The sequence below is a fragment of the Canis lupus genome, chromosome 9 (genome assembly GCF_048164855.1).
Source record: "Canis lupus baileyi chromosome 9, mCanLup2.hap1, whole genome shotgun sequence".
NCBI lineage: Eukaryota > Metazoa > Chordata > Mammalia > Carnivora > Canidae > Canis > Canis lupus.
Genome location: NC_132846.1, coordinates 66,791,456 through 67,079,813, shown reverse-complemented (window position 1 = coordinate 67,079,813; position 288,358 = coordinate 66,791,456). Strand labels below are relative to the sequence as shown.

The window sequence follows — 288,358 nt, the reverse complement described above, 5'->3', positions numbered from 1 at the left end:
GCTCCTATGCAGACCTCCCCATCAAATTCTCTTTCCCCTCAACCCAAAATGCCTACTTTGCTAAACTAAGTATTCATTATTTCTTTCAACTCTCCAAGCAACAAATAACATGTCAGGTAGATTTAATAAATAATAAATAAATAAATTAATTAATTAATTAATTAAATTAAATTAAAAAAAGCTCTAGATCCAACTTCCTATGTTCAAATTCCAGCTCTGAAATTTGCAAGCTGAGTGACCTTGAGCAATTACTTAACCTCTCTGTGGCTCAGTTTCCTCATCAGAAAATGGGAATAATCATGCCTACCTCATAGACTTATGATGAGGATAAATGACCTAATAAATGTAAAATTTGCCATCTATCAGGTCTATATATATGCATCTCTTGTTATTTTCAGAAGAATGCATATAGTTTTCCTCTGGTTTTTTGTACCTCTTTTCTATAGGTTCCCCACAAAATTTTTAATTATAAATCATAATCTAATACAAAGATTATTGCATTTGTAATAAACTATATTGTCTATGATTTTAATATTTGATATTACAGGGCAGCCCAGGTGGCTCAGCGGTTTAGCGCCGCCTTCAATCCAGGGTGTGATCCTGGAGACCTGGGATCAAGTCCCACATCAGGCTCCCTGCATGGAGCCTGCTTCTCCCTCTGCCTGTGTCTCTGCCTCTCTGCCTCTCTCTCTCTCTCTCTATCTTTCATGAATGAATAAATAAATAAAGTTTAAAAAAAAATATTTGATATTACATATGATTAAAAAATAAAGTGTTTTTCACAAACAGAATTTCACTCATCTACTCCTGCTCCTACTCGGAGACCCAAGCCACAAACCCAAGGGCCATTGGGGTCATCTGACTCCCTCTAGGACACCTCTCTCCAGGTGCATCCCTGCTTTGCATCCCACTGCCAGTCCCTCCTCTTGGCCACCAGTCATCTCCTGCCTGGGCCACCTCCTGCCTTGTTTCTAGACCATCCCCCTTACAGTTCCAAATTCACTCTCCACAAAGCAGCCAAAGTACTCCTGCCAGGGTGGGGGGGACAGATAAGCCGATCAGCTCCTGGGTACAGACCTCTGGCAGTCCCATGCTGGCCAACGGGACTCTCCAGTCTCCATGCATTCATTTTGTTGCAGCTGTAACAGATCTGTGGTGCTCTCTTCTCCGGTACTGTCCTGGGACACTCCCCTCCCCGCCACCCTACACATCTTTCTCTTGACCAGCACCCCCACCCCCACCCCACTCTGGGAAGGGGGCCTCAATTTGCATGCTACTCCCTCCCTCCTGGAAGACATCACTTGCCCTCCAAGCCCAGGCAGGTGCAATGCTGTGAGCACCCCCCACCACCACCATCCTGTTCAAGCCACACAGCCCTCTGGGATCGCCTCCTGATTACCCGACTCCCCTTCTAGACTCCGGTCCCTGAGGGCAGGAGGGAGTGGGTGTTGGTCCTACTGCATGTCTCACATCAGGAGTAGAGGAATGAATGAATACTCGTATTCCATCCTCGTGTACTCTGGTTCACATGGGTTTTTATTTTTTCATCGCCTGTTAAAGTCCACTTCTCTTCTGATCCCATAACCTAATATATTTGCTTGCCCAGAGAATGATGAGGACAAACATTTCAAAGATAAATGAACTCCATTGTTGATGAGGGAAGGGGAAATTAGCACTCTGAGAAAGTGTTAATGAAACTCTAAGTGCAGCTTTTGGAGGGGGAAAGAAAACTCAGTTGGATCCAACTGAATTGTCAATGTAAAAATATTTTGACCACCCCCCCAATTCTCCTTCTTGAACAATATCATGCAGAAATATTAGATATGCAACCATAGGAGCATTTATAAGGATGTGCATGTGAGAATTATCTATAATAGGAAGTCTAGGAGCCACTTAAATACCCTTTAATAGAGAAATAATTAAAGGAACGGAGTGATATTCATGCTATGAAATACTATGTAGTAGTTGTAAAGAATAAGACAGGCAGATACGTCTTGTTATAGAAAGACTCTTCAAACATTTTACTAAGTGAGAACATTTGGAATGTGTTATGTATAATGGATTACAATTTATGTAAAGAACAAGGTAGATACAAACATGTAAATGAATAGACACAGGTCTAAAGGAGGCATTATTAGCAGTGATTGCCTCTCAGCTCCATGACCTTACAGGGGAACTGAAAGGACTAAACAAGAATTTTAATTTTCTTAATAATTTTCTATATTGTTTAAATCATACATTGGCATATACTTGGATACCACCTGCTATGATACCCCAAATTAACACATTTTAATTTAAAAGGATAATATAAGATGCCAGAGCCATGGAACTCTAAAGCTAATGGCCACAGATGAAGGGGACCAAGGTTCTTCTTTTTTCTCACTTTCCTCCTTTTGCCTCTAAAGACACAAGTATAAATGGTCCTATTGGGTAAGAAAGACTAGTTTTTATCAGTCTCATGTAAAACCAGAGGGAAAAAAACTAAGCTCTAAGAAGATAAATAACCACCCATGATCCCTAAATAGACCAGTCATAGAGTAACATCTTCATTCAGCAAAGATTTACTAAATGTTTATCACATTTTTTAAGTTCTCTGAGACCCAGTTTCTTCATATTTAAGACGGAAAAACTAATCCACATGGTTCAGAAGATGAAATGAAAACAAACATGAACATCTCTCAGCACAGCACTCGGCACAGAAAACATGTATAACTGTCCCAAACTGACAACACCAACTTTTTCTCTTTGCTTGTTTCCCTTTATCTTCACCATTCTGTGATTCCACTATGCTATATCTACATGGGGATTTTTTTTGTACACTGCTTCAGACTTTCCAGGCTACTCTCTTCATGGCTCCACACCTCCTTTATGTTATCTGTCTGTATCATTTTATGTCACATCCAGGGGTGTTGTAGGGGGGTGCCATTCGCTTGTGACTTTCAATTCACGAATTCTCTCTCCAGCAGTCTCTAGTCTTTTATCTACACCATTCAACTGTTTAAAAATATAACTCTTTCATTTCCAATATTTCCTGGGAGGTTATTTTTTGTCTTTAACAAGCTTTTTTTTTTTAACTTTAAGGATGATACTCTGACCTTAATCTAGTTGAGAATTAGAAACATACTTATTTTAATTCTTTTCAGATTTATCAACAGCAGCTTCAGTGACAAAGCAGTTAAGCATGAGGGATTCAGAGCCAGACTGTCTGGGTCAATTCCAGCTCTGTCATGTACTAGTTATGTAATTTTGGGTTAATCTGACTATACAATGGGTTAACCTATTTCTCTCTGCTTATAAATTATGATAATTACAATGGATACTTAGAGTTTTTGTGTAGCTTAAATGAGTTGATACATGCAAATCATCTGGAACAAGGCCTAGCATATACTCAGCCTTCAATACCTGTTCATTATTGTCATGATTTCTATTTCCTTAGGTTTGAATTACTCCATGTGATAGATATACTTACTGTCTCTTGTTGCACTGAATTTCTTCATGTGCTTTTTAATTTTCATTTGAGAGCTCAAAATGCATGGAGGTTTTTCCACGAGGCCTTCTCTGTCGATGAGTTTCATGGATGTTTCAGCCATGATGTCCCACCCCCCCTGCAACTATTCAACCCTAAAATAGGTCTTACATGAGGAGTCTGGGTCCTTCAAATTCTAGACACTGTTGCTGTAACTCTACAACAAGCAGGCATATAGATCTGGTTCTTTCGGTTCCAAGTGCTAAGCTCCTATCACTCCTCCACAACTGCCTCTTTCACAGGCATCTCAACGATGCACACTGGTACCAGCTGGTGGGGGATTGAGGATAATGTGTGGGAAGTAACAAGAAAATGGTCACCAGTGGTTCTCCAAGTCATGATTCTTGTCATAATCATTTCTAGACTTCTAGCACTAACATAATGCACTCAATAAATGTCTGTTGTATAATCACTGAATGAATAAATACATAAATGAAAGAAAATATACCAGATGAGGCTTGAGGGCTCCCTGGTCAATTATCTTATCTATCATTGGACAGCCAAGATATTGAGACCAAGGGATGAAACTGATATGAAATTTTCATTCTCAGCCCTCTAACTCCCTCCCAAGTACTAAAATTGGCATTTGAGGACAGCTCTGGGTCCCCCGACCAAGCTAGGTGTATGGGTGGGAACACCACCTGGTCATAGAATCTCAGAGCTGGAAGGAAGCATAGTTGCCAAAAGGTGAAGCACAGTCATTCATTCAATGCCATCAGCTCACCCAGGTCCTGGTGGACTTTGCCACTGTGTTGCCTCAGATCTGGAAGATGGTGACCACCCTAAGAGTGCAATTACCCCAGGCTCTCTGGGTCACTGGCTTTCCGCACAAGAAAGTGTCCCCAAACACACTGTTTTTGTGCTTGCTAGTCAAAAGATCCCAGTCATGGTCATTAATTCAATATTTCACTAAAAGTGGGGAGCTTATCTTTCTGGTGTAGCCTGTGATGTTTGTAGGTGGTTTACAGACACAGCAGATCAACATTAACTCATGTGCTGAGTTTCTTTTATCCTTTTAAATTATATCTAGCAGATAGTCTCTGTTAAGTGCTGGCATGACTTTAATACCTTTCTAACATCTGTATGTCTCCCTACTTAACAAAAAAGCAGGCTTGGAGTGTAACCCCTATAGCAGAGAAAAGTATGGAACATCATGTTTTCATTGTACATTTTATAGTTACCTTCAATTTATGGCATGGGATCCTGATTTTTCATCTGTTGAAAAGATTTTTCAACTTTTTTCAAAATTCCTTTTTAAGTAAGTATATTTATGTGTAAAATTAAAGGATAGTATTCAATAGATAAAAGTACAGGTGGCACTTGACTAAAGAACAGTAATGTTAGTACAAGTGATGGAAGTCTGGAAAACAAGTTAATTTAACAGTGTGTGCCAAGGGTAAGACAGGCAGGGAAGAGTGAAAGAAGCTAGAATTTATAAAGCCTACTATGCACCTAGGGATTGGGTTATGCGTTTTTTATACCTTTGTTCATTCAATTGATACAGATAGTGGATTTACAGGAGCAATATAGCAGAGTAGTTTAAAAGTGCAGGCTCAAAACCTTTTAGTAGCTGTGGGATTTGGAATAAGTGACCAAACCTCTCTGGACCTCAGGGTATAGTTATCATATTTAGCAAATAAAAATACAGGATGCCCAGTTATGTTTAAACTTCAGATAAATGATTTAAAAATAGTCTAAGTATACCCCATGCATACATATCCATATACTATGACCCAATATTTGGGATATACCTATACTGAAGAAAGGTAGTATTTATCCAAGATCCAGATTTAACTGGGCAGTCTAAATTCAGTCTGGAACCCTTCCTCTACTTACTCTCCTGCAATATGAGCTTATAATAGTCTCTACCAAATCAGTAACTCAATACGTGTAAAGCATTTAGAAGAGTGCCTAATATATGGTGAATGCTTGACAATTGTGTTGTTACCTATTTAATCTTTTCAAGAGCTGTCCATTGAAATTCTGTCCCTGAGGGGCACCTGGTTGGCTCAGTCAGTTAAGCATCCAACTCTAGATTTCGGCTCAGTTCATGATCCCAGAGTCCTGGGTTCGAGCCCCGTGTTAGGCTCCCTCCTAAACGGGGAGTCTGTTTCTCCCTCTCCCCCTGCTCATTCTCACTCTCTGTCTCTCTCTCTCTTCCCCAAATAAATAAATATGTTTTAAATATTTAAAAAGATGATCTTTAAAAAAGATCACCTTGCAGATAAAAAAAAAAAACTATCAAAATAGATCAAGCTTGTGTAGCTAGTGGCTGCCCTGACACTTGAATTTGCCAATAAATATGTATTGAGGACAGTGTTTAGACCTTAATGAGCTCATAGTCTGGCTACAAATGTAAGTGCTGCAAAAATCTCCAGAAAAGAAGAAAGATGGCATAAAAGAAGTACCTGATTCAATTTCTCTTTCTGGAGCCTTTCAGAATGGGATTGTTTGGTTCAAGGCTGATCCCAGTCTGTTTCTGTGAGGCTGTGTCTGAATTCCAACTGTTCCCACTGTCCTTTTGGATTCTCTGGATTGACTTTTGCAACAAATTTATGTCAGTCCTTAAGTAATAGCAATTGTTGTTTCAGCTGTGAAGTCAGCCCTGCACGAGGCACAGGTGAGTCCGAAAAGCATAAGCCAGTGCATGACCCCGAAGACCAACATGACCTGGCTAAAAAGATCAATTCTATAAACCTCCAGGAAACAAGAAACAATAACATTGACTGCCAAAAGCCAGAAGGAAAACAGGGCCAATGGGGAGAAATCATAAGAAGGCATATCTGAGAGTGATTTCTAAGAAGCAGAACTATCCCAAGACAGTGGATTGCACGGGGAAGTAATGAGTCCCCTATCACTGGAGGTATGCAAGGCAAGTCTGGACATTCCTTCATGTCACTACCGTACAAAGAAGCCCAACAGAGCTGGCCTCCGTGGTTCCTGCTAACGCAGAGGCTCCGTGGCTCTGCATCTGGTATAAGGCCTATCTGGTCTGAGAGGTGCTGGAACCGAACTGCATCCTCCAATTTGGGGCCATGCCCATTGCCCAAGGATCAGGCCCGCGTGCAAGATGCGATGATGGGTTTGGCAGGGAGCGGAGGGGTCCTCATCACCTGCCGTGTGTGAGCTCCTGGGAGCCACACTTCCTCTATCTGCTGTAAGAAGACGGGGTGGGAGGGGGGAAGACAGGAGACGTTCGTGCCGGCGGAAAGTCACACACACGTCTCCCCTCCACGCTCCAGCTCTGTGGCCCCACGCGAAGGGGCTGCCAGTAAAGCCAAGCTGTGCGCAAACCCCGCCGCTCGCAGGGATTGTTTTACACCAGGGTTGCAACAAGACTGTACAAAGCTTTTTAATTCTGATTTTTTTTACACCATTAGAAGATATTATCTGCCTTACGCCAGAACCATCTGGAAAGGCAGGAAGGCACACGGCCTGCTGCCTGGATGCTCTGCTCAGCTCAGCAGTCCTGGTGTGGAAAATGAAATGCCATAGCCCTACCGCCGCGGCTGTCCGTTCCCCGGAGCCGGAGCGTCTCTCCCAGCCCAGCACACTTCTCTGGCTCCTCCCGGGCCTTCTGGCAGCCTCGCCTGGGAGAGAGGCCCTGCCTGGGCAGATCTCATCAGGGTGGTTAGCTTGGTTTGGTTTTATTCGGTTGATTTTTCAACTAAGAGGCTTGAAGAGTTTGGATACTTTGTGGATGGGAGAGAGCGACAGCTAGAGCACACCTCGACCGTCTCTCCCTTGGGACAGGTGCTGTCTTGCCAGCACTGCACTCCCCACCACCTCCGGCCACCACATACATCGCTGTCACCCAACTAGAAGGGAAACCTGTCGGGCAGACTGGATGCCCTTGATGGCCACACACACTGAGGAGTAGCCCACCGAAGGCCTGAATGCCATCCCGAGAAGCTCCAGTCCTGAGTCCCCTTTGATGCACAGAAAGTCACCATCCTCCAGAAAGGCTGCAAAGGCAAGCATTGGTGGAGGGTCTTTTTTTTTTTTTAAGAGAAAAAATACATACTCCTTATTCGCGAATGGCCAAGAAAATGAGACAAAATACCTGGAAAATACATACTTACAAAAAAAAAAAAACAAAAAAAACAAAAAAACAAAAAAACAAAAACCACAGATCCCGGTGATTCTTTTTAATTGGGTTGGAAGGGGTTACTTCATTATGCAGCAAATTAGAAAATTCATAATTTATCATTGCACCCAGTCGAAATGCCACCCAACTGAGTCGCACCCCTGTGAAAACCATCACATAGTAGCAAACTGTCAAGCCTGCTGCAGCCGACGGGCAAAATTAATATGCAAATGTATGCAAGAAATTAAAAAGCAGAATTACCCAGGCAAATGAGGTAGCTATACTTGAATTGTTAGAATTATGAATAATTACTGCGAATTTTCTGCTCCTAATATAACTTGTTTTTTGATAAACAAAGACTTAATTATCGAGATGCGCTGGAGAATTTCCGTGGCGCTCATTAATCTTGCAAAAAAAACAAGTCCCTGGTGCCCAAGCCGTAATGAAGAGCGCGTGCCCTGAATCTTCAGAAAGATCACAGGCACCAGGGTGCCAGGGCTGGAGAAAAAAAATGACAGTGCCAATGTCCCCTCCTGTACCCTGGAGTGTCATAACGTCTTCCACTAACTATCAAAGGGACTTATTTATGCCAGCAGCTGAGCTATAAGTCCAATTTACGATGCCTTCAGCAGTGGCGAAATGATCCGTTGATATGCGGTGGAAATGCCATCTTGCAGTGGCGTGCGCTGGTCCCAATGATACCAACATGATGAGGACCCCGCGCTCGGCGCTAATGGATGCCGCGTGACAGACCGTAATCCACAAGAGGGACCATCTTTTAGGACCGGTCTCGATGGTTCGCCATTAATCTTGGTTGTGCAGTTCACTGGTGTCCATGGGAACAAGGGCATTATCATAAACACGGGCTTTAAATTTTCGCATGGAGAGTGGCAACTCGGAGGAGCCAGACCAGGCGCCGGGCAGTGGCCCGCGCAGCCCTGGCCTCCTCGGGTGACCGGGGCACACGGCCGCTGGGTGCACCCGGGAGCCGTCCTCTGTCCTGGCTGCGGACGGGCCGGCCGGGGAGGGGGCGCCCGGGGAGACTGGGGGTGGCTTCCCCGGCCCGCTGGGAGCTGAGCTCATTTACCAGAAGCAGGCAGAGGGGCGATCACCCCAGGCCCTCCCAGCGCACAGCCGAGGGGCCTGCTGAGCGCCTATGATTACTTAAAACCTGGCATCTAAGTGGGGATGACTGAGTTCCCGTCATCATTAGGCCGATTAGCGCCATGATAAACCCTCGCAGATCATAAGGCAAAATTACAAAACATCACTTCTGGAGCTCTGAGGCAGCCAAAGGAGCTCCCGGCTGCCTGCATTTTCAAACACCTCCTTTCCGAATTCGAGTCCCCAAATACCCTGATGTCTTGACAGCACCATTTCACCGCGTAGGCAAATTGTCACCTTTTACACCAGGGCATCTGTCATGCTTATACTCAAGGCCATCTCCCCTTCCTGGCGCGCGCTCGCTGCACCTCTCGGTGCCCCCCACCTTCCCGGCGCGAGCCTCCCCGGGGAGCCCAGCACCCTGCCCGGGCTCGGGCTCGTAGATCTCCTGCACGCCGCTCACACGGAGAGCGAAAACCTTCTGCACGTCAGAGAGAAATGATGTATCTCCAGCATCATTCAATCCCACATTTTATTTTTAATGCAGAACTCGGAGCAGCTTGTCTTGCGTGCTCTCACCTTCCCCGAGATTAATTCTCACCGCGGGCCTGCCATCGGATGGCGAGGTGAGAACACATCGGAGCGCCACGAGAAATAAAAAGCAACTCCACCTGCATCTTCAGCCGCACCCCTAGGAAGCCGGGGCGGGGGGGGGGGTGGGAAGCGGGCGCCCGCTGCCCCGGCCTTTCCCGCTGGACGTGTCACCAACAAGTGAAATCGAGCGGCTTCTCTGCTCAGCCCCGGAGGCCACGGCCGCGGGGTCGGAGGTGGACCCTGCCCCCTCCAGAGCTGTGTGGCCTTGGCCCAAGCACTCCCCGTCTCTGAGCTCAACATCCTCAACCACGAAATAGGGGCGGGAGTGGCAGCAACGATTAAACGCCACGTGTAGGAAAAGCCTCATTGCCGTGCCAAGCGCGTGATAGGTAATTGGGTTTTTTTTATTACTGAGCTAACAAAAGGATTCAGGCATAGTCCCAGCCGGCGCTGAAAGCCTGGGGTCCCGGGTCACCCCCGGCTCCGTGCAAACCCGATGGTTGGTCAGCCTCCGCACGCAGGGCCCCAGCGCCGCCAGGCAGCACCTGCTCCTCCTCCACCCAAGTGCGGCTAATTCCCCCGTCTCCGTCGCGCCCCGGGGACTGCTTCCCAAGCCCACGACGCCTTAGCGTGCTCTTTCCGGTGGTCAAGCAACGATCCCAGCCAGTTAACACTTCTTTATTTTTAATTGTGCTAAAATGCACGTAACATAAAATTTACCATCTTCACCATTTTTAAGGGCGCAGCTCAGTGGCATTAAGCAGCCACGTCGTCGTCGTCGTCGTGCAACCACCACAACCACCACCAGCATGGGCATCCCCCGAGCCTTCTCTTCTTGCAAAAGTGAAATTCTGTTGCCGCCAAATGCTAACGCCCAGCCCTTCCCCCAGCTTCTGGAGGCCTCCATTCACTGTCTCCCTGAACCCCAGGATTCTACAAACCCCCTGGGAGTGGAGCCCTGGGGTGCCCGTCCTTCAGCCCCTGGGGTCGTTCACTGACCTCGTCCTCGAGGCCCATCCATGCTGTGGCAGGAGTCAGAATTTCCTCCCCTGTTAAGCCTGAACGCTGCTCCGTTGTCTGGATGGCCCGCACTTGGCTTGTCCATTCACCCGCGGGTGGGCGCGTGCCGTGCTTCTCCCTGGGACCCGGGAAGAGCGCTGCTCTAATCGCGTGTGTACGGGTATTGGCCCAAGTCCCTGCTCTCACTCCTTTTGTGCAGACACCCGGAGGTGGAACCGCGGGATCGTGTGGTAATCCTATGTCTAATGTCTTGAGGACCCAACGTAACATTTTCCACGGCCGCTGCACATTACATCCCCACCAGTGGTGCACGAGGCTTCCAGTTTCTCCACCTGTCCGCTCGCCAGCACCTGTGCCGTGTCTTGCTGGCCATAGCCATGCTAATGGGCATGACGTGGAACACTTGTTGCTGCAGACTGCGCTCCTGGGATGACGGGGTGGGGTCCCGTCTCCTGGTTGGCCCCTGGCTGGGAGGGGTGCATAGGACAGAGACCTTGGGGGGCTGAGGTGTGTCGAGGGGTGCTGGGACGGAGGGCAGCCGGGCAGGGCCTACAGGGCGGGACAGAGGTGGCAGCGGAAAGGGGCAGGGAGCCTCGGGCTTGGGCCCTTGCAGGGGTGGCGATGAATCGGGGCTGGGCCTGATTCTCTCCTCCAGCAGCCTGTCCCTGCAGCTGGAGCATCCGTCCTCCCCCTGCAAACCCACAGTGTGCGCCCAGACTGGAACCCCTCTCGGTGCCCAAGGAGCAGCCCTAGGGGATCCTCAGATGAAGCAAACCGAGGCCTGCAGGGTCGAGGGAGGGAGCGTGGTCAGTGACAGACCAAAGACACCATGAGAACTGACCCTCCTGGCTCCCGGCCCCCAGCCCGTCTCACAGCACGGGGTGCAGAGCTGCTCCTACAAGGCCCCCTCAGCACAGAGAGACCCCTCTCCTCCTCCCCAGGCCCAAGCACAGTGGGGATAAAGGTAACTGGCTTCCACTGAGCCCTCACCCTGGCCTGAGCACCCCGTGTGCATCATGCCACTGACCCCCCTGCCCTGCCCCAGGTCGTCCGGCCCTGCTCCCACTTTCCCAATGAGACAGCTGAGGCTCAGCAAGCACCATGAGCTGCCCGAGCTAGCAGGGGAACCGGGGCAGGATTTGCCCCTGGGGGCGACGCCAAAGCCCATGTGCTCTAGCCATCCCGCACCCCCACACCCCAGTGGGGACTTCCCCTCAGAACGACCTGGCTCCCTAGAACAAGTCCGAGGAGAGCCAGGAGAGCCGAGAGGGGGTGGGGAGAACTTTCCAGCAACAGTCGGTGACGGTGAGTTGACCTAGCACTTCTATGGAGACACGCAGAAGGCAGAGGCAGTAACTGGAGAGACGGGGCAGCCCAGAGCTGGCGGGGGCGGGGGGTGCTGTCAAAAGTCCTGAATGAGGCAGGCACCTTCGATGTTATATTTTCTGCCTATATTTATTTGTTTAAGAATGTGTTTCCCCCAAGCTCTTCCCATGGCTGCGCGGGGTGTACCTGGGGCAACCCGCCCTCACCCTGCAGGGGACCCCACTCCTGCCTCCGCAGTGCTCGGGCCTGGGACCCGAGGGGAGGCCCCGACAGTGGACCACAGCGCCCATGACCCGTGAGGGGCCAGCTCGACCAACCCTCCACCTGCTCTGTGCTCCAGCCGGTGAGCCCGATGAGAGGCCCACAGGCCAGGCCACCCCAAGGCTCCGGGGCGCACTGAGATGGCGCAGCTCCCCTCTGCCTCGGAGCCTCCCTGGCTCTTAGGAAGGACGGTCTGCCTGGGAATCCAGGGAACAACCCTCTGCCCAGAAAAAGCACACTTACCTACTTACTGTGGGCTTGGCTGACCCCTGAAGCCCGTCATGGAAAGGCACCTGGGCTCCCCTCCAGGCTCCCTAGGGTGGGGGCAGCCCCTTGCTCAGGACTCCCTAACACCCAGCCAAGGACTGTCACATCACACACTTCCGCTGGTCTGTGGGGTGGGGACGTGAATGCCACCTACGGTCTCAAGCTCGTGGGACAGTCGAGGAAACCGAGGCTCAGGGAGGCCAAGCCATTCATGCGGGGCCACGGCCCCCAAAGCCCAGTCCCATCCCCTGCCTGGAAGGTTCGCCATGCTTGGGCGTGTAAATGCCAGGTACGTGAGTGCACGTGTGGTCTCACAGCAGCCCTGTCACAACCGCAGCCAGAGTCCAGCACGGCACTGGACCCATTTTACAGCCAAGGAAACTGAGACGCGGTTCAGGCAACTCGCCGGAGGTGCTCAACGGATCAGTGGCAGAGCTGGAATGGGCACCAGGCCGGCTGCCTCCAGGGCCCCCCCCCACCCACTGGGCGGCACTGCCCTCCCCAGGACTTGGCTTAGGTCTCCACGGAAAGGGCCTCGGAGAGGCCACGGGGGGCAGAGCCGGATGCCGGAGCTGAAGCCAGCCTCCCCCAGCCAGTCTTGGCTCTGTCACTTGCTCCAGCCTTAGCTTGCTGCTCAGGAAAAGAAAAAAAAAGGCCAGGGGCGGGTGGGGTGGGGAGAAAAACGCTTACTCGAGGTGTGCTCGCAGCACCTGGCACCGAGTTGCACACACAGGTGAGGTGATCCACAGAGCACGCTTGGCACGGCGTCTAGCAGAGGGTGGCCCTCAGCCCTACCTCCTGCTGTCGCGATTAACCTTACTGTGGCCTCCCCGTCTTCCCTCCGCAGCAATCTGAGGTGCACAGGCCTTGGCACAAAGTGGCCTGTTCCAGGGCCAGCCCCAGGCCCTGGTCTCAGCTCCCCCCCCCCGCCCCGTGCACGGCGGCTCAGAGCACTGTGGGGAGCTAACTCAGCGCCCGGAGTTAGACCAGGGCCGGCCCTGGACGAGCACCCACACAGCCGCCCCTTGGTTCTCTGAGCCGGTGACGCCAGCTTGGTCTTACGGCTTCATTCCCAAGGCCGGGTTCAGCCAAGGCCGTGCACTGCCCCCCCACCCCAGGCCCCAGGCTGGCACTGGGGATGCAGAGAAAAATCACGCGGCCTCCCCACTTAAGCTCACGGTTGGGTGTGGATAAAAACGGACCCACGTAGTTCTTAACTAAGTATGACTGGCAAAGCCCAGGGAGGGACACGGGGGAGTTCCGGTGCTTGCCACTAGTCCTAGGGAGGCCGGCCAGATGGGAGCAGGATTGCAAAGAACGGGGACGAAATGGTCAGGAAAGGGCGTCCCAGGGGGAAGGAATAGACACGGGGTATTCACAGGCCGGCGTGCACACACGTGCCTCTGTGTAGACTAGACCAAAGGCGCCCTGGCCCCGGGCGCATGTGTCCTCAGCCCAAGGCGCATGGCTTGGTGAGTGGACATCGGGCTGGATGGCACTCTCCGCTCACCCCTGGGCTGGGAGTCCTTGCACAGTGAACAACCTGCCCAACCACACACAGCACGCCTGGATGTTCAAGGAAAGGAAGAATCCTTTGCTGCTGCCGGGGTGTGCCGTCCACAGGGGAGGCGAACAGTGAGAAGTAGAGTTGCAAAGATGCAATGGGCCATATCCTAGAGCAGGGCTAGCAAACTGGGGGGGTGTTCAGGTGGGGGCCATCTCCAGTCCACCAGGATTGGTGGCCCTGAGCAGCAGAGGAGGACGCCTGCGGGGGGCAGGAGAGGGGAGGGAGGTGCAGAGACACCAGGTAACAGGTGCTGCCCTTGCCTCAGAAGGCGGCATAAAGCTAAGGAGGCCCACGTGTCCCGGGGTGGGGGGTGCAGCCCGAGAATTCTCCCCGCGGGGGTTTGCGCAGGGCACAGGGAGGCTGTGGCTACAGGAGCCCCCACTGTCCCTTACATTTAATTCCCTCCCACGAAGGATAATGAAGATGGGGAATCGGAGGGACGATCCACCGGCCTTGCTGGAACGGAGCGGCCGCAGCTCCGCAGAGCCCGGCCCCCCGCCTCCCTGCACGCACGTGGACACAGCCTTGGCCGCGGACACTCGTCCCTGAGGAGTTTGCGAGGTGGGAGCAACTCTCAAAATTAATTTTTAATTGGCGCACCCTCCACCATGGAGAGGAACAAAGACAGGCAGGGGCGGGAGGGGAGCAGCCTCCCTCTCCTCCTGGAACCCACCCCCCACCCCGGCCCCCCGAGATTGTGCTCGGGCCGCCTGGAGCCCCCACAGCCATGGGCCACAGGATGCCATCGACTGAGCGCTTGAAATCTGGCCGGTCCTGGTCGAGATGTCAGTGCTAAATACTCACCAGATTTCAAAGACTTTGTTCGTACCAGGAAAGAGAATGTAAAATATCCCTTTAATCATTTTATATGGATTCCATGTCGAAATGATAATATTCTGGACAATCGGGGCACGGAAAATACACGACTAGAGAATATTCCTCTTTGGCTACTGGACAATTCAAAGTCCCATCATCCGGCTCGCTGTTGTTTCTGGTGCATCGGGCAGTCTACAGCCCCTGCGGGGTCGGCTTCTAGGCCCCGGAGACGGGCTTCAGGGTTTGGGCTCCAGCCGCAAACGCACTGAGAGGGTGTGTTCAGCCCCAGGCCCCCTCTGGACCCCTTCCTCTCCAGCCTAAGAATTCCACCCCGAAATCCCACTGGACGGTCCTCCATATCTCATTACACGGGATTGCTATGCTTCCAAGGGGCTCTCTCTTTTTTTCTCTTGTAAGTTTTATCAATAGACTATGTTCTAGAGCATGTGTAGGTTTGCAGAAAAATCGAGTGCAAAGTACAGTGGGTTCTGGTGTATCCCCTCATGCTCAAAGTTTCCCTAATTTTTTTAAAAAGATTTTATTTATTTATTCATGAGAGAGAGAGAGAGAGAGAGAAGCAGAGACACGGGCAGAGGGAGAAGCAGGCTCCATGCAGGGAGCCCAACGCGGGACTCGATCCCAGGACCCCAGGATCAGGCCTTGGGCTGACGGCGGCGCTAAACTGCTGAGCCACCCGGGCTGCCCAAGTTTTCCCTATTATTAACAGTTTGCATTAGTGTTACAACCACATGTGATCGATGAACCCATCTTGATACATTATTTTTAGCGGAAGTCCATGGTTCACATTAGGGTCCGCTCCTGGTGTTGTATATTCTTTGAGTTTGGACAAATGTATAATGACACCTTTATTGTGTCATTCAGAATACTTTCACTGCCCTAAAAATCCCCTGTGGTCCATCTACTCATCCCTCCCTCCCCCAACCCCTGGCAACCAGAGATCTTTTTACTGTCGCCATAATTCTGTCTTTTCCAGACTGTCCTAGAGCTGGAATCCTACAGTATACAGCCTCCTCCGACTGGTCTCTTTCACTTAGCAATGCGCATTCAAAGCTTCTCTGTGTCTTTGTGGCTTGATTGCTCATTTCCTTTTGGCACTGAATAGTACCCCGCTGTAGAGAGGAAGCACAGTTTGCTTATCCCTTCACCTATTAAAGGATACCTCGGTGGCTTCGAGCTGTTGGGCATTTGTTTAATGGATTTTTAAAAACTGAATTCTTCTGTTCTCACCTTATCAGCAACTTAGCAGAATAGTAAAGCACAGTTTTGGAAATGGGGGGAGGACCTAGGCGATCTAATACGTTGATGGCAAGTGTGCAAATTGCTGCACCGTTCTCAGGAGTGCGACTCAACTCATCCCACCCCCCACCCCCCAATGAGGAGAGAGATGCAGAAGACAGGGGCCCAGGGCGCTGGGGCTCAGGAATGCGTGTGAGCACCTGCTCCCTCCAAACCAAACTGGAGGTGCATGGCTGGATGGACGACCAAGCTCAGAACGTGGTGGAAGGGGGCAGTGAAGGGTCCTTTGTCCGCTGAACACCAGCCACATGCCAGGCGACCGCTCACATTTTAGTCCCTGCCACGATCCTACAGAGTCTGAGTCTTTACCCTTGTTATGCAGCTCAGGGAAGCTATGTTACCTGCCCTAAGCACCCACAACAAGTGGGGTGCCAGAGCGGATTTGAAGACCAGGACGCCTGACCCCAAGGCCATGCATGTACGCCCTGAAGTGACCCACTCTCTGACCCCTGTTCCTGGCCTCTTTGAGGTATATTATCTATTTCAGCTTGGGATCTCGCCCAAAATTTCCATTTCGACATTTGCTACAAAGGTAATTTCCATAAGGGTGTGGTCTGGTCTGGTCTGTTCTTGTGCCCAGCACTGCACCTCTCACATAGGAGGTGCTCAATAATATCTCAAATGAGTAAATGGGACATGGGTCATTCCACCTGAGAACTCACAGTTTAGTGGGGGGGGAGGGGGTTCCAGAGAAAGACGAGGAGCACAGCTGGTTGGAGAGAGCCATGATGGAGAGTGGAGGTACTTGGAACATTCAGGTGGGGCCCCTGATCCAACCTGATCCAACCTGATCCAACCTGATCCAACCTGAGGTGGAAGGGAGGGCTTCCTGGAAGAGGTGGTGCTTATGCTAAGTCTTGAGGAAGAGTAAGAATCAGAAGAGGCGAGGGGAGAAAATTCAAAGTAGAAAAGCAGGGAACAGGACGAGTGAGAGGGGAGGGTACAAGGGCCAGAGGTGGAAGCCCGAGCTGACCGTGAAGGCCTCGTAAGCCATGGGAGGGGTGCTGGGCTCTGTCCTACGGGTCCAGGGCGACGCCCCCCCTCAACCTGGAGGGACCCCCAGTGCCCTGGAGAGAGGTCAGAATACGAAGGGCAGGTGGGAGTGTTCAGTAGAGAGACTGCCTCCTGTCGCAAGGGGACAGTCCGGGTCACCCCCGGGTCCGGGCCAGCTGCTTGACACTCCAGCAGGGCACTGCGGCGCCTCCAAACAGGAGGCACGGGAGGGTTGGGGTGTGGGTTAGCGGGCTGATGAGGCCCAGGCCTGGTCCGCGGGAGGTGCCTAACAAACAGGGGTCCTCGCCATTAATAAATAGAAGCTGTTTTCATTACTTATCAGACCGGTGCATGCGGCTTTCCTTTAAAAGGTTGACAAACACTGCCCTAGGGAGCCACTAAAATGGTTTTCAGGAGGACACCGACGGGACCTCATGTGCAATTTGGAAAGAGCACTCAGGCTGCCTCCTGGAAGACAGACACAGACAGCGGAGATGTCAGACCAGCGGGGAGACCGAGTCAGGGGTGGGCAGCCGGGGGCGCAGCGCAGTGGCCCGAGAGCCCCTGGTGACTTACCGGCCTCGGGTGCGGATGGCGGCGAGGACCAGAGGGCTCGTTTGGAGTGTCGGCTGCAAAAGCCAGGCCAGCACCTGTTTTCAAGGCAAAGGCCAAGCAAGGGTTAGGGGCGTGGCTTCCCGGGGGCGGGGGCCAGGCCTCCCTCTCCTGGGGAGTCTGGGGGAAGCTCTTACCCTCTGGAGGCCCAGCCACCCACAGGGCACATTTCCTAAGGCGCTCGCTTGGGAGACAAAGCGGATGCCACTCATCACTGGCTTTCAGTTCCTGACGCAGGGACCCCACAGAGCTAGTCACAGCGCCTCCCGGGGTTGGCAAGGCCGAGGGCGTGTTTGAGGTTCACCTGAAGCATTTGGGGTCTTTTTGTTTGGGGCTGGGGAAAGCTCATCCAGCGACCCCCACTTGGAACTTCCCAGCCCGATTCACGGGGCACCATCCCTGCCTTCCTGGAGACAGAGCGCAGGACGGCTGGTTTCTGGGTGGCCCCGGGGGACTCACCTGGCCAGGTTGTCCCCCCGCCCCCAGCACCAGCATTTTTAGCCTTGTGGCTTCTGTGGCTTTGCACTGACCGTGGTCACTACTCCCTCCTGCTCTCGGCCCCCTGCCATCATCTCCACCAGCGTGGCCCTCCCTCACCTTCCCCACGATCATACGTCAGATTCTGCAAATTAATAGCTGCTCTTGCACAATTAGCCTCTCTTCGGGGGCCTCCCCTGGTTGTGCGGGTCCAGCGTCCCAGATACACGTCCCGGGTTGAATGGATGCAAGTTCACAGAAACACGATGCACACAAGAAACCACGGGGGACAGCAGAGCGAGGTCCCTCAAGCCCCGTAGCTCAAGGCTCAGTAACAGATGAGAGCACAGAATATCTCCAGGATAGAGTATTTACAAAACTACTTTAAAGGAATTGCATGCCATTAATCACAAGTTCTTAAAGATCAGTCTTCTCTTATTTGTTCTAATCTAGCTAAATGGGCCTGGAAATACAGCCCGTGGTTTGCTCGATAAATGCAAGTTGAAAATCATAATGTTCCCATCCAATTTCCAACTCATACATCGTGTTATGGATTTTTTTTTTCCTCTGCGAGCATTTCTCCAGTCCACTAAATATTCCAGACGTACGAGAGTCTTCATCTGATTCATTCTAATAACTTTTTCATCAATATGACTTTTGCGAATGCATTGGTATAGCAAATTAAATATTATTTATGACTTTAATTTGTGTCCTATTTGGATTTTTACATTCACGGGGCCAACTTGGCTATCATCATTATCATATTGTTTTAGACTACTCCTAAAATTAAAATCCACTCTCGTCTTTAAATGTTTTATTGTGCTTGTCGTTCTTGTTTTGTGCCATACCGAACATGATTAATTGTGTTAGCCAAGTGCATATGGTCCGCCTGGCCACCATCCATTATCTTCATCGTGGCTGCCTGCGAATGAGCACTTTATTATTACTTTTTTCATCTTTTCAATTACCAGATGTGCTTCCCCATTCTCGGGGCTTCTGCACTGTCCAAGCCCAGAGCCTCCCAGTGCCCGTGGGTCTGTGCGATCTGGCCTCTTGCCCCTCACCCCCGCCCCCCCCCCAGCTCCCTGGCTTCTCATCTGTTGGGGGGGATGCTGAGGAGCTCTCTCTGCCTCTGGGCATCCCCACGTGCCCTTCCCTCTGCCTGCAGTGCTCTTCCCTCCTGTTCCCTGAGGCTCCGTCTCTAAATGCAGCTACATCTCCACCACCACCGTGTCCCCCATGCTTCTGCGTCACGGGCTGCACCCTTTCCCCTCCAGCAGGCATCTCTGTTTGTAACATTTATTTGCTAATTACTTGGGGACTGTCTGTGTCCCCAGCTGGAATGCCAGTTGCTTCAGGGCAAGGATTTTGTCTGCCGTGTTCATTGCTGTGTCCCAGGGACCAGCACCATCCAGAAACCTTAGAGCCCGAGAGAGAGAAGGAGAGAGATAGAGAGAGAAGGAGCTGGAAGTAGAACACCCAAGACCAGAGGATGCTGCTGGCTCGCATCAAGCCCAGACATTGTTCAGGAATCTTCTGTCCCTGGCCACTCCATTCCAGAACGGCGAGGGTCTCACCAGGCAGCTCGAAGCACAGGAGGACGGGCATTTGCTCACACTTTCTGGCGAACATGAAGAAATGCATCAAGGGGATTGAGAGCGTCTTCAGGTTCCATGGTCCCTTCAGGAGATTTTTTTTCTGATGGAAGAATTAAAATTACACCGTATTGAGAATTGTCAACGCCAGAAAGGACTGTGGTGTCTCCTTTCCATGAAGTATTTAAGAGTGGGCTGGGAGCACTTAGAAGCACACATGCCCCCAGATCTCAGCCCCCGGACACTGTCCTTCATAGAAGGAGCCAAGGCTCCTTGGAACACTGGCTGCTCCCAGGGCTCGGCTTGGGCAGGGAAACATAAGATGAGCCCGGGATAGCTTGTGCCAACAAGGAAGAAAGAATGCAAAGAACGGCGGAAAGATGTCAAAAGGACGCAGAAAGCCAAACCCGGGTTATTTGAGCGAGGACACAAATTCTGATGGTAATGGCTTATAAACTCTTGAAAGAAATCATTCAAACCTGTGGTCCATTCTGTCATCAGAAATAAATGGATACACAACATAGACTAGAAATAAAAGACAAAATTGCCTTTCGGGGCCCGTGTGAGGGCCCGTGTGAGATGCGAGGGTCCGCGTTCAGGAGCATGAGGCCCGGTGCTCGGCACCCGGTCAACAAGCATCGTGATCATCGTCGTTACTGCCTTGATCGTGAGCATCTGACTACTGACCTGGTCACTGACAGCCAGGGGACAGTCACCAAATGACTTCTCCAGGTGCCTCTGAGCCTCGAGGAGGCTGTGGTGCTGGTTCTGGGAGCGCCCCTCATCTCTCCGCCTGGGTTCCTGTGCATCTCCGTGGGTAAGACGCCGTGCCAGCCCAGGGCCGGGATGGTTTTACTGCTCGTGTAAGTTCTTTCTTCCAAATTGGACTCTCTTGGATGCTGTACTTGGATGAGAAGGCTCATCACTCACAGAGGCAGAGATGGCACCAGAGAGGTCCCCAGAGCCCCCCAGACAGCAGTGATGCCAGGTCGCAGCACGGCACCCTGACCTCCCGAAGAGCCAGCTGCCCTTTGCCTTGTGTCCTTTGCTAGGAAGCATGCAGGGACCTCAGAGGAGGGAGCTGTGACTTCTAAGTGTGCCGCATGCCCAAAGTCCTGAGGCAGAAGACTCAGAAGAAGCTCAACTCTCCTGTTTGAAAGTCCCGTCTTCAGTATGATTACGTCCCCACAGGAACCTTGAGTGCCCAGGACCGTAGTTGGGTCCATTGGATAAAGGACCGGGGTTTGCCCAGGATCCTGCAGAAAGGAAGCAGCAGAACTAGCGGTGCTGAGCCTGGGGTCCTCTGAACGCGGGGATGAGTCCACAGGAGCCTTGACAGAGAAGCAGGTCCAGAGCAAGGAAAACTCAGGGTACCGCCTTGCCACGTTAGGTCACGGTTGGGAAAGGAATGGTGAAGCCACCAGCCCAACTGGCCGAACAGTGATTTGAGCTCTGACGGGACCGGGTTCGAATGGTCACTCCGGTCCTTAGGACTATGTGATCTGGGGCAAGCTCTGTCACTTGCTTAACCTCTGTGAGCCTCTGTTTCCCCATCTGTAAAATGGGCTCATCTTAGTTCCACCCCCAAGAACTTGGTGAGCACTGGTCCTGGTCCTTCCCACAGTTCGTACAAAGGACCATGGTTATACAAGGAGAAATTAAGGACTAACATCTACAAAGCACCTGCGGGAATCACCTCCCTTCCATCCACAAACCAGCATCAACACAGAGAGGCCACGCAGAGCAGCCAATAAGAATGAGAATGAGAGGCACCGCGTCCTAATGGCTTGCTCGTTTTAGCTTCTTTGGGGAATCAGAATGCATCTCCCAGTTGAAATGTCCTTACAGTTAAGTGGCAGCATTTTTTCTTTCTTAGCAGCACATAAACAGTGCATCAAAGGAATGAGAGGTACCTCAGATATGAGGAAATATGGCCACGACTATTAAAATATTTTTATTTAGTACTTTTTTATGTTCCAGGCACTGTGCTAAGTGTTTAATGGGCACAATCTCATTTAACTCTCAAGTCAATTCCATGAGACAAATCTGCTACCGCCATTCCGCCAATGAAGAAACTAAAGCCTGAAATGATCAAGTAGCTCGCCAAAGTCACAAAAGTAGCGTGTCAGTGAGGGTTCTGCAAGGAAATAGAACCAAGGGATCCCTGGGTGGCGCAGCGGTTTGGCGCCTGCCTTTGGCCCAGGGCGCTATCCTGGAGACCCGGGATCGAGTCCCACATCGGGCTCCCAGAGCATGGAGCCTGCTTCTCCCTCTGCCTGTGTCTCTGCCTCTCTCTCTCTCTCTCACTGCGTGCCTATCATAAATAAATAAAAAAATTAAAAAAAAAAGAAATAGAACCAATAAGATGATAGATGACTGATGATAGATGATTGATGATAGATAGGTAGGTAGGTAGGTAGATAGATAGATAGATAGATAGATAGATAGATAGATAGATGATAGATTGATATGATGGATGACTAGATAGATATGATGGATGGATAGATAGAGATGATAGATGATAGATAAATGTGATGGATAGACAGATCCATAGATAGGGATGATAGGATAGATACAATGATGACAGATGATGATGATAGATAGATGATAGATAGATAGATAAATAGATAGATAGATAGATAGATAGATAGATAGATAGATAGATAGATGTTAGGTAGATAATAGAGATAATAGAGATGATAGGCAAATATGATGGGCAGATAGATATGATAAATGATAGATATGATGGATGGATAGATAGGGTTGATAGATGATAGATAAATGTGATGAATGGATAGGTAGATTGGATGAATGGATAGATAGATACATAGATTGGGATGATAGGATAGATATGATAGGTGATAGATAGATGATAGATAGATGATAGATAGATAGATAGATAGATAGATAGATAGATAGATAGATACGATTGATGGATGGATACATAGAGATGATAGATATGATAGGTAGAGAGAGAGAGAGAGAGTTAGAGAGACATGTTGGATAGAAAGAAAGATGATAGTTATAGACTGACCGCGTCCCTCCAAAGTTCCCTGTGTTGACATCTAATCCCAGTGTGATGGTGTTAGAAGGTGGGGTCCTTGGGAGGTGATTAGGTCATGAGGCTGGACCCCTCGTGATGGGGTCAAGGGGCTCGCTTCTCTCTCTCTGCCATGGAGAGGAGAGGTTGCCAGTCTGTACCTAGAAGGGGGTCTCCACCAAAGCCCGACCACGCTGGCACCTTAACCTCAGTGCTCCAGCCTCCGCAACTGTGAGCAATAAAAGTCTGTTGTCTGTAAGCCACCCGGTCGACGGCACACTCCTAGAACAGCCCCAACGGACTGTTGCTTTCCCCTCTGGGCCATAGAAGGATCTGATTTTTAAATGCATAGGCGTATCACAAAAGTAATGATTAGAAGGAGAACGAAAATAAAAAGCTCGGGCAAGATGACGGTCTGGGGTGCTATCACCGGCTTATCTTCCATGATTCATTTCAAATCCCTCCTGCTCCTCTCAACACAGTTTCTTCAAGCCTCGCGTCTCTGTTTCTCATCGGGGAAACAGGACAGCAAGGCCGCCCAGAACGCCGCAAAGCTGACCCATGGGATCAAGACTCACGCTCTTCATTGCCCCTTAAAAATCCTCCAGGAACAAGATTCACGATGCCCTCCCGAGAGACGGGGGCTAGACCAGACCAGGCAGGGTGCCGGCCCTGTGCCTCCTTCCCGGTGCGCCTCACGCCGGGTGCCCCCCAGCAGACACCTGCTGCCACCCCTCTTCCCAGGCCTCGGGGCTCCCTGGGCCGGCCCCGTCCTCGCTGACAATTTTAATCTGCAAGATCTGATGCCCCCTGTCACCCCACGTCATTAGGCCCCCTGCATCCCATTTTCTCTTGTCATTAATCAGGACATAATGGTTATCAACACTTTTTAATTGTGCATTTTTTGCTGGTTGCTTGTTTCTCATCTCTCATTCCCCGATAGACAGTAAGCTCCATGGGGACAGGAGCACAGGTATTTAATTCTTTAGTTTCATCCCCGGACTTTGTACGGTGCCTGGCAAGCAGAGGACCCTCAACTGAGTAAAAGATGAGAGTTTTGTCACACGAATGTGGCAGGAGGCCACCGTCTCTACACCAAGCCCCTGTCCTCCTCAGTTAGTTTTGATTGGCTCTCCCCCTGACCGAGTCCCCAGGCATCAATGTCTAATTTAAGCATTCATGGAGGCCGGACAGGCACTATTTCTCAGCATTCAGGGCTCCCAACTGTCCAACTTCCATGTAGCGCTCACGTAGGCAGAGAGAGAATCTCAAGAAGACTCCATGCTGAGCCTGACGCAGGACTCGATCTCACAACCCTGAGATCACGACCTGAGCTGAAACCAAGAGACAGTCACTCAACCAACTGAGCCACCCAGGTACCCGCCAACAAGAATTTTCTGCTTCTACCAGTAAGCTGAGGACTCTGTGACGATGGGGGAGGGGGAAATCATATCTTTTTACTTTCTGTTAGGAGTTGAGTTAGATCCTCATCCCTAAAATAGTATGTTGAAGCCCCAACCCCTAGTACTGTGACTGTGACCTCCTCCTTCAGGGATGGGAATTTTGCAGATGACAAGGTTAAAACGAGGTCCTTTTGCTGGGCCGTACTCCCGTATGACCGTGTGCTTCTCCAAGACAGAGGCTTGTCCGCAGAGAAGCACACAGAGAAAATGTGGCATTAAGAGGAGGGCAGAGGTCAGGGTAGTGTCTCTCCAAGCCAAGGAACGTCAAAGATCTCCAGCAACATCAGAGGCCTGGAGGGGAATATGGAACAGACTCTGCCTCCCAGCCCCAGAAGGGGCCAAACTTGATGTTGGCCTTGCGGCGTCTAGAAGTGTAAGGCGACAGTTTTGTTGTTTAAACCACCCAATTTGTGGGACTTTGTTAGGGCTGCACAGGGAACACATATACCTGCCTACTCAGGGTCCCTGCAGCACTTGATGCACGGCAGGTGCCCAGTGACTGTTGGATGATGCAAATACACACGTGGTGGGAGTGTCCATGCACGGTTTCCTTGCCTGGGGTGCTGGCTCTCCCACCCCTTCTCACCTGGGTGTTCCTCTAGGTCAAAGTAAGCTGGGCCTCTTCCTATCACATGAAGACCAAATGATCTCTCCATCCTCAGGCAGCAGGTTCCCACACAGAAGCCCGTGGTGTCCTTTGCTTGATGGATCCGTGGGTCACACCACCACGGCTCTGACGGTCAGCTCTGTCACCATGGCCCTGTTCCCACTCTGAAGCTTCCCAGGGATTTGGGTCCAGCTGCCATTTCTCTTTGGCCCATCTTATTTCCTTATCTTCCAAAAACCAGGCTGGGCAGGCTCCCCTCCACTTCCTCACTGGCACCTCCAGCCTCCTCAGCATCCCACACCCAAGGTGTGTTTTGAAGGCTGTGAGTGATCACTTCTCAAAGCTTATTTGAGAAGGAAATTCAAGTCAACAGTGCACATTTGAATAGCTCTTGAATGAAATGATCTGAATTCCAATACCTGAGTAGCCATAGAACCCCTGGAAAGTAGACACCAGGGGTTGAGTTGTGTCCCCACCACAGACAGAATTAGTTAAGTTGGGATGAGGGTGTGTTGGAGCAGCGTGTGCCCCGATCCAATATGATGGGTGTGTTGATGAAGAGGGAAATCTCACCCTCAGAGACAGATACGCACACAGAGAACCCAAGGGGAAGAGGGGGGGTATGTTGTCACAAGCCAAGGAACCACCGGAAGCTGGGAGAGAGGCCTGGAGCATGCCCTTCCTGAGCGCCTTCCCAGGGAGCACATACTCTGACCTCAGACTCCCGGCCTGCGGAGCTGCAACACAACAGGGTCCTTGGTCTCAATCACGCAGCCCGAGGTGCTCTGTTACAGCAGCCACAGGTGATGCAGCAGGGAATGTCGTCTCCATGTTTCAGATGAGAAATGGAGGCTCACAGGAAAGGGGTCGCCCAAGGCTCATGGGTGGTCGGAGGCAGAGTGGGGCACGAACCCGGCGCAGACTGATCCTAGGCCCCCAGCGACCCAGGATGGTGGGAACCTGGTGCTTTGTTTGTGATTTTCTGGGCACGGATTTAACAAAGGGCCATGGAGGGACAGCGCAGGGACTCCCTCTGGCTGAGCCCTGGTTAGGGGAGCGGAGGCCTGGGAGGCTGCCGGCCTAGCGCCCTATAATTAGCTGGTAATTAGCCTCGGAGAGAGTCCACCTTGCTTGTGGTTTGGTGCCCTTCCTTGCACGCCTTGCTCAGAAAAATTAAGGGTCATCTTGTGACTCCTCCTCTTGTTAGATCTGCTCCAAACAAATCCCCATGGAAAACATAAACTGGAATGTGGGAGGTCCTGGTCTTTGCAGGACACTTTCTGTGTCTTTTAAGAGCCAGCCCTCAGGAGGCTGCTGTCTGCCATGGTACCAGGACCTGGGGGATGGCGTTGGGGGGCGGGGGGGAGGGGAGGTCGCTGGAAACTGCTCCATCCTAAAGGCCTGTGGCAGCCCTGGGTGAGGTTGAGTCAGTGGACCTGCCTCCCAGAAAGATGGAAGGATGGAGAAACCTGCTCCATGGAAGGTACCTATTTGGGCTTCGGTCCCACCCAGTGGGTGACAGCCTTCCCCTTGCTGCAGGCACACTGGAATCCTGGGAGTGACACCCTGACCTGGAAGTCCCCACCCCCTCACACCAAACCACACGCTCTCTCCCCCCACTTCTGAGCTGTCCTGGTGACACAGCGGCTCATCCTCTCTCGGTCCCCATCAGTCCCCATCCTCCTGCAGCCCCACTGGGCCAAGTCACAGGTGGTCAGGAGGGAGTTCTGGCCTCATGAGGAGGAAGGATTTGCTGGGAAGGATGAAACGGGCTGCAGGGGTGAGTTAGGAGCGCTGCATTCTCATCCCTACAGGCCCTCGTTAGCTGTGAGCCTTGCCTCCAAGCAGACATCGCCCCCTCCTGGGCCCCCAGCCACCAAGCACGGCAGGGCCCAGAGCCCCCCGGCCCAGTGCGTCTTCTGCCTATTGGTCCCTCTGGATTACAAACATCTGAGTGCTTTTCCCCCAACAAACGGAGAGCTGCAAGCGGAAGGCACAGTGAGTGGCTTCTTTTGGCTGAGATGTTAGAAGTGACCCAAGAGGGGGCACCTGGGGGGCTCAGTCGGCTGAGCATCTGACTCTTGGTTTCGACTCAGGTCATGATCTCAGGCTTGTGGGACCCAGGCCATGAGTTGGCCTCCATGCTCAGTGGGGAGTCTGCTTGAGATCCTCTCTCCCCCTGCCTCTCCCCCACACTTCTCTCTCTCTCTCTTAAATAAGTAAATAAATCTTTAAAAAAAAAAAAAAGTGACCCAAGGGACAGTCCTGCGGGCCATCTGCATAGTGGCCAGAACTCCATGGCTAGCTGCGTGGTGCTTGGGTAGGACTGGGCAGGCCACAAGGGTGCTGCATAAGAATTGGGGCCACTAGTCATGGGTTCAAATCTTGGCTGTGCCACTTAATAGTTATGTAGGAACTTAAGTATGTGCTTAAACCCTCTATGCCTCAGTTTCCTCATCTGTAAAATGGAGAGACTAAGAGTAAGTGGCACATAGGGGCGTTATGTGGCTCAGATCCACATAAAGCACTTGAAGCAAGGTCAGAGGCACCGCGAGTGCACGCAAATGGCATCTCTTCCTGTCACCGCTCACCCATCGCCCTGCCCAGACTCCAGACCAACGACTTCACCTCTGTGGAGGAGCCCCCTTAGTTAGGAAATGAGGGGACTGGATGAATGGACCACAGGCTCTCTTCAACTCTAATTGCCCAATTCCATGGTGCATTTCAGGCCACCATGTGGACAAAGCCCCCCCAGCCCCCCGTGCACAGGACTGTCCCCTGAGTCACCTTTAGTGCTGGAGAAGGAACCCGCCAGCATGAAGAGACAGGGGGGCCAGGGGGTGCATGTGCAGAAAGCCTTGTGCTTAGGTTTAAAACCCCTAGAAAGCCTTTGAGCAGACCTGCTTGCTTCACGGCACCCAGGTAAGCATTTTATTTATGCCCCAAAAGCTGTGTGGGGACAATTAGGACCAGCTCCGTAACGATGTCCCCTCCGACCAGTTGAGTCCCATCCTCCCTGCTCATTAAGGTGAATCTCTTGTTAGTGGCTTTGCAAGTTGGGAATGGAAAATAATCAGAAGCAGGTGGGTGGGCGTCCGCTCCTTCCCCGTCTCAGGCCTGCAAGTGTAGACGATTCACTTCCTCCCGAAGCGTCCCCACGGCCCTCTCCCCTCCACCTCCCTCATGCCAGGTTTGCCTCCTCTCCCTGGGCAGGTGGAGCAAACGCTTATCATCTACCTAATTGTTCAACAGGATAATATGCTGGATTTCAAAATAATTAGGCTGATGGTAATGAAGGTCTGATGGTTTCTGTGCAATTAGACGGATGGACACAAACACTTTGTTTTTAACCTATGCTGAGGCTAATGACCTCAGGTGGGAATATGGCAGCGTTGGATTTTGAAAGGAGGAAAAAAAATATCCTGGGAACCTCAGAGAAAATAAATCACAGGGTGGGTTCCTTCCCGCAGATTTGTTGCTCTGGATACCTGACCAGATGTTCCCCAGACATCAGTAATGAGGGATTTCAGGCCAAAGAGAAGGCAGCGTCACAGGAGGCAGCCTGGTCCGGGCTTGAATCCATTCTGCAACATTTATTGGCTCTGACCTGGAGCAAGTCACTTAACCTAACTGCACTGAGATCTGTAAAGTGGGGACAGTATGTGTACTTCACCCAGCTGTTGTGAGTGCCTGACACACAACAAATGTGCAGTAAAGATTTTGGAGGAGGTCACAGGAGAGGGGAAGCTCAGTGTGGAAGTATCAAGAAGCTAGACTATGGCAGAGGCAGAAATGGGCAGTGAGTCCTCTCCAACCAGCAAAGTGGAATTGGCATCTTCTACTTCTACATCCAAGGTCCAGACAACAGTGGCTGCTTAGGACTCCCCACCAAAAGAAAAAAAGAAAGAAAAGAAACCACTGGCCTAATTGGGACGACTTGAGTCCAGTTGTATCATGGCAGGGCCATGGGGTCTTGGGAAAACTTCTGGCCCCTCCATGCACCTTGAGTTTTCAGTTTGGTCAGGCAAAAGGGAGTCCACAAGGCAGATAAATGGAGCAAGGTGGTCACACAGTGTGGTGACTGCTGGCGGGTCTGTGTGGGCTGTTCTCGTCAATGCAGGTGGCAGAAGAGATAGGAAGAGGATGACCCCAGGGCCTGGACAGGTGCACAGTTCTGGGGAGGGGCTTATCCACCCAGCACACATCTTCTGAGCCTTTGGTCTGTTCAGGGCCCAGTGCTTATGCTTGGGGCACAGAGAAAAATAACAGCCAGGCCCCTGCCAGGCACATTGTCATAATAGAAAGTGATGAGCAATTTAAGTAAAAGTTTCAGGAAGCATAGGACAGAATGATCAGCTCTTCCTGGATGCAGGGAGAGGTTTCTGGGGAGATTCAGGCTGGGCCTTGAAGTTTGAATCAGCATGGCTGGAGCATGAGGGCCTCCTCAAGATCAAGATGAACACTCCAATCTACTATGTATAGCATGTGAGTGATCCAGGACAACACATTTCCCCTCAATCCTGAGAGAGAGAGAGAGAGAGAGAGAGAGAGAGAGAGAGAGAACTGTCATAGCAACTGCAATCATACAAGAGGCTATTTTCTCTGCCTTACATTTCTTTATGGCTAGGCTACTCCAACAGCCTCCACCCAGTTGTCTCTCTATCTTTACACCCTGCCCCACTGCCTTTCCACCAGGCTAGAAATTTCTGGAAAGTTGGGTCAGGAGTCACCAGCAATGAGAGAGAAGTAATGGAACCTGAGGCTGGTGATGGGTCAGTACCATGGACAAAGACCCAGCGCGGGGTGCAGGGGGTGGGGGGGAAGCTCTTTCTTGGCCACTTGGGCTTTTGTGAACTGTCTTCCTTATCCATAACAGGATAGGCAGAGCTACTTTCTCCTTTTCTTTCTTTTTTTTTTAACTTCCTTCTTTTATGACATTTTGCAATTCAGGGTCTGAATTTTGCTGGAATCCATTCAAAATTACAGGAGTGCATTTGGAAACTTTCCTGGTGCCATTTTGATCAGAATGGGCAGAAGCTTCACATATGAAAGTGTACTCTGGCGTCCTCTGTGGGTGTGGGGTGGAAGGTGGAGCCCACCAGGACTCTGAGCCCAGAGCTGGGAGGGTAGGGGAGAAAAGGGGCAGATGTTTCATTGAAGGCAAGGATCTCAGGGCTCCCCTGGGCCTCGGTCCCAGGCTGACGCTGCATGTAATCTCCCCATTATAGGACAGAAGCCCAAGGGGCTCTGCTCCGTCAGCTCTGACTCCTTTCTGTCCCTGAGGAGCCTCCTCTCCCATAGGAAGACTGAGGTGGCTGCAGAGAAAGTCCTGAAGCACGGCCATGCCTAAGGTACTTCCATGGAAGAATTCAAGTCCACTAGTGGAAACTCAAGGGCAGCCTGAGAAAGTGAGATGAGGGGACGCCAGAAACACAAAATCAATCTTGTCTAAGCCAGACACCCAGCTCACAGGTCTCTCTTAGGATAATCAATAGGTCGTGGTGGAGTTCTACAATGAAGCCAAGATTTTGTTGGGAACCCTGAATTCCTGTTTAGGACCAGAGCTTCCTTCAAGAACCACTAGGCCAGAGTCCCTGGGTGGCTCAGTTGGTTAAGCATCTGCCAACTGCTCAGGTCATGATCCCAGGGTCCTGGGATCAAGCCCTGCATCAGGCTCCCTGCTCAGTGGAGAGTCTATTTCTCCCTCTCCCTCTGCCCTGCACCTCTGCTCATGTTTTCTCTCTCTCTCAAATAAATAAATAAAATATTTTTTAAAAAGTCACCAGGCCAGAAGAGACAGCTGGAAAAGCCAATTCGATGCTGCAGAAACCCCCAAAAGTCTACTGCTGCCAGGATAGAGCTCAAGGGATTGGAGTCCAGAGCTGCTCAGCTGAGCCCTCCCAGGCACACAGGCTAAGACCTCATGAAGCAGCCCCACTGAAGAGTCACCATGCCCTGGTGCTCCTTCTATTGGTGCCACTTTCCTGGTAACCCACTGTCACTCCAATAGACACTCCGAGAACTCAATGCATTGGACTTGTGATACCTGCCTGTCTTGTAGGGTGATTAAACAGACTGTGAAATCTTACTGACCCTACACCCACTCTTCCCTATCCTCTCGTTCCTCATGAGACAAAGCAGCCCATCACCCTCTCAAGACATTCCTTACACATCCACTTGTCTTTAATTTGGACATATTGCATAGTATTTTAATTATAGCACCTGCTCTGTGTCAGGCACTGTACTAAACACTGAGGCTATAATGGTGGATATGGGACTCCCAGACAGGCATTCATCAAATGCCTATAATTTATCATGAATATCTGATGACCCATCTGCTCCCCCTAGTAGACAGTGGCTTTTCAGTGTTGTAACTCCATGGCATAGCATAGGTAGTACACAGTAGGTGCTCCATCTTAGCTAAATGAAGACAAATCTATTTTGAAAATATTCAAAAGTGGGGTGCCTGGATGGCTTAGTTGGTTGAGGCATCCGACTCTTTGTTTCTGCTCAGGTCATGATCTCAAGGGTCATGGGATCGTGCTCATCGGGGAGTCTGCTTAAGATTCTCTCTCTGCCCTTCCCCCCCACTTGTGTGTTTGCTCATTCTCTCTCTCTCTTTCTCTCAAATGAATAACTTTTTTAAATATTTTATTTATTTATTCACGAGAGACACACAGAGAGAGGCAGAGACATAGAGAGAGAAGAAACAGGTTCCCTGGGGGAGCCTGATGTGGGAGTTGATCCCAGGACTCTGGATCATGCCTTGAGCTGAAGGCAGACGCTCAACCACTGAGCCACCCAGGAGTCCCTCAAATGAATAAATAAATCTTAAAAAAAAAAAAAGAAAGGAAAATACTCTAAAGCACTTTAAAAATATAAATTGTTATTGACAGAAACACCACCAATGTCCTAGCCATTCAGCCAGAGGTAAAAGCCAGAAGAAACAACAAAAAGGAAAGATGGAGGACTTCCTTCTGTTTCAGTTAATGGAGTGAGGGGCATCCTGACAACAATGAGAAGTCTCATTCAAGACTTTGAAAGGCTGTGGGAGTCGGGGAAAGAAAAAGGATTTTTTAGCTGAGTTAGAGCACACCCTTGCAGTGGAGGGGGCAGTCCAGCTTCGCTTGGAGATGGGGTGAGGGGCTGAATGATGACATAGGGAGAGCCAAGGGAACGGCATTTGAGCAGACCAGTAGGTCAATGGGTCCACACATCAGCTCACACTGGTTCAGGCTCCCAGGTCCCTCCAGAATCAGGACCTACAAGGGAGTGGGCTCATGAATCTCTGACCAATTCCTGCACAAGATTCAGCTGCAGAAACAGACCTCTGGAAGGACCCAAAGTTCATAAAGAGATGGGAGGGGTAGGTAAGAACAGACCAGGGTGGCCCTTGACTATTGGACTCTAGTCTGAAGGCATGAGGGAGCCACAGAAGGCTTTAGAGTGGAGGCCTGCTGCCACCACTGCTGTGAATGCAGGAGAAGGATGAGGAGGGAAGAACATGGAAACAGGAGGTCCTTCTGAAGAGCTGCTGTGATAGGCCAGGCACAAAGTAATGACAGCCTAAACCAGGACACAGCAGCAATGACGGAAAGAAGGGAATTAAGAAACATGGAGTAGGGTTGACAGGACTTGGCAACGGATTGGATGTGGGGGGAATGAGAGGGGGTCAAAGTTGGCTTACTCAAGATGCCTTTGGTGTTTTTAATATAAAACAGAAACAGAAACACACAAGATCTTATATTCCTTAATACTTATCTGATTTGAAGAAACAGCCCCCTATCTCTCAGCTCCCGACGACTTACAATGGCTCGAGACAATATTAATAATGATGTATTTTATAGTATATGAACTTTGCCATCTGTGGGACAGGCACCAAGAAGTCAATATGAGTAAATTGACAAGCTTGTCAATGAATAAAATTAATTTTCTTTTTCTGCTGCATCACTAAACATAATTTCAAAATGTCATGGTAATATTCAGTGTCCATTATCGTGGCCATGCGACAGAGCGCCGGGCAAGTTAAAATATGGGAAGAGACGGCGCGATGGTAGCAACTAATGTGTGGGGCACATGCGCCTGCTGAAACAGGCATTTGTTCTGGTGGGCACGCAGCCCCCTGTATCTTCCCGCAGAATTTGTCACATTTGCAGCCGGGAGACCCCTGCCCTTTGAGTGTGAGAAAATGGATTTTAACACATTGCCCGGTTTAACCTAAACCCAATTGTTCTCTAGTGGAACAGATGGTCAGGGCGAGGAGGAGGCCATTGGAGATCAGAAAGTCCAGCCTCCTTGATCAAAAAAACAGGAAGAAAGAGGTTTACAGAGGATGCCACTCAGTCAAGCCAAGACTAGCACCCAAGGCTTCCAGCTCAGCAGTCCAGCCCTACTGGTGGATCCTACTGGTGTGGAGGAGGTGGGAGGAGGTCCTCAGGGCGGCAGCAGGCACCGGCGCTGAGGGAATAGCCACTGTTTCATGGAAAGAAAGCAGAGATGCTTGGTCGGGGAAGATGCTGGCTCATCACTGAACACTGACCACACCAAATGCTGATGTTGAGTCTTGGGGACACTGCAGAGAAGCGAGCACAGCCCGCCCTGCCCTCGCAGAGGCGATGGCCCCATGTGGAGAAGCCAAAGTACATAGTAAACAAATGGACAAGGAGAGAACAGCTTGCAATCTGCCCTGAAGGTAATAACCAGGGTGATGAAGGAGAAGACAGCTGGGGAGGGCAGCGTGGTGTGGATGTGGGGCCTCCCTCGGAGGAGGGGCTCCCATTTTCCAGCCCCTCGAGCCACTCTTCCCAAATCAACAAAGAAGGAAGAAGAGCCACCATTTCCAGGCTGCTTCTTAAGTTACCTTTGTGGGGCATGAGCTTGTCCAGACCTGACGCAACTCAGCGGGGCAGGTCCTACTACCCCTATGATGCTGGGAGAGGACCCATGGCAGTCCAGGCGGGTCCAGGGCCCATAGCTGGCCGGCCGGGCCCCAAGGCCTCTGTCCTAGCTCTGCCTCGCTCAGCCAACCTTGCTGATCAGTTCTCACCTCTTTGGGTTGCGCTTTCCTCTCAGGACTCAGCCTTCCAGAACACAAGCTTCCTGCAGTGTAGCCTGCACTGAACACCAGAATCAGTGCGGGGGGAGCTTCAGAACCTGGCAAAACCATCATTTTGGCCTCATGATGTGAGGATCGAGGCTGCAGGGTCAAGTCTTGAGTGAACCTCACTCTCTCCGTTCACCTCTGAAATGGGAATAACTCACCCTGCCTACAGCATGGTCTGTTGGGACAACGGAACGGATGGGAAAGTGTACTAAAAGTGTCAGCTTTCCATTATTTTTGCCGCAGTGTGCTCTTGGGGTGTTTGTGTGCATGTGTGTGTGTGTGTGTGTGTGTGTACTGACATGAATGCACCTGTGTGTATTAGGCACCAGCCACTATAAGCATCAGTGTTCCTACCCTGAAGATGGGCATATGGAGACTCGGAATGGCTAACTGGCTTATCTGTGGCTCACTCAAAGGTCAAAGCCCATGCTCTACCTCCCTCAGGAGAAACATCCCCTTTCCCGGCCAAGGCGAGCACCCCCGTGCCTCCTCTGCCATAGATGGTGGGAGGAGTCAGCCTTCCCCGGGTGCAGCTGGCGAGGGCCTTCCTTCAGGTGCTGGCGCAGAACAAAGAGCCCACCTGCAAAATGCTTGGATGCTGTGGCTTATTCCACAACTGGGATCCCACAGCTTCACGCACCACACAAAAAGACCTTGCATGCTGGGCACACCCAACTGGCTTTTTCTCTCCTTGTTGAGAGAAGAAATTGCCTCATGAAAGCCAGTGGCCTTTTTGATTTTCTCTAAATGGTTGGAAGGGTTTTTTGCCTTTCTGGTTGACAACGTGGGTGACGAAGATGGATTTTCAGAGCAAGTATTCGTGTTGTTTGTGACCGTGTTTGCGCAGCAGGGAGCAGGCAGCTGGATAATGGAGCCCCTTTGGGAGAGGGGCTGAGAACCATGTTTTTTGCACCTTGGTCCTTTTGGGCCATGCCACTAATTGGAACTTACTGTCCCATTAATGAGTTCGCTCTCCAGAGATTCATCTGACCATTTTGACTCTCAAGTCCCTGCCTAATGGACTATTGAACGACAGAAAACCCACACAGCTTTGTCTCAGAAGCTCTCCATTAAATATACAGCAGTCCCCAATTAACCCCAGGCTTAAAAAAACAGAGTAGCAAAGCAACTCTCAGGCCAGCTCTTGGAAAGAGGGCTAAATTGGTATGATGTAATTGCTCTCCCTCCCTGGAAAAGGCCAGTGTGGCCACCATCTGAGCAGTGGACACCAGGCCCCTCGGTGGCCAAGAATCAATTTCCATCCTCAAGATGCCACCTGTCCCTTCCAAGTCACTCGGGGCTTTGATGGTGACCCTGGAGGGCGAGGCTCACAGGACCAGAGTCTTCAAACAGTCCTCTGGCTGGCTGGAAAGTGGGTCCGTGGTAAGAGTGGGACCAAGTCAAAAAAGGATCCCCAGGGATGCCCATGGGGAGATGCAAAGAAATGAGCCCCTCCCAGCAGGGCGGGGATAAGGGCTACTTCTGCAGAACATCTTTGTTTCATCAGGAGCGCAATGCAACAATTCCTAAGACCTCTCAGGCTAGCTAAACACAGATCTGATGGCGGCCTTCCCTGCTCACAGTCCTTCAATGGCTCCCTATTGCCCTTGGCCTAAAACTTAAGTTCCTCTGAGCATGATAGAGGCCTCAGTCTGCACATCCAGTCTTAGCCCCCACCCCCAAACCTCCTCACACTCGATCTCAGGAAATGCTGAGCTGTCCCTTCCCCTTTTCACACTCTTGGCCTTGGCTTGACCACACCCTCTCTTGTGTCCTTCTGCTCTTTTCTCCCCAGCCTGCAGGTCTCACTGCAGACTCACCCCTAAGGAAAGCTTCCCCACTGAGCCCTCTGCTCCCCCAGTGCAGTCTCAGACCAGGGTCTAGGTCTCCTTCGCTCTGTCCCCACAACAGCCCACACTGACACCATGTCCACTGCAGAGACCTGACCTCGTTTGTTGGGGTGTCTCTCTCGCAGGAACAGGATTTCTCCACCATGGCTCTACTGACATTTTGGGCTGCTTGTTTATTTGTTGTGAGTGTGCTTCCCAGGCATTATGACAACCAAAATGTCCCCATCCATTGCCACATGTCCCCCAAGGGCAGAGTGGCTCCTGAGCAAGCATCACTGGGCTAGACTGTCAGCTCCTTGAGAGTGCAGCCAGCAAGAGCAGAGGACCACGGAGCCAGAGACATGAGGGTGAGATCCTCGCTGCCCTCCTTGTCAGCTGAGTGTGCCCCCAAGCAAGCTGCTTCCCCTCCTGAGCCTTAGTTTCTTCACCTGTGCAATGGGGATAGCGGCACATAGCATGTACAGCAACTTGCTATAATGGTTGATGCTGGCAACCAGCACATACGGCTCCACCATTTGACTGGATGTCATATTTTAAATACATAGAAGATTTAGTGTTAGATTCAGACTCAACTATCACTGAGTCCTGCCGTATACCAGGTTCTTTGTCACATGTGCCATCCTATTCAGCTCTCACCATTATTACTGTCATCACTCTACATAAGGAAACTGAGGCTCTAGTGTCAGCTGACTCACTCAGGATCAAACAGTTATGTGTTAGTGCTCAGGCTGGGAGGCCGTCTTCTGGCTCCAAGATCATCGGAGTCCCTTTCCTCTCCAGAACCTGGTAGATGCTCTCCTCTCCACCTGCCAAGCTCCCGTCCCACCCTGTCTGGTGACCCCTGAGTGTCCTGAGGCTTCAGTTTCAGGTCAGTTCCTCTAGAATTTTGTGCCCACCACACCTGTATTTCTTATTATGACACCATCACACATCCCCACTAATCCTAAACTCCAGGGAGGCTCAGTTAGTGACTGAGTATCAATCCTTTATCCAGCACCTAGCACAGCACTAGCACTCTCTATGTGTTGAACAAATGAGTAATTAATAAAAAATAGTTAATAAAGCTGAGCTCAAAGGAATGAACAACGAGGGAAATGGCACCAGCAGACCAGAGAGAGACCCTCGGCTCTTGAATGGTCTTTTTCCTTGCAGGTGTCTCCAACTTCTTCCAGACACATTGCTTTTTTATTATGAACCCGACACACCACATAAAATGGGGACAATCATATACAGTTGATATCAGAGCCTGCATGTTTTAGAAGTGTGGCTCCGGCCCATTGACATATGGTCAAGCGGAGGCCTGCCAGTGGTCAGCTCCATCGGCAAAGCCATCCTACAGCCTGTAAGGTCAGCAGATTTGGAGGAGCTTCACCTGAATGGTACCTCATCCAGTTCCCCACCCGCCCTGTGGAGCTGAGCACCAAGTCTACCTTCCTACTATTTCAGCTCATTCCTTTCATACATCTGTGTTCTCCTTACCTGTGCTTCAGGTCTCCACCTAGATGTGGCTTCCTGGAAGTGTCATCTTTCCCTCCCACTCTGACTGGGTTCCCTTAATGCCCAGCCCTCCTTCATCAACCCCACCCCAAACAACACCAATCCTACTCAGTTCTCAGCCATTGCCTGCAGTGTTCCCAGCTCTCCACACGCACAGGTGCTCACTAGATATTTGATGCACAAATAAGTGCATTTTGCACAGGTGCATGCTTTAGGGCTCTGGGGCTCTGATGCCACTGGACGTTGAATTCCTGTTGGTCCCTTGCTTGGATCCATGATCACGAAGCAACTCTCTGATGATGACTCTGCCTCTCTCATGAGAAAGAACACGTTGGTCACAACCCAAGAATTCTGATCCACATGGCTGTTTAGGATTCTTACTGAAAACTAGCAAATTGGATTTTGGCTTCATAAAAACAGAACCAAGTACAGAGGAACTCCCTTGCAGGGCATTGTCTCCTTGTTTGCCTGCTATGATCGTCTCTCCTAGGACAAATATGGAAATTGCTCTCCCTTCGTGTCCTCCCATTCCCAAGAAACGCAGGCAGGGTGGGAAGGAGAAAAAAATTCCCACTAACCTTGCATCTCGTTCTCATCTCTCTGCAAAAGAAAAGCAGTGTTTTTAAATAATTGTACAAAAGAATCTCTTCCCACAGGAAAGAAAATATAATCATCTCTTTAGGGGAAAAAAAAATACGGTTCCTTGAAAACCCAGCCATACCCTGCATATGTTCTGTTTAAGTGCATTTTATTAAGTTTTATACCATTTAATGATGGCTTAAAGAAGCACTACATAAACAATACTATTTTAGTGTAAGAGGGCTGGAATATTTCTAATTCAAGCCAGTAAAACCTCACTCCTCAGTGGTTTATAAAACTTGAGTACGCTGATGTGGCAGTGCTCAATTAATGTCAGGCCGTATGGATTTCAATCTGGCTTGAAATATATTTAAACAAATGAAGTAGATACAAATGTTGGCTCTTTGGCCAGCCACAGCTAAAAAATCCATTTTCTATCTCATTTATAATAAGAACTAATTTGAATGTAATTTATCTAAAGCACAATGTTTCCTAATTTTTACATGCAACCATTACTTATAGTTTAAGTAATAGTTATATCCATGGATCTTAGTGCACTTAATTGAAAATGCATGTTATTAAAACGCAAGACTTAATCCTTCAAAAATAAAAGCATTATCCTAAAGAATAATGGAATACTCAGACTCAGAGCAAGAGAGAAGAGGGGGCAAAAAGCTTTAAAAAAAAACCCTCCCCTTTAAATACAGCACTTCTCTCTCTTTACGTGGCATTAGAATTATGTCAGAGTGAAATTAGCCACTCTCGACCCGTTATTTCAATTCAGATTACTACTGCCTCTCATCCGAGTGTCAGACTTGGCACTGGAGTCAAATCCGTCTGCCGAGGAGTGACATGTCAAGGGTGACAGTGACAAATTGTCACTAAGTGAGGAATAACACATGACAGGGCATGTGTCCGTAATGAGGCATATGCATGCCAGTAAGCCTCGGGACGCGCGAGGCTGAGGGCGGAATGCTGGGAGCGCTCCTGATGCTGTGAGTTCTCATTAGGGCTCCTTGGATGGGGGTTTCCATCATTAAAATAAATAAATAATAAATAAGCTTAAAATAAAATAAGGCCTTTCTTTGTGACCTCTTCTTCCACATTCATGATTTGTTTCTTTATTTCTTTCTTTAACTTCACCAAGATCAAGGAAACCCACACTCCGGAATGAAATGATTCTACCTCTGTGTGTTTGTACAAATATTTCTATGAGCACTTTGAGAGACGGTCCAATTTACCAAGCGGAGGCCATCACACAGACATTTCATAAGAGCACTGAAAAAGCAGATTTCATATTGGTCTCCAGTGCAAAAGACTGTATTTTTACCCCAAGCAAAATGCAAACTGTTAGAGAGAGAGAGAGAGCAAGTAAGAGGTATCATTAGGAAAAATTAACTCAAGAGGCCACAAAATAGGAAGCATTAAGAAAGGGAGAGAGAATCCTTTATTGTTTTGTTTTGTTGTCTTTAATTTCATATATAGGATCTCCAGAATTGTTTGTCCAGATGAACAGTGATGTTTTTATACCCCAAGTCATGGAGATACATAAAGACCTGCTATTGGAGAGTTGGGTAGATTGGCCGGCGGGGAGGCTGTGTGTGTGAATGGATGGGGGATGGGAAGGTTGGATGGTTGAGAAAATGAGGGGATTGAGGGGGGATGAGTGGGAGGATAGATGAGTGGGGAATGGATGGATGGGGGATGAATGGATGGGGGATGGGAAGATAGAAGGATGGATGGGTGAACGGATGAACGGACGGATGGATGGATGAGGGATGGATGGATGGGTAGGGGACTGATGGGTGGGGAGATGGATGGGTGGGTGAGGGTATGGATGATTGGATGGATGAAGGGTTGGGTGGGGGGATTGATGGATGGAGGGATGGATGGATAGATGGGGGTAAGGGGGTAGATGGGGGGATGGATGGGTAGGCACTGAGGTAAGACAAGAAGTGATGAGTCTAGAGGTATGGCTGGGGCAGCTCAAATGTCATGTAAGAGCCTGGACTGCCCGAGGTGGTCAATGACTACTGGAAGGTTTCAATCTGTGAGTGAGTGGCCAGGTCTGTCTGCATGGTGGCTTCAGTGTGTGTAATCAATGGGGGCAGATGCTAGTGGAGGCAGGTAACCAGGGAGGAGGCTGCTGCAATCTTCAGGATATGAAATAATAAGTAAGGCCCAAGATAAGGTGCTGAAAGCAATCCAGAGCAGAGACAGATAGAAAGGATGTTAGAGAGGAATAACCAAAGCCATCGGTTGACTGGGTAGATTTATAAAATGGAGAGACCCTGGAGGGTTCCCAGGTGTCTGGTGGAATGGCGGAACCAGTGGCCGAGGCGGCAGCACAGAGAAAGAGCAGGTGTGAGAAGGCAGTGAACAAGTGACCATTTGGCAAATGCTGAAATCCTAGTGTGAAGCCCGGGTGGGGAGCTCTCAGCACATGGGTGGGAATCAAAGCTACAAAAGAGGAAGAGAACTGTAATCAAAGACTATATTTCAGCAAAACTGGAGAGGACCCAAGCGGCAGCGTTTGCACGTTCCTATAGTACACATTTTCTACACACAGATCTATATTTGTAAGTGGGATTACACGTTAAGCACTAGTTTGTAATTGCTTTATTTTTCTCTTAATAAAAATATCATGGACCTGCTCCTACACTTTTTTCTCTGACCTCACTTTTAATGGCTGCTTCAACTCATGTCATAAAGTACTGAATATTCCCTGTTGTGGGCATTTAGATTATTTCTGGGTTTTCACGATTATGTACGCCCTCCTGCAATGTTTGACTCTAATACAGCTGATCTTCTTTGTAAGAGCTCCACTGTGATCAAAGGGAGAGAGCGCAAGAGGGACGGGATACCCAACTCCTGGGTGCTCTCAGTCAGGCTGGGGATGAGCAGTCCAGTGGTGACGGGTCATTTAGGGACCACATTCTACCTGGGATGGCAGGAAGATGCAGATGCCCAGGATGGCTCTAACAATTCCTGTCTGCATACGCAGCTCCACAGGTTCCATGGAGCCTCTCCAGGAACTTCTTGATAAGCCATTCACTTAAAAGTCAGTTATTAAATTTGATGTCACAAATACCTGTATGTTGATCCTTACTGTGAATTAGATGGGCCAAAGCAAGCCATCCTAAATGCCCCGTGTCTGAGTATAACAAAGGTTGCTTTTTGCTCATGCAAAATATCACAGTGTTCAGTGCCGGTCTGCAGGAGACTCTGCTCCACAGGGTTCCTCAGTGGCCCAGGCTGACAGAGGATCCACCCTTGGGTGGAACATTCTGGAACATTCCACCTTTTCCATCACCATGGTGGAGGGAAAAGAGATTAGGGAATCCTACACGGGCTTTCCAGGGCTCCTGCTCCAAGTCATGCCCATTGCTCTACTCACAGGCCCCTGGGACAGAATGGTCACATGACCACGCCTACCTGCAAGGGAGCTAGGGCCGGTGGGAAGTCCAACAGATTATTAGGTGAGCTTCACTGGCTGTGCCACAGCCTACTCTGTAAAGACAAAATAAGAGCACCCTTCTGTGAAATGCCCACTGGATCGTGACAAAAGATGAGAAACAGCCTAAATGTTGCAACAGGGAACTGATGAAGTTAATTGCTAGACTCACCAATAGAACATATTTTAATTAGAAAAAAGAGAAAGCACTTACACATCAATATGAGGTCATCTCAAAATACATGATGAAGAAATTAAAGCGCAGAGCAGAATGTCCAAAATACTGCCATCACGTAGAAGCGGATACATACAGTTGACTCTATATTCGTAAAACGTTTCTGACACAGGAAGCTGGTGACACTGCTTGTCTTTAAGAAGAGGATGCTCGGCTGACCATTAGGAGAGGGGAGGGCACGCTCCACTGCTATCCTTCTCCACCTTTGGAATGTTCAGCCACTGTAAATGCATGACCCGTTCCAGAAAAATCTCTAAAATATTTTGTAAAAACCTTCATTAAAATCGACTTTGAGCCCCCCATGTACACATGCAGGAACTTGTACATGCACATGCACACACACACACACCATGAGCATGCCCCAGCATTTCTGGCAAGCTCCAGGCTGCTGTGTCATGCCTCTTTGGGACGCATGGAAAGCCAACATGTCACAGCTGTGGCTGCTGATAGCACTAAGGAGGTCACTTTCCTCCAGGGAGACTCTTTAGCACGGTGGTCACTGCTCACAGTACCCTCTGGCCTTGGGGAGGGACTCCTACCTTGATTCCATCTGACACAGCTAATTCCGGGTTTTTGGCTCTTTTGAGGTGTCAGGAAGGCCCCGGGCACAACAGAGACAACTGAACATCTGCTATTAGATAGGGGGACCTTAACGTCACAGGCCTTGCTGAATGCTGCTCCCATCTGCAAGCTCAAGGGCCACGCAGCCCACACCAGGGGAGTGCACGCCGCACTTCCACGTCCAGCCCAAGCTGCCAGAGAGCCCAGTGGTCAGCCCATCCCTCTCCTCTCCAAGTCGGGGCGGGGGGCTCTCTACAGGATGCCTGACAATGGGAACAGCCACTCCCACCAGGGACACGGCCCTGCCCTGTGGCCCCGGAAGGACAGGAGCCCAGAATAGCCCGGCAGCTGTGCATTTGGCAGGTGCACCAGTACAGGAAGCCTCACATAGGAGGCTCTCTGCGGCTCCGCAGAAGTGTGGCGAGAAGCCGGGAGAACACAAGACAGGCCAGGGCAGCGTGAGAAACCCCGGGACTCCTGCAGAAGGCTTGCCAAACCCAACGCTGGCAGGGGCGAGACTCCAACTGGGAGAGGCTCACAGAGGCTTCGGTCCACCTAATTAATTTCAAGTGTTTGGGGAAATCAGAGAAAATTTGCTGAAGACAAATCCCAGACCTCCAATTGGACAACTGCTCCCCTTGCTCATTTCCCCCTTATGCCTAGTTCTCATGCAAATGTGCCCCCAGCCAGCCCATCTCTTCCTGTATGTGTGGGGGGGGGCACTCAATCTCCCCTCCCTGCCACCAGCTCACCCCTGAATGAGGTCTCCCCTGCCAAACCTTAGACCAAAAAGCCGGGCCCCGTTCAGCAACAAGTGAGTTGATGTATTCAACTGAGTGCTTGGGTGTGGGAGGGGACTCACTGGTTTGGAGGCTAAGAGCCCAGCAGGACACCGGGGCACAGGGCTGCCTCTCAGCAACTGGTTCCAATGGTGGGGTTGAGGGGGTTGCTGTTCCAGGGGCCCTGGGCAAACACTGGCTACATGCTGTGCACTGTTCCAGGCACTGGAGAAGGAGCAATGGACAGACAAACATGGCCCCTTGTCCTGGAGCTGGTGGAGGAGACATGCCATGGAAAACCAGCAAACAAGCAACACGGATCACTAGGATGCTGACAGACTATGACAACACAAAAGCCGGGAGTCACTGGGGGCTGCAGCAGAGGGTAAAGGGCTGAGCGAGTTTGGAGGGTGTGGGCAAAGATGAGCTCCCTGGAGGAGCAGACCTGGGGGAGAGGGAGGAGCAGAGGAAGGTGGGAGTACAGAGAGGTGCGCTATGCATGGGCCATAGATGAAAATGAGCTGGGGGCATCCAGAAACTGAAAAACCCAGCGTGCCTGGGGCAGAGTGAGCCACAAGGAGGGCAGAACCGGAGAGGTGGGAGAGATGGGGAAGAGTCAGGGCCGGAATGTGTTCTACTGCCCTCAGGCAGGGGGCTTTCGCACAGGGTCAGCCTGATCCTGGGGGCAAGTGTGGGAAGAAGGAACTCAGACTGCGTTCGGATTTGAGATTTCCAGTCATCAAAACATGAAAGGACAAGGCAGATGTCCTTGATTTGCCACGTGTATGGCCAGCCGAAGGAGAAGATCAGAACATATATAAAAAACATCTACCAATCAGTAAGGAAGAGACAGAAATGATCCAAGAGGAAAGAATTTGAACAGGCATTCCCTGAAAGAAGAAACACCAATAGACCACAACCTTAAAAAAAAAAAAAAAAGATGCTCTGCTTCACAAATAATTAGGAGATGCAAAGCTGGTGTCCACAGGGCTCGGCACATGGTGTAGGGCACAACAGGGGCACACAGCTCATTAGGAAGCATTTATGATTATTTCAGAATAAAATAAGAATGTTTTTTTAAACATTTGCATGTATTATTTCTTTCAAATGGTTACTAAGTCGTTTGGACATGACTATATGTCAGGTTGTCTGGACCTACTACTTAATAAACAGAACTGTTGGTTGGAGGGCATGTGGAAAAGTCCTGAGATACAGTGGGTGCCAGGAGCTGGGGCCGCCTGGGGACCTCAGGGTTAGAGAAGGCAGGGCTGTCCTGGAACAAGTCTCAGAGGCGGCCCCTGAGTCATCAAGCGCAGGGTGGGTAGGCAGAGGCTTCTGTCGGAGGCTCGGAAGCACAGTCTTTTTCTTCAGTCACCGTAAGAGTTGCTCTAAACAATTTGCATCCATCTCTTCCTTGTCCCTGTTTCAGGAGGGTGTGGATGATATGACTGGACATCTAATGGGCTTGGGGGCAATGGTCCACCCCCTGCGTGGTGGTCTGAATTGTGCCCCCCCCAAGTGATGTCTAAGTCCTAACCCCCAGAATCCATGATGGGACCTGACTCAGAATCAGGGGTCTTCACAGATGTAATTAGATTTAGAGTCTCAATATGAAATCATCCTGGATTTAGGGTGGGCCCTCAATCCCTGACTGGTGTCTTTATAAGAGAAAGGCCAAGGGAGAGGCCTGAGACCCAGCAAGGCAGGGGGGAGAGGCCCATCATGTGCAGACAGAAACAGAGATTGGAGAGAGGCCACCCCAAGCCAGAGGACGTCAGGAGCCACCAGAGTCTGGAAGACACAAGGTGGGCCTCCCCCAGAGCATTTCATAGGGAAGTTGGCCCTGATGACACTTTGGTTTAGGACTTCTGGCCTCCAGGACCGTGAGAACAAATTCTCATCGGTTTAAGTTACTCATTTTGTGGTAATTTGTTGTGGAAGCCACGGGAAATGAATACACCCTGTCTGGCCGTTGCAGAGGGCCAGCTGACGCAGGACCCACCTGCCACCCAGAAGCGGGGACTGGGCTTTGCTCATAATTCAGAGTGGGACTGTCACATCATAACCGCCGGCACAAGTATCCAGCTGTTTCTGTGCACCATTAGCGACTCTGGCCTTGGCATTGTGGCTTCCCCATACGGCTTCCCCCTCGCAGGAGGAAGGAAGGGGCAGACACACAGCCCGTTAGACACAAGGAGAACGAAGAGTGGTGGTTGGGGAACCTGCTGGCTCCCATCCAGGTTGCACCCCTGTGCTGTGCAGTCATGGGTCTGTCATTTCCCCTCTGGGCGCCCACTGGCCCATGTGCGAGGGGTCTTGTTGAGAAATGAGTTAGCGCTGGGCCCTTAGAAACCATCCACCAAGGGCCCGAGTATGCGATCGTTAGGCAAGACGCTCTGAGTCAAGTCACCACCGTGACAGCACTTCCCTCCTCGGCGCGTGGGGCAGGTTCCCTGGATCTGCTGCTCAGTTAGCGCTGCTCTGGCCACGTACCGCACAGCGCGGCTTCAACAATGGAAATGTATTGTCTCCCAGTCCTGGAGGCCAGGGATTGGAGATCTGGGTGTGGGTGAGGGTTGGTTCCTTCTGCAGGCGGGGAGGAGAACGTGTTCCGGGCCTCCCTCCCAGCTTCTGGAAGCCTCCCAGCCTTTTGCTTGTAGATGGCTGTCTTCTCCATGTGTCTTCACATTGTTTTTCCTCTGTGGACATCTCTCGGTTCAAACTTCTCCTTTTTAAAAGGACACCAGTCATATTGGATGAGGGGCCACCCTAAGGACCTCGTTTTAGCCCATTTACCTCCGTAGAGACCCCACCTCCGAAGAAGGTCACATCCTGAGGTCCTGGGTGTTCAGATTTGGGGGGGGGAGACACGATTCAACGCACATGCTGGAACAGCAACTAGAGGTATGGATCCTTCCAGAAGTCAATCAACCATTTATTGCTGGGGAGGCACGTATGGGATACAGCGGAATGGGGCTGTAGCTCGACGAGCTCAGTTAGCTCATCATGGTGAGGGGTCAAGTGCATGGACGCCCTTGCCTGGGTTTGGAGTGTGAGCTTTTTGTCCTTTACTAACTCTGTGAATTTAGGGAACTGTCTTAGACCCTATAGGGCCCAGTTGCTTCCTCTATAAAATGAGAATAAAATCTCAGTACTTGGCCCACGGGGTATCTGCAACAATTAAAGGAGAAAATCCCGTGAAATGTGCGCACGTGCCCTCAGCAAGCAGTACATGTTACAACTGTCTTATGTCCCCACTTTCTGGCACACCGTGGGCATTTAATTCAAGTGTGGGGAGTGAGAGAATCAGAATATATAAAAAAAAGAACCAATAAGTGGGCATAATTTTGAAAGGTTTAGGAATAACCACTAAGCTCCCTGCGTTTGGAAAAGTACCAAAGTGCCCAGTGGGTTGAAAAGACAGCCAGTGTCACCACGTGTCCCCACCAGGGCGTCTTCCGTGGGAGAAGGCAGTTTCGCGGTTTCTCCCACTGTCGAGACTGGTAAATGTTTTATACTTATTTACAAGGCAGAGCAATTATGTATAATTATTCCATAATGCAAACACATTATGAATACTTACAGCACCATTTCCCCCCCTCCTCCTAAGGAATCTGGCGGAACTGTGTGTTAAAGATATTTTGTGTAATTGAAATTTGGAACAGGTGTAGGAAGGGAAAAAGAGCCTTCCTGACAGAGGTGAGGGGAACTGCCAGGCGCGCTCTCCGGTTCGAATAAGAAAGCCATTCCAGGAAGGACTGGGGAAGGGCTCTGCCGTGGGAGGTCCTGCAGATTAGAGCATCAAATGCAGGCAAACTCCTAGGAGAGGCCAGGTGCCAGCCCTCTCGAACACAGCACCGCTTCTTACCCCTCATAGCGCTCAGCACCTCAAAGCATCCTCACCTGCTCACTTGTCCGTGGCCTGCCTCCCGCCACGAGAAGGGGAGAATGTTTGGTCTTGTGCACCAAGTGTGCCCCTGCAGCGAGGCACACAGCTGGCACTCAATAAGCAAGTGCAAAAATGAGTAAGTCAATCCCCGAGGGGGAGAGGGGGGGAGGAATTAGCATTCGATGAGCAGCTACTATATGGGACAGTCACAGGACAGCATTAGTCCTCGGGAGCTCTTGGGGCTTGGTGTTTTACTCCCAGTGCCCAGGTGAGGAGGCTGAGGCACGGGGATGGCAAGAGGCTCGCCTGAGATCATGCAGGGACTGAGCTGCGGACCCTGCTCCACCCCTCCAGGCCTTCTGTGGCTACCACCAGCCACCTGATAAAAGCAGCATTTTGTCTGGGCAGCCAGGACATGATAAATCACCCAACTGAACAGTGCCGCTGTGATCAAAAAGGAGCCATCAGACACAAAAACTGTTTTTAAAAATGAAAAGGGGATCCCAGTGGCCAGCGCGGGGGCCGTTCATTAGACGAGCTCATTTTGCCGACAGCTGAATGGAAACGTGAACCGCAGTCTCTCAACCTATACTTCGGCTTGGCCTAATTCCGTATCAAGTGACAAGTTCGCCACCTGTCCTGGGTCTGGCCCGCGGAAGACCTCAAAGGGCACCTCTCCCCTCACTTGGCCTTGACATACAAATCCTGTCTGTTCTTATTTAAGAAACAATAACAGCCTTTGTACCCCATCGCCGCACAGATGGCTGGACAATCGCCTGCTCCCGTGTCTGCCCCTCCATCTGGGAGAGACGGTGGCGGGGACGGTCACTTTGACGTGTGAGTGCCGCTGACAAAACCACCTTCAGGCAGAGAACAACAGATGAGACTCGGCCCACCTTTGCTCTAAGTGTCAACCTGCGGACACAGTGTGAACCTCAGAGTCAGGCAGACTGTGGTCGCTGTGCGACCTTGGGCAGGTCACTCCTCTGCTCGGCTATCTTGGCCATAAGAAGAACCCCTTCCCTGTGGAGTGATTGTGAGGGTTTGATGTAATGGGATAATGTATGCAGATCACTGCAGACCTGACACAAAACGAGCTTTCTCGAGCAGTAGGTGTTATTCTTAGATTACTGAGACTCTCAGCAAATGTCTCCTGAACCAACCAAGTGCCCATGAACTCGGCTGCAAATCTGGTTCCCTGCTGAACTAACCCCTAACATTACAAGTCATTCAATGTGCCCATTTTACAGATAGGGACACCAAGTCCCCAAGAGGGGAAAAGAATTGGCCAAGGTCCTCCAGGGAGGTCGCGGCAGAGCCAGGAGCGGAACCCCAGATCGCCGAGTGTTTCCCCTTATCTCCTCTTGCTCCATACATTCTGGGTCAGTTACTATCACTTCGTCACAAATGCCCCCAAAACATAGTGTCCTAAAACAACAATCATCTTCTCGTCCGTGTTGGTTTGCTCAGGCTGCTATAGCAGCACGTCACAGCCTGAGTGGCTTAACCAACAGGAATTTATTTCTCATGGTCCTAGAGGGTAGACGTTCAAGATCAAGATCTGGCAAGGTGGGTTTCTCCAAAGTCCTCTCCTTGGCTTGCAGGCGGCCACCTTCTCTCCGTGGCAGCCTTTCTCCCGCACATCTGCATCCCTGGTGTCTCTCCCAGTCAGATTAGGTTAGGGCCCCACCCTTATGATCTCATTTAACCTTAATATTCTCTTTACAGGCCCCAACTCCAAAGACTGCCACATTCTAAAGTATGGGGGGCGGGTAAATTCTCCATATAAATTTGGAGAAGAGGGCAAAATTCAGCCCCTGATATTATCTGTCACTGTTTCTGAAGGCCAGGAATTTGGGAGCACTCAGGTAGACAGGCGGTTGGGCTAGGGCTCCGGTGCTAGTGATCCAGCCACAAGCGGGCAGATGGGCAAGCAGGCAATAGCATCACCCCCACGACCTCTTTCAAGTCGCGAACTGTACCGGGTTGAAGAGGGTCCCAGCAAATGCCGTGTAGAACCAGAACCCCAAAAGATCACCTTATTTAGAAATAGGGTCATTGCAGAATTAGGTATATGAGGTCATACAGGAGTAGGTTGGGGCCTCAGGCCAATAAGGCTGGTGTCCGCAAAGGAGATGGAGAATCGGACCCAGGGATGGAGGAGACTCTTGTTTTTAGACTTATCCCTCATGGATGCAAGGAGGCTGCTATAGCCCCAAGCATTACATCTTCACACTGCAGCATCCATAGCAAGGAGCGAAAAAAGGAGACTCTAGCAAAAGGAATCCCTCATCTATACCTCTCTGTTCTTGTCAGAGAGGAAAGTCTTTCCCAGAAGCCTTCCTGTTCATCTCAAAATCCCAAACTAGAATGTAGGACTGCTCCCTTGCATATGGCACAGGGGAGCCTAGCAAAGGGAGTAACAGGATTTTTGAGCTTCTAGCGTGGAAGATGAGCAAGGGTGAGGGAGGTGTAGGATCGGTCTTGCCACCCAGCCTAACTCAAGACCAGCCGCAAAGTGGGACATCCCGGAGGCTGCACGGTGGAGATGTCCAGGCCGACTGAGGAGGGGAGCTGGGCCAAGTCAGAAGTGGTAACTAGAGATGGGACCTGTGCCCCCGCCGCCCAGCCGCCGAGAAGTGAGCCGGAAGGTCCCGGAGCCGGCCCCCGTGAGGTAGGGTTCGAGACGCTCCCCTCGCCATCAGAAGGACGAGCGTGGGGATGAGGACCGACCCTGTGGGTCGAGCCCTGCGTGTCTGCATGGCTCACCTCTGAAGGCGGCAGCACATGGGCTCAGGCACAAGCCACCGTCTACCTGCCCGCCACCTCCCTGTCCTCCCAAAGCTGCTTTCCCCCTATTTAATTTCCTCCTCTTTGGGCCACTTGATAAAAATACAGTGCGATATTTTCCCCTCGGAAAGGACAGCTACTCGATCAGTATTACAAAGCACCTCCAACTTGAGCTCAACTTGCAACCTCCACTGAAGACTATTTTGCTTTGAGTCACTATTATGTGGAACGTTATTCATTACTTTCTTTTTATTCCCAGCAACGTGTTTTCTATCAATATGTATCTTTTGGAACTTTTTTTTTTTTTAACAAGAATTAATTTTTCTCTACCACGATATTACAGGAGGAGACAGCATGCATGCTAAACTCCGGAGTGTCTGGCTTCTTGGGAAGCAAAACCAAAGTGGAATGGAGTTCATTCTTTCTCTTGGGCCCGTCCTGAGGATCCATCAAGCACCCAGTTCTCGCCGCTCACCTGCCTAATAGGAATGCCCCCTCACCCCGCGCCGCCGGCCCTGGGGCCACAGCGCAGGCTGTCTTTGAGGTCATCCCAAGCTCTTTGGGTCTTGTGACCTGTGCACACTCAGGTTCAGGACAGACAGGAATTTGGTGACTCTGGACCCTTGGCACCAAAAGTCACCCCCATTGAAGAGAAGGCCTGCTCTGGCTAAGACAACAGTTATAACTGGCTACAAGCAGGGATGGCTCTGGCCCTCTGGATAGTCTGGGGGTGGGTGCAGAGGGTGTTATTTTCTGAGTGAGTGACCTTAGGAAGGTTAATGGTCCCCCAGAGAGCCCCGGTGAGCCTCAGGGCTACCTCTGCAGAGTTGAGGTCAGCCCCCAGTGCTGTGTGTGGGCTTCAGTGTCTCCTGGCCTTGTGCTTGGGCACCTCTGAAGGGCAGGGCTACCTCTACATGGGAGTCATGTTTATTCTTCAGAAGAAACAGAGCTGCCCAACATGGTCACTGCCCTCAGGACTTTACAGTTTGGGCAGGAAGAAAGGCAAGACATGTTTCCTATCCTTAAGGCAACAACCCAATGCTGCCTCTTCCAGGAAGCCTCCATTCCTGCTCTGTGCCTGGGGAGTGAGTGGTGAGCAGCTTCTCTCACATTATTCTTTGTGGATCTGCAAGCCTCTGTCATGCCTGAGCTCCTCTCCTTTGTCCCTGAAAACCCAGAGCCTAATTTCTACTTGAAGATGCTCAGAAAACACTAGCCGATTTCATGGAGACCCCAGGAGTGCAGACAGAGGTAATTGTGAAGTTAAATAGCATCAGTCTCTGCAGCTGCAAGTGGGTCTCATGAGCATTCCCTCAATGCACAGCTCCTGGAAGAACTGGTTTAGAGGAAGGGTAAGCACACTGAAGGGCCAGGTCACGGCCAAGTGGTCATTTGGAAAGCTGAGTGCCATGAGTCCCCATGACAGTGAGAACCTATCACTGACCAGACACACCACCATTTCCAAAGAGCTCCAGGGGACAGAGAGGGAAACCATATTCAAAATGTCTAAGCCTGCAATGGGTTAGTAGCTAGAATGTGCAAGAAACAGCTGTAGGTCGAGAAGAAAAAGAGAGCAGACTTAATAGAAAATCGGGTGAAAGGTAAGAACAGGCAACGTGCAGAGGAAGAAAACAAAAGGGCCAAAAGGTATGTGAAGAGATGTGGGAACAGAGTGGTCCTCAGAGAAATGCTTTTTAAAACAAAGACAGCACGTTACACATATAGGACTGACGGAAATCAGAAAGCTGAGTGACGCCACGTGTTGGTGAAGATGTGGGCACCTTGGTCGGATTACAGGCCCACGACGGGAACATGCCCACTGAGGGTGCCCCCCATGGCCTCACAGTACTTCCCCAAAGCCAAGCCTCACTCCACTGTGAGGAGCACCAGTTTTGTGTCTAAGAGAGAGCAAATTGCTGCTATTGACAAAATGCTTTCTTATCATTTAGGACTTTTATACTCATCGAAAGGGCTCTTTTCAATGTTTAGACACAGCTCATTTTTTTTTAAGGATTTTATTTATTTATTCATTAGAGACACAGAGAGAGAGAGACAGGCAGAGACACAGGCAGAGGGAGAAGCAGGCTCCATGCAGGGAGCCCGACATAGGACTCAATCCTGGGCCTCCAGGATCATGCCCTGGGCTGGACACAGCTCATTTTAAAAATCATTTTCCACTCTTAGACTCACATAAGAAGGAAAAGATTAGTGAAACAAATGGAGTGGAGTCTTCCTAGCTCTCATTCCCCTCGGCCCAGCAACTACACACCAGCTTTGGACTTGGTGTTGGCAGCACGCAAGCATGTGTTGCCTTCATGGCATTAATCGTGAGCGTATCTTAAAAGAGTGCTTGGCCATCAGCCCCCGGCATTCTCCCTACACAAGTTGTTCCAGAACTCCTGTGATGGTGCTGTGATGTCCGTGGGGGGCAGTCAGGGGCAATGGGTCACAACGGCCAACAGCAGGCACAAGAGGCCAGCCAACTTCAAGATGTTAGAATAACTAGAAACGCACTTGTCAGGATCCCTGAGACATGGTGTTTGTGGATTGGGAGCCCATCTGGGAACGATGGGGAAAACGAGGCACAGATATCACGGAGAACCATGTGCCTGGAAGCATCAGACAGGCTGTACACACGCAACTGCTTACGTAAATCAAAGCGGTAATTCTCATTAAACATATGGGAACGGTTGTCTACGTGGAGGGAAGGACAGAGGGAGTGGGGAGAAAGTGGAGCAGCTAACTAAATACGTAACAACGTGTACAAGAGTGAAAAAGTGGGATCCCTGGGTGGCGCAGCGGTTTAGCGCCTGCCTTTGGCCCAGGGCGTGATCCTGGAGACCCGGGATCGAATCCCACATCGGGCTCCTGGTGCATGGAGCCTGCTTCTCCTTCTGCCTATGTCTCTGCCTCTCTCTCTCTCTCTGTGTGACTATCATAAATAAATAAAAATTTAAAAAAAAAAAAGAGTGAAAAAGTGGTGAGGTGGCAAGGTCCCCACTCCAGCCATGAAACTACGTGGCAGGCCGACAGCTTCCCTTGCCCTTGGCATTTCTCTCCTTCCAATGTACTATTTGCTCCACCCCAGCAGACTGTAAGCTCCACAGGGGCGGGGGTTTTACCTGCTTTATCCTCTGCTGCACGCCTGGCACTCAGAACAGTGTCTGCACACCGCAGACCCCAGGAAAAGCTTGGCTGGATGAATGAAATCAAGAACATCTTACATCCCACAGCCAGGCGTGTAGTGGCTTCCTCCCCGAGGTGCCAGAGTGGCCCCTGGAGAGTGTGAGCAGGCCTGTGACATGCTCCAGATCTGCAGGGGACGTAACGGTTAGGACAAACTCGGGCCAGGCTGCCAGAGGTGACTCCTGCCCCTGCAACAGGCCGGCTGTGTAATCTCGTGCAAGCCACTTAACCTCCGCTCCCTCATGTGCAAGATGGGGATGACAACAGTACTCCTTTCATAGGGTTCTGTGAGGATGAAAGGAGTTCATACATGTGGCCTTTAGAATGGCGCCTGGAACGTAACATATGCTATGTAAGTGTAGCCATGTACCAGTTAGTTTGTGCTGCGTAACAAACTCACCAAAGTTAGTGACGTAAAATGGCAATCATTGATCCAACTCATGATTCTGTCGTTTGGCAATTTGGGCTGACCTCCACCTCGCAGTTCTTCTTCTGGTTTTGGCTGGGCTCACTCTTGCACGTGCTGGCAATCAATGACCTCACTCACATGCCAGAGAGTTAGCTGGATGTAGCTGGGGTGACAGGGGTACCGGGGCCACATGTCCCCCCCCTTCCAGCAGGCCAGCTCAGACTTGTTTGCTTTGGGGGCCATCACAGTGACCCCAAAAGCAGAAAGCGAAAGCAAGCCCCAACATGCAAGCACGTGCCAAGTTTCTACTTGCGTCATTTTGCTAATATCCTACGGACCCCAACATGCCACACTGCCAACCCAACTTCAAGGAGTAGAGAGGCAGACTCCACCTCCTGATGAGAGCAGAAGAATTTGTGGCCATTTGTGCAACCTACTGCTCCCTTGTTTTTTTTGTTTTGTTTTGTTTTGTTTCCAGAAATGCCAAAGACATCTAAAGAGAATTCAGAAAGCCTCTGCCGGTGGCCAGGCTTGATGGAAGCCTGGAAGCCCTCCTTGGGGCTGAGAAATGGAAAACCAGCTTGTTCCATCTCTTATTCCTACTTCCAGCCCTCCATGATAAAAACCAGTTATTTTGAGTGCTAAAGTGAGCTAATGCCAGAAATTCCATCTCAAATGGTCCTTGAACTCCTGAGGATGGGGATGGAGCCCAGGCTTAGAGCAGACATTCTGCACGGGGTGGGCAGATCTCTCTCTGCCTGAGGCATCCTTCTGAGGGTGACATTTCCACCCCTCAGCCCCCACAATTCTGGCTGTAAAAGCCTGATCTCACTTGCTGCCTTCTCAAACAATAATTTGAAATCAACGAATTCTGCTCAGACACCCTCCTCCCCCATGATTACTGAGCTCTAGACATGGGGAAACAGACATTTCTCAACTGAGCCCTCGATCAGTGATTACCATTATTGCATAATTGGGGACATGAGAAGCAACAGAGTGCCGCGAGCTGCCAGGCCCAAGCTCCCGCTCAAATGACACTCTGAGTTCAGCTGCTGGAAGACGGGGAAATGTGGCTAATTGAGACTAAAGACTGTTCTGCATAGCTTTCTAATTTTCCATGGTTAGTTCTTTTTTATTCTGCAGTGGTATCCTTTTGGTAATTGACTTTCAAATACTACTTGTTACATATCGCACTTAAATGGGAGTATTTCTGGCAGGGTTGAGCTGCACGTCAGATCTAGAGGTGGATTTCATTAGAGGAACCAGCTCTATAGATCGAGGGCACCCCCAACAGTGCCTGCCACACATCAGTGCTCAAGAAACACAAGCCCATGAGATGCATTCACACAACCATCAGTGTAAAGAGATCATGGTGTCACGTAGGTGTGCATACAGCGGCCATGCACATGTTCACAGAATTCCCACATCTTTCCTCTTACTTCACAAGATCCTGTGACTTTAGGACACATGATAAATGAGCCGACGGGTCCATCAAAGTTGGAGCGGTCAATCACAAAGCATTCTACTGCACATCTACTACGTGCCAAGCATTGGAAATACAGATGTGAACAGGACAGCACCTGCCTGCAGATGTCCACAGTGTGGGGATGTGAGGGTGGGGGTGCGGGGAGACAAAAAGCAAACGAATTGTAATAATGCCCCGGGAAAGTCTACATGATGGAGATTTACACAAGTGCAAAATGAGGCAGAGAGGGGAGTAAATCTGTGGGGAGTGAGGAAGGGAAAGTCAAGTTGAGTCTTGAAGGATGTCTAGGAGTCGGCCCGGTGAAGAGGGGTTTAAGGCACCCTGGTTAGAGCAGCAAACAGTGCCTATTGCGGGGAAGGAGGGGGTCCTCCGGGACCATGTGCCAAGGGTACGGCAGCGTGGAGACTGACCACAAGCCCCTGGCCTTGACTCAACACCCATCATTTTTGTGGCTGTGGGCTACCTAAGCACTTGGCAAATACATCCCCCTCTGTGCCTGCATGGGACCTTTTATGATGTCCCCTGGGGAAGGCACATACTCATTTGATTGGGACTGTCACTGCTCCAACCTCATCTGGATTCTTATTTTGGAATTGCCACCGGGACCCATTTGTAAATCATACAATGGCCTCGTTTCTCTGGCCACACATTGTTTTTTGATTCTCCAGCGCTGTACTCCTCAGCGCAACTGCCCGTTTCATTTGCTAGATCTGCCTCCAGAACCACGTCCAAACATCAAATCTGGCCCCAAAGGTTGGTGGTGGCCTCTGCACTGACCGTGTTCAAAGAAACCCACTTTTGTAGAAGAGGTGCCCCTCAGTGTGCTGCCCTTTACCCCTGTCGGGGGAGGAACCTCCATCTGACCAGTCAGCTCCAGGACTCGGGTGGGGCTACTCTGCGGAGGGGACCCAGGGCCCAGAGGCCAAGGACACTCAGTACCCGTGGGTAGCACCGTGTCCCCAACCCCACCACGGACCCCGAGACTTGGAATATAGAAGGCTCCACTGGGGTGCCTGGGTGGCTCTGTCGGTTAAGCATCTGCCTTTGGGTCCTGATCCCCGGGTCTGGGGATGAAGGCCCAGGAGGGACTCCCTATTCAGCAGGGAGTCTGCTTCTCCTTCCCCCGACTCATGCTCTCTCTCTGTCTCCTGCTCACTCTCTCTCAAATAAATACATTTTTTTTTAAGGCTCTGCTTGTTTTGATAGACAACATACTCATTAAGATACAACGTGGAATGTTTGTTTCAAAACTTCTGATGATTAATTAAAAGCCACACCTCGCGCGCAGTCAACGTTAGGGAGGGTAGCAAAGCATTTCCCATTAAAAAGGCTGGCAAAATCCATTTCAAGAGAGCATGACTCTGAATCCAGACAGATGATGGGAATCAAGAGCCCATTTCGTAGACCAGCCTGCTAGTCACAAGATTCCCCTCCTTCAGGGCACCGGGTGCTGCCTTCATTCACAGGACACCTCCCGCGAGCTGCGATGGGAGCCCTGGGGCTGGACCCATCACCTCAAGGAGGACACTGGTCCCACCACACCCACCTTGCCTCTCGGAATTACATGCTGTGAACTATTGAAAACAGAACCCCGGGATCGCACAGGGCAACTGAGAGGAGGACTGGCATTTCTGGGCTGGGGATTACAGATGGAGGTGCCTTGGTGGGGTGTGCGGTTCCTGCTCTTGAGGGCGACCGGGGCAGCTGGCTGCCCTGCTTTCCCCGCGAGCTGGCGAGCAGTGTGACACCGTCACTCACCAAGAAAAGTTCACTTCCCAAAATACCACACGCTGCAGGTAAACGGAAGAAAGGTCAGAATGATGTAGGTGTGCGTGTTATAAACCACCTCGTACATAAAAATTGCCTAATTACTGGGAATATATGGAAGAGCATATATTACTCTGAGCAGCTAGCCCCCAGGGCTGTGCATGAGGGGGAGCACACCTCGGAGCTGCGCAGACCAGACCTCAGCTTCCTCCAGTTGCAGAGAAAATAGCAAAATTCTTTAGTGCCCAACCCACCATGTTATTACATATAAAGCCATCTCTGTAAAAATTGAGTGAAAACGTCATTTAGATTAGAATCTTTTGTATTCCTTTCATACTTAAATAAGGTGACTAATCATTGTGGGTTTGTTTTTTTTTTAACTCTTTGTCCTTGAATTTCATTATGAAAATTCAAAAGGTGTAACCTTCACCCATTAGGTTTGGAAGCATACATAGTATGCTATTTGAATGAATTAAATTTTGTTGACTTCTATTTCAATCAGATTTTGAAATAAGAGATGGGTGAGTATCATGTCTGCCATCATATCCTTCCATGTTGCTTGGTATCCAATCTCTCTGTGCCCTAAACTCTGCAAATAGGGGTTATCAGTCAAGGACCAAATGCCTTTGGAACCAATAAAACTATGATTCCCTTAAAAACTTCATAATTCATTTATCCCACTAAAAAAAATGATGTGTTGGGTGTCCCTTATGTTCTAGACATTGGGCATTCAGGATTAAGTCAGCAGACAATTCTTGTCCAATATTTCTATAAGCTTTTCAGAAAAAGACAGTCTATAGATATTTAATCATAAAAATAGCTATTTAACAGAGGGCGAACTGGTGAGATATCTAAGCCAAGTTGGTGGGATCAGGGAAGGCTTCCTGGAGGAAGTGGAACCGGACTCTCAAAGGATTAGTAGGAATTAGTTAAAGGGGAAGGAGGAGGAAGGGCTTTTGGAGCAGAGATGGTTCTGGGTGCAAAGACACACAGAGTGCTGGACACAGCAGCTCACTGGAAGACCCGCACATTGTTCCTTCAATGCACTACATTAGCACAGACCAGGATGGGTAAGCCCTTTGTTTCTAATTAGTTTTTCTGCACAATAAATAGAACACCTTCTGGAGTCTTCCTTCCTTTTTGTGAATCAGTGTCATAAATCTATACTTTTTTAGACAGCCAGTAGTAGAATACCTAAGCCAGGGCAGAAGAGATTTCTAGAGAGACGGATGAGGAGTGAGGTCAGTGGGGGCCTGAGACATCCTGGTGAAATGTGCATCTACCAGACATAGGAAGTGACTGAGCATCACAGGGAAAATGGTAGACGCAAAGTCAACCTCTAAACGGGGCTAGACTCTGCACGCCCACCTCCCCATATGCCTATGCACAGGCACACACACGCACACAGAACTAGAGGTCGTGTGGGATTGCTCTGGGTCATTTATTCAGGTAGAGGGTGGATCAGATCAGCAATAGTGATTGCAAGGGCCTGAGTGAGAAACTCCAGAAATAAAGGCAGAAATTCGGTCAGAAAGGAACGACTACAGAGCAGAGACGGAGTGGTCTACGTTCCAGGAATTACCAGTCACAGAACCAAGGGTGTCCCCAAGATCCCAGACAGTCCAAATGTCTGTGGGAGAACAGATGACTTTGACCTCTTGAGGCCTTCCAGAAAACACTGCTACTCTGCAGTACCCACCTACGGAACGGACAATGCAAATAACCTCCAGGCCTTTCCATTCACTGGAATTCCATAACCCTGTGGTAACTTGGAACTGTTTTTTTGTTTTTTTTTTTTTTTTAACTTAATTTCCCAATCTTTTTCCAAAGTGAAATGTAAAACCAGAACCACTAGTTCCCCCACTCACCCAATCTCTCCTGATAGTGAGCTTTAGCGAGAGGAGCTGCTCTGTGGATTGCAGGAGAAGCAGAGGGCGCAGGTCCAGGGCAAGGGGTTCATGGTCCCTGGTGGGGAAATGAGATTTTGCACAGGAGACAACAGCCTGTGACAATCCAGCCAGGAGCCTGGAGGCTGTGCTGAATGGGAGATCTAGTCAGCAGACATTTACTAAACGTTCGCTCAATCACACGTTCCCTCATCTATCATCCAGTGTTTGCCAAGCACCATCCAGGTGCCAGAAAATGTGGGGAAAAACAAGGGTGAATCAGAAGCCAGGTGTTTCTTGCTAACGAAGGGCAAGAAGAGAGTCAGACATGACGGAAGCCCACCTTGGAGCTTGTGAGGGCTACAGGTGCAGTGCTGTGGCCATCAGGGAAGAGCACCCTGGTTGACCCTTGGAGCACCCTGGGCAGCCCGAACCTAGTAGCAGGCTCATGTGGGAGAAGGGGATACAAGGCTCAGGCCTTCACCAGAGTGTGGGACTGCCCTGCAGGACGGCCCCAGCTTCCCTCCACAGTGCTTGCATGGCAGCTGAACGTCCCCTCTGCCCCACTGGTTTCCTTCACTCCCCCACAGGCAGGGGTGTGCTGGAGCCTGTGGCCACCAGCTTATAGGAGCCAATTCTGGGCCCCTCTTCCTAACTCAGGCATCAGGGCAGGTAGGTAGTGAGTTCACTGTCTGAGAACCGACACCATGGATATTGGCAAACTGCAAGTCAGGACTCTTCCTCACCAGGAAATTGTTATGAAACATTCACCAGCATGCTGCTGTCCTCGTGGCCCATCCCAAAGCACAGTAAGCTTCCTGAACTCAAGACTCCTCTGCACCTCAGGGTCTGTTTCTTGGGACCCAATTGAAGGCACTAGCTGACCTTAGGCGGGGCCCCTCTTCAAACCAGATCTGCCTCCACCATCAGGACTTGGGGGTTTTCACCTAATCTCACTGAGCCTTAGTTTCTGCATCTCAAGTGAGAGGCTTGGCCTACATCTGAGAGTCAGGGCCATGTTATATGGGTGCTCCGGGTGTTGGTGAGGTCATGGAAAGGGTATCTCGCCCCAGCACAGCTGGAGATCTCAGCTCTACAGTCCTTATCTATGCAATGGGGACAAGTCTTGGGCTGTCACCAGGAATGGATGAGACCAGTGAACAAAAGACCCCAAGCTGGTGCCCAGCCTGAGACGGTCTCTGTGCAGATGAACGGAGGGCTCCTGGACCACGTTCCCACGAGAGCAGGGTTCCCTACTCACTCACCAGAACCTGGCAGCTCAACAATGTGTCGGGTGAGCAGATGACACAGCCAGAGTCCGTTGTCCACATAGCGGCACACAGCATGGGCAGAAAGAGCAGCAGGCAACCCACGCATAAGGTTTTCACTCACACAGCTCTTCACTGATGCCGCCAGAAACACCAGACCATCGAGAATTCTCAGAGTGGCTTTTAACAAACAGTTCAGTTAAACCACGGTCTTCAGAACCAGTCTGTTGGGCTTCCCACTGTTAGGCTGCTGGCTGGTGCACCAGGAAGGGTCTGCCTTGGGTTTGGGGTCACACTCTGGCTTCACAAAGGAGATGCACTCTGCCCCGTCTACCTCCATCCAGCTTCGGGTGAGGGCTGATTGTCACCTTGCAGTGAGTTTGCCACTGCGGTTCTCCCCTTGTGGAGGGTCATCAGGGTTTCAGTAACCCAAGGTGCAGAATCATGCCTTCTTGGAAGCAGACGAAAGCCATTTGTCTTCAGCATTCTGTTGTGGGCCTTACCGATCCCCAAATCACGGGTGTCGGGAATGCAATCGGAGACACTACTTCTGTGTAGCTCAGGCAACGTGCTTTCCTGAGCTGTCTCCTAGTATTTAAAAATTAGCAGCACTCGTGTTTCAGGTGGAGTGTAGCAAGCAGACACACAGGACCCCCGGTGACATGTGGATTGCAGATAAATAATAAATAATGTTTTTAGGATAAGCATGTCCCAGGCAGTATTTGGGACATATCTATACTATGAAGTTATTTGTTGTTTAAATGAAACTCAAAATAGCTGGGCATCCTGTGTTTTACCTGGCAACCCGAATTTTAGGGGACTTTCAGAAATCAAAAAGAGTAAAAGAAATCTGTGAGCTTCGACTCAAAGCTGTGTCAGCCAGTGTTATTTTGTGTCATGGGAGGTGTGCACCATCATTTAGCCGTCTCCCTGGCCGACCCGAGTCCCTGTACAGAGTGGCTGGTGGAGGCCCATCGGCGAGAGGAGATGGAGTATGCAATATTCTAAAGACTTGAAATTGAACTTCCCAGCTTTGAAACATCCTAAGTTTTGGAGGAAATGCTAAGCAGTGGGGAAAAGACAGAGGAAATAGTCCCCCAAACGACACACATTGAATGCAGCTTCGGCCATCTGGAATGTCCTCTTACTGACCTCAGTTCCTGACCTAAGAGTGGTTCCTGCCATTGGGTGCACCTCCTCCATGACCTTCTGAGAATGGAGGGGACCTGAGTCAAGATGAGAACCTCTGCCCTTCCACAAGGTAGTTTACTTCTGGATTTGGTGCCTTCGTTTCCAAACAAGAGCAGAGGACTATGCCGTACCTGAGAAGGTGGGGTGGAGGAGGCAGAGGGAAATCTGAAACCGTGTGCAGCACACGACTCGCCCTTGGCTGTGGACAAAGAACGCTTGGATTCCTCCTGTGTTCCTGGGCCAAATGGCAGGAGATGGGTGCAGACACACATTTCCACACTTCCGCTGATGACAGGAGCAGTGCTATCATGGCCCAGGCTCTCGCCACCAAGGCTTGCACCCCAGGCGGCTGCTGAAGGAAATGGTCCTCACCGTCCATGTGTAACGACAAAACCACAAGATGGCCTTGCATAGGCTACATGGGAAGTCTTGCTACAGAACATTCATGCCCTCTAGATCATGGTCTGACTCCATTAATTTATTGTTTATAATTTACTGTTATTTTTAACTTCCTATTGGCCTATGTGAGAGCCTCTGTTGGTCACCAAGTATTTCCAGATCTCCTTTCCAGTGCAGCCTGGGTCCTAAAGCACAGGAAAGGACAAATCCCTGTGACTGGATTTAAGCCACTGGGATTCTAGAACTGTTGGCTGCTGCAGGATGACCTATCCCACACTGACACAGTAGAGTTGAAAATACCTGAGGGGTGCGAGGCCAGGGCGCAGTGGCTGAGCATGGCGAAACAGGCCACTCACAGAGACTGTGGCCACAGGGGACAGTACCAAACATGGTGGCTCTGGACGAGATTCGCCTCACATCCCACTGTAGGAGTCCTAACTGTGACTTCAGGCATCATCTGACCTAAGCATCCAATTCCTGGGAAATCACAGCACCCTCACAAGGACTTTAGGAAGATTCCACGGGATGATGCACGCACGCCGAGCATGGTGCCCGGAACACAGGAAACATTCAGTGAAAGTGAGTTAATATTAGTAAGTTTTTCTACATATTATATCAAGATGGAGGATCTAATAAACATCCCCCCAACATCACGCGTAGCAAGCTTTACGGAAAGCATTGAGGGCTGCTGGTCCTATTTGGACCAATTCCCTGTCTGCCCTGGGCCAGCTCCTTTTAACTTCTGCTTCCTCAGGCCTCGTTCTGCTCCTCTGGTGACTCAGTGAAGTCATATTCTTCTTTCACAGATCAGATATTTGCACACACGGACCTTCTCCACCAGACTCCCGTGACCACCTCTGTCCTCTTCTCCAGACTAAAGGGTTCTGGTTTTTTCCAGTGTTTCCTCATGGGACATGGTTCCTTAACCCCTCTCTATCCTTCCCACCCTCCCTTGGAAGCCTCTGGACTTGTCCAGGTCCATGCAGGTGGGGGCACCACTATCTGCCCTACTGGGTGGCAGACCACTGAGTCATAGAGCAGCCTCCCTGTGGCCGTCCCCCTCCTGCTGACCTAGCCCAGGAGATGGTGCTCATCCCAAGCCCCATGCCCGTCCCCTCCATCTGCTAATGGGCCATGTCTCCTTCATCCTGTTCTTAGGTAATTGGTATTTTTTTCCCTTAATACAAATGTTTGGCAGATTTATTTCACTTCCCAGTTTTCCTGGTCTTCCAAGCATTCATTAATACATTCAACAAATACCTATCCCACATCAACCACGTGCCAGACACCATGCTTCGTACGGAGGCCACAAACACCAAGACAAGATGCACATGGGCAGCTGAGGGAGACTAATCAGTAATCAACAAGACTGTGCACTCTTTTGATGCTTGGTATCATCCAAAGTATAAACTGCTAGTCCTAGTAAATCATTTCATCTGGAAACATGATAAGCAGATTTTTATGTCTTTATACAAAACAAAATTAAAATGTGGAGAGAAGGACTGAGAATCACAGCAGGACAGTGAGGACTCCTCTGGGTGAGCTCCATCAGCCAGCTACGACTCTTTCTGACAGTACAATGCCAATATTTCTGCACTTTTTCCAGGACTCTCTGCCTTGCTAAGTCTTGCTCTATTTTATTCCTCCTAAATCCAAGCAAAGTAAGTATACAAGGAAGGAAGGAAGGAAAGAAGGAAGGAAGGAGGAACAGAAAGTTTTAAAAAGAAAAGAAAAATAGAAAATCTTATCTAGAGCTGAGTTTTTAAATTTGACACAAACAGCACAATCCATTTACAAGGCAAAAATTGATACACTGGATGGGTGTTAAGGATGAATGTGTCCCCCCAAAATCATGTTGAACCCCATCTGGCACACAAATCTCATGGGACCTTGTAATTAACCCAAGGAAATGTATCTCACAACACCCAGTGTGATGGTATAAGGAGGTGGGGCCTTTGGGAGGAAATGAGGGCTGGATGAACTATGACAAAGTAGATTTCTGTTGTTTATAAGCCACTCGAGTCTATCGGATTTTTGTTACAGCAGCCTAAGGTAAGACAACCGGGCTTTCTTAAGAACTCAACTTCCTGGGCAAGGGATAGGAAGACTCTTCTCTAAGGAAACGGACCAGTCCAAGAGGAAAGACTAAGATAATTACACAACAGTGCAGGGGTAGATACCTCTTGAACGCTGCTTCAAATCCTCACTCCAGCCCAAGCCACAGAGATGGACTCTGCACAGGCTTCCACCCCCCTCTTAAGTATAACCTGAAAGCCCCGCTTATTTCCTTCTCTGGGATTTGCATGAAATATCTGCCAGTAACAGTGGGCATTCCACATGTGCAACTCAGAAAGCACCCCAAGAAAGGCTGTGAGATGCATATCAACTGGGTTATTTAGGAGGTCCTTGAAGATTTGAGCACCAGTCATTCTTCGTTCACAGCCAATGTGATGATGCATCCCTGTTCCTATCTCCTGTCCCTCACTTTTCATTGGGGCCACATTCATAATAAACCATCTGCACATAAGCTTTTATCTCTGGCTCGGCTTTCTGAAGGTACCAGGTTAAGAGACAGGGTTCTTCTATTCTTTTTTTTTTTAAGATTTTATTTATATATTTGAGAGAGACCGAGACAGAGATAGCGAGAGAGAGCATAAGTGGGGAGGAGAGGGAGAAGCAGGCTCGCCACTGAACAGGGAGCCCGACACAGTGGCACTCGATCCCAGTGTGCTAGGATCATGACCCGAGCCAAAGGCAGGCACATAACTGACTGAGCCACCCAGAAGCCCCAAGACAGGGTTCTTCTAAAAACAGCTCATGCTAAAGAAAAAAAAAAAAAGACAGCTCTAAGCCCCTCCCCATCACACAGACTCAGAACCCCCAATCACCTTTTTAGTAGCTGATACATAAACAGCCAAGGAAACCAGACATTTGAGAAAACTGTCTCAAATGAAAAAGACCAAAACAAACAGGGCAGGGAAATGGGAATGTAACTTGAGAGAAAGAGAAACTATGTAGGGACAAGAAAACCTCCAGCCTCCAGATACTATAATCAATGTTCTTAGAGACAGAAGATCCTGCATCCATAAACTAAGACCAAGATGACATTTTAAAGAAATTAGGATAACAGGGAGCTCCTGCAAAAATCTTAAAAACCAGAAGAACAGAAGAAAACGGAAGCAATCTCCCAGGAAGTAGAGGGAAAAAAGACAAAAGCAACAGAAAGCAGGTGGGGAGGGCAGGCAGGGTGAGGAGAAGGGGCTGGGATCAGCCCAGGAATCCCAACATCTGAATAACAGAAGTTCCAGAAGGAGAGGACAGACAAGTATGTTCAGCAGCAATCCTAGGACCCAGAAGTCATCAGAGTGAGGCCTTAACAACGAAGGAAACGATTTCCAATCTGTAATTCTATGTGAGTCAAACTAGCAGTCGAGAGCAACGGGTGAACAAAGACATTTTTAGACCTGAAGACTTCAAAACAATTACCTCCCACACATCTTTTTTCTCAAGCAACTAATGGAGGATGTGCTCCACCAACTAAGAGGAGTAAACTGAGAGAGAGGAACACGCTGGACCAGGAAACGGGTGATCCCACACAGGGGATGCACAGAGGAAGCCCCAGAGTCGGGGAGAAGGGGACCAGGAAGACTGCGAACAGCCGTGGCTCTGCAAATCCATGCCCGAGGTCTGTGCTGGGCTCCAGAGCCAGAGCCACTGGCCTCCAGCGTGAACAGGCAAAGCCAATCACTTCTGTGGCTGGGTCATTAAGAGAGATCTTCAAAGATAATGATGTGAAACTCAGACCACATAATGAGATAGTACGTCCCCTAGCATCACAAGGAGTTACACTTAAACCTGGCATTTGGTCCTATACCTTGACTCAAACTTTAAACCAATAAACTGCAACACAAAAAATTTAAGAACTTTCCATCTCCCCCAACCTCGCCTTTCTCTTTCCCTCAGACACACACAGACACAGAGATACTGTGGCTTTGGAAAGCTATCTAAACCTAGAACGGAGGGTAAGTAACACTAGGGGGAAGGAAAGGGTCTTAATTTTTCTGCAATAGATTCTGTGTTTAATGCAATGAACAAAACAGGATTATTCTCCATCCAGATCCCTTAGAGGCCCAAGATCTTCAATTTAAGATTTCTATTTGCTTTTCTCCCTATTTCTGTATCATGTGCCATGTACATGTACTTCTGTCTATTAAAAAAAAATGGGTATTTCCTAACAGTTTAAAATGCTGTATGGGGTAGATGAGGTCTAACACACGTAGACATTCACTTAAAGCTCTCACAGTTCACCCATCAATAGCCGGGGGTCAGGGGGAGGGTGTCCCTGTAAAAGCCACCTCAGGGCTGGTCCTGCGTTCAGTCTTCCTTGGGAGAGGCCATCAGGCCCTGACCTCTTAGAGAGTTTATGACCTGATCTTCAGAGCCAGTTCCATTTTTATTAAAGGCCAATAGTCACATACACATTTTTAACAGGATGTTAATTTTAACTTTAACATATAATCTAAGACCCGGATATAACAGCCTCTCTTGCCCTGTTCGATCAGCTTCTGGCAGAGAACAAAAACCACCAGAGGGCTTCTGGCATTCCTGGCCCGTCCTTTGCTATGACAAGTGAAGCTCTTCACCTTTGTCACTGAGGCCACGCTTTCATGTGATGGCGTCTCAGCCAAGGAGATAGGCTGGAGAAGGAAACCAGGGCAAAAGGTCTCATTGTGAGCTGGGCTACTAGACCTTTTCACATGGAAACCTAAGTAGAAGGAGCTGTTGGGCTTCACTAGAATCTACCTGCCAGGCAGCCTTTGGGAAGGAAGACATCATCATCAAGGCTAAAGCCCGACGGCGGCCTGGAGGGAGTCAGAGGAGGCCAAGAATGGCAAGACATGGGAAATGTAAAGCACGCAAAGCCACTCATTGCTTTAGAAATTTAAACTACGATTCCCAGTATCTTCTGAATGGGAAGACAGAAAGAGCCGTCATTGGAGTTGTTGTTTTTAACACATATTTTTGGAGCAGAAAAACTACCTGTTAGTTTCAAACCAGGCCACGGGCTGAATGGGCAGGGTGGGGGTGGGCAAGTGCTTCAGAAGCACTGGGCTTGGTCAAGGTGACAGACTCATTTGCCTGCTGGTTTCTCTCCACATCTTCATTCCCTGGGTTCCAAGGATTCAGAGATGAAATGTCAACTGAACACGCCCCATACCAGCCTAATTTCTTTTGACAGCCTGCTTCACAAATTATACGAATTTTTGAAATTAAGTCTCTTTGAACATGGAAAACAGATCCACTGTCTCAATCTGGATGGAGGAGGACTCCACACAGAAACTAAGATCATGGTAAACTAATTTGCAGGGGGGTGGGGTGGGGAGTTCGTGTTAGAAATGGTCTTGTGATTTTACAAATAACGACAAAGGCGACTCTCAATTAGGCAATGGGCGCTCAGAGCCTATGTGCTGGCTCGGCTACAGTTTTCTTTTTTTTAATGTCTGGCAGAATGTTTTACAAACTAAACCCAGCAAGACTACAATTCTACCAGAAGGTGCCTCAGATGGTTTTGCTAATAATTTTGATCAGCTGAAATGGAGAAAAACATCATTTCAATTATTCACTTTCAAAAACCGTCAATTTTAAGTTGGAATACGAAATGCCCCTTTCTTCCCCCCTCTGTCGCCACCAACCAAGTAAAGCCCAACCCCAAAAGAACCCTCACAGAAAGGAACCGGGTGTGAGCGGTGACATTTTTGAATATGTTAGCGTAACAAAAATCTTGTCGCCGTGAGTTTCTTGCCACTTGGAAGTTCAGTCCAGCTTGTGTGTAACTTTGCTCGAGGAGGCTGAGTTCCTTTAGAGAACTCGCAGGAGGCTGGCATTGCTACGGCTGCAAAGATGGGAGCGCGAACCACCATATATTGGCTTTTGTTTTAATAGCCTTTTAACCAACTTTGTTAATGGACTGAATGCAATTTAGATATGGAACTTGGCTAAAACGTAGCTTCAATTGGCTATTAAAATTTAAGAGCCAACTAAGATAGCTAATTACAAAAAAAGCTCCAGTGCTAATGCTAAGCAGAATTAGTAATAGCAAATGACAGCCTGTCTAGTCTTATTCCCATAGGGAAAGAAACTCTTAACTGAGAAGTCAACCAGACAATGTGCAGCAAACCTAATTGCATTACTGGTATTATGGCATACAAATCTGGCAGCTCACTGGGACAAAACCAGGAGTAAAGTCTGTCAAACTCGAGTCAGGAAAGCAACTGACCCTCCTTCACAACCCAGGTATAGCAGATTCCGGGAAACCTTATTTTTGTTCACAGCTGATGGGTGAGTGCTGTTCCACTGAGGAAGGTTCCCCGTGTGACCCCGGCAGGGCCTGGGGACAGAGGAGAGGGCAAGAGGCCCCCCAGAAAGCACAGTTCCAGGGGAAAAGACCCTTCGCCTACCCAGAATGAGAGTCTCCCTGCAGACATTCAGGTCTGCAAGAGACGACAATAAATATCTGACTGCTAAAAAGTTGAGCTGAGGGAAAAAAATGTTCTACTTCTTTGCTTCATTACAGATACCCTCATTATGGCATCAGCTGAAGTGCAGACTAGCTCTCCTGTGAAGATTTATCATGTGTGGTGGCCACTTTGAATCGGAGGTACTGGAGTCTTTAACATTCCCTACTCAAGTGTCTCCCTGCTGTGCCTGTAAATGTCAGTCCAGTTTTTTCACGGCTGTGCGCACAGATTAGAAACAGCGGGAGAGCTTGGGAGTATGACTACAATACCAGTAAGGACACTTGTCTTCGTGGCACTGCTCAAGTGATTCTTGGAATGTAGGACCCTGCTGTTTTCTAATATTTACACACAACTGGAGTCATCAAGAGCAGTAAATGCAGTCTAAAGGCAGCTTGCTTCTTTTGTTAGGGACTTTACATTCAAATAGGGGTATCAACAATAACACCAAAAAAATAAAAAAAATAAAAAACCCCACCATTTTAAGAAGTTTCATATTTCCCCCCCAATTTTGCTGCTAAAAGACCAATCAGGTATTATCATGACTGTTCACTTCGCTCGACCCTCACTTCCAAACATTTTCTATGTGCATCACACAGTTCACCGGGAACAGCGGGTGTCTGGGATTCCTGACCTCGAATTGTGTCTCTGCGGGCTGTGCTTTCTCTGACCTCTACAGGAACAGACAGGGCCTTGGAAGCCATTTTCATGTAATTTCAGCCACCTTTGCTTTCTGAACACTTTGCATGGCATAGCAAAGACATATTTGGGGCCTGTAGCACCTGGAATACAGACACTTTCTTTCAAAACCCTGGTTAGGAACTTTAAGGGAAAAAAAAAAAAAAAGAAACATGCCATGACTATACGTGCATCTTAAGAAATATAAAATGATCATTGTTTAAATTACAAATGGCAGGGCAAATTACATATCTTTGTCATAAGCCTTTAAATATCTGCCAAGGATTTTTGGACTAGAAACCTGAGGGGCTGGGAGGGGTGGGAGGTAGCAGGGAGGCTGTTACACAAGGACCAGATCACACAGCTTTGCAACTAGTGTTAAACCCATTTGGATGTGCACAATACTTCTCCAGTTGAACGGACTCATGCCTTAGCACCAGAATGTTCTATAGAGTTAATGAAATAAACAAAGACAAAAGAACACAGCTTTAATCCTCCCCTTCCGGGTGGGGGTGAGCCCTTCTTAGGGATCTTGAAGGCACATTTCTCTATGTGGAAAACTGCAAGAACTATTCCTCTCTTCTCATTGCACTGGGCAATCTAAGAGAATCAATACATACTATCCAACTGTAACTTTCCCTGTGTCTACTGCCCTAGAACTTTCTAGCATTCAGTTAGCAGACGGTTCAGTGGCTCAACTCCGACATTTCTATGGTGCTGGCACATACTAGACCCTCATGAACAAAGTTTGGGAAAGGTGCAGGGGCATCGCTCCCATATAAGAAGTATACCAATAAGGATCAGAATGACCCTCTGTACTAAGATTCTTGTATCAAGGTCAGAAAGAATACTGAATGAGCAATTTTTCAGTTTTCAAACAAGCTAGCCTGGCTGTTAACAAGGTTTTCATTTATATAACTGTGATCACTCTTCAGTTACTTATGAAAGGTAGCAGCAGAAAGACGACCTACAGAAAAGCAGGAATAGGTTCAGTCTACTGTCCCCTGTCCTCCCTCTCCAAACTCTGGACTCCCCTCTAGAACTCCTTCTCGCCCCCACAGACCAGGCACAAAAGTTATGTTACAGATCATCTCCATTCATCCTTTTGATAATTCAGACTTCTAACGAGTGCTGTACTCTAAATCAAAAAGAGGAAAGAATTTTTCCAAAGATCACTTATGGTGGCTCACTTAAATAAAACCATAATTTGCTCAATGCAGAAATGTTACAGGTTAACTTGAGCCAAAATTACAAAAATTCAGGACCACCACTCACAAATTGCCAAACACTACTGCCGTAATAAAAGAAAACTCACCACTATATGAATAATACATGTTCAGAACAGCCGAAATAGTAAACATTTTATTTGCTAAATAACACCCAAGGAATGAGAGAGCTGCCTAAACCACCTGGTCAGCGGTGCACTGATAGATTCTCTGATCCAGTGTGTGAGGCTGTGTTATCCAAACACCCTTTTCCAGTATTGATTCTTCAGTCTGTCTTGTCCTCGTTATACCAGCAGAGATTAAAGAATGAGGGGGACAGAAAACCTGTGAACTATAAAAGAAACCAAAACCCACAGGGCCTTATCTATGCAACTGTTATAATTATGAGAAATTATGAAGCCAAAGAACAAGAGTTTGATTTTTGTAGCATAGTGAGCTCATAAGTGAATTTTTTCTTTCATTTTGATTTCTGTTAATGTGGTATGGGCAACAAACAAGAATTAATAAGTAAAATGGCATTAATTAAATCAGTGTGATGCTGGCATCAGGACAGACAGATCAATGAAATCGAACAGAAAGTCCAGAACAAGACCCTGGTATAATAACTTAATATATGATAAAGCAGGCATTACAAAACCAGGATTTAGGGGCTGGGGAGGAAGATTTATTAAACAAAGGTATTTGAACTACTGGTTAGCTATTTGGAAAAAAAGTACATTGTGATCCTTACCAACATAGATATGCCAAAATTAATTCCATATGGATGAAAAATTTAGAAGCACTAAAACAAAAAGCCTAGAAAAAAACATGGTAAGTATTTCTGATTTCAGGATGGGAAGTATTTTAAAACAGTGGTGGAAATTACCATGAAAAATATCAAAAGATGGAAGCCATAAATATTAAATTTCACAAAAATAAAAAATATTACCATCAACAAAACACAAACAGAAGAAAGTCAGCAACGAAAATAACCAAGGATGAAGATAATCACTATACAAACAGATACACCAGGGAGAAAACAGAGTGATTATTTACAAATAAAAAGGTGCTCAGGTTCACTAGCAATTAAAAATCTTTACCTTATCAATAGGATTATAAAAATTAGTAAAACGCAAGAATGACAAATTCTAGCTGTGCACCCTGAGCTGCTGGGCAAAATGCTGGCTGGGTGATTTGCAGAGCAACTTGATAACGTGCATCAGTTACCTTCCACTTTCATAGTTTGTGACTCAGTGGCTTCCTTCTGAAATATCTAAGGAAGTATTTGTACATGTGGACAAAGATTTCTGCCCAGTTTAATCAAGAATATCACTTATAGGAGATCCTGGTTGGCTCAGTTGGCACAGCAAGCAACTCTTGACTACAGGGTTGAGTTCAAGCCCCACATTGAGTGTAGAGGCTACCTGAATAAATAAAAAAAAAAAAACTTTAAAAAATTACTACTTATAATACCCCAATACTGAAGACAGCTTAAATGTCCAATATTAGGGAAATGGTCAGGAAAGCGTCATAAATCCACAGGAAGAAAATATTATAGAAACATAATTATATTCATGACGTATCTGTAATAACCTGGAAAGTATTTAATTCTAGCTTTAAAAAGCAATATATGAAGTTTTAATACAAAATAATTTGAAGATAAAAATGCACAGAAAAGACTGGAAGAAAATGTGTCAAGACATTCACAGTAGTTGCCTGTGGGTGGGAGTAGGATGGCTAGTTTGTCTTTTGATACTTTTTAATGTGTCCTAAATTTCCTAGTGACCAGGCATTATTAATAAACTTTGATAATCATAAGGATATAGCCAACAAAAAAAATAGCATTTTAAGGGATAATCAAGCTACATACTGCTCTACCACATATAAACACATATACATAAACACATTTAATTTATATTTCTAGCACTGATTTATTGCTATGCAACTTAGGCCCTCATATGCACACTTAATTTAGTAATTCAAAAAAATAATTGGGGTTTTATAGCTCTGGCCTATTAGCACTTTATTTGTCTTAAGAGATCACTACTGAAAAACACCAGAAGCTACTTTACTTTAGGGCTTAGCTGATTACCAAAGATGTACCGGTTGCTTTCTGGAACATCTAGAGCACATATTGCCCCCGGCATGCAAAGGACAAGAGCCTGGCACAGGTGCCAATCCTCAACAGCCCAGACCACCTAGGCTCGCTAACAACCGAGGCAAATGGCAAAGAAGGCAGGACCACTCGGTGCCAGGAACACCTGTCAGAATGTGGACGCTGGGTTAGGAAAGAAGACTGGCAAAGTCCACTGAAACACAGACCGGAAAGGAAAGAAATGATGCAACATAAAAATAGTAAATACAGAACTGAAAAAGGGCAAGGAAAAAAAAAGGCATAACTCCAAATGACGAGTCTATTCGATCACTGGCTTAAAATAAAGGGAATGTAAGAAAACCAAGTGTAAGACAGGAAGGAGAAGGAGAGCAGTGGAATCAGGAGATGCAGCCAATGAATCAAACTGGCTACTATGGCTACTAGTTTTTAATTTTTGCAGCCCTGCCAAGAGAGTAACATTCGAGAAAATGCCAGCACTTGTTAAAAACAATATGTGAGGAAATATTTGTTTTCTTAATATTTAACCAACAGGTTTTGCTATGTTTTTGTGTTTTGAAAAATAAAAAAGGCTAAGGCATATACACAAAAACACACCACACACATTTTATCCTATTTTAAGCGTCAATGTGTTTGAAACAGAACTTGAGAGTTGATTTAGGTGTTACAAATAAACTTGGGACCATAACACTGATGAGCACGAAAATCCAACATTCTACAGAAAACAGGAGGCGGCTCTGCCCAAAATCTAGTTCTCTATTCTGCGAAGACACACAGCTTAAGAACTTCAAGAGGCATTTAAAAGATTAACTTTCAAAGGAAAGTCTACAGATCTGGTATACACTTTTCAACTTCTGACCACTACCGGGACACAGGTTCCATGCGACAACTAAACACCCACATCAGGGAGCCAAAGTTTTAAAGTCTCTGTGTTGGCTCAGAGCTGCTCAAATGCAGTCCGCCTTGACAACATGTGGTAAATCTACATTCCTCCTGTGCTACTACTTACTTTTTTCTTTAAATCAGCTCACTTTTTTTTTTTTTTAATTTATTTATGATAGTCACAGAGAGAGAAAGAGAGGCAGAGACACAGGCAGAGGGAGAAGCAGGCTCCATGCACCGGGAGCCCGACGTGGGAATCGATCCTGGGTCTCCAGGATCGCGCCCCAGGCCAAAGGCAGGCGCCAAACCGCTGCGCCACCCAGGGATCCCCAGCTCACTTTTTTAAAAACAGAAATACCTACTCTAGGCTTGTCCTAAGCAACAGAGAAATCACCAGTTTCATGTGCTACTTATGTTCTGAATACATATTAAAATACACGTTCTGGACAGCCCGGGTGGCTCAGCAGTTTAGTGCTGCCTTCAGCCCAGGGAGTGATCCTGGAGACCCAGGATCAAGTCCCACATCGAACTCCCTCTGCCTGTGCCTCTGCCTCTCTGTCTCTCTCATGAAGAAATAAATAAATTTTTTAAAAAAATAAAATACACGTTCAATCCTTAAATACTTAAATAAAAGTCTGTCTCTATGCCACCTAGAAACATGGGACATGCCATGTTTTTCCCTTTAGGAAATCCCTTTAGGAAAATCCCTTTAGGAAATTTCCCTTTAGGAAATCCCTTTAGGAATTTCCCTTTAGGAAATCCAACTCAATTCCAATCTCTGCAACGAAGTAAGCCTTGAAATTGTTCATAAAGGTTTAAATCCCAAGCTTTTATCACCAGGGTGACTAGAAGAGTCCAAACCTTAAAATGTTTGATCCCTAAAACTCTCAAGTGCTTAGTTTACTGCACAGACATCATATGCTACAAAACACAACACTTGTAAGAAAAATAATCTCCTGTGAATGAGCAATACGCTTGCTTTGTTTGTTTGTTTCCCAGGATCTCCTTAAAAGCAGCCAGTCTATAGGACTGTGATCATGCTACCACTAGATACTCTATCACCCGTTTTCTTTTCATACAGCTTGCATGCTTACGTAGTCCTTCTGCAATCTAACTTTGAAATACATGCATTTGGTCTCTCGCAGACACATTAAGTACCCCACTTTTGCTTTCATAGCCTTTTTCCTTTGTTCCTCTTGCTTCATACAGCAGTTGCTCAATGAATACTTGCAGAATGGAACAGAACCAGTACGATCCAAATCTTAGAGCCACAACAAATGGTGTATTTGTATCATGCAAAGAGACCTTTATTTTAAGGTTTGTATCTGCTTAAAGGTGAGGACTTTGCCAAGCATTCTAAACACTTAGGGCAAATGTACAATGATTACAAAGTGCACATCATGGGGTTTTTCTTATAAGCTACTTCAGAACCTCAAACACATACCGCTCGGGAGAGCTTAAAGAGTATGACCTAAAGATTTTCAATTTTATAAATTAGTCTTTAATAAATTGTACAAAGTATTTACTTCATAAAAAAGTTTATATTTTTCAAAGACATAGGTATTTCATGGTTAGTCCCACCCTAATAGACTCACATGAAAATACAACATTTAAAATAGAGAAAGAGGAAAAAGTTAAATGACAGGAAGAAAAGAAAAGTCGGTTGACAGCATTTGATTTACTTCTGGACTCTCTTTCTGGTTTTTGAACCTTGAAGAGAAAAAAAAAAAACAAATTCAAATCATTAACTTATAAAAACTAAAAAACAGAAATATAAGCATTTCCAAATATACTTATTTGTATTTAAAAATCTAAATGACTACAATGATTTGTGGAAATGAAATTCAAACACAAAGGTAATGGTTAATAGCCTGAAAACCTTAGGAAACTGTGTCAACTCTTTAATATGTCAGAAAAATATGCTAACCTGTACCTTCCAGTCTTAACAGAACTCACAACAGAACTCTGCCACTGGCAAAACACATCCAATTTATAATGGAACTAAAATATTTCTCCCCCAAAATTTTATTATGCAATCTAAAACAGTAACTCTTAATGTAAGCTATAGATAGCAACACGACAGGCAGTCATTTCTTGAAGAGAAGCGACAAAGTAATGCATATTTTGAAAAGCAAAGAATAAAATGTGTTGCTTTTTAAAGCCTGTTACCTATACTCTTTAGGCAGGAGGACACTGGGCCATTCCAAAACACAAAGTCTTTTCCACTAGGAATTAAATAGATCCCAACTGAGTAGCCTTCTAAAGAAGCATCACATCTGATAACTGGTCTAAGTGCCTTATGACAGTTCCTATCCAACAACTCCTGAGTTGGAATAAATCAGTGATTCTACACTAGGGGCAGAATTCTTTATGGGAATTCCACATGGGCATTCCACCTCACCGAGGAGACTCTATTCCCACCTAGCACCCCCACTCTACCTCCAAGGCGAACACAGCAGTTGGAAGGGTATGTTGAAGCCTGATCACGGCTCCCTAGCACGGGCAAACGAAGTATGCCCTCCCACTGCCTCATGCCTCCCTCTGCCAGGAAAAGAGCAACGGTACCAGGGTGAGGGGCAGTGTGGTCGCCCATAATTTATCAATGAATGTACTAAACAACAGATCAATAATATTTCTTTTCTGAAACATACAAAACATTCTTTGAATCCAGGACAGTATTTACCACATGTCTAATAAAAAATTCTAAAGATGTTCTGTTTACAGGCTTATTTATGTGGAAGATCAGTTTGAAAATTAGTGTTTTTTATTTTTCCACGTTCCAGTTTTTACTTAATTGCCATATACTTCAATTAAAGCAAATTTCAAATTTTCATGGATATCTTTTTTTTCCTGCCACTGATAATCCATAGCCCATATTATGGCTGGTTTAAACTTTTGAGCTTTCTCAATTTTTGTGATATATATAAAAAAAAAAAAAAATCCCATGGTAGGTTTTTAGTTTTTTATTTCAAGAATTTTGAAATTATTTTTGCACAGAAAACTAAGAATGTTTTGATGGGCTGAGATGGGCATAACAGAGTATCACGAAATCCAGGTCAGTAATCAGTACTATAGTACATCTTCCCTTTCAATAAATTTGAAATCTATAGTCACATTACAAAGGACACTTAACAACAGTTATCACTATGTTCAAATAGTAGTATTCTCATTAACATTCTAATTTGTCATTTTATTCTTAAATACCACTGCTGCTTATCTCCTTCAAACTAGATTTAAAATTTTTCACTACAACTAAAACACTATCACCATCTTGAATATATTACATAATAATTATGTAATAAATTCATGTTGCAGGATTCTGCAACATGGAGTCTTTGCAGCAGGTATCCATTCAGTATCTTCCCTAATAATCAACTCTAATTGTGGCACAAAAAATACTTTTGTGATTCTCGTCTCTTTAAAAAATATACCCATTTTCATAATATATTACTACTGGTAAAAGGTGCAATTGTAAGACTAATATGTAAAACTTAACACCCAAAAAACAAAATACCTAAGTTTGGGTACTCTTCTCTGATTTTATTAATGCAGAAATTTAAAGTAAGTGGGAGTTTCTTTGTTCATTTAAAAATATCCTTTTGATGAGATCATAGGTATTTGGGAGGTAAATGTAAATCCTGCCTCCCTCAGATTTCTCTAGAATGGACCAGTATTCAAGGTTACTTCAAAAACAACACTCACAAGAGAAGGTTGTGGAGTACTGTCCATTTCATGTACGGGAGGGACAAAGAACACCAGCCATAAATATCATGGCTACATTAACTAATTTTTGGTATAATTCTGAAGTATTGGCACGGTTTTGAAATGCCAAAATATGCATGGTTTTTTAAGGCTTATCATTTTGTGGGGGGAAAAATTACTTAAAGCAAATAACCAAATTTTCTCAATTGGTAAAAATTATGCCTTGCATAAAAATAAAAGGATTAGAGGCCTCTGTTCTTCTTGAAAACCACCCCGTCACCCCCTCTCTTTCTTTGAGAAAACCTACACAATACACATTTTGAAAGCTTTCAGAATGTGTTCTTACACAATAGACCCCCAACTAGTCAAAATGAGTTTAGGTGTATCAAGAAAATTATACACGTTTTTAAAATGGTCTAAATAGATATTAAAGGAAAGTTGCTCCCATTTTGCCAGGCACAGCATTCTGAAAGATCACACAGTGAGAAAAATCTCTTACCATATTGTAAACCATAAATTGTGTTTGAAAATAAAATTGTTAATGAAGAAACTGACATTTCTAAAGCTGCTGTTAGAGGTAACCATTCTTGAAACACGTTTATGACACAAAATCTTAAAGCTCTAAAACACAGAAGTCACTGAATTGTATTATATATTTCTTGAAAACAAAATTCAAACGTAATAGTGTGCCTCCTCCTTCAAGTTACTTTAAAATGATGAATATAAATATATATTTTCATGAACATTAAGCCTTTTTTTTTTTGCCAGAAACAATAACATTTTACCATCTCAGGTAATATTTCTTTCATTTATGAATATTTAGATGGCAAAATACTCTAACTAGCCCTTTACTTTAGAAGAAAGGATAAATTACAATAAGAGGAGAAACAATGTTTAAGTAAAACAATTCAGAGTTTATATGAATAAGGGAGAATTTAATTATTCTATCTTCTTTTTTTCTAAATCAAAACCAAAAATCTAGATTGTTCTCTTTAAATTTGCAAGGGGGCCCACACTCTTGTTATTAATAACTAAAAAAAAAAAAAAAACAACAAATATATTTTCTTCCAGTAAAAGCCATCAGTGTAAGGACCTTAAATTAAAATTCTAGGTATAAAAAACATTTTTCATAATTATAGTCGAATTTAAAATCATTTATGTATCAAAACAAATGACGCTGATGCTCATTAAGCAAAGTGCAGGTAACAAATGACCTTCAGGCAGCCAAGAGAGACAGGAGTCTTCTCCACACACAGCTGTGAATTCACTCTGGGCTAGATGGGTATCAGCCCCTTCCTAACACAATGTGGGCCCTTTCCTAAACTAAAACTGCCCATTTTAAAACATGAGGGATTTCTTAAAGTAAGAATATTGCTCTATCTTTACAAATGCTCCTTAATTTCACTCCCACTCACTGTCATAGCTGCTGTTGCTAGCCTCTGGCTGAGACAGGCTTCCATGCACTGCTCCTCGGGACTCCTCACTTCCTAATAACAAAATGAACAAGACGGGAGGCAGGAAGAAAGTGGGGATGGGAACAGGCTGCAGGAGAGAGAGAGGAATTTCTTCAAAACCTTTAGCCTCCAGGGTGAAATTCTGTCCTCCCTCTTTAGATACCCCAGTATTCTCTGGGGTGAATTCATGTAAACCTAAGGATGTTCTATCCACACTATATGATAAAGACAATGTTAACTGAGTTGGAGGGCAGACAATTCTCTTGGAAAGTCGAATGTTTGTCTCCACAGATGAGACTATCCACAAATGACACTATCAAAGGAAAGGTAAAATATATCCATGGCCTGACTCAACAGGGCACTTGTACATTAATGAAACTTTTCCCCAGAATGAGCCTTTTCTATTAGAAGGCAAGAAATGTTTTGGAACCAAAAAATAATAAACAAAGGGCAGAGAGGTAGGAGAAACCTGGTACTGCAGCCAGTACTGAATCTCTTCATTGCATCAAATAAATCCTCTCTTGTGAAACCTGAAACCATCTTCCCCTTGCCTGAGCTGCCCACAGGTGTGCCTACATATCCCGCACTGCCCAGCTATGAAGGGGACCACATGGAAGCCCAACCCTGCCATGCCCTTTGCAAGTGGGGCCCTGTTAATGTCGATGATGGCTCTGCTCCGTACTGGAAGAGCCTTCAGCACTAGATTATGAGCCACCTCAGAAATGACTTTCTACTTTGCCTTTTGCTTCAAGAGCTTTGAAAAGTGATGACTTAGGGGCTCCTGGGTGGCTCAGTCAGTTAAGTATCTGCCTGTGGCTCAGTCATGATCTCAGGGTCCTGAGATCAAGCCCTGTGTTAGCTCAGCGGGGAGCCGGCTTCTCCCTCTTCCTCCCCCCCCCCCACTCATGCTTGCTCTGTCTCTAGTGCTTGCTCGCTCTCAAATAAATAAAATATTAAAAAGAAAAAAAGAAAAGTGATGACTTGAGGCTTTAATTCCTTGTGTCCCAACTTGTTGAGAGAAAAGGAGGGTTGGCACACTTTGTGGGGGGTACTCAGGCAGCTCAGGCCAGTGGAACTCAGCAGCTGCAGTAAGCCCAGGTACTACTCGCCTGATCTGGATCTTCCTCGTATCCCATTATGTACATCAACATGTGGAAATGGAAAGACAATAGCCTGAGAGGTAGGCTTTCTGGCTCTGCCATTTAAATGTCTCGTATCTTGGGCTCCCTAGATGCAAAATGAGAGTAGCTCCCCACCCCAATTTCATGATTACTGTGAATAGTAAATAATGCAATGTATGTACGAAGGACATTGTGATAATACGATACAAATATAAGATCTTCTTGCATGATGTTTTATTATAAAATCATAGGTTACCTTCTTGGAAGGAAATGAAATCTGTATTTATATACAGAAAAGGCTAACAGGTAAGACTGTTCAACTTACGGGTCTGTGTGGCCTCTTTTGTCTGTGTATCGGAGCATTCCATGTCTTCAACACTGGACTGTGTGCTCTCCTCAATTCCTTTCTTGCGCTTCTTACATACAAAGATTTTTTAAAAGAAAGAGAAAGAGAGATGTAGTCTGACGGTCAAGCAAGTAAATACAACAACTTACCGTATACTGGTATACATGCCAGTCTATCTAGGTGGGGGTGTTATCAAAACATACAGTAAGAATATATACAATCTCAGGGTGGGTGTTACCTAAGGGGAAGGGGTTGGGGATGGAAGAAAATGGAATTAAGAGAATCTTCAACTATATAGTAGTCTCATTGTCGGCTTGTCTGTTATAACCACTTCTAACTTTTTATGCTTCTTATAGTTCATCACTGAAACCCTACCCATCAGGACTGATTATACAGAAACTCTGTTTTGAACATCAAAGCATTTAACAAATTTGGAATTGGCCCTGAGGCTAATGACACTTAATTCTCCCAATTTTTACTGTGTGTGTGTTTGGGGGGCGGGAAAATATACTTTGTCGATACAGTATATAACTGCTTATACCCTGTCAATCGGTGGCAAAATTCTACTCACAAATCAATAATGACCAACTTCCAGTGCGTATTTTCCTTTGTATACTTTTTATTAAAATTTTAAGGGGGACACCTTCCTATAAAGGAAGAGTCTTAAAAGTAAGCACATAGCCCTCCTAAAATCTTGAAAATAGGTTGGATTTTCCACCTCCCCTCAAGCTTTCCCAACTTTTTTTTTTTTTTAAGATTTCATTTATTTATTCTTGAGAGATACAGAGAGAGAGAGAGAGAGAGAGGCAGAGACACAGGCAGAAAGAGAAGCAGACTCCATGCAGGGAGCCCGACGTGGGACTCAATCCCTGGTCTCCAGGATCACGCCCTGGGCTTAAGGCGGTGCTAAACCGCTGGGCCACCCGGGCTGCCCCTTTTCCAACTTTCTATTTATTTTTCTAGTTGAGGGCTACTTAGGAGTAAATGCTTATATTCTGTCACCAGCTAGTCTTCCCAGGTGTCTGTTCAATTTCTTTTTATTATTTTCTATCACTATGACATTTTCTAACTAGTTCAGTACGGTATGAGGGTTTTAATTTACTCAACATGTCTACATGTAGGAATAACTATGGAAGGACTTACAAAATAACTTTAGAACTTTCTATTTTTCATATAATTTTATCCTATGTAGTCTCAAATTTAAATGCGATAAAATCCAAATGATAAGTCAAAGAGCTTCCCTGGGTTGCCCAGATTTCATTTAGAAAATCCTCTCATCTGTCCCAAATTTTAGATTCGCAATGCATTGGAATATCCTCACTTACATTTTCCAACAATTAATATTAAGTTAAACTTCATCTGCGAATTCACTTGCTTCGGGCCATGTTGCACACTGCCTGCTGACAGAACACTGCTCTCTTGCCTAACAGCAACAGGCTCTGTTCCACAGAGACCTACATGGGAAAACTCTACTCAAACCACATTCCCTGAAACCCCCCCCCCCCAAATGGTCAGAACTGTTATTATCTACATATTACAAATAACCCCACTGTTTCAAAAATATTCTTAAGGCAGCCGTGAAAAGATTAAAACTCTGAGGTTCCTGCCATTTTCCTAAAGAAAATGCTTCACATAGACAAAAATAACTTGACTAAAGTTTAAGAAACTTTCAAAGGCATTGATTTAGCAGATCTGTATATGGAGGTATTGCCTCTCAGAGATAGCTGTTAAGAGAGGCTGTAACTTCATATAACTGATGAGAGAAGGGGAGAGTGCCTTACATCTTTCTTTTCCAAAGTGTTGCTTCATGATTACCATCTAAACCCTGCTGGGCTGAACAGATTGGCTCGATAATTACATACAATAACTGCAGTGGGCAGGTAACCCTCAGCTGGCACAGGGCAGCTCCCCTGTGAGAACTTCCATATGCAAACTGCACTGATGGAGTGCACTAGGTACATCTTTTCTGTCGGTGCACAGGCCTGATTAACGCCAGCCAAGACTCCAAGGTTAGCATGTCAGCAGATTTGTGATGCATTAGGCAGGAATAAACACGGACACTTTTGTTCGTTCGGACCAAAATTAAGGAGGAATATTTCACTACTATATTGCTTCCCATACAGGAAAGAATGCATTTTTTCTGATTTTAAGGAGGCAGACTTTTAGATGCTCATTATAAAGGGAGCTATCCAATACATTCTACCCAAGAACCTAGTGCATTCATCTTGTTCCCAAGCTTATTTAATAAAAAAGAGCTTTCTTAATCTCCATGCAGGTAAATTACACAGGAATGAAAAAAACAGCCAGTATTCAATCACCACCACCAAAAACAACAACAACAAAAAAAACCCCACCTGTGTTTTAAGCATCATGCAATAGGTAAAGCACTGAATTTCATTAGTCCACACTTCAGCTAGGTGTCTCCTGCCCAACTTTTCTGAGAATATATTTAGTTTTGATAGAAAGGGCCAATGGTCTACAGGAAAAGACCAATTAAAAACAAAAAAAAAACTTAAAGTTTAATAGTATTTAAGTGTGTTATTGATTTTATAAGGCAATGAGCAAAATTCCAAACAATTCACTGGCAGCTTCTTTCTCCGGATTATCTCCAAATGCTTCATTCTGTTATTTGTCAACATCCTGGGCTTCAGATAGTGCATATTTGGGTTCTCCCAGAACAGAAAACAGCTTCACAAAGGGACTGTGCTAATGTCTGATTTTGTCATATTCCACACCAGGTCCCACAAAGTGCCTTTGCGTTTATAAATGAAATCAAAATATTGTACGGCACACAAGAATGACTTATAAACTTAGAAGAGAGTTTTCTTTTAATTCAGCACAGCTAAAATATCTGCAGACAATTAGGTTTTTTTTCAAAGGGCATTAGTGTATGTATTACGCATTGTATTTTTGAAGTGTTCAGATATGCTAGGCTAAAATTTAGTTAATTAGCAGCTTCTCACTTCCAGCTTAGAAACAGGAAGACAAATCAGCTAGATGCATTTGGACTGATAATTTACTAATAGTCTAAACACTGACTAGAGACCACTTAAGAGACTTAAAGCTGTTTTAACGGGACAAAGAATAAAAATCTTGCGAGGCAAAAACCAAAGACCCGTTCATTCTTTGCTTCCCAGGTCGCACATCAAAAGATCACCTCTAGATGCTTTCAAAAGCCTCTAAAAAAAGCCAATCAGATCCACTGCTCTATCAAAGGAGAGGAGTATTCCAGGACTGTTGCTGGTTTTTTCCTCCTTATTACAAAAATCACCATTCTAAGTTTCCTTATTACAGAAACTTAAAATATACAACCTAAAACTTCCAAAGGTCTGGTACTTTACATGTGGCGATGAACAAAGAACTCCAAATACAAACATGTGACTCCATCCATCAGTTCATCTCATTTTATTTACTTAAGGCCACCTGAAGTCACTGGGAAAAGGTGCATACTTTATAAACAGTATTATTTATTTATAGTCCTATATTCATTAGTAGCAACCAGTAGCTAAAAAAAAACATGGAACATACCTTCTATGAAGGCAAAGCAGACACGTTGTTACGTAATATTTACAAAACCAGTGGAGTTGGTTAACATTCACAATATAGACAGAAAACGCTGAGGCTGGAGACAGAAGGCTAAGAGAACAGGCTCAGTGTTTCTCAGCTGAGGATGGGAAAGATCAGAACTCAGAACTCTTCATTCTCGCTCTAATTTCTATCTTGGAGCTATGTCGTCTGGTACAGGCCCTGCAGTGGACACAGCAATTCCCAGCTGCTGTGCTTTCATATTAGCGCAACCCTTCCCGAAGAGTTCGAGTCCACAGAACTCGACAGATCCTATTACACACCCTATTTCTCCCTTCTACATGTGTTCCCAGAAGGCAGGGACTACTGTTCCCCATTTGGGGAGCACTCGTTGAGTCAAGCACAGTATTTTACATAGAAACATCTATGCGTCTGCACCTGTCGAGGAACTCTTCATCCAGTGTTGTAATAAGAGCTGACTTCCTATTTTACTCCAAACCCTTTACAAACTGTGTAATTTTAAGTGAACATTAAGTAATTACAGGTATATTTTGAGAAAAAGTAGGAAGAGGCCAGACATAATTAGAAAAAGAAGAAATGAAAGATGGGAAGTGGGTCAGGAAGTGAAGGACTTAAAAAGAGGGGCAGATTAATTTGAAGAAAAATCTAAAAATATTCTGCTAGAATGCATTAAAGTGATTTATTATTTTAAATGAGTTCCAGTGATAAAGGCTGTAATAAGAATCATAAATATTACAATTTCTTCTGCAATAACGTGGGCTTCCATGTTACCAGGGGGAGAGAACCCACCACATATTTACTAAGCACCTACTGTGTGCCTTGGTACTGTTACAGGCTGCATTCTCAAGTCGAAAAATATATGCTAAAAAAATAGATTAAAGCAAGAGTAAGCTTATCTTTTATAAAAACATCAAACACACACAGGTTAAATTTGTAACACTTTAAGTCCTAGAAGAAATCACTTCAGAGTTCTGTAAATAGTCTTACATAGTAAGTGTCCAGTGTAACCCCACATGCATGAATGCCATTCAGTGAAGTATCAGTGCACCTGTAAATGGAGCCCATGCACGACTTATTTTATTTGTTGTTCCTCTTGTTACTTGCTTAAACGTGCTTGTCAACACGTTTCATTGTCTACTATGGAGGTAGGAAGAGCATGTAAACTCATGTCAAGTTTGCTAGCTATTTCCAGGTCTGGGGGAAAGGGTTTAACAACAGAAAATGTTTCATCATATGACTAACAAAGTTTGGAATATGGTGTTCTTCACCAGTTCAAGTTCTTCACCCTTAAAATACCATGAAGAATGAAGAATTTACTGTCATTGTCCGAAAATGAATTAATGCTACCTATTGTACAAGAACTGAAATCTCAGGTGACTGTAATGTGGGAGACAATCTGTGAAGAGCTGAGAGGGTGATAGCACAACATGCAGTTTACTCTTGTAGAGGAAGAGCAGAGATTTTGGGTTACCCCAGAATGTTCATACTCACAAACAAGCAATAATGTTTAAAAATAAGGGACATTTGTGAGGGGTAATATTTCAGCCTCCCTCCATCTGAACTCTGAAGAAAAGAACACACAATAACAGTTAAGAAGTAATTCAGCAGCAACAGTGACAGAGTGTCACACCATAACCTTTGAGAAGTGATGGCCAAGAAGAGTCAGACACTTTTAGAAAGCACACACCACCAAACCATACTGAGGAAAAGAACATGAGTGAACACCTTTCAGAAACTTTTCACCACTGACCTTCAAGTTACAAAATATAAATAGGAAGCTTGGAAAGAAAGAGTAGAACAGCCCCTGGAAGAGACCTTCCCTAGTTCCACAGTCCCCGATAGAAAGCAGGACATGTAATTCTGTTTCTTCTCTGGCTGAGAAAAAATCTGGAGAAAGGGGGCAGAATAACTACAATCATTCAAGACTAATTATTTTCAATAATAAACAATGATTTACCAAAATAGATGACAAAAGAGGAAATGAATAAAACAGCTCAAGCTATGGAGAAGAATCCCCAATGAGGTTTCTCTAAATATGGGTTTAGATTTTACCAAACTTTTGCCTCTTCTGACCAGGAAGGGAAAATGGGGCAGGTACTGAGGAAACACAGGTAATCCAGCCTGCAGTACCAGCTAAGCCATGGCCCTCCAAACCCTCCCAGACTGTGAGCTGCAGGCAAAGAATGTCCCTTAACAATGCCAAACCCCCAAATCCAAACTATGAGGAAAAGCGAAACAGTTTCATCAAATGGAAAAGCCAAGGATTCACAAATATGGTAATCTGTTCTGCCCAGATAAAGCTATCCTATTCAATATTAATACGATCCAGAGAAGAAGTATGCCAACAAAATGAGAATCCTCAGAAACAAAAAAAGAAGATGAAATAAATGATTGCAAAAGACAGCCAAGATTCCACTCTGAAAGAAAACAAAGTCCTCCCAAAAGAAGAAAACTTTATAATGTGCATTGGAGGCTTAAAAGAAAAAAGATTTTAAAAACTGAGTAAATGAGAATTGATCATTTAAAAGAGAAAACAAGGAAACTGTGCAGCCAATAAATAGAACAGAACACCACAGAACTTATAAATATATTAGAAACATCAAAAAACAGCAGAGAGAGCTGACAACTAAATGACACGAAGGTAAGTTCTATGGTAATTACAGATGATACAAAAGAAATAGATGAAGAATTAAGCACTTAGAAGAAAACAGAAAGGAAGACGCACATGTATGATCTCTACACAGCCAGAGGCGACTGCAAACATGACTGAGAGAAATGAAAGATCACCTAAATAAATACAGGGGTATACTATATTCATGGACAGAAAGGTGGATTGTTAATATGTCAATTCTACCCCAAAATGAGAGTCAGTGCAATCTCAATCAAAATCCCAGAAGTATTTTTTTTAATACCAGAAGTATTTTTGTGGAAATTAATAAACTGATCCTGATATTTATACATAAAGCAGAAGGGCCAAGAATAGCTAAGACAAAAAGAACAAAGTTGAAGGAGTAACACCATCAGATACCATTATGAAGCCAGGAGTTCAAACAGTGTGGCTTGGTAAAAAGGTAAGTGGGCCAATGGCACAGAACAGAGTTTCTAGAAGCAGATCCAAACACATATTGTTACCTGAAAACCTGCTACATGCTGTGGGGACATTACAGTCTTTTCAATAAATGGTTCAAATCAACTGGTTATCCACAGGAGGTAAATAAACACAGACTCACACCATGCACAAAATCAGTTGCTGTTATATCGTAGACCTAAATACAAATGATAAAATTTCTTGATAATAAAAGAATATTTTCATGACCTTGGTAGACAAAATTTTCCCAAAAACAGAATACAAAAGGGCACTAACCATAAACAGAAAGACTGATAAATTAGGCTTCATTAAAATGCAGAACTTTCTGTTCATCAAGAAGTACTACTACATTAACAGAATGAAAAAATAAACTATCAATTATAAAAAGAAAAGTGTATAATACATAGACTGCATATATATGAGGTAGTCAAATCTACCAAATCAAAAGAAAGCAGACGACCTCCTCCTTTTTCATGGACAAAAGATTTGAAATGCACCTCACAGGAAAAGGACAATAAGACTGATGGGCATAGGAAAAGGTGTTCAAAATCAATATTCTCAAGGAGATTAAATTAAAACCACAAAGGAACACCAGTACAAATCTACCAAAATGGATAAAATTAAATATAATGCAAAAGCTACTGTCAAGCAATTAGACGTCTCATAAACTGCTGGTGGGATTATCAACTGGGACAACTGCTGGGAGAAACTGCATGACAACACCTACTAAAGCTAAACATAAGCCCTCCACCCAAGTACTTCCACTATGTATATACCCCAGTTAAAATAAATATATGCAGTTCCCAAAAGAAATTACAAGAATGTTCTTAACCAGCATTACTGCAAATGCCAAAAACTGGAAACAGTACAAATGTCCATCAAATATCCATCAATAAAAGGAATTAAGGAATTATGATGTTCTCATATAACAGAGTGCCATACTATACAGTAACAAGAAACAGAAAACTTCTGTTGCATGCAACAGCATGGAAATCTAGACATACAATGAATAAAAGACACAAAAAAGTATAAGAAGAATATATTGTAAGGTGCTATTAATTTTCTTTAAATGGCAACTAATCTATGGTGTCAAAGTCAAAACACTGGTTACTGTTAATGAAGGGATAATGGCTGGGAGGGGGCCTGATAAAGGTTTCCTGGGTTCAAGTGATAATCCATACCTTGATATGGGGGATGTTTAAATGTGTATGTTCACTTTGTAAACTTTGAATTCCACATTCACTTGTGTATTTTTCTGTACATATGTCATAATCTCACTTAAAAATATAGGGGAAAAAAGCTACCTGGCAAAATCCAGCCAAATAATATGAGATTTAAAATACAGAGCTCAAGCAAAAATCTAAAGAAGAGAATCATTAGTAAACAATGAATCCACTTACATAGAAAACTACGACTAAATCCTCATCAGAAAACAGAAAGAAGGGATCCCTGGGTGGCTCAGCAGTTTAGCGCCTGCCTTTGGCCCCGGGCGCGATCCTGGAGACCCGGGATCGAATCCCACGTCGGGCTCCCTGTACATGGAGCCTGCTTCTCCCTCTGCCTATGTCTCTGCCTCTCTCTCTCTCTCTCTGTGACTATCATAAATAAATAAAAATTAAAAAAAAAAAACAGAAAGAAATGTACTGACTTCAACCATCTAAACTTATATAAAGGAAAAGACAGTTTCTATTATTCTAGGAAAGAAATGTACTGACTTCAACCATCTAAACTTATATAAAGGAAAAGACAGTTTCTATTATTCTAGCATGCTAAACCCAGCTAGACAGACTTTCGCCAAGTTCAGAGGGTGTATCTGGGGCTATCTGACTAGAACTATAAGCTGCCTTGGGGGCAGTCACCTCGAGACAGGAAGCTGTCCACCAGAGCAGCTGCAGACCACTGGTGGGCAATGGAGGGCCTCTACTCTTGTCTCCTTGTACTATGTTTCAGGGTGAGTACCAGCAGGGATTTATTTAATGGTTAATCATTTTTCAGAGAAACTCTAGGAAGGGAACTAGCATAATACAACTTAAAAGAACTAAAAAATGTGGGAGTGGAGAAAAGGGTATGTGCACGTCATTCACAGGAAACAACAGTATATACTGTTGAGAAAAACGCAAATCGCAGGGCCACACTCTAGACCTACTCAATGAATCTCCAGGGATGAGACTTGAGAAATTCTAATGAACAGCCCCTTTTGTTGGCTTGGGCAAGTAACTTAATCAAAACCTTACAAGAAAATAGCTAATGGAGGTATTAATGTCCTTTTAACTTGCTGAGTTCTTTCCAGTAAATTAAGCTGTTCTTAACCCAGATCGGACAGGGAGGAATTCTTTAAGGATGGAACTACGTGCTATTGATCTTTATAGCCCCGGGGACCCAGCCTAGACCAGGTACATAAATTAGACCTTTATATTGTTGAATGTTGGTTTAAGAGTACACACTGAATCCAGTGCTGGAACTGTACTGCCCGATTCTAAGGCAAGTGTTCAGTTCTGATCAACAATGAAAATCTCTGGCTGTGAACTTCCTAAAGGTAGACTGATACCTAGTTTTTTTCTACTTCAGCTTTATATTATCCCCAAATCCTGTGCTTTAAATAAAACTCTTAGGCTACTGAGGCTGAAAACATTTTCAAGTGGGAAAATTCATATTTCACTCTAGTTTCCAAATTTACTGTACCATAATCAAGCATGGCTATTTAAAAATGGATAGAAACCTTGTTTCATTCCACTGCTAACCAATTTTTATATGTTCTTACCATCATGGACAACTCTCAGGAACATAAAAAGAAATATGTATATTGAATTAAAACTATTATCCCTTTCCAAAAGAGATTTGAGTGTCGTAAATACAAAGAGTACATACTTAAAAGTTTTAAGAAATTATGACAAAGGGAAAGGAGAATACATACTAATTATAAGGATTAGCATAATTTCTATGATTAAGCATAATTAACTCTGAGCTTCCTAGTAACCAGAGCAAAAAACGACATCTTGATTATACACCCCTTGCTAAAAAAGAGATGGAGGGATCCCTGGGTGGCGCAGCGGTTTGGCGCCTGCCTTTGGCCCAGGGCACGATCCTGGAGACCCGGGATCGAATCCCACAACGCGCTCCTGGTGCATGGAGCTTGCTTCTCCCTCTGCCTGTGTCTCTGCCTCTCTCTCTCTCTCTCTCTGTGACTATCATAAATAAAAAAAAATTAAAAAATTAAAAAAAAAAGATGGAATACTAATTTATCAAAGGGAAAGTTTTCCCTTGTAGAGACAGAGTCCCTAACTTTTCAGTTGGTGGAACTCTGCTATTATCTGCCTTAAATGTGGAGTATTTACAATGTATTTGAAGAAAATGTTCTGGGCTTTAAAAAAAAAAAAAAAAAACTTAAAAAAGAAAACTGGTCTGGTCCAACTTGTTCAGGTTACAAAAACAAGACAAAAGGCCACCTAAAATTAACAACTCATCTACAGTTACACGGCCATCAAGCAGCTTCAGGATCTTACCTAATCTGAACTTTTATTAACTTCTTTTTAATACAAAGAATAGGCCTGGGTCAGCTATGAGGGTAGGGGCAAAAAAAGCAGTAAACTAATGAAGCAATCTAATAGTTCAGTTGTTAGTCATTTTTTTCCTCCTCTAAATGAAGCTTTATACATGTAGGGGATGATCCAGCAGGAAATTTCCAGCCTTCTGAACTACCCAAGGACACATGAGAATTTTAAGTTCACAGATGTTAGCTCTGCAGCAGACTGACCTATTCAGCTATAAAGTCAGCCAAGCTGCAGAAACCAAATTTTCTCCAGCATGTAAGTCCAAATAACAGTGATCTGAAAAGTAAGAGGGTATGGCACTGGACATGTTCTCACTGCAACAGAGATCTTTATTTCTCAATCAGCAAAATTTTAGAGGAAAACACCACAGAAGCTATCTATGAATATTAATGCACAGAAACCTGTCCTGAGCAGAAAGGTGCAAGCTGTATGTTTACACATACATGCAAACTATAAGTTTACTACCTTACTGAAAAATCCCACTCGAGCTGCCATTTTATCCTCTTCATTTCAAAACTGGACATGGCTTTCAGCACACTTGTTGACCACAAAAATGGAGCGATGCAATTAAGACAAAACTTACAAAAGAAAAAAATTTAGATGTAGGTGCATGTGCATAATTTCAGATTTGGAGCGAAACTACACAGAGACCTAACTGCCAAAAAAAAGTCAAATTCAAGATACAATTTCAAAATTCCCATCTCCTTTATAACATTAACTTATAAAGTTAAAAAGAATTATAAAAACCTTTTAATAATGCTGCTTCTTATTTTAAGAAGAGAAAATTTGCTTTTAAACCCTTTTTCTCATAGTTTGGAGATTTCCAAAGGAATCTACTGGAATTTACAGAGTCAGTAACAGGAAAAGTAGTATTGTAAAAAAATATTTTTTTTCTAAGAGTAGTTCTTCTTTTTGATTTAAATGCAGGTAGCACATTTTATTCAATAATTTCAGACTATAAAGGAAATCTGAGTTAGTAATTTAATTAAAAATATCCAATAAGTTAATTTTAAAGTCATACCAAGAAGTTATTTACATGCCTGCACAATACTTTGCCCACAATGTTCACTGTTAACATAGCTGTCCGATAAGTGAACCTCTTTCTATGCAGATACATAGCTTTACATAATGACATTTCTATAAAGAGCAAACTAATGGTCAAATGGTAAGCACCCCACACCAGCAAACAAAGAAACTTTCGAACACTAATTTTCAAATAGTCATTTTCAAACACTGATTTTCAAACGGTAAATGCTTTGACCACATCAACAAAGGAGGAAAAGCTAAGAGAGAAGACCAACCGCACTCAGTGGCCTGGGAGAAAAAAACACCCACACTCTAAATCGCATGCCCCATCCCAATCCCCCTGTCAGTGGTCAGTATCCCAAGTGACAATCTTTCCAGGAATTTACTAACTTGCTACTGCACATAAGAAACTGATACTTATTCATTCTTCTACAACCCCCTACATGTTTTTGTGCCTTTACCTAATGGTGATAGATATTTAATTGCCAAGCAATCTGTTACATTTTTCTTTACTGATTTATTTCTCTAAAATTAGTTTGCGGCAATTATCATCATAGGAGGCCAAAGGATAACTTAGGATCAAAATTCACCTTCGTCATTGACTTTGCTCTCAAGCCTCCATTCTCCACGGGGCTGAGGTCCAGCTTGCCATCATCCTTGCTTCCTATAGCTTTTAGTCCTTGCAAAAGAGTGTCTCGCAAGTTCTGATAGAGAGGTTTCTCAGCATAGCCCAGTAATTTCACTGTTTCCATGTATTTAGCAATTTCATCTAAAAGAGTAACACAATTGTTCTGTAATTTTTTAATCACAAATACAACAGATTTATCTCTTACTTCTAAGAAAATAACTCACAGTAAAATTAGAATGCAAATGTGTATCCTGTTAAAATATGTTTTTTACATAAATCACTTCTTCAATAGAAAGTACGCTTTTGAAGTCGGGAGCTGTCAGGTAAGTGAAATAAGAAACTTATTTTGAGATAGAATGTAAAAGACATTTTTGTAATTCTAAGGGACAAAAGATGAGACACATATTAAAATTTAAACATGCACGAAATAACTGCTGTAGTTTTAAGGCTACAAAAACAAAACAGGAAAGGACCTCAAACAGATTATAAAGTAAAAGGTACTTAAGTACAAGGACGATCACAGCCGTATTTTTTTTTTTTTTTTTTTGCCACAGAAGCCATTAATTCTATAGAAAATAGCTGCATTCTTTGTGAAAATGGGAAATAAAACATACCAAAGCCAAGTTGAAGGGAGAAAGAAGCAAGACCTACTTTTCCCATAAAAGAGGAAAATCAGCTTCTGAATGATGAAAGGCTCACTGTACACTGAGGCAGGACCAATCCCCTAAAAAGAAATCTTACTAGTCAAGATAGACACTCCTCAAGGCCAGAAATCCATCGTTAAGCTAACGACTCCTACATCCCCAGCCTCATCCGTCCACTGGCCCCCAGGAACCTGTGTGCCCACTCCTCTTGGATCTCCAACTATCCTCTTGAATCCCAACAAATCCAAATCCAAACTCCTGACCTATCCCTCCACCTGCTCTCCTGCAGTTCCTCCCACCCCAGTTACTGAGAATTCCATCCTTCCAGCTCAAGCCAAAAACTCTTCCCACACCCCACATGCCATAAACCAAGAGATCCTGAGAGCACTACACGCACACACACACACACACACACACCCTCATTCAAACACTGACTAGCACTTACCATGCGACAGGCACAATTCTAGGTACTTGGGATATGTGAGGAAAAAAGAAATGGAAATCCCTCCCTTCATTTTCTTAATCTATAGAGGATCTATGGAAAATCTAAAGCAAACTTCACCTAATAAGGTCACATATGGAAAACCTTCCTTCGGAGGGGGGAAAATGTGAAGCATGTCCACATTCACCACTTCTGTTCAGTGTAATAGTCATCTACGCTTTTAGTCAGTACCGTAAAGCAAGAAAAGAAAGAGAAGGCAAAGAGAGTGGAACAGTTTATCCACAAACACAGCACTGTATGCAGAAAACCCTAAGGAATCTATAAAAAAAACTAATGGGACTAATAGGTAAATTTACCAGGTTACAGAATACAAGGTAAATATTTAAAAAATCATTTTCTATGTATCAGCAACAAGCAATTGGAAAATAAATTTCTTAAAAAATAGATCACTGGGGCAGCTGAGTGGCTCAGTCAGTTAAGCCTCTGACTCTTGGTTCAGCAGGAGTCATGATCTCAGGGTCGTGAGAACGAGCCCCTCAATGGGCTCTGTACTCAGCAGGGAGTCTGCTTCCCCCACCCTCCGCCCGTCCTCCTCCTGCTCTCACACACATACACACACACACACACACACACACACACACACATGCTCTCTCTCTTTAAAATAAAAAAAAATCTTAAAATAAAATTTAAAAACAGATCATTTACAATGGCATCAAAAAAACATCAAATACTTAGCAACAAATACGATGAAGACAGGCAAGACTTTTTACAGACAAAATTATAAAACACAGTGAAAGAAATGAAGTGGAGGATATACTTTATTAGTAGATTGGAAGACTCACTAGTACAAGGATGTCAGCTGATCTAGAGTCATGGCAATCCCACTCAAAATTCCAGCAAACTGGAAAGGGAGGGGATGTGTGTGGAACTGACAAGGTGGCTCTAAAATGTACACAGATACTCAAAGGGTCAAGAATTGCAGAAGACCAAAGTCAAGTTAAGGAGCATCAGTGCTGAAGGACTTATACTACCAGATGTCAAGACTCAGTCAGAATCATTATGACACTGTGGCGCAAGAACAGACAAAAAGAATAACAGAAAGAAGGAGTTCAGAAACAGATCCACAGATCCACACTTGATTTAAGACAAAGGTAGCACCATAGACAAGAAGTGTTTTCTTCAAGAAAAGCTACTCGGTCAACTGTTTATAAATATGGGGGTGGGAAAAAATCTGGCCCCTCCTTATATAAGGCACAATAATCAATGCTAGGTGGACTAAACATCTATATCTGTAACAGGGGATCTATAATTGCCAAAAATTGGAAACCATCAACAGCAGAATAGTTAAGTAATAGGATATAAATACAACAGACTACTATTAGAGATGAGAATGAACACATCACTGTTAAACATGCAACAATGGGGTCCCATGAGGATCAAATGCACAGCATGGGGACTATAGTTAATAATCTGGTACTACAGACTGGAGAGTGGCTGAGCGTAGATCTTAAGCATCCTCACCACACACACACACACACACACACATACACCACAAAGTTAACTGTGAGGTAATAGAAGTGTTAATTATCTTGATCTTGTTAATCATTCTATGATATAAACATATATCAAATCACCACATTGTACACTTTAAATGTATACAATTGTATTTGTCAATAAAGTTAAAAAATAAATAAGTAAAAACATTAAGAAAAAACCCCATGCAACAATGGAAATGCATTTCACAAATACAATATTGAGTAAAAGAAACAGGACTCCAACAGAGCTAGCAGTCAAGATCATGAGGGCAGGGATTTTTATCTATGTTGTTCACACTCTATGATTCCATTTTTTATAGAGCTCAAAAACAAATCTTAGGGGTTGGAAGTCAGGCAAGTTATTCATTAGCCTAGAGGGAAAGGCTCATGATTCGTAGGAGGCACAAGGGGGGACTCTGAAAAGCCTATAGCGTTCCATTTCTCATATGGTACTTGGTAAGACTGCAATTTTAAACTGCATAAGGTCAGAGTGGACTACCCTAAAAAGGAGACAAATGAGCAAGGGCTTGAAAAGACATCTAAATATGTGTGAAGTAACCACTTCTCACTCCTCCCACTGCTACCTCCCTTCCCTGGATCTCTGTGGTGGCCCTCCTAGCCGGCTCCTGCTCATACTTGCCTTCCTCCCTTAGCAGTTTATTCTCAGAACAGGAGCTAGAGAGTTCCCTTAAAAATACACATTGATGTCACTCGTCTACTCCAAACTTTACACTCCTGCTCAAAGTAAAAGCCAAAGCCCTTATAATGGATGGCCTAAAACAACGCAGTCCTCTAGTTCACCAGACACACTGTTCCCCAGACTTGCACAGAGCTCAATCCCTATCTCCAACTGCTCAAATGTCACCCTTCTCAATAAGGCCATCCTGGCCACCCAATTTTTTTTTTTAATTTTTATTTATTTATGATAGGCACACAGTGAGAGAGAGAGAGGCAGAGACACAGGCAGAGGGAGAAACAGGCTCCATGCACCGAGAGCCCGACGTGGGATTCGATCCCGGGTCTCCAGGATCGCGCCCTGGGACAAAGGCAGGCGCTAAACCGCTGCACCACCCAGGGATCCCCCTGGCCACCCTATTTAAAATTCCAACTCCCCCTGACTGTACTCCCTACCTCATCCCCACACTCACTAATTCTATTCCCCACTTTCTTTTTTTCCATAGTACTAACCACAGAATATACTATAAAATCACTCCTGTGTTTACTGTGTGTCTCTCCCAACTACAACATGAGCTTCATGAAGACAAAAATTTCTCTTTATTTAGTTTACTGTTGTAACTCTAGTATCTAGAACAGTTCCTGGCATTCAATCAAGCCTCAATTAAAAAAAAAAAAAAAAAGTTGAATTTATGAATGAAATTTGGTTTCCTTTCCTGAAAGTTGAACAATAACTTAAGGAAGCTCAAATCCCCATTTAGTCCACCTTTGGAAAGGGGTCTGCTGTCATGATGAGAACAGGCCTCTATACAACAATCACACTTGAAAATACCTAAGCTCTTACGTTACGGGATATGCTGTGCACATCATGATTCTTAATCTTTTTCTCCCAGAAAACGAAAACCTTATGAACATTTAAGAAGTCTTTTCCTACCTGGCTTGTTTCTCTCAGGAAAACATTTGTCCATCAAACCAGCAATATTCTCTCTATATCTGTTAAAAATTAAAGAATGAGTCATTGTTTGAAGCTTTATACCATGGAAACTTATTAATATTTAATGACAGTAAATAGCACAATAAGCAGCACTGCGTTACATCCTAAATATGCTTACAGGCTTTCTTCTAAAATAAACAGAAGACAGAACCAAGGACTCCTCCTATTTAGCAAGTACTTTCTTATTTCTACATCAGTAGCCATTAAAACTATAGTCTCTTCAAGAAATTCTGACATACACATTTATCTTATCATGATTTTGCCCAAGATAATTTAAGTTTTCCTTTACCTCATTTTGGAATCTCTAACATAGTTAGGATCTTTCAAATTATCTTCCCATGGAAGATGACCACTAAGCCACTGGATCATGCAATAACCAAGTATTTCCAAATCACCACGTCTTGATGGGGCTGTGAATACAAAAGAAGCAGGATAAGGATACTAAAATCACTTTCAGGTATAGTTTCAAATATATACAAACCAATAAAGTAAAACAGCCAATCTTACAGTCTTGTTTTTCATCAAAACTTATCATTGCATTTAATAAAAGTACTGAATAAATACTTGGCAATACGAAAGAAGTCATTTACATCCAACTAACAGCTTACTTTAAAATCCAAATTGGCAAACTCTAGAGTTTCAAACTAAGACTATGAGTGTAGGAAATAAACTATAAAGTGGAGACACATTTAATATTGCTCTTGGAAAACCTGAAGACACTAAAATGCTATGAGCTACGGAGAGGCCCAGAGAACTGGGGGTCTCAGCTCCTCTATACTGTACGGGCCCCAGAAAAGCAAAATGCCTGCTAAAGAAAGCAGGATGATTTCACAGGTAAGAAAGTCAGTTTGCCTGCCGCCAAGTCATGGCTGCCTAAGAAACTTATAGACTTTTAGGGGGAATAACACCCCACATTCAACTAAGCTAAAGAGAACCAAAAAGAAATCCTGAGCTGAACCAAACCACCTTCCCTGCTCAAACCATGGCGTCTGTGAAGGACAGAAGGGGACCACAGGGAAAGACAAGGTGGCAGATTACAGGGCTGGAAGAGTCTAACCTCTTCCCCGGATCCCTCCCTGGCCTTACCTTGCCTCTGCAATTCTTATTTATTTATCAGCTTGTTTATTTGTACAAGATTAAGAACCAGGGAGGAATCTGACATACCCACACCATTGTGCGCATCAATGCTGGTGAATTCAATTGTGCCATCATGACATCTTTTGGGATCTTCCTTATATTCTTTATGAATTCCTTCTGGGCAATACCGGTAAGCAAGGCCGTAATCTACCAAGTACACCTATAAATGTCCAAGCACAAGGTAAAATCAAAGCCAAAATGATTGCACATATAATCCTTTATGGCCCAGAGATAAAATACTTCATTTAAAGGTGGATTCATCTGCAAGGCCACACCACTGTACCCCCCAACAAGTGAGATCCAATATGCTAACAACAGCAAATACTGAATTCTGAAAGACTTTTTTTTGTTTTTAAAGATTTATTTATTTATTTTTAGAGAGAGAGAGCATGTGTGTACACAGGTAGGGAGGGGTAGAGGGAGAGAGTCTCAAGCAGACTCCATGCTGAGTGCACAGTGCAACACAGGACTTGATCTCACAACCCTAAGATCATGACCTGAGCCAAAACCAGGAGTCAGAACATTTAATGGACTTCGCCACCACGGTGCCCCAATTCTGAAAGACTTATTTCAAGAAAAATGTTGAGTGATCATGTCACTAAACTCCAGACACTATCACCTGACTTTATATACTTTTTAAAATAAGCATGTTATACTTGTAATTAATCCTGTCTGCTAACTTGAGCAAAGATTATAAATCTTGCACTTTTTCTTGCAGGGTCTAAAACAGAATAATTGGGCAGAGAGGAAACCATCAATATTTGTTACAACTGCCCCACACCAAATATAAGACTACTGGTGTAGATGATACATGATACATTATCTTCTATTCCTCTGCTCCTTCACTTACAAAATATTCTAATTATCAATTCATTTCATAAAAGTAGTTCAGATTACAATAATGATCTGAAGAACCTTTAGATGACTTTTATCTATAATATATGAGATATATTATATAATACATAATTTAAATATTATATAATAAAGCTTCATAATTAAAACTAAATTTTAATACTACAAAGCACATATCTGTGGGCATGTATGTGTGGGTTTGATGAGCATAAAAGCTAGTAAATTTGGCTTTCTTCTAATCCATAGCCATGTATCACATCTCTAATTCTGGGTAACTGTCTCACAAATGTATGCATGTGATCACAAGAGGAAACTGAAGTAAAAATATAGGGACAGATCTAACACACACATCTAACACTAGAAAAATAATCCCATCCAAAGCATATGCCCGAAGGATAACAGAGATGCAAAAATATTTTCCTATAAACAAAAGGCAGCATATTTTGGTTAATTGCAAACTGAAATCAATGGTATTTTTATTTATTACATTGTACAAGTACAGTTCGCCTCAATTAATGGAATCCTTATGCTTAATGGAATCCTCAGCTATGTTGTTTGTTTGCTTGCTTGCTTTTAACCTTTTTAAAAACATCTAACACAAGATGTCTGGGAATCCTGCAAGTGCCTTTAAGACTTCCCCATGAGCATTCTACAAATATAACAACTTTCCTTTGTTGTGCACGGAAAGACCCCTGACAGCCACTGTGACAGAGATGGGGCTGGGGGGACAATGTCAGATGGACAATAAAGGGAAGGTGAAGGGACAAGTGGAAACTAAGCAAGAGGAAGTCAAAGACTGGTTTGAGAAAAAGAATAAAGTGGAGTGTCAACATAAACACACTTCAAATACCTAGACAGTCCCTTCTTACACACCATCAATAAGATGCAAGAACACATATGGAACTGATTTCCTTCAGTGGCCCTACCAGGAGTGCCTACGTCAAACCTTACTTTAACCAAAATTGTGGTACAGCTTCAAGAACATTGTATAAACCCTTCTATTCTGACTAAACTGATCCAAATAGAGATATAATAACATTAGCTTTTCTCTTTTCCTTAAAAAGTAAAAATTACAAAGTGAATGTAATAAACTAAAAAAAAAAAAAAATGCACATTTGAATTCTAAACACTAAGGGTATACAAATTTAGACAGCTAAGATATTTCTGTAAACCAATTGATTTGAATAATCAACATGTTAAAGACCAAATTTTCCAAGTAATAGAACACTTACATTTGATGGATTTCTTGAACAAAGGAAATAAAAAAATGACAAAGCAGACAGGCAAACATAATTCATCGGTGCACTATATAATTTTAAACTTCCACCCCCAAATAGCTATTTGAAATTCATTTTGTATCACAAGCACTTCTTCTGAATATTATTTAGGGCAAAATAGCCAACTTGATAAAGTGCCAACAAATCGCATCAAAAATGTAGAATGTTAACTAGATAAAAGTGTCAAGAAGAAATATTATTATTACCATATCGACTCCAAAAAGTAAAACTTCTGCACAGGTTCAAAAGTTCAAAGCAACCATATTTGTTTTCAAACAACAGCTTTTAACTAGTAGAAATTAAACTTAACAATGCTACCTGGTCAGGATTCTTGTAGCTCAGGAGCAGATTTGAGGCCTTGATATCTCCGTGTACGTACTCATGCTCGTGAATATATTCCAGAATATCCAGCTATGAAAGCACCATATAGAATAAATTAATGCAGTACCTAACACCAGCCAGCAGAGGACCGAGCTTCAACGCAACTCGCCTTCACTGGATTAAAACAAGAGGAATGTAGCTCACATACAATTCTCAAGCTTAGCTGCAAGACAGTTTTCCGAGAAAACCTTCTGGCATTTGCTTCATATATTTTCTGAAGGTCACTCCCAAAGCGATCCATTATCATAAACCTGTAACTAAAGACAAACAAGAAAAGTCAATGAAACAAAACAGAACTCGGGTAACCTACTTTGCAGGGACTACTCTCTCAGTCATTTTTTTCAAGTCCATGTTTAGTAAGAAAGCAGAAGGAAAAGGGAAGAAAGAAGAAAGGAGGAAAGAAAGACAAACATTTGAAACCATTTTTTCCAACTAGAAATCTCAGAGTTGGGAATACTTCCCTGTCCTGCCTGAGGGCCTTCTCCTGGTGGCAGCCAGGTAGTTTCCTGAGACACCCATCAATATAAGGTAATTAGCCCACAGACTGACTCCAGCTGATTCATTCACAGGAAAGATAAGACAATATGAGTAAGACCAGTATCACGGATTTTCTTCCCGCCGAAGTCAATTCATGTTTCTGGATATTAGCTTGTTGTCTGTGACCGTTTTTCTCTATTTTGGGGGCACATTTTAGCAGTATTAACATTTTATTAAAATCAAGATACCAAAGATGCTATAATAATAGCTAAATTCAATGAAATTGTTTAAATGGTATAAAAGGGCTGTATGTTAAATACTCAAAGGACAAGAGTTAGGGAAGAACAAATATCCTGGGGAAATGTGCAGATTTTTGATTTTGCCACAAACCCACTAGGTCACCTTGGCTGACTCACATCACTTCTTTGAGCCCTGATTCCCCCGGGTGTCAAATGAGAGCGTGGGGCCTCATGTCTACGGAGGTCTTTTCTGGCACTTGAATTCTAACCCTCGACAACCGTGACACTTCTGTGTGTGCCCAAACAGCAACACCTCAGTCCAGTAACACAGTTCACCTTATGCTCTAAGGATCACTTTTATCTTTACCAAGTTTTCCAGATTCTGATTTGCCTGGTTAAATCACTCTGAAAAATCGTAAAAACCAATACCACACTCACAATGTATCTTCCAATGAGGATAAGATTAATGATGATCATCATAACCACACCTATCACTCACTGAAGCCTTGGTCTACTTCACATGTATTAGTGCATGTCAACCTCACATCACCCTCATGAGGTAGAGGCTCCTATTCACCCCATTTTACAGCAGAAGAAAACTGATGATTGGTAATTTGCCTTCCAGGAAGTGATGGTGTCATTCTTTTTCACATATCCAAATAAATAAACGTCAGTGGTACACAAAAAATCCCACTTATTTTTATCTGTGAAGCCTACAACAAATACCATATGACAAGTTCAACAGGGAAGGAAAGCTAACATTAAAAGATAACATGACAAATAAAAAATCAGGATTCTATTCATTTTTGAAGTGGAAGGGAATGAGAGATCCTCTTATCTAAACATCTTTTAATAAATAAATTAATGTGTATACACATAAAATGCTTTGTCCAAAGTCATATAATTAGAGCAAAATGCATTCATTCGTGCAAGATTTTCCAGTACACCATGATCTCTATCATCATAAAGAAGGAACAATAATTCTGACTTCCTGATTTCATTTGTACAACTTGATTTTGGAGGGAGGACAAAAGGACACAAATACACATTTGTTTTTATGATAAGTGATGTAATTAGTATAATATAATACAGGGGTAACGAAAATACAACCTCTGCTAACAGTCTAAAAGAGGGCTAAAACACAATTGCTTAATTCAACATGAGATCTATTAATACATCACACTGAGTACATCTTTGTTTTTATTCATAGACCACTCCACCACTACTGTAAATAATCCCCTAATCGTCTGTTTCAAATTATACACATCAACTGATTTTCCCATCATTTGTGCCATTTTATCTAAGTCCCCAGGAAAGTAGACATTGATGGCTTTCCCTTGGAGGAATTACCTAGAAATAACTTTCATTTTACTATTCAGTGGGAGAAGCATTCTTACAAAAGAAGGTGGTGAAGATTTCCATGCTTCCACACCGCTCTCCTCTCCTCACCCCAGTCTCCATTACCAGCCTCAGGCCCCTTCTCCCTTCCAAATGCACACCCTGTTCCTGGTGAAAGAGTGATGCTGAGTGCCACACAACAGGCCAAAATCCTACCCTGGCCCTGCATTCATATTACTCTCCCACCTGAGATGCTATCCTGCTCTCCAATGGTTTTCTAAATCAGTAGTTCTGAACATTTAAGGGATTAAAATCCCCTTGAAAGTAAAAGTTAACACAATATTTTACATATATTCTAATAGTGAAATCCTCCACTTTTGTTTCATCCTCCTTATTAAGTGGGTAGCTGTTATTCAATTTCACAAACAAGGAAATCAAGGCAAAAGGAGTAACTTACTTAGTCACATACATTTTAAGGAGCAAAACACAGATTTGAAACCCAACAATATGGCTCTAGAACCCTTGCTCTATTCATAATAACTCCTTGCTCTATACTATTTCTCCAAAATTTCCATGAGAACTATAGAGAATCGTCCCAGCAAAACCTTATATAACAAAACGCCATTATTTCAGGAAGTTCGCACACTCGCTGAGGGATACACAGATCCCATGATAAGAACTTCCAAGTAAAAGACAACACTGGCTGCCTATCTGACAACTACCTCTCCTCTCCATCCTTTTCAACAAAGCACCAACTGGGTTCAGGCATTCTGTCCTCTTCCACGTGGCCACGTGCTCCGCCATGCCAATCACTGTGATCGCTCGGCCTTTGCCAGTGACTAGTTTAAGAATGAGCACTGATACAACCCCAACCAAGAAAACACGAGAGGAAGGGAGGTTCCCTTGCAGGAAAATGAAACACACAACAAGCAATACTTTCTACTGCTGTGGGCTGCTGTGTTTGCATGTGATGCCTAGAAATAGGGCAGCTAGCCACCCTGGGACCACATAACAGAGAATTAATACAGCACAAAGCCAAGAAGAGGGCAAAAGGGCATGATAAAGGAAGCAAGATGATCACTCCAGAGAGCTGAGTCATTTTTCCTTTACCTGCAGCTGAAAGCACCCAATACACCCCCAGAGCCAGACTAAATCTACTCTTCATATAGCTACCAGCCTTATTCCAAGAAGCTCCAGTCATTCATTCAAGTATTTTTAAAACATCAATCACTTTAAAGTATGGGAGGTTTTCTCCAACTCAGCTGTGCCAACTATGTTCTCTCTCCAATCTCGGAACTCCTAAGACATGAACGATTTGGAGTTACACAATTTAGCAGCACTTAGGGGTTTTAATCGTTTCATATATGTTTGTTTCTTCTCATCAGCTAGACTGAAACGTCATAAAGAGGGGGACGATGCTATGGGTAGATCATATATCTAATATGAAACACCGAATTGAAGCCTGAAGGGCTCCCTTTCACATTAAGGATATGGAGCATGCTTCCTTCCTTATTTGTAAGAGAAATAAATGCAAGGTGCATTTGCTTTGTTCCTACTCATCAGCTGGGTTCCTCCAGTCAGTTGCTAGTGCTTTTGCACAAGTCCTCCAGACTCTAAATAATGTCTTGTTCATCTCTGTCAAGTGCATGCCATGTAGCCCAGATGAAGGCCCAGCAGTACTGCAGGTACTCAGTAAACAGTAAATGGTGAATGCTCAACAGTGAGAAGAAAAACAATACATGCATAGTTTTACCTCTTTCCATTTTTATCATGTAGACCAGACCCCCAGTACTTAGGGACACCCAGGTACTTCAGTTTATGGGTACGAATCCACTTCTGAACTACAAGTTAAAAACACATGCTTGTGATTTCACTTTTGTTTTAAATAAATCTCCTTTTTTCATTTTTTAAATTGTTAAGAGTAGAATGTACTTATACATGCAATAAGATTTCATCTTTTTTTCATAAAAAAGGGAACACGTTATAATAACAAATAACAAGTACCTTACAATCAAAGCATTTTTATTAACCCACAAAATTGTGTTACCCTGCTCTAAACACTGTCTTTAAAATGAAAAATCTGTGAAAGGCATTTTAAAAAAAAAGAAAATCCAACCACAGTAACTCTAGTGGCAGTTACTAGCTCTAATGATGTAAATGGTTACTTGCTTCTCCAGAAAGACTTAATTTTTACCCAACCTAGAAGTTGTTTACCTCATTTCTAAAGGTTGTCAATCAGGAAATGAAGCTCAAAGGAGGGTGGCTTGAAGAGGTCCTGCTCTCTTCCCAGTAGTCTGTTCTAATTCATCAATTACAAAATCCCCCTCCACCCAGGTTATGCTGTCCAGACTTTAGAAAAATGTCTCAAAAAGACTGGGATGGATATCCTTAAATCCTATGCATGAATTAGGATTACTTCTCAATTTTTAACAATATTTCCTAAATCATATATCCTTTACTAACTTTATTCTATATATTAATATAGGTGAAATCTTATATCAGAATTCTTTTATACACACCTCATCAAAATGAAATTTATTTACGAAGTAGAAAATAAAACTAACAAAGCATCAGAGTATCAGACCCAGTGCTCTAGTCCTGAGTTCACACAAGCAGTGGTCACTTTGAGACTGTACACGTATGTATGTATTCCTTACTTTGCTCTGGTTTGGCTGCTCGCTGGTAGAACTTCAGTTCAGTAAAGAGAGGTCCGTTGTCACTGGGTTCCTTAAAACATAAGAGGTAATTGGTGCTAGCAGTGCTTAACATTATGGAGTCATTTTCAATGAAACTTCAAAAAGCACTAACATCAGTATTTTTTTCCAATATAATTAATTGTATTACTTAAGTTTGTAACTATGTTTAAGGCATACACTCTTTGGAAATGTTTTAGATATTCTCAGAAGAGTCTGTGAGTCTTACATTTTTCTCAAGGTCCACTTCTGTAAGTGATAAAACTTAAAAAACACATATACGGCTCAGTCTTCACAGAAGTTTAAGAACAATCTTTAAACTCGTTTTCATCTTTATTAAGCTTTCTCTTAAGCAATGATTGGCAACCATGTGAACTGTCTCAACAAGGGGCTACCAGAGGTTTCTGAGATCTAATAAAATTCTAACACCTAACTTAACCCATCAGTGTCAAAATCTAACTCTTTTCCCTGTTTCTCAAAGCAGTTGTATCTAGTTGATCAGGACCGGCAGAAACCAATCTTGTCAGAGGGAATCTTCTGGAACTCCAGAGCAAGCAAGCACTATCCACTTAGCTGCATCCCTTTCTTGCTGACAACTGATTCCCGCCTTTTTCAAACTAAGAAGCCCTACAACATCCCACATGATAATTCAAAGTCAAGAGGAAACCAGGGCTCAGTAATAATTGTTTCCCACCAACTTTACTGAACTACATTCATTTTACATTTTTAGGGGCAGTAACAGGTAAGATGATTTGTGAAGAGGTATACATGCACAAAAAGGTATGGACAAACAAGAAATGTCAGCCTGTTGGGAATTTTGCCTTTGTTAAACAGATATGGAAGGGTAAAACAGATCTTACAATTTTGTGGGTTTTTTAAATAGTAAATTGTATCTGAATCAAAAGTGGTTATTAGGTCATGTTTGATCATTTCTGTTTTATTTACCGAGAACCTGAGAAAAAATCTGAAAAGCAGTAAAAACTTCAAACTAGGAAGCTAACATTTCCCAGCTAAATTTTAGGGTTGCTTTTCCTTTAGGAAATATGGGAAGAAAGTTATTTTGGACAAAACATCCGTGTAGCTGGAGTTCCAGGGTCAGCAGAGCATTAGAAAAAATGACAATGAGGCCCACTAGCTTCAGGAATCTCCAGTTACAGCACCTGTAGGAAGACTAGTCAGCCAATCTGCAAACAGTCAGGCAGTACCTAGTTAAGAATGAGCACTCGACAAACAGGCACCATAAGTAACTAACACGTGGATCAGAACTTGAAAATAAATTTGCCTTGTTCCAGGTAAGTATACTTGTCAGCCCAGCATTAGAACAGAATGGTACACAAGGTCTGGCATCTCACTGCCTCTTAAGAAGTAGAAACTAACCAACATACAAAGTATGAGTCCAAATTCCTAATTTTTAGACTCAATACCCCAAATTTTGCCACAACCCGTGGCTCCTTTTTGGCATCAACGCTCTCTAGACAGACACCTGTGTGTGGTCAGAGCCCACCGCTAGGCCTCCAGCAGAAGTAGCAGTCTCAGTGTAAGAAATGAAGAAGTAGGAATTCAAGAGATGAAATTTTGGTGAAGTTACTCTCCAAAGGCTAACTTTTAGAATAGCTTATTAATATAATTCAGGTTTGAAAGGGGTTTTCCTAAGACAAATCCTGGCTTATTACCATCAGTATAAAATTCTGATTCATTCCCTTTCAACCTATGTCATATCAACTTTAATTTTCAAACTTCCCTTTGGGCAATAATTTATTAAACTTATAATAATAAAAATCAACCTATATAAATCAGACTATTATAATGAAAGCCCCACTACAATGAAGGCTCTTTGAGCTCATTTCATACTTTTTCTAATCCAATAAGGTTCCATTATAACAAAATAAAGGAGCTACTTCCTTGGCATTGCACTCTGGCCAAAGCTCGCTATTTCTGTGGAAGAAAATACCTTAACTCATAACTAAAATTTTATTAACATATTTCAAATCTAAAATACTTTGCCAACTCTATAATAGCCAAGATTTAGAAAAGAAATTGGGACTGACATTTTAACTAGAATATCACTAAACGTTTCTTTAAGACTTCTAAGTGTCAAAATGAAGATGACAACAGAAAAAAAATTAAAATGTGATATATTTCAATGGCACCCTCTAAAAGCAACTGGCTGCCATTTAAAAATGAAGCTGTATAAAGTTTCCCCTTCCTACCAAAAAATTATGATATATGAATTGAAAATTCAGGTCACTTCTCATAAAGTCAGTGAGGAAAATGAAACATCAGTCTGCAAACTTCTTGCCAGGAAACTTTGAAATACAGGCTTTATGATCGTTCATACTGTAAAGTGACCACGATATAAAGAACTGTTAGGATACAAGACCTAAAAGTCTACCCATCCCACCCCCCCACCCACCCCTCCCCGCTCAGTTCTGCTCTGAGCTCACTGATGGGACTGCAGTCGGTCAGTCTGGGGGAGTTCACTGAAAACTATCAACTGTGTTAACAAGATAACACAAGAGAGTATTTTTTTCTCCTTGCATAATCCAACTTAGTACCAATTTCCCATTTCCCGCTGCACATCATCTTTCCTGAGGCAAAACACGGTATCTTGCAGTTAACTAGAGGCAGAGAATACAAGTTTACCATGTCCGGTGACCCCAGCATCACGACTCCAAGGCTGCTCCCCTAAGTCTGTAAGGATAAGGCCCTAATCTAAACCATGATCATTTGGTAGGAGGGAGAATATATTTAGTATGCACCGAAACCTCTATCTTAAATCTGTCCTAACTTCAAGACCAAATGTAAAAAACATGTGGGCTAACCATCCAAAGCTCTTTCATAGAGCAGGTAGGTATGCATATGAGCAGCAACCAAATTTTCTGACAAATCTTGCACGCTGAGGCGGAAGCCCTACCACAAGCACGGGATACCTGCTGCCTCTACTGAATGAAACGATCCACAAAGGTAAACATGAGCATGCATGAGTCCACTGAAAATAATTAAAGTGCTTTGTGCACCACACTCTACCAGTGGTTCTCAACCTTGAGGCACAAAAGAATCCCCTGGGGAGCTTTACTAAAAATACCAATAGCCAGGCTCTGCACTCAGAGATTCTGATTATACTGCACAACCCGATAGAGAATCACTTTTTGATTTGATATAGCATTGCACTGTTAAGTCTAATTTCATAATAAAACTTGCCTTCAAAAAAAATTTTTTTAAGGATTTACCTATCTGAGAGAAAGAGAGCACACACAGAGGGAGATACAGAAGTAGACTCCCTGCTGAGCAGGGAGCCAGATGTGGGACTCGATCCCAGGACCCTGGAATCATGACCTGAACCAAAGGCAGACATTTAACTGACTGAGCCACTCAGGTGCCCCAGCCTTCGATTATTTCTTAAATAACATCTGCTGGAGTGATTTTTCTCCAAAAATAAAGTATGTGCTTATTTTAGATTTTGGAAATATTTTGGTATATTTTCTTCACATACGTGGTTATTTCATAAAATTACTTTGATACCACACATAGTTTTGTATCTTGCTTTTTATTTTTTTGTAATTTTTTTTAAATTTATTTATTCCTGAGAGACTAGAGACAGAGGCAGAGACACAGGCAGAGGGAAAAGCAGGCTCCCTACGGAGAGAACCCAATGTGGAACTCGATCCCAGGACCCCAGGATCAGGCCTTGAGCCACAGGCAAGATACTCAACCACTGAGCCACCCTGGCATAACCATATCTTGTTTTTTTTAGTAATTACTTATGAAACTTCCCCAAAGAGTAGTTCCTGTACCTTGAAAATATGATTAATAGCCCCTAATGTTTTAAATGGCAAATGTTCATAAAGTTGATTTTCATACTGGAAAGATCTGATACTCATTTTACAGGTTTGTGTTTGATGAACCATCTCCATTTTTAATATTACAAAGCTCTGAGAGTAAGACTTACAGAATAGTAGTTTTAGTAGACAGAGCTACAGCATGTCACAAGTGAAGGCAAATCATGCTACTTGAAAAGACACAGACCAGAGATGAAAGTGAGTGGTCTCAAGAAATCAAAAGGTGGTGAGAAATTATGGCTACAACGTTTTCAGAAGAATAAAACTAAAAACTGCATAAAGAAAACAGGTTTACAAGAAAGTCCTTATCACTAAAACTTGAAATCCAGCTAAGGAGAGAAACACAAAATTAAAAGCAACTGTAGCCTAGGAAGGATATTCGCATCTGAAATGGTTAAATAAATGTAAACAGAATGAATGCTGCTGGAGTTTCAGGTTCTGAGAGGACGAGGAGGATCTGGGGAAGGAAGAGCAACAGCAGCGACTCGCATTCCCTGAGAGGGTTGAAAGGGAAAGTCAGTAATTCTGATTTGTTCATGGCATGCTTCCAGGATCACAGACCAACTATCACATTGAAAATGTTAGTAAGATATTAAATGCAAAAGAGAAATCGACTGAATATTTATCACTGTCCTAATTACAAAGAGAAGGAGTAATACAGGTCAATGGAAATAGAACTACATTAGGAGACAGGAGAGACGCAGAGCACTAAACTAGGTTTGGTAACAACGGGCTTTAAACTTAGAAATAAAGAGTAATTTACTTCCTTATGTTAAGCAGTTAGGAAATGCCTGTTCCAACCCATTTTTTTCATAATTCTGTTAAGTAAAACAGGTAGTACAAATGAAGTTAAAGTGACTAACTGAAGTACTTAGAATGACCCATAATAAAGAAGAGCATCTTAATTCTAAACTAAACCGCAGCTGGAAGAATCTCAGCCATAGAGAAGACAGACATGGTGACCTAGCAGCTCCGCCTGTAAGATGCAGCCCTGGCGCTATCCGTCCAACACATGGGGAGGGCGGTATAGGTCAGCCAGCTGCAAGGGGGTCTCAGCGAACCACATTTTTGAACCTCAAGATTATGAGAAGTCATAAGTGGACTTGCTCTCCTCTCACAATGGAAACTTTTTAAAGACCTGAAGACTAGTCTTACCCGTAGATTTTAATCTGTTGTATCAAAGACGAACAACTCAATTTAATATTAAGAACTTTCCTTCCTCTGATAGAGCAGCAAACTGAGTATTTCAAGAGGAATATTAGTCCACAAAGAGAGAAAAATCCAAAATGAAAAGGGCTTAAAGAAAAGCAAAATGGCAGGACACGCCCATCAAGGCGTCAACTTTACTTCCATTTACAGGCCTCATGGAGTAACTTGGGCCCCAGTTAGCCCCCCATGCTGTAAACAAATATAAAAACTGGACAAAACAGATGAAATTATTCCTTTCAGACATTAGACAGAACAGGAAGCACAGACTGTGACCTCTAAAAAATGGGAAACAAACCAGGAAGCCTGGTGGCTCAATGGATTAAGCGTTTGACTTTTGGTTTCAGCTCAGGTCCTGATCTCAGGTTCCTGGGATCGAGCCCCACATCAGGGTCTAAGCTAAGCAGAGAGCCTGTTTGAGTTTCTCTCCCTCTCCTTCTGCCCCTACCTCCTGCTTGCACTAAGTAAATACACAAATAAAATTTAAAAGAGGGGGAGGAGGGGGACAAACACAATGAGCCCCAGGCCAGCCCTGGCTTTCCTTACAGAGGCACCTGGAGTAAAAAGGAGATGAATCAGGGTTCTATGGGATAAGAAGACCACACACCAATAACCCTGATGCCAAAACCAAAAAATGAGATTAGACATTTTTAAAATTTAGAGATATTAGAAAAAAGATTAAAGACTGCTATCCCTCATGAACAAATATGGAAAAATCCTTAACAAAATACTGGCAAATCAATTCAGCATTATGTAAAAAGCATAATACATCATAACTAAGTGTAGGGTATGTTAAGAATAAAAGTTTTACGCTCAAATTACCAATCAATATCACTGCCACATTAACAGAATAAAGGAGAAAATCCTATGATCCATCTCAAAAGATGCAGAAAAAGCATTCAGAAAACAAACAGGCAAACTACAAGCTGGAAGAAAATTTTTACAACTCACACATGTGGAATGGGACTTGCATTCAGAACAATGCTCTTACTACTCAATTATAAAAAGCAAAACCACCTAGTTATTTCAAACAAAAACTGAGGAGACACTTCACATTCATATATGAATGGTCAATAAGCACAATTACTTGGAAAAACTAATCAAAATCAGGCATCAGGTAAAACTATGAGACACTGCTACACACCCAACACCACAGCTGCAAAACCAATCTGACAACTGCACATATTAAAGAGGATGTGGAGCAACCAGAACTCTCACACATCACCAGTGGATGTGCAAAATGGCATAACCACTTTGGAAATCTGTCTGGTACTTTCTTATAAATTTGAATATACACCCTCCCTATAAACCAGCAATTTTCCTTCCAGGTATTTATCCAAGAAAAATAAAAACCTTGTACAAAAGTTTTTGTAGACAGTTTATTCATAATAGCCAAAAACTGTCTATCAATAGGAAATGGAAAAAACTGTATAATATCTGAGCAGTAAGATTGAACGAGTAATCAATATACCAACAATATGAATGAGCCCATTAAACATTTTGCTAAGCATAAGTCAGAAAGCAAACAGTATATACTATATACCATTTATATGATAATTCTAGACAAGAATAATTAGTCTACAGCACAAAAGAAAATTAAAAAAAAGAAAACCTCAGATAAGTGGTTACCTCAAAGGGTACAGGAAAGGATACAAGAAATCTTTCTGCAGTGACAGAAATGTTACATATTTTGATACAGGTGGGAGCTGTACAGGTATATGCACCTGTCAGAAGTATTCAAATTATTTAATACCTATAAATTTCCTTGTAAAAACAATGCCTGAATAAAAAAGTGTTAAAAACAATCCCAAAAACAATTCAGGTACAAAAGAGTTAATTCACAAGGGATCAAATACATTCCTCATTGAAAAGAAAATAAAGTAAAGCAAACAAAAAAACAAAACTTCAGGATAATTCTGACTTCGGTAGTCTTTAGGAAAAAAGGAGAGTTGGAGAACATATGTCAGTACTTTGCCTAAATAACAGACCCTGTTATCTCTTCTATTAAACAAAAGCGTGTTCTTCATAAGGAGTAAAGAACTTCGAGGGAGGAGTTACAAATATAACTTTGTAAGCAGAAAGATGTGTAATATATTCTAAACAAAAAATAGTAGTTTTAATGCCTTTTAGTGCACCCAAGGTATAAGCTGACCTGACTATTCAAAGTATGCTTATATCAGATGGGATGCTGTCAACTTTTACTTGTTACAAACTAATTTCAGCATTAGCAAAAGAAAGTTCAAAGTGATGATTAAATAAGTAATTTATTAAAATGGATGGAGAAGGGAAGAAAACTGGAAATAAAATGAAAAAAATTGACAAAGCAGTTCAGAAGCAAATGCAAGAAAAAATACCATACAATTTCACTAAAATATATAGTCTTACGGGATATAAATAAAAAGCATCTCTATTGTAAATATAGCTAAAATAAAAGAATGAGATGAATTTTTTTATTCTACATCTGTACACCTCCCTGATTCATTTTTCCCCTAAAAACCAAGATCACTCTAACTCAAAAGGGAAGAAATGGACTTTTTGAACTTAAATTATTTAAAATTATAAAGATATTTTTTGTCTTCTTACATGTTTATTAATAAACATTGTTAAAAATGTAGTATCTTATAGTTTAATTCTAGTTATCAAAAAGGATGTCATACAAAATAAACCATACACCCATTCAACAAAAAAAGAAAATAAGCTAAAATATTTTCTTACCACTTTTACAACACAAGGTGCATCGCTGCCCACCGACTTTGAAGAATTCATATCAGCTGTTTGAAAAAGTGACATATGTAATATTAGAACAAGAAGTAGCATTATTTTAATTAACCTGTTACAAACCTGTTAATATTTAGGTCTGTATATCTATAACTCCTTGATAGGATAAATTTCAGTTCCCAAATATGTGTCTCAGGATATCATTATAGTATATTTCACCAATTTGAAGGCTCTTTTTTTTTTTTTAAGATTTAACAGATCTGAAAATGGAATGCATGTTATAATTATTGGTATCTTTAATCCGATCATCAATTAAGTATGGAAAACTCTGAGTTAAAGATTTATTTAATTCAAAAGTACTCATAGCCTTTGATATGCTAATGAAGGTTGTGAATTCCCAAGAGGATAATAACTGATGACATTTCTTAAATTTCACAAACCAGGGGCAAAAAAAAAAAAAAGAAAAAGAGGGTAAGAAAAGAGGGAGCTAAAGTTCCAAAAAGCACTAGTTTTGGGGGGAAAACTCATCTATATCAACAATTCAGGATGTTTGGCACTAGAACTTTGAACTAATCATAATGTGGCTGTCATTTTATTTCATGCAAATAAAGCACAGGTGCTAGATTAAGGAGTCAGGAATATAAGGCTGCCCACATTCATGAAAAAAATATTTTACCAAGTACCTACTAAATGCCATTTCTAGGAAACTGATTTAGTAATGAACAGGAAGAAATAACTGCTACTCTTATGAAGCTAACATTTCAGTGGTAGGACACAGACAGCAATTAAAACATAAAGCATGCTCAATGCTTTCAGTGCTAGAACAGGAAAACGAGGCAGGAAAGAAGGTACACACTGTTGAAAGGTCTTCAGAGAAGCCTCTCTGTCACTGGAACTGTGGTCTGAAGGCAGAGAGGGAATCAGCCATGTAAGTACCTGGGGAAGAACATTCCATGCAAACCAGCACAAAGGCCCTGACATGGAAGCCTCTGACAAGTCTAAGAAAGCAAGGAGGCAAAAGTAGCTGAAGAAAACTAAGTGAGGTGGAAAGTAATAAGGGACAGATCAGAAGCAGCAGCAGGGGACAAAGAGCAGCATGTGACGTAAGGCTGACATAAAGCTGTCACTGTGGTTGAGCTGGAGAGCCACTGGAAGGTTCTGAGAAGAGGACTGGCAAGATTAGACTTTGATTTTTCAGAATTCTTCAGGCTGCCTGGTGGAGAATGGGGTACAGAGGGCAAAAGCAGAAGCAGAGAGGTCAGCCTGGCCACAACGACACTCGAGGTGAACCAGAACGACAGCAGACAAGGTGGTGCTAAGTGGTTAGACGGTGGATGTATTTTCAAAAAGGAGTCAACAGGATTCGTTGATAAACTGGATATGGAAGGGAAAGGAAGAAAAGGAGGCAAGGAGGCCTCCAAGTTTTCAGCCTGAGCAGCTGCAAAGTTGCTACTTACTAAGATGGAGGAAGCTGTAGGAAGAGCTGGTGCTTTGGAGAGCTTTCTGTCTGAGATGCTCAGTAAACATCCAACAGGCACTTGATATACAAGTCCTGAGTTCACAAGAATGGTCCAGGTTGAAGAAAAAAATTTGAGAGTCATTGACATGGAAACACTACTCAGTTAAAGCCATGACCCTGGAAGAGCCCCTAGGGCACGAGCATAGATAAGAAAAGAAGAAACCCTAGGCCTGAGCCCTAAGGCATTCTCACATTAGTAGATGAATTGATGAAGGAGGACCAGGGGAGGAAAACAGCAGGATTTTGAAGAAACTGCAGCTACAGTACTTGAGAGTGAAGAAGGAATGCTAGAGTCACAACAGTGACTACCATGGGCATATGGTAGCTTTAAATAAGCATTCAGTGTAACAAAATATTAAAATAAGGATAGTATTCCAATAATGCTGCACAGTTCAAATGAGGAAAGGGGAAAAAGAGGCTCAGTAATTCCTTCAAACATTATATGCCACAAAACATGCCAGGCACTGGGGACACAATGAGAAGAGCTGTCCCATTGCCAAGAGAGAGAAAAGTAACTTCAATACAGTGTGGACAGTATTATGAAAGGGTTAATGCAAAGGGCCTATACACAGAGTACCTGCCCAATCCTCAGCTTTGGAAAAATGAAGCAAGAGAAGCATCACATACCGAGATCAAGAGGCAAAGGGCTGCAGGACAAAGCACAGATCCTGAGGAGATAAGAGGGATGAAGAAGCTACATAGGAATGAGAACAGAGGGAGGGTCTCTATGCCATTCTCCTACATCTGGCACTTTCTCCCCGGAGCTGCGGGGAGCCATTACAGGAATTTGACTAGGCTAGATCACTCAAGCCAAAGCCATGAATGATGAGACGCAAGGGGGCCAGGAAGGTAGCAAAGAAGAGCCACCACCACAGTGAGAATCCAAACAAGATGTGAAAATGACCAGCACTAAGGCAAGGTCGGCAAAGATGGAGAGAGTTGTCACACAGGTAAAGCCACAGGACTAGGTGAAGTACTTGGGACACTGGTAAAGGAACACTTAATGCCTTCCGGTGTCTGGCCTGAGATATGCCTCTCCTGGTCACAAGAGAGCCGGTGGGTGCCCTGCAGGCCCCTGGCCACGGGATGCACGCAGCAGATCAAGCCCCTGGCTACAGATAAAAGATGGGGAAGTCGACAGTCAAAACACAGCAAGAGCAGCCATGAAATCGATAAAAGCACTCAGAGCAGAACCCACAGAATGAAAAGTGAGCCGAGGAAGGAAAGCTGGAGAACCCAGAAGTCCCTGCGAGGATGCCTATGCATCTCCACAGGCAGCAGGACAGCGAGAGGGGACGTGCTCCCGTGAAAGACATGGGAGCAATCTTCCCAAGAAGAAAAAAAAAATGGTAGCAAACACTGCAGGAAATATCCAAAATAATTCAAAAGTAATCTTTTTAATTCATGAGCAAAAACTGCTGATGATCTTGACTATGGCTGCTTTTGTATGTCAGTGGGCACCAAGAGACAAACTGGAGGCAGCAATACTAAAGCAAATCCAGATTGATCAATCCAGCTCTATAAAAGCAAAGCTTTATTAAAGGAATCTGTCAAATCATTGGACATTAACAGTACCTACTATTAGATGGCACTTTTTAATGATAAATACAAACACCAATAAAAGAGCACAAATGCAGTGGGAGTGGCAAATGTTCCAAAGGTTACAAATGTAAAGTAACTACTACAAAATGAAGAACCTACTTGTGTCAGGTTCCCACTCCTAACATGGAATGTCCTAAGTGCACACATTCTGCAGAACAGCTTATAGAATCTACCATCTCTAACCCCTAAGGTCAAACCTATATAACCTGGCCACTAACCTTTCTTGGTTAATACATATTTTCACCTCAACAGATAGCCTGGTCTACTACAGCGGGCTTGGCCCTCAACAAAACTAAAGAATCAACACCCATCTCCCAAAGACAGGTGCCACTGACCTAGAGAAATCCTATTTACAGCATACAGTAGAGCACTGGGCTCCAGGCTGTCTCAGGAACACAGCCCTAGAGGCTACGGCTAACCCTACAGCCCGCTGGCCCTGGAGGAGTTGGAGTCGGACCCTCCTAAGAAGATCCTCATCTCGTGGGCAGCTCTCAAACATCAGCACACATCCAAATCACCTGGGGTACTTGTTCAGTCTCACTGCTGGGCCCTCTCTCTACATATGGCATCTGATTCCTAGGCCTGGTTGTGGAGCTGAGAATCTCAGTGCTAAGAAGTTTCCACTACTAACACTAACCTAGTATCTAATAATAGTATCCTGAGTAACACATTGCTTGAAAGAAAAAAGGGTTCCATTACTAAAAATAAAATTTTATAAACCTCAGAGCAGAAATTAAATAATTAGGTAAATAACTAAATCAAGATTAGAGGTGGAGTAGGATATATCATGGAAAAGTAAGAAAGAAATTGCAAAAGCAAACATGAAATATATCACTATTAATACTCCAAGTGAAGCAGTCAGCTTTAGAAGCAATGAGGTAAAATATTTTTTAAATCAATGATTTAGTTAACCTACAGAATCTCAGGGTTCCACATGGGTCCTCCAAAATTTCAAGGTAAGTATGCTAATTAATAGCACATTTAATCAGGCCTAGTATGCAATTTTCAGGTCATCCAATTCCACTACAACGATTTGTAGGGTCATAGAGAAAGAAAAAAAAAAAAATTCACACCTGTTATCTGAAAATCTCCAAATTAAACCAAAACAGAGGGAATAAATCCCAATTGAGTGAAGGTGGGGAAAGAAAGATGGCCATGGCTTTCTCCGGGTCTCAGAAGAAACTGAGAATATACAGAATATCTTAAAAATCTAAAGCACAATATTACAGATCTATCACCCTCTTTTTCTACTGCGAGTAAATCTACTATCTTCTTCTCCACTCCTGTAACAGAGATGCGTTTTCGTCTAATCATACAGTATTAAGTTGAATGTCGATAATTAGGAACATCCTGTAAAAGCTCCTGAGAAATTATTTGATAAGAAAACATGTAAATCTTTGGACTGGTACACTTACCAAGATATATACAGCCGAAGCCACCCTGGCCAATGGGCGATCCTAGTTTCCACTCCTTCTTTGTCATGTCCGTGATTATCTCCCCAGCTGCAAAGTGTTCTGCAAGTCGTCTCTTTGCAGGGCCCTGTCTTCCAGCTTGAGCTGCTTTTACACGAGGCATTTTCACTATAACATGAAAGAGAGCGACACTCAGAATTATAATCCTAGAAGTGCTGAAAACATTTTCCACTAAGGGATGCTCGGTGCTGCAAAGGTGCTTTCCAAATGAGGAAGAGCATTTACGACACGATAGGGGATGCTTTCTTAACACACAATCCATCGTCACGTCTCTGTGAAGATTACATTATCATCCCCATCTTACAGATGAGGAAATGAAGGCTCTACACCTAAAAGCAGCAGAGCAACAGACATCGCTCTGAAGACTAACCTGACTCCAAAGCCTTGATGCTGTGGCCCACAATTACCCAGGGAAGGAGTGGACCTTTCCAAACAGTGATAAGGAAACGGCGGCTGTTTGGTCTTTCGGGTTCCCAAGAAAGGCAAAGCTGGCAACACGCAGCGCTCCATGCTTCCCTTCTCACACCTATGCTTCTGGAAGTGAATCTGGATTCACCTTTCTCACTCAACAGCGGAGTTTAACATAACATTCAGAGAAGCTGCGTGTTACTGTGAAAACAGCTCTGGGCTAGAATCAAAAGCCCCAGATTCTAGTACCACTGACACCAATTAGTCACTTCTCTCTGGGCTGTAAGTGCCCTGAGATCTAGCTTGCCTCACAGAGAGAGAACCCTGGGCAGGGGCGGGGCAGGAGGGCCTCAAACTCTCAGTTCCACAACTACTAATTGGAAAAGATTTAAAACAAATACTTTCTCAGAGGCCACAGTCTGCAACACTTTGAAATGGCTGTTCAGGTGAAGGACAGGCTGTTTGTTAAGACAGAACAATTACATTACATAAGGTGTCTTGGTTTGGAGCCCAGATATTCTAAGGACATACACCGGAAATTAGATGCGGAAATATCCATCCACAATCATGCCACGTACATAAACTCTACATATGCAAATGTTCTTTATTAACTTATTGGAGATTTTTAAATTTAATTTTTCCTTTAGAATACCAATCCCTCTTCACTGTCCAAATCTTCTCTAAGAAAACATCTCCAAAATAAATTAATGTGACTATTATTTCTTCCTAACAATTCCCTTAATTGTATTTTTAATCATTGTAAAGTCTTCCTGAATGAAATTTCAGTGTAAACTGTAATAGCCTAGACTCAATACCCCAATCAAGGTGACTTTTACAGCTATGGTTGTAGACGGAGTACAAGAAATAGGCAAGACAAAAAAAGAAAAAAGAGAAAGAAAGAACCTAGACACAGCACTTCCAAATGCTAAAATGGATGCCTTCTAAATTTACCCCACTGTAACAAATCATCAGAGTAATCTCCTATTTGATGATTTCCTTATAGTAGTCAAGACAGTTTAAAATGAGTCAAAAAAAAAAGACTTTTCCTCTTTCAGTAACTCAAGATAGTAACCAGACTATCTTTTGTGTTTTACTATAATTCCTTTCCAAAAGTGGCCATATTTCAAATGAAATATGCTAGCTCAGCTTCTACTCAATATAAATTGTGGTCAACAAAAAGTGTTTTTTCTCCAAATTAAGTGGTTAGCTTTTACTCTGAGTGTTAGTCCTATACCCTACTGGTAACAATTAATGCAGTCTGGAATGACTTTTTTCCTTCCTAAAAGCAGCCCCACAGAATCAGCCATCACTGAGAGTCTCTCAATTCACTGTACAAATCAGAGGCAGCACACCTATTTAATCTCCCTAAATTCCCCCATAAAACCAGAAAGGACAACTAGAGAACAAACTCAAACCCAAAGGACAGTATCTACAACAAAATGAGGCAACAGTATTCCCTACATCCACGAACTCCAAAATGGGAGTGGGTGAAGATGCCACGGGCAACAAGATGACCTACATGCCACCAGCTGCTGTGAGGAAAGGAGCAGAAGCCAGGGTAGTGTTTCTGACGAATCTGAGGATCCCCAAGTTACCCCAGGTTGCCTCTAGAGGCACAGAGACAACGTGGAAGCTCAGCAGCTGAAGCTGAGGAGGGCCCTGCACACTCCCAAAGCCGGCGCATGCGGGGCTCTGCTGGCCTCCACAGCTCACAAGACCAAGCAGCCAAAACTCACGCTCAGGTCAAAGCCTCCCCAGGTGGATCAGAAACTGCTGGGAATGGAATCCAAACTGAGCATCACAAAGATAATACAAAGAAAGGAAAAAGAAGGTTCAAACAAACACAATAGCAGATTTGTAAGTTAGCCTCCATGTTTTGGAACACTATACCAAAACAAAACAGTACAGAACAGAAAAGGAGGTTCTAGAATATGACACAAAGTCAACCTGAACTATACCATCCAGAACTAATTGCACATAAAAGAAAAATTGCTTATAAAATTCAGCAAAACAAAAAAGGATCCAAACCTAGTCCCGTGCAAATTGAAATTTTTTTAAAGTCCCTGCAGAAAAATACATAAAACATGCCTGCCAAAAAGTTGAGAGCTATGAAGCAATATTTCAAAACAAGCTTAAAATTTTTTATATGGAAAGACTAACAGAGATCAGAATTAGAAAAACTCAGAAACCAAGCGATAGAAGGGAATAACTAAAAAGTCACAATCATTTCAGAGATGAAAACTAAGCTAGAAGGAACATCAGACTGAAGGCAGTTTAAACACTGTGACTTAACAGAAATAGAAAGTGAAAAGGAAAAAAATTTAAAAATCAAAAAGGGTGAAAAAGATAAACATTTCAAGAAAAAAGTCATAGATTTAGAACGCAAAAAGAAAAGCCAGTGAACATATAACAAAGAAAATCAAAGCAAGGGAACAGAATACTAAAAATGCTTTAATCTAAGAAGACTTTCCTGAACTTTAAAAAAAAAAAAAAAAAAAAAAAAAAAAAAACCTCAAAACGAAAGGTCACACCTCTCCCGGTACATGGAGAAATCAGCCCAGGACAACTCTGCGCTCAAACACACCTAGCAAAATTACGGAACCCCACGGAAAAGAAAGTATTCTTTGAGCATCCAGGCCAAAAACAGATCTCTTATAAGGAGAATAAATCAGACTGTCATCACTCTGACAGCAATACCTATGCCAGAAAAAAAAAAGGGAAAGTAACATAGTTAAGACAAAGAAACATGAACCACAGATTTTACATTCTGTTAAATTTCAAGTATAAAAACCAGAAGTGTTCTCAACTTGGAAAAAGGGAGCAAGAATCCACCAGAGAACAAGCCTCAGATATCCAAAATGCCCAAAGAAACATCGCTGGAAGACCTGGGAGTGAGCAGTAAGCAGACACTGATTTGTAGAAGCAAGACTCAACAAAGACTACAAGGACAGGATATATAACAGGCATATGTTCTGACGAAGTAGATACGGTACAACTGTTAAAAAAAAAAGGGGGGGGGGAGGAATATATGCCAAAAAACCAACTCTCGGGTAATTATACTGTAAACGATACTTGGTTTTATAAACTAAGGTTACTGTATATATAGCTGTGGAATAATGCAAATGAGCAATAATGTGATATTTTAATTGTCATGCCCCTGCATCCTTAAAAGTCAAGATTCATATATGAAAGAAAGGGGATACAGATGAAAGGCAGAAGAAGTAAGGCTAAAAATGCTTTATACAAAGATACTTTTGGGCAGCCCAGGTGGCTCAGGGTTTAGCGCCGCCTTCAACCCAGGGTGTGATCCCCAGGATGGAGTCCTACATCAGGCTCCCTGCAGGGAGCCTGTGCAGGGAGCCTGCTTCTCCCTCTGCCCATGTCTCTGCTCTCTCTGTGTCTGTCATGAATAAATAAATAAATAAAATATTTTTAAAAAGAATATACTTTTAATTCAGAAGTTATTTTATCTTCACAAAAAGCACGTGTACACGTGAACGCCCACAGGCACACCCACACACCTTTGCATTTCCTAGCCCTAGCCACAAAAAGCTTAGAAATAACCAACCCAGTAGTAATGAGTATTTCTAGTACACAAATTGTATGCTTGAAATACTGTTTCCTGTAAAAGAAATCAGATTTCTTGAAGAGATGACTGATTCCAGGTGTGGAGCTAGAAATGTACAAGATAGACTTGGAACGTCTTGTCATTTCTAGGTGTCAAGGAAGCTATCAAAAACTATGAGAGTTATGTCAGATATGTCTAAGGAGCCAACTTAAACGTTCCCACTGACCAAAGATGAGCCAATTTGACTCAATAAAGATAATAACCGCTATGGATTAAAACACATAAAATGGGTAAATCCAAGAGTTTATAATAGTAAGAAAACCTAAATGGTCACCTCTAGAGAATAACAGGAAACCACTCAATTTTGAAAGCTGCTTTAAAAAAAAAAAAGAAAGAAAGAAAAGAATCAAGCATTTATCCTCTCTTTCTTACATGAATTGTACCACTGGGTAACCAAATACTGGATGAAGAGAAATTTCTCCTTATGGGAAAATTTCAGCTAATAAATGAATAAGAATGGTTTTAGGTTAACACCACTTCCACTTCCTAATGAATTAATGGATCCAGACACTGAGCACTGATAGCTACTAACATCAAAATGTGAGAGGTGTCCAGACATATTATACGCCTCCTGATAAAAGAATACGCCACTACCCATGAAGTAATCTTGCCAAAAAATAAAAATAAAAAATTAATAGAATCTGAATCTGATCAAGCCTATCAATTCACAGGAGATGAATAGAACAGAACATGATAAACTATAACACAGGAATGCAATCAGCCAAGTCCCAAGGATGGGAAACCCTACAGTACACATGATCCCATTCCTTCAACAGATAAAGGAAAAAAACAAGAGATGGGGGAGAAGAGAGACAGATGAAAAACAACGTATCTAAAACAAAACAAAATCAGGCAAATCCATACTTAAGTATTTAAGGATGCACATTGTAGTGATAACCGATAAAGAAAAGGAAGCGATTGCCATAAAAGATAGAAGTTACTTTCAGAAGTGTAAGAAAGTTGTGATGAGGACGGGCAGGTGGTTCTATTTCCTGGTGTGCGTGGTGGTTCTAATAGCACCTGATAATTCACTAAGTCTGTGTCTGCTTAATAAGGTCTTGTGTATTGTGAAATATTTTATGGTTTTAAGCATTAAAAAATTACTGTTCCTATAATTAACAATCACCAAGGGACCAAAACTGAGAATCTTTTCAGACTCTATGAGCTTGTCCAATCAGAGACACACACACACACACACCCACGCACTCCTAAGTAAAATCTGTACTTCATTTCCTAACAACTATTGGTTGCTTTTGCTTTTTTATTTATAGGCACTTCTCATATATTCTCTAGTAAAGAGATTAGCTCTTTATATTGCAAATAGTCTCACCCGTTTGTCTTTTGAGTTTATTTTTAGCTTTTGGACTTTATGTCTGTCATCCTTGGAAAGCCTGCTCCCAAATTACTCTTTTCAAATACCTCCCATGTCTTCTTTTAGTTATCTGATGGTTTCATATTTTGCTGATATAATTTTGATTTGTCTACACTTATACTGGTGTAAGATAACCAGGGGTAGGAACACAGGAATTTTCCAAACCGTTCCCCAGTTTTTTTTCTCTGTCTCGGTCATGCATGCACGTTAGGGAGATCCACAGGTTTCGAGGAACTTAAATATATCATACAGCCTAAGTAAACTAAGGACAAAACAAGTTCATACAAAGTTGTTCTTTTATCTTTTTTTTTTTTTTTTCCACATAAAGTCGTTCTGCCAACACCCATATCCTATTTTTCCAAACAAAACCTTATTGGTTGCACTCCACTCACTCTGGAGAACACTCCTCTTCCAGCACCGTCTGAGCTGTGTCTCAGCGCCAAGACTGTCCCCTTTCTACGCCCTGCCACACCCCCATTTGACTTTAGCGTTTAGCCACCCCTCTTATTTCCTGGTTTAGGGTCACAGAAGTTCCCCTAGTTTCAGAGAATATGAGAACTGTTTCTCAATCTCCTTGTTTCTTTTCATGTGATTTCTGAAAAGGAGGAGAAGTATTTAAAACCAGAAGCCTCAACTCAAAAATCGTTAAGTTTTACAACCACAAGCATTTGCCTCAGTAACTCGGTGACTTTCCTAAAGAACTTAAAACACTAATTTGAATTCAACAATTGCCTTAATACATTATAGGTTTCTTCTACTGATGAAACCAATACCTACATTAGGTTTCTGTTAAACAATACGCTGGAGGGCACAAAACTCCACCAAACCCAACCTTTCTGCATCACTTCTGCCCACTTGGAGGAAAGCAAATCCACTATTACAGTAGTTTAGGTTTCAAAGAAAAGGAAAACTTTACTGTCACAAAACCCATTACATAATCTGACCATTTCTTTTCCCAGTGACATTAAATGAAATGCAGATGCAAGTGAAAAGCACATCAAGATGCAAATCAGCACTGCCCTTTGCTGAAATCACTCACTGCAATATTCCGTATTAGCATATTCACCAAAATTTAATTGTAAACAGAGTAATTATGGTACTAAAGTTATTAAATACACAAAGCAAGCTTGGAACTATACATATTCAAATAGAATTTCAGTGGCAGATCAACTTTTATATCTGAAACAATACCCTAATTAATAGTCAGCTCTGATAATAAAATGGTCCTATTTCTCAGATAACATTCCCAAAAAAGTTCTGCTGTGAATATTAAAACAAAGTTTTGTGAAGAGATATTCTTTTTATTTCAACAGCTATATTTATCACAATATGATACTGTATTTAGACAACTGACATTTTTCAAGTCCTGGATTCAAGTTTGGAATAATTTTTTCTAATCGCCTGCTGAAGACAGAAAAAAAGCTTGAATGGATGGTAAAGTATCACACTTGATGAGCTCTACAAATTCATCTGGCCCAAACCGGGAATCTACAGTGCAGCAATAAGGCCTGTTTATATATGGGTGACTAGCGGGGTCACATACTTCTACAGAATCTTCTTTAAATCATAAGCTTCTGTGATATGTTTTTAAACTGCAATGGAGACAAACTGACTCATGGATAATTCTGAACAAACTGGACTATTCACCATTCTATTAACATAGTACCTACAAATTCTTCTGTGTGAAGCTTTTTCTCACCCACCCCCACCCCCCACCTCCCCATCAACACTGACTCAAGTCTTTTCCAAACCCAAAGATCTCTCTCTCCTTCAGTCAGATCTGATCTCTGAAGTTTCAGGACTGTTCTCACCTCTTCTTTTATGTAATAAATGTTCGATAAGCTTCTAAGCTCCCTGGGTACAAGAACTGTCTTCCAACACATTGCAGTAGGTAGGAATTCAATAAATGTGTCAAATTAATCTTCACAAACATCTGACGTCTAACTTTATGCTTAATGTACCTCACTCAACTGCAATGGAGACTGAATGTCTCCCTTCTCCAAGCCTGGCAACTGGTATCTATCTCTTCCCACTCTCTACATATAATCACTATGTCAAACCCTGTTTCTTCTCCTCAAAATAGTCATTCCTCTTCTTAACTCATAAATTTCAAGAGATGACCTCATCTCCCAGTTGAGAGAGAAAACTGAAGTTTTAAGGGGAAATTGTTTTCTCTTTCTAAAACCCAAACCTACACACCACCTGCACCTACATCAAGCCTACTTGGGCATCCATCCTATCTTCTGTCCCTCCTATCACAATTCAGGGAAGCTTTGCTCCTCTACCAAATATCAGATGGTCCTTTACCTCTGCCTCGTATCCCATCCCTTCCAACCTTAAGACTTACACTATTGATTGGTCCCTCCCCATTGCTGTCCTTTCTTCTTCCTTTCATGCCAATGTCTCAATAATCATGTGCCCCTACTAGTAACCTCTCTGTTCTCCTTGCTGGCGCCACACCTTACTCCAGCCAGACTCCACCCTCAGGATCTGCTCATACTCATTTGGACTAAGGGCACCCGAGTCCAAATGACACTGCACCCTCCCTTCTGCCAGCAACACTGTTCATTCTTTCCTTCTAGAAACATTTCCTTCCTTTGCTACCACAACGCAATACCATCCTGGTGCTATTTCTACGGTTTAGGTCATTCACAGTCTAGATAATTTGAAAAATACAATAAGTAGTAGCTTGTTTTTCCAAGGAGCTTGTCCTGCTTTTTGACATATGGTTTTCCAGGAATGAATCATGTTAAAAAAGCGGGACACCTACACTTCCCCAGCTTACACCAAAATACAAATTCTATAATGTGAAAGTAAATTACATAAAAGAAAAACATGCTGTTAAATAAACTTCAGATCTTAGAAATAAAATTAAGAGCTTTGAAATTAAGATGGAGGCATATACAAAAATAGAACGGGTTGGTACACTTTTCCTGTAAGCTAACAGATCTCAAGAAAAGAGTTTATAGTCTCGAAGAAATTGCTTGCACACCCATGTTCACAGTAGCACTTCTAACAACAGCTAAAAGGTAGAAGCAACCCAAGTGTCTGTGGGCAGATGAATGAATAAATAAGATGTGGTGTATACGTACAGTGCAGCATCATTCAGCCTTAAAAAGGATATTCTGACTCCTACTACAGTATGGGTGAATCTTCAAGACCTTATGCTGAGTGAAACAAGCTAGTCACAAAAAGACAAATATTGTAGGATTCCATACCATGAGGTATCGATAACAGTCAAATTTACAGAAACAGAAAATAGAATGGTTGCTGGGACTGAGAGGAGGGGGAAGAGGGGAGCTCTTGAGTCGTTGAGTGGTGGGTACAGTTTCAAATTCGGAAGATAAAAAGAGTTTGGGAGACTGGTTACACAACAATTGTGTACACACCTAACACTACTGAACTATACACTAAAAAATGGTAGCGGTGATAAATTTTGTGGTTCTATGTGTTATTTGTCCCCCACAATTAAAAAATGACAAGTGTTTATAGATAGGTAAAACGGATATAGTATAATACCAACATATTCGTGGTGACCATGTAATCACCCTTCCTGCATGCATGCAAACACACACATACACACAAACTAGGAAAGTCTTACAAGTGGTATTATTTCAAAGGTTGTCCTTACAGAAGCAAATTACAGGCCTACCGCCTTTTATTGCGCTTTGCTTTACTTCAAGGATACTGTGTTTTTTTTACAAATTGAAGGTCTGTAACAACCTTCTCCAGAGCAAGTCTATTGGCACCATTTTTCCAATAGCATTTGCTCATTTCATGTCTCTGTGTAATTTTGTAAATTTTCACAGTATTTCATACTTCTTCATTTTTATTTTATTTATTATGGTTATCTATGATCAGTGATTACAACTCACTGAAAGCTCATATGATAGCATTTTTTAGCAACAAAGATTTAATTAAGGTATATAATTGGTTTTTTATCCATAATGCTATTGCACACAACAGAATATACAACAATGTAAACATAACTTTTATATTTGCACTAAGAAACCAAAATATTCATTTGACTTGCTTTATTGCAATACTCACTTGATTGTGGTGGTCCAGAACTGAACCTGCAGTATTTCCAAGGCATGCTTGTACAGAAATCTACTAGTTATCACAGTACAAAATAAAGGCTAAATGAATTATGTGAACTTATTACGTGAATTACATCCATTCATTCACTCACTTAATGAGTATTTATTGAATATATGCCAAGTGCCAAGCACTGTTCTAGATACTTATTTGACCTCAAGGAACAATACAAAGGTGCTGCTCTTTTGACACATTCTAGCAGAGAAAGACACAAACTGATAATTAAAACACACGAGAAAATTATATAACATTTCATAAAATGTAGGTGCTGTGCTTTAAAAAAAAAAAAAGGAAAGTAACAGACTAGTGGAGGAGGACAGAGAGAGCAGAGTAGCCGGAGGCATGTGAGCCTCACTGAGAAAAGTAGGTGAGGGCTGAGCAGATTCACAGCTGGTGAGTCTGGGGGAATACTGTGGGCAGAGACAAGCAGTGCAAAAATCTTAAGTAAGAAGCACAGAAGGCAACCGAAGAGGAGTAAGGATGCCAGTGTGCCTTATACATGGGGGGAGCAAGGGGAAAGTAGGAGGAGGTGATGGCAGGTTAACACAGGAGCAACATGTCAAGCACAGCACTGCAGGCCACTTCAGGACACTGACTTTAGCAAAGGGGGAAATATACTTCTACAAGATTTGGGAACATGTACTATACTTGCATTTTAATTCATAATACTTTAATCAAAATAAAAATCATACTCCATGAACACTTGAGTCAAAAAATCTCCTTCTGCTGACCTATTTCTCACCAGTTTTTACGTTTGATATTTTTTGCTAATGTACATTATTTCATTCTCAGAATCCACTCCATCAATAGACTAAACTATGTAAGCTTGATAGAAATTCAAAATCTTCAGTGCTTCTGTAGTGCCTTTGTCACTAATGTCACCTCAAGGTAGGAATGGGCTTATAATGGATCAGATTCCATTCCTATAAAGCAGAGCCTAGGAATAAGGATCTATTCTCCCTTTAACTTAAATGTAAGTAATTTAGTAGTGCTTTAGAGTGAACAGTTTGTAACTTTTTGAAAGGAAATAAAAAATTTTTACCATGCTACACCCTCTAATTTCAAAAAAAAAAAAAATAGTGAGTTCCATACTATTCTGTATTATTCCAGTGTATAGTGCCTGCTTCATTAATTCATTTGCTAGACAAATATTTATGTTGAGCACACTCTGTGCCAGGAACTGTTCTATAAGAAAATAAACAAACGAACAAAACACAAAAGATCTCTGCTCTCATTGTTTTTTTTTAATTTAAGATAGAGGATTTTTTTAAAAATTAAAACATGCTCAATGTCCAATGGTAGTAAGTGATAAGGGAAAAAATAAAGTAAGGAGAAGGAGTGGGGGAGGGGGGATGAAATTTAAAAGAAGAACTGGTAAAGCCTTAGGAGAAAATGACCCTTGAGCAAAAAATGACCCTGGGAGGGAAGCTGGCCACGCAGTCGTCCAGAGGAAGTGCATCCCACACAGAGGGAGCAGCAAGTGCAAAGGTCCTAGCTTGTTCTGGAAGTGGCAAGGAGGTGGGAACAGGGAGCAGCCAGAGAAGAGTTGGCCATGGTAGAGCACTAGCTGATGTTAGGGATGTAACAGGGCATGGGGTGGTGATCACACCCAACACAGCTTAGTTCTCAGTAAGGTGGGAAATCCTGGGAGGGTTTTGAGCAGAGAAGTGGCATGCTCTAGCTTACATTTTCAAAGGATCACTCTGGTTAATCCATCAAACAGACTGGAAGGGGGCAAAGCAGAAACAGCTACCACTTATTACAATGGTATTGCTATTGGAAAAACCAATGACTCCATTAATCCTTCCTGAATAATAAGAATGTCAATTTTTTAAACACTGCACTGACTTCTAGCTACCAAACAGAGGAGTGCAGAAAAACCTAGGAGGTTTTTAAAGATTTTTTTTTTAAACTTTACACAAGCTACCAACCCCCTTACCCCCCACCCACAAGTCTTCAGTGCCAAGTAGAAACAATTGATATTAGTGACAGATGGTCTAGGAAACATGCTAATCATCTCTTACTCTAGATATTCTAAGCTCTATCTTTACAACAATTTAGTTCACCAGAATATTAAATATTTGAACTCCTTTATTCCAAAGGCATTTATTAAACACCTCCAAAATCTGTGCCAGAAACTGATGCTTGGAACTGGAAACACATGGTTAATCAACGCAACCTTTGGCCTCAAGAAGCTGCACTCACCTTCACGTAAAAACACCTGCATACAGTTAGGATTTTTGTATCATCAGCTTCAAACAAGGATCAATAAAAAAACCCTCTAGGTAAAGAATGTTTCTGAATCCTCTGATAATTTCTGAATCCTCGGATAAAACTATCAAAGACAGTGAAAGTTGTAGACATTTACAGAACCAAACTCTTTTGGTTTCAGGGCAGGGAAAAAGCACTTCTTCCCGTGGTGCAAGTTTTTAAGATATCAAGAGCTCTGAAACTTCTGTTTTCTCATTTTTTTTAATGAGCGCAAGTTCAGAGCAAAATTATAAACTCAATTACATAAGTACCATAATGTGAGGCAGTGGCTCTCAGTCCTTGCTACACACAGTAATTACCAGCAGAATTCAGGAACCACACAGGCCCTCTCCCACAAGAGCCCCAGCGTCCATGTGTTGAAAAGCACGGAGGAGGTGATGCACAGACTGGACCACCAATCTAGATATGCTGGCACATGCTCCTTTCTTCATTCAGTCACTCATTTTCAACATACTAGCTCTATTATACACACTTCCACTGTATGTATGTATGTATGTCGATAAAAGCTCCCTCTAGTACACTTCAGAAGTTGGGGAAAAAAATATAAATTAGTGAATGAATGATTTAAGAAGAGTCCCCCCAAAAACCACCTTTTTCCCATCCCATCAGATCCCAGATCAAAAATCACTCATTTACATTTCAAACTTATTTGGGATTAAAAAGTAATTACATGTTTTGGTGTAAATGGCTTTCTGCCAAACTACAGTAAGTCAAAGAATAAAAAGCAAACGAGATAATCGGTCAACAAAGAACTTCATCACCTCTTTTGCTAAATTATATCAGGAACAATTTGAAAGCAATATATTTAAAGACAATTCTCTTACAAATGAGCCAGCTAATCAGAAGTTGATTAATGCAGTTGATTACTGCTAAGAAATCATCTAAAAAACAAAGTACAGCATCTTGAGTTTATATAGCTTCTTCCCAATCATACCGAGGGTCTTCATACACTTCTTTTACCTCCATAAGTCCTATGGCTGAGACTAAACTGCAAGGATATCCATAGAATAAAAATATACTTATTACCAATACCATTTAACATAAAAACCTGTGACACAGGAAGGTTAACTGTGTGTTCCTATTAGGGACACCCAGTTTGTCCCCCCAGTCTCACTCTGAGAACCAGGCATATCAATTTAAGAAGGAAAAACATTTGTGGCCTTATGGTACCTATAGTGACATTAACAAAACAAGAGTCAACTATAGCACAACAACCCATGAGCATATAGAAGTGAACCTCCAGAGATAATGATCCTATAAATTCATAGGCTTGTTCCTGAAAAACATTAAGCTAAACTCAAACTGTGACACAATCTTTGGAAGCAATTGTCACACTAGTCAGGTTTTCACACCTACGCTGGAAAGAACGAGGTGAAGACTCACGCTTCTAATTCTGAAAAAGAAAGTGGGTATTCTCAGAGAAGAAAAATTTCTTCCTAGTCAGAATGTTTTCTACTTGTATTGGAAAACTGATTTACATTACACTACAACATTTTTTGGTATAGCGAATAAAATGTTTAAAATATAGTATATCAAGTGTACTTCCTCAACTTTTATTTCCTTCAAGTGATTTCTAAAAGTTCTAAAAGAGGAGCACTAACTGCAGAATTAATTTTCAACTGAGAATACACAGGATGGTCTAATTTCAAACACAAGCTCAGGATGCCTGGCTGCCACCCCTTCTCGGAAAAGGGAAGGATTCCATGAGGTCTCGCTGTGCACCTCTCTTTCTGTCTGACTGTAGATGTGATGGTTAGAAGATCCATCCCTGGAGTCCTAACAGGTATCCAGGAAACCACCATGAAGAAGACATTACAGTAACATTCATTTGTCCCACAGAGAGCAGACACTGGGGACTTCCTGCTCTGCCCATACAAAGCCATGACCTCTAAGAGGGGAACAAGTCTGAAGATACTGACTTCAAAGGGAGGTATGACCCACAGGCCCTACAAACGGAGCTACAAGGAATGCTTCTCTATGTGAAGCAAACACTGAAAACGTTTTAAAGTTGGAAATGTTGAACTACACTATTGGGGATCCTTGGGTGGTACAGCGGTTTGGCACCTGCCTTTGCCCCAGGGCGCGATCCTGGAGACCCGGGATCGAATCCCACGTCGGGCTCCCAGTGCATGGAGCCTGCTTCTCCCTCTGCCTGTGTCTCTGCCTCTCTCTCGTTTCTCTCTGTATGACTATCATAAATAAATAAATAAATAAATAAATAAATAAATAAATAAATAAATGTAAAAAAATGAACTACACTGTTAATATGTTTATACAGCATTTAGCATATTTTGGCTTTTTTTTTTTTTTTTTGTAAATGATAGCTTTCCCATGAGTTCTCCTACTTGGGGGCAAAATAATGACCAAGCTTTGTATACAGTTAATTCCTGCGTGTTCACATTTAAATTTTCACAGGATAGCAACTAAACATTTTTCCTTATATATTCTTATGGCAGGGCTCGAGGGGAGAATAGCTCTAAATGCCAGGAAATTAGGATGACCAAATAGTCTGAGCATATCAGAAATGCACTCTAGTCATTAAAAAATTATTCATGAAAACATAAAAGAAAAACTTTAAAGACTCTCAGAGACAAAAAAAAAAAAAAAAAGGTTTTTGTAGACAATGAAATAAAACAGGTAAGCCACAAAGAAAATTGACACATTTGACAAAATTAAAATCCATCATTGGTTAAAAATAGCACAAACAAACCCAAAAGGCAAATGAAATCTACAAAACATAACAAAAGGCTAATTTTCTTAGTATCTAATGATTCCTTTCTAAGGAAAAAAAAAAAAAGGCAAAAACCCAACAGAAAAATGGAAAAGTGAGGAGCAGAAAGTCACAGAAAAAGAGGGGGCAGCCCGGTGGCTCAATGGTTTAGCACCACTTTCAGACCAGGGCCTGATCCTGGAGACCCGGGATCAAGTCCCATGTCAGGCTCCCTGCATGGAGCCTGTTTCTCTGCATCTCTCTCTCTCTCTATCTCTCATGAATAAATAAATAAAATCTTTAAAAAAAAAAAAGAAAAAGAAATACAAAAGGCTTCTAGAAACACACACACACACACACACACACACACTCTTTACTAGAATTTTCAAATCCATACAAAGTAGAGATGCGGTATGATGAACTCCCACGTACATGTTACCTGGTTTCAACAACTATCCACACACAGCCAATCTGTTTCTTCCCTATACCCAATCTACTTGCCCCTTCAGAATGGCTTCAAAGCAAATCATATCATTTCATACGCAAATTCTTCTAACAGGTACTTTTTTTAAAATATAGTTACTAAATATCATATCTAATAAAATTAACAATCATCCTATATTATCATCTAGTAACAAATTCAAAGACTCCCTAACTATTTCAAGAAGTATCTCCTTATAGCTAGTTGCTGCATCTGGCGGATGTCTTTGAATTTCTTTAATGAACAAATGCCATTTCCCTCTTTTATTTTTTTTTCCTTCCCTTGTCATTTGTCTTGCAGAATTTCTCACTTTGTGAATTTTGCTCATTGGATCCTTATAGCATCACTGAACGTGTTCCCCGATATCTTTTGTTACTGTTACTCAAACTATCCTATCATCTATCTGGTGTTAGTGTCCCTCGGTGAAAGAACACCAGGAACACACAGCTATAGTTAAACCTGCTGGGAGAACACATTCCACAGGAATACTAGGGCAGCTCAGTAAAAGAATGTTCTAAAGAATCTATCACAGGATTCAGGCTTTGGCTGGGTAATTTAGGGGAGGATCTAAGGAAGCAGGAGTTTCTCTAAATTGGATGTTGGAAAGTAGGGTAATTCTATGAAGGGGTATCTCCATAAACCTTAGGTCAGCAAGACCAGACTAGAATGAACATAAGGCTGTAAGTGGTAAATAAAGCAGCAGCCATCACTCATTTTGGTCAAGAATTTTGTGGATGGCACAGAGACCATGGCTTTGTGCTTGGTTTCATTTTATCATAATGTGAATGAAACCCTGCCTGAGGTATTCCGTAAGACTGCTTACATTCAACTGGAGGACATGGCCTGACATGAATGTCAGGCAGCTTCTGCAGCCAGGGTGCCTCTTTTCTCTTTTGCACTAAACGATGGAAGCCCTTTGCATTGTCACTATACCCTTCTGATTCAACCCCAACAGTCCTGGATATTTTCCTTGCTCTCTAGTATAAAATGTTCTAGATTCCTCATGCATATTTTTCTGCCCCAAATCTAAAATCAAGCACTTCTACGAAAAGCCTGTCTCCTTTTAGTAGAAAAAAATGGTTTAGAGACCAAGATCTGGACCCTAACATATTCACTGGTCCCAAGTTCTCATTATTTCTAGATCTTTTGAGTAGACAAAGGTAGAGGAAGTAAGTCTCTTCAAAGAGAAAATACATCACAAGTTTATATTGATATTTCCTGTTCAAATTTAGGATTATAGGGTTTTTGCTTAACTTCTTTGCCTTTATATTTGTCTCTATTCTCATGTAAAATTCTTGATTCCAAACATTAACCTAAATAGTTAACTGATACATACTTCTTCTCTTTGAATTTTTGTAATTTTGTAAAACATTTACATTTCCAGATCCAAAACACAGGGTGTGCTCAGCATTCCAGCTTCCATTCCTCCCCTCTTCCTGTCCTTTCCCTACATGTAACTGCTTTCATTAGTTATTAGTTTATCCTTCTTTTTTTCCTCTTTTTAAACAATAAATAAAATACATTTATCTGCATCACCTGCATCTTAGGTTAACAGGTAAAACATATACCTTATTCATCACCATGATCTCATTCACTAACACTATATCCCAAAGATCAACAGCAAATAGGCTCAGCTTCATTAATAAAATGCAAAATAAAATTACAATAAAACCTAATTTACCATTAAAATCAACATTTTTAAGCTCTCAGATTAGCCAAATTCAAAGAGTTACAAAACAGACTGGGTTAGTAGGAGTTATCGTGGCCCATCAATTTAGCATTAGCTACCAAAACATTACACGCACAGCCCTATGGCTGAGTTCACTTCTAGCAATTTGTCCTATAGGTACACTCATATCGTGTCCATTTCACAAGGGACACCTCATCAAAGTGGGAGTCAGAGGCTAAAAGGGGGAGCCCTACCACTCAACATCCATTAGGGGAAGAACTGACAACTACAACCCAGCAGAATAGTGGACAGAAAAGAACCATCAATTACAGGCCCCAAAGGGAAAGATGTACATTGCATCTCCCACAAGAAAGAGACTGCCCCCACAGCTCAGCCAGTGAGAAGCCCCAGCACCCAGAACCCCTGATTCCCTCCAGTGGACTTTCACTCAGAACGACCTCACTCAGCTTCCTCTTTCCTCTTGTGCCTCTCTTTTGTCGGACTAGCCTCTGGTTTTGCCACAGTTTGCTTGTCCTGAATTACAATTCTGTTATTCCTGAATGAGTCCATTTCTGTTAGTAAAATAAATGTTATTCTAAGGTTAACGTGTACATGGATATTCACTACAGCATAATATTAACAAAAGACTGGAAACACTCGCAATTTACATCCAAAGGGAACTTATTAAGTGAGTGATGGCATATCCACAGAATGAATATGTAGTTTAAAAACTGAGGTAAACCTATATACATCAATATGGAACAGTCTTCAAGATAAAGTGAAAAACGTATGCTGCATATGCTTGAATATATATGATTAGCACCCCAGGGACTTGTGCAACAATGTACCATGTATATATACAGTATGTTACTGGTACCCTATATAATCAATTGGTAGCAAAAGATGCCTTTGTGGTAGGAGGTTTAGTTTCCATTCTTTATCTTCCTATATTGTCTAAATTTCTTACTGTGTGCATGTTATTTTTCAACTAAAACTTTCTAAAGAATTCTTCATAAATAATAAAACAGTTTGTATTACAAAAAATACTAAAAGCTCTTTCCAATGTTGTCACTTTGGAATCTGCTCTTTGAACATCAGGATCCGCCCAACTCAGCCCCAGCCATTAGCTCAAATTGAAAACAGAGCAACTGACGATGTAGAAAAACAACCCTCAATGCAGATAAGACCAAAACTTTATGTTTTGATGTAAAGCCTAGGTCAGTCTCTAAAGAGCAATACAATCTGAAAGTAAATATTGACATGAAGTTCTTACATTAATATGATCACTTATTTTTGCCCAAATAATCCTAAATGAATAAAAATATGTATGACTGAATCAGTATCAGGAAGAATCAATTAGCCATTAATTACAGCTCTTACATATGAATAAACATATAACAACAGCTACCCTCACTATTAAGCACCTATATGGCAGGCTGTACGTTGGCTACTTTAAATCACTATCTCTAACTCTTAGAATAAGCATAAAACATAGGTGACATTATACTGACTGCATATAACAATACTGGGAAGAAGAGAAGTTAAATAATTTGTCCATGGCTTTTAGAACCAGTAAGTTAGTAAGACCAACCAATATTCAAAACACACATATGGAAAATATAATTTTTGCAGAAATGCCTTTTTGTTATTTAACACAGCATTAAAAAAGAGTATATGCTACAAAATAAATCATTTGTGAAACAAGAAGTCCTAAGGTGGTAAAATATTCACTTTAATATTACAATCTAATACCTTTACAAATGCCATTAAAACAGTATAAAAGATAAAACAGAAATATATTCCCATGTTTCTATAAATACCCAGCCCAACTCTGCTGAATAAAAAGAATGACTTCCAAAGATCAAAAGAACAAAAAAATGAAATAAATCACTGATGTAAGTATCTTCAGAAAGAAGTTTTTAGCTGTTGTTTTTTAATATAAAATATTGACACAAATTCAGGGGGAAAAAATGTAATGAACCACTGCAGAATATTTGAAAAAACAGTTAATAATATATGTATAAAAACAGTGTACTTGATGAGACTATCTTCAGATTCCATTGTAAATCCCCCAATATTCTAAAGTATGTTTGCAATCTCAGCATGTGAATGATGGCACTCTTGTTACTATTCTTTACTAAATGGTCCAGACAAAATCAACTACTCAAAAATCTAATTCTGCCTACATGCAAAAGAAAGTAAAGTGAAAATTTGAGCTCTAAGTGGTGTTACGAGCACTAGACTCTACACCCTTGCCCAAATGTCACAGTAGTGACACTGTATTACCATTAATTGCATATATGTCACTCTCTTTTGACACATTTTGTGAGAATCTGGAAGTTAGGGACCCTGTCTAACCTTGGTATCCCAAGTCTAACATGAAGCTGTCACTTTGTGAGAAACCAACATTTTTCTTAAGAATGGGCTGAATTAAAACCATGTTCCAGGTCTACCTGCTGTGAACCCAAACATGGTCCAACTTCTCCAGGTCTTTTTACCTCACCTGTAAAATTACTTGGATTAAAGTCTAAGCTTGGAGTTTTACCCACTGATTTGCAGGGAAAGAAGCATGGTTCATTTTAGAATCAGTATGAACTATAAAGGATCTATTCCAGTAATCAGGAGATGTACATTTTCCAGTCTAAGGTATTCCACAATTATGTAGGTTGCCAAGGGAAGCTGTTGCCAAGAGAATGCAAAAGGCTTGAAAACCCTCTTAATCCTCTGGCTTACTATAGAAAGAATGAATGGTCCCTGAACAAAATGAATGAAAAACAAAGGAAAGAATACCAAGGCAAAAAAATATTTCTAGTTGAAAATAAATCAGACTGAACGTTAAGATAATAAAAAGACAACCCAATTTAAAAATGGGCAAAGGATTTAGACAGACATTTCTCCAAAACAGGTGTACAAATGGCCAATAGCACACAAAAAAGTGCTCGACCGCATCAGTCATTAGGGAAATGAAAATCAAAACTACAGTGAGATACCACTTCACACTCACAAAGACACAAACAAAAAGAGACACAATAACAAGTACTGGTGAGTATTTGGAGAAATCTGAATCCATGTACAGTGCTACAAAAGTGTAAAATTATACAGTCAACTTTGGTAAACAATTGGGCAGTTCTTTAAAAAGTTAAACACAGAACTTACCTTATGACATGGCAATCCTACTGGTAGGTTCATACTTAAGGGAAATTAAAATATACACTATGCAAAAATTTGTACATAAGGTTCATAGCAGTATTATCCATAGCAGTCTAAACATGGAAGCAACTCCAATGCCCTTCAGCGGATGAATAAGTAAACAAATGTGGCCTATCCATACAATGGGATATTGCTGAGGAATAAAAAGAAGTACTGACACCTGCTACAACATAGATTAGCCTTGAAAACATTATACTAAGTGAAAGAAGCCAGTTACAAAAGACCCCATATTTTACAACTCCAATTATGTAAGATTTCCAAAATAAGCATTATAGAGACAAAAAAAAAAAAAAGACTGATAGTTTCCTAGGGCTGTAGGAAGTGAAGAGAGAATGGAGTGACTTGTCATGGGTAGGAGGTTTCTTTTAAGGTTGATGAAAATATTGCACAATTAGATGATGATGATAGTTGTAGTCCCAGGGAGATGCTAAAAATCACTGAACAATACTCCTTAAATGAGTGAATCATAGGTTTTGTGAACTACATCTCAATAAAGGTGTTTTAAAAAGTTAATGAGAAGAAAAATGTGGGATCAAAGATAATAAAAGAAGGAACAATAACGCTATACTGGAATTACAGTGTTTTGTGGAAACAAAACTTTACCTTCTTTTTTTTTTTTTTAAACTTTACCTTCTGAAAGAAGGACAGAAGTCACCCCAAAGCAGGCCTCTACAAAGACAAATGAACCAGCAAATGACAGATTTCCTGTTCTATCATCCAGATAATTCCTGACTACTCTGCTTAGGGCACAATTATAGTACGTAAACCTGATATTCAAAGGTATACCACTTTCCAGGAGCACATATGCAAGACGCTCTAAAGGGAGACTGCAGAAATTAGAGCGCACTGGTCATGAACGACTTCTGATGATTCATGAAACTCTACACTGTATCTGTGACTCTTAAAAATTCAAGTAGGAACTGAAGTAAGGGGCAAGATAGCACAAGGCTTTCAAAAACTGAATTGGTATCATGAACCACGGCTTACTAAAACAGAATAATGAGTTCCTGGCAAAGGACAAAGCATACTAAGAAGATGAGAAGACCATGTTTGGGCAGGGACTTGCCAACGTGATCAAAAAAGCTGTATTTCATCAGTAGTTTAGATGAACATCTAAATGGCGTACTCATCACTACTGGCGATAGCAGAAAGCTGGGAGATTATCATGAATATATCAGATAGAATTCAGATCTAAGTAGAGTCTAACAAACCTAAATAACACTCTCAAACTAGATAGAATGATCTAACAAAAGAGAGCCAGACTGAAAATCAGAAAACATTTCATTCAAATCCTTCCTTTTACAGATGAAGTTGAAGCCAGAAGCGTTTAATAATAAGCCCAGTTCAGAAGGTGCATGAAAGGTAGGTTAAGGCTAGGAATACAGGACCCCTAACTCCCAGCTGTGTCTACCTGACCAATGCTACCTGCTACTACTGGTATGGATACACATATGGGCGCGGGGGGGGTGGGGATCTTGATCTCCCTACCTCACAACATACAAAAATCAGTTCCTGGAAACTCAGACCTAAATATGAAAGGTAAAATAATAAAACCAGTAGAAGATAACATAAAAAAAAAAAATCTTCATGACTGTGGGGTAGCAAAAGTAAACAGGTCACAAAATGCACTAACCATAAAGAAAAGATTGGTAAGATGGAATTGATTAAAATTTAGAATTTTAGTTTATCAAAAGACATGTTACAAGAGTGAAATGCTATGCCATAGGATAGGAAGAGATTTTTACAATTCATATATTCAACACAAAATTCATATCCAGAATATGTACAAAGACCAATATTTCAATAAGATGACATCCCAGTTTGTCAAATATGGGCAAAAAAAACTTGGTCAGTCTGCAACAGAGGATAACCAAATGGCTAACAAGTATATAAAAAGGTGTTCAAATTGTTTATCCAGGAAATGCCAATTAAAATTACATTGAGGGGACCCCTGGGTGGCTCAGTGGTTGAGCACCTGCCTTTGGCTCAGGTCATGATCAGAGTCCTGGGATCGGGTCCCACATCGGGGTCTCCGCAGGGAGCCTGCTTCTCCCTCTGCCTATGTCTCTGCCTCTCTCTCTGTGTCTCTCATGAATAAATAAATAAAATCTTTAATAAAATCACACTGAGATCTTCTACACAACCACGGAATGGTTAAAAAAAATTCTAAATGTTTAAATGACAGTATCAAGTAGAGGCAAGACTGCAGAGCAACGAGATCTCACATACATTGTTAGTAGAAGTATAAATTCATACAACCCCTTTGGAAAACTGTCTGGCAGCGTCTATCCATCAAAGCTGAAGATACATAAGTACTACGGCCAATAGTTTTATATACAACTAAAATGAATATATATGTGAACCAAAAGATAGGTACAAGAATGGTTACAACAGCATTTTCTATAACTGCTCCAAAGTAGATATTACTCAAATTCATCTACAATACAGTAGATAAACTGTGGTATATAATTTGTGATTTTTAGAAATGGTCACAAATTCTGACACCTCTCCCAGAAAGATACGAGGTCTATGTTCCTCTCTTGAATCCAGGCAGGCTGGTATCTATTTCAACCAACAGTATAGCAGAGTGATGTTATAGGACTCTCAAGGAGAAGTCACTCTCAGAAAGCTTCCTCTGGGAACCCAGTTGACATGCTGCAAAAACCCCAGGCCTAGTGGAGAATTCTACATGTAGGTGCTGTGGTCAACAATCCCAGACAATCATCTTCAAGACATCCCAGCTGAGGCATCATGCATGTGAGTGAAGGAGCCTCTAAATGATTTTAGACCCCAACCACTGTAGAGCATGGACAAGCTATACCCACCAAATTCCTAACCCACAGAATCCATGAGCCAATAAAATGGTGCTGTTTTACCCCACCAAGTTTAGAGTGGTGTGTTATGCAGTTATCAAAACCCAAAACTAATGTGTTATGCAGTAACAGATAACCAGAACAACAGAGCTAAAACAACGATCTACATGCAGCAAGGATGAACCTCAGACACAATGCCACGTAAAAGAAGTTTAGGAAAAAGGACTATATACGGTATAATTTCTCTTAGTGAGCAAAACGAAGCTATAGTTAAAGAAGTCAGAACAGTGGTTACCTTAGGTGGGAGTGATTACTGGAAAAGGCACAACAAGGGCATCTGGAGAGCTGGAATAGTGAATGTCTTGCCCTGGGTGGTGGTGATTTTAGTGTGTTCACTTTGTTCAAAGAAAAAAAAATCGCTGATCTAGATCCTTGATACTTGCATTCTTGTTCCAGTATGTGCTATACTTCAGGTGGAAAAAAAATTTTCAGTAAAACATGATAAATAGATGTGAGAGTGTGAAGAAAATATGAAGGATAACTAATTTTCCAGGCATAACTGACTAGATAGTGCCATTAACTGAACAGTTAGATGACAGGGAAATACAAATGAGCAGAGAAAGCAGACCATGTCCTGTTTATTTTGTATTCAAGTACTTACCACAGTACTTCAGTCACTCCAGCCTCCAAGACATTCTTCTCATTTTCATCCTACCTTCTGCCCACCCTAACCTTGGAAACCTTTTTTTCCTTCCTTTCTCCCAGATGCCTCTTAATATGGAGGTTCACCAGGCTTCCATCTTCAATTCCCTCTTCAATCTGCATGCGCGCATGCACACACATGCAAACACATGGCCCGTGCTTCTGTATTTTCAATCTTTGTTGATGGCATCATCACCTACTCTTTCTTTTAGAAGAAACTTCTGAGTCAACCAAGAATACTGCAGTTAGCTAAATCCAATAAATTTAACAGCATAAACATAAGCTCCCATTTTGGACCCCAAAACAAATGCCTAAGAATAGGATAAAGATACAGCTTAGGGATGCCTGGGTGGCTCAGCGGTTGAGCATCTACCTTCAGTTCAGGGTGTGTTCCCAGGTCCAGGAATTGAGTCCCACATGAGGCTCCTGCAAGGGGCCTACTTCTCCCTCTACCTATGTCTCTGCCTGCCTCTCTCTCTCTTTTTCTTTCTGTGTCTCTGATGAATAAATGTATAAAATCTTTATTAAAAAAAAAAAAGATACAGCTTAGACATATCTACTCAACATCATCCAAGTTTGATGTATGATGTGGTCAACAAGCTGATAATAAGAATATGTATGTACAGAGGTATTATTCTTCCCTACACTACTAGAATTAAAAGGCTGTATCCAAAACAAAAAAGTGATTCTATTTTTTTACTAATCAAACCAGCCTTAGAGTACTGCATTCAATCCTAAACACTACAGTTTAAAAATGGAATTAAGTCAAGGGAAAGCCACCAATGTGTGAAATGCCATGAAATCATGCCTTGTAAGGAACAGCTAATGAACTGGAGATGTCTCAACTCAGGAAGACTGAGAAAACCTGATGACCAAGTACTTAAAAGGATGTTACACAACAGAGATGCCGCTTATTTTGGTGTCTCCAAAAGACAGAACCAGATAGGAGAAATAATGAAGGTTTCCACTCAATAGAAGAAAAAGTATATGAACAGTCAAAACTTGATTAAGAACAAGATAGACTATCTCTAGAACAGTGATCCTCAATCTGGGATGATTTTGTCCCCACTGGCCAGGGATGCTGCTAAACACCCTACAATTCAGAGAACCCCTCCCCCAACTAAGAATGATCCATCTAAAATGTCAGTGGTGCCATGGATGAAAAACCTGCTCCAGAGGTAGTGAGTTCCCTGTCACTGGAAGTATTCCATTATAGACCAGACACTGTACTTATGAACACTCCATGACTTTCAAAAATGGTGGGAGATGAGCTGAAAAAAGATTTCCTGTTTCAAATAATTCTCCAGAGAAAAATATCTTCAGTATGTTAAAGCAACAATGATGATAGTGAAGATGATAAACACTTACTGTGGGCCAGGTGTTATACCAAGTAATTCAGATACACATCTCCCAGTTCATTCTCACAGCCACCCTGATATAGGCATTATTTTACCTTGATCTGATGGTAAAATCAGGATGCTCTAATGTCATACAGTGGTGAACATGTGAACTGAGAGCTACCTGACCTCAATCATATACATCACTGTCCAAAGCACAAACATTAGATGACTTTCAAAGCCTCTGTACACCAGAAAACAAATGAAGCAGCAGATCTTCTAGAAGTATTGGGACAATGTCTGAACAGGTTTGCACTCACTGTAAACCTAGCTGGCTAGAAGAAAGAGGAAAGGATTATTTGAAGTAGTCCTGTGATGAAGGAGAGAACAATTATCCTGATTGTCCCCAATTGCCTACTTTGGTAAGAGCCAAGAAGCTCTTATATACCCATGGAATCTCAGTCAGAAGCTGAAATTAATGATGACATCCCTTTATCCAGAGGCGTGAAAGCTCAGGATGGACAGACGTTTGAACATCCCCGACTGGGAATCCTGCCCTTAACAAACACACTAGATGCAGATACATGGTTTCTTGGCTGCCTATACTCCCGCCCATCTGTCGGGATGGCAATGTGCCTGCTCACATGTTGGTCAAACTGTCACTAGGGCATAGGTGCCAAGCAATGATAGTTTTAAATGGGCAGCTTGCATAGCACGGTAAGAGCTTGCTCTTCTGCAGAAAAAAAAAAAAAAAAAAAAAGATCTCTGTGATAATATTGAAGGGTTGCAATCACAAATGAAATATTTCTTGGTCAGTCTCAACATTTTAGGGGGAAAAAGATCTAGACTGATAGAAAAGAATCAGACTGAAGAAATTAAATCAAATAGGAAAGGTACTTTGAAGACAAGCAGTTGCGCTAAAGCTTTTCACACTGCCAATCTTTCATTAACACACGTCACGGTGATCTCTTAAGGCAGTAAATCCTTGCTCAAGAAGTCATCATTGTTTTAAAAAATGGGTTGACATGCTTTTCCATGTTCTAAGCAAAAAAGCAGAAATGCATTGATATTTAGCAGTTTGCCTGACATTACGTTCTATTTGTTGGGTGATTATTTTTTAAATGACAGAAGTTCAATCAATATCCAAGATAATCTTTTAAATGCAAGAAAGAAAGCAGAAACCAAAAGAGATTTCCACAGATGAATAGGGGAAAAAGTATAATTTGTTCAGAGAAAGAAATCAAGAAATGAAATGGGTGCTAAGAACACAAAACAAAAACCGAATAATCTGGGTCACAAATTAATAAATAAGGACTCAAGGCCTGTCCCTGTCACAGCCCCCTGACTAGAGCAAAATGTTCCCAAAGTACATGTAGGTTCCTATTCTGACATTAAAGATGTTTCGCAAGGCTTGCGTGAAAAACCTAATGTTCTTATTGTCTGGAAATTCTTCCAGATTCTGGCCTTAGACTTGTCCTGAATGCTGCAATTGGAAACATGTGTCCATGTTTAGGCCTCAGTTACTCAGAAAGACAGCTGGCCCGCATTCTCTGTAGAGTTCTTCCTAGACAAGCAGCAGGACACACTGAGAGAATAACCCTCTCTGCCGTGATAAATAAAGGCGGTACCATTAACTTCCCTCATTGAACCAATTTATTAACTCTTTATGCTTTCACCATTTCAGGTGCTCACCTCTACGACCTTCAGGCTTGATAAGAAACGTCAACCTGTCAACAATGAGTCAATAGAAACTACTCTTCTTCCCACACGTAAAAATACCGAAAGTAGCATTAATTTAAGAGAGTCTGGAAGTGCAGCAGAGTTCTCTTTGCCAAAAACAGTGGCAAAAGCCTGAAATCTACCATAATTCTTCCAGAAAATACTAGGAACTTAATATTCTGACATTATACCACTTTTTGAGCTTTCCAGTAGACATCTGTGACACAAAGAGCTAAGTCAAAGGCCATGGTTATACCCTGTTCTTCCTGTGAACCTGTTACCACCACACAGGGCTTACAACAACCTCTATGAATGCCATTTCGACTCATCATTTTCCTGCTCAAGAACCCATACTAGCAAACACAACTAGTTAGAGACTATAATCTAGCCAACAGTTACATTCATGATGCAACTATCCTTCATCTCCCTCCTCCCCTTCACTCGTCTTCTCCCCAAAACAGCCAGTTTTTATTTCTTCTAGGACTTGTCTTTGCTCATGCTATTCTCTAAAATGTTTTCCCCTCAAATCCATACATACTTTTTTAGACTCAAGTCATGTCATACTTTCTTAAATCTGTATTAATTTTCATACTTCAATGCATACTCACTTCCTACCTTCATTCTGATATGCAGTTTACCATGTATGGCCAATTGATTTTTTTTTATAAAGGTAAACTGTGATTCAATGGAGCAAGGGTGGTCTTTTCAACTAACGGTTTTGGAACAGTTGGACATCCATAGGCAAGAAGAAAAGAAAACAAAGACTAAGACCTAAACCTCACATCCTGTACAAAAATTAACCCAAAATGGATCACAGATCTAAATATAAGGCATAAAATTTTAAGTGTCTTTCTGACCTAGGATTAGGCAAAGAGTTCTGAGACAGCATGATGCCAAGAACACACTCCATACATCAACAAGTTAGACTTCATCAATTAAAAACGTCTGGACTACAAGACAGTATAGCAGATGAAAAGACAAGCTACAGACTGAGAATCACCTACCTAGCAAAGCACTTGTATTCAGAATATACAAAGGACACTCAAAACTCAACAGTAAGGAAACAATCCAATCACAAAATGGGCAAAAGATACGAATAGACAAGTCACCAAAAAAGATAGAGAAGTACCAAAAAAGATAGAAGATGTTCAACATCATTAGCCACTAGGGAAATGCAAATGAAAGCCATGATAAGATACTACTACACACCTATTATCATGGCTAACATAAAAAACACTGCCAACCCCAAATGCTGGCGAGAATGTGATGAAGCTGCATCTCTCATAGAGTGATGATAGGACTGTAAAATGGTACAGCTACAGTGGAGACGTTTGGCAGTTTCTTAAGTTAAACATTCACTTACCCCACAACCCAACATTCGCACTCCTAGGCATCTATCCTAGAAGAATAAAAACTTATATTCACACTAAAACCTGTATATGAATACAGGCTTCCAGTTATAAAATGAGTCACAGGAGAGGTACAATGTAAAGAATATAGTTAATAATGTAACAGCGATGTATCCTGACAGATGGTAGCTATCTGGTGCAGGTAGCGGAATACTTAAACAAGACAAATCACTTTTGTACACCTGAAACTAAAGTAACATTGTGTCAACTAAAATAAATCAAGAAAAAGAAAAAGAAAAAAAAAAAAAAAAAAACCCTGAACGTGGGCTCAAAGTAGCTTTGTGTGTAACAGTCAAAAACTAGAAACAATCCACAGCTCCTTCCGTGGGTTAATGAAATGTGGTTAAATGAAATGTGGTTGTGCCACATTCACTGGACAAGCACAGTACCACTATCAAAACAAGGAAATCGACAGTGATACAGCATTGGTAATCAAACTATTTCGTCAAATTTCAGTTTTTACATTTTTATGTGTGTATATATAGTCCTAGGACAGTTCATCATGTGTAAAGATTTGTGCAACCATCACAACAATCAGGATACAGAACTGTTACTACATAGAAACTCCTTTGTGCGACCTCTTCATAGTTAACACACCACCCCCCAGCCCTAACTCTGAAGAAACTGATCTGTTCTCCAGATCTACAATTTTATCACTTTAAGAATACTACCAAAACAAAATGATACAGTCACACATCCTTTTGAGACTGGCTTTTTTTTCCCCCACTCAATACAATGCCCTTTAAGCTCCACCCAAACTGTTACATGTCCATAGTCTTGTTCCTTTTTACTATGAGTGGGTGTTCCATTATATGCCTAGACCACATTTTATTTAACCATTTACCCGCTGAAGGACGGGTGTTGTCTTGGGGTTTCGGCTATTATAAACAAAGCTGTCATGAACATACATGCAGGTCTTCTAGCGATAAGTTTTCATTTCTCTAGGAAAAATACCCAAGAGTGTTATTGTTAAGTGTATGTTTAACTTTTAAGAAACTTCCAAACTCATTTCCAGAGTGGCTGAACCACTCTACATTCCTAACAGTAGCAATGAGAGATAATGTAAATTTGAAAGTCACAATTTCTAAAATATGCTCTGAAGGCCCAAAAAAAAAAAAAAAAAAAAAAAAAGTAAGAATAAGCCTCTTAAATGTCATAACCTGAGCTTAGTTTATAAAAAGTGAATTTTTAAAACCTTTATCTTGATCCCCAAATAATAGACTTTTTTATTACCTCTAACAATTTATACTTAGACATAATCCCTTTGTTGCTAGTTCAGTTGCCATATTATAAACTGCAATAAGAAGTGAAAAAAGAGGCAATATTGCCAACAGAAACAGTACAAGTTTGTTTCTATGTCTTCCAGACATAGCCTGTGAAGACTGAAGTTGTTTAGGCACTTTCCAACTCTTAGTATTATGAAATGTGTTCACAATGCATTTATACATAGTATTATCAAACAATGGCACTTGTTCAGCTGTAACTTGGTAAAACAACTGGAGAAAAGCAATTAATATGAAATAAAGCTGAGGTTATCTTAGCTGTGAGATTTCTAACTTCATGAGTTTTAAAAATTTTAAATATAATTGATAAAGATGGATAATGGAGTCTCTTTTGGGGTTCTTGAAACAAGGAGCTAGCTGTGGAACAGACATCCACATGCAAACATCAGGATGACAGCCAGTCTGCAAAGAGATGAAATAAATGCACAAAAAGAACTCTAACTTCCCCGAAAGAGCGTGGGGGCAGGTGCGGGGTGGGAGGGGGACATACTCTGCTGTCCTTGTTCCTAATAACTTTCCTGTTCCTCAGTCCCTTTTGGGACCAACTAAATAGTGAAGTCATAAAACAAATGTGTCTTTCCAATGAAATGCTATTTGCTTAAAAGGTATAGGACAGAACACTCCTAATCTCCCAACTAAGAACCTTGCAATTTAATTATATGACTCCACCTACTACACCATCCCACTTAATGTATATATCTTAATATGTACATATGTTTAAAATTCATCCTAAATATTAGCCAGTGTGAACAGTGTCTATCTTAAGTTTCAAATCCTAGAGTACTGGTTCCCATCCAATGAGCCAGAAATCCATGGATAGAGGAGTTATTGCAAAGAATCATCAAAATACATGTGTCTACATGAATAAAGAAACAATATGATTCACACTGTATTTTTCCAAGTTAATAAAGATTGCTGTGGCTAATAAATTTCTTAATAAATTTACTGGAGAATGGTACTATTAAGTAGTTTATCATTAGTGATTTTTGATGAATATTAAAAAGCTCTTATCTAGGCTCTCTAGAGAGTGTTCTTTTTTAAAGATTTTATTTATTTATTCATTCATTCATTCATAGACACACACACACACACACACAGAGGCAAAGACACAGGCAGAGGGAGAAGCAGGCTCTCTCTGGGGAGCCCAATGTGGGACTCGGTCCCGGGACCCTGGGATCACACCCTGAGCCCAAGGCAGACACGCTCAACCACTGAGCCACCCAGGCGTCCTGGGAGCATTCCTTTTTGAAAGGGCTGCCCATAAGTCATCCAGAACAAGAGTAGTAGACTGTACTTGGTTTGAGCGCAGAGATATAACACAGGCATACTTGGGAAAGTGCATGAAATTACTTCAAAACAGCAACCTCAATGCTAGGTAAATAGAATTCAGAAACCAAAGTGGAGAAAAGTTAAAGGGCACAGCCCTCCTCCCCTGTTTACAGTGCCTAGTAGCAACATATTCACAGGAATTTGTCAAGGGGCCAAAGGTATTCTAGAATACAAACCTATCCCAGCTAAGCGCTTTGTCAGGATTGTCACCTTTCTGAATTAGTGTTATAGCTTCTTAAAAATTCCGTATTTTCTAAATTGTATCAATAATAGTGTAGTTTTTCAAATGTGTCCTATACATATACGGGCTTCTTGTGCACTGAATGCCAGCCAACTGAAATCAAAAGAATGACCTCCATTAATTTAAAACAAAGAAAACGTGTTTGCACAAAATACTCCAATGGCAAGAAGAGACTGTACCTAGCCCAGGTCCTGACACACAGTACGCAGGCACGTGATATCTGGTGAATAAATGAATCCATTTCGGCCCTACTCTGAAAAATAACCTCGGCAAGCACGGAAAAATATCCTACCACTCCAAAAAATACCCTCCAGTCCCAGTCAGTTACCAATCCATTCTCATAACCCAACAAGACCAATTTGCATGAAAGCCTTACCCACACACACCGAGGCAGCACTTAATTCCCATTAGGTTCACTGCCTGATACATGGCGTTATCTGCACTTGCCCATTTGCATAAATTCAGGACTCACCCTTCATTTGCTATAAGGTGAATTTTAAAGCTTCCAGTAAGTTTGATTTTTCAAATCAAAAATCCTTTCAAAATTTTATTTTTCAAATCAAAATTCTATTCACGGTACACCGTATCCTACCAGGGATGACTTTAAGGCAAAAATACACAGTTGTCAAAATAAAAATCTTATTTTTTTTTCTCTTCTACACATCTAATACATTCACTTATATGTTTACTATTTCACATTAGTTCTCAAATACAAAAAAAAAAAAGTGGCCTATTTAAGAAATTTTAGGGTCTGTCAACATTTGGAATGTACTGCTGTTTTTATATATATATTTGCATCCTGGAATAAGACTTAGCCTAAGCTTTCCACAGAACCATTTCCTGGGCACTTAGTAACTTATTCTATGCCAGGTTCTATGCTTGACACATTACTCCATTATCCCATTTGTTTAACAAATACCCTCTTACAATTTTTGCAGTACTAAACAAGAAGCCAGTACCCTATAAACCTGATATCTGTACCAGATACTAGCACTAAATTTACCAGTGATACTTCATGTAAGTTTCTTGTTATTAAATTCAGGTTGTTTTACTGTATTAAAACAGAATCGGATCAGCAATGTTGAGATGCACAGAGAATAACCATCTGTGATCGCTTCAGCGGAGAAAGCTATTATTAGGTGACTACTTAAGTTACATTCCCTTCTATGGGGAGATGAACACAACCTTATCTATCCAGAAATTTAATTCCAATTACTACACGCCACTTTGAACAGCATAATCTAAATAAAATGATGATATAAAGAACCCCCGCTTCCTTCTGAAATTGCTTTAAAACTGTAGATTAAAATCTCCTCCCCACCCCAAGATCTGCTCCGCATATCATAAAAAGGTCTTTTTTTTTTTTTTTTTTTTTTTTTTTTTATAAAAAGGTGTCTTGATTCTGAACTTTGAAAAAATAAATGGGGACATTTTTCCCCCTTGTGAATTCAGACACAACAGACCATTCTAGTTTAAAAAAAAAAAAAGAATTAATGAGGCTCTTCAAAAGCTTCCCCGAAACCACCACCCCAAGAGCAAAACTAGGATTTTCCAAGTCGTTCCAAGAGAGGGAGATTGGGGGGGAGGGGGGGGAAGGCCCCATACAAAGAAAACAAAAAAGGAGTCGCTTGACAAAGAAGAAAGTTGAAGAAGGAATGGCCTCAAAAGGAACCTAGGGTCTTAAAAAAAAAAAAAAAGAAAAAGAAAAAAAAGAAGAAAAAAGGAAAAGGAAAAGGAATAAAAGGAAAAACAAAAAAAGGCACCTAGGGTCTGCCTCTCAACCCAAGGACTCGGGGGCTGCACGGGATTTAACTACATCACCACCTAAGAGTTTGGAGACCAGAGCCAAAAACTCCTCGGGCGGTGGGAAGAGCAGCGCGCTGCCCTCAGGCACCTGCATCCCTAAGGATGCTACGTGTGGGCCACGGAGAGAAGCCGCAGGAGGCACCGAGCGCAGCGCACGCAGGGGCTTTATTTGGAACCTGAAGGGCCCTCGGGGCTCTGCCGCCTCGCACCGTGCCCGCCAGGCCAGCTCCTGCCCGGCCTGCCCCGACACCGACACCGACACCGACAGCTTGGCAAGGGGGCCTGTCTCCGACCTGGGGGTTCCCGGGCCCCGAATGTTATCCTGGAGGGGGGGGGGGAATGGAGCCGGGGGTGGGGGTGGAGCCGGGTTCGGGTTGGGGTGATGGAAGCGGGTGGGGGGGTGGAGCCAAGCGGGGGTGGGGATGGAGCCGGGCGGGGGGGATGGAGCCGGGCAGAGGGGGTGGAGCCAGGCAGGGAGGGGTGGAGCCGGGCGGGGGGGGGTTGGAGCCCTGCGGGGGGGGGGGGGGGGAGATGGAGCCGGGCAGGGGGGGATGGAGCCGGGCACGGGGCGGGGTGGGGGGGGAGATGGAGCCCGGCAGGGGGGGATGGAGCCGGGCAGGGGAGGGTGGAGCCAGGCAGGGGGTTGGAGCCAGGCGGGGGTGGGGGGAGATGGAGCCGGGCACGGCGGCGGGGGGCGGGGGGGAGATGGAGCCGGGCGGGCGGTGGGGGCAGGCTCCTTCTCCCCCCGCCCAGCTCTCAGGCCAGGCGTCACCTCCTCTGGGATGCCCTCCCTCCTCCCCCCCCCCCCCCCCCGGTCTCCCGGGCCTACAGTCGCCCGTCCCGGTATCAGGGTCTGCAAACTGTAGCACCTGCTTCTTTCCATTCGGTGCCTCCCCTCCCGAATGGGAGCTTCGCGATGCCGGGCGGGTCCTTCCCCGAGACCCGGCCCCGAGCGCCCAGGACGCGGGGAGGTCGGAGCGCGCGCGTGCAGCTAGGCCTGGGCCTGGGCCGGGGCGGGGCGGGGGGGGGGGTGCGGCAGGTGCAGGAAGCCGGGGCCGCCGCGGGGCCCGAGGGGAAGCGGCAGGAAGGGACGCCCGCGCCGCGGCGCCGCCCGAGGTCACGGCCCCCGGCCGCCCCGCCGCCCCAACGCCGGCCCAGCGCCAGGCCGCCCGGCCGCAGCCCCTCGCTCGGCGCCCGCGCTCCCGGACAGCCTGCCCGCGGCCTCCCTACCCCGAGCCGGAGCAGCGTCGCCTTCTACACTGTACGAACTTCCCGCCGCTTTCGCCGACTTGCGACTCCGCGGCGGCGTCGGCCCCGGCACACCCCGCAGTACGGAGCCCGCTCATTGGCTGAGGGCGGGCGGCGGAGGCGGGGCAGCCGGGGAGCGGGGCGGGGCCCGCGCCGCCTCCGCAGGCATGCCGGGAGTTGTGGCCCGGCGCTCCCGCTGCATGCTGGGAAATGGAGTCTTTCCGAGGCTCGGGGCGATCCGGGTCTCTCTCTGTGTGTCCGCCTGGGTTTCCAGACAAGTGTGGTTTCCTACCTGCCGGTAGGTCCTATCATATACTGTACCCTTCGATGCTGTTGGAACCGGAGTAGATATTGCCAGTGTTCCCAGTGGCTTGATCTATCACATAAGTGTATGGCAAAGGGTTGGGTGTAAAAGAAGCCCTATAAGTCCTGGGAGCTGAGGGTCTCCTGTGCCTCCTGAGGCTTGCGTTTTCCCACCTTCTGCTCCCCCAGCAGCTTGGTTCAGAGTCCTATGGCCAGGGTCTGGAAGCAAACAGCCCACAGTGCACACCCTAGCTCTCTCACTTTGTAGCTTTGTGATCTAAGGCAACTTACTTGACCCCTGTGAGTCTTGCTTTCCTGTTTCTGTCAGGATTAAATGAGATGATCTTAGACAGTGCTTTGCATACAGTAGATGCTCAATAAATAGTAGATAGCATTAATATTATTCTGCCCAACGATTGTCCTACATCTAAATCCTAATTGTCTTTCAAAGCCTGCTTCAATGTCTACCTAACCTTCTGTAGCATCTCATCTATAATTCTCTTATGCCATGGTTTCCATTGTGTTTACAATAAACTGTCTAAGCCTCCATCATCCATGCAGCTGTAAGCTTACTGCAGACTGGGACAACGTTCTAGCTCAAAAGCACCAAAGGCGTAGGCAGAAGGATATTGGTGAGGAGGGTCGTTGATGAGGTATTCCCCTGGATCTTTGTTGACAAGGTCACCTCCACCAGGTGAGTCCCTCACTTAAAGGACACTGCCCCTGGGCCCTCCCCTCCAGCTTGCAGTGACAGCTCCCTCCCTCCTCAGATCTGCAGATTAGCACCTCTACTACTCTGAACTGGGAGTTACTGCCCCACTCCTGTGCTTCCCAACCCTAAACCTTTGTTAATAGTCTCCTTGCAAATAAACCCTCCTCAGATCATTTTATCTCAATGTGTCATCTGCTTTCTGTTGAGACCCTGAAGGAAGCACATGCACAAGGTGAGTACTTGATAAATATTTGTCGGTAAAGAGGTCTCAAGATTCACACATCTCATGGGTGTTGAATTCCGTAGCAAGAAAATGTGCCCAGAATCCATTGAGAAAAAGAGACTCTAAACACACACACACACACACACACACACACACACACACACATCTGGGTGTTAAGAAGACTTGGAATAGGACTTATCTGTCACATTGTGACCATGTTCCCCTAACCTCACCATATACATACAGAAGAAATCTCCCTGCTTCCACCCTGGGTTGACAATTGGCTGTGGTTAAAGCACAATTAAGTCAACAGCAGTACATGGAGTATTCCAAGGTGAGAATGGAACATATTTCTTCTGGAGCTCATGATTACATCACCCTCAGTTGGATGGCTTACTGTTAAATGCTACTTAAATGCAGCTATGTTCCAAGGCAGTTGCTAACACCTCCAACACCACCCACACATGCTGAGATGTCCTACCAGTGCAAAGCATGGCAGGGGACCAGTCCAAGCTGCCGTCATGGAGACAGCGTGTCTGAAATGCTGTAGATGGGGATACACCCCCTGGGACGGAGGAGATCCTCAATGAATTTTGATAATTTGATAGCTTGGTATCAAGATCAGGGTTGTGCAGAAAGTTGACCAGCGATAACTTGCTATGGCTGGGTTTTAGAACTTAAGAATTGAACTAAAGAGGAAAGGTCCATGCATATAACCCTGCCATCTACGCAAAAACATCCACAGTCCAAATGTTTACTGAGCACTAACTCTGAGCCAGGGAATAAGCTAACCTCTGAGGACTCTGAGGATTCTGGTGTAACTAATGTTTAAGGGGCCTCTACCACGGGTTAGACACTGTGCTTTTTCATATACATTCAGGTCTTAAATTCAGGAATAATACATTCAGGAAAAAAATCTCAAAGGCTAAATTATTCCAGGCCCTCTGAATCTACTAAGAATGGTTTTCACTGCCCCGTTTATGCACAGCTCCAGTACATTAGGAAACTTCTAATAAAGAAATAATTTCAATGCAGGAATAGAGATTTGTACACAAGGCTGTCATAGTCAGCTAATGGGGTTCCTGGCTGACAGATCATCATAGATAAAGTGGGGTGACCCATAAGTGGGTTCAGCTCAATGAACAAAAACTTTCCAGCTTCCTAGCAAGACAGACCAGCCGAAAATCTATGTGTGGGATCTGTATTGATTTGTCAGATAGCCAGGCCCCAGATTGCCCTTTTTTATTTCCAGGAGCCCAGCTAGCTCTTGTAATCCTCATACAAAGGCACAGAAAGGTAACAACAATACAACAGAGCACTTTGACAAAGAGAGAGAAAATGTTGGTATTGGCTAGACAGTGGCAGAAAAGGTCTGTGAAGTTCAATATGATAGCCACCAAGAGGAAATATTGCCCTGGCAGGCTGTCTAGCAGTTTCTGGTTCTGCTGATGAGTCAGTGCATGAGTCCCGGTCCCTGTTGTTTTCATCCGTAGAATGGGGATAATCATCCTGGGCCAACCAGTTCTCTGCCTTCCCAGGGCTTTGAGAGGGCTTTGATCTACCAGGAACAAAGCTGCTAGGGTGTCATTAGTCAGTGTAGGCAACCTAACAACAACCCAATGAAATATTACTTCCTGGGAAGAGGGAAAAGGAAGAGGAGGCAAGAGTAGAATGTAGACAATGGTCTTCTGAGTACCCTGCACCTGGTGCTGAGAGCTGGTATTTCCATTTTAGCAAGGACTTTTGAGCATCTCCCCTGTGCCAGGCACAGTGTCCTCAAGAAATCTGTAATCCAGTGGGAAAGCCAGACATGTCTACAAATTCCAGGAGCTGTGATTTTTTGAGCACGTATTATGTGCTGGGAAAACTATCCCTGGTAACCCTGAGAGGTAAATAACATGATCCCTGGTGTCCAGGTAAGTAGACAAAGCCCCAGAGAAACGAACTGATGTGTTCAATGTCACTGCTGGTGACCAATAGAGCTGTCTGACTCCATATCCATCCTGATATTACAGCTGATGTTGCAAAAGCTAATGATGTAAGGAGTAACTGGTGGCACACAGACTCCACGTAGTGAGAACGCAGAAAGAAGAGCCAGTTGCTCTGCCAGGCTTCATAGACAAGGTGACAGGCATTGATCTAGTTGGTCTATTGAACTAATCTGGTGACGTCCACAATAGTAGAGACAGGTCCTTTTAGATTTAATGACACAATAATTGATGAGTATAGATTATTCTGAGGTCAGAAGTGTATAAAGGGGGTTTTAAAGGCCTAGGAAAATGTTTCCTCCTCCTCCTCCTTTTCCTTATCCTGATAATGATGATGTCAACAACGACGACGACGACGATGATGGAGGTAATGGTGATGATGACAGCTTCCATTCATTATATCAAGTATTTTCCAGGAATTGTGCTAATACTTTACAAACAAAATTTCAAGACATTTTCACAATAGCCCTTGGAGGTTGGTATTACTACCCCTTCCCCCACTGCAGAGATAAGGAAACTAAAGCTCAGAGAAGGTAAGTAACCAACTCAAGGTCACACACCTAGTAAGTGATGCAGCTGGACTTTTTTTTTTTTTAATTTATTTATGATAGACATAGAGAGAGAGAGAGAGAGGCAGAGACACAGGCAGAGGGAGAAGCAGGCTCCATGCCGGGAGCCCGACGCGGGACTCGATCCCGGGACTCCAGGATCGCACCCTGGGCCAAAGGCAGGCGCTAAACCGCCGAGCCACCCAGGGATCCCCTGCAGCTGGACTTTAAGCCAAGGTTTCAACCAACTCCGAAGACCAAATGTTTAACCACTCCTCCTGCAGTGCACTAACCGTTCATCATTTCATGTGTTTCTATCTCCCGAGCTGGTTTTCAAGACACCATAGTTATTTGTCTTCCCCAAGTTTTAAGAAATTAATGGTACAGGAGAATCTAATGTGTGTACCTCCAGGAATGACTGCATGGTTTCTCAATGGTGCTGGTTCGCCAGCTCTCAGCAGAGGATATTGGTGGATGGGTTGCTCTCAGCCTACTTGGGAGGAGTGACAGATAAAAGCTACTGTCACTCAGCACATGTTTCTACCATCTTCTACTGCCCCTTCCTACTACAGAGGCTGCAAAGCTAAAACCTGCATTTCCCAGACCCCCTAAGTGCTTAGGGCCCTAAATGTATATTATGCTCCATTAGGTGAGATTCCTTAGGAAGATTTGAAGGCAGAAGTGAGGCATCAACACAGTCACAGAGTCTTGGGATTTTTTGCCACCATGTTCCAATTCCATGTGTCTTATTTCGTTGTCAGAAGACAGTTGCTCTGGTGGCAGGTGCAGTTGTGAGTACATGTAATAAAGACTTTAGCCTTGCCCAAAAGGAGCTCTGACCTTCATCCCAGTGTCTGGGAGATAATCTCTAAGACTTTGAAATCTCATGCTTGATAGGAGTGTCTCTGTTTGCCTGGAAGCCTTGGGTCACAAGATGGTCTAATAAAATGGTTTAGGGTAGGGCCTGGCTATGCTGGAAGAACCAACAACACAGTGTATGGCTGGTGCTTTGGGTCAGGCAATATCAGTCAACTTCCAGAGGGACTAGAGATCGGCCACATGGGCAATCAATCATATCTTTGTGCAGAGCCCCAATAAGAACTCAGGACATGGAGGCTTGGGTGTCTGGTTGGCAATACTGGAAGCATTGTCATGTACTGATACTGGGAAGTAACGCTGTCCTAACCCCAGCAGAAGAGGACAACTGAGGCTCTATATTTGGAATCCTCGGTTCTGCTCATTCCCTTGGCAATTTTAATCTGTATCCTTTCCCTGCAATAAACCCTACCCACGAGTATACCGTGAATTGGCTAGAATTCTCACAGCTCTATTTAAACTTGCAAGTCCCAATGGCAGCCTCCTCGTCCTTCCTCTCTTTGACTGTAGCAGAACAAGTGGCTTCCCTGGCAAGGTGGTTCTGCAGAGTTCCAGCTAGTTGGACTAGTTTGGCCCTTCAGTGATTTTATAAAGCACTAACTTCTTATATTAAATCCCTTTGTGCTTAAAATACCCAGAATGGTTGTTGTGTTAAACTTTAATACAGAACAGGAGCTGGCCCTGATAAAAGACGTCTCGTATCAATTCTAACATGCAAACTTTTCAGTCTTTAACATCTCTGAAATCAGGATATGTCTCACAATCAATGCCAATTGTAATTAACAGCGATTTCATTTTTCCTTTATCAGAAGCACATAACATAATGGGGCATATTGTGATTGGTGGATTTGAATAAACTCCAGGGTACCTGGTGCTTGCTTCATTAGAATTTCTCTCCAGATCATCTCTCCTGTTCACTCTACTTCTCACATTGCACACTGGATCTGACACCCCCAAACTCCTAGAGGCATGAGCATTTCTCCTTTCTCCCACTCCACACTTTCTGAAAGTGAAGACAAATGTCCTCAGAGAGAGAAGCAGTGTGGTAATATGATAGCAGCATGGGTTTTGTAGATGAGATAGACCTGAGTCTGGAACCTCCCTCTTCACTTAATGCCGTGTGACCTTGTAGAAATTATTAACCTCACTGAGCCTCTTTCCTCACCTGGTGCTGCTCACAGTTGTTGGGATCAGATGGGGCAGTGTGTGCAAAAATCTTGCCCCTGCGGCCACTCAGTAAAAGTTGCTTTTCTCCTTCTGTTCATCCCTCTCTTTCTTCTCTCCTAAACATCATGAGGTCCACAGCTGTCATCGATTGCCAGTGGCTAGCTATAGACTCAGGCCAAATACACATACATGCTCTCATAAGCTGCCAGGTTACAAACTAGGAAAGGAAGGAGTGCTCTTCCAAAAAAGCAAATTGTTGCTTTGCTTTTCAACCATCCACCTTTTATTATGTTTTGATTTCAGGGCTGCTCCGAGATTCTGGGACAAAAGGCACTGTATATGAATATTGTTATGAGACTCGAAGGGCTCTGAGCAAAACAAAACCGTTTTATCACAAGAGAATTGGAGAGACTTGTTGCCCAGTACAGTCACCGCATGGAAAATGCATTTTTCCCATATTCCACACATCATCGCCATCATCACCATCCTGCTTCAACTACACACACCCATAGCCTGTCAATCTATAGGCAAATATTTTTCAATAATAGTAACTGAAAGATGGGGCACCTGGGTGGCTCAGTTCATCGAATGTCCAACTCTTGATTTCGGCTCAGGTCATGATCTCAGGGTCCTGAGATGGAGCCCTGTATCCGGCTTTGTGCTCAGCAGGGAGGCTGCTTGAGGATTCTCTCTCTCCCTCACCTTCTGTCCCTCTCCCTGCTAGTGCACACACGTACATGTGCTTTCTCTCTCTCTAAAATAGAATAAATAAATATTTTTTTAAAATAACTGAAAGATTTTAACAGTTGCCATGTGCCAGGCATGGTCCTGAGTATATTATAGCTACATCCCATTTAGTCTTCCCAGGAACTCTGTGAGATAAGTACCATTATTAACCTATTTTACCGGCAAGGAAACTGAGTCTTGGAGTGCTTTGGCAACGTGTTCAAAGTCATATAGCTGGTGAGTGTATGGAGACAGATTTGAACCCAGCCGTACGGTGTCAACGATGATCCTCTTCCTGTATGTCAAAGGGAATGTGGTATCCCACAGTGAACTGGCACATGACCCCTGATCTTCAGACATCTGGGGTCTGATCATTGAGTTAAGTGTCAAGGTCCGCAGCGGGAGAAATCTGAGTGGGCCAGGGCTCTTTGGGAAGACAGAGTACAGGGGCTACATTTTGTTAGTATGAATTACTTGGCTCCCTCTCCTTCTCCCCACTAATATCTCTGCGCCCTGCAGTTTCTCCCTGGTTCAGGCAGCAAGGACATTCCAATTCTGTGCCTTGGGGGCAGAAAGCCACGAGGAAGAGAGCCAGAGAACAGAGAGGGTCATTCTCAGCTTTGGAAATTTTAAAATACACTTTGCAAAGTCATGGAAGAAGCAATACAATTCAGAGATTTGTGAGGCTAGGCTGTGTGTCAAGGGCCAGGGCCTTGGAGTTAAGGGCAGAGCATAGGAGAGGTCTCAGTAGACCAATGCTGAGGGCAGAGGGAGGGGAGAAGGAAGAGGGAGGCAAAAGGAGAAGGTGCCAAGGTGTCTCTGAGAGGGGCCGTATGTGTATCCTGCCCCCTCCTAAGGCCAACCCAAGACAGTGGAGGTGTTAGAACCAATGTGGGGGACACATCTGATGGGCACTCAAGGCATGGGATCCCACCTTGTCTCCCAAACCTGGGCTGCTTGTTGGGCCTCAGGCAGTGATACCACGGTACCCTGGGCTGAATTGTGTCTCCCACCCACCACAGTTGATATGCAGAAGTCCTAACCCCCAGGATCTCAGAACATGCCTTTATTTATAGATAGGGGTTTAAAACAAACAAACAAACAAAATATATATATATTTTTTTTTTTTTTATTATTTATTCATGAGAGACACACAGAGAAAGGCAGAGACACAGGCAGAGGGAGAAGCAAGCTCCCAGCGGGGAGCCTGAAGTGAAACTCCATCCCAGGACCCTGGCATCAGGCTCTGAGCCAAAGGCAGATACTCAACCACTGAGCCACCCAGGCACCCCTATTGATAGGGTCTTTAAGTGGTGATTAAATTAAGACGAGGTCATATGGGTGGCCCTGATCCAATATGTCTGGTGTCCTTATAAGAAGAGATTAGGACACAGACAAACCCAGAAGGACACGGACGAAGGGGGCCACCTACCAGCCAAGGAGACAGGCCTCAGAAGAAAGTGGTCCTGCCATCACTTGGATCTTGGACTTGCAGAGAAAATACATTTCTCCTGTTGATGCCACCTGTGGTGTTTTGTTCTGGTGGCTCAGGCCAATGAATACACATGGTGACCAAAGCCTCAAGCTGCGGAGCTGGGTGGCTGTGCACGCAGGGCCAATCCCACACCACCCGTCCGCTCCTCCGGCCCACTCCCAGGGCTCCGAGACCCGGCTCCTGGACTTCGTGCTCCATCTCTACCAGGCACCAGTAGGTGGGCCAACCCAGCCCTGCACCAGGCCAGGAGCCCTTGCTTCTGTTGCTCTGTTTAGAGAGAAACTTCTATGAGGCCAAAGGTGCGAACTGATGGAGAGATGCTCCGCCAGTGCTTTCAGATGTAAGCTAGACAATTTCAGGAAAATACCAGAAAGGGGACAAGAGAGGAAATGTGTTACACATCTATTAAGGGAGACTTTGAGAAGCTGTTGACCTCTTTAATCCTTATTATCAACCCCCAAGGGCAGGTCTGATTATCATTACCTAGCACATGAGAAGCAAAGTCTTTGTGGTGGCAGCTAGTTAGTGACAGAATGAAGCCTTATACTCGACACGGTCTGACTCCAGAGCCATGATGACTCCACACTGCCCACTAAAACTAGGTGAGTGGACTTTCCTTCTCTTTTTCTGCCTAAATGTCTCTGGCTAATGCCTTAAGAGAGAATGAATGATCAGCAAGTTGATAAATTATACTCCATGCAAACAAACCAATTGTTTCACCGCTAGCAGGTGTGGCTTGATTGTAGACCATTAGTGACCATTAATAAGTGAAACTCAGGCTGCAATTCACTGGTATGTTTGAATTTCCCAGGATTTGCATTTCACACCAGGGAGCTGAGCTCAGCCAATATTTTCATAAGCTAACACCTGCAATAGAAGCGTAAAGCATGATTTCACCGAGGTAACATTTATCTCTGGGAATTAAAATAGAAGCCAAAGGATAATTTGTGAACTTGATCATTCTTTCCCCTGTCATTGGTCTTAGGTTAGCATAGCGATAAGGCCTCAGGTGTTATAAAAATTTGTCGAGTAGCTTTAGGAAGATTCAGGATGTTAGGCATCCACTTGTGCTGCCTCCTTTGATGCATCTACATGCTTGATGTTATACACGTACTGTTGAATAAAGGTTTACTGAGCACCTACTATGCCCTAGGTGCAGTGTTGGTTCTCAGGGTGGGAAGAGACAGGGCGAGATCGCTGTCTCTAAGAGGCCGCTCTCTGCTGGGGTAGATGGACATAAAGTGACTGTCACAGGACCATGATGACCTCATTAGGAGAGGGGATTGTCATTCCCTCCTCAAGTTCCCATGAGAGAATTCCATCCCATATCCCAAGGAAAGCAGTCATAGGAAGAAATCTCAACCTTCTCCCCACTGACTCCTCCTACATTCCTTCTTATGGAAGGGATTTGTCAGAGGGGTAGGTGGTGAGAAGTAACTGAACACGAGCATGGGGCAGACAGCCTTCCTCTCTGATCTCCCCATTCCTGCCCCTAAGGGAAGAGAAGGCTCGGATCTCAGCCAGCCCAGCCTTCCTGACTCAGGTCTGGAAGCATGAATCTCTCTGTTGAGGCTCACAGATGTGGGGCAGAGACTCTCTGTTGTATGTGACTCGGCTCAGGGGCTTCATCTGAAGGTTTAGATTGGGGACCAAAGTAGCAAGGAAGCTCACAAGTCCACAGGTGAAGCCACATTCTCCAGCGAAGCTTTACCAATCCTAAAGGTGGCACTCTGCTCTTCATTTGTTTGATTCTATATTTCAATTTCTTTCAGAGGAAAGGAAATGGGGTGTTAGTTCATTGGATTCCTGATCTCTGGTAGCTGTGACCAGGGGTAAGCAGGAGAAGTAGAAGGAGAATAAAAAGGAATGAATGAGTAAATGAATGAATCCATGAGTGCACGAGGAGTGATAACTAACCAAGCAGGGGAAGTGGCCATTAGGCAAAGCTAGACCCTTGAATGAAGTCCTAAAGAAGGCGTGGACATGAATCAAGCACACAGGGCTGGGAAGGGCATTCCTGGCAGGGGGAAGGGCATCTGCAAAGGCATGTGAGTAAGAGGTGTGGTGCTTTTGAGAAATTGTAAACAGCTGCTCTTGTCTTGTGACGCTCCACGAACTATACTTTCCTTAGCTGTGGCCCTCTCTACATCTATGCCTTTGCTCCTTCATCTCCTCTTTGACCTTCTCTCTGACACCTCCAGGATGCCCTCCACCACCTTCATGCCACCGGAAGCATTCTCGCAATGGTTGCCAATGAACCCATGTGACTAATTATGGTGACCTTTGCTCAGGCCACCAGGCCTCCACACAGCAGCCCCCCATACCTGCCATTCTCCTCTTCTTGCAGCACTTTCTCCTCTTGGCCTCTAGAACACACCTCTGCCCTGGTTTCTGTTTCCTCTTCTGCAAACGGTTTCCCTGTACCTTTTGCTAGCACTTCTTCTTTGGCTCCAACTTCTGAGTCTTAAAGGCCCTTTGCTCTGTGTCTCTGTTCAAATCCACACTGATTTCAGAGGGCACAGATAAAAACTTGGAGATCTTCAGCACAGAGTTGGTCTGTTAGAACTGAGGATGGGTTATTTATGAGAATGAAGGAAGTAACATAAGGAGCGAGTGTAGACTGAGGCAAGAAGTCAGAAAGTTCTGTTGGTGATGAGGGAGGAACTCATAGCATACTAACCTCCCCTGGGATGGGGCAGCCAGAAGTAGGCAAGACCTGAAGGGGATCTGATCCTTGAAAGAAGAGGTGGATCCATGTTTATCTGACTTTTCTACTGGGGACACTCCCCAGCCTACATACCACAAGGCAGCTAGAATTCAAACGGAAAGTGGAAAGTCGCAATCTTACTAGCCTGAGGAGTCAGAGGATGGGACTTGAGCTGCTGGAGCAATCAGAAATGGGGAGGGATTGCAGAACAGAGCCACAGGGGCGACCCTAAGACCTCCTGAAATCTTTGGCTGATTGATGATGAATTGCACCCACACGAGCAAGACTCCAAGAAGCCCAAGAGGGAGGAGTATTTGGAAGGCTGAAAGGGCATGCATTGAGTTCAACATTGCACACCACAGGGGACACTGAGTCAGGAGTTTGAGCCCTACCAAGTTGGTGGAGCTTGATTAACATATTAGGCTATCTCTCCACTGAAACCCACGAAAGACCATGACTGAAGAAGAAAGGTGAGGCTCAAGGACTGGGGAACTAAGAAACAGAAGCCCCACCATGTCAGTAGCTTGTCCAGGCAGGGCTGGGATTCAAGCCCAAAGGCTCCAGCTCCAGAACTGAAGCCCTCAACCTCAACTACATGTTCAACCCTCACCTCAGGTAGCCCATATCCTTCTTCTAAAGCAGTCATCACCAAATTGAACACCCGATGACATTGTACATGGAGCTATCCATTTCTTGCACTAGACTGAAGCTCCATAAGAGCAGAGAGCTCGCATGGTGCCTGACACCCAGTCCAATAAATACCTATTGAATGAATAAATGACTCACCAAAGCCTGCGTGTGTATAATGCATTAATACATTTGTTATTAGTGAAGACATATGATTAAAAATGCCTTCCTGCCATATAATTTCACACACACCCTATGATCCTGGAGTGAATTAAATCACCAATAATCACTCTGGTTTGTAGCTGGGTCTATTTGTACATATCTGTTACTGACTATTTTTAAGTACGACCAGGAATTTCTAAGCATAATATGAATGACTCAGTATTTTGATTAATCAGCTCAGTAGGGAAAATTTCCATGAGTAATCAGACTGAACATAAAGATAGTGCATGCTGAGACAGAGTTGGGGGTGGGGGGAGAAAGACAGAGATGAGAATTTTTTTTTTTTTTTTTGTAGTCAGAAAGGCAGAGTCAACGCTACAGAACTTACCAAGTTCCTGTTTTATCATAAACAGGGTGGCAACTGTTTTTGGGTTCTGGTGGCTGCCCCATGAATGACCACATACTTGGTGGCTTAAGATACATTTATTCTCACCCTGCCAGAAGTTCAAAATCAAAGTATCAGCAGGGTGGTGCTCCCTCCGGAGGCTCCAGGGAGAATCCTTCCCTGCCTCTGGCAGCTCCTGATGCTCCAGGCATCTCTTGTCTTGTGGCTGCATAACCCCAACGTTTGCCTCTGTCTTCATGGCCACCTTTCCTCTGTGTGTGTGTAAAATCTCCCTCTCCTCTCTCTTTTATGAACACCTGTTACTGGACTGAGGGCCACTCTAAATCCAGGATGATCTCATCTCACAATCTTTAACTTGATGACATCTGCAAAGACCCTACTTCCAAACAAGGTCACAGTCACAGGTATGTGGTTTGGCTCTTTGGGGGGGGGGGGGGAGGTACACTATTGAACCCACTACAACAGCCATGGCCAATGTTGCTGCCATCAGTCTCTTTAATGGAATCAAGAAAGAAGGCTACTCTAACAATTGCCCATGGACCTCAGGTGCTGCTGGGCATGTCTCCTGCTATACATTCTCCCCAAATTGGAGCTGCTCTGGCCCAAGTACATCCACTCGGCAAGGTTCCCACTCTTCAGAGAAGGAAACAGTGGCCAAAAAGTTTAAATCAGCTTTTCAAGGTCACACACGGAGAAGTCCAGGTTTGTCTTTGACCTTAGGTATGTCGTCTCCAAAGCTAGCGAGATGGCCATCTCACACTGCCTGAAATATACGGGTCATTAGAGAGTTACCGTGTTTTGTTTTGTTTTAAGATTTAATTTATTTATTTGAGAGAGATAGAGAGTATGAGCAAGGGGATGGGGCACAGGGAGAAGAAGAAGCAGACTCCCTGACAAGCAGGGAGCCTAATGCAGGACTCAATAGCAGGACTCCCAAGATCATGACCTGAGCCAAAGGCAGACCCTTAACTGGCTGAGCCATCCAGGTTCCTGGAGAGTCACCATATTCTTTAAATACCTTGGCTAAAATGTAAACACTTCCTGAGTGAATTTATAATAAGAAGGAGGGTAAATTTGCAAATTAAGAAACTGATAACCAGAGAGGTTAAGTGACTTGACCAAGAGTACTTAACAAATCAGCAGGTAATCAGAAACCACACCCAGGAGTCCTGATTCTGCACAAGGAAACTTAGAAGGCGCCAGCCAGTTTGAGGTATCCTGTATTGGCTGTGCCAAAGGGTTGTTGTTGGCTGAAGCAAACCGAAGTAGTGAAGTACTCGGCCGGACTCTGCCAAGAGGCTCCCTTGGACCGACCCTTCCCAGGAGGCCTCCCTCCCTGCATAGTTCAGAGAGGAGAAAAAAAAAGCTGAGGGTTAGAGACCCGAGTCTTAGTGAGAGGCCTGCTACCAAAAACTCAAGTAACCTTGAGCGAGACATGTCTTCCCTAATCTCCTCAACTCAAAGCAAAAAGGTTGAATTTAATCATCTCAAAATTGCCTCTAGCACTAAGCACTTGTTCAATAGCTTCTAGAACTTGTGCAAGCCTCAGGTCCAACCAGAGCTAGGTCAAAGCCCCAACGGATGCCTGGTGTTGGCTTTGCCTGTCATCCTTTCACCCTTCCACTGAGACTGGCCTCTCTCTATTCCATGGCGGGGGGCGGGGGGGGCGGGGGGAGATACCCCCAGTAACTTTTACTTTACAGTTGGGAGGGACTGGCCCCATTCCTGCTTCTGCCTTCGGGTGGGCCTGTGACCCAGATCTGGCCCATCAGGGCAGTTCGCACCCTGAAAACGATGACTTGTTCAGGGACAGGGGTGTGGTTCAATCTGAGCCAGTGAGATCTAATCCTGGGGCTTTTACTGAAAATATTGGGAGAAATAAGTTCTCCTTCTGCTGGTGTTGCCACGCCGTGAGAATGTTGAACCTGGAGCGGGGCAGCACCAGGGGCACATCTGAGGAGCTGAGATGTCAAGTGATGGAGGGAATCAAGTCCTGGGGACCCTTTTGGAGCATCAGGATGCGCCCTTGCCCGAACCCACAACACTTCCGAGGTTCGTGGTTACAAGAGCTGCTTCATCCTTCACTTTGTGTCTGAAGCCACTTTAAGTTGTCACTGCAACTAAGTTTCCTGATTGATACAGAAGCCTTCATTTTGAGGAATGGAACCTGATTGTGGAAAGTGGCTTTTTCTTGTAATCTGACAGCAGGAAGCACCTCAGGACCCATCGAGTCCAATTCCACTCTTTACAGATAAAGAAACAGGTATCCGGAATGAGACGTGTCTTGTTATATGTATACAACACCACACACACACACACACACACACACACACACACACTGCTGTGTGAGTCGTCTTATTACAATGCTGAGAAACTCTGTTTATCATCAAACATTTCATACATCCTATTACACGTGAGAGAATTATTATCTAGCCTGGTGCCGTGAAATGCTTTTTCCCATAATGGAATTTTACTCTGGAAGTGTATTTTGGTATTAAAAGGCTCCACTTTATAATGTCGATGGTTCAATCTGTGATCTAAAAGGCACTTAAACGCTTTGAACAAGAGGCATAAAGAGCTTTTATTGCAAAAGCCTTGCTGGATCTACCAATTCCGCCATTGATCCCTTTCCCCAGAAGACTGCTCTGGAAGCAGCCCGTGCGGTAGCAAATCCCATGGCAAGGCTGGACCTCCAGCTAGTGAGTGAGACACGCTTCCCGTGCTCCCATCTGCAGATATTGAAACTATTCTGGATGGACAGTAATGGGCTTCTTCAGGCACCCCACTCAAGCAAAAACATGCAGCCATGCAGAATGCGCATGGAGCTAGTTCTCAGAACCCAGTGTGTTCGCTGGGTCACTTCATCTACAAAATAAGTTCAGTAGTACCAGCTCCCAGTGTCCTTGTGAGGGGTCAGTTAAGCCTGAAGCCTGGTACATATAGGTGATCCATGAATGTGGGGGTCCCTGTCCTTGGTGGATGTGACTCTTCAATAACTGGGGGATTTAGGTCTACAAGAGCAGTGGTAGATTGGAAAGGACCCCACGTTTGGACCCCAGAGACCAGCAAGCTCTCAGCTTTACCCTGGGCAGACCATTCACGTCTCTAAGCCTCCACTTCCTTGTTGTTGTTTAAGATTTTTTTTATTTATTTATTTATTTATTTATTTATTTATTTATTTATTTGAAAGAGAGAGAGAGAGAACACAAGCAGGAGGAGGGGCAAAGGGAGAGGGAGAAGCAGACTCCTGCTGAGCAGGGTACCCCATGTGGGGCTTAATCCCAGGACCCTGGGATCAGTGACCTGAGCCAAAGGCAGACATTCAACCTACTGAGCCACCCAGCCACCCCTCTACTTCCTTGTCAAGGGAGCTTTGAATATGTCACAGGATTGTCATGGTCATTCATGTCATGCATGCATCATACAGCTCAGTCACCTGCCATGGAAAATAGGAATATGCTCATCACCTTTTGGTCACTGATCCTCCCTTTCCCAATGGCTGAGCACCAGGGACATTTGGTTCATTCGCTGGTCATCAGGGGCTAAAGGCAGGGGTATCCCCTGAAAGGAGCAGTGGGCAGAGGAGCAGTGAGAAATTGGAGCAATTGAACATTTCCCAGAGAATGTAGCACGGACCAGTGGCCCTATGAGAGTTCCATGGTGAAACAGGTTTGGGAAGCATGGCATTCTATACTTTTCGTGAGATTTCCAATGCACATCAGCATATTTAGCTTTTACAGTCAAAAGGGAAATAAATAATTTTGTTTAATTTGGGGCTTCCCAAATCCTACTGCAGAACATCTGTCACCAATCCATAGCGCTCATGGAAGGGAGAGCCCACTTGGGGAGCAAGGCTCCAAGATTCCAGAAGCTGAAATGGAATTTCCAGCTATTTCTTAGCTGTGATATTCCTGCTAATACTTCATATGCTTTCATTCACATATTCCAATATGAAGCCATTCCTTGGGCTACACCATCCGTCCTTTCCCAAAGCACTCTATCATGCACGTATTCCGTATTCACAGAGCAAGCTCTGCTTCCAATGGTCTCTCCAAGGCAAAGAGAATACCTTCCAAAATACAGCTCCTGACTGGAAGGAACTCATTGTCTAACAGGGAAGACAGACACCTGAGCAGATAATTATATGCAAAGTGACAAGGCCCATAAGATAAATGTGCACCTTGTGGGGTGGGATAGGGTGGGGCAGATGTCAGGAAACCCTTGTTTGAAAGATGAGTTACTGCCCAAGGAAACAATCAGAGGAGGCAGGGATGCCACAGACACAGCACGTGCAAAGGCCCAGAAGGAAGATAAAGAGATTTCTGGAATTACAAGAAATAAAATTAGGATGGAGAATAGAGGGTGAGGGGAGAGGAGGAGAAAAGTAAGGAAGGGGAAGGCTGTGAAGGATTTACTGAGTGTGTGTGCCAGGGAGCATGGCAATCTTTCAGAGGATCTGAAAAGCTGTGTGTTTGTGAATGTGTGCACACGTGTGTGTGCGTGTGGCGAGGGGCTAGGGGGCTGACGTGGTTAGATCTGTGGCAAAGAGCGATCGTTCTGAGACTGCATGGAGAAGGACTTGGAGAAACACCTGAAACATCAGTCAATGGCTTATAGGCAGGGCATGCTTGGAGGATTGAAGATGGCGGCAAATTCTCTGTCAATCTTCTGACAGAGATGGAGTGTGTTTCTCCTCCTCCTGAATCAGGACAGTCCTCAGTGACTTCCTGGCTAATAGAACGTGAAAGAAGGGACAGTGTGTGAATTCTAAGTCTAGGTCGTAAGAACCCTTGGCATTTCTACTCAGCCTTCTTAGAATACTCACTCTGGAGGGAGATCCAACTCCCCTAGGACCACCATGCTGTAAGGAAGCCCAAGCTAGCCACGTGGGGAGATGTGTATTGAGAGCACGATGCCCGGCCACCCCAGCTGCTCTTGTCGCCCAGCCCAGTCATCAGACGTGTGAAGACAGATGCCATCTTGGATAATCCAGCCCAAGTAAACACAGCATGAAAATCAAAGGAGCCCAGCCAGCAGCCAGGACCAAGGCCAAGCACTGCAGCCCCAGTCGAGCTGCTCAGCTATCTCCAGTTGCTCGAGTCATCTGGGCCGAGGCCAAGCCACTGTGGAGTGGAGACCAGCTGTCCTGCATGCCTCTCTGCCCCAATTCCTAATCCACAAAATTGTGCATGTAATTAAACGGCTATTGTCTTATGCCACTAAATTCTGGGGTGGTTTGTTACACAGCAAGAGCTAAACAGGACACACTCAAAGCATCAGATCTTGAAAAAAAAAATCCTGTGAACAAATAGGAAGTAGTGCATGCTTGTGTGCGCACACACACACATATACATTCTCACACTTCTCAGACACACCTCCTATGTCATTTTCATTCCCACTCTGACCTCTACTTCAATGGCCACAATTCTGAAGGTGTAGGGACAGTGGCCCATTTGACAAAGAACATGATGTAAATAGGGAGAGTGTTATTAGTAGGTGGGTTTTGTTGATAAGAATCTAATGCAATTCCAGGAGCTGAGCAAGAACACCATGTCAGCCGGCATTTCATTCTCATGGCAAGATCATCTCTGTAGCAATTTCTTATGTTCCTGGGTCAAATCCAAGACCTCATTGCAAAGCCAGCAAAAACCTCCCTTCAAGGTAGGCCTTTGGGGGAATTTCAAGCCATTCATCTCCTCCCAAGGCTCAAAGTCAGCCTAGAATAGCCAAAGGCAAAGCTCAGCTTCACCCTGGCTTTCTACACTGGAAATGTGAGAGAGGCCTTGGTGCAGGAGGAGGAGGATGGGTGAGGGGGCACTCGGCAGGAGGGAGAAACATAGTCTAGTCCTGGAGGACCCTCCAGGGGGTCCTCCTCACCAGGCCACACCCGGAGAGGCCCTGGCCCCGCTCCATGATCAACAGACCTGCGCTTAGGTTCTGGTTCTGAACCTCAGGTTTTCTGTAACGTGATAGCTCTTTATCTGTCTCGGGGAGTATCATGGGGACACAATGAGGAGGCAAACTTGCAAACTGTCTGTTACATCTGGGAGAAGGGGCCTTGAGAGCAGCCTCTTCAAGGGTTGTTATAGGTGGAATATGTCTTCCCAAAATTTATGTTAAAGTCTCCTAGGGGCACCTGGGTGGCTCAGTTGGTTAAGTGTCTGTCTTTGGATCAGATCATGATCCCAGGGTCCTGGTATGGAGTTCTGTGTTGGGTTCCCTGCTCAGAGGAGAGCCTGCTTCTCTCTCTCCCTCTGCTGCTTCCCCTGCCTGTTCTCTCTCTCTTTCTCTCTCTCTCAAATAAATAAGTAAAATCTTAAAAAAATAAACAAAGTCCTAACTCCCAGGACCGAGAAAGGTGGCCATTTTTTGAAATAGGGTCATTGTAGAACTATTTTATTATGTTAAGATCAGGTCATGGGTCCTAATCCAATGTGACTGGTGTCCTTATAGAAAACAGAAATATGGGCAGCTCGGGTGTCTCAGCGGTTTAGTGCCGCCTTCAGCCCAGGGTGTGATCCTGGAGATCCGGGATCAAGTCCCACATCAGGCTCCCTGCATGGAGCCTGCTTCTCCCTCTGCCTGTGTCTCTGCCTGTCTCTCACTAATAAATAAAATCTTTCAATAAATAAATAAATAAGAAAGAAAACAGAAATATGAGGGTACCTGGGTGGCTCAGGTGGTTAAGCCATCTGACTCCTGATCTAAGCTCAAGTCTTGATCTCAGGATCATGAGTTCAAGCCCCACACTGGGCTCCACCCTGGGTGTGGAGCCTATTTGCTTGAAAAAAAATAAATAAAATTAAAAATTAAAAAATAACAATAATAAAGAAAGCAGAAATATGGACATACAGACACACACAGAGAATGCCACACAAAGCTGTCCAAGCCAAGGAACTCCTAGAACCTGGCAGAGAGGCCTGGAACACATCCTTCCCTTGAGCCTTCCAAGGAACATGACCCTGCCAACACCGTGACCTCAGATTCCCAGCCTCTAGAAGTGTGAGAATAAGTTTCCGTTGTTGTACACCACCCAGCATGTGGTACTTGGTTATGGCAGCCAGAGGAAACTCATACAAGGGGTCATTTGTTTATCAAACTTGTGTTTCTCGAGCTTCTTCTGTGTCTCAGGCATCATACATAGAAATGACTAAGACACCACCCTTCCCAGGGGCGCCTGGGCGGCTCAGTGGGTTAAACATCTGCCTTCGGGTCAGGTCATGATCCCAGGGTCCTGGGCTCGAGCCCCACGTTGGACTTCCTGCTTCTCCCTCTGCCCTTCCCCACCCCATCTGCTCATGTTCTCTCGCTCGCTCGCTCGCTCGCTCTCTCAATAAATAAATAAAATTGTAAAAAAAAAAAAAAAAGACATGACCCTTCCCTACACTCAAGAGTCTTCCAAAAAGAAAAACTCATCCCAAAGCCATGTGCTAAGTTCAAAACAGCAGCACGAGGCACCTACTCCAGCCCAGGGAATCAGAGAAGGCTCTGGGAGGAAGTGACATGGAAGACTTGGGGAACCCCTGGGGCTGTGAGCAGGTTCTCCCTCAATAAGGTCCACTGTTAGGTTTCACCCGGAGGATTCTTACACTTCACTCAAGCTCTTCTAACTCAAGATAAAACCTCAAACAGCAAGGTGTGTCTAAGACAAGAATCCTCTTTCTCTACAGGGGTTCTTGCCAGCAGAGGAGCAGCTGCAGTCATGGAGAAGGTCAGTGAGGCCTCCAAATGACTTCACAATTCCCTGTGAACTCCAGGGGGTGGGGAAGATTTGTGGTGCACGGACTCTAAACCCAATCGGGGCCAGATCAGAGCCTGGCATCTGGTAGGTTCTGTGCAGGTGTTTATTGAACTGAAATGAGAGCAGCACTGAACTCCAACTCAGCCCATTCCTGGGGCCATCAAGCTCCAAGGGGCCTAGGAGTGTTTGCACAGCTCACGTAGACCACTGTGACCACCTGCTCCTTCCATCTGGCAATGGCCCTACTCATCCAGTCCACGCATCTGTGGTCAACGCGATGGGTCAGAAGTGGGAGGAAGAGGCTGCAACATACAAAATGACAGCCAATGGGGCCTCTGACCCACCCAGGAAGTACCTTTTCCAAGGATTTTGAGTTGCAGAGATGAGGAAAACAGATAAGGAAAGAGAGAGCCTGAGACAGAAAGGAAGATCCAGAGAGAGAGAGATGGAGAGAGAATTTGAATGGTCTTTGTCCCTGGTTCTAGTACCTTCCTGAGGCTGTCCAGGTTTCCTGACAGAGACAGGAGCTAAGGAGTCCTTTTGTCCCTGCCTCCAATCCCATTGGCTCTAGTGAGGAAGAACACTGAGCACATCTACCGCCAGGTGCCTCCGTGGGTTATTTCCCCGACAACACAATGAAAAACAAGAGAAATCTTGGCAAACTTTAAAGAAAATATAGTTAATTGCCACTGACATTCTCGCTTTAGTTACACAAGCAAGCCCTGGCTTTAATCACATGCATTATTGTAATCAGCCTGCCAATCACATTTTGAAATATTTCATTTTTGACATAATTACAGTAGAATACCCACAACCCATCAATAACATGGATCAGGCAAGATTGATATTGTGTTTCCAAATGGGACCTGACAAAGCCATCACGGCTTTTGTTCGGAGGAAGAAAGGTAGGACGAGTAGCATCTCCCTCTCCCTTTACGACTGGGTTTAGCGAAACTGTCTCGCACGTCACTCACAACAGGCTGGAAAACCCCACTCGTCGGAACTGTAATTGGGAATTTTCAATTATTCAAGCCTCATCTATGTTATTCTTATTGAGTAACAAATGCAAAATGAATGCTCTAACCTGGGGCCTTTGTGCGTAGACATTATTGTGAAACGGAGGCCTATTATGAATTGCTCTTTTATGTTAATTTACCTCGTTTTCCTTATGAGTTCCTTGCTGTATATCAGGTTATTCATGTATAAAGCTCTCCAAAGTGGAACACGTGCCTGTGAGATTGTAAAATTTGGATTTCTGACTTTTCCAGGTGGGTTGGCTGTGACCACCCCCAGTCCCTCACCCACACCTCTGCGTGTTCATGTCAAGATGGAACTTCGCTGTTAACCCTAACAGTGAAAATTAGATGCCCCAGACAAATCCTCAGACAAATTGTTCAAAGAGTGACTTGTTTTTTCCACACAGAGTTCTGTTCTTCCAGGAGAAGCCCTTTTATCCAGCTACTTGAAAGGCTGAAGTTGACAGGGAAAGGAGGAGCTCAGATCTGAGGACAATGAGTCCTTGCACAGAGCTTTTTTCTAGAAGCATCCTTATTAAGGACTTAACATTGGGTGTGTTTCATCAACAGAACGGGCCATAAAATAGCTCAAAAGCCAATCCCTGGGGATCTAGTACAGAGGTTCAGATGGGTCAGCAGTGTGACTCCCAGGTGACCACATCTCCAATAGTTTTGCAGAGCACTGAATGCCCACCCCAGGAAGCACACTGTCAGCAAGTCCAGGGCACTTGCTGATACCTTGATCTCAGACTTCTGGCTTCCAGAACGAGGAGGCTGGCATTTCTGTGGTTTAACTCGCAGGTGTGCAGTACTTTGTTAGGGCAGCCCTACCAGACGGTTATACCATAAGGCAGGTCACTGAATTGACCAGAACCTTCATTCCCTGCTTCCCCTCCATTCCTGGTTAGTCAAGGCTCACCTGCTTTGAAGCTGGAGGATGTCATCTTGTACCTACAGGCACCTGAGTGTGCCTTCTGTGGCCTCCCTCCTCAAGCTGTGACCATTTTAATAGTAACCTGGGGTCTAGGTGTCTCATGTAATGGTATATGTATATAGTGTCTTATGTAATATGACCTAGGAAAAAGAAAGAAGAAAGGGGGAGGTGTTTTAAAAGAGCTTGCGTGATTAGGTTAGACCCACCCTGATACCCTCCTTCTGTCATGTAAGGTGACATAATCATGGGAAGGATAGCTCACCATATTGGTGGGTTTCATCCACACTCCAGAGGGAGGATACAGGGCAAGGATCATTAGTGGTCATTCTTAGACTTCTGTCTACCTTCTAGGAGAATATCCACATGTGTATAAATGCTCAGAAAAGGCTCTGCAGGGATACATATCAAATCAACAGCAGTTTTTTCTCATGCGGAAGGAGAATGTTCTTTCTGGTTTATGCCAGGACTATATGCTTAAATATACATGCTGATTAATTAAAGGGTCAAAGTTAATAGATACGAATGAGACATATAGGTTCCAAATGCTAAGAAAAAGGAAAAGCAATGGAACAAAGAAAATTCAATCTTTTCAATAAAAGTCTGGAAAGGGAGGGGGAGCAGGGTAACTCAAAAACAAAATCATGTCTGTGGAAAAAGAAATGTAAATGCATTAAATTCTTACATTAAAAATCAGAAGCTCAGAGTGAGTTGTTTTGATGCAAATACCTATCACATATAGGAGGCACAACTAAAAAATGACACACAAAGACTGAAAATAAAGACATAAGACAAGCAGTAAATAAAAAATGAAGGCCATTGTGGTAATGTTAATATAAGACTGCATTGAATACAAGCAAAAAGTAATTTTTCATATTAATAAAAAGTACAATTTATAAGGAAATGTAATAGTTATGACATTTTTGCACCTGACAGCATTATTTTAAAATCTTCATTTAAAAGATGGATGCAGAGCAGGAAATTTACTCCTATAAAATCATACTGTAAGTCTTTAACATGCTTTTCTCAAAATTGATGGGATCAAATGAAAGAAAGAAATGTAGAAGATTTAAATAACACAATTAACAAGCTTGATATAATAGAAACATAGAATTTTGAACTAGCAGGCAGAGGGTCCATATTCTTTTCAAGGAACACTCATATAGTAGGCTATAAAAGAAGTCTTTTCTATTTTATTTTTTTTAATATTTTATTTATTTATTCGTAAGAGACACACAGAGAGAGGCAGAGACACAGGCAGAGGGAGAAGCAGGCCTGGAGCCTGATAACGGGACTCAATCCCAGGACCCAGGATCACAACCTGAGCCAAAGGCAGATGCTCAACTGCTGAGCCACCCAGGTGCCCTAGAAAATCTTTTTGGAAAAACGGTGAAAACAAACACATTTCTGACAATTCAATACTGTTAGAAATTAACAGCAACCGTGAAGATAACTAAATCTAATCGATTTGCTTCAAAATGTTAAAATGCCATTCTTGATAACTCCCAAGTAAAAGAGAAAAGCAAACCAAAATTAAAAACTGTTCAGAAATGAGCAATAATGAAAGCACCACATATAAAAACCCATGGATTGCAGCCAAATTAATACTCAGAGGAAAACCTATAGCCTTGAATCTTCCATCTGAAAATCTTTCCATCAGAAAGATTGAAAATAAATGAGCTAAACATTTAACTCAGGAAACTGAAGAGGTGGGAGAAACAACAAGAAAATAAGCCTAAATAAAACTAAAAATGGTAGAAGGAAGAAATTAACAAACACAAAGGCAGAAATTAATTAAATAGAAAACTAGAAAATAGTAAAAACAAACACTTGCACTTTGAGAGGCGGATGAAATAGACATATTTTCAGCAAGTATGTTTGTTTTTAAAGATTCTATTTATTTATTCATGATAGACATAGAGACAGAGAGAGGCAGAGACACAGGCAAAGGGAGAAACAGGCTCCATGCAGGGAGCCAGATGTGGGACTGGATTCGGGGACTCCAGGATCATGCCCTGGGTGGAAGGCGGGCCCTCAATGGCTGAGCCACCTGGGGAATCCCCCGGATTTATCTCTTAAAATCAATCAAGCAAGCAAACAAAGAAACAAACCAACCAACCAACAAACAAACCACCATGCTGGATGGGTTAAGAACAAATTATCCCAAACCTTTAAGAAATAGAGTGTTTCAGGATACATCCTCTGCAATACTCAGTTACTGAGAGTGGGGAAGGATGGAAAGTTTCCTAGTTTGACCTTTCAGGTTGGTGTGGCCTCAATCCTAAGGCCAAGAATAGTGCACACATAAACACTATAGGTCAGTATCATTTATAAATATAGAAGCAAATCCTAAATAAAACATGATCGGTGGCCTGTTAAGAGAATAATGCAATTCGATCCAGTACAGTTGAATGCCAGAAATGGAAATATGGTTCAATACGAGGAAGTCCACCTCACGCATTAAAGGAGAAAATCATATGGCCACCTCAAAAGTTACTGAAAACTAATCAGATGAAACCAAGCATCTAATCCTAGTCTTAAAAATAAAACAAACTGCTTGTTCACTAGAAATGGATGGAGATTTATGTAAGTAGATAAAGAGTATTGTGGCAGAGATTGTTCTAGTCACCATCATCCATTCTGTTTCCCCCCTTGTACCCAACCCCCAGTTTTAGCTGGTAACACGGCCACTGAGCCAGAGACTACATTTCCCAGCATTCCTTGCAGTTGGGGGTGAACAGGTGATTAAGTTCAAGCCAATGGGACTCAAGTAGAAATGATACCTGCAAAAAAAAAAATTAAAAAAGAAAAAAAGAAATGATACCTGCAAATGCTAGGTTATTGCTCTAAAGAGGGAACTGTTCTCTTCTGAGTTCTCTTTCCCCCTTCCAGCTGGCTGGAAAATAGAAATTCCTGGAGCTAGTGTGGAAGCTCCTTTAGGGGGACTGGTGGAACCAGCCCTGGGCTGCTTACCTTGGACTATTGCTGTGAACTCTTACGCAGGAGAGAAATTAATTTCTACCTTACTTAAGCCACAGTAGTCTAGAATCACTTTGTTGTGCCAGTTAGCCAATGCCCTAACCAGTACTTGAATACGGTAGTTACCATAAATCACCACAAACATGATTTCCAATCATGAATCGTAGAAGCATTCCCATTAAAATCAGGAACAAGAAAAGAGTATTTATCTGCTCTCTTTATTATTCAACATTTTGCTGGATGTCCTAGCCATGTCTCAGCAACTAGGTGAGAAAAAAATAATAACTATTAGAAAGGAAAATTAAAATTTCCATTACGTGTGGGCAACATTATCTGCCTTCTTACTAAAAAGTACTAGATATGGCAAGAGATTTCAATAATAAGTGGCTAAAATACAAGAGATTTTGAGACTCAGTTCCTTGTTTAGGAAATGAGGATAATAGGTCCTCGTGGGATTATCATGAAGACTAAATAATAAAATGATTGGAAAATGCCCAACCCTCCCTGACATATAGTAGGCATTCAATAAATATTCTTCCTTCCCTTCCTTCTTATTCAGCTATAATCAGAAATCTCACACATCTATCTATTTCAAGAGAAAGAGGATTTCTAAGGTTCTGAAAGTAAAATAAGTCTCTACAGCATTGCTGCGCTGAGGCAAAACCCTACAGGAATAAAATGGAATCAGAGGCTCTCTGATTGGAAGAAATCTAACAGATTGGTTTGTCTGACAACCCATCTAGGCCCTGAAGGCTCTCTACAACCTGTGCTGGAATGCTTTTGGTGCCAAAGAAAATATTATCCTCTAGAAGGACTTGTTCTTTCAATCCATCCACCAGCCCATCCACCCATTCGCTCATCCACCCGTTTATCCACCTACCCACCCACCCATCCATCCATTCATCCATCTACTAGCCACTCGTTCATCCATCCCCCCATCTATTACCCACCCACCCAACCATCTGTCGGTCCATCCATCCCCCCATCTATCCATCCACAGCGCCATTCCACAGACACTTATTGAGCATGTATTATGCACCACAGTGGTAGGCACTGGGGCTTTCAAATTGAACATATCTTGGTCGAGACACTCCTGTGTGTAAACATATAACAATAACACACTGTGACAAGTGCTATAATAGAGTCCCCTTTAAATTGCTGTAGGAGAATGGAAGTAATAACTGCTGGGAGTGTGAGAGAAAGTTCCCAGCAGGGATGACATTTTAGCCAGGAGCTGAAGAATATCTAAGAGAGAAGGGAGGAAGGACATTCCAGACAGAGGGAACAGGAAACTGAATACACAATATGTTCAGAAAACTGCGAACAGTAGGGCAGGGGGTGGGGATGCAGGGGGCAGGAGGAGGAGTGTCAGACAGAGGGTCTGGAAAGGTGACAAGGGGCAAAACTCTGAAAGACTTTGCAATCCCTGCTTCAGTTAAAGTTCTGGTGAGTAGAACCATCATTCTCCAGAAATCTCCTTAAGAAAATATGCAAAGAATCCCCATGATGTTCTTACATTAATCTGTGCTGCTGGCTTGGGCTTAGATGCAGCTTTGCAGAATATATTTTTTAAAGTTTCATTATGCCACTGTACATCAAAATAGGCCAATATAAATTATAATATGGTCATGCCAATAGGACTTGCAAACACAATATTTTAAGTTTATATTGCTTTCCAAGACCCATAAAAATTATTCCGAATGGCTGTTTGCTTTTTGAAGCCAAATGAAAAGGTATTTGCAATTTGATTATTAACAAATCAAATCACTGATATGATATTGGATTCGGTACATCTCAAACTGAGAGCGAAAAATCCTCAGTGGTCAATTATGTAGCATGGCTGGTTTATAGTTTCCTGTGTGTCATTAAGAATAAGCACCACAGCCAACTCCGATTTTATTTTGATTTATTTTAACTATTTCTCTGCTCTAAGAATTTCTCTCTCAGCCTCTACCAGGCATTGGAGCTTTTCTCCGACTGAGGCTAGTATGGGTACGATCAGGTGCATAGTTGACATGAGAGAAGAGCAATGGGGGATGGCTAGGGGGATGCATGGATGCATGAATGCATCAACACACTGGTGAATGAATGATACCATTTTAGTGCACACCAGGTTTTAAGGACTGAATTGCCTTTGTAGTAGAAAGAATGTCCATTTTCTTACTTCTAGCACTGAGTCTTTTTTTAAAATTATTTTTTATGTTGCCTTGTGTTTTGTACCCTGTGACCTTGACTAATGTAAAAGTCCCTTTTATTTAGATATGTTCAGTGCCTCTTGATATTATGGCTAGAGAGAAAATAGTATGTAGGCTCTCAAGTAAGATGGATCATTCTAGATTGGGGCCTCCTGTGCAGTGTCTCTGATCTTTCTGCAGGTTTGGGGAAAGCCTTAACCCCTTCTTCCAGCAAGTGGAACTCTCCTCACCCCTACTTCAAGCTGGGGACTCAATTTCAGGAAATCTTTAGATGACCCAGACTCTGCTAGTGCACAGAAATGCATAACCCAGGAAACGCAGGGTAAAGGACTCCTGAGAGCCAAGGTGTCTGGGAACACTACTTTCTGCCTAATGATCTGGAAACAGGATTTGGGATTGGGGGATCCACATCTCACCCTGCTTTATGCAGCAATTGAGGCAGCCCTACTTTGCCTAGGTCATTTCTTCTAGATAGATCCCATGGACAGCTTTCCCAGGCTTCCCACCACCTGGCTATCAACCTTGAGCCTCACCATGGGTTGGGCAGAACAGGAATTATTTCCTGAACTTTTCTAAAATAGAAGGAAACAAAGATTTAGGGAATTTCTGTATCTCATACAAGGTAGCAGGAATGAACATCTGTCTTGTGCCTGTCCAGGGGCCATTTCCCACCCGCAGCATGACAATATTCCCCTTAAAGATCCTTTTAGATAGTGTCATTCCGCCATGCACGAGCCATGGTTTGGCTTGGGCTGATGCCTAATCCTGCTCCTAGAGGTAGAGAATGCTCCTTCTGCACCCTTAATGTGAAAGAAGATCATGTACTAGGCTAATGGAATGCATTTCCAGGAATGTCATGTACCTACTGAGACAGGATGGGTGTGTTCCTGGAACAGGGGTGATACAAGTCTGGAAGTTTGGGGCAATATCAGCAGAGAGAGGTGGTTTAGGAAGAAACTAGCATGGAAGAGAACAAGACATGAAAAAGAAAAATAAGATCCGGCAATATTATTTGAGCCTCTGGATCTAGCCACACCTGAAACGAGACCTCCCTAGACTTTTGCATTACATATGTATTCTTGTCATCTATTGCTGTTGTAACAAACCATCCCAAAGCTTAGTGGCTTAAGACAGTAAGTCATTATTATTATCATGGTTCTGTGGATTGATGGGCTCAGCTAGGTGGTTCCGACGCAAGGTCTTCCGTGTTGTATTCAGATGTTAAGCAAACTTAAAGTGTAAAATGGCATCTTCACCAACATGTCTCTTGGCTGGGTTAGCATAGGTGGACTCCCTGGGGGCTGGCCGGGCATCTCTCTCCATGCAGCCTCTCCACATGGCTGGTTTGGACTTCCTCAGAGCCTGGAGGTCTCATCAGAGTCAAACCTCATACCATGTCTGGCTTTCCTTGGGGTGAGTGGTTCCAAGAGAAGGTGGAAGCTACAAAGTTTGTCTCAGGAACCAGGCAGCGTCATTTCTCCCACTCCCACCGGTTACAAGAAAGCTTCTGGGTCAACCTAGAAACTCGAGAGGAGGAGCCTGCACAAGGGATGCATACCGAGTCTTGATTCACTCAGACTGCAGTTTTAGAGCTGCCACGATACACCAGCCAATGTTTTCTCTTTGATGCCCTCAGAGTTAGATTTCCATTACTTGCAATCAAAAACAAGTTTGAGCAGAGCCTGGGTTAGAATACAGGTCTGCTCTGCCCTCTCCCGGGTTGAAATCCTACCTGTCAAGACCAAATGAATTAGGCTTTTTGGTGCACCCTCCCTATTCCAATTCCTCCTCCCCAGTCATAGGAATTACATCCTTCGTGAGTCCATTGCACTGATAGAAGTCAGTTGGAAGAACTGGTCAGAGCCCGAGACCTCACTGAGGCTCAACCGAGGCCCAGAGAGACAAGGAGAAACTGACCAAAGTCACCCCACAGTTAAGGGGGCGCATTAGGGAAGCATTCCGGCTGGGGGGATGGATATAACGTTCGCATCTTATTCTCTCTACTGGACCATAAACCTCTTAGAAGCTGGGGCTGCACCCACTCCATCTCCGGACCCCCATGGGTCTGTGAACAGGTTTTGGACACAGGAGACTTTCAGGGCTTAAACAAGCATTGTTGGGACGCCCGGGTGGCTCAGCGGTTTAGCACCTGCCTTCGGCCCAGAGTGTCACCCTGGAGACCTGGGCTCGAGTCCCACGTCGGGCTCCCTGCACGGAGCCTGCTTCTCCCTCTGCCTGTGTCTCTGCCTCTCTCTCTCTCTCTCTCTCTCTCTCTGTGTGTGTGTGTGTGTGTGTGTGTCTCATGAATAAATAAATCTTAAAAAATAAAAAATAAACAAGCATTGTTGAAAATTTGCAGAGGTAAACTTTATATCTGGAATGTCCCCAGCCTGCTTGGCTGTCAGCAGCTCTCTCTGGCCCTGGGAGCTGCCCCTGAGCAGCTCATAGATAAAGAGGAGAAGACAGACAAAGGCAGCCCCCGGGCAGGGTGCCCCAGGCCTGGGTTCCAGCAGAGGCTCTGCCCATGGCCAGGTGAACCTCCACTTCCTCACCTGTAAAGTGGGATGTAGTAACCACAGCCCCTCCCAGTCGTGGGGCTGGTGGATGTAATAACGTATGCAAAAGGGCTTTGAAAGCCCTAACAAGCCACACAAAAGCAGGGGGTTGGCATCATTAGTAGACTGGGACGCAGGGACTCTAATGTGCCCAGCGGGGCGGGGAAGGGGAGGCGAGGAGCCCGCACATCCTCAGAAGAGCTGCCACCCTCCCCCTCACCTGCCCCGACGCCCTCCCCAGACCCAGAGGGTGAGCACTCCCACCCAAAGCTGCCGAGCCCCTCCCCCACCTCAGATTCCCCACCCACTATTAGCCCCGAGTGGGAGAAGAGACATGACTAATTGTGTCCACAGTTGCCTCCTGGCATGGACAATTAGCCACCTGCATCTAATTCTGAGGGACCCAGAGGCTAATTGCATCTGCCAGACCCCGTGGGCTGTGTGTGTGTGTGTGTGTGTGTGTGTGTGTGTGTCCTCCAGCTACCAGTGGGCACCAGAGCAGACGCTGCTGAAATACATGGGGATCATTGCATTTAATATCCACCTTGGGGGATCCCTGGCTTAGTGGTTTAGCTCCTGCCTCCGGCCCAGGGCGTGCTCTGGAGTCCCGGGATCGAGTCCCACATCAGGCTCCCTGCATGGAGCTTGGTTCTCTCTCTCTCTCTTTCTGTCTCTCATGAATAAATAAATAAAATCTTAAAAAAAATAATAAAATGATTAACATCCACCTTGCTGGCCCCGAGCACAAAGGGACCAGACCTGGACACTGCCTTTCCTTCCTTCCTCTTTGTCCCTAAGAGGGACAAAGGACGCTTTCCCTGGCAAGTTAGCAAAAGCACAGTTGTGCAGTCGTAGAGCACGCTCTGAGTGGCTCCGGAGGTGAGAGAGGGGCTGCCCCAGGGCCGCCCCGTGATCAGAACCACCCTGCCCGGGGCTCTGGCCACGTCCCCCCGAGAGACCCCTCCACTCCCGTCCCTCGTCCCTCGGTCACAGCGCTGCGCCGCTCTGCCCTTGCACCCACACGGCGACCACGGGCCTCCCTCTGCGGGGGCAGCATCTCGGAGGCCAGGGTCCAGGTGTTAGCTGCCCACCCCGGCTCACACGTGGAAGGAATCAGTGAAGGACTGAATGATTGAAAGACGAATGCCGCCTCAGGACAGGCTCGTCGTGGTTCCAGCCCGTAGCATTAGGACCTGATGGCACACCTTGTTACCTCACGGCCACCCTCGCCTCTCAGCAAGCACGTCCTGCTGTGGGCTTGGTTTCCATACTCCACCCCGACACCCTCTCACTGTCTCATGTGCACCTGACTCATGCTGAGTTCCTGACCTTGGCCTCCATCCCTGGCATCTGCTCACACCTGCAGCAACCACTGCCTCTGGCTCCTGGGGACTCTGGACCCCGTCCGAAGACTTCTGGCCCCTCTGCTCTTTCTACCTTGGACCTCCTTGGGAAGTGGGTCTGCCCTAGAAAGTCCCTAGAGTCTTAGTCTTAACAAGCGACTCACCTGGTCCCAATAGGGCAAGAGTAGGGGGTCTGAAGACCATGTCCTCTGAGCCACATTAGCCTCTCCCAGGCCGGGCCTCCATCTGGCCCCAAGCTTCAGTCCCCTGGACTTTGACTCCCTCACGTGCTTCCGTTGTCTGCAGAGGGCTCTCCCCTAGCAACAGTGAGAAGTTAGAAAGTCCCAGATCGCAGTGGCTTCCTGCAGTAAGGTTTATTTGTGCACCTGATGCAGCCCAACATGGGTTCATGGGGAACTCGGCTCAGTGCAGTCACTGAGCCACCCAGGCCTCTCGAGCTGAGACCCCCCACTACCGCATCTGCAGCTGGCAGGCAGATGAGGGGTGGATTGCCACGGCCAGGTCTAGAAGTGGCACACACGGCTTCCCCCACCTTCCTTCGGCCAGGATTCGCATGGTCACCCAACCGCACGGGAGCCTGGGATGTGCAGTTCACTTACATGCCCCAGAGGAAACCAGATTCGACTGGGGAACAACTAGCCAGTCTCTGCTGTCTCCACCTAGGACCTTGTACCTAAAGCAATGAAAACGTACAGTTTCGTTGCTTCTGTTAGCCATTCATTTCCTGGGCGTGCTCCTGATAAAGGCAAAACACTGTGACCTGACACCCAAAGCCGTCCCTGGTCACCTGCCCTTCCATACTCTGTGGCTCCAGCCCCTGCATGCTAGTGAGGACCCCTGGCGACCCCCAGACTGCTCCACACTTCTGTGGTTCGCTTGTCCCTCTGCTCCCATGGCCTCTCTTCCTCCCCCAAACTCCATTCATCCTTCAAGACCCACCTCAAATGCTTCTCCCTGGAGAGCTCTCCCTAGCAACCCCCACCCCCTGACTCCCAAGAGAGCCAACAGCATGTTCACCATCACCCTGCTTTGCACCCGCCCCCACACACTCTGCTCTCCGTGGCCCACCTGGCAATCCACCTGTACTGGGTTGAACTGTGCTTCCCTAGAAAAGACACGTGCAAGGAAGTCCTAATCTCTGGGACTTGTGATGTGACTGTATCTGGGAATAGGATTTTTGCAGATGCAATTACATTGAGGATCCTAAGATGAGATCATCCTGGATCTAGGACTGGTGTCCTTATAAGAGAACGGAGAGGAAAATTTGACATCGGGGTACTGGAAGACACGGGGAGAAGGCCATATGAAGACGGAGGCAGAGCTGGGATTGATGCAGCCATGAGCCAAGACACACCAGGGATTGCGGGCCGCCCCCAGAAGCTGGGAGAGAGGCATGTGACGGATTCTCACTCAGAGCCTTTAGAGAAACCAACCTGCTGGCATCCTTGATTTCAAACTTCTGGCCTCCAGAACTGTGAGAAGATACGTTTCTGTTGGTTTAGCTACCGAATGTGCAGTAATTGGTACAACAGCCTGGGACCCAAGAGTGGCCGCTGAAATCAAGCTGCTGCTGGCCCACTGGGAGCCACAACTTGGCATGCTGGGCAGGTGATTTGATTATGTGTAAGACCAAACAGAGTGCCTAGCCTGTGAGAACACAGGCTTCTCTAAAGAACATTCAAATTTATTCTTAAAGAAAAAAAATGAAAAGAAACACTATGTCAGGAAAACAAAGCATGTCCATCTGTGCTGGGGATTTGGCTTGCAGTGAGGGTGGTCCTGGGACCGTCCCAACTTATCCCTATCCTGAAATAATCACTAATGGTCCCCCTTCACTCTCAGAAGGACTCCTAAACTACATAGTCACCCTTCCCATGGACCTTGAGTCCTCTGTTCCTTTCATACCAGTCATTCGGAACAGACCTGCCCTACCCCACCTCTAATCATGCTCCCACATTGATAGATTTGATTATTGTTGCACAGAATGCACTCTCTCCTTACCCCCAACCACCGAGGAAGGAGTATTTTCCTCTGTCCAACAGATGTAGGGCTTGACCATTATGACTTGCTCTGGCCTCATGGCACTTCCCTGCTGCTGAATTTGGCCGCAGCTCTGTGACTTGCTGTGGCTGATGGGATGTTAGCCAATGTGACTGAAATGAGGGTTGAAAGCACTTGCAGACAATTGGGATTTGTCTCTTGCACCTATACCATCATGCGACTGCTTTTCTCAGCTCGTTGCTACCCCTTCAGCGGGGACCCTGAAAAGAACACCCTTGGAGCAGATCTGAGCCCAGTCGTCAGGAGAAGCCAAGCCCAGTCTAGATCAGCAGAACCCCAGCCTGTCTGCAGAAACATGAGTGAGAAACAAATGCATATTCTTGTATATCTCTGTGGTTTTTGTCACTGTTTGTTACACAGCAAAAGCTGATGCATACACCCTCCAAACACCACTGGATCCCAGTATGTTTGTGCTCACTCTCGATGCCCCGGTTCCAACTCCAATCTCCTCACCCAAACCCCAGTTAGCACCTCGAGCCTCCCCACACAGCTGGAGCCTCTGCTAACCTCCCCTTCCTGCCTTTGGGGAGGTCTCTCCATGTGAGGCTCCACCTCTAGGGACATGTGAAAAATTATAGCACTCCCCTTGTTGTTTTATAATTAACCAATTACATGTCTGCAAATCTCCTAAACCAGCGCTGCCCAGTAGAAACAGAATGTGAGGAACGCCTGGGTGGCTCAGCGATTGAGCTTCTGCCTTTGGCTCAGGTCATGATCCCAGGGTTCTGGGATTGAGTCCTGCATTGGGCTCCCTGCAAGAAGCCTGCTTCTCCCTCTGCCTGTGTCTCTACCTCCCTCTATGTGTCTCTCATGAATAAATAAATAAAATCTTAAAAAAAAAAAAAACAGAATGTGGGTCATATTTGTTATCTAAAAAGTTTCCAGTAGCTGCTTCGAAAAAGTAAAAAAGAAGCTAGCTGCATTGAAAAAGTAAAAAAGAAAAAAAAAAAAGAAAAAAAAAGAAAAAGTAAAAAAGAAGCAGATGAAATGAATTCTAATACTAAATTTTACCTAACTTGATATGCCAAAAATATCATTATTTCAACATGTAACCAATATTATTTAAAGTACATTTCTATATATTTAATATATAATAAATATAATAAGTGTTCTGTAAAACATGTGTTATTTTTTCTTTTTTTATTTATTTTTACTTTTTTATTGGAGTTCAATTTGACAACACATAGTATAACACCCAGTGCTCATCCCGTCAAGTGCCCCCCTCAGTGCCTATCACCCAGTCACCCCAACCCCCTGCCCACCTCCCCTTCCACTACCCCTTGTTCGTTTCCCAGAGTTAGGTGACTCTCAGGTTCTATCACCCTCACTGATATTTCCCACTCATTTTCTCTCCTTTCCCCTTTATTCCCGTTCACTATTTTTTGTATTTCCCAAATGAATGAGACCATATAATGTTTGTCCTTCTCCGAGTTACTTATTTCACCCAGCATAATACCCTCCAGTTCCAACCATGTTGAAGGAAATGGCGGGTATTTGTCGTTTCTAATGGCTGAGGAATATTCCATTGTATACATAGACCACATCTTCTTTATCCATTCATCTTTCGATGGACACCGAGGCTCTTTCCACAGTTTGGCTATTGTGGACGTTGCTGCTAGAAACATCGGGGTGCAGTTGTCCTGCCGTTTCACTGCATCTGTATCTTTGGGGTAAATCCCCAGCAGTGCAATTGCTGGGTCGTAGGGCAGTTCTATTTTTAACTTTTTTATTTTATTTTATTTTATTTTATTTTATTTTATTTTATTTTATTTTATTTTATTTTATTTTATTTATTTTTAACTCTTTCAGTTTTCCAGAATGGCTGTGCCAGTTCACATAACATGTGTTATTTTTTAAATATTTTGCATTCCTTTTCATACTAAGGGTTTGAGGGTTGGTGTGTATCTAACACAGCAGCACATCTCACTTTGAATTAGCCACATTTCGAGTGCTCAATGGCCACATGTGGCTTACGTCTACCATATTGGACAGCACAGATCTAGAACATAGGAGACAGAAAGCAATGCTGCCAATGCATACCACGGCACCTGGCACATACAAGGGACTCAATAAATAATTATTAAATAAATGAATGAACAAATGATAAACACACAGACATTGTTTCAAAGGTGGTGAAAATTTTATCTATATAATCCATGGTATAAACACCTATGGCTTATATAGATTGAATTTTCATTGTAAAGAGCATTGTAAAGAGATATTTTGAAGGTCCAAGTTGTCTAGTGCTGTACCTGAGTCCACATAGAAATCTTGTTCAAAGACTAAACTGCACAACTAAGATGTAACCTCAGGCAGTATTTCCCAAACTTGTTTGACCATGAATATTACTTAAATTGTACTGTTTTGTCAGGGTGCCAATAGAAGCTCATGCAATATCATTTAAATTAAAGTAGACAGCACAAAAATGGTCTCACAGTTGAATTAATTGTGGTAAGAAATGATCAAAATGTGATCCATATGCTTAATATAAAGTAAACATTGAATAATTGCACCAATAAATGCTAAAATTATGAGATAAAATGCGTAACAAAGACCAGCAATTGTCAAATAGAAAACACGCAGCTTGGCAGCGGGGAGGCAAATGTACAACCTGCTACCGAACATCACGCTTCCCGCAGGCCGTCTGTCACGGGACTTCCCAGTGTGGTCAGGTGATGGAGGGCCCTTTCTCAAAGGTAGGTAGATGATCACTGAGAAAGAAGAGCCACCACAAGTCCAAGTTTTACTGTGTGGCGGGCACTGTTCTATCCTCTGATGCAGATCCTACCACTGGTGCCATTTTACAGATAAAGGAACTGATTGACAAAATGAGGTCCGGTAGGGACGCCTGGGTGGCTCAGTTAGTTAAGCATCTGCCTTCGGCTCAGGTCATGATCCTAGAGTCCCAGGATCGAGCGTCATGTCAGGCTCTCTGCTCAGTGGGGAGTCTGCTTCTCCCTCTGCCTCTGCAGCTCCCCGCTGCTCATGCACTCTCTATCAAATAAATAAATAAAACCATTAAAAAGAAGGAAGAAGAAGAAGGAGGAGGAGGAGGAGGAGGAGGAGGAGGAGGAGGAGAAGAAGGAGAAGAAAGAAGAAGAAAGGGGTCAAGTAAATTCCCAGGTCAGGTTGTGCCTGAGGAATCCAGGTCCAGAGCCCGCACTTCGAGCCATTCAGCATCCAGCCTCTCTGGTTTCATCATTAGAACAGCTCTATTGATAAGCTTAGCCTTTTTCTAACATTTTGCTTTAAAATAAATGGAAGATGAAAAATGTCAGCAGCTGCAATTATGCCCTTCCTTTGGAACCTTCTTATGCCACGGAACAGAGTTTGGGAAATGGTGTTCGGGAAACATATGCAAACTCCATTTAATGCTGCCAGAAGGTGTATTAAACCACTTACTGACTGCTTTAATCACTGCACTTTCTCTCCACCTCCATTTCCAGAAGGCAGCTGACAGTTCGAACAGAATACAATGGATGGAGCAGGGGCGACCCTATTGCAGGGGACACTACAGAAATTAAGCCCCAGACTGCCGTCTCAGCTCCCGACACCTGGAGTCCAGAGGGAAGGATGGCAGGCCGTGGGGTTCTTCTTGTCTCGAGGTGGGACCCAGCCTGTGTGTCAGGAGGACCGATTTTTCTTGGCCCCGTGCCCTAGGATGCATTTGTCATGGGGACATTTGCATAAGTGGCATTGAGCAGTGTAATGAATGATGTCCCCAATAGTCATCTTACAAAAATACAATGATGTTCCTTGGATGGCTCTTCTTATACCATCGTGTAATCTTTGCTGAGGGCAAAATATTAAAGTGTTGTTCCACAGAGGCAGTTCTAAAGGAGAATTGAAGTCACTCGAGTGCCTTGATTGCAGACAAAGGCATTTTAGTTAAGCTGCTTTCAGATCTGTCCCCTCCTCCTTATCCAGGCGCCCATGGCCCCAGGCCAGGTCCCCATCTCTCCCTAACCTGTCACAGAAGTTTCTTCAAGGTCTCCCAGCTTCTAACCCCACCACCTCCAGCCTCTCCTCCCAGTTGTCGCCGTGGTGACCGTCCTGACCCTCAGACCTGAACGCATCCCCCTGTGCTCCAAACGCAGCCACTGTGCAGCCTCCTTGACTGTTCCAGTCCTAAACCCCAGTGTCCGGCACGGGATAGGTGCTCGATAAATGTTCATTGCTGCATGAAGGGATCATTCAGAAATAAAAAAAATAAAAACAAAGTGCAAAGTCTCAAGTCACTCCTGCCGGCTTGCTGATCCCAAACCGGATGCCCGTTGCCTTTTTCTGCGACCCCTCTTGCGGATCGAGCCCCATCCGTGACAACTGTACTCAGACACCACCTCCTCTATGACATTCTCCCCCTTGCCCCCAGTGGAAATGAACCCCTCCTTCTCAAGGTCTGTACCCGCCCAGGCTGCTGCTTATCATGGGCAGTGGCCAAAGAGACGTGGGTCCCGATGTCCGGCAAGCCGGCTTTGAGGGACCTGGGGAAGTCATCTAAGCAGCCCGAGAGCCTCGATTCCTATCTCTGTAGATTCCTATCTCTGTAGCACGGCGGTGCTGCAGACAGCCGCATCCCAAGGTAGGAACGGGGAGCCACGAGCTGGTTCTCTAAGTCACAAGATTATCTTAAGGCAGCCAGTTCCCCTCCCGCCTGCAAGCTGCTCCAGAGCTCGCTTTTCTGAGTCACCAAGGCATCCAGCCGAGCGCCTTCCGGGGCCCTCGGTCTGCAGGACTGAATAAATCCGGCAGATTTAAAGATGAGGGACACGACACGTGTGCTTGGTGGCTGGTGTCCTAAGGGCTTGCACCCAAATTTCCCAGGCAGTGTTCAGAAATAGCCAGAATAACTCCGAACACTTCCGATTTCTTTGATTTCATGGTTCTAAGCAGAGACGTAAGCTTTGGATATGAAATAGGAATCGGGGAGCTGAAGACCAGCGATGGAAGGTTCAGGATATCCAGGCCCGACGGCAGAGTGTGGGCAGGGCAGGGAACCCAGAGTGGGGAGATCTGTCTGACAAAGCTGAGTGAATCCAGAGCTCTGAGAGCGAGGTCTGAGCTTGGGCTTAACTGGAAACAGGCACAGGCTGGGCAGGGAAGATGATTAGCAATAAATGGAGAGCACCTCAGGGGACCCTCCCACAGACAGTCTGTCACCCAGGGTTTTCACCATTCCATTTCAAAGTTTAATTAGATAATCACTTTCCAATGCTTACATGCAATTAACCCCTTTGGAGCAGCCCTGGTAAGCAGTCAACTTTCACAGGCCACAGAAGCTGAAATGCCCATGACGGTCTTTAGCATTGCAGATTTGAGCAAAACATTTTTCAAAGAGAAAAATAACTGACAAATATTTGTGGGCTTTGAAAAGAGAAGTTCTTCCCTAAATGTCAGAAGAAAACCATTTCTCATCCAAGAGTTCAGCCTTCGCCGTCAACACCGCCCTCCTCACGGAACTCTGTTGACAGAAAGAATACTCTTTGGTCCAAGCCACGCTGGCTTACCTTCCCTGGGTAGGGAGACCAAAGCAGTGGCAACCTTTCCTTCCAGGAAAGTGCCCGGTTAGCTGCAAATGCGCACATCTTTTCCCTCACTTGTGGGCTGCAGCCTGGCCCCATTTCATTTAAATCAGTGGAAAAATACAGACCCCCTTTGGTCCTCTTTGATCACCAAACCTAAGCAGGCAGAGGAGCACAGAGAATTCAAAATGCCCCGGGACTTTCAAAAGCAAGTTATTTATTTGCACGGTCTTTCAAAGCATTCCTTCTATGTTACTGACCCTCACAGTAGGGTGGCCGGGAAAGAGGTCATTGTGCCCATGGAACACACAAAGACCCTGACACAGAGAGAGGACATAGGCAACGTCGCACAGATGGTAAGAGCCAGAGCAAGACTCAAACTGGGCCTCCACGGTCATTCCACTAAGACTTTTTATCAATCCGACAAGTACTCACCAAGCTCCCTCTAGGGAGTGGGGCCTGGGGATTCAGCATCTAGCAGGCCATGGGAACTACCCGCCCTCAAGGAAGTTCTGAATCTAATGGAGGAGAAAGATGAAAATATGAAATGTGGGGATGCCTGGGTGGCTTAGTGGTTGAGCATCCGCCTTTGGCTCAGGGAATGATCCTGGGTCCTGGGATGGAGTCCCGCATCGTGCTCCCCACAGGAAGCCTGCTTCTCCCTCTGCCTGTGTCTCTGCCTCTCTCTGTGTGTCTCTCATGAATAAATAAATAAAGTCTTTAAAAAAATACACATGTGACAGTCCATTGAGAGATGTCAGCCTTGGAAGCCCCAGATCCCAGACAATGGGCCCGATGTGACCCTGGGAAGCTGGTGGGAAGATACTCAACAGAGCCAGGCCCTGGTGAAAGACCAGTGAAGTGTCCAGTGAACAAAATTCAAGTTGGCCCTTGCCCTTAGGAGCATGCAAGTCATGATCCCGTCACTCAAGGGTGTGTTGGAAAATACTGGACTGGTTCCATGGAAAAACCAGACGTGACTTGTAGCATTTTCCCGTTCGTGGTATAAAGACCCCCACAACAGCTGATCTCAAGCTACTAACAAGAAGCCACAGCCCTCGAGAGCTGGGACAGGCTGGTGTAGGCCGGGACAAGCCAGCTCCTGCACACCGCTGAAGTGGTGTCAAGCTGAGACCGGAAGAGCTCATACCATTTGGTTATAAAAGATAGATTTGAGTTTGAGGGAGACCAGAGGCAGAACTGAGGACAGGTTTTTATAGAGCGGCACTGTCCAATACTGCAGTCACTGGCCATATGCAGCTATTTGATTTAAATTTAAATTAATTAAAATTGAATTAAACTAAAAATTCGGTTGCTCAGTGGCACTAGACACGTTGTAAGTGCTCAGTAGTCACATGTGGCTAGCGGCTCCCGTATCAGATAGCACAGACTACAGCACATTTCTAGCATCACAGAATGTTCTATCGGACAGGGCTGTCATGTAGGAGGGAGGGAGAGTGTGAATTCTTGGCAAGGCAAGAGAAATTGCAAAATGGGAGGGGAAAGGTCATCTAAGATAAACTTCCCCGACTTCTCAATTTTACCAAGGACCAGCCTGGAATGAAGAACGGACGGAAGGAAAGAAAGCCAAGCCAAGGGTGAGTCTGCTCTCTATATTTGAGGGATTTGTAGCCCTGGCACAGAGCAGGTGCTCAATGCACGCACCGAGCATTTGGGGCCATCTCCAGAACAGTGTTCCACAGAGCATGCTCTGGGAGATGCCTGTCCAGAAACATTGCTGATTTTTGGTGCACGGAGCCCAGAGCTGCGGCTACACTGTAGGAATGCACAGTTGCTGGGCAACCGAGGGTCTGGTTTTGGTTAAGACCCCAACTGGGAAGTAGCTTCCTCTCCTAGGTAGCCATCAGCATAAGGGAGGATGGTGAGGGCCATGGAGCACATAAGGTGCAGACACACACAGGTCAGCGGGTCAGCCGTTGGAGAAAACTATCCTACACTCAACAGCTAAGGTGGCACCAAGCATTGAGTGGGACTCAGCACCACCCAGGTCAGGGAGTGGAGTGGGATTCAAACCCAGGCCCCTTTTTTCTCTAACATCCATGCCCTGTCCCTGACCCCTGCATCATCCTAGAAACTGAGCTCCCCCCGCTTTCTCTATGTCATGGCCTCTGCTCACCCAGAACTGGCTCGCTTCCCCTCAGTCATCTAGAACTTTCTTCTGCTAGCCCTTGTCACTTTTACAGCCACTTCGGAAAAAGGGGAGGAAAAGGGCAATCAACCCTTTTCCCATTCTATTCCAAAGGGAAATTCATGCTCCTTCCAGAAAACCAGAAGGCAAAAGAGAAGTAGAAGAATAAAGGGGGGGGGGGATCCCTGGGTGGCTCAGCGGTTTAGAGCCGCCTTCAGCCCAGGGTGTGATCCTGGAGTCCTGGGATCGAGCCTTGCATCGGGCTCCCTGCATGGAGCCTGCTTCTCCCTCTGTCTGTGTCTCTGCTTCTCTTTCTCTCTCTCTCTGTCTCTCATGAATAAATATATATAATCTTTTAAAAAAAAGATTAAAAGAAGAATAAGGGGGGAAAAAGCAACCTAGCTGCACCGTACAGATACAGGCTGTGAACGTGGTTTCTCTGTGTGACTTTTCCTTTGCTGAACAGCATTGTGATCACGCTGTCGATGCAGCTTTGACTCGTGCTTCTGTCTCGACATTTGACCGCCCTGTCTCCCAGGTCACCGTACTCCTACAAACACGACTTTCCACACCAGCATCAATTTCGGGCGGCGGACCGACCACGGTTCACTTAAACATCCACTTCTGTTGGGTGCTCAGGCTATTTTCAATTTTTCTTTCATAAATGGCAGCTCAATTTACATCTCTGGGCATAAAGCTCTTTCCACATTTCAGATGATTTCTTTGGGCCAGATTCCCAGAAGTGGAATTACTGGATCAAAAGGTAGGAGCATTTTAAAGGTCCTTGATACAGATTGCCAAATTTCTTTCCAAAAGGGTTGTATCGATTTATGTTCCCCAAAGCTAAGTGTGCATTCCTTCTTCTCCCCCCTCTCACCTGCCTTGAGCTTCTTTGTACTCCTGTGCCCCCCTGGGGGATGAAGGTCCTGACTCATTGCTGGAATCGGGATTCCCTTCAGTCGCGGAGTGGTTGATGCCTTTCTCAAGGCTCAACAACCCTCCAAAAGTTTCCTGGTGACTGAAGCCGGATGCCTTGTTTAGAAAAGGTGTGCCTGGTTCAGAGGCTGCCAAATCTCCACGTAGGAGCAGGAATGTTCCTGGAAAGTGCAAACTCTGCTAGCCTGCCCCTGATTCTCACCCTGGCAGCTGGCTCCTGAGATAACCTTCCTGGGGGGGGGGGGTGCAGGGTGGTGCCACATTTCCACCCTCACCTAATGCCACTGCTCCAATGAGGGCAGTGGATTCCAAAGGAACTCCTATGGGTCCGTGTTTGTAAAGCAAAGACAAAACCCGAGAGCAAAAAAGCAAAGTCGCAGACGCACAGGCTGCAGGAGGCACCCCTGACCCGGAGGCACCCCTGACCCAGGCAGGCCGACCGCAGCTCGTCTGCAAGGCTCGGACCGCAGCTCATTCGCATGCGACGGAGGAAGGGGAAGTCGGCTTGCATTAGAGATGATTAAACTGGAGGCCCGTGATTTATTTGTGAAATTCCCCGGGGGGAGCAGGAAAAAGAGAGAGAGAGAGGACAGAGAAGGGGGTGGGGGGCAATAGGGGAACGGGACAAAGGAAATATGATCAGAAATAGAAAGTTGGAGGTGAAGACACAGGGATTGAGAAGGTGCGGGGAGGGGAGAGCGCGGGGCAGTCACGCAGGAAAAGAAAAAGTGAGGCCAGAGGGCAGAAACGGCAAGAAAACTGTAGGGGGAAAAAAGAGAAAAAAGGACAGGAGAGGCTGCGAGGCGGAAATTGGAAGAAAAGAGAATGGGGATGAGGATTCGCTGCTCTAAACTCAATGACACGGAGGGAAAAAGAGAATCCGGGCGGTGGAGACGGAGGGAGGGTCGGGGGCGCATGGAGGGAGGAGCACCTGCCCTCTCCCCACGTCGCCTCCTCCCGCCCAGGGATGCAGCAGGGGCGGGAGGTGGGGGGAGCTCGGGGAGGGCGCGGGGACCCCGAAGCGCAGGGTGCAGGCTGTCAGGAGAGGGTCGCGCAGAGCGGGGGCCCACGGGGAGATCCGGTCCCGAGGCACGCTGCGACCTCCAAGGGGAGCCGACGACCGCAGGCGGCGGGCCGGGCCGAAAGCGGGCGGCGGGCCGGGCCTACTCGTGCATCCAAGGGGATGTCAGGTGCACGGCGAGCGAGAGCCCCGAGGCCGTGGAAGGGAATCACCAAAGTTGCACGTAGCACCGGCCCCGAGCCCCCGCCGGGTGGGGAGCTCGTGCTACCTGCAGGCGCCCGCGCATCCCCGCATCTCTGCATCCCCGCATCCCCGCATCCCTGCATCCCTGCATCCCGGCCTCCCCTCCCGGGACGCGCGACGGGGCGGGCGGGCCGCGGCGATCCCAGATGTCGACGCTAGAGAGCGCGCAAGGGTCGCCGCGCCGAGCCGCGTCCGCACGAGCAGCGGCGGGCGGGACCCGCGCGCACCGGGGTGCAGGCTGCAGGCTGCAGGGCTGCAGGGAGCCGGTGCGGCCGGCGGAGGGGTGCGCCCGGCCGCGCGGGGCGGGGGCGCTGGTCCCTTGCAAACCGATGTCGGGAAGTCATGCACTTTCTTTATCAGGGGGAGAAGTTGCCTCTGCATGGAGTCTTGGCAGGGCTGAGACAAGCACGTGTGGCACCAAAGGGGAGGCGGGGGCGTTGGTGGGCGGGGCTCCAAAGCGTACCCCGAAACCCCACCCCTCGGCTCCAGACTGTACCCCGAAACTGCTTGGGAGGAGAAACTCAGACCCCACCAGCACTCACCACTGCACGGAAGACACACGGACAAACACCCTTTCAGGATGGGGGCAGGGTGGGTGGGATGAACTTTAAAAGCCTTTTAAAGCAAAAAAAAAAAAAAAAAAAAAGGAAGCGAGGTTTGCACGAGGCTGAGGTACTTGAAATGATTTTTGTGTTGCAAATTGCTATGCTTTTACTGAGGCGCTGATGAAAATAAATGAAGCTCCTCTCTCTCTCTTTTTGCTAATAAATGAAATGAAAAAAGCACCATTATTATGCCACCTGCTTCTAATTCCTAATTGTGGTAACTTAATTCTCAGGCCGTTGTTAGCTGCTTAATATCACGGGCGCACCAGCGCATACACACGCAGCAAGCCCTCCCCACCCCCACCCCAAAGCGGTTTGGGTCTCTTTTGGGGGCGGATGAGTGAGAAGGTGTGCGGGCTTCGGGTGTTTATTGAGTTTGGTGACAGTTCCTATCATGAAACGTGCGTTTTGGGAAGGAGAAATCTTTATTCTCTCCAGCATCCCAAGGAGAGCAGAAGGCATAAAAGGACTTCTGAGATGCTCAAAATCTAAATAGTGCATGAAAAGCGATCGTTGAGGCCGTCCATATTTCCTCTATACCGAAATAGAATGGTGTATATTTGCTACAAAAAGAGAAAGCCTCCATTTTTATAAGCTGGTTCCTCAGTGCCTTCTATGAACCTCCAAATCACACAGTTCCCGGCACCCAGTACTATAGCTTCGGCCCCCAAATGAAAGCCTTTCTATCCCTAGAGTAGGAGGCTGGGGCATCTGATTTAAAATTCCCTCCTGGCAAGTAGAAATTACCAGACCCAACCACAATTTTCCCAAAGTCAAAAGCTGTATATGGCATATTGTCTAATTTTTCCCTAAAAAACTAAGCTTTTTTTTTTTTTTTTTTTTTTTTTTTGCTTGTTTGTATCTAATGGCCACTCTTTTTGTTGGGAAGTTCTGGAATATGGGACATATTGGGGAGATATCACAGGAGTCCCAAGAAGGTCAGAGTTAGGAGAGGAAAAAAATGTACCTGTAGTACAATCGGGAAAGGATGGGATCTTTCCTTTTGCCCCAACACATTTATCTTCCCGAGGAGTATGCAAACAGCTAAATAAATGCAAGAGAATAATAACAGTTTAATCAAGGACAATTTGCCGGTGTCGTTACATCAGTCAGGAAGGCCGAAGTGGCTTTTGTGAAACCAAGTGAAATCAACTTCATGCTTATTGCCATGGCCTCGTGGTCTTTGACTTCCTCGCCCGAGCCGAGGTTTTTCTCTTACTGTAAATGAAGAGCACGGTGGAACATGCAGGCTAAATTGTACGCAAGCCAGTTTGGGGCCTGGCAGGGAAAGCAGCCAGAGCCGGATCCCAGTTCAGAGTACCCTCCGAGTGTTGCAGCGACACATGGCGATGTCCTGGTGACTGTGAAATCCCGCTCTAGCAGATGAGAACCCCGTCCAGCTCGTAGCAGAATGGCAAGCACGGCCCCGTCTGAAAGATGAACAGAGTTCACCGGGGAGAGGATGCGCAATGGCCAGCCCCGAGTCGAGAAAAGCCAGGAGAAAGCACTCTGAATGAAACTTAGCAAGCTCTCAATGGAGCTGGAGCAGCAGGTGCTGCTAAATAACCAAAATAAGGTTGCAAGCAACAGATCCCATGTTTGCTGGGTTCTTCCCTACGCTGCCTGACAGGAGAAAGCCAGTGTATAAAAAATAATAAGCCCACATCTGCAGGCAGAGCTAGGCCGGTGGCAAGGAGATGCATCGAATGAACCCCCAATTCGGGAAAATATGCAAAAGGTTTGCTCTCTCAATCCTCAGGAAGAACAGCAAGTGGAAAATATGTGTCTGGGCCATAGTGAGGTAGGGCGGATGAAACATTGAATGTTAATGCGGATCATGATCAACCTAGAGTGTCTTATTTACATCTTAAGCTATTTGTTGCTGATTCTCTATGCAACTGTTTTGTACTGGAATTCTCAAAGCTGAACCAGAAGCATTTAAATGACCCCTTGCGTTTGTTTTGTGTCTTCTAGAAGGCTCACACACACACACACACACACACACACACACACAGCCGGTCCCAAGTCTATGCACACAGGCAGAGTGTTACCCCCCCCCCCTTGTCTGTACAAATCTCTGGCATCTCTATATTCCCAAACACAGGAGAATCTATGTATTTATTTCTCTCTTGAACTCAACTACGAAACACAAGTCAACACTCTTAAATGTCATCTTTTAATACCTCATATAAAAGGCAAACTTTTCCTAACATGCTTTCCACCGATCCTATTTAATGAACTCCCCCAAATGCTGTGTGTACCCAGTTTCATCCGCAGAGCTAAGGCATGACATAAAAAAAATATATATTTTTTTGGTATTAAAAAAATGAAAGGAAAAAAGCAGGGGAAATATTTTGAAAGTCAATTAAAATTTTGTGTACGTTTTCATTTTTTAATGATAAATTAAGTTACTAATTTTGTCCGTGCTCTTTGTAGACACTGCAGGTTTAATTGCTAATTGTTAACTGCGAATGAATACATTTGCATATTAATTAGCTCCCAATTTACATTTTTAATTTGCTTCCTTCAAAAGGTGCAAGATAAAAGGTCGTGTTATTTTAAATAATTTATGCTTTATTGCATGAAATACGCTAATATGAAATGTGCCTACTAATTTTAACCCCTTTTCTAAGAAGGAAAATGAATACCATTAAAAGAAGGGAGGCAGAGAGCTGGGTGGTGTTTTGAAAAACATTAAGCCATGTTGTTCCTCGGCAGCAGAACCTGCTTTTTCCTGCAGCCTCGTTGGGCTGAAAAATGAATATATTTGTTCCTTTACCATCAGTTTTTAAAAGTGATAATATATTTAAAGAACAAAACAGCTGCAGTGGATGCAGGCGGTGGGGCGGGGTGGGAAGGGGGCTGCTCTGTGCTTTATCCAGGGAAGGACTCACAAAATGGGTCTTGTTTTCTAGTAAATACTGCCAGCGAGTGGAAGCCCTGGTAAAGTGGAGAAGCACCCAGCAGAAGCCGCTCTCTGGCCCCCTCCCCCTGAAAGTCCTGCCACTCACTTCTGTCTCGGCTTTGGAATCCAAGCTGCTCACGCTGGCTTCTTGAAAAACCTTGAGCTTGTTTTAACAGGAGAGAATTAGTTTTCTTCCAAGAGCTGACCAAAGAGGTTCTCAAATTGCAATTTTCACTCCTCACCTCTTGTCACTCAGCTGCCCTGAAAGAAAATAAAACCCGATGGTTAAAAGGTAGCGATATTAATACATCATGGCTTGGACCAGGAGAGTAATACTCCATTTGGAAGGGAGTGCACAGACTGCCATGATTTTTTACCATTATTGATAGAAATGTGTCCTTTATTTTATTCCTCTTCTCCCTTGTAGGATGTTATTTTGAGCCGTACCCGCAACTGTGGCGCTCGCTAAGATTCTGCAGGGCTTTCGCAACGATCTTTCTGGACTAGCATTCCTGAAACCTTTTTTAAAACAGGGTTTGGGAGCTAGAACATATGAGAGAAACATACACTTATGATTTGGAGAATTTGAAACCTGTCACCTTCGCTCTCCTGTTGCCACTGGGTCTTAGCCCATTCTGTTAGGTTTTTTTTTTTGCTGGTGGAACCCAAACCACGGTCTTGCGGTGGGAACCTCAGAGGTGAGGACCCCCCCCCCCCGCCCCGAGATGGCCCTCAGCAGGGTTAATTCTGGAGCTCTCTAGGTGGGCAGGATGCACCAAGAAAGGAGGAAGGAGGACAGTGTGTTCAGTGCAAGACTCAGAACGGATGTGGATGGCATTGGGGAGCCTCCCTGCACAGACCCCAACCCCTGACCCAAACCCTCCCTTGTCTTCCAGACCAAAGCACACCCTCTCGGCCCAGGGGGTGGGGGGACCGGCCTGGGATGGAAACTGTCTGGTATCAACCAGGCTCATTCCAAGGGTTAAGCAATGGAACCGAGTTGGTTGTTCACCAGAGGATGGATCTTTCCAGGCAATTATAGTTGCAGTGACGGGAGCACCCGCAGGTTCACTCTGGAAGACACACTGGCAGTTAGGTACCCCCCACCCTGGAGAAGCCAGGTGCATGGGCCCATCCCTCCAAGTTACTAGGATTTCCAGGCAATAGGACCTCTTTTTGCTCACATCCACATCAGCAGAAGGGACTCACGACAAGGTGCAGCCTTGACTGTCCATCTAGGAGCGGGTGACTGAAGGAGGGGCAGGCTGATAGCGTGTTGTTCGCATCAAGAGTAGACACCAGTGAGCTTTGAAAGGCGCCCAAACTGCCATACAATAATTAGCTTAGGGCCGTCTCTGCCCGCAAGTGGAAGGGGGAACACAGGGATGTGCGGGGCACTTGCCTTTTGTGCCACGCGGGTGGGTAAACCCTGATGTGCGGGTTTCGTCCGCAGTGAGTGTTGTGCCTTTGGATTCAGCTGTGCCCTGACGCTGCTGTGCATCCCAGGGCACAGACGCTGCGGGGGAGACGGCTTTCCCTGCGTCACCCCGGCCCACGAGCCTCGCTGCGTTTCTGCCTCCGAGGCGGACCCTTCCCATATTTCATAGGCTCCAGCCCTCCCGTAAATCAGGGGTTAATTGTGATTCTTTCCGAGCACAGGCAACCGGGAAGCTTCTGAAGCATCACTTGCAAGTAGGAGCTCAGAGGGAGGGGCAAACTTTATGAAATCCAACTTCACGGCTTTTTAGGCTTTTTAACCGAGCCGTTTGTTGTGCGTGTGTGTGTGTGTACGTGCGTGCGTGTGCCTAAAAAACACAGTAGGTAAAAACGTTGCAAAGTCCTGGCGCCCTTTCATTAAGAGAGCCACTTAGGACGGGTGCAAATCACCCACGTGGAGCTTTGCACAGCCCGCGTCTCTCTGACACGCAGCCCGGTTTGTTTAGTGTAATAGTCAAAACATTTTTTCTTCTCTCGGGTCATGTTGATCTGTAGTATAATTTGAATTCTCAAGCTGTTATCCATACATCATTCCCAATAGCATCCAAAGGAAAGGAAACAATTTCATATTCTATAATTAAGCACTAGGAGCATGCAACAGGCGGGAGGGGCCCCGGGGAGGGCCGGGGGTGCAGCGGGGCCGGTCTGAGGTCTGAGCTGCAACCCCACGGCGCCCGGGCCTGAGCCTCACAGAGGAGACCCTCTTCACATCCGTCTGCTCCACGTTCAGGCGTGTAGCCCCCGCTCCCACCGCTTCCCTCCTTGAACGGAATCTTTCTGGAAAATTTCAGCCTGTGTGACGGATGTATTCCAGTGGGGTTGGTCTACTCCCTAATTTAAAAAGCAACCACTCCTGGGTGCACAGAGCGGTCCTATGTACTCCGTGCTGGAGAAGGCTAGGCGGGTTCCTTTCTTTTAATTCCTCCCCCCCTCCCGCCCCCCGAACAGGAGAGGGTTTGAAGAATTGCTTCTCCCATGGATACCGGAGAGGGGAATTTTAAGTAGGAAGAATGTAATCACCCAAATTGGAATTCAGCCAGGACACTGCCAGGGCAATTACTCCTCCTCTCGCGCTAAATACCAGGGGAGTGTGAGTGACCCAAGTGGCACAGACCTGCGGTTCTGCACCCCCGTTCAAGCCACGAGGCCCGCCTCGCACAGACTGGCAACCGCCCCCGCTGCGTCCTTCAGCTCAGCCCTGTCTCTGACCCGTCCTGCACCAAGGTGCTGTGATTCAAAGGGCTTTAAGCGGAGATGGCAAACGAATTTTTTTAAATGACAACTCTCACTTAGACCTGCAAGGAGCGGCTCCCGTCTCCGGGGCCCCCACCCGTCGATAGATGAGATTATTGTCCCGCGCCTGTCCAGCTCTCGGGGACTCTGGCAAGGCTGCTTCTCTTCTTGCCACTTCCATAGCCCAAAACTGAGCACCCAAGAGGTTATGACCTGCTTGAGGTCACGAACTCAGCCTCCAGGCATGCCCTACCCCAGACTGCTCCCCCACCCCCCACCCCCCGTCTCTTTTTTGATGGGAAAACAACCCGGAATCCATGCACCACTCAACTCTGCAGAGCTCTCTTTGAGGACAAAAGTTTGTATTTCAGGCAGGCTTTCCGTATCACAGGTAGGACTGTAGTGAACGTCCTTGGGATGGTCACCTTTGCACATGTCTCTGATTATGCCCTTAAGATAAGTTCCTAGTTGGGTCTCCAGGGTGGCCCAGTCAGTTGAACACCTGACTCGGTTTCGGTCCGGGTCATGATCTCAGGGTCGTGAGATCGATTCTTGCATTGGGCATGGAGTCTGCTTAAGACCCTCTCTCCCTCAGTCCCTCCCCTCCCCACTTGCTCTCTCTCTCTCTAAAAATAAATAATAAATCTTAAATAATAATAATTTCCTGGCTGTGGAATTATTGGTTCGAAGGAAATGCACATCTTTAAAAATGATATAAATGATCAAATCGCCCTCCACAGAGACTCGCCTGCTCCTGCTGGTTGGTTGGATCGTTGTAAACTTTATCACCTGCACATTCAGATTCCGTGTCAGTGAAAGACAAAACACATACGTCTTCCCTGCCGTCTGTCCCCAGGCTCCCACCCTGTAACTCCTCACAGTGACCTGGCTTTTCCGGCTGTGTGGCATCTGTGGCTTTGCATCAACAGGCTGGTTCTTTGGGCTGGGGCGCCAGTGCGCTGGGGTCAGGGGTGGTGCTTTATTTGAGTCCCTAACCCCAGGGCCTGGCCTGGCCTCCCGCGGGGGACTGGCTCCACCAAGACCTGTGCTGGTGTGAGTGAGGTCCTGGTTCCTTCCCAGAGCAGAGGACGGGAAAGGACACAGTGTTCGGAGCCAAGCCCACCGGGTTCCCACTGCCCCCCATCCCAAGCCACTGTGTGCACATGAGCAAATTCACTTAGTCTCCCAGGAACATGGGACCACAGTGTCTGCCTGCCTTGCAGAGGAGCTTCGAGCTTTAAGGGCAACTAGATGGTAACACCTGACTCTGGTTTTGAGTCTTCTGGTTCCCATTCATGGTCATCTAGTGTCAGTTCATCAACAAAGTTGTCACTAACCGGCAGCCAAGTGAGAAAAATGAGACTCCGACGGTGAGATTTTCTTAAAGCAAAATCTATTCAATTCAAAGGCCTTATCTTACTCAGACATGATATGATTGCTACTTTTTTGCTGCTAAAACCTCCTTTTGTTTATGAAGTGATGGTGACTGGATGTGGGAAGTTGTTTTATTGTGTCTGTATTTTTAATCAGACACACACATACACACGAAACACAATAGGGAATGACTCTCTCCGAGTCCCATTGACGCCAATGATTGTTTTTGGCTCAAAACATAAAGGGCTCAGAACAACCGGTGAGGCTGGAGCTCCAATTGGACTTCTGATCCAATATCCCAACCCTACGTCTGCCCTGGGAGTAGAGTAGGAGTGGGAAGGCAAAACGGCAAGTGTCCCCCAGCGAAATGCCCACCCTTGGTTTTGAGTATTGGAAAGAACAAAATGAGTCTCTCTTTTTTTCAGGACAAAAATGTGAGAAGTCTGCCTGGGGGCCCATATGGAACAGTGACTTGGGGGGGAGCTCGCCACCCCCAAGGGCACCTCTAGACTTGCTCTCTGTTTGGCTCCCCTTCTGGCTTCATCATCCCCATCCTTCTTCACTCCACATGGTTTCTCCAGCTTATTTGTCATCCATCTCATGAAGCGTTCTAGTCCCCTGTGGCTCATGACCGTTTCTAAAAATCAAACCTATCCATAAAGAATGGAGACATGCCAGGGTCCGGGAGATGCACATGGGGACTGAAGGCTCTGGAAGCCAACAAAGCCATCTTACATCACCTTATGGCCTGGGTGTTAGTACAAAATCTTGCTGTATCTTGGTGACTGCCATTCCGTCTTGTCCAAGGGATTGCAGATCCCAGCCCCCGCAACCCTTGGCCTCATGTCTCCCGCTGTGATGCATGAGACTTAGGCCAGATACATGCAGAAACCACCCTTGGAGGAGGCAAATTACTAAGATCTGTTCAGAGAAGCATGTGGGATGCAGTACCACCCCAAACAAGGTCTCATTCTTTGGCCAGGACTTGAGGAGCAGCCCCAAAGGCCATGGATTTGAAGACTTTCAGCACCTAAAGGCCCCAGGGTTCTCTGGCTGTGAAAAGGGGCTTTATGAGTGCAGAGGTTATGGAGCAGGTGCAGTTGATGGGAAGGAGGAGGACACTAGTGGGTCTTGTCATGGCTTTAGTGGTGGCTCCCTGAAAGACCCCTAGAGTCCGTGACTGTGACCATATGTCAAAAAAGGTCTTTCCAAAAAAGAAAAAAAAAAAAAAGAAAAAGAAAAAGGAAAAGGGTCTTTGGGGATGGAATGAAGTGAAGGGTCTCAGGATGAGATTGTCCTGGATTATGGGGGGTGTTGAGGGGCTAAACCTGACAAGTCCTTATAAGAGACACACAGACACAGAGGAGAAACAAGGCCATGTGAAGACCAAAGCAGAGATGGGCACAAGGCAAGGCCAGGAGCCTCCAGAAGCTGGAAGAGGCTAGGATGGAGTGACCCCTCGAGCCTTCTAAGAGAGCAAGCGCCTTGAGGTCCGTCGCAGGATTGTAAGAGAAGACGTTTCTGTCTGCCAACGATGGGAGCCCCAGGAAACCGATACAGGTCTCTCTGGGCAGAGGCAGACCTCTGTCAATTTAGGAGGTCAGAGCAGTCCCCGATGGTGCCGGGAGGGAGAGGCAGAGGTGGGCGCACACAGGGAGCGACGCGGTGCCCGCGGCCCCTGGGGAGGCTCCAGGGAAACGTGCCCCAAACCCAAGGGGTAGCAGCCTGCTTCGGGAGCCTTGGCGGGGCTCTGAAACCACTGCAGAGAAGCAGAAAAGGAGGATGAAGTACATAGGAGGGACAGGGCACATGCACACGGATGCCTGAGCAGAAACCACAGCGTGGCTCGTGACAGCGGAGACCTGGAAAACGTGCCAAGTGTCCTGTATTATGGAAACGTCTATTCTGCTTCGGAAAAGCCTAGAAGAAAAAGCTCCTACGTGTTTATCAGAGGTTGGGGGAATTATGGGTGATTTGGGCTTTTATTAATTTTTTCCCTCTCTTTCCACCTTTTCTAGTTTCTTCCACCATGGAATCCATGATCGCATAATATTTTTAAGGCTTTGTGGTTTTTTTTTTTTATAAGATCCTTAATGGGAATTGAAAGATAGTCTTTTAAAGTGAAGCCCTTCATACAAAATTGTCAGCAAAGTTATCTGTCTGCCTAAAAGAGCTTCCAATCCCCCTGGTGGGAATGGGAATTAGTTCAGTCCTTTTAGAGAACAATCGGGCAGCGTCTATTAAAATTTAAACTGCACATACCCTTTGATCCAGCAGTTTCACTCCCAGGCATCTATCTTAGAGAAATTCTCAAATACCCATGCAAATAGCTTGTAGAAGGTGTTCGTTGAAGCGTCACTTGTAACAGCCAAAAAAAAAAAAAAAAAAAGTGGAAGGGAGCTGATTGCTCCAAACAGGGGAAGGGTTGAATGAATGGTGTGTATCACCGGTGTGGAATACTATTTAACCGCTAAAAAGTGTGAGGCAGGTTTGTACACACTGATATCAAAAGATTTCTGAGCTATAGTTAAGGGAGAAAAAAACAATTTGTGCAATATGAAGTTGCTTATAGAAAAACTACCAACCAACTTTTGTGTGTGTGTGTGTGTGTATAAAAAATATATATGTATGTATACATATGCATATAAAACATATATATATATAAATATATATATATTTGCCCAACAAAAGAGATGACAGGCTGTGTCAAACCCCCCTCTGCCTCTTCCTTATAAGGACATTGGTGATTACATTTAATGCCCACTGGATCATCCAGGGCCTTAATCCCATGGGCATCCTGAGTCAGATGTCACACTGTGCATAGCCAGGCAGAAGGAGGTGGCTTTGGGAGGGGAGTGACAGGGGCAGGGGCCTTGCCTTTTGCTTTCTCTAAGTGTGCACTGTTCGAATATTATACGTTAAGAATACAGCCACGATTAGTGCATTAAGATAAATCAGCTGGAGGCATAAAGACGCTGGAAAGCTTTCGTGCACTGAAGCGGAGCACAGGACTGTGGGCAGGCACCCTGCCCTTCCCTCCCGTGTCATCACGTGAGCACACATCACCTCCTCTCTCTGCTCCGTGGTCTCATCTGTCCCACCACCTGTGTCCCATCGCAGTGTCCTACGCCCCTTGGAGCTCAAAGGGTCTCCTCTCCAATTCTCTGTTTGCAATGACAAAAGAAAAAATTCATTTCCCTTCCTTTGGGTGGGTGGGTGGGGACCCACCATGTTGCTCTGCACCACGTTGCTCTGCAGGGGAGAAAACAAAATGAGGAAAAAAAAAACCCTCTCATCACATGACTCCTAGAGCCCACCCAATACCCAGAGCCCCCAAAGTGCCTCTTCTGCAGAAAGAAGGCTACTTGCCCCCGACCCAGTAGACTTTTAAAATAGTTGATGTGCGAAAAGATTTTCTGAGACTTTGAGAGGGATTTTTAGTACCCTGCTCTATAATAACCAGGAGGTGTTTAATAAACATGATATGCAGCAGTTGCTAAGAGAATCTGATTTATGTACAAAAGCAATGCAGAGCAACTGCTCATCGGGGTTGTGTCCTTTTCTTTGACTGTGAATCCTGATATTCTTAGGGAAGCAGTTGGGCTGAACTTTATTTATAATCAGCTTACAGCATGGATAGCTGTACTGTAAGTGCTTCTCAAATTACATAGCAAATCTTGTTGTCTCCTTAGGCAAATAAGAGGCCCACATCATAAGCTTTAATTGTAATACAGGTCACTGTCAAGGGTAAAATATTTTCCAAACCCTTCTGATTAGTGAAATCGTATCTGACTGAGGCAGGGGCTGGGGCCACAGCCATAGCACCTGAGGACAGCTCAGAAAGCATCCAATAAATAAATTGACATTAGGGAAATCTCATTACGAAAAAAAAATTTGATTTTTCTACATTTGCGTTGGAAGAGTTCACCAAGATGCACGGATCGTTCGTTCCAAGGAGCTTCCCTCCAAAATGAGTCCTAAATACGTTCCAGAAAATACGAGACAAGAGAGGAAGGCTTACTTCAGTAGCTGAGAGAGAGAGGTCAGAGCAGATGGGAAAGATTAATTTCCCAGAAACTCAAGCAGGACACGCACAAGACTTCGAGGCTCTCTCCCTTTGCTACGGCTGCCCGGCAGAGGGAAGCCACAGCACAAACCCTTAGCTGTGGGTCTACAACCCCTCTCCATGGGAACCTCCACAGAAGGATCCCAGAGAGGCCGAAACACCTTTCTAGAACGTTCTCACAGTCCATGATTAACACGTGATGGATCGGAATCAAAAAGCAATCCTGCTTTCTTAGCGCCCTCTTAAAGTCTCCGTGACCTGGCTTTCTCATTCTGTGAACTCAGACGGAAGGGAGCTCGGATCAACCGTTCTTAGCTGAGGCTCATGTGGGAACAAGGGACAAGCTGGATCACTCTGGGCATCAGGCACATCCTCAAATTCTCAACAAAATTTAAAACACGCATATATCCCTTTCTCTTTTGTTCATACTCAAAAGTCCAATTCTCAGCTCCTCCACAGAACCTTCTCTGCTTCTTTGTCCCTTTCTAGAAAGGACAAGCAGATCCCTTTCCCTGTACTCAATTCGATCCAGCCTCAATGCAACCCCTGTGGGTATGCCCTCAGTTAGTACTCAGGTGTCGGTGCATATGAGACAGACGGAGGGGTTCTCCGGGCGCCCTAAACCCACTCATTCCTTCAAGTCACTCAATAAATAGGGATCAAGCACCTGATACGTACCAGGCGTGGTTCTAGGCGCTGGAGGTACAAAAGTGGCCAAGACAGAAGGGGTGTGTGCAATTTATAGTTTGACGAGGCGAAGGAAACCAAACCCAAATAGAAAGCCAAGGACCAATGGGGATGATCGCTGTTGAAGGAAGCAGCATTAACAGAGACCGCCCAAGGTCCGCGAAGGTCTCTCGGCGACCCGGAGGTCAGGGCCCGCGTGCCGAGGTGGGGTTGGAGTGCTCTGTGGAGACTCAGCAAGGCTGGGAAATACAAGACCAGTGCTCTCCCCCCTGAGCTACGGAGCCAAGGCTGCAAAACCTGTGCCCCATGCTGTGGGGACTTGGCGGTCTGCAGAGAGTGCTGGGTGCTGTGCAGTCGCCCTGCATCCTTTCTAAACCCTGGGACTCAGGTGAGCAGAGCAGATGTACTGTCCCCTTTCCCAGAAGAAGAAGCGGAGGCTGATGGGTAGGAGGCCTGCTGGGAATCCCTCAAGCAGTGAGCAGCGGCTCCTCCTCACTGTTCTGCACCCCCCCACCCAGACGCTGGAGCCTTGAGATGTGTTCCCATCCCCGGGATGACCGTGACAGGGGTTATACCAGGGCAGGATAGCCTACAGGTGTGCCCTTGCGCAGTGACCAGCCTGCACCACTGCACAGGGCAGCCCTCGGCAGGAGGGTCTCTTTGGGCATCTGAACCGCACTGTCCTTATCTTCTGTTGCTTTCACTCTGGGACTCCATCTGCCTTTCCCCACCTCCTTCCCACCCTGTCTTCCACTTTACTCCATATACGTCAGGCTCCTCCGTGCAAGTGGGCCTCGGAAAATGCTGTTTCTCTTGCTTCTCCTGACTTCTACTCAGGTTCTTAGTTTTCTTGATCCTAATCCATGACACCTGTCACTGAGAAGCATCCCTGACTCTCCCCTCCAAGTCACTAAAACCCTTCTCGAGTCTTCCTGTAGCCTCTCTGACTTTCCCTGCCTTCCCGTCTCAGTCAGCCGCCAGAGTAATCTTTAAGGGGTGCAAATCCCACCATATCACTCCCCAGCCTAAAACCTATTCCAAAGCTTTCCATGGCTACCAGGACACAGATCAAATCCTCCCAGTGGCTTCCAAGAACTTGCTTCGTGTGGCCTCAGCTTGCCCCACATCCTCACTTGATGTCATGCTCTCCCCTCATCTTTGTCTAGTTTCTTGAATTCACAACTTCATCCTGCCCCAGGGCCTTTGCACATACGGCTTCCTCTGCCGGGAATGCAGAAGGAAACTTCCTGACGTAATTGAAATATGGTTTTCCTGTTTTGCTCTCTCAAAATAAAAGCTGACACTTCGCAAGTGATGTATGCTTCAGACAGTGCTCTAAAATTTTTGTGCATTCACCTATTTAGTCCCCACACAGACACCATGAGGGAGGTGGTACTTATTAGTCCTCTTGCTTTGAAGACCCAGGCTGCAAGGCCCTGAGAGGTTAAACACTTTGCCCAGAGATACACAACTAATTAGAGCTAGAACTGAAATTCAGGTCAGTGTGATCTCAGAACCCCCAGTCTGTCTACTTTCTTGACCCCATGGGGAAGCTTTCTATTTACAATAGTGTGCGTGCCGCCTTGCCTTATTTTTGTAGATCTAACACAGAAAGAAAGCACGCAGAGCATACCAAGTACCCAACAAATATTGAATATGCAGATCCACGAGGCAGGAGTAGCTGGGGAAGAGACAGAGCCGTGCCTGGTGCGTTCCCTCCCAGCACCCACAGAGCTGGGCGGTGATCACTGTAGTGGTTTCCTTGGCTGCCGTAACAAATCACGGCAAAATCCGCGAGTTTGAACACCACCACTTACTCTCTTCCACTCTGGAGCTCGGAAGCCCAAACCTGGTATCAGTGGCAGGAACCAGGGGGTCAGCGGGCCTGTGCTCCCCCTCCCCCAGAGGCTCTAGGACAAAATCCATTTCCTGGGCTTCTAGAGCTTTCTAGAGCTGCGTTCCTTGCATTCCTTGGCTCACAGCCGCATCCTTCACCGCCAAGGCCAGCAACTGTAGCATCGGGCTTTAGAGGCTGTTCTGTCTTCTGTGCACTCTCCTCTGCCTCCCGTGGTAGGAACACTCAGGAGCACATTTAGGATCCACCGGACAGTCCGGGATGGTTTCTCCAGCTCGAGATCTTTAACCTAATCACATAGAGGATGCCCCCATTGCTGTGTACGGTGACGTACTCACAGATTCTGGGGGTTGGGGCCTGGCTCTCTTTGGGGACCATTAGTTAGCCGGTCACAATACTAATAGCTATGAACCAAAAGCTAATTGTCATCTTATCCCCTGCCACTCTCCGAGCTTCACACGGGGCTCCCATCAGACCTCACCACAGGGGCTACCACACAGATACTCAGCACCGCTCATTTCTCCAGTGAGAAGACCAGGGCTTAGTAAGAGGCTGAATCAGGATTCGAACCCAGGCCACTGGGGGTCCAAAGCCTTGCAACTAACCCCATGCCACTTCTAAGCTCAGCAGGCATCTCGGGAGGGCAGAGAACAGACCCAAGCACCAAGGTAAGGGGGCCCCATAGCCTCACAGAAAACCTCACAACAAGCTCCAGACTGACGCACCCCGGCCGCCTCGGCATGGGTGGTAAGCCCTCTGCCCTGGAGCCTGGGCACCTGCAGGCCAGGCAGGTGGGAGACCCGGCCAACCCCGCCGCGTGTCAGCCTCACTCAGTGCCCGCAGCTTTATGGCCTCGCGCCCGGCAGGCCTCCGTCATCGCCAGCCACTCCGACTCGGGAGCACTGCACCTCGTTAATGTATTATTTATTTTATTACCTTATTGTGGAAGTCGGTGTTTATAATTCGCTACTTTGTATAATGGCCTTCTAATGCACACAGTGCTAAATAATTTAACGATGTCTTGCCACAGCCCCCCAAGAGCCCAATTCCTTCATCCTGCTAACTAGGTCAACGGTTTAAGTCCAGCCCCATCATGTTCCTTTTCTGTGGAGCATCCGGGTGGAGTGAGTGTCACCGAGAGATGCAGGCCAGGACCAGGGGTGACTAGCATCCTGGCATCTGGAACATAGGGGTGCCGCCCGTCACCTCTGCCTCGAGGGCAGGGAACATGTCTGGTGGGCTGAATAAAGGTCCCCAAAGACACATCCTGAGCCCTGGGACCTGTGGATATGTCCCTTACACGGCAAAAGGGATTTTGCAGATGTGATTGAGTTGAGGACATTGAGATGGGGAGGGTGTCTTGGATTATCTGAGCAGGCCCAGTGTCATCACAAGGGTCCTTGTAGCAAGAGGCAGGGGCCTTGCCGAGAGTCCAAGGGGAGAGGCAATGTGAGAGATCTGGAACTATTACACATCTGGCTTGAAGATGACAGAAGGGGCCCCAAGCCAAGGAGTTCAGGTGGCCTCTAGAAGCTGGGAAAGGCAGGAAACAGTTCTTCCTAGAGCCTCCAAAAAGAAACTGCCCTGCTGACACCTTCACTTTCACCCCATATCCAGTTCCTGACTTCCAAAACTATAAAAGAATAAATGTGTGTTGTTTAAAGCCAGCAAATTTGTGACTTGTTCTAGCAACCGTAGGAAACTAATACACCACATCCCACCTAACACAGAGCTTGGCACACGGCGGGAAAGTCTGCTGAAGCAACGAGATGAGCTCCGCCGGCATAGATGATGCGGGCGGAGGGTTGATGGAAGGCTACCCAATGACCCGTGAGTATGGACGCAGCATCCAGACACATTGACACCAGCCTGGCGAAATCCGGGCCAGATTCCTAAGCCTTGGCCAAATGGGGTTGGCAGGCAAATGGAGCCCACAGAAACCCCAGACCTCCACTACAGCTAATGGGCTCCATGTCCGCTCCTGCCAAGCTTTTGGCTGGTGAAATGTACGATCACTTGCTCGTAGTCAGATGTGCTTTGTAGACACCAGGGTCCCCACCCCAGCCAGAACTCTGGAGGCAGGCAGCACAGGTTTTGCAACCCCCATAACAGAGGTGAGAAGATGTACCCCGGGGGCTTCCGCGAGCCAGGGGTGGGCCTGGCACACCTGGAGTCCCACGACCCCTCGTGACACCGAGCTGCTGGGGTGTGCTGAGCTCCAGATGCATCTTTTCTCCTCTTATGGGGGCACTGATCCACCCTGTCAGGCAGCACAGGGAAAGGATCCAAGTAGGTCCCTAATTTGATAACCAGCTCCTGTATCACTGATGGCTCTTCCATATGAGCTATAGGTTAGGGAGGCAAATTCCTTTTCCTTCCCCATCTATCATTTGGTCTCTGGTCAGCCCGTCAGTCACCAGCCATGATCGAACACCTCCCTTGAGCATCCATGCACTCCACCCACAGGAAAAACAAACATATGAAGCATCAAGTTCCCGGCCCTGGGGACCCGGTGTCTGCAGGGTAGGCTGGCCAAGGGCCAGGAAAGTCGGAATCCCGGAGCAGAGGCCATGAGAACTTCAGCTAACTTTCTCCTGTTAGTCTCTAGGTGCACCGCTTGCTGGGGCGGGGGGCGAGGCGGGGGGGGGGAGGGGAGCCGACAGGAGGGGGAAACATTAAAGTTGATGTGACCCACAAAGAATGAGCCAGGGCCCTCCCCGCCCCCTGTGATGACACAGTAGGTCGAGGACAAGCCTCCTATTTACTTATGGAATTTCCCCGGGAGACCCACGCTCTCAAACAGAAAACACACACATGCATCTCTGAGTGCATGATGAGGAGCCTGTGTTCCAGAGACAAGGCAGGCCCACCCCACCCCCAGCAGAGTGCTGCTGGTGTGGCCTGTGGTCGTGGGTTTGTTAAGGTTCGATGGTGGGTTTACGCCCACCCCTTCCTTCATCTGTTCACGCCACACCTGTGCATTGAGAGCCTAGCGGGGCTGGGCGCAGCTGACACCCGCACCCCCGACCACCAAGGAGCTCCCACTCTGCGTGGGGAAACGGCCATCAGCAGACCGCCGCTGGGTGGGCGCTCAATGCCACGGTCCAGGGAAGCTCCAGGGAGGGACAGGGGCGTCAGGAGGACCCAGCCAGCCTGAGAGGCATCTGGGGAATGTGACACCTGCTCTCAGTCCTGCACAACTAGGAGCTCATCAGGCCACGCAGGTAGAAAGGTGGCTGCCATTCATCAGGAACCCAGAATTAAGAGGATATCGAGTGTACTCCTGGAAACACAGGATTCCAGTCTTTCCTGGAAGGCTTCCTCCTGGCTGAATAAATGGGCAACTTGCAACTTTAGACACCCGGGGAGGCCATTAAGATGCTACGTGGTTTGAGGAAGCGGAGAGCCCTGGCTCTCTGAACCACAGCTAGTGTTCATTGGGCCCATGCTTGTGACAAGCCTTGACTGGACTTTGGGGACACGGCAACGGCCCAGGAACCATTGACCCACAAAGGGAGGGGTGAGTGGTGGCAAAGGCGACCCCCAGGTATCACTAAGTATTCACCACGGACACATGCTGTTTGTCGGCCCAGTGTCCCTCCTCCTGGGAACTGATCTGTGCCTGAGCCTTTTACAAGATGTCACAAGAAGAAAAGCTCATGGGCGAGCAGCAGGGTGATGGTGGCAGGAATTAGCCTAACAGACCCCAACGGATGGTGACTCTCAAATGAGTGAGTTGGGGCTTCTTGGTCATATGCTGTGTTTCCTCAAGAGATTTGCCCACCGCACCCCCACCCTGTCAAAGACACACAGATTTCTCCTTTTAATAATAAGGGAATATAATAATTACCACCAGCACTATTGCTGAAACTAGGAAACCTTGTGCCAGGTGCTATGCTACAGCACTTTATTGCATTGAATTCTTTTTTATTTTTTAAGATAGATTATTTATTTATTTATTTATTTATTTATTTATTTATTTATGAGAGACACAGAGAGAGGCAGAGACACAGGAGGAGGGAGAAGCAGGCTCCCTGTGGGGAGCCCGATGCGGGACTCGATCCCAGGACCTGGGGTCACACCCTAGGCCAAAGGCAGATGCTCAACCACTGAACCACCCAGGCGTCCCTTTCACACTGAATTCTTAACTCGGCCCTGGGGGTCAACTAGCATTTTCTTTATTTTACAGAAAAAGTGGTTGAGTTTCAGAGTAACTGTCTTCCCCAAAGCCAACAGCTAGTTGACGGCCTCAGGACTCAAAACCGGGTCTGCCGGGAGTGTTGCGTGAGGATGAGTCAAGACATGACCCAAAGACCTCAGGCAGCCCACTCACCTGGACTGCCTGTTAAAAATGCAGATTCCTGGCTCAGCCTCTGACATAAGGAATCAGAATCTGGGGTTGCAGAAAGGAAGAGAATCTAGATTTGCATAAAACACTCCCTGCCCTAGGATGCCTGGGTGGCTCCTGGCTGGATGCCTGAGCGTCTGTCTGCCTTCGGCTCAGGGGGTGACCCCGGGGTCCTGGGATGGAGTCCCTCATCGGGCTCCCTGTGGAGCCTGCTTCTCCCTCTGCCTGTGTCTCTGCCTCTCTCTCTCTCTCTCATGAATGAATAAATAAAATCTTAAAAACAAACAACACTCCCACCCCTCCCACACCAGCATCCTGCGGCACCCCTTTCTATCTATACCGGGCAAGTCACCTCCTTCACTATAAATTCATGCTGCCCCTCACACAGGAAGACACGGCCTCCACCCCCACTCCCACCCGAAGGGCCATTTATGGCGTGTTTGGTGGTTCTTTCTTCCAGAAGGGGGGCAGGCTGTGCATAGAGCAGTCCCTATTTGTAACCAGCAGGATGCTCTAGGCTCTGCTGCTGTCCTAAGCAACCTTGAGATCTCGCTTGCTCGATACATGATGCTAAGCGTCCCCTGGCAGGGCACCCTGCCTCACACAGCACTGGGGGACGCAGGGTGATGTGGCTCTGCCGTCTTGCGTGTGGCCTCTCAGTCACGGCCGCAAGAATACAAAGTACGGGAGGGTCTCCCGGCTAGCAGTTAAATGCTGCAGGTAGGAAGAGATGTGGGTCACTCCCTCTCACAGCCTATTGGCCAGAACGGGTCCCCCCGCCTCTCCAGTGGCAGGGGGCAGGAAGTGGGGTCCTCCCATGTGCCCAGAAGGAAAAGAGGACCGGAGGTGGCCAGGGGGAGAGCAGGTCCTCTGGGGCAGCTGCTCAAATTGTCCGTCTCCTGAATGGCCCTGCGTTCAGAGACGCGTGATCACAGACCACCCTCTGTCCTCGGAAAGGTGACCCTCAGGGAAGGCGCACCAAGGGCTCTGATTGCTCCCGCGGCCCAGAGAGGGCAACTCTCAAGGGAGGAAGAAACAGAACGAGAGGCAGGGCAATGTCTGGGGAGGAGGCCCGAGGCCGGGCGTCGGGAGACCGGGGCTTTCATCCTGCTCTTGCCTTTGACTCTGTGCAACCTCGGGCAAGTGGCCTGAGCCTCCTGGGCCCCCTCCTCCACGCATGGCAGGCTGGAGGCGTGGGAGGCCTGGCAGCTCTGACATCCTACGGTTCTAGAATGGGCCATGCCCTCTGACCTCAGGTCCACCCCCACTCTGGGACGCGGAGGAGGTTTTCCAGCCAAGAAACCCCAATTGGCAGAGCAGCTCAGCCAGCACAGGTGGAGGCTACCGGGTGCCTCTCCGAGCCCCATCCGAGCCCCCAGACAGGGTGGCCCAGCGACAGGAAAGCCACTTGTCCCCGAAGGTCCCCGAAGGTGCCATGTCCACTTTCCTTGGGTGACCTTGGCAATACCTCGAGAAGGCTCGAACGTGGGGACTCCCCGAGGACCACCTCCAGGGGATTCCAGGTGGGCAGGGGCCTGATAGAGCCCTGGGGGTCTGAGGATGGCCCGTACCCCTCGCTGCTCCTCCCTGGCTCCTGACCAGACCTGATCAGCCCGGGGCCAGCTCCTGCGGGGACCTCCGCCTCCCCCTGCTGCACAGTCCGCTCGCCACCTCGGGGTGTACACCCTTGGCCACAGGCCAGTGAGAAGCTTCTAGAAGGCCAGTGAGAAGCAAGTTCATCCGGCAGGAGTTACACCCCTCACACGTCTCCTTCCTTCCCTTCAGTCCCTCAACGGGGACGATGCACGTGTGCAGAAAACTGTGACTTCATTTGTCTTCTGTGACTGCTTTCATCTTGCTCCCAACCCCGAGCCCTGTGACAGCAGAAACCCTGATTTTGCCAGCGAGGCTATGCCGTCACTTCCAGGGGAAAGCTTAGTGTCTTTTGGGACTTCTCACCCACTTTTTCTTTCTTTCTTTCTTTCTTTCTTTCTTTCTTTCTTTCTTTCTTTCTTTCTTTCTTTCTTTCTTTCTTTCTTTCTTTTTTCTTTCTTTCTTTCTTTCTTTCTTTCTTTCTTTCTTTCTTTCTCTTTCTTTTCTTAAGATTATTTATTTATTCATGAGAGACACAGAGACAGAGAGACAGGCAGAGACACAGGCAGAGGAAGAAGCAGGCTCCATGTAGGGAGCCCGACGTGGGACTCGATCCCAGGACCCCAGGATCACACTCTGGGTCGAAGGCGGTGCTAAACCACTGAGCCACCCAAGCCGCCCTCGCCCACTTTCAAGGACCCTCCCTTCTCCCTTCCCACGATGAAGTCTGGGCCCAAGGGGTCCCCGCAGTGCTGGGGGCAGAGCAAGGCCTTGTGAGGCCCTAAGTGACCCCCAGGTGGGGCGATACTCACCCCTGGGCCCTCTGTGCCTCCTGAGGAGTAGCACTGCCATTGGGACTCTGGGCATCCTGCTTTGGCGTCTGCTGGTCCTTGAGTGATGTGCCGCGCTCACTGGTCCTGGTCCCCAGGGCCCACTCCAGTGGCCCCCTCGCCCCACCAGGTCACCTCAGGACTCCAGCCCGGCTGGGCCTCCCGGAGTCTGCAGACTCTCCGTTGCTCTCTGGGCACCTTGCCAGAGAGGGTGGGCCTGGTGGGCCGCCCTGGGCCCGCTAACCGGACCTCTTCCCTTGGCCACCTCTCTCCACCACTCTGCACCCACCTCTTGCTCCCGTGGGGGTCTCCATGTCGAGCCTAGGAAACATGGAAGGAGCGCCCTGCTCAGGGACCAGACCCTGGGACATGGCCCCCCCCCCCCCCGGTGCTCATCCCGACCCCGAGCGTCCTCCCTTCCCATGCACCAGAATCTGCCCTCCTTCCCACCTTACGGATCACCCTCCCATGGGTCCTCCCAGCTTCGGCTCCTGAGATCTAAAACCCGGCTCTGGAGGCGTTCTGAGAAAATAGCTTTTCTCTTCAGAGAGCCTGGCTTGCAAGAACATTACCTCACAATGAGTTTTTATTTTTAAAGGCCAGTCGAAACTCAAAGTAGAGCAACACTTCTTTGTTCCAGGCAGTATCAGCCCTCGCTTCCCCGGAGCGAAAGCCTCATGGCCTCAGCTTCAAGTTCAAGGGTCCTGCGAGGGAGCGAGGAGGTGGGAGGAGAATCTGAGTTTCCAAGAAGACAAAACACGAGTGATATTTCAAAATAGTATTGCTCCTTCCTTCCTTCCTTCCTTCCCTCCCTCTTTCCTTTCTTCTTTTCTTTAGTTGGACACTGGTTTACTTCCACCTACATCCTGGTCACGCAGCATTCTGGGCGTGTGGTGATGAGTAAGACAGGTCCTTGTCTTCAGGAGCTAGCAGTTCATGGGGCGCCTGGGGGGGCTCAGGTCACGATCTCAGGGTCCTGGGATCCAGCCCCGCATCAGGCTCCCTGCTCAGCGAGGAGCCTGCTTCTCCCTCTCCCCCTACCCCTCCCCACCGCTCATACGCTCTCTCTCAAAAATAAATACATAAAATCTTCAAAAAAAGAAAAAAAAGAGCTAGCCATTCAGAGGGAGTAGGGTGACTAGCCATCCTGGTTGCCTGGGGCTGAGGGGTTTCCAGGGATCTGAGGCTTTTTGTGCTCAAACCAGAACAGTCCCAGTGTTGGTTACCCTGAGAGAGACTGATGATGCCATATAAGAAGCCATGAGCTTCATGCCACTACAGAAGGAGTCACTCAACGAGCTGGGGGAAATCAGGTTATGCTTCATGGAAGAGGCAGCAGGCACCAGTAACAGTATCAGCCAATGTCTGTGTGTGCCCTGTAAGCGTGACCCCATCCAATACTCACAACTCACCCCTGCAGCCAGCACCATATTGTTGTTGTTGGGGCGAAGCAGGCTTCCAGAGGAAGGGACTGGCCCAATGGGGAGAAGGGGACCCCGTCCAGAACAGGGTGGGAGTGGGGCACGATGAGCAGGAAACCAGAAAATCCCGTGGACTGGAGGAAGAGGGGATCCCACAGTCCCTGCCATCTGAGCTCGAGGCCTGGGAGAGGAGTTAGAGCACCCACCGGCGAACTGTGGAAGTCCAAGGGCCTGGAACTCACAGCTGGGGGGCAGTGCTCCCTGTGCCTCCCCTACACGGGAGGTGGGCTCAGAGTGTTGGTGAAGCAGCCCACCGGTGCTAGAGCAGATTCCAGCCCAGATCCACCTGGAGACCTGAACCCAAAGTCTGTGTTCAGGGACGCAGAGAGCCACGGGGACCAAGGAGAGCATATGGGTTCCCTGTTGCTGCTGTTAACACGCTGCCACAGTTCAGTGGCTCGAAACAGCACACTTTCTCTCCACTGCTCGGGAGGTCAGAAGTCTAAGGTGGCTTGGCAGGGCTGGTTCCCTTGGAAGGGTCTAGGGAGGGATCAGTTTACTGGCCTTTTCTAGCTCCTGCAAGTGGCCCGCATTTCTTGGCTCACGGTTGCATCCTCACCTCGCTTGGGCCTGTGCTTCTGATGTCACATCTTTCTAGTAAGCGCCCTTGTGATCACGTTGGGCCCACCCAGATCATCCAGGATGTGTCCTTGGCTCAAGATGCCTCACTTAATTCCACTTGCAAAGTCCCTCTTGCACATAAGGGAGCATACTCATGGGTTTTGGAAATCAAGACAGGGCCATCTATGGTTTGGGGGTAAGGGGAGGGCTCTCCTGTCTGCAGTGAGGAGACAGCAAGGAATCATGGCTGGGGGCATCCAAGAGGGCTCAGAGACCGTGGTGTCTCGGGGAGCAAACATCCAGAGAATTGTATGAGTGTTTAGTCGGGCTGCTGGAACAGAGACCCCAAAGAACAGATCCTCATCAAGAACTGTAATTCTCGAGGTGCCTGGGTGGCTCAGCGGTTGAGCACCTGCCTTCAGCTCAGGTCGTGATCTCAGGGTCCTGGGATCGAGTCCCGCATTGGCCTCCCTGCAGGGAGCCTGCTTCTCCCTCTGCCTGTGTCTCTGCCTCTCTCTCTCTGTGTCTCTCATGAATAAATAAATAAAATCCTAAATTTAAAAAAAAAGAACTGATTCTCTCTCAGGTGAACAATTAGGGCAAAAATAGTGACACCTATTTTTGTGAGGCTGAATGACACCCTCACAGTGTTGTGGGCCAGGCCCACTTGACCCTGGCCCTGTGTCCAATGTCCTTGACTGCAAGGCCCAGGTGACTTCCTGTCACGCCCACATCCCAGGCAGCTGGAAGGGCCAGCGGGAGAAGGAAGGTGTGCATCTACTCTTCAAAGGTATGACAGAGAAGTTCAGCCCTTTGATTCTGTCACAGTGGCCAAAACACAGTCACATGGTTATGACTAGCTGCAAAGAAGGCAGAGAAATTGCAGTTGTCTACGTGGCCAGGTGCATAGGTAAGTGTTCTGTGACCCTAGAGAACAGCGTCAGGTGTTGGGGTACTGCAGCCAAGTCTGCCCCAAGCACCTACGCAGCTCACAGAGTGCGTGGAGGGCGCCAAGGATGCAGCGGTGCTAAGGGCATCTTTGACCTTAGGGAGCCCGCGGACACTCAGAGACGGACAAGCAAACCAACAACTACAGTTCACCCTAGTGGATGCCTGCACGCTGTGCCATGAAAACCCCAGGGCCGAGAATCTGAGTCCGTAATGAATAATGAGTCCGTAATCCGTAATGAAATCCCACAGACCGGGGTGGTCAGCAGGGAGCCGGAGGGGAGCGGACTTAGGCCAACAGACATTTATTTTCTCACCACTGTGGGGGCTGGAAGTCCTAGCTCAGGAGCCACATGGTGAGGTTTTGGTGAAAGGCCTTCTCCTGGCTCGTAGACGGCTTCTCACTGTGTGTTCACATGGCAGGGGGGGACACGGGGGGCACTCTGGCATCGCTTCTTATAAGGACACCGATCCCAGGGGGAGGGTCCCACTCTCATGGAGGGGTCCCTTTTCATCTAAACCTGCTTATCTCCCAAAGGCCTCATCTCCACCTACAGCCCACTGGGCTTGAGCATATTAATGTGATTGGGGGAGGTGGCGGGGAGGCGACACATTCTGTAGCTGCCCCTGCCTTTGTCCTGTTCTCCAGGACAAAGAGGAGGAAATGGTGTCCTAGGGAAGGGGCCACCTTGGCAGAGTCTCCAGTGATCACTGTCCCCCACTTTTCCTCTCCCGAGGTCTGTGACCCGGCGTCCTCACAGTCTCCCCACCATGGTCTCCCTCTCTACCTGGAAGCACCCTGGTCCATGGCCACCCTCATGGACTTTGTCCTGAGCAGAGAGAAGCTCTGCTCTATGAGTGTGAGTTTGAGTGTGTGTGTGTGTGCACATGCACACATAGTGGCTTTTTTGTCACCCTAACCTTGGAACCCACCCGACCTCCAAACAAGCAAGCCACAGCCCCCTCATGGGTCTGAAGGCGCTGGTTTTGAAGCACGGCAGCAGCCTCCCCAAAGCCATTCCCTGAGCAAGGCTTGCCTTCTTTAACCACCACCCACTTGGAGGTCCCCAAACTGGGGAGATGCATCTTTCACTACTCTGAAAACCGGATTCTTCTGCTCAAATTAACCAAGTGCATAGCACCCACACACGCGCACACACACGCACGCACACACACACACACGCATTCGAGCCCAAATAGACAGTTTTTCAGAAATGAGGATGCAGATGAGAGACTCAAGGACAGGCCTTACTTGCCCTCTGTCAGTTTACAAGAGAATTTATTCCACATATTCATCGATGAATATTTAGCAAGGCAACAATAACATCCAATGACACCCATGAGATACACAACTCGGAGAGCTCTCTCCCAGGAACGTACACAATGCTTGATGTCAATGTTTTCACTGGACTGAATGTTTGAAATGCAAGCATTAGCTTACAATAATCCTCCCCTTCCCTCTCTGCCTCGCTCTCTCTTTTTATTTGTGTACCCAGCCATTTCTTCCATTTTTTGATGCAAACCACCAAGCAAATTCTTTACAATAACAACAGGTCTGGTGGGTTATGAGGACAGCTACCAAAGATTTAAGAAGCGTTTGTGGCACAAATGAATTTTCAGACATTCCATCCTTTCCTTTTGCTCAAAAAAACACATGCACACGTGCACGTGCACACACACACACACACACCCCACGTTAAGCAAGGGCTGTTCTAAGGTTGGCTAACGTTGGATGAGATCAAGAAAGCTGCAAACTTTTGATAAGCCCCTATGGCTGCTATTCAATAACAGCCCCCAAAGATACTTCGTTCCTAATCCCTGGGATGTGTGAATGTTATATGGCAAAGGGACTTCTCACATTTGATTAAGTTAAGGATCTTGAGATAAGAATGGGACCCCGGGTTATCCAGGTGGGCCCTCCATGTAATCATTAGAGGCCTTGTAGTAGGGATTTAGAGCAAGAATATGGGAGGGAGAGGCCATGTGAGGATGGAGGGTGGAGGAAGGGGACCACGAGCCAAGGATTACAGGCGGCCACCAGGTCCCTGGAGCCTCCAAAGGAGCCAGCCCTGTCATCGCCTGGACTCTATAGCCCAGTGAAACTAATTGCAGACTTAAGGCCTCCAGAGGTATAAAAGAAAAAAAAATGGTGTTATTTCTCATCACTGAGATTGTCATAATTTGTTACAGTGGCAGCAGGAAACTGATACAGTCCCAGTAGCTCCCAGGGAAGGTCTCTATCTCTTCCACACACGTGCTCCGGCATCACCTGAGAGGCTCACCCGTGGCTCTGTGTGCCAGCGGGGCTCTGCTGTCAGTGTGGGGCCACTAGAAACTACCCAGGTACTTGGCGGGGGGGGTTTGTGTTTGTGTGGTTTTTTTTCCCTAAAAGCTCTCTATTTTTCTAATCATAAAGTTAATAACGGTCATAGGAGGAAATGTAGGAGCTAAAGAAATTTGCAAGGGCATAAAACAAAAAGAACATAGCAGTCACCATAATCCCCCTCTACAGAAGTAACTTTCTTGGTAGTAATAACACAATTTGTACTTATGAGTTTAATCTCTTGACTATTTGCTAAGTATCGCCTCTTCTTCCACTCCTACCCTGACAGCAAGCTCCATCAAGGCAGGAACCCCCTCATTTTACATACTGTGCCTCTAGTGAATAGCTCAGGGTCTGATAGATAGAAGGGGGTCAACTGATGCCAGGCATTGTCATAGAATGAATGACCTCTACTAACATTTTGGTACATTGTTTTTCAGGGTATTTTTGTATGTATATTACAAACTTTTCCATGTCTCATTTCATGCTATATCTACACGTTTTTGGCCTACTTTCTTCACTTAACCTTTTATCCTAGACCTATTCCGAAGTCATTAAATAGTCCTCAAAAGTTTATTTTAATGGCAGCCCTATTTTAATAAGGATTTTTTTTTGTTAGCTTACTTTCTTTTTTCCCCATTATAAATAATACAGCAATGAACATCTTGGTACATAAATCTTTATCCATGTCTCTGTTAATTTTCTCTAAGCAAATTCCTAAGAGGGGCATTACAGGAACCTAGCACATCACCACTTGTAAGACCTTGGTTTGCTAGCAGTCAATGCATTTCAACACTTTAAAACCAACTCTGTTACCGGGGGTGGGGGTGGGGGGGGACCCTCCAGGACCTAGAACAGCAGTGCATGCACTTGCATGGCAAAAAGGATCTACTTGGGTTTAGGTTTTTGTTTTTGTTTTTGTTTTTGTTTTAAGATTTGTTTATTTCTTGGGATGCCTGGGTGGCTCTGCCCAGTGGTTGAGCCTCTGCCTTCAGCTCAGGTCATGATCCCAGGGTCCTGGGATCGAGTCCTGCATCAGGTTCCCCTCTGGGAGCCTGCTTCTCCCTCTGCCTGTGTCTCTGCCTCTCTGTGCGTCTCTCATGAATAAATAAATAAAATCTTCAAAAAATATGTATTTATATCTTTATTTCAGAGAGAGAGAGAGAGCAGGCTTGCATAAGCAGAGGGAGGGACAGAGAAAGGGAGAGAGAATCTGAAGCAGACTCTGCACTCAGTGAGATTGTAACCTGAGCCAAAACCAAGAGTCGGACACTTAACCAATGGAGCCACCCAGGTTCTCTGATCCACTCAGTTATATTTAAGTAGAGAATTTTGTCTGGGTAACAGGAGACTCGGGTTCTCATGTGAGCTTTGCCAGTTTCTAGCCATGCCACTTTTCACTGGGAGAAAAGGAAGAATAGGTAATGACTTTGAATGCTCTTCTACCAAGAAACTTCTAGCAACCATTACAAAAGGGAAAGAGCCAATGAAAATGAGGGGCAATTCATGCCAGATGATCGAATGTTGGTTCTAAAAGTCAGACTTATCAGGTTTGCAAACTCAACCATGATGAGAAGCGCGTTGCCGCTCTCCTGTCAGCCTAGGCGTGGCATTCGTAGTATCTTTATGTTTGTTGAAAAATGATCCAAGTAGTTCAAAGAACGTGAAAAACCTTCCTGTAGGTTAAGAGACTAAAAAAATAAATAAATAAATAAAAAGTGGTTGGCCTGACCTAACAGATGCAATAAATTCCATTTACGCAGAGTCAGAAGGAACAAAGGGTGATTCGTGGAAAATGCCGTTGGCAGGATGTTAAGCTCTATTATTGATATCACTGTATTCCAGTGCTTTGAAAAGTGTAATCCATATCTGATGTATGGAACAACTCTATTAGCCAGTGGCATTCCAGTCTAGTTTGTCCTTCTAGACGAGACCCCTCAATCTTTCTAAACAGCTCCTGCTCCATGGTTCTCCTGGAAATCTGATCATTCATTCTTCTATTCCGTTGGTCAGTCACTCAACAAACATTAGCTGGGAAGCTGGGCCAGACCCTCTGTGGGACTCCAAGGAGATGAGATTCAACAGTGCATGATCTCCCTGGCATAAGGGGAAGGCCACAAAAATCGCAGTTCTGCCTCAAAGCGGCCGTATGACCTGCAAAAATGTACCTCTCCTTTTAGCCTCCCATAAAGGGCGCCATTCATACATGATCTGGGCCCCTTGTGACCCCTGTGGCTCAGAACCAGATACGGAGGAGACAGTAAATGCCAGTCCTTCCACCCCGGCCTTGAAACGCTCACAGCCTGATAAGCAGGACAGGAGTAGAGGTTACTTCAGCCTAACAGAGGTTTTTACAAAGTTCTCCGTAAGCCCAGGACTGCCAGGCGCTCTGGTTTTCCTAGATGCGCAAAGGGGAGTGTTCGAAGTGTGTCGGGGCAAGGTGGCGGGTTTGCAAGCCCTGAGTGCCACCCTGTCGAGCCAATGTTTGGAATCGGTCTGCGAGGATCCAGGCTGATGGATGTTTATTTAGACACACATGCCAGCAGCCTGTAATATGTGCCCAGAAGAGGGAAGGGGGCCAGCAGGATTGATAGATTTTATGTGCAAGGAAGAATTTAGGCTGTGAAATGTGAAGTGAAAGATGCCTCATTTTCGGGTTCGGCTATGGGAAGAGATGGAATGTATTTCTCCCAAAAGCTGGCGCGTTGGGCCAAGTTGGGCTGCGGAAAGGATTTCTGCATTTGGAAGACAGTCTCCTCTGGTGGGCTTGGGTTTTGGGGCAGGCAGCCTGGGTTTGTGTCCCAACTCTGCCGCTTACTAAGTGCGTGAGGCCAGGCGAGCTCCATTTCCTAGAAAGTTCCATCCGACGCCAGATGGGGGTGAATCTGGGGTGTACATCAGAGGGCTGGTGTGAGCATTGGCTGGGGCGACACTGGGAGAGTGCCCAGCCCGGCAAGTGCCTAATAAACGTTAGTTATTATTAGCAGCAAGCAGGAGGCTGGTTGATCTGCTTCGAACTAAATGTTCCTTGGAATCCAAAAAGTCTTCGTCTTTGACTCTTTCCACTGCCTTTATGGAGGGTTCAGGGGGAACTTTTCAAAAGAGGAGAGAAAGAGCAGGCCTGAACTTCCACCCTGGTGTGAGCAAGCCGGTTTTTAACAACTGGCACTACTGATTGGCCAATAGTGAGCTCACTATTGCCCCCGGTCAGAGGGTCTAAGGATTCAGAGTCAACAAAGATTCTCTAAGCGCCTCCTCTGTTCCAGGCACCGCACTCCAGGCACCACCCTCCTCCACTTAACCTCAGTTCACTCACTCCCTTGGCGGTGGCATGAGGTGGGGTCTCAGGAGGCACAGAGAAGCCAATTCGTGCAAGGATACACAGCTTGGAAGTGGTAGAGTGAGGATTTGAACCTGGATCTGAGTGACCAGTGGCCCTTCATTACTCTGTGCTGGAAGAAAGCGTGTCCCCTCAGAGGTGAAGGTGCCCTGGGAGACCTACAAAGGGAGTGCAAACTCCCTCCTTGCTCAGACCTCCTGGCTATCAGCAGAAAGATGTCTGTCTCGTGGCAGGAGACCGACTGCACCCCAGGGCTGACTTTCAGAAAGAGTTCCCTTCTTATTCTTTTAATCATATGGACCAACACAGGCAGGCCAGCACCTTCATATCATCATGCACACGAAGACGTCCTAAGGGTGTAGGAAAAGGAGAAGTTGTAGGAGAGGGGAATAGGTGCTGCTTGCTGAGCAGAGCCCAGGGGCATCAGGGACAAGGCAAAGCCATCCCATCCATCCCTGCATCTCCCAGCACCCTGCAGTGATGGGGGGCCGCACGTGCCTGCCCCAGGGAGCCAGGGCTTGCTCAAGAGAGGACGCGTAGCCCCTGCCCTCACCCACTCAAGCTCCTGGAGAGAGGAGACACCATCTCTGGGACGCCCAGGTGGCTCAGTGGTTGAGCATTTGCCTTTGGCTCAGGTCGTGATCCCAGGGTCCTGGGATCGAGTCCCACACTGGGTTCCTCCAAGGGAGCCTGCTTCTCCCTCTGCCCATGTCTCTGCCTCTCTCTCTGTGTCATAAATAAATAAATAAAATCTTAAAAAAGGAAAAAAGAGAGAGACACCATCCCTGAGCCACCTTTGGCTTCAGGTCTGGCTCGGAGGAGCAGTTCAAACCCTGGGCATCTGGAAAGTTGGGCAAAGACCCCGGCCTTTCATGCAAGGACAGCTCGATCTCCTGACATGCCAGTAGGACCGGAATGCAGCCTGTGGTCCACGGCATCCTAACTCCTTGTATGTTCAGAAGTGCCCGTGCAGCCTCTGGGGGCCTCCCTCGGGCTCAAGGGTCATCTCCCCCCATGTTCCACCCACTCGGGCCCCACGATCTGTCCCAGGCTGTAACATCTGCCTGAACGCCCTCTGTTCCCCGTGGCCTCTCAGCCATTGTCCCACTAAAGGGCTCTTCCTCTCCTCTGGGGAGTCAGCTCAAACCCAGAGCAGTGGAATAGAGGCTCGTTGAATATATTCCATAATTAATTATGAATTCTTCATTCTGCCCACATGCCCTTGTGCTCCCCATGTCACCTCATTTGGGGAGCTAAATAACCGGACTTTAAAGTTGGAAAGGGCTCTCTCTCTCTGTGGGCCTGTTATTCCTCCTAGGACACCCTACAAGGTAGTTGTGGTTATGCTCCCGTCATTATTCTTTTCCCCTTTTGCTTCCAAAGATGACACTCAGGCCCACAGACGTGAAGTATCTGCCGAAGGCTGCACGGCTAGGTGGTGGCAAGGATGGACTTGATCGGATCTCTGGGCTCTGCGGGTGCCAAGGACAAGCAAGCCCCCCAGCTCCTGGGAGCCTGTCCTGCCCTCAGACGTGAGCCCCCCGGAGGAGGCCAAATGAGGCCTGGCAGCCTGTCACCTGGGCCAGGTGGGGTGTGGCCAAGGCCGCGAGGCCCTCCTGCTGGGCAGCCCGTCCTGCCTGCCCACGGGTGGCCTCAGCCAGCTGCCCTCTGCCGTCTGCCGATTCCAAGCTTTTCGGCAAACTGGCACCTAATCCCCCACCATCTGTGAGCAACGCGAGTCTTGGCTACCTCTTGATGCTTCTTCAAATCAACTTGCAAGTTTTCAAAGTGACGTGAGTTCTTGGTGCTTGCAAAAATGTCAGCTTCCGTCACATCTTATTAAAACTGAAAATATGAAAAGGTTTTGGATAAACTGAGACGAGCCGAGTTTTCCTCTTTTCTTAAGTGAGATTGCTTTCTTTTCTTTCTTTCTTTCCTTTTTTTCTTTCTTTTCTACTTTTTTTTTTTTTTTGAAAAGGAAGAGTCTGGTTGTTTTCCTCTGATCATGAGAGTGATAATCACCGTCTTTGTGCCTGTTGCCTGCCGAGGAGGCCCACCCCAGCAGCCCAGACTGCAGCAGACCCTGGCCATACCACGCGAGGCGGTGTTTTGGGTCACTTTCCAACAAGGGCCTATCCTTGTGCGGCCCCTCAATGAAGTAACGATGCTGGAGAAAGTATTCAGAGGAGCCAAAACCCCGGTACTGGGGACAATGTCCTGTATGATCCTCTTATTTCATTCCAGAAGTAGATTTTCCTTTTACCTCCGCAGAAATGAGATGGGGCACGGAGATGCCCACCAGCCTCATGGCTAGAAAGAAAATCCAGGCCTGTTAATCCAGGCAGGCCAGCTCGAGGTCCTGCACTCAGCCTCTTTGGGACACGGCCTCCAGGCTCCCACCCAACTCCCCACCAGGCGACATGGGAGCCAGGACCACGCTGTGGAAACTGCACGTTGGGGAAGGGTGGCTGGACTCCACCCTAGAATCGGTGAGGAGCTGAGTGAGGATTTGCAGTGGGGCTGGCAGGGTCAGAAACACATTGTAAAGCTTCTCGAGGCTACATTGTAGATCCACTCATCTACTCATTAGGTGGCTGCTCCCTTGTAGCTTGGTGCCAGGTTCTGGGGAAACCACGAGATGGGTAAAACCCCAACCCAAGCCCAGGAGAACAAACCTGTGCTTCATTACAGGACCACCAGGAAGGAACAGGTGGCCTCCTGCTGCTTCAGGATCAGCCCCTAATTTCCAAGTCCCCACCCCATACCCCTCCACCCAAGGGTCAGGCCCTCTGGTCACCCGCGCCTGCAGGGATCTTAGAGTCCGCTGCCTGGCAACAGACCTTACTTCCCAGCTTAGGTCATGAGACTCTCAGAAGCTATTTGGAGCATCACCTCTGTGCGTGATGGCCTTTCCCGAGAACCTGAACCCCTGTGGTCAACCCTCCCCTCACCAGAAGGGAGGTGGGCTCCATGAGTGCAGGATCCGTCCTCACTTGTCACCAGGTCTCCTGCTTCTTCCACAGCCCCGGCACACAGCAGGCCTTCCACCGAGGCAGGTGGGCAGCTTCTCACCCAGTTAACAGAAGATGAGGGCTCCTCAGGCAGACAGCGTGGCACAGAGATGCTGGCATCAGGTGAGAGTCAGCACTCTTCCAGACATCCTTGGGCAGGCATTGACCTCTGTTTCCCCATCTATAAAAGGGGGTCCCAGAAAGGCTCCCAGAGGTGGTGGACAGACTGCAGCACAGCTGGGATACATGTTATGACAATTAATGAGGGGGAAAAAATCTTCAATAGTTCTATACAAAGTTGGAGAGATCGAGTTGAAAATCTGGCACAATAGGGCATCGTTACAACGAACTACTTTGGGAAGGCAAAGAGAGTCACTATCAAAAGCCTTAAAAATGCCCTTGAGCGTGTAATCCCTGCTCCTTGGACTGATTCAAGAGATGAGGAGCTGGGATAGAGAATATGTCACCTGAAGCCTGATCCGTATCACCGAGCATGGACAGAAAAAAACCCAAACATTTGACTCTCAGGGAATGACCACCCCAGTTGGCATAGTTTCACCAGCTGGAATATTACACAGCTCTGAACAATGACAGTGATAAGGAGCACGTACCACCAGGAAAGAGGCTTATGGTGTGTTGTTAAAAGGAAAAGTTTAAGACATAAAATAGAATCACACTGTTTATAGTATCATGAAATATGTATGCTCACAGACAAGTATTAGAATATATAACAGAAAATGGAAATAATTATTAGAAGATTTAAATATTCAGACTTAAGGGATCTTTTTCACAATTTCCTTGACTATTGCTGTCATATTGTTTTTTCAATACAAATGAAAAGAAAAAGAAATGTCCAAATAATCTGTTGATCGTTTTTTTCCCCCTTTGTGTATAATATAGATGTGTCTACTTAAAAGATCTCTCTTTTAAAATCTCATTTAGCACCGCAACAAAGAGTGCCCGACTGTAAGTTCATTCCAAATGAGTTCCTAGAAATAAATTCATTCCCGGTCGCCGCATGTGTAATTTGCACACTTTAGGAGATTTAGTGATTATACAGGAATTCAGAGTTTTTAATAATTTCCTGAAGGGTTGTTTTTGAAGCAGACAATGTGTTTTTCCTATTTCCCAAACCATCTGAATGATGGAAAATATCCGAAATAGCTATGCCTGAGTCTTCCTTTCTCCTCTCTAATTTCCCATACATTTTTGTTGCTATCATAGCTGTCTCCGAGCTTCTACAAGCAGGAACTCTCCTTTTGAAGCCGAGTCCTCGCAGACAAGAAATTATAGTCATCTTATCCCTAATGCACTGCTAGATAAGAAAAGGACTTATTATCCTTCAAGAATCTGTGCACAAAGGCTTTGTCCCAGCAGGCAGACTCAATCTCCATGGGGCAGGTAAGCAGAAAATCTGACCCGGAGATTTCAGAGCTATGGGAAATGGGTATTTATGTCAGCACTAAGAACTGCTTTGATTCATAGTCCAGAGAGACCTGGCAATGATAGGGCAGGGAAGAACATTTCAGATGATCTCATTCGGCCATGTCATTTCACAGATGGGGAAACTGAGGCACACGGAGATGCCATGACTTGCCGAAGGCCACTTGCCACTTTGTGGCTGAACAGATACTGCAGCGGCTCCCAAACCTATGTCCTTTCTACCCTCTTTAAGAGGATCATATTTTTTTTGTAGATTTATTTATTTGAGAGAGAGACAGAGAGAGAGCAGGGAGGAGGGGCAGTGAGAGGGGAGAAGCAGACTCCCTGCTGAGAAGGGAGCCTGACTTGGATTCGATCCCAGTACCCTGAGATCATGACCTGAGCCGAAGGCAGTCGCTTAACCTACTGAGCCACCCAGGCACCCTGAGGATCATATTTTCTTAATTGAAGATGGGGCCAAGTCTTCTGAAAGAAGAGTCTCACTAGGTTGAATTTATTTCTAAAATAGAGACTTGACAACAAAGCCATGCTATACGAAGAACTCTGGGAAGCAAAGGATGACAGGGGTGTCTAATTGTTCCAGATTTTTTTTTAGAGAGAAAAACCGAATCTCCTCACCCAGCTCTACATATGATAACCCTTATGATAAAACCAATGACACCAAACAAAAACAAAATTGATGAGTCGCCACCCACCCTAAAAAAGAATCTCTCGAATGTGCCTATATCCTGCACTTTCAGAAGGAGATTTGAAAGAGTTCACAATGAAAGATGTCGCCACCACGTTACATGGTAGAAATAATAATTTAAAAGCAGCCCTAGGGACGCCTGGATGGCTCAGTGGTTGAGCATCTGCCTTAGGCCCAGGGCGTGATCCCAGGGGACCTGGGATCGAGTCCTGCATTGGGCTCCCCTCAGGGAACCTGCTTCTCTCTCTACCCGTGTCTCTGCCTGTCTTGCTCTCTGTGTCTCTCATGAATAAATAAATAAATAAAATCTTTAAAAATAAAATAAAAGCAGCTCAAGGTTGATATAAGCCACATCACTCTTCCTCCTTTCCTTCTTGTTCTGAAACAGAAGATTCTAGAAATAGGCCTTTGAGCTATACACAGCCCAGAGCTTTGTGAATGATCTCCAGATGGGGACAGAAGTCGTGACCCATGGCCTGCCTTTGCTTCTCGGTGAGCAGTTCCACCCAGACTATGGTTCATGAAGCACCACTGAGCCGAGGAGCAGTGCTTCTCTCCTGCTGACGCCGTCCGGGAGAGACCTAGCCAAGGACCCACTGCTCCTGAATATCCTTTTCCCTGGAAGAAGAAAGAGGATGCTTTCAGAGAAGGGGATGTCTCACCTCAAGCCCCCCGCCCTGCCACCCCACAACGAGCTGAGGTGCTGGAGAAGGTCCCCAGCTCTTCCCTAGCAAGGCAGAAGGATGACGCTGCTTCCTATCTTATGGGCCAAGAGGGGAGCTTGAGGGCTCATTGAAACTTTTGAGAGTATTTGAGCAAAAATCAACTCAAATCAAGCAGCATTGAATCTAGCAGCTAGAAAGGAGCTTCGAGGAGGTGGGCAAACTCTAAGACTTTATAGGCAGAAGGGAGGGGAGACAGGAAGTTCTACAAGGTGACAAGAGGATTGATTACTGTAGGGGTGGTGGGGTGTTTTCAGGCAGATCACCTCACTAGGGCTGATCAGACACTTGCTCAATACCTGGTTTAAGATTCCATTTCTGGGACAACTGAAACTGTAAAGTCTTGAGTTGGTGCCATACAGCTTAGCCTAAGTGACTCTTTTGTTTGTTTGTTTGTTTTGTTTTGTTTTGTTTTACTTTGCTTTGTTTTTACCAGGGCTCACATGCAAGAGAGAAGAAAATGTATTCAATCGGTGACTCTACTTCACTGTTGAAGATCCTGAAAAATCTGGGGTGTGGGAGCCCCAACTCTATAGGTTGCCTCTGCCCCAGCACCCAGCCCACACTTTTATACTCACACTCAATTCTCCCCGAGGAGAACCGTACCAAGGACCACGCACACCCAGCAATGGACTTTGCTGTCCGGTTATTGCAAAGAGACTACAGCACGCCATGATGGGGACTGTCACCTCCATTTTTAGGAGAGAGAGCACAGCTCAGAGAGGCCCGGGAGCCCTGCTGGGATCTCATGGCTGGATGCTTGTGGGGATACTCTTTCTTAAAAGTCTAGAAGTGAGATTTGTGTGTGACTTTCTGACACCCGTGACCTCTCCTGCTCCTGCTTCTTCATGAACCTTGACCTCTTGACCAGGAACCTGAACAGAGAAGTCAGTCTACTCAGGCACCAGGGAGGACTGACAGCCCTGGCACATGAGGTACATTGAGGCACACGAGGTACATTGAGGTGCGAGCAACAGGTGCTCAGAGACAGTGTCTTCACCGGGTTTGCCATGAGGTTCAGGGCAGAGAGTGGACCCAAATCACCTAACCCTACTTTCTGCTCTCCTGGCAGGTCTTACCAACTGGTAGCAGCCCATGCGTTGAATGCAAGGATGTGGACTGGATGCATCTCTCTTCACCTTAGTTTGGGTGCTCCCAACACAAACCCTAAGGGTAGGATTTGGGTGCAAGTAGTTTATTTGGAAGGTTGATCCCAGGAGGCATGTGAGGGAGTGGGTAAGGGAGGCCAGGACAGGAGGAGAGCCTGCAAAGGGGGCACCTGGGAGCCCTCAGAAAGCCTGTGTAGATCACACCTCAGAATGGTCCCCCCTGGAACCAAGGGAGTTAAACATTTACCCACTGACTATCCTTTCTCATTGGCTGAGGGTGGCTCTTAGAGCATGAGCTCCCTGGTCTTCCCTGCCCCATGGGCCAGAGAATAGGCTCGGAAGGAGAGAAGCACAGTGAGCCTTCTGCACAAGAGTGGATGTGGGGGTCCTCCATCTCCCCATGCCATCCTGACCCCACCCCACCCCAAGGAACTCTACTTGCTTCGATGAAGACTTCTGCCCCTGGCTTCCAGGGTTCCACTGGCAGAGGTGAAGAGAGGGCTCTAGGAAGCCTGCCTGCTCCTGGCAAGACCCCCACTCTTCCCACCCAACACCACTCACAGACTCATGGTCACCTTTTGCCTTGAGGTCTTGGGGACAGACACCGCAGTGCTCCTCCCTCAGGTTACATCAGCCACCCCAAGGCATCCAGGATTCCCACTTACCTCTCATCCCCATGTGGTGCAGGGCACTAAGCCCCGAGTTCCATCCCTGCTCCCCATTCCCCCTTCCAGGCTCTGTCCACTGGCTCCTGTCCCTAGTTTGTCCTCATGGTGAACAGTATGACCATTCATGGTACGGCCATCTGACATACAATATATTTTACCTGTTGTTCTCCAACTGTCAAGAGCATAAGCCCCAGGAGGGCAGGTACTGTTGTCTGTTTGTTCACAGCCAGACCCCCAGACCTGGGATGCTGCTGGCCATGGACTAGCAGCAGTAAGTATTTAATTCCTGTGGAATGACTGAAGTGGTCAGCTCAGGGATGGAAGCTACTTTCTCAAAGGCCGAGAAGGGGCCAGAAATACAGAAATGCCGCAAAGGTCATAAAATTTGTGACACACATCAAATGTGTGCTAAAGTGATACTTTTTAAAAGATTTTTTTATTTATTTGAGAGAGAGCAGGGGAGGGGCTGAGGGAGAGAGAGAGAATCTTAAGCAGACTCCATGCTGAGTGTGGAGCCTGATACAGGGCTCGGTCTCACAACCCTGAGATTGTGACCTGAGCCAAAACCATCAGACGCTTAACCGACTGAGCCACCCAGACCCCTAGAGTAATGCTTTTAACACAAAAGTATTGCAGCACAACTCACTGGGTGAGTTTTGAGACAAGGACCACATTTGTTTCAATGAATTCTTACCGATGGGCCTGCACCCCAGACATGAGACCTCCCGGGGACCCACAGATGAAATTCACACAAGGCTGTCTTCCTGTTTCCATCCTTCAGAGCATCCATGTGCCCGAGTCCATAACCTCATTTGGGGTACCCACCCAGTGTCCAAATTCTAGCCCATTCCCACTTCTTCCCTCGCTCTATAAGCCCTGCTGTCCAGAATGCCCTGCTGAGGCTCCTCACCCAGCCACCACCCACAGCCTGCCCGCTGGCACCTATGTCTGTGACCCCAGTTGGCCGCCCATCTCATGTGGTAGAGAAGCCAGTGTTCCCCACCCCCTTCCTTAGCATCAACCCTGGTCCATCTGGCTCCTGCTTGATCTTCCCCGTAGGACCTATTACCACCTACCCCACCCTAAACTGTGTTTTCTCAGGTGTTTACATCTGCCCCCTGTCAATCAGCTGTAGGCTGCACCAGGGCAGGGGTTCTTGCCCATTTTCTCCCTGCTGATTCCCAAGCACTCAGCACTATGCCTAGCGCATAGCGGGAACTCAATAAACTGCCTTCTCCCATGAGGCAGGAAACAACTTACCAGGCAGACAGATGATCCACCCACCTGGGACATTTCTCAGCGGGCCCCAGGGTCTGGCACCCAGGCCCCTGCCCCCTGCTTGGCTGCTGGGAGCTCTCTTCTTAGGCTGATGGAAGCAGCCAATGTCTCCACAGGCATGGACCGCCCTCAAAACCAGCCCCACCAGACAGATCCCGTTAATTAGGGCACCCCAGCCAATGACCTATGGCACGAATGCATTAGGTGGATGTCTGGGGGTGATGTGCTCTGGCTTTTTAAACAGACCCCTCATTAGTGCTCTGCAGGTCTTCTGCTAAAACAGTGCCAGGTGCATCTCAGGGGAAGGCAGGGGCTCACCAGAGAGGAAAAAGACTAGTGCTCCAAGCGATCTGGGCTGAAACCTAACCTCTATCGTATCCTCCCTCCTAGGGAAACTTGACCGCAGCTAAGTCATCTGAACACACTTCAGTTTCTTTGCCCGAACGTGGGGAGGCCGTTTCCCAATTCCAGGGAATGTGCAATGGATGTAGCATGCAACACTCTGCAAAGGCACCTACCTGAGTGATCTGGAAGGGTGTGGCCACCTGGGACCACTTCATCGATGATGACGACAACACCGAAGACAATGTTGAAGTTTTGATGGACAACAGTTTACTCTGTGTCCTCTGCTGGTGTTTTCACAGAAACTCGTCTCATTTAAACCTCACCATACTAGAAGAAACAGGAATTATTACCCCATTTCACATAGGAAGAGCTGAGTCCTCAGAAAGCTCTTGGGCAAGTCCAACTGGGGAATTGGGGAGCAGTCTTCAGGGGGGACCCTGATTGAGAGCCCACCGCCTTCTGCTGTCTGAGGTGTTGTCACAGGCTTCAAGAAGGTAAAGACCCTCTCTTGGGGCAGGCCAAGGCTTGGTTCTTTCATGGCATAGGATGACCCCTGAGCTACATGGCCTTGTTGGCTTGCTCCCAGGCACTCAAGAGACCTTCCCAACCTTGCACACCCCCTAGGCACCACGCCCAAGTGGCGTTGGAGCACTTTGTGAGGTCCATTAGCTGAAAGGTGGGTGGCCTGAGGGCCAGGGGGGAAGAAGCTAAGTTAACACAGTGGGGACCTTGAACTGGATCAACAAGAGCAGCTCTGGTGTGATTGCTGTGCCCCTGAAGAAAGGATCCAGCTCTGCAGTCTTAGAATGCTCTTGACACTTTGATTACAGGTCTTAACAGGCTCAAATATTTCCCACATTGGTTTCCTGGAAAACTGATCCACTAGATGCTCTTTGGGGTGGGGTTGGAGGGTCCTTGGCTAGACTCACACATACAGTAACAGGTGCAGGTGACCTCCTACAGGAGGTCAAGTGTTGCCCAAGGTCAGTTGGCTATGGGACACTCTCACCTGCTTCCTCCCTTTTAGAAATGCTGGCTTACAGCGCTTTCCTACCTCAAAGTAGGTAGGAAACCCTATTGGCCTTGGAAAGTCCGTTGGGATTTTAAGTCTACACTAAGGAAAACAGACTTGTTTGTGGAAGTCCCCCAAATATCAGGTGTCAAGCAAGTTGCCTTTACATGCAGTATCCATTCATCTTCATAACAGTTGTGTAAAAGGGAGAATTGGCTGCTTCTCTCCACTGAGCATCTTCCAGAATCATCTGAAAAGAACACTCTAATTTTCTTTTTCTGGCAAACATACCTCTCCAACTCTTCTTTTTATTTTATTTTATTTTATTTTATTTTATTTTATTTTATTTTATTTTATTATTATTTTATTTTATTATTTTATTTTATTTTTAAAGATTTATTTATTTATTTATTTACTTATTTATTCATGAGAGACACACACACACAGAGAGAGGCAGAGACATAGGCAGAGGGAGAGGCAGACTCTTCACAGGACCCCAATGCAGGACCCAACTCTGGATCCCAGAATCACGACCTGAGCTGAACTCAGCTGCCCAACTGCCGAGTCACCCAGGCATCCCACCAACTCATCTTTTTAAAGAACAGCTTTATTGACACAGAACATACAATTCACCTGTTTAAACTGTATGATTCCACAGTTTTAATGTATTTCCAGATGTCCACAACCATCACCCCTGCCAATTTTGAACACTTTCATTAGTTCAGAAATAAGCCCTGTACCCTTTAGCTATCACCTCTCATTCTTTCATCCCCCCGGCCCTAATCAACTACTCATCTATTCTCTGTCTCTATAGATTGGCCTGTGCTGCACATTTTATACCAATGGAACCACACAACATGTGGGCTCGCATGACTGGCTTCTCTCACTCAGCACACTGTTTTCAAGGCTTGCCCACCTGGTAGCAGGGGTCAGTGCCGCATTCCTTTTATGGCTCAGCAGTATTCCGTTGTATGGACAGATCACATCTTGTTTATCCGTCCATCCACTGATGGACATTTGGATTGTGTCCACCTTTTAGCTACTATGAATAGTGCTGCTATGAACATTTGTGTACAGGTTTTCATTCTTTCTGGGTGCATACCTAGAACTGGAATTGCTGAATCCTATGGTGACTCCATGTTTTACCATTTGAGAAACTGCTGGACTGTTTTCCCAAGTGACTGCACTATTTCACATTCCCACCCGCAGTGTAGGAGGGTTCTGCTCTTTCTCATCATTGCCAACACTTGTCATTGCCTAGTCATCTCTAGCTCACAACCCACATGGGGCTCCACGGGAGTGGAGGTGTGGTTGCCTCTCCCCTCCCTGTATCCATACACCGTCTAGGTACTGTGTGCTGTGGGCCACAGTGGAATTCACACTGATGAGCCATCCGATGAACAACTGAGTTACTATTTATTGTTTTTGGTGGGGGGAGGTTTTAAGGGGTAAGCACTAAGGGAATTACCATTGTGTGCAAGAGAGAGCCCATTCTGGGTCTGCACCCCAGCTTCCCCTACGGGCTGAGTGCTCCCAGATCTGAGCCACAGCCCCCTCACCTGGGAAATGGAACATCCCCAGGGGCCTTGTGCTGGGGAGAGCCCAACAGATGATGCTTGTAGCATCAATAGTTGGAAATGGCTTCAAGCAAATCCCCACCCAATGTTTGCATCTTTCCAGCCATGCTCCTGCATGCTTCCCATTTCTGGGTTCTGGGACCCAACATGGAGAGTTTTGCCTCTTTCTGAGCTGAACCCACAATGCTTCCACCTGCCTTCTCCAGATGAGTGGCCTCAGTTATAACCACCACTGTATTATTAAATGCTCATTATCTGCCAGACTGTCCCCGGGAATTTCACATACTCCATCCCTAATCCTTCCAGCACCCCTAACAGTGTGGATTTGGCATCTCCAGGTTAGGGATGAAGATGTGGAGCTCAGGACATTGAGGGTGTGCACAGAATCCAGAAGCCAGGAGGTGGCAAAACCAGAAAAGGAAACCGAGTCTGGCTGCACCCAACGTGCTTCCTCTTCCCATCCTTCCTGGCTTCTTTTCCACCTCTCGCTCTTCACAGGTGGCCAAAGGATGGTCCAAAGACCAACAAAGTCTGTCCTAGGCGCCTTTCTTTCCTGGTTCCCAGCCCACCACCATCATGGCCACCTCTCCAGCCCCCCAGCCCAGCTGCTACAATATCCCTGGTATCATGACAACGAGAGGCTGTCAGTTTTCAGCTGCAATAGAGTCCTTTTCGGCTCCACACTAAGTGTCCATTAAGGATGCCCTCTCCCCTAAAGCATGGCGTTCCCAGGTTAAATTCTTTATAAGCAGATGTTTATTTTTAGAGAGCCACTGTATGGGCTATTACTGAATGCTTAAGCAGTTTTTTAAGACAGGGTCACCAAAGGCTCCCACTGTAGAAAAACCTCCACATAATGCTGCCCGCTGAACAACACAGCCAAGGGAAGAAAGACAGAGGCAGAGAGAAAAGGAGGCTTTTATTTAAAGAAGGAGGAATTTGAGAAGGGGGGTGTCCTCTGAAAGCATTTCCGTTGCAAGATGCAGACTTACACGTTTCCATTCAAGGTGAAAATGAAGTCAATAAAGTTTATTTTTCCAGATAGTTTGAGTGAGTGTGACAACAGCCATCAGGATGCAGAGGCCGGGCTGGGACGCACAGTGCCACGCTGGCCAGGGCTTAATGCGAGTGTGCAGAGGTCCTTCAGATGCCTCGTCTCTATCTCATGCACCTGCTGGGGGAAGGCGTCAGCAATCAGGGGACGTGTGGAAGCTGGAAGGGGGAACTGTGGGTTTTCCTCCTGCTCTGGACGTGGGAGTTTTTGTGGGATGCTGCTAAGGGCGACAGTAGGCCTTGTCCCCACACCATGGTACTGAGGCCTGGTCTGAGAACAGCAACAACAGCTTCAGAAGGATAGTGAGAGAGCTAAGAGATCCCAGTGTGGCCACTTTCTAAGGAGAATCCATGCCGTGGCAGCACCATCACCCCGCAGGACGACAGTGGAAGAGGGTATGATTACTCCCCATTTGTAGCAGAAGCTACCGTGGAGAGGCTAAGCAACTCGCCGGTGGTAGAGACTGCTGTGTGTCCATCAGCACTCATCTCCTTGCCCCAGGGTCATGCAGGTAGACTAGATGCTCCAGTTTCCGGTTAGGTGCGGCCCCAGGACTGAGCTCTGGCCAAGGGAATGTGGGCAAAAGGAAGGGGTGCCACTTCTAAGCCTGGCCCAGAGACCCTCCCCTGCACCCTTGTAAACTTGCACTGGCTGAGTGAGGAGAGCATTCCAAGGCGGGGGGGACACAGGCTGGAAGGACCCATTGACCACAGGGCGGGCTGCCAGGCCAGTCAGCAGTGTGAGGGGACTGAATTGCTCGTAACTCTGGATTCATCTATAGTGGAAGCTCTGGTGGTGGAGGCACATACAATCCCCCCACCTCAGGACCCTGAGAAAACCCAGAGAACTATAGTTGTTCCCTGTACCCCCTCCCCATATCTCACGCCGTGATGAGCGATCAGTCCACATGCAGCCACTTTCCACTCCACGCCAGGCTCTGCTGACTGCTGGGGTCACAGATGCATGGCACGGTCCCTGTCCTTGTTTCAGCCCTTAGCAGTTCTCCATTATAGTCTTTCCCTTGATGTGTTTTGGAGCCCATTTGTAGGCCAAGAAGCACAGCGCTGAGCAGAGGGGACACAGAAAGGGAAAAGGTGGCCTGACTCTCAAGGGGTTCCTAGAGCAGTGGGCACATAGATGGGGGTATTGGTACACTGGAGACACTGAGGATGAGGTCCCTAGTTGGCCCTGGGAAGCTAGAGAAAGTCGGTCACAGAAGGTGGTGGTTGAGCTGAGGCTTGATGGGTGAGCGAGAGAGAGCCCAGGGGTCCAGCAGTCTGAGGGGAGTCTGGAAAGAGGGTCCAGCATGAGCAGACACAGCACCATGAGAAAGAAAGGCATGATGGAGGGAATCTGAGATCTTTGATGTGACCAGAGCTGAAGTGCAAGACAGGAGTCTCCTGCTCACCAGGATCTCCCCAGTTCAGGCTCTCATCGCCATGGCAGTGGCCTCCTGTCTCCAGCCGGACTTCTCCAGGCTGTCCTCCACACTGCAACAGATGTGTGCCCTCTAAAATCTGTGGGACCATGTCACCATCCTGCTCAAACTACACCATAGCTACCCTGGATATTGGCGAACTCCTAACAGTGGTCTACAGAGCCCTTCTGATTCTGCCCCTTGCTGGCTTTCCTAGTCACATGTGCTACGCTCTGCCCTGAACTTAATATTTCAGCAACTCTGAGCCACCCCTTGCTGTGCCTCCATGCCATTGTTCACACTGTTCCCTCTGCCTGGAATGGCCTCCCCACCCCCACCTGACTTACACCTCACCAGCCCTACCCACTTCCTACAGGATATCCATACCTGCCCCACCACACCCTCACAACAAGCTGTGTTCCTCTGTGTCCCCTGCACATCTTCTACCATCACCCTTGACTATGGCCAATGGGTTTATCCACTCCCTGGTTGTCTCTCGGTGTACGGTGTACAGTGCCTGGCATGCAGGTGAGGCTTGGTTCAGGTTTGCTGAACTAATCAGATGGAGAATGGCCAGGCTACCTAACAAAAGCCCAATCATACCAATGACCTTTGGTCATCTGGATTCGGAGGTGGTCAACCTAGCTGGAAATAAAACTGGAGCTGGCTTTGCTTGGTTTAAAATTAGTAGTTGTTTCTCTCTTAGACTTTTACACCTCTCTGACTTAGGTCAGGTTCCCCAGAAGCAGCCCCCCCTAGTGAGAATTCCTGTGAAATCATTGATTGTTCCTGTTTCCAGAGGAGCAGTAAAAGTGGGGTGGGGAGGGAAGGGGGCCCACACAAGGTGGTGGTGTCCAGCAAAATGCCACAGATGGCAACTGTGATGCAAACCCTCAAGCATCCTGGCACATGTCAGGTTGTCCCAATGAGACACAAGGGCATTGTGGTATTCATATTTTGATACCCAAACACCGTTGGCCCTTTAGGTACATGAGCTAAGTGGACTTCACTCCTGAGGGCAGTCCTCCAGCAAAAAGGGTGCACCACTGGCTCTTCAAGTGGGTGTGACCATGTCCATGATTGCAGAGGGTCCAGGTGGAACACCAGCAGCTGCTGCTACATTTCCACACTCAATCTTCCCACTTGTGTGTGGTGGGGGGAGTTCCCAGGTCTCTTCTATCTCTGGCTTCGCAACCTCGAGATAATATTCCAGTCCCCAAGGGTGCCTGGGTGGCTCGGTCAGTTAAGCATCTGCCTTCTACTTGGGTTATGATCTCGGGGTCCTGGGATCGGGCCCCATGTTGGGCTCCCAGCTTAACAGGGAGTCTGCCTCTGTCCCCCTCTGTCTCCTCCCTGCTGCTTATTATCTGTTTCTGCCTCTCTCTCTTCCTCAAATAAATAAATAAACTCCTAAAAAAAATCCAGTCCCCAGCAGGCTGTCCCCAAGGGCTCAGAAAGACACTGCAGCCAGCCAGAAGCAACGACAGTCCTTTCCTGGGCACTAGAAGCCTGGGAAGGAGCACACAGCTCAGGTGATGCTCTACCAGGAGTCCTTACAATGGAGCACCATCGGCATGGCACCATGAGCAGCTGAGGACCTCTTCCCTCTGTTCTGATTCTCCTGTCACAGTCCTGTCATCTCTGGCCATCAGAGATGCAGAGATGCAGTACCATGGGACAAATCCCAGCCTGCAACTCTCAACGCAGGCTCCCCTGGGCTTTCACCAAGGGTTGTGAGTGGAGCAACATGATGAGATTTTTCCTACCAGGAAATGCTCAAGAGTTGTGGCTGGATGTGCCCGTTCAGAGACACAAACCCGAGGAGGACAGATGGTAAGGCATCTGGAAACAAGAGGCTTTAGGGAGTCAGAAGGGCTGAATTTCAATTCTGGTTTTGCCTTTACCAGCTGTATGATCTTGGGGCAAGGGACAGAGTTCCCTGTCTTTTTTCCCCATTGCCAAACCACACAAAATTTTCCTCAAGCTGTTGTAAGAATTAAACTGGATTTCCTATGTAAAATTGCTCTGCACACAGTAGGTGCTTGAACAACATGTCTGTCTTCTGTTCCTTCATTTTACTGACATCTCCTCATGCTCATTGTCTTTATTATGAAGAGTGCTCAAGAAATACTGGTTGAAAGAATGAATATGTGAATGGATGGATGGATAGATGGATGGATGTATGGATGGATGGATGGATGGATGATGACTGGATGGATGGATGGATGCATGAAGGGCTGGGTTTTGGAGTTAGGCAGACCTAGGTTTTCATCCCGACTCTGCTATGTAATCTCCTTGAGGTTACTTTACCTCACCAAATATCCTCTGTAAAATGGGCATAATAATTCCTGTTTTCTAGAACTGTTAAGAAGAAAAAATGAGAAAGTGGATCTAACAGACCAGAGTGAGTAAATGTACATGGCAGACACTCATCATGGCCTCATGGACACTGTATTACCTCCACCTGATGACTTTGGGTTTGGCCATGCGACTTTCTCTGGCCAATGGCATATGGGCCAGCGGAAGTTAGCCAGCTCCAAACCTAAGCCTTAAGAGACCATGTTGTCTTGTGCTTCTGCCTTCGCCTAAGAAGCCCTCCCCCTGGGTAGCCATCGTCCCTTCTGCCGGGGGGCCCAGAATTAAACATGTGAGGAGCAGAGTCACCCCACCAAGCACATCCATGGTGAAGCAGAGCTGCCAAGCTAAGCCCAGCCAATCTGCAGATTTATAAGAAGTGTTATTTAAAACCACTGGGTGTAAGGGTTGTTTGTTATGCAGCACTTTGTAGCAAAAGCTAGCCAATACATGTCCTGCTCATCGGGGCTCTCCTTGGGTTCCCATCTGCTGACACACACTGGGAACTAGACCCCTACTCTCCCGAAAAGGATTGTAGCATGCCTCCCCCACCCACCAGCAAGCTGTACCTCACCTCCTCCATCTACAAGTCTCGCTCCGAACGTCCACATCCCATAGACACCAGCGGAGCACCCCACTCCTGAAGCAGCGCTTTAGCAGAAACGCTTTCATAGGCAAGAGAAGCAGCAGAGCCAAAGGTTCGCTTGTCACCTGTAAAAGAATTTTTTTGTTGGCAATAATGCCTTCGGCCCCGGCGCCCACATTCCTAGATCCGCCACTCAGCGTGAGTTAGGGACAGAGGTGTACGTTTCACCGAAGCTGCCCACTTCAATTTTCTCTTTGTCGAAAAGAAAAAAATTAAAAGTGCTTCATGTGTACATTGAAGTACATCATTACTTTCTGAGTGCTTTATCATCATTACCGAGTGTTCTCGTGCAATCACAGAAGACCTTGACTCCCGCGAATCGCGCTGCCTCCTGCTTGGGGGGCTGCTTCGACCGGCGGATTGCAGGCATTGTTCTGCCAACGTTAGGATGCCTCGTGTGAAGGAGCTGGAGAGGAAGCTCTCCAGGTAAATAGACACACTCTCTGTTTCCACTCAAGGCTCTGAGCCATCCCTAACCCCCAGTGATGCCGGGTAAATCGACTTTGCTCAAAAGGAAGCATTTTCTCCGGGCACCTCCATTTATCTCAGTAGATAGTGGGGAGACACAAAGAGAAGGGGGTTAATGCTGGGCAAATTGGAGATGGTTCCGGGGTCTGGTTGGGTGTGTGGAAACTGGATGGTGAATGTGAAGGTTATCTGAATTTAATTGAATTTCTCTAATCCCTAAGGCACTTATGCCTCACAAAGCTACCTAGCACCTCCTGGTTGAGACTAAATGGAAAATACCTAAGAGCCCTGCTTGTTGTTCTGGAATGTGGTCTCACCGGGCATCCCCCGCGGCGGGGTGTGCGTGGACTCAGGCCTGTCCACCCCAGAACTCGAGCCTCTCACTGAGCAAACCCAGGCCGAGGGCTCTCGTCCTTTCTTGTCCCCCAGGGAGCACGCCATCCATCCTCAGCACCCTCAGTGTGAGGGAGGAGGCCCGCTGCCCCAAAGGACGCGGAGGCCGGAGAGGATTGTCGGCTAAAGGTGTGCAGAGCCCGCACGGCCGGAGCCAGGCTGGGCCCTGACCCAGGACACAAGCCAGGAACCCCAAGAGGTGGATGTGTCTGCTCTTTGAACAAAACGGGGAACACACCCAGAAACCATTCGTTCATTCACCGAGTATTTGTTGAGAACCTACTGTGTGTCGGGAACTGCTTCCCCCAGGTGCTAAATTACGGTTATTCCAAGCTTGCCAAATTATAGGTCTGGAATTTTCAGCATGTGCGATTTTGTCTCAAATCCCAACAAGGTGAGAACATTCTAGAAACTCTTTAAATGCATGGAGTGGGGGAAAGCAGAGGTAGGTCTCCTATCCTGTGAGCCACCGGATGGAAGGGGCGAGGCTCGCTTGAGTCCAGATGCCCAGCACCCCTCATGCACCTGCCTGCAGAGGCCGTAGGAGGAGTGAAGAATCGTCTAGACACTTTCTACCAGGTTGGGCTCTGCTGGCCGCTACCACTGAACCTCCCAGAATGCTCCTAACAGTCCTTGGCTGTCCTCTCCCCTCCACACCCCTGCTGGCCAGAGGGGCCGGATGACACTTTACACCCCTGCTCAACCTCCAGTGGCTCCCAGGGCCCCTCAAGGCAAAGTCACAGCTCTCTAACAAGGCCCAGATGGTCACCCTCGGTGAGACACGTGTCTGCTTCTCCAGCCCCATGTCTCGCCACCAGGTGCCTATGACAATATCACGCACGCGCATACACACATAGATAGACACACACAGAGATAGAAACACACACCGTACACATCACATACACGTCACACACAGATATGCACACCCCACAGACACACACATAGGCAAACAGACACATATTCAGATACACATACAGGCCACAGATAGATACATGCAGACTGCACACTAGGCTCACATTCACACACACATCACACACACACAGATAGACACATATGGACCACACACACACACCACACAGATACGACACACGCACGAATAGACACACTCATACAAAGATAAATACCCATATGCCACATGCACACATGCCACACAGACACACAGACACATTTACACACACACACACACACACAATACAGGTAGATACACACACAGATACACACACCACACACATCTCACAAACAGCACATTCACACACCTGCACCCCTGCTGTTTCTTACCCACACACTTCACTGTTCATTCTCCTCTCCCGGGACACCTTGCCTGACCAACTCCCCCAGCTCTCCGCTCCATGTACCCAGGAAACTCCCCAGCGGGGAGGTCGCTGCCCTGAGCATCTTCTGACACACACCTGCTCTCATCTGACCCTTGACGTAGTCCTGTAGGTGGAGACCCTGGCTCTTCCCACTTCGCAGATAGAGAAACTGAGACCATGGGGTTATACAATGTGACCAAGGGCATAGTCACTGAGGGGTTGCTGGGAATCCACCCAGGCCTGTGCAGCTCCCCCAGTCCAGCCACAGGAAGGTCCCATTCGCTCCATTAAAAGATGTCGAACCAGTGGCTGCAGAAGTAAAGATGGTTGCCTGAGGTCACCCAGCAAAGAGCTGTGGAGCACCCCCCATCGTTTACAGTGGCCCCTTCTGGTGTCCACTCATCCCCTACACTGGGGGCTGCTGGAGGACAGGGGTGATTTCTTACCTGCTCCTTCATCCTAGCCGTAGGATGATTCTTCACTCCTACGGCCTCTGCGGGCAGGTGCATGAAGGGTGCTGAGCATCTGGATGCAACATCCACGGGACCTGGCCCAGAACAGGTGCACCCGAAAGTAGGAATTGAATAAACACCCAAGCCACTCAAATGTCACGAGACGGTCATGCTGTTATGGTTTGTGGGCTGCATGCCACAAGTTGGAGGGACAAGGAAAGAAAGAGTATGAGTCCCCTGCCCCTGGCAACCAATCCTCATCCTCCAGGAAAAGTGTAGGGCTTGAAGGCTCATGTCCATGTCCTGCCTCTGCCCTGGCGAGATGCAGACAGTCTGCCAAGAAATCTTGAGAAATGGGCAATAACAACCCACACAGTAACTCTGTCTCCCCTTGGCCTAGAGCCTTCCTTTGGCCCAGGATGACCCCTGGAGGCTTGTCAAGCCCAGAAAGACAAAACCAAGGACTTGTACTTGCACCCTCAATGCAAGGATGTTTTGCTTGTTGCGGGGGACTGTCCCGCTCCTGTTTGCATCAGAGAGAGCTCGTTCATGGCTGAGAGGGGCAGGACGGGAGGCGGGAGGTACCACGATCAGGAGGCTACTGCAGGGGGTGGTAAAGCCTACTGGGCATGGCGTGGGGGGCTCTTCCGGTGTAGGCCTGACATACCTGCTAACTGGTCGATCATAGAGCCTGCAGGAGAGAAGATCCAAAGCTGCCTCTCAGGTTTCTGTCCTATGGACAATGATACAACTTACAATGTTTATAGGACCAGGGAAGAGCAAGAGGATAAAATGATGGGTTCCAGCGGGCACCTGTTATGTCAGAGAGCTCTAGGGCATACCCATGGGGTGACTCTCAGGAGATGGTCATATGGGTGTAGAGTTTGTTTAGAGGGTAACCCATGGGCTGGAAATACAAATTTGGGGTAGTATAGTGAGGTTCCCCCAAAGAGCACGGGGCAGGGCTATGAGGAAATCATGGAGAGATCACTGTTATCAAAGCCAAACAAGGACAAATTCAAAAGGAGGAGGATTGATGGGGTCCTAGGGCCCAGGGAGGTCAGGGATAGAACTGGAGAGTGTTCACTGGACTCCCTGGCTGCGGGCTGGATGCTGAAAGCATGTGGTGTCCTGTGCAAGCACCACACAACTGTATTCTTGATCTGCCTGAGGAGCCTCAGAAGCAGTGAACCGGTTTTTGCTTTGAGCTCACTTGGATGACAATCCCGACTTCTCAGGGGAAACTGAGGCAGAGAGCATGCCACATCGGCATGGCTTTAGGGAACCGCCCTGACCTCAGGGAGAGCAGGCTCAGCGGTGGGCTTTGGGCAAGAGAGAGGGGAGGCAGGAAGGCAGACAGGCAAGGTGTGTTCAAGGTTTGAGGGAACAGAGGCAGTGCCCCGAGAAGGCGCCCAGCCCCTGCCAGTGCTGGGAAGCTGCTAAGGCAACATGGGAGATGGAGAGACACCCCACCAAGACTGTGTAGGGTGATACCAAACCAGACCTTCCCCAAACAGAGTCTTTGTGCTCTGATGAGCTATTTACAAAGCTGTCCTCAAGATTCAAGGAGAAAGAAACTTAGCTGTTTTTAAGAATGGGAAACCAAAGACAATTTTAAAAGAGGGTGGGGGGGGGGACATCAAATGTCGTCGACTTCATCAGAAGCATTTCTCACCCTGACAAAAGAGAAATAACAAAGAGTGTGTTCTTATTTTTCCAGAGGGACCGTCTCTATGCTGGTGAAGAAGGAAGTCATAAAAGATATGGAGCAAATGCAATAACTGGATATTTCAGTGCATGGGAGGCTTATTCTTTAGGGGCAGGAAACCCCACAGTGGGACACTTTAGACAGACTACTTAATTTTGAAAGAAAAACAAAATTATTTGCAATTTCAATGGCAGCGCCATCACAGGCCTCTAGCACCGCCTCGGCAAGGAAATCAGTTGCCATGGCAACCTCAGGTTGCATCATTAAGAATTTTTTAAATGTTGAGAGGTGGGAGGCAGGGTTTTAAACACTGGAGGAAGAGAAGGAAGGAGGGAGGGCAGCGAGGTTTGAGAAGGGAAAGAAGTGATCCAAGAGTGAGTGGAAGTCTCAGCAGAGGGAGGAAATTCAGTGGATGAGTGGACGGTTCACTGTCTGTCCCAGAATCCCCAGAGGAAGCAGCATCCTGCCCCCACTTGGGTTCCTCTTTGTTTCACATCCTAATTTGATCATTTTTTTTCCTCTGGTCCATTAAAAGGGAAAAAATTAGAAAGATGAAGAGGATTGCAAGCAGCAGCCTTGGTTTGCTTTGTTTTGTTTTTTAAGAGTCCTGGATGGATCCTTGTATTTCGAGTTCTTTTGCTAATGCTCTTCAATGGTTTGGTCCTGAACTTCCCCATCACGCAAGATATAAAAAGAAAACTTTGTACTTCACGTTCAACTTCTCAAAGCTCTGGCTCTAGCTCTTCACTCACATGGAAAACCATAATGGGTATTATCAGAGAGAATTACAGTTCTCTCCAAAGGAGCATTTTTACTCAAAGAATCGTGGAGGAAAGATTATGCCCTCACTCCCTGGCTACAATATTGTCTCTTCTTGAGAAATGAGAGCTTTGTTTTTCTTTTACCTGTGTCTTCGTGTGGGAGGGGGAGAGGGAAATGCAGGTGACCATCCAGGTCACTAGTGACCTAGGAAAGATCTGGAAACATTCCACTTTCCGCTTTGAAATACCCCCATGGTTAGCTATCTGGCGCTTCAGTTCCATTCTGTTTTGGAGTGATGTTCCTCCCTGTTTGGGTCCCCAGCAGTTCATTCTTCTTTATGACGTGGGTCCCCATGCAAATCTTTACCTGCACCTGCCACAGGCTCCCAGTGCTTCCAGAGAGGGCTCACCCTACATACTGAGGCTCTAGGGGGGAGGCTTTCTGCTCCTCCTACAGAAAGGCAGGCGTGCCAGTGCACACGGCTGTGTGTTGTGATGGCAAAAGGACCTCGAGACAGAATACGTCGTGGCAGCTTTTGCAAGGGAATGGCTCTGGGTCCCCCCATTCAGTTCTGCTTCCACCAAAGAAGATGGCACCACCTTTGATGGCCTTGGGGCTCTGTTAAATCCTTTTACACACTCCCCCAGCCCATGTCCTCAAGTGGAAAATGAAATCGTGACAATAGTTGCTGCTCACTTTGGGAAGTGGGTGGGGGGATCCAGTAGATGGGGTGCAGGGAAGCCACTATGTGGACAGTGATGGGTTAGAGGGTGGCAGGTGTCCTCCCACGGGGGACTGGCTCCAGGTTCCCTCTTTGCACAAGGTTACAGCAGTCACACAACAAGTCGCAAGGACCCACCCATGCCCGTGTGTTTATGTGTTGGTTTGGTGCTTTCACCACTCAGTGGCAGAACTGACAGTTGCACCAGACACCATACAGTTCTCAAAGCCTGAAATGTTGACCATATGGCTCTTTACAGAGAAGGTTGTGTCGGTTCTTGGCTAGACACTTGGCAGGATGGGGGGGGGGGGGCGATAACTGAGGTAGGAGGTCAAGCTGAGGTCCTGCTCACCCAAAGAGCTTACAGCCAAGTGGAGGGGACTGACTGTGTGTATGCTCTTATTCTACTACAGGGCAGGCTGTCTTGAGAAGGGTTCAGAGAAGGTACAAAGGGATCTCAAAGGTAAGAGGTCCTAGCTCCCAGGGGGACTCAGGCAACTGTCTGAAGGCTGCACTTTGTGAGGTGCACACATGGAGAGGTGAGAGAAGGGCATCCACAGGGTGGCAGCCGCCTGGACAGAGGCACCAGCGTGAAAACCAGAGTTGTGCAGCAAGGAGACAGGAAGCCCAAGATGCCCAAGGAAGAGCATCCAGAGACACGGATGGAATGAGACCTTTGAGCAGGGTGCTGGGGGCCTGGAATGGCAGTCTAAGGAGTTTGGAGTTTGCTCTCTAGACACAGAAAGTTTTTCAAAGTTTTTGAGCTAGGGAGTGAACGGGGAGGCTGTGCTTTGGGACCATTAAAAAGGCAGCTAGGTAGAGGATAGACTGGAGATTGATACTTCCAAGAGAAATTAAGCCTTAAGATTTATTCTCCGTAACCTAGACAAACGAAGTAATGTATAAGAAGGATTTTGCTAGCTATAAAATGTATGGGATTATTACGATTATTTATTATAACAATAATGCTAACCCAGGTAAGATTTAGACCTTTCTGCTCAGATTCATTTCCATGTTTCAATCACTTTAACAATGTACCCATCCTGGATTGTATTTTGACTTCCCCAGACTGTAATCGGAGCCCACGTAATATTGGGCGTGACGTGGTGAAGCAGTAATGTCTGAGCTTTTGTATCCAGGGCAGTTATCTTCAGTGTGACACAGAACATGTCGTGTCATCGTAACGTCACACAGCTTCCCACCAATGGGGCCTGGACACATCCTTCCAGTGGCCTTGGCCCAGCAGGGTGCTGACGCTGCAGCGCTGAGCTCATCATCAGAGGGATCAAGAGCCACAGCTACCTGCAGCCCCTGCCAGCAGGAGGAGGACACAAACTCATGGATGCTCATTGTGGGAGCCTCGCCACCCAAGGAGGGAACAACGGGCCATTAGGAATGAGTCTGCCAAAATTAGGAACCAACATCTCATGTAACTGGTAAAATAATGTGATTGGAACTTTGTCTTTAAAAGTACAAGTGAAAATTGAGGCACCCGGGTGGCTCAGTCAGTTCAGCGTCCAACTCGTGATTTTGGCTCAAGTCATGATCTCAGGGTCATGAGATCGAGCTCCACATCAGGCTCCCTGCTCAGTGCCCAGTGGAGAGACTGCTTCTCTCTCTCCCTCTGCTGTTCCCCCACTTGTGCTCTCTCTCTGCCAAATAAATAAAATCTTTTTTAAAAAATCTAAAGTGTTTATCAATTTTCCCGAGGGTTTTTTTTTTATCCATTGATATAAAATCATTTGAAACATCTATCACGTCATCAGCCATGATGCCAATTGAGCACTAACTCTTCGAAGACCACCGGGTCTTCTTCTTCTGCAGAGTCCAAGTAGCTCCCTAGTATCACTTGTGCTGACATCAAGAAGTCCTATTCTTTGGGCAAGATTTACAACTTCTTTGCAACTTGTTTGCCACTGTGTTCAACTCAAACCCAATAGACAAGACATTGACGTGGTGAGTGGAAGAGAAGTCAGTGTTGAGACAGGATGGTGACCCCCCCCTGCCCAGGGGTGGGGACCGAAAGCCTGGGGCTGTCCACAGAGCTGTCCCCCAGTCCTTCCCACAGCCCAGATCAGCTCCTGGCGCATTCACAGAGCTAGTTGCACTCAGAACCTCCTCTATATTCTTCAGACACCTGGCCTCACTGCCCAAGGGATGACTCACCCAGTCCTCTGCGGAGATAGCAGAGGGCACGGGGCAAAGCATCCACCTCCTCCCAGCCCCACACCTACAAGCTCAGATGTGCCCACAAGAGCTCTCACCTCTTTTTCTCCAACAGGAGTCCACAGGGAAGACTCCTGCTTGAGCTTATTCTCCCCACGTCTTCTGCGTTCAAGCCCTTTCCATTGGTGCCTTGGAGCAACATGTCATTTGCTTGCAGACCTTCCTTCTCGTTCTCCTTTGCCATGGCTTCCTGTGAGTGGAGCCAACTTCCCACTCCACTGGCTGTCGGCCTGACCACGTGACTGACTATAACTACAAGCGAGGACTGTGTGACGGTTCCCAGTAGGGGCTTTGAGGAGCATCGCTGATCCTGACGCTTTTGTGCCACCACCTTGGTGATGGAAAAGCAAGCTCAGGGGATCCCTGTGTCCTCAGCCTGGGCCCTGGGATGGCAGACAGTGGAGCACACCTGGATGGAAAACCTGGTCAAGCCCAGATGAGCCACGGTTGATCCACAGACCAGTAAGAGGGAAGGAAAAATTCATTTAGGGGGGCAGCCTGGGTGGCTCAGCGGGTTAGCGCCGCCTTCGGCCCAGGGCATGATCCTGGAGACCCGGGATCGAGTCCCAAGTCAGGCTCCCTGCATGGAGCCTGCTTCTCCCTCTGCCTATGTCTCTGCCTCTCTCTCTCTCTCTGTGTCTCTCATGAATAAATAAATAACATTTAAAAAAAAGATCATTTCGGAGCCACTGAGATACAGGGGTTGTTTGCTACGTATCATTGCTACAAACCCTAATACAGCCTCTTCTTCCTCCACAACCCATGAGCAGAGATGAACATCTATAATTTTTGTTGTAACAAAATTCTATGGTACACATGATGGGGGTGTAGTCAATCCTGCCAGAGAACAGGAAGGGAGATCGGGGTTAGCCTGGGTGCTGGGGGAGGGAGAGGAGTTGTTTCTTATTCTCTGCACCAAGAAACAGCCTCACCCGGTGGTGAGGGTGGATTCTGGAGCCTGTTTGCCCAGCTTTGGGTTCCCAGCTCTATTACCTTGGGTAAGTTACCAACCCTTCCGTTGATCTGTGGAACTAAAATGACAGGGTCTATGAAACGGAAATGCTGGTCATAATAGCATCTCCTTGGCAAGCTGATGGAAGAAGGAAGTGAGTTAAAATACGACATTTAGAGTCATGCCTGGCACAGAGCGTGAGCTCAATCAAGGTGATTGCTTTTTTTTCTGTGTCTCTTCTCCCCCCGGTTATGGGCTCCAGCCTGTATCACAGCCACCTCTGTTGCTACATAGTAGGTGCTTTCTGAACACCTCTTGGAGTACACGCAGCCGCCTGCCACTTCGCAGACTCCCATGAGCCCAACACAGCAAAGGAGCCTGAGCTTCTTGGAGCAGCTTCCAGGGACTCGAACACGCCAACTCCCCTGGCTTGGTCCTCTAGATTCATTCCTCCACATCCTCCCATCTCTGCCATGCCCAAGTGTCCTCATGCCCTCGTGTCCTTGTGTCCTCGGCTGGCAAACCTAGCCCAGACGTCAACCCTGCATCCCTCAGGCCCTCAGAAGTAATGAGGGCAGGAGCAGGGGCAGGGTAATGCGAAACCCATTTCCAGTCTGGATGTGAGGTGGGGCGGTGGGGGCGGGGTGCCTGGGAAATGCCACCTGGCTGGACAGCCACTCCCAGACATTCCTGAAGGGGGGCATGAGCCTTTGGTGAGTAGCTGACACGTCAATGCCTCAGCTGGTCATGAGAAAATCGAGTGGCGTTTCTCATACACCTGAGCTAAGGGCCCGAGTGCCATGCCAGTCACCCAATTGTAGCAAATATGTTGCCCTGGCCACACGTCCCTGGGATACATTTAGGCCCTCACCCTGAGCCAGCTCACTATCCTGCCTGTCCTGAATGTCAGGTTCCTGCTGTCCCGCATCCCCCTCCAAGCACTCCCGCTCTGCCCAAGGTGGAAAGGTGCAATCCAGTGCTCTGTATTTCCAGCTCAGGCCCCCACTTTCCAGGTCCCTGTGGGTTTGCCCTGGCCATCCCCAACTCTTCCAAGAGCACTGCACCGCCTCAGCTGCTGGAGAATGCACAGCCCCAAGCTGGGGGTGGCCTGGACAGTCAGCCCTCCTGCACCTGCCAGCACCCAGGTCCTTGGCACCTCTGCAGGTACCCCAAGGTGAGGCTCCACTCTTTCTCCCTGGTCTTTTCTGCCAGCTGGGGCCCATGTCAAGTGTAAGGAACCCCCCCACCGAGAGTCTGCCCAGGGACCAGATGTCTGCGTCCCTCCCACACAGGGTCACCCCCCTTTATTCCTCTCCCTCCTCCAGCCAGGGCCTCCCAACCCAAAAGGGTGTCATCCCTCAAGGGGGCTGTACATCCTCTCATGGGAGGAGGCCTCCGCTGGCAGAAAATGCCACTGCGGAAATATGGCCACCTGCCATGTGGCAAGAATATGCAAAAATTATAGTCAGAAATGGGCTTCTGATTCTGTGGGGTAGAAAGGTCAGGAAGGAGGGTGTCCAGAAGGGAAGAAGTGATCAAATATGAACAGCGTCATGCCACTGTTCCTCTTTCTCTTAGAGCATCGGTGAAAACCTTGGGGACCTCCAAATTGAGAACAAAATATGCAAGTATGATCCTAAACCAGGGGTTCTCTGCCTATGTGCTATGAACACTTTGGGCCAGGGAATGCTCCTTGGTGGGGGCCGCCCTGTGCCCTGCAGGGGGTTGCACAGCATCCTCGGCCCCACCCACTAGATGCCAGTAGCAAGTTGTGACCCCTAAACTTGATTCTAACATGTTGCAAAATGTCTTCTGGGGGATAAAATCAGCACCCCCGCCACCTGGAACCGCTGCTCTACAGCAGTAAGATGCACCCGTTGTCGAAGGAACATACAAATTCAGTTTGTGACACACTATCCAATCAAAATATCATGTGAGCCACAAATGCAAACCCTGGATGTAATTTTAAATTTTCTAGTCGTGACATTTTAAAAAGTTAAAAAAAAAAAAAGGTGAAACTAGTTTCAATCACATGTTTGATTAAACCCAATATATCCAATATAGCATTTCAACCTGGAATAATATTAAAAATGACTAATGCAATAGCTCACATTTTTTCGGTACTGGGTCTTGGAAATCCAGTGTGGATTCTACACCTACAGACATCTCCACGTGGACTCACCACATTTAAAGGGTTCAGTAGCCACACGAGCTGGTGGCCACTGTTCAGCCAGTGGAGCGGACCGCAGAGCTGCTACACGATCATAGCCTCAAGTTCCAGCTCACCGGCCAGGGGACCTAAGGGACTCTCTCTAGCCCCTGTGTCCTTATCTGCAAAATGGGACAAGGATGCCTCTTTGGGAGATGCACCTTCAGAGCAGTGGGTGGGCACTCACGGAGCGAGGTGACCGTCCCCGGGGGTTCCTAGTGGTCCTACCACCCGTTCTCTCTGCAACCCTGGAAACGGTGTCTCCCTGAAGGTCTCAGCCCCACAAATCCCCTGCTCAGGGCCACAGGGTTCTTCTCGGACATTCGTTCCCACCTTGTATTTGTTCATAAAAGTGCTTTTCCTAGAATGCAACCAAAAAGCGGGGAGTGGGGAGTAATCACACGTGTTTGGCGTCTCCGATATTAATAGCACCAAGTGTCACATGCTATGACAGTGATGAAAGTGGGTATGGACGTGGGGCCCCCTCTCCTCTGGGAGGCAACGCTCCCCCTTGCAAACAGAAAATAAACACAGCCCTGCTGGAGCACAAATGCCAATAACTGTGAAATTTTGATTAAATAATAGATATGTGTTCAGAAGCACTTCTTTATAGTATGTGATTAAGAAAGATAACTAGACATTCTTACAGCCCTAATGATAGTAATTACCACAACACATAAAGTGCAGAATATGACACCAGAAAGGCCATTATTAACCTTTTCCAGGGTTATGTTTTGGGGTGTATTTTTGACACCGTGGACACCGGCACTCAGAAACGAAATAAACCCAGAGCTGAGGCAATTACCCTCAGTTATTGCCCTGATCTATCATGGGATCAGGATGGGGTGCGAGGAAGGGAGAGAGAGGAGAGACAGTGCGCAGGGGGCATAAAAAGTCTTTTATACAAAACAGATGCTTGTTTAATATCGAACATCTGGCCAGTCTTATAAAGATTTGTATTAACATTTCTGCAACTGTCAGTAATTCAGAAAACTGACAGAGCTTCCCTGTTTAAATTTTTGCTATAAATAACAACCTTAGACCCAAGCTTTTTTTTTTTTTTTTTTTTTTTTCTGCTTGCATGCAGTTTTTGGTCACTGACATATGAGACCCACTGCTCAGCACTTTCTGTCTGGCCCTGAGGATGCAGGGAAGCAGCACCTGCTCTGAATTCTCATTTCCCTGCACCTCCTTGAGAGCTGCCCCCCGTCCCAGCCTCGGGGATGCCTGGTCCCACCCAGCTTTCCTCTCTTCCATACCAAATGCATCAGTTAGCTTTTGCCGCATAACAACCTGTCCAGAAACTGAGTGGTTTCTCTCAAAACAAATAGTGACCATTTGTTTTGCTCATGATTCCATGGTAGGCCATTTAGACTGATTCTACTGGGTGTTCTGCTCTTAGCTGGGCTCACGTGCACCTTTACAGTTAGCTTCCAAGTTGCTGACGGATGGCCTCCAATGGGACGGCTCATCTCTGCTTCAAATGCTAGTTTAATATCCTCCAGCAGGCCAGCCTGGGAGCGCTTACCTGGCAGAGGCAGCGATTCAGAAGAGCAAGGGAAGCATGCAAGGTCTCTAGAGGCTGAAGCTCAGAAATGGCATGCCATCATTTCTGCTGCTTCTTTGGTCAAAGCAAGTCACAGGCCAGATTCATGGGGTCAAGTAATGGACTTGCCTCAATGAAAGGAAGACAAAGTCTGATTGTAAGGGTACAGACTAGGGGACTGTTGGGGCCAGTTTTGCAAACAAGATCTCACCCCAGACACGGCTTCTCAGCCACCATCCAAAGACCCTCTGAGTCAGGCCGGGAGGGTATAACCTTCACCACTTCACAGTTAAGGAACTGTAAGAGGTGAAGCGATTTGCCCAAGATTGCATGGCTACTAAAAAATGCCATGAATCAAAAGCAGAGGCAATGAGATGCCTGGAGCAGGGAAACAGCAGGAAACCTCCCCAAGTAGGCAACAAGGAAACTCTGGAAGAATGGAGCTCTCCGCTAGCTGGAGCTGCTGCCCAGACAGGGTGGGATTCTGGCCCATAAAGCAGGCAGCCTCTTGCAGTACTAACTTGAAAAGCATCAGAAGGTGACCAGATTCCTTCAGTAATTTGTTTCTTCCATCATCTCATTCGGTGAAGGAATGAGGCTGCTTACAAAGCTATGAGCAAAGGTTAGAGGACACAGAGAAATAAGAGAGCTGAAGAGTAAATGCTTTGGGAGGAATGAGGCCCCACGAGCATCTGCCCGCTGTCCACAGGTTAGCACAGTGGTTTCACTCAGGGGCCATGCAGTCGCATTAGGAGATGGTACTAGGTCATTTCTGGTGGTCACAATCATGGAGAAGGGCTGGCTTTCAGCAGGTGGGCTTTGATAGCTAAACCGATGCAATCCCACCTGACAAAGAATAGTCCCATGTAGAACCTCAGGAGCGGCCCTGCCTACAAGGTTGCCTACAGAAACGAGACATGGGGCCAGCAAGCTTTGATGGGAACAAGAGCGCACAGTATTTGCATGACCGTGTGGTGTACGAAGGTATATGTGTATTTGGTCATTGACTCCCCACAATAACTTTGTGAAATGCAGCAGATCCCATAGTATCTGTTTTACCAACAAGGAAACAGGGACTCGGGGGTTTTCATTGACTTGCTCAGATGTGTCAGTTCAGGTCCTTTGAGAAGCAGATGCCAAGGACCATGAAGAGGAGGGCGTGCCTTCTGACTGAGATGTGGGTTTGATAGCGGAGACAGGAGACAGAGAAGGGAGGAGGCCAGGAGGAGCTGCTTCAGACCACAGAGCAGCCCTCCATGCCAGCCCCGGCCAACCCTGGGAGCCCCGAGCAAGGACTTCCTGTAAGAGGCATCCCAGGCAGTCAGGTGGCAATGGTCCAGCCCCACTTCTCCACTGAGCCAGGGAGAGCCAGGGGAGGACATGGCCTCCCGGTGAGCACTGCTGAGGACTAGAAGGTGTAGCAGCCCAGGGCTGCATGCCAATGATCTTGCCCACAACAGGTTCTTTAGGAGGGACTTCTGGGTGGGTCACTCCATAGCTACCACATCACCACTAAGAGGTAGTGGAGTCAGGACTCACCAGGTGTCTGACTGAAATGCACAGGAGGAAGAACCAAGAGACAGGTCTAGAGCAGGAGGGACTAGAGGTGGTACCTGAGGAAATCCTTGGGTGGACAGGACGAAAAGCCAGAGGGGACAGAGATCCTGAAATCAAATATCAACTGCTAGGACCTGGATCTTGCTTGGACCCATCTCAAAAAACAACCAAAGCTAGAATATTCTGGAAAGTTTGGGCAAGTGGTTGGGCTCCATGTTCATATGATCACCTGGTTTGAAGGTCAAATTAGACAAATTGGGCACATGCAAAAGCCACGGTGCCCTATTTAAGGAGGAGACAAGGACACAAACAAACCAAAAGAGGGTTTGGGGGCTGAGAGTGTCTGCCTTCCAGGGTGGCATTTTCTGGTATTGTCACTGCAAAGAGCCTCCCGCTGGTGTCTCCCAGCTGAGTGCCACATCACGTGGGCACCCTGGCGTTGGAGATGCTAAATGGGGCCCTGGTGTCACAGGGGCAGGAAGTCAGTGATGCAAAGCCTCTGAGTCACCTCCGAGCCAGAGACACAATTAGATCACAGGAGATTTAGGAGCTCTTGGGCATCACCTAACGCAAGACCTTCACTGTCATTTCACAAATGAGGAAAGGAAGGCCCAGGCAGAGACCTCTACCATACGTAGACCAGGGCTTCTCAACCTGGGCATCCCTGAGAATGGTGGCTCTGCAGGAGGAGCCAAGGTAGGGGCTGTCCTGTGCATCGTCAGATGTTAAGCAGCATCCCTGACCTCCGCCCACTTGAGGCCTGGAGCATCTCCTCAGTCATGACAACCACAAATATCTCCACACTTTGCCTGTCGTTCCCTGCAGGACAAAACTGCCCCTGTCTGAGAAGCACTGCTCTTGGTCAAACATCTGATCGGTAGCAGAGAGGGACCTCCAACCAGGTCTCCCGCCTTACAAGCCACAGCCTGTTATTTCCAACAGGCCACCAATCCCCCAGGGGACAGGGCCAGTGTCTGCCCTTTACATCTGGGATTTGAGAAGAAGAGTAGGGACAACTTTCGAACTTCACTGAGATGCCCTGGCCACAGCAGAGGGGCCGACAGAAATCTAACACGTAACCAGGGATGACCAGAAAGAGCTACCCTTTTTTTTTTTTTTAAGTAGACTGATTCTGTTCATCATAAGTCATAACCACAGATCCAAAGAAATTGGAAAACAGCAGAAAATGAGTCAGATGACTTGACTCCACCATCTTTCAATACATTTCTAAATCTCTGGTTTCCTAGAGCTACTCGGGATGCGTCCAGGTCATCAGGGTTTAAGCAAAGAGGTTGGAGAAATAACTCCAAGGAAGTGGGCTTCCTTCTTCTACAGGCACTGGGCTGTTAGAATATGCTCTCTGGCCTGCAGGCATGAGAACCTTGTTAGTAGGATACTGCAGGGCTCGACCTCGCTGGTGTACTGGGGCTCCCTAGAGCTGGGAGCAATTGGCAATGGCTCCCATTTGCATGTGGCTGGTGCCCTTGCAAAGCACTCCACCCAATTCTCTCCCTTTTGTCATCACAACAGAACATAAAGTTGTCTTGAGAGGTATTTATTTAAAGATTTTATTTATTCATGAGAGACACAGAGAGAGAAAGAAAGAGGCAGAGACACAGGCAGAGGGAGAAGCAGGCTCCATGCAGGGAGCCTGATGCAGGACTCGATCCCGGGACCTTGGGATCATGACCTGAGCCGAAGGCAGACGCTCAACCACGGAGCCACCCAGGCGTCCCCCATTCTTTAGGCAAAGGAATAAAGACATAGAAGCCAAACAAAGCAAGAACTCGCGTCTTCTGGCTGTTAGACCATGACTTCGGTGGGAGCCCCTCCTTGCCCTGCATTGTGTCCGAATCTCAGTTTACCAGTCATTAAAGTGGGAGGATGAGGATATAATGTTGCCTCGTGGAGTTGTTAGATCATCACCTATGAGATAATATGCATGAAGTGTCCTGCACGAGAAGCCCTTCAGGTTTCGTCTGATACCTTTATTCAGTAAGAATTCCCCATAAATGATGCAGGGAAGCACAGTTCGGTTCTAGAAAGCCCACAGAGTGAAGCTGATAAGGGGCAGGTTTTGGAGGCAGCTGAGTCCAGACCATCTTGGGGGAGCTTGGGGAATAGCTGTTGGTTCTCTGCTTTACAAAGCCAACACTTGGGATGCGTTTAAAATATATCTTGAGGGCAGCCCGGGTGGCTCAGTGGTTTGGCGCTGCCTTCGGCCCAGGGCATGATCCTGGAGACCTGGGATCGAGTTCCGCATAGGGCTCCCTGCATGGAGCCTGCTTCTCCCTCTGCCTGTGTCTCTGCCTCCCTCTCTCTGTGTCTCTCATGAATAAATAAATAAAATCTTTTTTAAAATAAAATAAAATAATAAAATAAAATAAAATAAAATAATAAAATATATCTTGATGTCCTAATGCTCACCAAGCACACTGCTTGCTTTCTCTCACACAAAATGGGGTTGAAATGGGACTGCCTTGTCAAAGATGGACCCCAGACCCCCGAGAGTGTGCTGTGCGTTCAGCAGAAGCCTACGTTGGATCACGTACGTGGTGAGCCCCCCATGCCCGTGCGTGGGAGGCTCCATCAAGCCCCGACTCTAGTGGTGTCCATCACAGCACACAGCCTGCACCTGGCAGCCTCCATGGGTGATTGAAGGGAGGACTATCCTGGGGGCTGATGCCTCTGATCCAAGGGCACCTTACACCTTACCACCCACCTACACTGCACCAACTCACCAAGACTCTGTCGTGAGCATATTCTCTTAGCTCTTTATCATGAAGATCCTATTCTGCTGAATGAGGTCCTGAGGTGCTAGAACAGGATACTGGCAGGAGCTGCATTGTCACCTGCTGTGCTGTTGCAGCTTGGGAGGAAAGAAGAGTCCCAAAAATGCAAGAAGTACACTGGAAAGAGCCCTGAACCTATCCAAATTCCTTGGTTCCTGTCTCAGCTTACTGGTTGTAAGATTGTAGGCAAGTCACTCCCAAGTCTGCCCCCAGTGGTTGTGCAGGTAGTTTACTGCACAAAGCAGTGATTAGAAGTTGAAATCTGGTCTGCACTCTGCTTGCCAAGCCATGCACGCTAGAACAGGGCTGTGTCAGCCCAGAGAGAGGAGAATGTTTTCCTAAGTTTCTTATGAAGACACTAGATGGGGTCAGCAGCAGCCTTGGTTCATTGTCTTCTGAAAACCTCAGTTTCTCCTTCCATGGACTAGGGGAACATCCAGGGGCCTGTCCTTATAGGAATTACAGAGCCCTCTGCTTCACACTTAATTATTTCTCTCCCTCCCCTCCCCTTCAAAGAAAGAAGCCTTGAGATTTATCATTCTGAGCTTCCAGAAGGGAAGATGCAGGCAGAGTGTGGGCAGAGCCTAGTGATAGTTGGGGCATAAATATTGGCAGAACTTGCTGGAGTACAGGACATGGGAGCTAAGGGGGAGTCCTAGTGTCAGGTTTCAGGCCCTGGGTGGGTGGAGTAACTGGGGAGCAGGAGGCTGGGTTTGGGAATGAGGGGTGGTGAAGTACAGAATGAGCATATCACGGGCAGATGCATTTATGGGCACCCAAGAGAAATGTTCAGCAGGTACTGCCTGCGTGGGTTTGAAATTCAGGAAAGGAGCCTGAACTAGAGGCCCGGATTAAAGGGCCCAGGATGCATCACAGGTGACTCTAGCAGGCCTGCCCTCGTGACTCTAACTGCTCTGGAAGAAGGAAGCTGCTTGACACCAGGGAGGACAGAAATCTTGGGCTCTAGTGCTTCAGAAGGTTGTGGTTCCAGGTGGGACTCCGTGCCCCAAACATACAGAGAAAGGGCTCTGGACCTCTCCGGAGGCAGAAAATGACCACAGAAACGGAGCTGGGTCAGGTCTCGCTCCCAGGCAGCCAGGCTGTTGGAGAACGAGATCACAGGGATTTGGGTCAGCTCAGAAAAACGTTTCCGTCTGGGACACCTTCTCTGACATGGGCCTATTTTTAGAAATTCTTTTTAATGAACAGCATGCAAAACGATGGATTCAGCAGAGTCTATTCCCCGCGGGCTCCCTCTGCAATACATTTTAAGTGGAGTCACTGGTGGAAAGCAGCCATGTCCTCTCACAGGGCCGTTCGGAACACCTGTGTGCTGTGCTTTCAGTGACCACTAGCTGATAATAATCATAATTATCAGAGCTCCTCGAATGCCCAGAGCACTTTACAGTTTGCAGGATGCATTTGCCCCGTTGGCTCTCTTGATCATTACAACAGCACTGCAATGTGGGATAATTGTGCCATTGTACCCACGAGGGAATGGAGGCCAAGGGAGACAGAACAGCCTATCCAAGGCCACCCAAGGCACATGGGACACTCACAGAAGTGAAAGGAAAGCTGGGCCAGACACACAGAGACAGGACAGGGTGGCTCTGGGAGTGCAGGTAGAAAGGACCGCATAGCAGCCCTGGGCAAACCAACACCAGCCTTTGTGAATACTTGTTTGTCCTGCTCATGGATCTCAGGAGATAATCTGATTGGTTGAGCCCCGGGCCACATGCCCATTCCCCACCTAGGGAGCCACGGCCCTTCAACTGACTCAGGATGCATATGAAGGAGAAAAGGCGATGCTGCAGGAGGCAGTGGGGTGCATGAGCAGAGGGAGGAGGAACCGGTCCAGGAAGCAAGAGGAGCATCCAGTACTCACTTCATTCTCTAAAAGCCGCATGTGAGTCAGATTTCTAATGAATTGAATTCTGTGCAGCCTCTCCTCTGACTCCCATTCTCTGTATAGCCCCATTTTCTCTTCATCTCTGAATGCCTCTGTGAGTAATGCCACCTAACGTTTCGGCTGCATGTGGCCATATGTGACTTTGGACCAGTCCCTGCCCTTCTCCGGGACCCAATGTCCTCATTTGTACTGCAAGGGCACAATGCAAGGGAGCCCGGGGTTCCCAGAGACCCAAGGGGGGCATCCAAGTTCAAAAGGCTAATAACACATAGACTTTGGGAATCCCGAAGTGTCCCTCACACCAGCTATCTTATCCATCTGAAATGACAACAAACCTAGGATTTGGTTCCCCAGTGGTATCATGGAAACTGGCTGGTCTGGATAAAGAATATTCTCCTACTGGCTTACCTGTTGCAGGTAGAAATTCACAAAGGCTCATATAACCCTTCAGCTTCCTACTGCCTGAGTGCTCTGTATTTTCCTTCTCTCCTCACTTGACACCTTCCCCTTCATCTTTCCAGCTCCGGCTCCAGGGCCACCCTCTTCTGGGCTCCCTCTGACTTGGTGTTTCATTGCAGTCTTCACTCCGTTGTATTAATCATTCATGCTTCTTACCAGACAGTGAGCATTTCACAGGCAGAGTGTGTATCTTATTGTGTTTGTATCCTCAGTGCCCAGCATGACACCCAGCTCGAGGTGGGGGCTGAGTGACGGCTCACGGGATAATGAATGAAAGATTGATTGGCTGGATGGTGGATGGATGAAAGGATGTGAGGATGGATGGATTGGTGTGAGGATGGATGGAAGGATAGGAGAATGGATGGATGATGGGATTGAATGGATGGATGATGGAAGGAAGAAAGGAAGAAGGGAAGGGAAGGAGAGAGGAAAGAAGGGAGGAAAGGAAAGAAAAGAAGGAATGTTTTCCAAAAGTCATATGGGCAGTTGTTGATAGACCTGGCTCTAAATCCCAGTCTTCCCATTCCAAAACAAGATATTTCCAACAAATTCTTTGTGATGCTACCTTTGCTTATTTTCTTTTTTTTTTTTTTAAATTTTTATTTATTTATTATAGTCACAGAGAGAGAGAGAGAGGCAGAGACACAGGCAGAGGGAGAAGCAGGCTCCATGCACCAGGAGCCCGACGTGGGATTCGATCCCGGGTCTCCAGGATCGCGCCCTGGGCCAAAGGCAGGCGCCAAACCGCTGCGCCACCCAGGGATCCCTACCTTTGCTTATTTTCAATGAACCGCTGCTCCACTGGGCCTGCACCTCCTAGGGCTACTACTTCATCAGGTTGACCACTCTGTGCCAGGCTTTGTGCTGACAGCAGGCAGCCTGGTACCCAAGCTCTACACATACCCCTGAACAGCTTCTGTTCACTGGCCAGCAGGGGACACAGCCATCCTCCGAGAGAGAAGGAGGGTGAGGACAGTGGACAGAGTCTGGAAGAGCTTTTGTGGGAAGCCACCAAATGCAACCATGATTTTGTGGATCACATGAACTGCAACAAACCCAAGAGAAATATGCTGATCACCCCTGCCCTTCTGGTTTTAGGTGGGTAACAATCCCAAGCTTTGGACGTTATCATACAATCAGCAGTAAGTCCTCAGGGACTTAACTTTCAAAACAGTTTTTATGTAGCACAGAGGGTTTGAAGCAGGGAGGAAAGATCTCACAAATGTCCCACCATTTTACTGAAAAGAAATCTGTTTGTTGTAACTTGTTCTTGGAGCAGTGATGGGATTAGGGGGAAGCGAGGAGTGTCTTGGATACATTCAATGAAAAATTTGTCTCTGTCAAAATAGATACAAATATGCCCAGGTGTTCATTTGTCTGTGTTTTTACATGTGTTTTTATAAGGACACCAGGAGGCAAGGACTCTTGTCTTCCTAACTTTAAGCAAAGATGTAAAAATCTGTGGAGATGAACGCTCGTATGACTTACGTTATGTCTTTATCGTGTTCTTCATGTTTTTTAAGACGATGGAATTTCTTCTGGGTGAACTGTGGCTCTTCCACCACCCATATAGTGTCCCCAGAACTCAGTTTCCGTTTCTGTAATACAAGAGGCTCAGAGTCAACATCTGAGCGTCTCCAAACCCTAAACGCACCACCAAGTCTTTGACATCAATGGGAAAGACAAGTCCTCCCAGGGGCATAATGTACACAAATCAAATCAAAATATAAATCATACCACCCTGTTATGGGTCTCATACACAGTTTCTTTTAATAAAATATGCAAATATTTTGCAGTAAATTGATTTCCCAGTTTCATTCTCTTATCTCCATATTTATTATTCATGATTCTTCCACTCTTTGCTTGAAACATAAGGGGGGGATAAGTCTAGAATGTTGCATTCACTTGCTTTCTCGTGGTTATTATTAGCACAATGTTATATTCCCAGGAATGAAAGATATACGTCAATATTACTTCCAGTCTCAACCCAAGCTAAGAACCTAAAACAAGAAGGTCTTCATTGATCTAAATCCATAGGCCTGACTTTCTGGGAAAACTTTAATAGGTGTATCACTTTGTGGAGGAAACAGGGTGGTTAAAGCCATGACTGCATGGATATTGTTTCATTTGCAAATAGCAAAGAATTTGGTGAAAAAGAAGAATCTAGGAAACTTTATTTCTTGACCAAAAGGCTTTAAAAAAAAAAGATAATTCGTTGTGTTTCAGATGCAAATCTGAACCAAAAGGACTGGTCCCAGAACAATGTCCCATTGAAAGCAGTGAAGTCCAAGCAAGAACGTCAACCATCAGTCACGTCTCTTGAAGAACACAACCTTTAGCAACCCTTAATACCTAATTACCTGTCCTCTCCTTGCTTCAATGCCCCTGGGGAGTTTCCCTCTCCTCCCTCAGCTGACTTTCCTCTCACCTGTGCCCTTCTAGCTTGACCATCTTGCTGTGGGTTACTACTGCACCCACCATACCCTGCCTTTCCAAGCTCTCAGCCCCCACAAATCCCAGGGTGGACCCATCATTGCTCTTGGAGGCTTCAGCCTTGGTAGGTTCAATTTTGTTCTGACTTCCCACTCTGTAGTGAGCGCAAGGGACTCGGGGGAAAGATACAACCACAAAGTGGCAGTAGCACATGAGGATCTTTATTCGGTGTAGCTTTGACAGATTTGCATGAAAGAGGAGGCTCTCACACCATGGCCCTGTCCAGAGACACAGAACAAGAGGAGGCCACCACCTGGAGGGGAGGATGGCAAAGGAACTCCTGGGGGAGTTGGAGAGAGTTCTTACACACCCTGGTGATGTTGCTCCCAGAGAGGAGTTGCTAGTTCAGAGGACATCAAAGGGCAGCATCACCTTGGGATCTTTCTTGATGGCTGCAGATGGCTTTCTCTTACCTTTGGCTAGCAGATGTTGGGCACAGTTTCTCAGGGTATGTAAAGTAAGCAAGGTCTACTTGGCTAGTGATCTGCTGGTTTGGGTTGGGTTTAAAACAATTCAATGTGTAAACATTTGGGTTTGGTGAAGGAAACAGATCTTCAGCTAACAGACCCTGGCCTATGGCCTTACTCACATCTTGTAGTTGGTGCTGGCTGTTGGCTGGGGTGTCTCAGCTCCTCCAGGAGGCTGGACTGGACTTCTTTGTATGTTAACAGACTGTTCTGAAATGTGCAAGTGCTTATGCCTCTATTTACATCATATTCATTTCTGTCTCATTGGCCAAAGCAGGTCACACAGCTGGACCAGTGTCCACATGGAAGGGGACTGCAGAAAAGCATGAATCCCTGGAGGAGCTGCAGGGGGCAGCTCATGCAGGATCATTACCGTAACAATCTGTCACAGCAACTAAGCCACATGGAAGGATTTTTGTATGGTGTCTGCTTTTCTGTATATTGAAGAAAAAAAATTTTTTTCAGGTTGGACTCCAATTAGGAAGTTACTCTTTCCCATAAACAGAGTTTCCCCTACAGTAGATTGTGACCAAAGGACTTGGATGTGGGCAGTCTACTTGAGAAGCAACTCAGGGAAGCATGAGTGAGGAGGTAAGAAAAAGGAGACAGGGAAGGGAGGAGATCCAGTAAAATCCTAGAGGGTCCCTCATAGCATGACCCTATCCAGAGGCAATGGCAGGATTGCCACTGTGGGAAACCAGGGCTTAATTCTGCTGGGGTCCCTTGGAGAAGCCATGTGGGCGGGCTTCAACTGACCATCAGAGTATGGGGAAGCTGGAGCAGTCACCCACTACTCTGGCTGAGTAGTGACAACTTCTAGGGTGATGGGGACAACCAGAAGGTGGAGAAAAAGAGACCCAGGTGCATGCAGTGGGAAGCTGTCAGTGGGCTGAAGACAGTCCACTCCAGCTGCCTGTGTGTCAGTGGGCTGAGGTCACATGGGTCCGAGCATCCATGGCATCTGATACAGAGAGACAGAGAAATCCCCCCATCACCAAAATGCAGGTACAGTGCAGCCAACACTCACAGACAGAACCTAGAGCCCAAGAGCGGTGGGGAGAGAAGACCGAGTTCCAGGAAATCCACGTCATGACCATCACCCGGGATTCTTCTGAGCAAAGTAGAATGAACCAGCCCCAGAATCACCAGGGAGAGCAAATCGGTACTGAAAGTAAACTTGGTGTATGACAGCATATATAGACACACAGATATTCTGCAAGTAGCAATCAGGGTCTAACTCCAGACGTGGTCTCCTTCCTGCTAGTCTCATTGCAGAACAAAAACTGCTTAAGATCCAGAAAGCTCTCACCTATTTCTTGGCAAGAACAGAAGTGGGAGTTAATAGAGTTCTAGGCAGTGACTGTGATTACTGTGAATCATTATGCTTCCGTCAAGTGTATACTTAACTATATGTACCCTAGTTCATGGATTCTAAAAAGCACATTTTTTTTCACATTTAATGTTTCCAAAATCAGGGTGCATTTTACAATGATAACTGGCAGGATTTTTTAAAATTTAAATTCAATGAATTATGGGCAGCCCTGGTGGCGCAGCGGTTTAGCACCGCCTGCAGCCCAGGGCGTGATCCTGGAGACCCTGGATCGAGTCCCACGTCAGGCTCTGCATGGTGCTTGCTTCTCCCTCTGCCTGTGTCTCTGCCTCTCTCTCTCTGTGTCTCTATGAATAAATAAAATCTTTAAAAATGGTCTAAATTTAAATTCAATGAATTAACATATAATTCACTATTGGTTTCAGAGGTAGAAGTCAGTGATTTATCAGTTGCATACAACATCCAGTGCTCATCACATCACGTACCCTCCTTAATGCCCATCATCCAGTTACCCCGTCCCCCCACCCTCCCCAAGCAACCCTCAGTTTCTTATGATTAAGAGTCTCTTATGGCTTGCCTCCCTCTCTGATTTCATCCTGTTTTATTTTTTCCTCTCTTCCTCCATGATCCTCTGTTTTGTTTCTTAAGTTCCACATATGAGTGAAATCATAGGATAATTGTCTTTCTCTGATTGACTTATTTCGCTCAGCATAATATCCCCTAACTCCATCCACGTCGTTGCGAATGGCAGCATTTCATTATTTTTGGTGGCTGAGCTAACTGGCGGCATTTGTTTCTTCCTTGGCGCAACATAAAGTAATGGTGCGCCCTATGTTTGATAATGCTTTGGATATGATGAACTGTGAAAGTTCTCATTTCAGACCGTGAGTTCAACCAGGTTGGAAAAATCGTTTCGTTGACTAAAGTCTCAAATTAAATAACTCCTTTAAACCAGTAACAGACTGATGTCTAAACCTCCTGCCTTTTCCAGAGCAAGATTCTGAGGCCCCAGGGAGACACAAAGACAAGTCCACAGCCCTCCTTATAGAACATTGTTTTTAAAGCATCTACTAGTGCCCGGGGAACACAGACTCTATTCTTCGAGACTTCAGCTTTTAAAGAACTTTCACATCCACCAGAAAGAACAAATGCTAAGAAGCCTAACAAGAATGCAGGAACAACGAAAGAACTCTGAGCAGGTGAATCTAGATGAAGATCTGGCTCAGCAGAACACAGCTGAAGGCCTAGAATAATCCAGATGAAACAAAGAGAGGTTCATTTCTCATGCGGAAGAAGAGGGGAAGGAGGCAATATCTCGACTGGCACAGTAGTTCCATGGTCCCCAGGGAGCCAGGCTCCTTCTGTTTTTCTTACCCAAACTCCAAACTCTCATCCTCGGAGTTACTTCATGGGCCAAGGTGGTGGCTGGAGCTTCAACCATCTCATCTACCACGCAAGCTGTAGAGAAGCAAACAGGAGGACAAACTGAACTCCCTCTCCACCTCCTTTTCCAGAACACTCCACAGAAGTTCCACCCAGCCCCTTCTGCGTGCATGGCTGCATTGGCCAGAACTTAGGCACCTGACTGCCCTTAGCTGCAAGGGAGGCAGGGAAGTGTAATCTTTTAGCTGGGTACCATGTCACCTCCAGGATGTAGAGGTGGTTATTAGTAAGGAATAAGAGTGGGTGTGGGATAGACGGCTAGCTATCCCCACCACAGGGGGATTCCTACAGCCTAACTGGAGATGTAGGGTAAGGAGCTACGGCCCCATGGCAGGGTAGGGGTGGGAGCTGGGGGAGTTTGCAGAAAAATGCAGAAGGAAACAGTACAGGCCTTCATCACGAAGCTCTTCACAGCTGTGTTCAGGAGGACCACATGCCGAGGTTGGGCTTTCAGTCCTGACATGGGCTCGCTGCCGGCTGCCTGTTACAGACCACATCAATCCATCAGAGGCTGCAGAGGGAGAGACCGTCGTCCCCATCTCCACGACAGGAGAAGGTGTCCCAAGTGGGAAAGTGCGAAGCTGCCAAATACGCCCTCTGCTTTCGCTTCCAGAAGTGAACACAGGCTCCCGCCTCCGCCACTAGGCCCCTCGTTCCCATGAGCACACTCCAGGCCGCGGGGGACGAGTAGGCCCGGTTATTAATGAACTTTCCAGGCGGGAGGTCCCGAGTGGGCCTTTTTCATGGTCACTGGTGGTCTCTGCATCCCGCCAGCTCTGCAGGAATGGAGAAATGTTCTTAAAAGAGAAAAATAACCCAGAAAGCGCCTCCCAAAGAAAAGTCGGCTTTAAAAAAGTTTGTGCGTGTTGCAAAGCATTATCTTTAAGTCCTCCAGCTAGGCTAAAAGCCTATCCCGTTCCTCCCTGGGATTTCTAGTGAATTAATAATGCCACTGATGAATATTCAAAAGTAGGCAGCTATTGTGCCTCCAAGCACATAATTAATTATTCATTACACATTTTTATTCACTGAATTAAAAAACACAGGGTGCTCTGGGAAATGAAGTGACTTCACTGCAGGGGCATGAAATTCCACACTGCCCCTTTAAGGACTATTATTCTCTGTTTGTGGTTACCAAGCAACATAAATGCTGGGCAATTAGATCATGGGTTGTCCCTGAAGACTGATGGGATAATAAGCAGTAGTTAAGTATTAAGTTGACCCAGTGAAGGTCCCATATGAATAAACCTGGGTAGGACCACAGCTGGTGTCTTTTAAATGAAACTTTTACATTAATACCGTGCAAAAGGTTATTCTGTTCCAGGAGCACGCGTCGGCAAAACTCGCTCATCTGCAAACCCCGCACAGGTTCTGTGTGTCATCTTCCTGACACCGCTGCACTTGCGAAGTCGTTCAGGGAATGTACTGTCCACTCCCAAACCGGCGGTGGAGGCTCACCTCCAGGGGGCAGCGGGGCTGAGACATCGGGACTCAGTGTCAGCCTCCCAAAGAAAGTGCACGGATGGAGGGACTTCCAAGCAGGCTGCAGGTGGAAGTAATGAAAGCAGAACTTCTCCAGTAGAGGAGCTAAAGTCAGAGCACAGGCCAGCCTTGGCAGGAAGGCCCGACAGAGATCACAGGCTGCTCCCTTGCTCAAGAACACTCACCCCTTCCTGGATTTCTTCCTACCTTGACCCCAGTGCCAAGTCCTGACTCGTCCAGGTCTGGGTCTATGTGGCTCCATCCCCCGCCAAGGATCAAATTCAGATTCTGGTCATGTCTGTATCCTCAGAGTCTGGCACACAGTAGGCTCAACAAATGATGATTGAATAAATATTGAGGATTTGGGACACTTTATGAATCATGCTGTTTGACTATAAAGCAAAGCTTGGATTCATGACTGCAGTTGGTCGTTAGCTTGCAAGTCTATTGGTGCTCTTCCTAAATGCCCCCGAGTGTTGCCAGCAGGGATGCCATATACAGATGTATGGGATGTGCACTGCACAAAAGGTACATGGCCAAAGGGGTGAGTGGAGCTTGAAATCTGGCCTGTGGCCCAATTGCCAAGTCATATGCTTGTTCAGAGGAGCTGCCTTTTCCCAATTCTCACAAAGGTACCGACTGGGCTGACAGCCGTAGCTGTAATTAGAATGTGGGTGGCAGGAGAGGAGAACTGGTTCTAAGGAAGTAGACCCAGTGGTCTTGACAAGAGAGAAGCAACAATCAGTATATGCAGGCAGAGGCTAGGGCCCAGGAGGTCACAGGCATCACCAGCATGATTCAAGGGAGAAAAGCCCTCCTTTCTATCCTGCACAGTCCTCAGGCTATAAAACAGAGGCCCTCAGCTTGTCCTCACCATTGATTTAGGGACACGGAAAGCAAGTGTGGGGTAAGAACAGTGAGAAAGGTAGAAACCGGGACATTTTAATAGTGCGAATCTCAAAGCAGCCCTGTGGGCTGTGCATTTATCCCTATTTGCAGATGGAAAGACTGAAGTTTAGAGAATGTAATCCACTTGCCCATTGTCCCACAGCTGAAGAGGAAGCAGGGTTTCAATCCAGACAGGCTGGCTCTGGACCCCGTGCTCTTCACCAGGGCTAAGAGGGCTAACCTAGGGGCCTCTGCTGGCCAAAATTAACCTCAGCTGCTGGATTCTTAGGTGTTCAGTGCAGAGGAGGGAGGCCCACGAGGGATTGGGCAGCAGCTAATTTCCACTGGCATACAAACACTTTAGTGTTCTAACAACTGGTGCAAGCATGCAAGTGCCTAACCACCAAGTGTCAGCCTGCCCCAAACTATTGCCTTTTACTGCCTCAGAGGTTCCCATGAGGCTGAAGAGAGGCATACAGGAGTTACCCTGAAACAGAGTCGTGGGCAGCAATCAGAGTCTACACTCAGCCAGTGCAGGAGCCACTAGGCACCAGGAAATGACAGCTCTGGGGACTTCTGGCAGCCAGCTTTTCCAGAACTGGGCTCGGACCTTCTTGCCCAAGCAGAGAACTTAAACTCACCTGCTGGGCAGTTGGAAAACAAAAAACAAGGCTGCCAATAAAGATTCCAGGTCCTGGACCTGGCAGGTCCACCAACAGAATACCCTTGGACACATCTCCCATCTCCCCTCTGGTAAAATAAAGGTCTTGGGTTGGAAAATTTCCTAGGAGCATTTCGACAATAGCATTTTATGATTCCACATTTCTAACAAATCCAAACACTATTGAAGGAGAAAGAAAAATAAAAACATCTGCACTTTTTGCCATTGCGGTTTTGTGTGTATGAGTATGTGTGTGCTTTTAAGCTCAAAATGTCCTGTGATCCCCACTGTTGACAGGAGCTGATGGTTTTATTGTAGTTATATATCATTAATTTTGTAGACAAAAATGTGAAAACACAGCTTATCTCTGTCTGCAGACATTTTGCTATGCCAGAGCATGAAACAGTTCTCAGTTGAAGATAAAGAACTGCTGCCTAGAGTTTTGTGATATGAAGCAGAGAAGACAATTCCCCCCAAAGCTAAGTGGGCTTCATGTTAGACATAAGAGATATGGCTGCAGCAGTCTCTAGGTAAGGACTAAAGTTTGTCAGGCAGAAACAGAGAGTGGAGGCCTGAGAAGCTATGGGAAGAGCCAGAGGAACACCCCACTCTGCTATGCTTTCACCCCAACCCACCCCTCCTATCTGGCCTTGTGAAGACATTCCCTGAGGTACTGTTGGGGCACTAGCTATCACCATAACTTTTTTCCTTTCTATGTGCTTTTCTTGAGAACAAGGAGTTTATCTTAGGTGTGTTCATTCTCTGGGCTCCTAACACAGTGCCTGAGACGGAATGAACACTTGACAAAGGTTTGATAGATGGAAGTTGGATGGATGGATGGAATATAAATGGAAGAAGAAGGGGAGGGAAGGAAGTAAGGCGGGAAGGAAAGGAGAAAGGAACAAGGAAGGAAGGGAGGAAGGAGAGATGGATGGATGGATGGATGGATGGATGGATGGATGAGTAATCCAGGGATTCTCAGTGGCTCCTCTGTACATTCTTAAGGGGGTAGAATTTGCAAATTGAAGAACTTGCTGAAAATTTGATCTTGCAAATGTCCTCCAAGTCTTCCCATGGTTGGATCTTTAATTCTCAACCCTTAAAAGTCACTGCTGGCAACATATTCTGGTATAGCATAGCAAAGAGCAATGATAAAACTGGACAAAACTCTCAAAAACCACTGTTTCAGAGATCTATACATCAGCCAACACTACACTCCACGTTGAGAAGTGATTATTCATGAAAAACTATTGCATTTCAGGTAAGAAGAGTGAAGGTATAAAGCATTCTTGCCTGGAGCTGCTCCTATCTCTCACCCCAGATTCTTCTCACAAAGTGAGACAAGCCATGAAACCCAGTAGCTTTGATGACAGAGAGGGATGGGTTTATTTTGAGTACAGCACTGACCAACCCCTCACCCAATGGTGTATCATCAGTAACAGTAGCAATTTCAGTGGCAAGTGAACAAGGGAGACCAGCGATTCAGCCTGCCTCAGGTTGCAGTTCTCCTCAGGGCAAGTACAGACCAGTAGACCAGCCAGAAATTTAACAGGGACATGTGAGAAATGAGACAACAGTAGTTGGCCTTGATATGCTTTTGCACATCCATGTAGGAGAGACTGAAGAGGACCCCAGCTGTACGGATGTCCTAGGTTGACTGTGAGCCTACACGTATGTGCTGAGAAGATATGAACAAAAAGGTGGAGACAGTCTTATAACCTGCACGAACTTTGAATGCATCTCTTTAACTATACACACTGACCCATCAACAAGGGGTTGAAGTCTTAGCTGCTCAAAGTATTCCAGATCAACTTCTGACCAGCCATTGGCTGACCAGTAGGCTATACAGACATAAAATAAATTCTAGGTAGTCAGGTTTTAAGAAAAGTGAGAGAGAAGTTAAAAAACAAAAACTTAACCAGAGCCATCTGCAGCTACACTCGGAGGGAAAATAGATTCCACAGGCTTAGTTCAGGGAAGTTATTAAACAATAATCAAACAGCCACAATCACCACCCTTGGGGGTTGGGGGAATCTGAATCTAGAGTTGCCATAATATATAATCTTAAAATATCCAGTTTTCAACAAGAAATTATGAGATCTGAAAGAAATTGGAAAGTGTAAACCATGCTAAAGAAAGAAAAAAAAAAAAGCAATTGGTAGAAACTTCATCTAAGGGGGCCCAGATGTTAGAATTAGCAGACAAACATAAAAGCATTTTAGATATGTTCAGAAAACCATCTTTGAAAAACTAAAATGAAGCATGAGGGCAATGACTCAATAAAGAGAGAATATCAACAAAAATCGACATTATTTTAAAAAGAACAAAATGGAACCTCTGGAGCACCTGGGTGGTTCAGTGGTTGAGTGTCTACCTTTGGCTCAAGGTATGATCCCGGGGTCCCAGGACTGAGTCCTGACATTGGGTTCCCCAGAGGGGGCCTGCTTCTCCCTCTGCCTATGTGTCTGCCTCTCTCTGTGTCTCTCACGAATAGATAAATAAAATCTTTTTTTTAAAAATGGAACCTTTGGAGTTGAAATAACTGAATGTAGTTAAATAACTGAAATGAAAAATTAGTAGGAAGGGCTCAACACAAGATCTGAGGTGGGCATAAGAAAGAATCAACAAACTTGAAGACAGGTCAGTAGAAACTATCCAATATAATAAAAAGCAGGAGAGAAAGGTTGAATAATCATGAGTAGTTGGGACGCCTGAGTGGCTCAGTGGTTGAGCGTCTGCCTTCAGCTCAGGGTGTGATCCCGGGATCCGGGATCGAGTCCCACATCAGGCTCCTTGTAGGGAACTTGCTTCTCCCTCTGCCTATGTCTCTGCCTCTGTGTCTCTCATGAATAAATAAAATCTTAAAAAAAAAATCACGAGTAGTGCTTTGGATATGTATGGGGCATACCAATATATGTGTAATGGGAATCCCAGAAGAAAGAGGATTGAGAGAGACAGAGCCAGAGCCAGAGCCAGAGAAGGACAAGAGAATTAATAAATAATGGCCAAAAGTCCCAAATTTGATGAAAAGCATGAAAAATTCTAGAAGCTTAATGAACCACAAATAGAATAAACACAAAGAAATCCACTCAGGATGGATCTGTTGTTGAAACAGTTGAACGACGAACAGAAAATCTTGAGAGCAGCAAGAGAAAAATGACTGATCTGATACAAGGGAACAACCTATAACTAATGGCTGGCTTCTCATTAGAAACTATGGGGCCAGAAAGCAGTGGAGCAACATATTCAAATGCTGAAGGAAAAAACTGTCAACTAAGAATTCTATATCCCCTAAAGCCATTCTTCAAACAGTAAGAGGGAAATGGAGACGTTCCTGAACAAACAATGGTTGACATGATTTGTTGCTAGCAGACCTGCTTTGCAAGAAACAATAAGAGGCTGGAAGAACTAACATCAGACAGTAATGTGAGTCAATGCAAGGAAATGAAGAGCACCAGAAAATGTAAATATGTACATAACACAAAAGACTGTATCTTTTTTCTTACCTTTTCCTAACTTCTTCAAAAGACATAAAATTGTGGAAAGCAGTAATCATAACATTTTATCATTAGGCTTATAATACACCCATGTGCACATATATATGTAACATACATGACAATAACAACATAAAAGGGCAGGGAGGAAATGGAGCTATAGTGAAGCAAAGATTCTATATTTTACATGAGCTAAATTATATTAATCTGAAGTAGATTGTGATATGTTAAGAAGCATACTGTAATCCCCAGAGCAACCACTAAAAATACGAGTAAACAATGAATAAATAAATTCAAAAATAGTTTTTTAAACCAATGAAAGAGTTAATATGCTAAAATTCTGCTTAACACAAAAGAAAGTGGAAAGGAAGGAACAAAAGAAAAGACGGGATATACAGAAAAGAACTGGCAAAATGAAGACATAAACTCAATCACATCAATGCAAAATTACATTAAATGCAAAATAATAATAATAATTACATTAACTGCAGATAGACAAAATACTCCAATAAAAGGCAGAGGTTGTCAAACTGGATTAAATTTAAAACACAAGATCCAACAATAAGCTGTATTTTAGATTTAAAGACACAAATAGGTTGAAAGTAAAAGAATGGAAAAAGGCATAGTATGCAAACAGTAAGCATAATAGTGCCAGATATTAAAACCAGATAAAATGCACTTTAAGAAAAAAAAATGCACTTTAAGGCAAGGAATATAGTTAAAGACAAAGAGGGACATTTCATAATGATTAAAATTATCAACCTATTAGTAAAATATAATAGTTGTAAATGTATACACATCTAACAACAGAGTCTCAAAGGTATGAAACAATCATTAACAAAACTGGAAGGACCTATATAGTGGCATTCTTTGCAATAGCCAAGAAGTAGAAACATCCCAAATGTCTATCAACAAATGAATACATAAACAAAAAATGGTATATACATACAATGGAACAGTATCGAGCCTTAGAGAAGGAGATTGTCACATGCTGCAACATGAATGAACCTTGAGAACATCATGCCAAGTGAATTAAGCCAGTCACAAAGAGACAAATCCTATATGATTCCACATATATGAGTTACCTAATGTAGTCAAATTCATAGAAATGGAAAGTAGAACAGTGCTTACTTACCAGGAGCGGGAGGAGGGAGAAAGGAGAAGCTACCACTCAATAGTATAAAGTTTCCATTTTGCTGGATAAAAAAGTTCTAGAGATTTATGGCACCACAATGTGAATATACTTAACATCACTGAGTGGTACACCTAAAAATGGTTAAGATTGTAGTTTTGTACTATTTTCACCACATTTAAAAATGTTTTTAATTGGAAAAAAAGGTGATTCATTAATAAGAGTTGTAGGCTTCAATACCCACTCTCAATAATTTATAGAATAACTAGACAAATGAGCAAGAACGCAGAAGGCAACACTATTAACCAGCTTGACCTAACCATCATCTATGGAATACTCACCAATGACAGCAGAACACGTTCTTTTCAAGCACACATGGAACATTCTCAAGGCTAGATTATATTCTAAGCCGTAAAATAACTCTCAGTAAATATTTATTTATTTATTTATTTATTTATTTATTTATTTATTTATGAGAGATAACAAGAGAGGGTACAAGTCGGGTGGAGGGGTACAGGGAGAGGAGAAGCAGACTCCCCACTGAACAGGGAGCTGGATACGGGGCTCAATCCCAGGACGCTGGGATCATGCCCTGAGCCGAAGGCAGACACTTAACCGATTCAGCCAGGCGCCCCCTCTCAGTAAATTTAAAGGATTGAGATCAAAAATGAAAGAAATTTGGATAATCCTCCCCCCAAAAAAATATTTGGAAATTAAAGAGCATACTTCTTTATAATTTATGGGCCAAAGGAAAAAAAATCATAAGAAAAAGTAGGAAATATTTTAACTGCCTAAGTGGCTCAATCAGTTGAGCATCTGACTCTCGGTTTCAGCTCAGGTCATAATCTCAGGGTCCTGGGATGGGGCCCCATGTTGGGCGCCTTGTTTAGCAGGGAGTCTGCTTATCGCTCTCCCTTCCCCTGTGCTCTTCCCCATGCTCCTGAGCTCTCGCACACAGATGTGAGCGCGCTCTCTCTCTCTTTTAAATAAATAAATAAATAAATAAATAAATAAATAAATAAATAAATAAAATCTTTGAAAAAAAGAAAATATTTTAACTGAATGAAAATAAAAACAAACATACAAAATTTTTTTGATGTACTAAGCACTGCTTAGAAGGAAATATATAGCTTCAAACGTTTGTATTAAAAAAGAAGAAAAGTCTCAAATTAATAATTTAAGCTTCCACCTTAAGAAACTAAAAAACAAAGAGCAAAATAAATCCAAAGTAAACAGAAGAAAGTAAATAATGAAGAGCAAAATCCAATGAAATATGAAACCAATAGAGAAAATCCCCATGAAGCCAGTTTATTTTTTCTAAAGATCAGCAAAGTTGACAAATCTTTTTTTTTTTTTAAGATTTTATTTATTTATTCATAGACACACAGAGAGAGAGGCAGAGACACAAGCAGGCTCCACACAGGGAGCCTGACGTGAGACTCCATCCCAGGTCTCCAGGATCACACCCCAGGCTGCAGGCAGCGCCAAACCACCGTGCCACCACCGGGGCTGCCCAAAGTTGACAAACCTTTAGCTGGATGCTTAAGAAAAAAAGAGAGAACACACAAAATAGCAAGATTTGGAAGGAAAAAGGTGATATCAACTACCAACCAGAAGCTGAAAGGGACTATAAGAGACACCGAACTACTTTATGCCAATAACTTAGACAATTTAGGTGAAATGAACAAATTCCTAGAGAGGCACAAATTCCCGAAACTGACTCAAGAAGACATAAAAATTATGATCGATCTATTAATTGTTCACTTAAAAATTTCACTTAGTGATTTAAAATTTTTCCCGCAAAGAAAAACCCAGGCTTCAGTGATGAATTCTATTGAATATTTAAAGAAGAAATGAAACCAACCCTTCACACACATTTTCAGAAAACTAATTTGATTAGATGGTATTACCTTGATACCAAAGTCAGACAAGATACCTCAGGAAAACTATAGATCAATATGCCTCATTGAACATCAATGTAAGAAATTTCAACAAAATATTAGTAAACTAAATGCAGTGATATATAAAAAGGATTATTCATCGTGACCAATTAGGATTTGTCCCAGACATGCAAGTTAGCTTAGCATCTGAAAATCAATTAATCTGATATATTATTTTAATAAAATAAGGGACAAAACTACATGAACATATGAAGATTAAAAAAAATTTGACAAAATCTAATATGTTTGATAAAAACACTCAACAAGTAGGAATAAAAGGGAAATTCCTCAGAAACCTGATAAAGAACGTCTATAAAAAAATATATTGCTGGGGATCCCTGGGTGGCTCAGCTGTTTGGCACCTGCCTTCGGCACAGGGTGTGATCCTGGAGTCCTGGGATTGAGTCGCGCATGGAGCTCCCTGCGTGGAGCCTGCTTCTCCCTCTGCCTGTGTCTCTGCCTCTCTCTCTCTCTGTCTCTCATGAACAAATAAAATCTTAAAAATATATATATTGCTAATATCCTACTTAATGGTGAAAGAATGTATACTTTCCCCCTAAAATCAGAAACAGAACAGGATTTCTGTTTTCATTACCTTTCTTCAACATTGTACTGTCAGTTTTAGCCAGTTTGGTCGGGCAAGGAAGGTAAATAAAAGGCATCCGTATTGGAAGAGAAACAAGCTGTCTTTATCCATGGATGACCTGATTTTATACATAGAAAAGCCTAAGAAATACACACACACACCTACTAGAACTTATAAATGAGTTCAGCAAGGTCACAAGATATAATACTAATACACAAAAACGAATTGCACTTCTATATTCTAACAACATACAATCTGAAAATGGAATTAAGAAAAAATCCCATTCACAATAGAAGAATAAAATATTTAGAACTAAATTTAACAAAAGAAATGCAAAGTTTGTACACTGAAACAACAAAACATTGCTACGATTTAAATAAATGGGGAGATGGTCCATGCACATGGATTCAAGACTCAATGTTGTTAAAATGACAGTAAAGCCCAAACTGACATTCAACATGATTTCTATCAAAATAACAGTAAGCTTTTTTTTTTTTTTGTAGAAATTGATCAGCTGATCCATGGATAAATGCAAAAAAAATTTTAAGAAAAAAGGATGCCTGGGTGGCTCTGCAGTTGAGCATCTGCCTTTGGCTCAGGTCTTGATCAGAGTCCCAGGATCAAGTGCCGCATCGGGCTCCCTGCATGGAGCCTGCTTCTCCGTCTGCTTATGTCTCTGCCTCTCTCTCTCTCTGTCGCTCTCTCTCTCTCTCTCTTTATGTCTCTAATGAATAAATATATAAAACCTTAAAAAAAAAGAAATGCAAAGGACCCAGAAGAGCAAAAACTATTTTTATAAAGGAGAACAGAAAGCTTACACTACCCAACTTACTTACTGTAAGTAAGTAAATCAAGGTAATGTGGTCCTGGCACAATAGGATCAATATAACAGAACTAAAAGTCCAGAGTAGATTAAAAAAAAAAAAGAAAGTCCAGATTATTATACTATTACATTTATGATCAACTGATTTCGACAAAAGTGCCAAAGCAATTTCAATAAGGAAGCAACTGTCTTTTCAATAAATGGATATCCACAAACGAAAGAATGAATTTAGACCCTTACTCCATATATAAGTAATCCAAAATGGATCATGAACTTAAATATATGAATGAAAACTGTACAATTTCTACAAGAACATTTAGCAAATACAACTTTGAACTTTGGGTTAGGCAAAGATGTCATAGATTCAACACCAAAAGCATAATCCATACAAGAAAAAAAAAGTCATAAATTGAGCTTCCTCAAAATTATGAACATTTGCACCTCAAAAGACACTAGTAAGAAAATGAAAAGAGGAGACACATATGGGGAGAAAATACTTAAAGATCATATATCTGATAAAGGATTTGTATCCTGAGTACATAAAGAACTCTTACAACTCAATCACCAGAAGACAAAAAACCCAGGTGAAAAACAGACTAAATGGAAGAGACCACCAAAGAAGATAGACAAATAGCTAATAAGCACATGAAAAATGTCAACATCAACAGTCATTAGGGGAATGCAAATCAAAACCACCATGGGATAGATACCATTATGCACCCCCTGGTATGACTATCATCAAAAGGCAATAAAAAGTTAGGCAGGGCTATGGGAGAACTTGAACCCTTACATACTGTTGGTGGGAATGAAAGATGGTGAGGCCATTTTGGAAAAACGTATGGCAGTTTCTTCAAAAGCGAAACATAAACGTACCAAACAACACAGCAGTTCCATTCCTGTATGTATATTCAAGAGAAAGGAAAGCACTCTTCTGCACGAAGACTTATACATGAAGGCTCCTAGCAGCATTATTCATGATCATCAAAAAACTCAAAACAATCCCAATGTTCAACTGGTGAACCTCCTGAGGAGGACCATGGAACACAACGTGGTATATCCTTAGAATGGGATTTTATTTGACAGTAAAAAGGGATGAACTGCTCAAACGGGTTAGAGCTTGGATGAACCTCAAAAACACCATACAAAGTGAAAGAAGCCATATGTAAAAGGCATATTGTATGATTTCATTGACACAAGATGTCAAAATGTCAATTTGTGTCAATGAAAGGCAAATTTGTAGAAACAGCAAATCAGTGGTTGTCATATGCTGGGGGTGGGCACAGCCCCAGGAAATGGATTCAGGGGAACTACAAGGGGGATGGAAAGTCTCTTAAATGAGTATGGTGATGACCACTCAACCCTCTAAATGTAAAACAAAAAACAAATTATAGACTTGAATGAGTTTTATGGTCAAGTGTATTTCATTAAAGTTTAATAAAAATTCAAAAAACGCAATGCTCCAGGAGGGTGTTGGATCAAATAGGGACCACGTGTACCCCATTTCCTTGTCAACCAAATCCTCCAGCCTTCATGGGGCAAATTGCCAGACTATATGGGCACATGCACAATTTCTTTACTGAAAGGTTAGGGTCAGGGCAATTTCAGAAGGGGAGTTACAAGGCTAAAGGGCAAAGGTTTAAGGATTTAGGAACTTCCTTGAATCTCTTAAGAGATCACATCCACATTCTCTGAGCACACACTGCTCCCAAGAGCTGTTCTCACTGAACCCTCACTGCATCCTATAGCAACTGCCAGGCTGCATCCCGAGGGGCTTACTACAGCTCTGGGGCGAGACCAGGACTCCAGGCCCATTGGTGAGGCATATGCACCTTCCACATCCTAAGAGCTGGGGCTTGCGACTTCCTTTACCAGCCAACCATTTCAGTGAGCCCAGCTCCCAGTGGAGAGGTCTCGTAGGGATCCGTAGAGAAACCACAGGTAGAAAATTCCGTTCTTCCTCTTTGAGGCACCAGCTGGCCCTTAGAGCCTTTGGACCCCCCACTCTGGAACTGAGATTTTTGCTTCTTTCCCATTCCCTTGGGGGACCAAGAGTCTCACAAGAGAGTTGCCACCTTGGCTATAACCAGCCAGCAAGCACCAGTAGGAACCATGCCAGAGGAGCATGCGAGGGACTCCATTGGAGGGTGCTTGCTTGGTGGAGGGGGTCAGAGTATGAGGCTGGGAAAGGGCAAGCTCTTCAGTTTGGGTATGCTCTCCCAGAATACAGGATTTAACCTCCTGAGGAGGACCATGGTACAGACTTGCTACAAGAAACGCTCCAGGAAGTGTAGACAAAACAATCCTCATGCTGAGGCTGAGATGCCAGGATTGTTGTGGCAGGTGAAGAGATGAAGAAGGGATGAGAAGAGATGAAGAGGGTATGAGAAGAGATGAAGAGGGTATGAGATGTGGGACCTGTTTGAGTGGATATGCAACGCAAGGTCAGAGGACACTCAAGATGATTATGCTATGTAGAAATCCCTGGAAGATACATCTTTTACGAAAACCAAAAGATGTGGGTTAATTTGAGGAACACCAGCACCATTATTCCCTGGGCACTCCCCTCCATAGGCCATGACTGATGGTGGAAGATGCCAGTGTAGAATTAGTTTCACTGGTAGCAACAGGGATGAGAGCCACAAGAAGCCAGGAGGATGCAAGTGGCGGGCTGGGAGTGGCAGCCAAGGGACTCCAAAGGTGGTGCCAAGCTGACAGTCATGCAGCTTCCTGACAGCCCCACTCAGTGGTGGCCTGGGAAGACGACAGTCAAAGATGATCCTCCGAATGGGCTGGGCCTGAGCGACACACCTGCTCATTCACTTCTGTGACTTAAATTAGAATATATATTGCTTCAAGGTCAAAGGCAACACCTCAGCCAGCTGGTGAGGGGCTTAGAAAGAGAAAGGGTGGACGATCCAGGACAAGGAGGTCTGGGAGGGAGACCTATGGATGGACAGATGGGAGTAGATAGGAAATGTGAAGATTTTTCTATCGAGTGCCTGCCACCAAAGAGGCACTAAATGACCAACTGAGTTGACCAGTTGCCACCGCCCAGGCTCTATTGTTTCCATTTCTGGGAATCATTCCAGAGCTCAGGAGGTTCAGCTGCCCACTCAAGGTCACAGCCCTCATTCAGCAGGGAGACCAGGAGTCACCGGGCAGTCTGATTGCCAAGGCCACTGCATGCTCGTGCTACTCTTCCAGTTACGATGTGGAAGAGGACACTGATGCTTGGCGTCCAGCTGACAGGGAACCAGTAGGCAGGTGCTTCCAGGTGAGCAAAGGGAGGAAGACCAGCAGGAGAAGGATTTTGTGCAACGGGCTCCCCCGAGGAGTGGTGATAGCCCCATCCTTGAGGGTACTCAGGCTTCAACGAGGACCGAGACCAATGTTACCTGGGTGGCCACGAAGGCCCCAGCCAACTCGCTGAAGAAAGGATTCTCTGATTGCAGACATGACATTCAAATCCCCCCGCCCTGAGCAGACTGGGTGCTTCCAGTTGACAGTGACTTGAGGACGAGCAGAGTTCTCACTGGCACAGAAGCCCCTTAAATTGGAGGGAGGCCTGACCTGGCTTCTGGAATGCTGCCAACTGCTGGTGGCGACTCTGCCCACCCTGAAGCTAGAGACCAGGCCACACGACCGCTGGAGGTGCCTCCATGATCTCAGAGCCCTTGACCGCATCCCACCAGGCGCTTAATGGATGCTCTAGATGCGCATGGTAATGAATGCCAATCAGCCTCAGAGGGCAAACCCTATGGAGATGCAGACAGAGCTTCATCAACTCTAGCTCCTACTCCCTCTTCCCATCCCTGGAAGGTGTGCTGGGCCACACCCTGCAGCCTCGTGTGTCTGTGTGTGTGCACGTGCGTGCATGTGTGGGTTACCTACACATCAGCGGCAGGCACTGAGCAAGACCCTCTGCTCCCAGTTCCTCCTTAGCAAACCCCCTGGACTTCAGGCTCCCCAGAAGGCAAAGCAGCACCCTTTTCCTGAAGCAGTGACCTATCACCCCTCATCCCCTCCAGCAAGCTGGACTTTGGAGCAATTCAGAGTAGCTCCTCGCTGAAGAAAGTGCTGCACACTCCACTGGATCCACCTCTTCTCCAAGTCCTGCTTCAGGTCAAAGCAAAGTTGAAAGACTCTCCGCCATCAACACAACAAACTGGATTCTGTGGGGTTTAATTTTCTAACCTGCACGTGATGTGATGAGCCCTGGGTGTTATGCTATATGTCGTCAACTTGAATTTAAATTTAAAAAATTAGATTTTAAAAGACTAAGCATAATCTTACCTGGAAGTCCCTCAATCATGTGTTAGGCTCGTCTAATAACCAGCCTTAGTCCATTCAGGCTGTGACAAAATGCCACAGACTGTGTGGTTTATAAACCACAAACATTTGTCTTGTGGTTCTGGAGGCTGGAAGCCTAGGATCGTGACGCCAGCACGGTCAGGTTCATAGCTGCTGGTTCATAGCTGGTTCCTACTCTCTGTGTCCTCACGTGGTGGAAGAAGAGACCAGGGATCTCTCCGGAGCCTCTTTTTTAAGGCCCTAATCCTATCATGGGGCTCCACCCTCCTAAGGGCCTAAGCGCCCAAAGGCCCCATTTCCCAATATCAGCCCATGGAGCCTTAGAATTTCAACATGTGGATCAGGGGGTGGGGGTGGGGGGCACGCACAAGCATTCAGATCATCGCAAGTATCTAAGACAGGGTTGGCAAATGTTTTCTGAAAAAGGCCAAACAGTAAATATTTTAGGCTCTGTGGGCCAGCCCGTCTCTGTCACCACGACTTGACTGTGGCGTTGTAGTGCAAAAGCAGCCCTAGACAATGTGTAAACAAATGGGCATGGCTCTGTTCCAATAAAACTTTATTTACAAAAACATGCAGCAGACCAGATTGGCCCACAGGCTCCCGTTTGCCAACCCCTGCTCTAAGAAGACGAAGAATAGATCTCTCCATTTGTGTGTGTGTGTGTGTGTGTGTGTGTGTGTGTGTGTGTTGGGAGAGGGGGCAGGGTCTCCTCGTGTGTCTTCTGAAATTTTTGTGAAACTAGGCAAAGGAGCCTTGATGGAAGCTGCGATGCCCTGCAGCAAAACCGAGTCGTGGCCAGTGAGGGACTACTAAGCAGCCCCAAGCTCCCGACACCACTGGCAGCCCCTGGACCGGAGCCCTGGGTTTGGGTCCACTCTCTGCCACTCACCGGTGTCTAAGCCACGGCCATGATCTCGGGTTTCCTCGTCTATAACACGAGAATCCGATGCATATATGTATCCTGGTGATGTTATAGGGGATCAAATGGGACGATAGATGGGAAAGTTCTCCAAACATCATAAGCCCAGGAGGCACCCCAGAAGTCCCTCTTCCACTCATTCAGCAAGGGCTACCGACTCTTCTCCCCAGACAGTTCTTCGATCTGTGCCCCTTGCTCTAGCTGTGACTCAGTGCCCTGGGGTGGGCCCTGTCGCCCCTGATCTGGGTCACTGCTCAGGGTTTCTCAGGGCCTCCCAGACCTTCAGACCTATGGGTTAGTGGCCAAGCGTCCTGCACCACAGTCACACGGAACTTTCCAGAAGTCTAATAATGTTGTCCCCTTCCTAAGACCCTCTGGTGATGCCTCTTCTCCCTGTGATCTGTCCTTTGTCGGCACAGCCATTCTCAGCTCCTGTCCCTGCCACGCTTGTGTTTGTGTCCCGGTCCCCACGGTCAGACCTCCAGGCCTCGGCCTACGCTGCTCCTCTGGCCTCCAGGGCCTTCCCCCTTCTTAGTGAACAACAACTCCCTTGGCCCATGCTCTCCAGAAAGCTTTCCCGAGGACCTCGGGCCAATAAAGGTGACACCCGGCTCGCAGGACTGTCCTCAGGGTCGACAAGAGGAGGGGGCCTGGAGTCAGGTCCCCGGTGTCCTCAGCTCTGCCCTGCCCTGCCCTGCCCTCTGCCAGGCTGGTCCCTGTCCCCTGTGGGGCCTGGGGAAGCACAGGCAGGGGCGCCGAGGCCTGACCCAGGGAAGGGCCAGGCCCGGGCTGGTTTGCTGAAGGGGCAGCACACTGCTGGGGCGCTGGGGCCGCCCAGTCACCGGTCGCACAGCTCTGCTCTCTGTGCTTCGGTTCACTGAACTTCCAAACGGGGCCAAAATAATCATGTGGGGTGGGGCTGCATCGCCCAAGCTTGGGGGCCTGAGCCTGCCCACCCCCAGGCGCTCCGGCTCCGGACACACCTGCCACACCTGTTGTCCCCCCAAGCCCCACACCCCCACTTCCTCCCCACGGGCTGTGGGAGCCAGGGACACACATGCACACACGCACACACACACAGCACGTGCGGGCTGCAAACTTGCTTCCTGGGAAGCAGGCATCCATCCCCCTGTGGCTGCAGGGGTGCTGGGGAGGGCTGGTCTGGGGTCTGCACCCCCACCCCTGCCTGTTCCCTGGGGGTCCAGCCTGCGCCCAGCCCTCCCCATCCCCCCTTTCATCCATCTCCCCTCCCTCTGCTCTTCCTTCTGCTTTCTCCCCCATCTAACATTCTGTCTCTGTTCCCCCTCCTTGTCTTCTTTTGTGTCCTGCCCTCCCTCCCTCCCTCCCTGTCTCCTTCTCTTGTCTCTCTCTCTCTCTCTCTCTCTCTCTTTTTTCCTCTCTCCCTCCTCTGCGGCTATTTCACTCCTATTCATCATCCGCTCCCCTTCTCTACTCTCCGTCCTGTGCAAAGAATTTTCTCCTGCTGCCTCCAGGCAAAGTTGGTAGAGAAGAATGAATTTTTCATTTGTGTTTCCATTATCCTGCTCCTGTACCCAAGGAAGTGGAACTCACGTCCCTCTGTTTGCGATGAGAGATACAGCTTGATCTCCGGGTTTGGTTTTGTCACCTCCCCAGGAAAGTAAACCCGGCTCAGGTTGTCACACGCCAGGCCCAGGACGTCGGAGCAGCAGACACGGGAAGGCAGAGTGGACTTGGCCCCGCAGGCGGTCCTGGGGTTGGGGAGCCCCCTTGGCCCCATCCCCAGCGGGAAGGCAAGAGCTGTTAGGAAAGCTCTGAGTTTCCAAGGGTGCAGGAACTGGAAGTCATGTTTCTGGTCAAGGACGCCGGCGGGGGGCACGCTCACACACCTGTGCCTGTTCCCACCGGTGCACCTGAAGGCAGACGGTGTGCAGGTCTCACCTGCCTCCCCTGCAAGTACGGGAAGCGGATCAGGCTCTTGCGTCCCTGGAGCCAATGTGATGAGGAAGACCGGGGGGAGACAGATGCACCCCGCTCACCCCCGGGAGTTTCCCTTCTTTGCTCTAGTTTCAAAAGAAGAACCGAGTCAGGACCAGCTCAGTGAGGAAAACAAAAGGAGGAGGAATGTGACCAAAAAGGAATCCGTCTTACAATACATGGTGCACGTCTGAGGGGTACAGAGCACCATGTTCCCGAAGGTTCTCAGGACTGATGCTTTACTAGATAATAAGGGGAACCTTATCTCGACAACAGCCAGACCTCCCAGGTCCTGTGAACCATACCTTTGGCACCCACGATTCCTCAGAGACTTCCTTACCCCAAATCCCCACTGACTAATCAGTCACCCCTTGTATCCCCAGTGCAGCCCCTTCTGCTTATTAAAGTCCCTGTCTAAAAAAAGTTAAAAAATAAATAAATAAATAAAATAAAGCCCCTGTCTGCACCTTGGAAGCCTCAACAATTCTTACTCGACAACCCCGCATTGAGCTCCCCTAGATTTGTTTTCTGTTTACCCCAAGAACATCACAGCTCTCCCTGCCCTCACATTTCCTGAAACAGCCGGTTCCGTGAGACTGGATGGATCACCCCACAGTTGGATCGGATGAGAGGGAGCACCGTGGGGACATTCAGTGCCGCCCCACAGGATGGGGGATTGTCCTTCCCACCCCCTGGCTCCGTGCCAACCTCTGGGTCTCAGGTCTTCCTCATTATTCCCCATCCTGGATCTGCCTTGTTCCCTTCTTAGCCCCTCCATCAATCTGGACTTGTTTTATGGACTTGTGTGTCACTTGTTGATTGTCAGCCTTCCCTCCTAAAATGCAAGCCCCGCTAAGGCAGGAACCTCGGTGCTGGCGGCACCTGGCACGTGGTAGGTGGCCAATCAGTATCTACCGCATGAATGAATGAATGAATGAATGAGCGGGATCGTCTCTACAAGCTCCTGTTGTTATTAATGATAAAACTGAGGCCCCAGGAGGAAAAGTGATTTGCCTCAGACCCCCCAGCCAGGGGGGCTCCAGCCCATCCCTGTGCCCTCACCCCCAGCCCAGATCTCTCCCCCTAACCAAGGATCCATCCACAAGAACTTCATACCCACCGGCCTGCTATCCTCTTAAGCCAGGCCCATATTTCCTTTGGAGTAATAATTAAAATAACATATTCACCAGCTGTTTTTTTTCCTGGATTTAATCTGCCCAGGCTCTGATTTGCATATTAAAAGCACTAATTAGCCCCTCGGAGTGCTTGAGCACGGAGAATGCAGTAACTGGTCATGTCGTCCCTGAAGACCCATCCCCAGCGCTCTGGGCTGGGATTCGGATGCCGCCCGAGCCCTGGGCAGGGAGGAGCCTTTGTGTCCCTGTGCGTTTGGGGACCAGAGTGCCACACGGCTTCATCCTGTGGCTCTTCTTCCCTTTGAAGTGTCGTGTTTGATCTGTTAGCTTGTCTGTCAATTTCTGTCTTAGCACCTTTGGAATGTGCATTTGAACCCCTCCCGGCCACCCCTGGGCTCTGGGTGGGAAGGTGGGCGGCCTTGGAGCGGTCATATGGGGTGAACCCTGAGTCTCCGCCAGGCGTCCCAGGATTCCTCCCTCTGCCTCCCAGTGAGGATGAGAGGGGCAATTTCCACATGCCGGTCCCTTTAAATGACTCCTTTACTGGAACCATACAAAGGAATAGCTAATTGCTGTTGTTATTTCCTTAAAAATAAAATCGGGGGAATGTGCGCGTGCGGGGAGGGTGAGGGGGCTGTTCATAAAAGCTGTCAGGCCATGAAGTGGGATGCTGGGTGGGCTTCCAGCAGACCGCATGCCCAGAGGTGGCATTCAGCGTCCCCCGAAGACAGCTCGGAGAGTTGTGCTCCCCCTGGGCTGAGCCAGGAGGTGGGCCCACGGGCTCCACGCGGGGAAGGAAACCGAGGCCTCGCCCTTGCAGGAGCTGATAGAGGCCAGCCAGGGAGCTGGTCCCAGGACCTCAGAAATTCCAGCCTGGCGTGCCACATGCTGCTCCCCCAGACCCCGGGTTTGCACAGCAAACAGCCCCCCCTGGAAGGCCCGGCGCCTGCGGGGGCTGGGCCACAGCGCGGAGAGCCAGATGGCGGCTGTGTGAGCACCAGGGGGCAGGGCCAAAAACCGTAAAAGGGAAGAACGCGCTGGCAAGAGATCCTCTTTATTTCCTCCCCCGGCTCGGGGTGGGCTCCAGCTCCGACGGCTGGCTGGAGCTGCTCGGCCAGGGGCACAGAGCTGGCCGGAGCCGGCCGCCCCCCCCAGGCCCTCAGGCCGCCCCTCCCGGAGCCAGAACACCCCGCACCCCCTCCACCTGGAGCCGCTCCCGTGGCCTTCCCTGTCCGGTCCCCGGCTCCATCCAGATCGGCTCGCTGGGCACCTTGCCTGCGCCAGACCGCGGGGTGGGAGATTGAGGAGGCGGCTGGGAGGGCGAGACATGTGACCTTGACTCTGTCTGCAGCCACATCAGTTGCCAGAGGAAGCAGCCTAACTAGAGACGCGGGCTTGGCTTTGAAAGCAAAGTGTCAGAAGCGCAGGCAGGAAGCTTCAAAGTCAAGTGTATATCTTGCAGTCAGCACAAAGCCTACGGGGAAGGGACAGGGAGAGGAGACGGAACACTGCAGCTTAAGAATCTGTCTTGACTTTGGCAAGGGGAGCGCCAGAAACTCAAGGAAACCTGGAGTCAGCTAGAAAGTTTCGTATCTTGCAGGCCAGGGACTGCGGCGGGAGAGAGACGTGCCCAGCACGGAGTGACAGCCCAAGAGCCGGAGGGGCTGGAGTCCTCCCAGCCAGGGGGCCCCCCTCCCCGAGGAAAGCCACAGAGGGCCTGCATCTTGGGGAGACAAGGCCAGGGCTTGGGACCTGAGAGAGAGAGAGGAGGGTGCCAGCCTCAGGGGCTGCCCAGGTGTGCAGAAGTCCCCCGAGGACATGGGGCGGGGAGTCTGGAAGGCTTCCGGTAGGAGGCAGCAGGTGGGAAGAGAAGGTAAAGGAGTGCACAGCAGAGTGGAAGCACTTTGAGAACGCAGGCTTGGCCCCGGGGAAAGTTGTGGGATGTTTACAGCTTCCAAGGAGGCATGGGGTGGGGGGGGAGGAGGGAAGTGGCGCCCCTTCCAGGCAGGAACCCAAGCCTGGCTGGAAACCCAAGTAGAAGGCAGAGCTTTGGGCAGGTGTGCAGGACTCTCAGGGGCGTGGGAAAGCATCAGACACACCAGGGGAGGGGGCAGGGGCGGTGGTGGGGAGGATGGGGCGCTCGATTGAGGCTTGCTGAGTGGGCTGATGCCAACCGGGCACCCTGTTTCTGGGGAGAAATGGTGACCTACGCTCTGTCAAGGATCCATGTGGGAGGAAAACAAAACAAAGGGGACCGGCCCTTGGGAAAGGTGACAGGGTGAATGAATGCTGACAGTGGGGAGGACCTCGGCTCGTGCCTGAAGACTTGGTGCTCACAACTTACAGAGTCCAGACTCCTCCAGAAGATACAAGTGTTCTGGAAGGCTCCTTTCCAGGAATGGAGGCTTTTCCCCTAGGCAAGAGAATCCTTCCGAAGGGGGTCGGGGAACCCAAATCAATCTGTCGCTGAGAAATCCCCCCCAACTGCATTTGAGACTCACAGATGGGCAATCCCAAGGACTGGCATAGAAGCTGAGGACAGCTCGACCGCATCCGTTTCCTCTGAATATGCTCATCCCCTCCTGGATACACCGACTAGAAAAATCTAGTCTCCGTGACCAAAGATCTAGATGGCCACCAAAGAGTAGGTCACTCGAGGGCCCTGAGGGTATCACTTTGACTTGAAGAACACCATTCCCAGGGGCCCTCCTGGCTCTCAGGTCCGGTTATCAGTCAGGGCACAGCTGAGGGGTGCCCCGATGAGGAACTGTGTGGAGGTGATGCATGGGGTCCATGGGGGTGGGTGTGGTTAGGCAGTGCCCTTCCCCTTGGACTTGAAAGTGAAGGAAGCCAAGTTGAGAGGAAGCAGATTCACCCCTCATTTGACCCTGGAGAGGCAGGCAGGGGGTGGGGTGGGAGATGCTTCATCAGTTGGGATAGAAACAAGAGGACCTAGGCTCAGACCGATGCCCACGTGAGCTCACTGTAGCTGGAACCCTGCAGAACACCCAGAGGTGTGGGCAGGACCGAGGCTGTACACGTGTCATGATTTCAATTCCTCCAAAGCAACCTCGAAATACAAGGGTCTGACAACCTCGTCTAACCTTTAAACAGAAGAGAGCCACAAGTGCCATATTTGCAAGTTGGGCAGACGTCTTGGCATTTCAGGTGGGGGATAACGTTTTGCTTGGGCAATACTGTTGGCACAGTGGCTACAGGACTGCCTGCTGTAGACGACATGAGCACATCTGGCGGGGGGAGGTGGTCTGGAGGTGACATCGCACAGAGCTGAGATGTGAAGCAGGCTTGGGGTGGGGCCGGGGGCGGGATCCGAGCCTGGGGGTCTCCTGTGAACTTGGAGGCACATGTGACAGACACAGCCTGATATGCTCAGGAGCTTCTGGGCAGCCCTGACTCCCAGCTCCTAAAAAGCCCTGAGGGGCTGCATTTCACATCTTGGACGCAGAAGGGTTTTAAGGAGCTATAGGAAAGTTGGAAAGGGACCTTCCTAGACGCATCTTTTCTGAGTCGCCCCTAATTTCTCCCCCGAGAGCTTCACAGCCACAGGCTCAGTGGACCCCGGCTCTGGCCCAGCTGACCTAGTGCCCAGCACAAGAGGGAGTGTAGATCTGGTGCTCTTCCCCCGGGAGCACCATCAGGCATCAAGGACTTATCCACAGAAAAGGCTAAAGAACTCTCTGGAGAGGAAGGGCCTAGAAACCAGTAGAAACAGAGCCATGGTCCCCAGCCTCCCCAGGAGGACCCTCTCCCATCAGGCTTCCCCTCACCTGGGTAGGTTGGGAGGGATGATGGGGCCGTAAGAGCCACTTTGCCTCTTTTGTTTGCTTCCAACCTCTCTCCCTGTTGGGCTGACAGTTGGTTCTTGCTGAAAGGGACTATGGCCCTAAATGCACATTGGGCCATCCAAGAGGGGAGGAACCAAGTTGCAGGTGGCTTGGGATGGGCCAAACAGGTGACTTGCTTCCGGTCCCACAAGCTGATGCCTCTCCCGTCATCAACAGGTAGACTCCGCTGGGCAAAGCATGTCACAAGGCCAACCAAGAGATGAGAGGTAGGAGGAGCTGTGAGCGCACGTGGCTGTGTTTTTCCATTCACACACGCTCCACCTCTCCTTAGTTTGGTCTCTGTCTACACCCTTGACCTGGCGAGACTCTTCTACAAGCTGACAGGCACAAGAGTATTCATTACAGCATCGTCTGCTACGGCAAAATCAAAAATAAATATACCCATCATTGGGAGAGTATATAGATGAGAAACGGCAGGTTCGTGCATTGGAAGATGACAGAGCAATCTATAAGATGAACTAGGTCTCGATTTACAACTCGGATGAATCAGCGATCATGCTGACTGGGGGAAAAAAAACAACTTGTGGAATTGAGTGTATAGTATGGTATGACTCTAGGGACATTTTTTAGAAAGCAAAGATAACGGCGTATGTTACTTGCATGTGCAGGTACACTTAGAAAGTAGGGCAGGAAATCAAAAGGATACCCAGTAATTGGATGAGATACGGTGGCTTTGGGGGGTAGAATGAGCATGGAGGGGAAGGCTG

At 46.1% G+C, this 288,358-nt stretch overlaps 1 protein-coding gene and 2 long non-coding RNA genes across 10 annotated transcripts; all 3 read right to left on the bottom strand.

Annotated features, from left to right (window-relative positions):
* Window positions 1-73,675: 73,675 nt before the first annotated feature.
* On the bottom strand, window positions 73,676-180,600 carry VRK1 (VRK serine/threonine kinase 1). Of its 8 annotated transcripts, XM_072839864.1 has the most exons (15): window positions 149,613-149,749; window positions 115,840-116,004; window positions 111,301-111,356; window positions 103,505-103,574; window positions 102,601-102,688; window positions 98,942-99,050; window positions 98,731-98,823; window positions 96,311-96,443; window positions 95,436-95,556; window positions 95,087-95,145; window positions 90,819-90,997; window positions 89,668-89,780; window positions 78,997-79,087; window positions 77,512-77,583; window positions 73,676-74,104 (listed from the first exon to the last, which is right to left on the bottom strand). In XM_072839864.1, exons 2-15 carry the CDS (start codon window positions 115,997-115,999, stop codon window positions 73,943-73,945), a joined length of 1,506 nt encoding a protein of 501 aa, XP_072695965.1. In that variant the 5' UTR covers window positions 116,000-116,004; window positions 149,613-149,749; the 3' UTR covers window positions 73,676-73,942. The 8 variants fall into 8 exon arrangements, with proteins under 8 accessions (XP_072695965.1, XP_072695966.1, XP_072695967.1 ...); XM_072839865.1 differs by lacking the exons at window positions 89,668-89,780; window positions 149,613-149,749 and adding an exon at window positions 180,495-180,600; XM_072839866.1 differs by lacking the exons at window positions 89,668-89,780; window positions 149,613-149,749 and adding an exon at window positions 180,495-180,599 and having other exon boundaries at window positions 78,997-79,084.
* Window positions 180,601-193,239: 12,639 nt separating this feature from the next.
* On the bottom strand, window positions 193,240-213,847 carry LOC140639564 (uncharacterized). Its single transcript, XR_012036224.1, has 4 exons — window positions 213,727-213,847; window positions 213,259-213,597; window positions 195,900-196,054; window positions 193,240-194,318 (listed from the first exon to the last, which is right to left on the bottom strand). It is a non-coding gene; the product is annotated as an uncharacterized lncRNA (long non-coding RNA).
* A 20,857-nt stretch (window positions 213,848-234,704) lies between these two features.
* On the bottom strand, window positions 234,705-247,507 carry LOC140639563 (uncharacterized). The gene is made up of 3 exons (XR_012036223.1): window positions 247,336-247,507; window positions 239,183-239,319; window positions 234,705-234,956 (listed from the first exon to the last, which is right to left on the bottom strand). It is a non-coding gene; the product is annotated as an uncharacterized lncRNA (long non-coding RNA).
* Between the last annotated feature and the right edge of the window lie 40,851 nt (window positions 247,508-288,358).

Coding starts and splice junctions, on each gene's coding strand:
- VRK1 (XM_072839864.1), bottom strand. CDS start 115,999: ATGCCTCGTGTAAAAGCAGCTCAAGCTGGAAGACAGGGCCCTGCAAAG. Junction 111,357..115,839: donor CTTCGGCTGTATATATCTTG/GTAAGTGTACCA, acceptor TTTTTCAAACAG/CTGATATGAATTCTTCAAAG. Junction 90,998..95,086: donor TCCTGAGAGAAACAAGCCAG/GTAGGAAAAGAC, acceptor TTACTCTTTTAG/ATGAAATTGCTAAATACATG.